Source organism: Pogona vitticeps, chromosome 1 (assembly GCF_051106095.1).
Source record: "Pogona vitticeps strain Pit_001003342236 chromosome 1, PviZW2.1, whole genome shotgun sequence".
NCBI lineage: Eukaryota > Metazoa > Chordata > Lepidosauria > Squamata > Agamidae > Pogona > Pogona vitticeps.
The window spans coordinates 190,141,108-190,408,568 of record NC_135783.1 but is presented as its reverse complement, the minus strand read 5'-3'; the positions used below and the strand labels follow the sequence as shown (position 1 = coordinate 190,408,568).

General features: G+C 41.5%; 2 protein-coding genes across 6 annotated transcripts; one reads left to right on the top strand and one right to left on the bottom strand.

The window, feature by feature from the left end:
• Positions 1–740: 740 nt before the first annotated feature.
• On the bottom strand, positions 741–52,759 carry STAT4 (signal transducer and activator of transcription 4). The gene is made up of 24 exons (XM_072979702.2): positions 52,516–52,759; positions 38,476–38,604; positions 37,753–37,897; positions 33,967–34,065; positions 31,555–31,647; positions 28,877–28,955; positions 25,747–25,832; positions 25,360–25,511; positions 23,934–24,092; positions 23,631–23,723; positions 22,827–22,886; positions 19,961–19,978; positions 19,765–19,858; positions 18,685–18,729; positions 15,302–15,385; positions 13,772–13,870; positions 11,971–12,106; positions 11,601–11,650; positions 9,321–9,415; positions 8,805–8,941; positions 4,962–5,153; positions 3,023–3,089; positions 1,611–1,719; positions 741–884 (listed from the first exon to the last, which is right to left on the bottom strand). The coding sequence occupies exons 2-24, from the start codon at positions 38,601–38,603 to the stop codon at positions 858–860; spliced, it is 2,247 nt and encodes a 748-aa protein (XP_072835803.2). The 5' UTR covers position 38,604; positions 52,516–52,759; the 3' UTR covers positions 741–857.
• A 37,138-nt stretch (positions 52,760–89,897) lies between these two features.
• Positions 89,898–248,052, top strand: MYO1B (myosin IB). 5 transcript variants are annotated; one of them, XM_072979647.2, is made up of 31 exons: positions 89,898–90,060; positions 127,880–128,025; positions 153,787–153,902; positions 173,241–173,335; positions 176,759–176,863; positions 180,686–180,732; positions 184,418–184,481; positions 196,643–196,741; positions 196,940–197,043; positions 199,220–199,367; positions 200,066–200,184; positions 201,210–201,296; positions 201,518–201,583; positions 204,830–204,934; positions 207,734–207,796; positions 212,486–212,686; positions 213,155–213,381; positions 215,161–215,361; positions 217,235–217,328; positions 218,361–218,510; positions 219,684–219,752; positions 223,388–223,474; positions 223,776–223,862; positions 227,545–227,631; positions 229,588–229,662; positions 231,601–231,735; positions 233,814–233,920; positions 237,965–238,097; positions 238,785–238,937; positions 239,101–239,228; positions 246,187–248,052. In XM_072979647.2, exons 1-31 carry the CDS (start codon positions 90,051–90,053, stop codon positions 246,308–246,310), a joined length of 3,432 nt encoding a protein of 1,143 aa, XP_072835748.2. In that variant the 5' UTR covers positions 89,898–90,050; the 3' UTR covers positions 246,311–248,052. The 5 variants fall into 5 exon arrangements, 4 of the variants coding, with proteins under 4 accessions (XP_072835748.2, XP_072835761.2, XP_072835769.2 ...); XR_013545163.1 differs by having other exon boundaries at positions 89,928–90,060; positions 238,790–238,937; positions 246,187–247,446; XM_020810513.3 differs by lacking the exon at positions 89,898–90,060 and adding an exon at positions 116,024–116,166.
• Positions 248,053–267,461: the final 19,409 nt, after the last annotated feature.

Here is a 267,461-nt window from a genome sequence, read left to right as displayed (position 1 = left end):
CAATCAACTCCACAATTAGTTACCCAGTCCAACATGTAGACTGCCTGAGCAAAATTCCTTATGAATTAATGAAGTGTTAACTTTTATGTTTTGCAAAGTAAAAAAGGATTTTGGCAAACCTGGTTCTGCCGTTACTAAATGATGTCTGTATAAAGCAAATTAGAGCAAAGATTAGATTCAGAATGTTAGCTGCAGCTAATTTGTGCCTAGCTTGTTTGTAGGACATTATTCTCTTGATTTCTCATGATCAGTGCTTCCATAGGCAAAGATCTTGCTCCTAAACCAAATTCAGCCCGGGCACAGCTCTGTGATACAAGAACTGGTGCTTTATGCTTTCATCAGACCTTAGGCTTGTTTTCTTCCCTCCCCTTCCCTTTAACTGTTGGACAAGGAAACCAAATACATATGTAATACATAATGGTCTTAGAACTGCAAGTCTGGAAGGGACCCCTATGGATCAATGAGTCCAGCCCTTGTCAAGGAGGCCCAGTGGGGGATTCAAACTCTCAACCTCTGGCTCTGCAGCCAGAGACCTAAAGAAACGAGTTCCCTGTTACACTAAGTATGCTTATTTCAAATAAAGCAGGGCCAATCCATAACATGAAAAAGCAGGAGTCCAGGCACCCAAAACGTGTAGTAGCTCGTTCTTGTAATGCTAAGTTCTAGTTTAGCATTATGTCTGAACTGAGGCACATTTTAAGTCATGCACTCTATGAAAACAGAGTTAAGCTTAAGAAGTGTTTGCGTCTTCATGAAACATTTATTCCAAAGGGCACTAAAAAACAAACAAACTGCCAGGTAAGTCCTTTTTAAAAATGTATTTACAGGATGTATTTATTATCTTCTCTATCCGAGTGTCAGTCAGCCGAATATGGAGAATTCATCTAGAAGGAAAGAACAATGCATCAGCTCTCAGGAATTCACCACTGCTCATTCCTCTCAAAAGCAGGATGAACCAGGGCTAGGGAGAAATGCTTACTATTTGCCCAATACACAATTTCTAATCGTGGTGCAGTGGTTAAACCGCTGTATTGCAGCCAAAACTGTGCTCACGACCTGGGGTTCAATCCCAGGTAGCGGCTCAAGGTTGACTTAACCTTCTATCCTTCCAAGGTCGGTAAAATGAGTACCCAGCTTGCCTGGGGGGGGCAATGTGTAGCCTGCATAATTAACTTGTAAACCGCCCAGAGAGTGCTTGAAGCACTATGGGAAGGCATATAAGCAGCACACTTTGCTTTGCTTTTGCTTTAAAAGTTCTAAACTCTGAAAGCTGAAAACAACAGGATCTCCAGAGTCCTTTAAAAGACTAATGAAACTTTCTGCGCTAAGTGTTAGAAAGCCTGACCCAGGATGCAGAACAAGAATATTAAAGGGGTCCATATCTATTGGAAATGGAGATTTGTTACAATAAGAAGCCCCAATGTGGCAATTGAGATGAGCTAATAGGAGCTGCTAACACCGTTTGCACTGTTTCATTCACAGGGATAGAAACTTGGCTTTGGGCTTGCAGAAAATGACCGGCATCTAGTACCCATCTAGTTACCCCTTCCATATCTATCCCTCATTTGCTTGGTGCTACTTCAGAAGGTTAAAAGTAACTTGTAACATACGGCAGTTTCCATGACAGTAGGACTTAAATGTTCTCTCAGGACAGCATAGACGCTTGGAGACATGGGGAGAAGTTCTGCTGGAGAAGGCGGATCGGTGGAGTCATTCAGACTGAAGGAAAAACACAAAAAAAATAAGGTCCTTCATGACAGAAAGCTCTATTATTCAGTATATCATTTAGCAGAAAGGCACTCGGGCACTGCTGTCCTGACTGTGAAGTACTGTCTTCCCAAGTTGATACAGTAGACCCTTGACATATGAAGGTCCCTACTTATGAAAATTTGGAAGTGCGAAAAGCTCCGGCCACAAAATTTTGGTTCGACTTGCGGCCGGAGCTTCGACCTATAAAAGGCAGGAGGAAAGGGCAGGAAATTCAAAGCCACGGGAGGGGACGGGAGACAGAGGGCAGCGGGTGCAGCTTTGGAAGCCCAGGATTTTTTTCCTTTGGCTGGAACATATTAAATGGTTTTCAATGCATTCCTATGGGAAAATGGACCCTCAACCTGCGGCTACCGTTCCAATACGGATTAATTCCGTAAGTCGAGGGTCCACTGTACTACCACCCTTTTTGCTCAGTGAGATCAATGTTCCAGCACAACCCCACTCAGAAGTAATTCCTAGTGAGTTCAATGTGACCCTGAAGTAACTGTATGTAGTACTACAGCCTTGAACGTCTTGTACATGGACAGGGCGGTGTTCTGCATCTGTGCTTATAATGGGTCAGGTTAGACATTGGGCTAGAAATAGAACACAGCCATAACTCTAATTGTTTGTAGATTCCCCAGACAATAAAAGCTGGATTGAATTTTGCTTACCTGATTCTTGGTAACACGTTTCAAGAGGAGTGCCTAAACTGCTCCCTTCTCTGTCACCATTTTCTAAATGCCCGGAGCAACATGTCTGAAAATAAGTGGTTCCTGTTGACGTCCAGGCTCTCCATACCATCAAGAATGCCAGTTTTCCAGGCTTCTTGTCCTTTTGTAGAGCCTACACACAAGCAGTAGCCTTCTCTCCCTCAGGCACATTGCTCTCCATGTGCAGAAAGTGAGTGGAGAGGGTAGGGGGAAGCACTCCTCTCTCTGCATGTTCCTAAGAACCAGAGAAGTAAAACTGTACAGGATCTGCCTATTCTTCCCCAGCTAAAGCTATAATCCTCTGGCCTAAAAATCCATTCCCCAGTCTTGGAAGGCCAGGGCAAACTGCAGTTCAGCAAAGGTCAGGGAGAGAGAGAGAGAGGGGCCTTTGAGCTTCTTCTTCCTTATTACTTCACACACCCCAGGGTGGGACTCAGTCCTTTACATTCAAATAGCTTTACATGATAAACTGTTGATGCCAGCTAAGTGAGTTTGGCCTTACATTTTGAGGTGTTGAAACAAAGCAATGAATGAAATTTGGGAAATGCACAGTGACTCACATTTTGGAGACTGGAATAAATACAGAGGGGACATAAGCATTGGTTCCTCCTTCAGCAGGCCTTGGCACTAAATATGCATAAAAATTAAAAATACATAAACATTCCATGTACATTAAAACTGCACTGAGACAAGAAGACAGAGGGGTTTTTAATCTGATCTGGCATGCCACTTCATTTTGCCTATCCTGTAAGATATCTGTTCTTTGACAAGGACAGAAGATGAGATAGGCTCAGAAGGAAACTTAGTTAGTGGTAGATGGCACATGAGATTTGATTGCAATTAAAAAATTAGATACACATTTGCCTGAGACCCATGAACAATTGCTGGTAACAGCAGGCAATGCTAGTTGATCAAGAGCAGCTTCCAACTTTTATAAGTTCCTGTGCTCTAAAAAAACAACAGAATTATTTAACGAACAGTTATGTTGTGTTTCCACAGTGCCTGAACAATATTATGTCCAAGAAAAGATAACTAAATAAAAATGAAAACACCAAATTAAGGTAACAAAGCAGAAAGGCCGTACTCAGTTAATCATCCTCTTTGTACCACTAAACCATCTCTAATTTGGCCAGGCAAGTCAACAACCATTTTGCTCTATGCCAAAATGGATACTTCCTTAAGCTACTTCCTTCTTTTACACATGCTTGCTGAAATCCAGTAGTAAGCTGCAACTAGAGCAGGCCCACTGAATCAGTGAGGACTTGGTGAATCAACTCCTTCCCAAGTTCCACTGATTCAATGGGCCTACTCCAGTTGCAGCTTACTACAGGATTTAAGCCTCTGTTTAGTGACTTTAATTTAAAAGGATATGAGAAATCTCTGTATTTATTAAACAAATTGATTTTATGATGCAAGGAAACAATAGGACAAGACTGACCATCCTGAAATCATATAATAGACTTCAAAGTGAAGCAGGAAGATCAAAGAAAAGTTAAGTAAAATGGAGTTACTTGGATACAGGAGAACTTTTCTGTGACTGTGAATGCATTCAATCAATGCAGCACTTATATGCATACTATTATGCCCCACCACATGTACAAAAGAAGATCGAGCAAATGGCTGAGATAATGCTATTAAAATAGCCTACTTCTGGTCAAAAACAGTCTAATGATTTTAACATTTGAATTTGTTTTTAATTTTACCTGTACTTCATATACATCTCTAATTTTTAAATTGTGCAATGCTTGATATGAATAAAGAAAAAAGGTGAAGCAAAATGGTTTCCAAACTTTTCCCACTGTCAGTAATATGTGTCAATTGCTGTCAAAAGGCTGAAAAATTAATGGGGGTGGGAGGAGAACTAACCATAGCATACAAAGAAAACAATGTGATTTTTCCTTTTTATGAAAAACATACTTGCAGGGCTATAATTTTTATTTTATTTTATGGTGCAGAAAGTAAAGGTAAAGGTTCCCCTTGACAATTTGTCCAGTCATGTCCGACTGCTTGTGTGTATCTACTCGCATTTTTGCATTTTGCATGCTTTCGAACCACTAGGTTGGCGGGAGCCAGGACAAGTGGCGGGGGCTCACTCCGACGCGTGGATTCCATCTTACGACTGCTGGTCTTCTAACCTTGCAGCACAGGCTTCAGCGGTTTAACTCGCAGCGCCACCACACCCCTCAATATGGTGCAGAACAACAGCATAATAGAACGACATACTTAAATCTTCTCCTTCTGGCCATCTTCCCACTTCTAAATGCCTCTGCATAATTGTGCCTGGGTTGTGTGCACCCCAAAACTGAAAAAGAAGCTTTCTACTTAGCAGCAATCTGCTGCTGCCAGAGAAGTCACTTTTGTTGTGCAGATGGAGCTACGTAACAGAATATATTGGCCATGGAAATTATCTCTGTTTCAGGTTCACCAGTTCAACGTTTTTAATGAAAAACTGGGGAAAGGGAATCCTAACAAGAAAAGGTAGTCCAAACAATATCTAACCTTCACTTGTCCGAGAACTGTAGTGCTTCCCAAAAGCTTTGTCTTTTGGAATCTCTGGATAAAGGTATTTCAGTGGATTTTCAGGCACATTGTCCGCCATAATCACTTTGTAATCTCGCAATATGTCAGCAAATGGCAGTGCGGTTAAACTACCCTTATTGTACGGCTCCACAGAATGAAAACATGCTTCCCCTGTGAAGAAAAGCATAACTGTTAATAAAGCGATATAATTCTTTCCAGTGTTGCTGTGCTTTTTTCCCTGAAAAAAGTGATAAATCACCTTTTTTTAAAAAAAAAGTCAATGTACTGTATAACAGAGAACGTGCAATGATTCTCCTCCTATTGCCAAACTTGTTAAAGAAGCAAACCTGATTCATTATGGCCAAGTGGCAGGTGAATGTAGCACCAAGATTTCAGAAGGAAATACAAAGCAGGTCTAATGGCATTCATTCATTCATTTAGTAATCTTGTATATCAGTGTCTGGACAGTTTGTATCCACATCTCAAAAGATCCAGGTAGACCTCCAAAGCAGAATGAATGGTTACTTCTTTGTTTGATCTTATGTTGACAGGTAAAGGCCGAAGTGGGCATTGCATTAAACACAGCAATCAAATGAAGAGATATCTGGGGGTCCGGGATTGCATACCTCCATGTTTTAGATATTTGCTCAGTTTAGTTTCCTTGCTGTGTTTTCGGAAAGCCCATTTCCTCTCCCATTCTATTTCTCCTGTGTTTTTTTAAGGAACAGATTTAAGGAACTAGATTTTTAAGGAACAGATTTAAGGAACTAGATGTGGTGGACAGAGTGCCTGAAGAACTATGGATGGAGGCTCGTAACACTGTACAGGAGGCAAGAACAAAAACCATCCCAAAGAAAAGGAAATGCAAGAAAGCAAAGTGGCTGTCCAGCGAGGCCTTACATATAGCAGAGAAGAGAAGGGAAACAAAATGGAATGCAGACTTCCAAAGAACGGCAAGGAGAGACAAGAGGGCCTTCTTAAATGAACAATGCAAAGAAATAGAGGAAAATAATAGAAACGGAAAAACCAGAGATTTGTTCAGGAAAACTGGAGATAGCAAAAGAACATTTTGTGCAGATGGACATGATAAAGGACAAAAATGGTAGGGACCTCACAGAAGCAGAAGGCATCAAGAAGAAGTGGCAAGAATACACAAAGGAATTGTACCAGAAAGATCTGGATGTCCCGGATAACCCAGATAATGTGGTTGCTGACCTTGAGCCAGACATCCTGGAGAGTGAAGTCAAGTGGGCCTTAGAAAGCATGGCAAACGAGGCCAGTGGAGGCGATGGCATTCCAGTCGAACTATTTAAAATCTTAAAAGATGACTCTGTTAAAGTGCTACACTCAATATGCCAGCGAGTTTGGAAAACTCAGCAGTGGCCAGAGGATTGGAAAAGATCAGTCTACATCCCAATCCAAAAGAAGGGCCGTGCCAAAGAATGCTCCAACTACCGTACAATTGCACTCATTTCACACGCTAGCAAGGTTATGCTCAAAATCCTCCAAGGTAAGCTTCAGCAGTATGTGGACCGAGAACTCCCAGAAGTACAAGCTGGATTCCGAAGAGGCAGAGGAACTAAAGACCAAATTGCTAACTTGCGCTGGATTATGGAGAAAGCCAGAGAGTTCCAGAAAGATATCTACTTCTGCTTCATTGACTATGCAAAAGCCTTTGACTGTGTGGACCACAGCAAACTATGGCAAGTTCTTAAAGAAATGGGAGTGCCTGACCACCTTATCTGTCTCCTGAGAAACCTATATGTGGGACAGGAAGCAACAGTTAGAACTGGTCATGGAACAACTGATTGGTTCAAAATTGGGAAAGGAGTACGACAAGGCTGTATATTGTCCCCCTGCTTATTTAACTTATATGCAAAATACATCATGCGGAAGGCTGGACTGGATGAAACCCAAGCCGGAATTAAAATTGCCGGAAGAAATATCAACAACATCAGATATGCAGATGATACCACTCTGATGGCAGAAAGTGAGGAGGAATTAAAGAACCTTGTAATGAGAGTGAAAGAGGAGAGTGCAAAAAACGGCCTGAAACTCAATATCAAAAAAACTAAGATCATGGCCACTGGTCGCATCACCTCCTGGGAAATAGAAGGGGAAGACATGGAGGCAGTGACAGATTTTATTTTCCTGGGCTCCATGATCACTGCAGATGGAGACAGCAGCCACGAAATTAAAAGACGCCTGCTTCTTGGGAGGAAAGCGATGACAAATCTTGACAGCATCTTAAAAAGCAGAGACATCACCTTGCCAACAAAAGTCCGAATAGTCAAAGCTATGGCTTTTCCTGTTGTGATGTATGGAAGTGAGAGCTGGACCATAAAGAAAGCAAACCGCCGAAGAACTGATGCCTTTGAATTGTGGTGCTGGAGGAGGCTCTTGAGAATCCCCTGGACTGCAAGGAGAACAAACCTATCAGTTCTAAAGGAAATCAACCCTGAGTGCTCACTGGAAGGACAGATCCTGAAGCTGAGGCTCCAGTACTTTGGCCATCTCATGAGAAGAAAAGAGTCCTTGGAAAAAACCTTGATATTAGGAAGGTGTGACGGCAAGAGGAGGACAGGAAGCAATAGTTAGAACTGGATATGGAAGAACTGATTGGTTCAAAATTGGGAAAGGAGTACGACAAGGCTGTATATTGTCTCCCTGCTTATTTAATTTATATGCAGAATACATCATGCGAAAGGCTGGACTGAATAAATCCCAAACCAGAATTAAGATTGCCGGAAGAAATATCAACAACCTCAGATATGTAGATGATACCACTCTGATGGCAGATAGTGAGGAGGACTTAAAGAACCTCTTAATGAGGGTAAAAGCAAAAAATCGTCTGAAGCTCAAGGTAAAAAAAAAAAAAGATCCCATCACCTCCTGGCAAATAGAAGGGAAAGATATGGAGGCAGTGACATATTTTACCTTCTTGGGCTCCATGATCACTGCAAATGGTGGCAGCAGCCACGAAATTAAAAGACACCTGCTTCTGGGAAGGAAAGCGATGACAAACCTAGACAACATCTTAAAAAGCAGAGACATCACCTTGCTGACAAAAGTCCTCATAGTCAAAGCTATGGTTTTTCCAGTAGCAATGTATGGAAGTGAGAGCAGGACCATAAAGAAGGCAGACCGCCAAAGAATTGATGCTTTTGAATTGTGGTGCTGGAAGAGACTCTTGAGAGTCCCCCGGACTGCAAGGAGATGAAACCTATCAATTCTGAAGGAAATCACTGAAAGGACAGATCCTGAAGTTGAGGCTTCATAACTCTGGCCATCTCATGAGAAGAGAAGACTCCCTGGAAAAGACCCTGATGTTGGGAAAGTGTGAAGGCAAGAAGAGAAGGGGACGACAGAGGACGAGATGGTTGGACAGTGTCACAGAAGCTACCCACATAATTTGACCCAACTGCGGGAGACAGTGAAAGACAGGATGGCCTGGCGTGCTCTTGTCCATAGGGTCACGAAGAGTTGGACATGACTTAACGGCTAAACAACAACTGCTGTCACCTGCCATCATAATTTATCTGAGGTTAGGTTTTCTTGATATTACTCTGAATAATAATGTTTTTAAAAAATCCATGTGTCCTATAAGCATGTAGCAATAACAGGACTACAAGTTCAAAAAAAAGAGGAGTGAACCTGGCAATTTAGCAAATAAATGAAAGGGATATAAAAGCTTCTACATATTATTTTTACATTTAATTTTCACTGGACTTCATGGATTTGGAGTGTCAAAGGATGGACTAAACTGAATAGTTTGGCAATTTTAGACAGGCAGGCAGGCACAGACAGACAGATAGCACTTACCGTTTTCTGACTGGGATACCCAGGTGAAAGTGATCCCTCCTAAATTGCTTTCACTGAACCTCAATAAAAATGTTCCAGGCATCCTGTCCTTGAGTAAACCACGCTCTTTGTCTTTGCTCACAAAACCCATAATGCACCTGCAGGCAAATACATGGCAGTTTTAGGTACACACATTCCCATCAGACATGCCCAACCAACTTATTTGGCCAAATGCTGCACAGCTGTCCCAGGTAATCAATGAACCAACGGCCAAATAGCCTATATGGCTAGGGATAATGAGAGCAATATTTCAACACATTGAGAGGGCCCCAGGTTGGAGAAGGTTGAATGACCATGTTAGCAAAGAATGACTTTCTCTGTAACACATTGCCTTGCTCTAATTTCATTGATATTGACAGGACCTGGAAGAGCTTAACTCTTAACTATCCTACACCCAATGATTGTAATTAATAAACAGAATGAATAAACAACATTTTTCGGAGCCAATTCATGGATAATTAGCAAAATGCTGCTCACCCATCAATCCAAAGAGGAAGAACGTGTTTTTTAATTAGATCCAGTATTGCTTCCAGCCATGCCCAAAACGTAAATGATTTGCCAGGCAAGTGTTCCTGTTTAGGAAAACAAATCACATATGTACTAAATATATACACAGAAATTCACTAATGTTTTACGTACTGTACCAATACAAAGTTTCAATTCAGACTTTTTCCTTCTAAAAAGCTGCCATTTGGTCTTCTACATTAACTTGGCGGGGGGAAGGGTAACAATTGCTGCTCTGTCTGAGGTACAAGAATGTTTAGGGCTGCCCTGGTTGCTTACACAGTGAGGTCTTCCCCCCCCCCATACAATCTTTGCTCTCATTTGCAAAAGAAACACTTAGATGGAGATGAACTATCTGCTGTTATGTCTTACAATGAATTGTAAACGTCCTGTCCCAAGATCTGACATCCTGAACAATGAAATTACTGCCTCAGGGAATGGATGCTAGAAGGGAGGGAGGGAAGGAGGGTCCCCGCCACAACCAATGTAATTTAATCTGTACAGTAGGACCCACCTTATTGACAGGATCACTATCCACGAATTATCCACAGTCTGGAAATATTGAAAATGTTGAAAGAAAAAAAAAACCATTTTCACATGTATTACCAGAACCGGCCACTAGGCAGAGCCACAAACTGTGCAATGAACACTTGTTAGTGAAGAATACATAGCATGGTTTCTGAAGCCCTCCACTGGCCTGTTCTGGTAATACACATGAAAATGCTTTTTAATACTATATATAATGTTCACTATTATCCACCATTTTCAGTGTCTGGGGCGGGGGCTTGGAACCAATCCCCAGCAGATATGGCAGTTGTATTGTACATTTTAAAATCTGTGTTGGACTAGAATCCTGATCATAAAGTCTTATAATTTTTCCCTTCATTCTAATGTTTAATGTTTCATATAATGTGTCACATATAAAACTCTGGTCCTTTTTCTGATAAGAGGGCAGGGCAATAAGTGTGCCATTTTCTTCTACAGTCAGTGTTTTCCTTCCTTCAGCCCTGGACTGAATATCTTTTATGAACAAACATCCTATCCTTTCCCCCATTTGATCCTCCCCTCTTACTACAGGACACCTTGGCTCTAGAGTTGAAAGGGACACTGAGACAATGGTCCCTTCCCTTGTTCTGCCACTTTGTCCCCTTCAGGGTTTGCCTGCTGACAGTATCCATAGCAAGGCACAGCATCCAGCTACTCTGGATCAGCCGCAGGCAATTATAAACTGATAATACCATTTTTATTTCCCATAATGCCCCGAACACATCACATCAGGGTTATTGATGGAAATAAAGACTTATGGTTGGAGGACGAGGGAGTCCTTTAAAAAGGAAAGCCTCTGAGAACTTCTCAGTAAGTTTTTTTTTTAATGCTTTGAGAAAGGGAGTGGATTTCAAAAACCTATTTTCAAAGCCTGAGTTTCAGTTTGAGGAGGAGAGAAAGAGAAAGAGAGAAACAACTGAAAGGTAACCGAAAGCTTCTACCTGGGAGACTTCTACTGCAGAAATAAACTTAAATGGGAAACATTGTAGTGGTAAATTCAACAAACTGAGGTTAAAAATCATACTTTCAGGAGAAGCAAAAAAAAAAATGCCACAGGAAAATCATGTGAAATGTCACTGTGCCAACTGGAACAAGGAGCATGGCATGTGGATGAAACAAAAATATCAGGTACACTGAGTCATAGGACATCAGCCATCACTCTTCTTAGGCTTCTTTGTTTCCTCTCGAGGTTTGTTACAACCCTTGCAATAACTGGGAGGAAAATGAATTTTATGAGGAACAGTACAGTATATTGTAACAATCCCTATTGCAGTGCAAGGTATCTGAGAGTGGTTTGGTCTTGAAAGGGCAATTAAAAGCCATCAGCTTTATAGAAGCCCTACTACTCATTTGCTGGCATATTGCAATCCAGCTGCCTGTGTTTTGGGGCTCTTCCTTGCGGTTGGGAGTGGTATGGCTATGGGGACTTCAGAGATGACCAGTTGCACACCCGATTTCACCACTGCACTTTAATCACAATACCATACGGACTTTTTTTCTGTTAGAAGTAGCATATTTTGTTCATGTTTTGCTAGTGTGAAGTAACCTGTGAAAGTTGCAGGCAAAGGCTAAGTTTATTTTGAGAACAGATTGATCATGTGGGGGGATAGGGGTGGGGTGGAAATCATCCTGCACCAGACCAGACCCTTATGCAAAACCCAAGGAAAGAGGAAAGCAATAATTTGAAACGGTACAATAACAACATACCTTACAGAACTTAGACCAGGAAACTTGGTAATCAGTGTAAGTTACTTGACCTAAAAGTTTAAGCAAGGAAAGTGAAGCCACCACCAAAATGTCCAATTGTTTTTTTAAAAAAAAACACTACAATACCAAGCCGTTTAAAAAGAGCAGCACAATCTACAGCCTGACGACTGATTGAGACTACCACAATTGAGATTTTCAGATTTCAGCCAATCAAGGAAGGAAAGCAAAATTAACACATATATCTTTGGTACAGGAGTAAAATTGGAAGCAATTTTTTTCCTGGTTTGCAGCTGAGCAAAATTTGGTTGACACAGAGATGAAGGGTGACTACTGACATTGAAAATAGATATAATATCTTCACAGTTCCTACCTGTAAGTTTTTCTGCCAGCATCCCAAGTTGATCTGAATTAAGTCCCCGGCCAACGTATGATGAAAACTGCCAGCTCAGTATTTCCAGCAGTTGGCTTAAAGAGATGGACGGTGGCTTGTTAAAGAAAGCCAGGTTCTGCATTCAAATTAAGGTCAAGTCATCTTTTTGTTCACTACTGTTGCTTATATATATATATCATAAATGGATACATGTGAAATGAATATAAATTATTCTGCAGAGGTGTCACCTAATTAAGTAAGGCAAAACACTTGTACAGTACAGTCGCTGGCAACCTTCTATAAGGATAAAGGTTGCTAACAGCCCATGCAAAAGCTGTACATGCTAGTAAAACAGGTACAAATGAATAGGGACAGTGCCTCTCTCAGAACAATGGAAAAGCTTTGTCGTCTGGACAGCTGTATTCAAATGTATCTATCTGAATACAGTATCTCAAATGTAGAGAGGGCAAGTAGCAAAGAGCTAGGTTTTTTTTAAGTACAATCCCCTTCATTTTTCCATGGAAATAAGTCTTACTGTGTTCTACAGCACTTACTCTTACTCTCTAGTACGTTTTTAGGTCTACAGCTTCATAGTGGTTTTATAACAATTTAATTGTTCAATTATTGAATTGTACTGTTAAAGTACAGTGAACTAAGCCTTTCACCTTCCTTAAAGATCCATGCCTATCACATTGTTCATGGATTTTGGCTATTATCATACAGGAAATTGCTTGCAAAAAAGCATATATTAAATGTATACGTACACATATAAAATTGTGGGTACACAATACAGAGAACTGCGTAGAAAAATTGAAACTTTAGGGGCAATGCATTAAAATGCATTATGTCATTTCTTAAAAGGTTGCATTTTTTTCAAAAGAAAGAGGAACTGAAGGTTATGGTGACACTGAAAGAAACTGAAATTGACAGATTCATCAGTCTCTTAAGTGGTGCAACTTTTCATCCAACTAAATGCATTTTACTCAATCTATCAAGCAAAAAAATAATCTCAATAAGGTAAATTGTATTACATAACTCCCACAGTATGCAAGAACAACCTTTTGTTGCTGTTAAGTAACATCCCTGTCTATATTGATGTGAAATTGAATATGCAGTTTGATAGGCTACACCTCTATTATATTAGACAAAGGCACTTTTACATAATAAAAGAGTATGGAGGTTTCTACTGCTTCCTCAAAGGAGCAAATGAACTAGGAGAAAAAAGACAGACTATGCCAACTTATTCTTCCAAAGGTCCACTAAGCAAATCCTGTTGCTTAGTGTAGTTTTAAGAGTCATTTAAAGACGTGGCTCTTTAGGCAGGCCTTCCCTCCAGTCAACACTTGATTTTTTTTCTTCTCTAGTTTTCCTTTTTCTCCGTCTTGAACTTCTAAATTTGTTGATTTAATTATGTGATTGTTTTATGATGATTATTTTATGATGTTTTATAAATGTAGAAATCAAATAAAAAATAGTAAACCACCCTAGAGTAGGCTCATCGAATCAGCTGAAGTTACAGTCCTCTGTAACTTCCCATTTAATGAAAGGACCCTACTCTAGTGTGGTTTACTATACCAAGCAAGGGGTTATGAGATACTGTTTAAAGAAAAAACAACAACACATCACTGAGTGACAATCAGTTACTAGATAATGTCTTGCCAGCTCTACTTTTCTCCCAAAACATAGGCTTGTACTTCTAAAAATGGCATCCATCATGCTAAGCACAGGTGCACTGCTAAAGGCATACATTTTAAACACATCAGGGAACTAATGAGCAGAAAATCTGCTACACAAAACCTACCTGGGATTCATTTGTTGACAAGTTATACCAGATTATAGAAGCCCAAGCATTAGGCAGCTGGCTGACGTTAGAAATCATCACAACTGGCAAAGAACTGGTCTGGTGGGAAAATAAGCACACAATGTTCTGACACAGGGCACGATAAGAGTAACTGCATGGGGGATCGGCTATAGAGCCTGGCCTCACTTAGTCCTGACCTAATGGTTACTGGGTCTGAACCCGACCTGGGTGCTTCATATGGGTATCCCAGGAATATGAATATGAAGCTCGGCAGCACAGGTGCCACAGCGGTCCATTCCTCCCCTGCCCCCCCCCGTGGGTCTCGTGTCAGCGTCATAGCTGGTGCTGCCCTGCCTCTCCTCTCAGCCAACCGCTCAACCACTGAGCAAGGAGAGTCCTCCTCCTGCCTCCTTGCCAGGGCAGTTGGGGGGTGGAGAGAGGTAGGGCAGCACCGGCAAGACTACATTCTCAATGGGTGCAATGTTGCTGTCGGACATGCGTACTCTGAGGATCCTGGTGAATGGGTTGGTTCTGGGGGGTGAGAATGGACCGCCGTGGCACCTGCAGTGCCACCCCCCAGGTTGTAATCCCCCAGGATACGAAGATGAAGCTCCCCTGTCTAGTCTGGATTGAGAGCCATCGTGATCTGGCATAACTCAGCTCTTCCTCCACTCCACTCTCTCTCTCTCTCTCTTTTTTGTTTCTTCTGCTGGCAGACCCACTTGCATTGGAAAATCTGAGAGACCAGCCCCCAGAAGGAGATGGTGCCAGAAACAAGAGGCTCCTGCCTATTCCAGGCCCATTGCAGTTGGTGTCTCTTTGAGTTTGGATTGCACGGGAAGACTGGATTCACGCCAAGATAAAGGATACAGTTAAGCAAAAATGAATACAAAATACTAATAATTATAGAAATATTTCTGGCTTGCTTTCAAAGGGAAAACTCTTTGTAAATTGGCATATATCATAAAATTCCATACAATAAATTCCAGTGCAATAATAAAGCAACAATTTAAAAAACACCTAACACGCACTAATAACAGATAATATATTTTACAAAGCTCTAAGAGAAAGCATGTTAAAATCAAGGAAACCACATCTGTTCTATAACATTTCTGGGAGTCTAGTCTTTACTACTGAAGGGCAAATTAAAAAAGAGTTAGGCAGACACCTGAGCTTTCTGTGTTACACGAAAGTGTAAGACTAAAAGATGTGGAATAACATACAGAAAATGTCAGCTCTAAATTGGCCACAAATGTAGGTGGCAAAAATTAATACTGAAATATTTGACCCATATATATGGGTTAAAGAAGTAAAAGACCATTTTATATATTGTTGACTATATTTAAACAATGGTCCTTTAGTTCTCTACCCTAGAAAGGTGGTTTTGTTACCATACACTGTTATACACACTAACGGTCATTTCATCAATTTATTTAAGAAATTATTGCTGATAATCTCCTAATTAATAACTAGTATTGTTCCTTATTAAAGTTCTTCCCTTTGTTTGACCTCTCAAAAATAAATACTTACCTCCATGTCTATAGTCAGGCCATATAAACAGACCTGTGTTTCAAAAGTGATGCAGTGTAATTCTTCAGTGACCATGTGGGGGCCCTGAAGAAAGCCAAAACCAGGATTTACTATCTGGCCCATGCACAGGACTTTGAACACGAAATGGCTGGCTGCCAACCCAAACAAGATTAACAGACCACATTTATCTCAAGTTAAAAACAAAAGCCCATTATTGTAATTTAAATAAAAATGAAAAATTGTTTGATGGTTTTTTTAATCCTTCTTTCTCACACTGAACAATGTTGTTAAAAAATACCAGGCACAGTCAATCAGAATTGTAAAAATAATATGTAACATATAGATACAAATTTTAACAAAAAACACACAAAGTATCTGTTAAATATCAATGCAGTAGTATATGCTGTTCCTAATATTGCCATTTTTGTAGCTCTGATAATGTTACAGTTGTGCCTCGCATAGCGAGGTTAATCCGTTCCGGATTAACCTTCACTATGCTGAAGCATTGTTGAACGGGGCAGGGAATTCCATTGGAACGCATTAAACATGGTTTAATGCGTTCCAAATAGGCCTAATACTCACCGTTCAGCGATGCTTCTTAATGGCCGGCAGCCATTTTCGTGCCCTCCCCTCGCTTAACGAGGGCGCGAAAATGCTGCGCGCGGCCATTTTGGACCATTTCCGGGCTTCCGGCGGCCATTTTGGCCGCCGAACAGCTGATCGTCGGGCTTCGTTTTGTGAAGATCGGTAAGCGAAACGCTAACCGGTCTTCGCAAAGCGAATTTTGCCCTATTAAAAAAACGTTGAGCGATCGCATTAGCGATCCCAAAAAAGGGATCGCTATGCAATTTCATCGTTGTACGGTGCGCTCGTTAAGCGAGGCACCACTGTATTTCTGGAATCTGCAACTGCTTATACTGTATGAAATTTCTTGATATTGTTCCCAAAGCCCTGATGACAATAGGGAACACTGAGGGATGTTTCATCCACAAGCTAGATATTTCAACTGCCAGGTCACTATATTTTTTTAATTTTTCCAATTCTTTATTTTCATTCTCTGGAATTGCAATATCAATGATCCAGACAGTTCTTTGTTCTATTACTACTATGTCTGGTATGTTATGTTCAAAGTATCTATCAGTCTGGATCCAGAAATCCCACAAGATCTTGACTTCCTCATTTTCTGACACCTTCTCTACCTGATGTTACCATGGGTTTTTGGAGGCTGGCAAGATATATTTTTGCCTAATGAACAGTGCACTAATTTTGCCACTTGGTCATGTCTAATTTTGCAATCTGTCTGTGAAATCTTTGGACATGCACAAATGATGTGCAACACAATTTCGTCTTTCTTCTAGGCAAAACTGACATTTGCTGTTTGCACTAATTCGCTGAATCTTAGCTTTCATCACATTGGTTTAGAATGCTTTTTCTTATGCAACAAAAATCAAGCCTTTGGTTTATTTTTTAATGGTCCCCACTTTTAGCCATGTCTGCGTTGAGTTATTGTCATGCCTTCCATCAATATTTCTCAGATGCTGTCCACGTAGTGGCTTATTTTTCCAATTGTTTAATTTATTTTCAAATCATTCCTTTTTATATTGAGCCTATATTTTTCTTGTTTTCAGAATATTTTCACCTTCAGTGATTAGTTCTCTGTTTGTACTGATATAATCATTTAGGCTTCTTTTTTTCTTCCTCTACTACCTGCTGTATTTTCAGTAATCCATGGCCTCCAGTTTTTTGTGGTAAATATAATCTGTCCACATCACTTTTTGGATGATACATGTCCATTAGTTTCCATGTTTTCGATCCATTATTGTTGTTAGGCTGCTTTTGATATCTGGATACATCTTCTCTTTTCTTCTCTGGTGGTATATCCCAACAGAAATAACTCATTCCTCTTCTGAAAGTTTGGTCATGAAATCTTATGAATGATTCCACAGGAACAACGAGTTGAAGCCCCCTGCTAAGCATGAATGAATCTCATCTCTAGGGAGGCAGAAGCTGGCACCCTTTCTGTCAACCTATGACTCAAAGGCTTGTCTGAGTGTAAAATGCACAAAAAACCTCTCCGATAAGCAATTGTGGCTATTTTTTGAAGGCACAGCTTCACAGAGATCCCCAAACCGAGGTGTCTGTAGGTTTGGCTGAAGTCGGGTAAGAACTACAGCATCTTACTTTTCAGCTGGTGCTTTATGGATGGATGAGCTGGGAACCAGCCACACATGGAGCTTCAGTAATAGAATGCCAGATTGATTCATACATCAGATTCCTGCACTGCTAACAACGGTTCAGGAGAGGGAACTTTTGCAGGTTCTCCCACGGCCCTCCCCACTGCCATCTATGAGCCACTCACTTCTCATATTAATGTCAAGCACAGGTGCATCTGTGTTATATATCACAGATGGTGTGTTTTTATATATATAATAAACATATATAATGTGTATATTGCCATACAGTGTGTCTGAAGTAACAAAACAACATTTATTCAGTAGGGGGAGCCTCAAGACCAGCATTCCACTAAATATTAATGAAAAGCAGGGAAGAATGAGCAGAACTGGTGTTGTACTGATTATATCCTTGTGCTAGTTTGCATACTTGTGCTATTTTTTTTGGCTCCTGTTGCTCATTTCAATCATGCATCAAACATTTGAACAATGTTAAGTATTTGCCTTTATAGTAAATACTTTTATCTTGCGATAAATACCTTTTGTTTCCTATCACAGTCTTGGGAAACACAAACAGTTTGGCCATCATATCTCCCTTTCACAATTATCTCTTACCGTAAGGTGTTCAACCCTTTAGTGTAACATATCCTTGGATATAGTAAACCCATTATAAACTTAAAATCTAAAGTCTATGCATGGATTTGTTATTTTCAAGCAATGTATTAAAGTCCCGCATATCATGCTAGAAATATAATATGGACAATTACAGTGGTGCCTTGCATAGCGACGATAATCCGTGCAGCAAAAATCACTGCAAAGCGATTTTGTCGCTATGCAATTTTAAAAAGCCCATAGGAATGCATTGAAACCCCTTCAATGTGTTCCTATGGGCTTAAAACTCACCTTAAAGCAAAAATCCTCCATACGGCGGCCATTTTCGCTAGCTGTAAGCGAGGAATCCATCCCTAAACACAGTGGGCGGCCATTTTTTAAACTCTGCGGCCATTCTGGAACCGCTGATCAGCTGTTCGAAAATCATCGCTATGCAATAATTGGTAAGCGAAACAGCGAACCAATCATCGCAAAGCGATTTTTCCCCATAGGGAACATCTCAATGCGATCACTTTTGCGATCGCAAAATCTTCATCGCTATGCGGTTTCGTTGTTAAACGGGGCACCCATTAAGCGAGGCACCACTGTATTTACACCTACCTCATTGCCCTTGCTTCCAGCACATGCTTTCATTTCTTTTGGCTGCTGCAGAAATTAAAAATGGAGACCAACGTTTACAAAAAAAGAGAGATGTATTCACAGAAACATTTAGTAATTCTCCTTTTTCCATTTGATTATGAAAGTAGCATTCATATGGGCCCTCTGGTGCCCAAAAAAATCAATACATTAGCAGTAAAATATAATCAGATTTGGAGAAACTCCATGGTTTGTAAAAAGACAAACAGATAATTAGAAAAAGGCATAAACCAGAGGTAGAAAACTGACCAACAGGACTAAAACATGGTCTTTGGGCAGGGAAAGTTGACTGACCACAGTTGACAGCAAGGGAAGGACTCCTGAGGGAATTCCTGAGAGATGAAAGGGGACACAAGGTGGAGCAGGCAGAATTCCAAAGTGGCTTCTCAGTGAGTAAGGAGGGCCCAAATTGCATTTGACTTGGAAGGGTTTTTTGTAGCCAGTGTTTTTAAGATACAAATTGCGTCGGCGGGAGAAGGGCAGGCCATTAATGGGATCAGAGCAGGCATTTAAAGAAAACCGAAACATTTATTTTGCAGACTTGAGGCAAATTCCCCTTGCCTACGCATCCCGTTTAAGAAGAGGGATTTCCCCCTGGAGTATATAATATGGGTGGAAAGAGTTAAGTTTCCTCTTCAGACATGCTGTGCAGCTGAGGCAATCTGCATCTTTTAAAAACTGAATGAGAAGAACAATTTGCACGGGAGTTAGATGCACAAACACACTAAGGTCAAGGGGCTGTTTCGCCCTAACTGGTCTGGATGGGGCATTTTTTCCTTGAGACATTCAGGATTGAAGTGGTAGTGATGGTGATGCAGCCAGAAACAGCTTGCTAACTGAGTCAGAGGCGTTCACCTCTCCAAAGTCTGAGCTGTTCCTGTTGCTTTTTTTCATGAGCTACATACAGATGTAGTGAATTAAAGGAGGCCAAATCCAAAGAGATTTACCAGGGCAAAACGGAGGGCACTGCTGTCTGCTTGAGTGCAAGAAGCCAACAGTTCTTTCCCCGACTCTTGTAATGAAATTAGCGAAGTACTGACTTACTAGATGTCGAAATTCAACAGACAGACTTCCATTTGTCGATTCGTCCATGTTCATTGCCTTCACATGAGTGCCACAAAGTACAAACCTACGATTGCTAGAAGACACATCCCAATAATGATACACAGTGCCAGGCAAAATAATATGGAGCAATAGGTATCCCTTATCAAGATTACAGCATCATTTTAAGTGTTCTTACCTTATAGCAGAAGCATTTCTAGATTAAAACAACCAGAGAGAGAGAGAGAGAGAGAGAGAGAGAGTTTATTGTTGAACTCTTCATACACACAAAATGCATAATTAAATCAAACATTTTAAAATAAACAAACAATAGTCCTTCAAGTTCCAGAATCTGTTCACCATATGCCTGTAAACCAAAATCTAAAGGAAAATCAACACCATTGGTATTCAGGCATTATCTATTTGATGCATCCAATATTGGCCAAAATGCTGATTTATGCTTTTATAAAGGAAACAGCATAAGACATGACACCAAATTGCCACTAATTTACTAGGTGCTGGTTGCATTTCTATGTGTGTGCTCAATCAGGGGTATACCTAAGAACACAACCACATCTTGTTAATTACCAGCAATCTGCTACCATGTCTTACACCATTTCACTTACCAAGAGGCAAATCAACAGTTGGATTCTGGCCATCATTAACTAGCAAAATTTCCTGCTTTGGATCACTACTATTGCTTTAAGTTTCACCAAGTGGGTTAGATGTATTGACAGTACAGTATTTCTTTATAGGTTGCTTTTTTATGATTAACCTCTGAATTAGCTGTGGTCTTCTAGTATCACTTTGAATAAGAAACGGAGACTCTGTTGAACCATTTCTCTTCTTTCTTCACTGTATCTTTGACCTTCATGTTTCATTAATTTTTTTATAACTCCAACAAAAGTTAGCAACACCATTCTGTGCAAACTCTGTCTTGGGCGAGTGATGGAAGTTTAAGGACACTGTCTAGTTTTAGCTTGAGAAGCCAACAAAAAACTTCCGTGAGTTTCAAGTTCACACAATAAAAAGTCAGACAACCACAAGCAAAATTGCCCAGTGTTTTGTAGAGAAATTATGTCAACACAGAGAAGTGGCAAGTTTTAAACTGCAGTGGAACTGATGATTCAGCCACCTACATTTGTGCATCCCCTCTGTAACTGAATTGCTTCGTTTCTTTTCTCTGATTTTTGCCAGTATTTGTAATCTTTCCTGTACTAACTAAAAAATTAGGCTAAATATCAAAAACACTTTGCAAAATAATTTAAATTCCATATCTGGATAGGAAAGCTTCTCCCTGATTCTGAAACATAACATCTGACATTGCAATTTATTTGAATCTTTCAAACAACAGCAAAATTAACAGAAAGACGTTGACACAATGCACACCTACATTGGGTAAAAATATGTAAAATGTTACGGTATTGAGGCAGGCTGGTTTGTTTATCTTTTCCCACTGATCACATGATGCAAAGGGAAATGAGAATCAGCCTAGAGTTTTCCTCCTCAAATCCATAGTTTTTGCCTTCACTGCTGGGGCTACCACTTTTTTTTAAATGATCCATTTGCATTGAATCAAACATGTGATTGCTAGAACCAATGCAGAAAAGTCCCTCCAGCCAATATTCACTTACAGCTTTTCCTCTCTCTCTTTTGGCAAAGAGAAGCAAAGCTTCTCTCCATCGGCAAGATTTTTTTTTTACAAAAAAAGAACAAGATGAGGAAATGGAGGAAGGAAAATTCTGTTTAAAACTTATTAAGTTTATTTGTAATGACACCATCTGCAGGGCTATAAACTGAGCTGGAAAAAAGGTAAGGCCCTCCTCCTCTGCACCTGTGTGGCCAGTTATTGCCAAGAAACCCAGGAAAACCCAAATTTCCTGGTTTAACCTCACAGCAAGAGAATGTAAGTGAATTCACATTTTCCTCACTGTATAGTCACATTCAGACATAGGTCAAATTATGTCCCTTTCCTGAACCTCAGTTGACAAAATGCAAAGACCAATATATTGTACCATATTGTGACCACAGGTTGACATGGGGGGCTTAGATGCAGAAAATGGATGAGTGGGGAAAGCTGACGTGAGCCTCTGGGAATTTTCTTTTAACATATTACCATCCCTATGAACTCAAGTTTTGGGAATTGTAAGGAGCAGAGATGGGGACAAATCAGTTCTTCCCAAAGCTGCAAAATTCACTGGCACAGCACCACAGGTGCCGTGTGTTTCATTTCCCCACCCCCTGACTGGCTGGCTCACTCACCAGTCACCACACGCCAGCCGGGTCCTCCTCCAGGGCCAGCTGCCCACTACGGGCAGGAGCCCAGGCATGTATGTCTTCCCTGCCTCCTCCAGCAGCTGGCCATTCAGACAAGGAGGCAGGATGGGGAGTCTGCCTGTGTAGCCAAACACTGGCTGGCTACCACAGGAGGCAGGGAAGGGAAGTCTCTGCTCTGTCCAACCCTGGAGGAGGATCTGGCCAGTGAGTGGGCCAGCCAGTCGGGGGGTGGGGAGAGGAAACACGCAGCCCCTATGATGCCATGCTGACAAATTTTGCAGCTTTGTGCCAAATCAATCTGTGCCCATCTCTAGTAAGCAGGTGAAGAGAGAGGAGACAGAGCAATGAGGTGTGGGCCTAGGCACCTTTTTTTTTCTTGAGAAGAACAGAATGTCCTTCTCTGTCTCCCTCCATGATGGTGAGCAGTTAGTAGTATTTCCTTTCATGAGAATTCAAGGCCAACAGCAATCCAAAATGGCCCACATCAGAAGCACTTCTTGTAGAATATGTCATCCAGAAGCAGTGTTGGAGGAAGAGTTTTGGGAACTTTAAAAAGTAAGATACCCCTTTTGGTGTACTGGACAGCGTGATGGATTAGGACTGACCTGGATTCAAATCCCTACTTGGCAAGAGAAATTCACGGGGGGGGGGTGGTACTGGAATTGATAAAACCATTCTTTAAATATCTCAGTTACCTTGAAAGCCCTAGTAGAGTGTTGTAAATCAGTTTCAGCATGACAGCACATAATAGATAACAAGAAGTGTTAAAATATTTACAAGTTGCTTACTTGTCAATGGTAGCTTTTACTCTGATCTGATAATTCAGCTCTGGCAACTTAATAAGCAGCCTAGGAAATAAAAAGTGCACAGGTTTATTGTAGAAAAACCTACTGTATACCTACCATTCATAGCAAATAATACCCACTATGGGAAAATGTCTAGGCAAACTAGCTCTCCTATAATATTCAAAAGCAGGGACATTAGGCACTATCTATAAAATATTAACCAGATCTTTACATGATTGGAGACCATGGTAGCAAATGTGTGAGACTTGCAGATACATTCTAGCGGTAAGAAAAAAAATAAGAAATTAACAATACCGAGGAGAAAATACAAACTGGTAAGAAAGCAAGAATTATGTTATTATTCTCAGAGTTCAGAAAAGTTTGGTTTTTTTTTTAAATTATAGCCATGAAAATCCCCGAACCAGCATGGGCTTTCATTCAAAAACATATCTTTTCCAAGTGAAAAATACTAGGAGACTGGCACAGGCTTAAGAGGCTCACCAAATCAAGTAACCCAATAAAATGAATCAGTTTGCTTGTATACCACATTTCCGTCAACAATACATCCAAAGCAGTTCACAGTAAAACAAAGCATAACATTAACAATCCCTTCTTAAAGGAAAAAAAGGGGGTAGCTTTGTTACAAGTAAATAAAGCATCAAGTGCAACATAAAAGTAACACAGCAAGCAACAAGAACACAAGTAAATAAAGCATGAATATAGCAAAACAGTTAATAAATAATTTCATTAGCAGCATAGACAAACAGTCACGTCATTTGTATCCTGTAAGTGAGATCCTTTACTCACCTAAGTTTAGCAGTGAATTGTATTAATGTTTTAAGAACCAAGGGTCTTTGAGGATGTGTTGGCATGCATGGCTGTCTCTCAACTATAAACGAACTAATAGGAAAGGAAGTAAATAACATTATTAATACCAAACTTATTGCAAAATAGTCTTCTTTAATCTCAGAGACCAATGTCTTCACCATTGGGATTGTACAATTATATTTTGCCCCTTCAATGTGATGATTTTTCAGGCACTTCAGTCACCAAGTCTCCTGAACGGGAGAGGGAGCTTCTCCTCAAATGACACTTAAAAGCTTTAGGTACCTTTGGAAAAGGCTGTAGAGCAAAAGGTTTACTCGTTCCAGCAAGTGAGGTCGTTGCAGTGAAATGGGATCTCCTTCGTAGGTGAGCTTGAACAACAGCTCGTCCAACTTCTCCAATTGCCTTCTTATTTGAAACAGACTCTCGGCCAACAGCGTGAAGCTAAAACGGATACCAGAAAAAGGAAAAGGAAAGGTGATTTGCTCATCTTTAGACAGACAGACAGGTGCAAAGCATCCACCTGCAACATAATGCAGAAATATCTGACAATACAAAATGTGCAGAAACGATCAGCAGAGATGGAATCTGCCTTACTGCTGTACTTCATGGCAGATGCAATTTAGAGAGCAAGTAAACTCGGTATAAACCCCCGCTAATGGCTTCTCAAACAGTCTCATGGCCATCAGAACATTTGACAAAGGGGAGGGGGAGCGAATTTTATTTTAAAGGCCTGATGAAGGGGGTTGGCTTTGCAGGAGCTGAGCAGGAGCTGTTAAGGATAGGACATTTTGGAAGTCACTCCTTCCTAGGGTTGCCATAAATCAGAGGTGCTGTTGATGGTATTTAACAGCAGAGAAGGTAGCATGAAGATTATGGTTCATTGTTGTTGTCTCAGAGATCAGGATAGGGACTTTCAAGTACCTTTCTAAAATGCTTCCCACAGCAAAATAATGATGATGGTGGTGAAAGTGTAAAAAGGGAACAAGAGATAAGGACATACCGGATATACACGAATATACATATCAGGGGAAAAAAACCCAACAAAACAACAGTAGCAGCAGCAGCAGCAACAACAACAATAAAAAGACAAAAGCATGTGGCACTTTTATATTATATTTTACTATTATATTTTAATGTAAACTTTCATGGACACATCCACTTCATCAGATATATGGAAACAGAACAAAAAGGTGGATGATATACATACTGTATATATTATTAGGAAAAGAACAGCATAATTATTATTATGCCAAAAATAGCTTTGCTATCTAATCAAAAGGAATTTCAGAGGAAAATCCAGGGGAAATTCTACATTCGAAAGGCCTTTATGATTAAGATAGTTAAAGATTTCTTGTAGGCTCTTCTTGCTGCACGTTATTCTCCTGTCAGAGAAAGTCTCTGTACGTCTTGCACTGAAAAAGAGCCTGAAAGGAGCAAACTGCATTGCTGTGAGCACCAGAAGGCATTCATTGCAATGCAACTGATGGCAAGGGCTGAACTACTCTTTGTAGTAAAAGAGGAACAGTCCCAGTCAAACAGACTGCATTACAGTATATACACCCTAGAAGCTGAAAGACAACATCCCCAGCTGCTCGGATGAGACTTTTGGTCATGTGTTCTGGATTGGGGGGGGGGGGCACAGCCACCACAGCATCGCTTGTCCTACCTTCCGTGTTTCTTTAGGCAGAAAGCAGGGTGAATGGTTTACCAGTTTTGTAGCTGATCAAGTCCACCGTGCAGCGGTCCACCAATACAGGCAATCTGCTGCCGCCTCTTCCAGTCCAGTAACTCTTCTGTTAGCATGTTATTCACCAAGGCTTCAGCTTCCATTATTATTTGTGCCATTTTACTCAGGACTTCCTACAGCAATCAAGATACACATCACTATGGAGTCAGGAGGCGTCCTGGGGGTGAAGTTTTGTTTGTTTTTGGCCCTATGTTTTCTTAAAAAAAACAAAACTTAAAAGAAAATGTAAGATAAGATAGTTCCCTTAGTTCCATCTCCTACTCCTTCAGCATGAATACCCATGAATACCTATTTCTTTATAAACCAATGGCTTACATTTCCAAGAGCAAAAAAGTACACTTAACGAACCTTCCTCCTGTAGTCTAGCGTATTGAGCATATCCTGTAATATCAGCATCTCTTGTTTCATGGCGTCACTACTGTTGTCATTCTGCTCTAAAAGCAAAAAAGGAAAAATAGTATGTCTACAACGCAGGAAGAAGAAAAGTAACGTCTCTGGACAAAAAGGTATGCAGGACAATTCTGAACAGAACGGTATGCCTTTCTTTCTTTTAAATAAGTGTTTGAATCATTTTTCCAAAAGACTAAAATACATAACTACAAAAAGCAATAGTGCAAAAAAATATTTTATAAGCATGTCTCTCAATATAAACAGCCACAAATGAATGCCACACATTAAAGAAAGGTACTGTAACTATATACAGTATTGGGGGTGGGAAAATGTGTGGCCGCGAGATGCTGTTGTACTGCAACTTCCAGCATCCTTCATCATTGACTGTGCTGGTTGGGGCTGATGGGACTAGTAGTCCAGTAACATCTCAAGACTGCAAGGTCTTAACCCCTTCTGTGTAAAGCATGTGCCTCACTTTGACCAAACTATTTTGGTCCCAGAAGGGATTCAACCCTGAAATTATCAAAATGCACTTTCTTGCATGTTTATTTCTATTACTGTAACAATGTTTGCGTGCAGTTCAATCTGTATCTTAATAGATTTTTTTACAAAAATATGGAGATTTATTACAGCTAGTAAAAAAATGTTATCAGTACAAAAGTTTAACACAAGTTTGAGTGAAAAGGACAGTGTTGGATTTTGGGATGTTCCCTAGGAACCTTTAATTTGTCTGTTACACAGGAGAGTCTTTTTGAGGGGGGGAAAAACCCCTCAGGTTTGTACTTGCAAAACTCAACACAAATTCTACAGAATTTTGGCATAGGTTTTGAAAAGTTACAAACGGTGGAGTTCACGGTGAGCACAGCTAAAGGCGAAAAGCCAGTCTTGGTATTATACAGTACATAGATGACAGGGGGAAAAAAATCAACATTTTTTTATCAAACTAAAATTCATTGGGGAGCTACAGTTGGGAAAGAAGGAGGCATAATCTGCAAGCTTGTTTAACTGTTTCCTTGTGCTATAGCCCTCACATTCAAACTGAGATAGTCGTCCTAATCAGACATGGGGACGAATACAAAAATGAATCAGGATATTCAATGAACATCCCTGATTCATCAGATATTTGTTGCTTTGTATTCTTGGAGTCCAGAGACCCCAACGAATACGAAGCAATGTATATAATCCTTTTATATTTGTCCCTTCATTCCCTATCTCCTTATGCCCCCGCGGATCAGCTGTTCCTCAGAGGCATAAGCGGAGAGGGATTTTCCCTTCAGCAGCTTGCTAAAGCCTGCCAGAAGGAAAACATATCCTCGGGGCAAGGAGGTGGTTTGAATCGAGCCTTCCCCCTCTTTCTAACCCCAGCGGCATAGGAAGAGGGGGAAAGGGATCAAAGCAATCTCCCAGCTCTGCTGCCTTCGCAAAGGCAGTGGGGTTGGGCGATGGCTTCAGTCAGGCTTTCCCCTTCTTACTATGCCATACAGCATGTGGGAGTGGGTTGTTGTTGTTTTTTTTAGCCCCAGGGGTTATCTTCCAAGGTAGATGATGATATTTAAGAGAGGGGTTTTACCAGTTCCACATATGCACACCCACTGTAGCTTCTTCCATGGCCGAGCAGAGATCCGAACTCAGGTCTCCTAAGACACAAGTAATCTTTCTATCCACTACACCAGTGGTCCCCAACCTTTTTTGGAACCGCAGACCTTTTGGAGGGGGTGGGGTCTGTGCGTTGGGAGCACCCCCCATGCTTGTGAGAGGGTGCGGCACATTCATGGGTAGGCATGGCACATTCGTGGATGGGCATGGCTCACCTGCGCATGCATGCATGCAAGCGCGCCACACCCGCCATTCATGTGTCCGGGGGAGGGTCGGGAGATCTGTCTCCGAAGCCCATGGACTGGCACCAGGCCACAGACCAGAGGTTAGGGACCCCTGCTCTACACCACACTGGAAATTAATTATTTCCTAGTGGAATAATTTTTCATCCAGAATCACCTCCAACCCAGCTATTTTCCCATCAGAAATGGAGATATAATGTATAAAAACAACATTTATCACAACTAAGTTGCACAAAAAGCTGTGGAGTTGATTTGCTTTAACCAATTGCTTTCAACTGTAAGGGGACATGGAATTGCAGCTGCGACCAAATTTATCTAGGCTGTCTCCACTCATTATGAATACATCTACACTTTGATTTTACACACACTCAGGATGAAATTAGACAATACTTTTAGCAGTCATCATTGTAAGTATGGTTCCATTGGGTGTGGAAAGATGTCAGCCTGCCCTAGCATTCATTTTCACCCCACTATATCTTGAAAGATACAGGATGGGGTGAAAGCAAATGCTAGAGTAGGCTAACATTTGCAAGATATAGGGTCAGAGAAAGTCACATTGTGGGAGAAATAAGCTATCAGTTCTGAAATGAAAGATGGGCAACTGGTCTCATTTGATCCTTACTTAGGAATTCGACAAAACATCCTTTCAAGAAAATATACATGAGTACAACTCTCTTTTAATTTAACCAAGTGCCCTCTTTTGACCCCAAAATAAACAACTACTGTAGCCTTTTTTCCCCTAGACCACTGGAGGCAAACCTTTTTCGGCTCGAGTGCCCAAAATGAGGGGGTGGGGAAGAAACCAGTGGCTGCTGTGCCGCCCGGAAGACCAGAACTGGAACAGGAAGTGGCAGTTTCAGGGGGAATCATGGGGATGGACAGGAATCATGGGGACGGACAGGAAGTTAAAGGGCGAATCATAGGAACAGACAGGAAGTTAAAGGGCGAATCATGGGGACAGACAGGAAGTTAAAGGGGGAATCACGGGGACAGACAGGAAGTTAAAGGCCCCAGAACAGGAAGAGAAAGGGGAAATCCCAGCTGCAGCCACTTCAAAAGGTCTGCTGCGTGCCAGAAGAAAGGGCTTCGCGTGCCAGCCGTGGCACACATGCCATAGGTTCGCCATCACTGCCCTAGACCTTTCGCAGCATCAGCTATTTCTGCTGCACTGGTTTTATAAACTCAAGTTTATATTCATGCAAAATCAGAATCAACATTTCTCATTCAAAGCATTTTATGGAAAAGCTTACCTAGGCTTTGTATTGTTTTATATCTGAAGTCAAACTCCTCTTGTAAATCTTCTAAATATTTGACATCTTGCTCAGTCATCTGTTTCACAAAACAGAAGTTATTTTATGGCAAGTGAACCTAATATTATTCCCAATGTTTGGGAAGCCACAGTAACAATTAAACATAATAGATTCAATACTCTTGTTTGTGTATAGCGGTACAGATATCATGGTGAAATTCTTACTTCACCACTCCAGAGGCCTTTAGTTACTTTATATAAACTTATGTATTTATTAGTCTTCATCAAAGATTAAAGAGTTCTAAAAGAAAAAAAAACCCTTACCCTAAAATTCAGATGTTTAAAAATGAAAAGCCACATTCTGAGACGGATTTTGAAAACGGATTGTTGAGCTCTGCTGCTTTTAAATGTGTTATTAGTATTGATTTTGTTTACCATGTTTTATTTTAACGCTTGTTTCATTTTTAAAAAATATTTGTATACTTACTGTTTTTAGCTTTTAAATATTGTCTTTTTAATTATGTAAGCTACCTTGGGTCCTTTTAAGGAGAAAGGCAGGGTAAAAATATTTTAAATAAAATAAATAAATACTTTTAGAATTAAAGGGAAACAAGAGAAATAAAAAGAATGGATAGGTTACAAATTAGCTTTGTGATTTAGTCACTGGCAGGTAAGAACAAGCTTTGTTTTCAAGGATGATGGCTCACCCACAAAGGTCTGCTTCAAGTGTTTCTCAGGAATATGAATGGATTCCCGCTTCTAAGGACATGCTACCATTAATGGACAGTTTTGCCTTGACACAACATGGTTACTATGATAAGGCACAACAGGGAATTATTGCTACTGAAAACAAGTGAGGGAAAAGGTCCATGGGGCTCCTGGGGTGGTGGGCAAATGGACTATACTGCACCACTTCAGTTTGCACATGAGGGAAGCTACATGCTCTTCTATACGAATGCCACCAAAACAGAAAGATGGCAATGCTTGCAAACAACTGTAATAAGATCTTTCACCCTGGATCTATTCATTTTCTGTTCGTAAGATGTGTTTCTTTACTGTGATACTGTGCCCACTTGCAAGTCCAAAGCAGTACAACATGTTATACCATCTCATTGAGCACATTAATAATCTTTGAACTGCAGAACTGGAAGGGGCCCTATGGACCATTGAGTTCACCCCCTGTCAAGGAAGGCCCAGAGGGGAATCAAGCTCCCAACCTCTGGCTCTGCAGCCAGAGACCTAAACCACCACACTGTCCCACTATGGAGGCAGAAACAGCCCCAGGCTTTGACTACACAGTCAAATGCCATAGGACTTGCTCAGGTTACAAAATGAATGAATTTGGTAGGTTGTTTTTACTGATCACATGATGCAATAGCCAATTCGAATGAGTCCAGCCTTTTTCTGCCACTGGGGAGTTCTAGTTTTTTCAAGCTAGATGATTCAAACACTCTTCTCTGTGTGATCAAGTCTTTCATCCTGCAGGACAAGGCAGCATATCTGTGGGTGGTGGTGTGGAATGCAGCAATTGGAGTGTGATGTTTAGGCACTGTGACATCTGTCGCCATTTTTTGAAAAAAACGAGTTCAGCACTGAATCACTGCATTACTATACAGTGGTACCTCGACTTATGAACTTCTCCAGTTGCGAAAGTTTCAAGGTACGAATGGCTCAGGTCGCAAAATGTTGCTTCGACTAGCAAACGGAGCCTCGACTTGCGAATGAAATAAAGGCAGGGGAAAAGGGTGGGAAATTCAAATTTCCCACCTATTTTCATTCCATTCAAACCATTGGTGGCGAAGAGGCTGCTCTTTCGCCCCAATGGTTAGGAAAAGGAACTCCCCAGGAAGTCTTCGATGGCGGCGGGGAAGCCCTGGGAGACCTTTCAGGGCTTCCCCGCCACCGTCGGAGACCTCCTGGGGGTCCCCCGCCGCTGCGGTCACCCAGCACCGGGAGACTTGAGCTGGCTGGGTGCTTGGCCGCTCGCCCCCAGGTGCAATGGAGCGCCAGGAGGCTTCGGACTGGTAAGTCCTTTTTAAAACACTGTTCTGGGTGGGTTTTTGGAGGGTGGATTTTGACTGAGGGGTTATGTTTCTCTGCTGTGTTGTTTTTGGATTTGTGGGGGGGGGGTGTTTTTGTTTTTGCAGTCCCAGCGTGGGACTTGCTCTGTTTATTTTTATTTGTATTTTTTTGAAATGCTGGAACGAATTAATCCCATTCCCATGCATTTCAATGGGAAATGGTACTTCGACTTACAAATGTTTCGACTTATGAATGTCGTTCCAATACGGATTAAGTTTGTAAGTCAAGGTACCACTGTAGTAGTTTAGTGCTATATTACCTCTACAGGACTTTTTTTTAAAAAATGTGGAACCTAAAAGGTTCAGCAGAGGTGGAAAAGGAAAAGGGCTAAGGGATGAAAAGGGGATTGCACCTTGAGAAGCCAAGGAGGACAATGGATCTGAATCGATCCACAACCACTCTGTGACCACTCAAAGCAAATGGAAGCAGAAGATGGGCTGTGAATTGAATCGCAACACAACCGAATTGCTCCAGTTTGGCTTGTCAGTACAGCCGTAGCCTTAGTCTACCAGCAGAGTTCTGACAGACAAAATATATCAGTTCCTCTTTCGAGGATTACTGTCCTTTGGTGCCCATGTGGAAATCGCAGGAACTTGCCTGCGCACTATTCTTAATTGCAGACCCCTTGTGCTCAATGCTTCTTTGTCTTTCTGAACCCAGGTTGTTCTGTAATGACTTCTCTAGCGGCCCCTAAAGCAAGAAAAAAAGGGAGAGAAAGACAATTTACAAATGAGCTCTGGAACCCTATCCCTTTCAACACTGAATACGCAGCCACAGGGAAGTAAAAGTAAGCCGGTCTAGGACTACATTCTTTGGCTTGATAGCTTTCTTTTCCGAAGATGGCTTCCGAATGGAATGTTTTTATTCATGACAAGTACTCCACACATCACTTCTGGAGGGAAATCTTTTAACATGGAAGGATAGACCCAGCTACGGTCTAAATCCTCTCTGAACTGATTTCTCAGATGGCATGCCTGGTTTGACCAGTGGTATCTGCCCTTTGGATGATACAGTTCTCCAAGTGTAAATAGAGCAACATCAGAAGATATTCTTAGCCTCTCACATTAGATGTAAAAACCCAAAACTCATGTTATAAAGGAATTTAAATCTTCATACAAGACCATATTTGTTTACAGAACCTATCCATGTATGTCTGAAGGAAAGGCTTCGCCCAGAACTCTGGTTGAACGTTCATCCTGCTACTGATAACTGCTATACTATTACTTATCCTTGTGGACATTTCCCTAGTGTCTTGCGTCAAGTGTTTGTGGTGCTTAAGCAAGTTTGCGTGTAGGCAGAGGGTTAGTATACAATTTAAGATCATCTTCAGTTTTCATTTCCAGCTGTGTACAGCTATGACAGGAACAGGAGCCCTAGGAGAAGAAAAGGTGGTAGAGCTCTACACAGAAATGTTAAAGTTTAAGATTACTATCTTTATCTAGAAGTAATTTCTGTGAATGTTTAAAGCAACTGACAGTCTTTACACAATGGGTATTTTAGCTTCTCACACCGGATCAATCAATGCATTAGATTATGTTGGTCTCCCTCTGCCGCCCTCAGAATATGCACACATAATGCATCTGGACTTTACAAAGCCAAGGGCCCTAACTATCCCTCTAAGGGACTAACCCAACTTCTGGAATGTGTCCACACATCCCTTGTTCTGTCCTCCTGAGGTGGGGTAGTTCCAGGGCCAGCAAAGAAAAGCTTACCAGGAATGTCTGCTGTGTGAGAAATCTATGGGCTTTTCTCATTCCTTACACTTCACATGGCAGTAAGCTGCATGTGAGAGGTGAGGATGGAGTAAACCTCTAATCTGACACGGGTGTGTGAGAATGGGTTTTCCAACATTCACAGAACCGTTTTCTTCTCTCACTTAAAACAAGGGTAAGCCAGAACGGGAAAGTAAAATCATAGGTGAGATTTTCCAGCTTTGCAACATAAAATTTAAATGCTGATTAAATATAAATGAGTCTTCCCTTTTATCTAAATGTAATTTAATTACAGTTTTTACCTTGTGAGCAATATGGCCACTCTTCCCTAGCTTGTCAGTCTACATTTGATTCACATCTATGGATAAGGATAAAAAAAACCACTCCACTCCAAACTTCTCACCCAATTAGTAAGTACTGTTGAATGTATTGAACTTACCGTAATTCTGTTTTTATGTGCCGTCAAGTCACAGTGACTCACAGCAACAGTTATATTGTTTTCAAGGTATGTAAGATATTTAAGCAATAGTTTTACCGCACTAATCCCCTGTGGGTTTCCGTGGCCAACAGGGATTTCAACCCAGGCCTCCTGAATCCATCACTCTGTCCACTACACCAGTGGTTCTTAACCTTTGTTACTCGGATGCTTTTGAACTGCAACTCCCAGAAACCCCAGCCAGCACAGTTGGTGGTGAAGGCTTCTGGGAGTTGCAGTCCAAAAACACCTGAGTAACCCAAGGTTAAGAACCAGTGCACTACTGTACACCACACTGGATCTCACCATGATTCTACACTAGTTACAGTACCTATTGTGGAATTAAATGTTTTAAAGATACGTCAGTTAATGTAGGCTGCTTCTAAAGTCAACATTACCTTTTTCAGAATGCAGTTCCCAGAACTGCCCAGCCAACATAATCCAAAAAAGTAACCGTTTCAAACTTTGCCTAAAGCTGGTGCAGAACTGGTTCTTGCAAGTTATACCAATCCAACATGCTGCAGGTTAAGGGAGGAATCTATAGAGTGGAGTGCTCAGTAGCAATGATTCTTGCTGGGACAACAGGGCTGCAGATTAAGTACATTAAAATTGTCATTCTCTCCATTTGTGAACACAGGAGGGTACAAAATTTGCCTACAGTCTTGGCTCAAGTACAGGCTCAAAGGTCCTAGGACTGAAACCAGCACAAAGTTGTGTGGGCTCAGACCCACTGACATCAGTGTTGTTACATGTGCACAGGTGCTCTGGATTCCAGTTTTTTTGTTTCAGCAAATATGATAATCAAATAAAAAACAGAGTTACCTGTACGGGCATGCTGGCTGAAGCCAACACTCTTCTTTCTTCTCTTAAACAGTTTGAAATAACCACTGCTATGTGCACAGGGTTACTTTGATATTTTGCCTGAAGGAGGAAGAAAACCCAAATATGCAAGCATGACAAACAGTCCAGTCTGAGCTGATATATAACACTGCCTGAAAATAATGTAATGTCTAAGAGATTTTGCTGGATCAAAGGGTAACATAATTATTAAACATAAATAAATATCTCCATAGCCAGGATGAAAAAATCTCTTAAGGATTCTATAATCCTGAGGTCACAGAGATTCAGGGCCATTCTTGGCTCCAGAGATCACTCAGTTCTTCCAAAAACAAACAAAAAACCCTGGTTTATCAATGTAGGATACTGTACTTCTGTGCCCATGATTCAAAATGCCAGAAAATGGCCCAATAATCGCTGCACAATATTGTGCCCGTGTTTCCCCCCGGAGGAAAAAGGATGCCAAGGTCTCCATAGCAATGGCCAGGTGGCATGTTGACAACATGGGCAGCAGTCCAGATGGTCTGCAGGACGCCCTCTTGTGCTCACTGCCATCCACAAAGTGATACCACCCAAGGGGAAATCCCAGAAGCTCGCTCCTTTTAAAAAATCTTTTAACCACTTCTTACCCAAACACAAAGTAATTGTCAGGGCTGTTTTTTGACAAGTCTCACTTTTCTCCTTCTCCATATTTGCTCTTCCACAACCCTGTTTCTCACCCCTTTCTTTCAGGGAGTTCATTTGTAAGTAGGAAGACCTCAGTCCCAACATTTGTCTCAACCCACAAAAGTGACTCTGAGCATGCACTGAATGCAACCTTCATTACTAAAATAACCCTAAGCTGCCTCAATTAAGAATAAAAGTTCTGGGCCCTGGCTGCTGTTAAGTGGAATGACAAAATGAAGTTCAATATTGAAGAAGAGAGAGTAGGGCCCCACACCTATTGTCTAGCCATTGTTTCTCTCTACCTGTGAAATGGCAAGGGTGGGGAAAAACAGCATCAAATCGGGAAGACATTAAGAGGGGATGAGATGTCCTGCATGGCACAAAAGACTTCAATAGATTTAGGTCATTCATCCTTCATAAATTGATCTTAGAACTGCAGAGCTGGAAGGAACCCTGAGGGGTCATCGCGTCCAGGCCCTGCCAAGGAAGCACAGATGGGGGGGGGAATCGAACTCCTAACTTCTGGCTCCGAAGCCTGAGAATTAACCACAGAGCTATCCAGCAATTTATTTGTAAAACTCTAAAAACAAACAAATGTGCAGGACATTCAAGCTTCTCTTGTACGAAACTTTTGCTCCTGTTTGAGAGAATTTGTTCACCGTGAGACAGTGTGACGTTCTGGAATGTTAGGTGTTTCATTTAACTTTTTTTTTTTAAATGCTCTGCACATGAAGGGAGGGACCTACACCAACACACATTCATTACATGCTGAAATCTCTTAAAGTATTTTTTATTCAGCACCAATCTTTTGTCCTTCTTTCCTGCCTCCTCTCACCGAGTCTGTTCAGCTTCCTGAGTCTTGGATCCACTCTATGGAGGGGTATTAGGGTGGGCGATTTATACAGCATAAAAAAACAGAGGACATGCATCCCACACACACAAAAAGCAAGGGAGACACAAGTTTCCATAAGACTGCATATACTGATTCTTATATATTAAGGTAAACATTTTTATCTCAAAGGAAAAAGAATATGTAGAGGGGTGGCCGCATCTAGAATATTGCTTCTGATCCAAATCAGGGGTCCTGCACTAATTTTCTCCCCAAATCCCCAGACACACAATAATCATATACTGTCAAGGCAATTTTGACTTACAACAGCCCATTTCAGGATTTTTCAGGTAAAGAATATGCAGAACTGGTTTACCCTTCCCTTCTTCTGGGGGCACCCTAGGACACACTATCTCATCCTAAATATGCTTTATAGCATAACATGGAGGGCAACACAGGGCCCCATCACGATCAATGGTTATGTTCTGGTTCAGAGCCCCCCCCCCAAGGCTGCTTTTTCTTTAAAATGAAAGTGGCTACTGCTCTAGGACCTAGAGAAAATTTCCTTTTGGGGACTATAGCTCCCAGAATTCCCAATGCCATGCTGGCTTGCGGATTCTGGGTGCTATCATCCTGAAGAAATAACTTCCCCAAGCTTTTGCTCAGTTTAAACACGCTTTTAAGAAGAAGAAATAAAGTATAGCTGACCCCACTCTATCTACGCTGATAAGCCACAACATTAAAACCACCCACCTAATATTGTGTAGATCCCCCCCTTGTGCTGCCAAAACAGCTCTGATACATCGAGGCATGGACTCCACAAGACCTCTGAACGTGTCCTGTGGTATCTGGCACCAAGCCATTAGCAGCAGATCTTTTTAAGTCCTGCAAGTTGGGTGGTGGGGCCTCTGTGGATCGGACTTGGGGTTCCAGCGCATCCCATAGATGTTCAATCAGATTGAGATCTGGGGGAATTTGGAGGCCAAGGCCTTGCACTTTTTGTCATGCTCCTCAAACCATTCCTGAACATGTTTTACGGTGTGGCAGGGTGCATTATCCTGCTGAAAGAGGCCACTGCCATCAGGGAACACCATTGCCATGAAGGGGTGCACATGGTCTGCAACAATCTCTAGGTAGGTCATACATATCAAAGTAACATCCACATGAATGCCAGGACCCGAGGTTTCCCAGGAGAACACTGTCCAGAGGAGAACCCCTTGACAGGTACCATGGTAATCAATCCTATCCACTTCACCCGTCAGTGATTTTAATGTTGTGCGTGTTTTAGGCCACAGACTTTAATGGCCCATAACTTAATTCCACATTCTACACAGGACTGAATTCTTCCTTTTGATAGCTGCAGTAGCTATTTTCCCTTTGCTCTTTGTTGGCAGGAAGTAAAACAAAGCCCATAAATGCAGCTGACGCCTTTTATTTGGGTCTGCTTTTCCTCACAGGCCCCTAATTTGTGGCTAGAGGGGTGTCCCTCGGCGTTCCATCTCAGAGGGCAAAATGTCTTGACCCACCACTGTAAGGGTTTGGCAGTAAAAGCCTGAAAAACTATCTGAGATAAAGTTAGCGTTGTTGAAAGCTACTCGCGTATACTGTATCTGGAATTTATTTTAAATCTAGGTCAGCAAGAGGAAGTATTTTTAAAACCTCAAATGCAGTTCTAGCATTGCTTTCAAGCCGCAGGTGTTGTTGATTCCCACGCCTCACCCATCCACTTCCTCAACAGTGCTAAGACTTTTGTTGCCATGATGGTCTTGCATAAGAAGAAACCCTCCCTCTGTAAGCACAGCAAATGTATTTTACCATCCCAGTTTACGGAGAGGAGTTTGAAACCTCATGTACAGTCTTCTTCCAGCTCTCAGAGGACCCCGTTCTATACACTACAGGAAAAAACTGGGAGGGACTGAAAGGTGCCCTCGTAATCTTTGTGGGGTGACACAAAGATCTGTGTTCTAGATATTTACACTAAATGTTACCTGCAGTCACATTTCATTTCACACCCTTTTTTTTCTCTTTCCAAACGATGAAAAGCAGTAACAGGAAGTGCCAGCAGCTCCTAAGTTTGAGTGGCGGTGGAGGGGGGGGATTGTTGCTGAAACTCTGCAGCTTGCCCAAAGCTACCCAGACTGGTTTTTCTGGAATGCACAGTGGGGGGAACTGGACTCCCAATCTTTGGCTCCGCAGCCAGAGGCCAGCCAGCTACTCCACAAGTGAAGGTGCACATGCAGGAACGGGGAGAGGGCAGTGAGTAGCATCCGTCTCACCTGAAGAACCTTCCTGATTCTTTTCAGATTGTGTACCAAAAGGAGATTCTTCTCTTGGGAAACTCGGTCTAAATGCTCATCCAGCTTTATTAGTAAGTTTTGCAAAAGAATGGCTGCCATGGGTTCGTTGTTATATGCAGATTCCCTGTGCAACACAAGATTTGTGTTATAAAAACAAAAACAGATGCATGGAAAAAGGAAACAGTGGTCGTTAAAGCTTTCAAAACTGCTTCTTCAAGAGAAAGACAAGGCCTTAGATTGAAGGATTTGGAAAGAATACGTTTTGCATTTTCTTCATTTTAAGACTGCAATTCTACCCACACGGAATATGACTAGCCAAACATTAAGTAAACATATGAGTAAGTTGAAGGGGCCAACAGAAAGGTGTTTATGTTTTTTAAAACTTTTATCAGCTTTTTGAAACACCTTTGTTTTTCGGCCTCGCTTACTGCTTTTGTTCTGAAATTCCATTGGACAGTTTATTATCAAGGTATTTGATCCCTGTAGCATTGGTTCCAAATAAGGCAAACCCATTCAAATTTATCAATTCATTGTTTAACACATTTATATCCCGCCATTTGCCTAACTAAACGACTGGGTCCTACATCAAACTAAGCCTGAAGTATCTTTGGAGGCAAATATGGTGAAATTGAGACTGTCCTACTGGCACTCCATCCGCATCCACTTCTGCAGAGTCAAAACACACGCAGCCTTTGAGCTTACCAGTCCTGGCCTTCAATCCAATGTGCTAACAGGTGTCGTACTTCCATGGGAAATTTGTCATCGTAGATCTGATCTATTTGTTCCAGGTATTTTACTTCCAATTGCTGGACTTGATTCCACTGAGACATACTAAAAATAAATAAATAATAAATGTTATCCTGCAGAATGTATGATGTTCACTGTCCTTCAGTCTCTAGACTGCACTTGCAGATTTAGAATGAACAATGGTTTTCTGTAACAGTGATTCCCAACCTTGGGCAAGCCAGGTGTTCTTCGACTGCAGCTCCCAGAAACCTCGGCCAGCACAGCTGGTGGTGAAGGCTTCTGGGAACTGTAGTCTAAGAACATCTGGCTTACTCAAGGTTGGGAAACACTTGCTCCATACAACGTATATATTTTTAGATTGGCAGCCCAGAAATACATTATTTAGGCTTCATTTCCATTCTGGATGGAGTAGTCAAAGTATACTTTTGAATTAGAGATCTCTAGACATCACTCTTATAAACTTTATGAAGGAACATGAAGTTCTGGTTCTGGTGTTGTGGTGGACAGTTCGACATCCGCCGACCTAGAGAATCTTTTGTCTCTGCTCAATAAAATGGACTGCTATACCGGTTTTGAGAACAGCACTGTTAAAATTAATTTGCCATTGGCTGTACAAAGGCCGTTACCACTCCTCGTGGACTGGGAACATATACCTCCAGAGAACGCACACTTCTCTCCCCCTTCTTCTCTCACTCAAAGGAGCAGCCATACTTTTCTTCCCCATAGGGAATGTATTACGTTTAGCAGAACTCCATATTGTTCATGCTGAAACATCACGAATACAGAAATATGGAAGACGAGACAAAAAGTTGTCAAGCCATCGTGTGAATCGTCACGCACAAGAGCAACTTCTAACTGTGAGAGGCGTGGCGATTGCCAATGTACAGTGGACCCTTGACTTACAGACGGCTTGACTTAAAGACTTTTTGAGTTACAGACTTCTCTGGCCGCAAAATTTAGGTTTGACTTGCAGACTGAGATTTAACTTACAGACCAGAAAAAAACCAAAATGGAACAAAAACGGCCTGTTACGGGATTAATCGGTTTTCAATGCACTGTAGGTCAATGGAGACTTGACTTACAGACTTTTTGACTTGAGAACCGCCTTCCAATACGGATTAAGTTCTCAAGTCAAGACCCCACTGTACTGCAAATACAAGAATTCATTCTATGGGCCCATTATCTCTCTCTTTTTATTAATATTGTATAATGGAGACTTTTGTAGCAGGGAAACTAGTAAGCTTTTTTTTTAATGCTACCCGCTAACAACCCATACAAGAAAATAAGTAAAAAAAAAATACCAATTAAGGATTCAAATCAGAAGAGAATAATGGGATGTGTCAATTGTGTGCAAAATCTCACACTGATTAATGGCATCCAGTTCTGCAGTTTCTTGTTTTAATTACTCTGAAAAACACCACCACTGGAACAACCCTGTGATATGCAGGAAAGGCGTTTTCTCTCGGTATGACGTTCCACATGTTCTGAGGTCATTACACTGTGCTCCTAATCCACATCATTAGCTGCATCAGAGGGGATGAGAAATGCACAGCAAACCAGAGGGAAAATTCTACTAAGAACCACAGACAGAGAGGAATATGGTTTAAGGCTGCAGGTCCTAGCAACCCATTGCCTCAGAGTTTACATAAAACCACAAACGATTCCCTCACTATAACACTTGCTCTCTCGTCGCATGTTACAGCAATGTGCTTAACTCTCGGCAAACTGTCTGCAGATAATGCTTCATCTGACTGACAAGGATGTCCCATTTAGATTTTTTTTCTACTCCAAATTCCAGTATTCTTGAAGAATTTCCTAGGTGGTATTCTGGGAGTTCTAGTCCTGCACCTACAGGCACATGAAAGACATCTAAAATGTGCTCAACTGGACCAAGGCCGATCTTAGAGGCACCACAGCTATCTATTGGCTGTTTTCTAAAGAAAAGGTTGCCGAAGTGCTTTCTGGGACTTGTAATCTCATTGCCCTTTAGACTCTATAGAGGAAGCTTCCCAAAGAATTATGACACCCAGAAGGCACTGCAGCAGATTCTGTTTTTGTATATCACCAACAAGAAGTAGACCCCAAACAGCCAGGGATTTTCAAGTTAGGTCCTGGTCCAGGTGAGCAAAATTGAGATTGTCTGTAGGCATGGGTCTGTGGGCTGGATCTCCCAGAATTCTGCTTAGAAAATTATTGGAAAATTTTGGGATTTGGAGTCCACAAAATCCGAATGGCATATCTCTACTAGTGGCTGTTGGCATGGGATGAAAAAAAAGAAAAGAAAAAAGGCATGGTTACAATATTATTTGGGTCTGTTCCCATAAAAAAATTAGTTCATGGGCAGCTTTGTCTGGATGTATCCTCTAATCTGAAAGAAGCGGACAGAGGGGAAATCGTGGAATGAAGGTTTCCTGTCCTCACTGCTCTGTTCATCTCCTGTGCCCTCTAAAGTTTCATCTACCAGATCATGCAAAGGTCTCCATGCCCACTCCCCCTTATTCCATATTGTTCAACAGGACACTGAAGAAGCCTTAGGAGGATCTGCAGACACCAGCAAGATTTCTTGTTATGTGTTGTGAAATTGCCTTTGATTCATGGTAGCCCTACAAATTAACGATCCCTAAAAAGACCTTTCTCCCTTCATGGATTGCTGCCTTGTTGTGGCAAAGGGGCTTGAGTAATTCAGAGAAGCTATGGGCTATGCCGTGCAGGGACACCCAAGACGGACAGGTCATAGTGGAGAGTTCTGACTAAACACGATCCACCTGGAGCAGGAACTGGCAAGCCACTCCAGTATCTTTGCCAAGAAAACCCCATGGACAGAAACAAAAGGCTAAAAGATATGACGCTGGAAGATGAGCCCCTCAGGTCGGAAGGCGTCCAACATGCTACTGAGGAAGAGCGGAGGACAAGTACAAGTAGCTCCAGAGCTAATGAAGTGGTTGGGCCAAAGCCGAAAGGACGCTCAGCTGCGGACGTGCATGGAAGTGAAAGGAAAGTCTGATGCTGCAATGAAAAATACTGCACAGGAACCTGGAATGTAAGATCTATGAACCTTGGGAAGCTGGATGTGGTCAAACAGGAGATGGCAAGAATAAACATTGACATCCTGGGTGTCAGTGAACTAAAACGGATGGGAATTGGTGAATTCAATTCAGATGATTACCATATCTACTACTGTGGGCAAGAATCCCGTAGAAGAAATGGAGTAGCCCTCATAGTCAACAAAAGAGTGGGAAAAGCTGTACTAGGATATAATCTCAAAAATGATAGAATGATTCCAATACGAATCCAAGGCAGACCTTTCAACATCACAATAATCCAAGTTTATGCACCAACTACTGATGCAGAAGAGGCTGAAATTGACCAATGCTGTGAAGACTTACAACACCTTCTAGAACTGACACAAAAGAATTGTGTTCTTCTCATTATAGGGGACTGGAATGCTAAAGTAAGGAGTCAAGAGATAAAAGGAACAACAGGTAAGTTTGGCCTTGGAGTTCAGAACGAAGCACGGCAAAGGCTAATAGAGTTTTGTCAAGAGAACAAGCTGGTCATCACAAACACCCTTTTCCAACAACACGAGGCAACACTACACATGGACATCACCAGATGGGCAACACCGAAAGATTGACTATATTCTCTGCAGCCAAACATGGAGAAGCTCTATACAGTCAGCAAAAACAAGACCTGGAGCTGACTGCGGTTCTGATCATCAGCTTCTCATAGCAAAATTCAAGCTTAAACTGAAGAGAGTAGGAAAAACCACTGGGCTAGTCAGGTATAATCTAAACCAAATCCCTTATGAATACACAGTGGAAGTGAAGAACAGATTTAAGGAACTCAATTTGGTGGACAGAGTGCCTGAAGAACTTTGGATAGAGGCTCGTAACAATGTACAGGAGGCAGCAACAAAAACCATCCCAAAGAAAAGGAAATGCAAGAAAGCAAAGTGGCTGTCCAACAAGGCCTTACAAATAGCATAGAAGAGAAAGGAAACATAATGCAAGGGAGATAGGGAAAGTTACAGAAAATTGAATGCAGACTTCCAAAGAACAGCAAGGAGAGACAAGAGGGCCTTCTTAAATGAACAATGCAAAGAAATAGAGGAAAATAGTAGAAAAGGAAAAACCAGAGATCTGCTCAGGAAAATCAGAGATATTAAAGGAACATTTTGTGCAAAGATGAACATGATAAAGGACAAAAATGGTAGGGACCTCACAGAAGCAGAAGACATCAAGAAGAGGTGGCAAGAATACACAGAGGGATTATATCAGAAAGATTTGGATATCCCAGACAACCCAGATAGTGTGGTTGCTGACCTTGAGTCAGACATCCAGGAGAGTGAAGTCAAGTGGGCCTTAGAAAGCTTGTTTAACAACAAGGCCAGTGGAGGTGATGGCATCCCAGTGGAACTATTCAAAATCTTAAAAGATGACCCTGTTAATATGCCAGCAAGTTTGGAAAACTCAACAGTGTCCAGAGGACTGGAAAAGATCAGTCTACATCGCAATCCCAAAGAAGGGCAGTGCCAAAGAATGCTCCAACTATCGTACAATTGCACTCATTTCACACACTAGCAAGGTTATTCTCAAAATCCTACAAGGTAGGCTTCAGCAGTATGTGGACCGCGAACTCCCAGTAGTACAAGCTGGATTCCGAAGGGGCAGAGGAACTAGAGACCAAATTGCTAACATGCACTGGAGCCGCCTAGAGTGGTCAAAATGACTAGATAGACGGGGTATAAATACAATAAATAAATAAATAAATAAAAATAAAAAATTATGGAGAAAACCAGACAGTTCCAGAAAAACATCTACTTCTGCTTCACTGACTATGCAAAAGCCTTTGACTGTGTGGACCACAGCAACCTATGGCAAGTCCTCAAAGAAATGGGAGTGCCTGACCACCTTATCTATCTCCTGAGAAACCCATACGTGGGACAGAAAGCAACAGTTAGAACTTGATATGGAACAACTGATTCATTCAAAATTGGGAAAGGAGTATGACAAGGCTCTATATTGTCTCCCTGCTTATTTAACTTATATGCAGAATACATCATGCGAAAGGCAGGACTGGATCAATCCCAAGCCAGAATTAAGATTGCCTATATGTCACTGCATATCGGCAGTCTACGATATGTAGATGATACCACTCTGATGGCAGAAAGTGAGGAGGAATTAAGGAACCTCTTAATGAGGGTGAAAGAGGAAAGTGCAAAAAAAGGTCTGAAACTCAACATCAGAAAAACTAAGATCATGGCTACTGGTCCCATCCCCTCCTAGCAAATAGAAGGGGAAGAAATTGAGGCAGTGACAGATTTTACCTTTTTGGGCTCCATGATCACTGCAGATGGTGACAACAGCTATGAAATTAAAAGATGTCTGCTTCTTGGGAGGAAAGCGATGACAAACCTAGACAGCATCTTAAAAAGCAGAGAAATTACCTTGCTGACAAAGGTCTGCATAGTCAAAGCTATGTATGGAAGTGAGTGCTGGACCATAAAGAAGGCCGACCGCTGAAGTATTGATGCTTTTGAATTGTGGTGCTGGAGGAGACTCTTGAGAGTCCCCTGGACTGCAAGGAGAACAAACCGATCCATTTTGAAGCAAATCAACCCTGAGTGCTCACTGGAAGGACAGATCCTGAAGCTGAGGCTCCAATACTTTGGCCATCTCATGAGAAAAGAAAGCTCCCTGGAAAATACTCTGATGTTGGGAAAGTGTGAAGGCAGGAGGAGAAGGGGACGACAGAGGACGAGATGGTTGGACAGTGTCACTGAAGCGACCAACATGAATTTAACCCAACTCCAGGAATCAGTGGAAGATAGGAGGGCCTGGCGTGCTCTGGTCCATGGGGTCACGAAGAGTCAGATACGACTTAACAACTAAACAGCAACAACAAAATCCGTTCGCTGACAACCATGCTCAGACTAAAAGCTGGGGTTTCCTTATTGAGTCAATCCATCTCATATTTGGTATTTTTATTTTCCTGATTCTTTCAATGTTTCCTAGCATTATTGTGTTTTCCAATATTTTGTATTTAGTGTACAGGGGTTTTTGCAGCTTGGTGGTGGGGGTAGGGCTAAGTGGGGGTTATGTTTCTGTGCTCTGATGGGTCTTGCAGTGTGGATTTAAAATGTGAAAAGTAGACTGTAATATTAAATTAAAATTAAATGTGAAAATTAGACTGTATAATTTTAAAATGTAAATTTATTTATTTATTTATTTATTTATTTATTTATTTATTTATTTATTTATTTATTTATTTATTTATTTTTGCATTGTGTGGCTCCTAGGGTTTGTGTACTGTGACCTCTCTGTTGTTTTAAAATGTGTGGGTTTAAAATGTGGGGTTTTTTAAATCACAAAATATTCTGTGAGGGGCTGTGGTGCTTATTGATGCAGCCAGGCTTTAAAATGGAGTTTACTGTAGACTCAAAGGTGCTTGATTTTGTTTAAAAGGTGGTTGTTTTTAAAGGTGTTCTGTTTAAAAGGTGTTCTCCTGCCCTCCTTTAACCTAAAAGGTGCTTGGTTTTGTTTAAAAGGTGGTTGTTTTTAAAGGTTCTGTTTTTAGAAGGTGTTCCCTCCCCCTTCCCTCCTTTCCTGCCCTTTTTTTGACCTAAGTTCATCTTAGGTCAAAAGAAGAAAAATTCTCCCCCTAGTGGTAGAGTACGGATTAACCGGCTTTGCATTAGTTCCTATGGGAACTAATGCTTCGACTTAAGAATGGCACCTCTACATAAGAACGAAAAACAGCTGGAACAGATTAAATGGTTTTCAATGCATTTCTATGGGAAATGGTGATTCGACTTATGAAAATTTCGAGTTGCGGCCACCGTTCCAATACGGATTAATTTCGTAAGTCGAGGCACCACTGTATGTTCTGCATACAAACTGAGTAAGGGAGATAAACTGCACCCTTGTCTGACACCTTCACCAATGGGAAACCATTTTGTTTCTCCATATTCTGTCCTAAAATAGTCTAGAGTTGTGCCTCCACTTACGAATGTCCCTACATACGACCAATTTGACTTACAACCAGCTCCAGCTGCAAAATTTTGCTTCTACTTGCGACCGGAGCTTCCACTTACGAACAGAAAAAGGCAGGGAAAAAAGGCGGGAAATTCAAATTGCTAACTGTAGGTAGCGAAAGAGGCTGCTTCTTTGTAGCTCTTTCACCCCAGCAGTTAGAGAGTGTGTGTCATCATCGGAGGCTTCGGACTGCCTCCTTCTGCTTCAGAGTGAGTGTGTGTGTGTGTTTGCAGGGAGGTAAGGTGCTGTTTTCTGCTTTTTAAAAACTTCTGGGTGTCTTTGCAGCGTGGTTTTAGACTGGAGGGTTATTTCTCTGTGCTGTGATGGGTCTTGGAAGATTTGGTTGCTTTTTGGGGGGTTCCCCATTTCTGATGGGTTCTGCATGCTTCCCTTGCTTTTTCCTTTGCATTTCCGACCTTGTCCCTCTGTTCTCTGTGCATTTCCACTCTGCTCAATTTGTTTTCCATGCATTTGCAATGGGTCTTGCATGCTTGATTGCTTTTCTTCCCCCCACCCCTTCGGCCGGAAGGGATTAATCACATTTCCAATGAGTCTTGCAGTGATTTTTTTTTTTTGGTGATTTTTTCCTTTGGCTGGAACGGATTAATGGGGATTCAATGCATTCCTATGGGAAATGGTGCTTCGACTCATGACCATTTTGACTTACATCCATCTTCTGGAACGGATTATGGTCGTAAGTGGAGGCACCACTGTATTGTGAAGATTACTAGTTAGGCACTAGAACAATTACATGTTATGGCACACCCTTTTCTTTTAGAACAATCCATAGCTTTTCATGATCCACACAATCCAGTGGTATAACCTATATAAAGCATAGAAAGTTTTTCCTCTGAAATAGTTTGCTACACTGCAATAGTCAATGTAAATTTGCAATATGATCTCTAGTGCCTCTTCCTTTCCTGAATCCAACTTGAAGACCTCCATATAGGGAAAGTATTTACTGTAAAGTTTTGAGCATAATTTTGCTCAATGGAAAATTAATATAATGGTTGTATACTTAGTACATGGCTTGGTGTTTCCCTTCTATGTGACTGGAATAGATAGCAAATATTTTAATTTGTGGTGTGTCCCCCCCCCCATATTTGTTGGCATGTTCTTGTCAGGCTTTTAGAATGGACCTCAACAGATGGGAGACCTTGACATCTGAGCATTCAGCCTAGAGACAGGCGGTGCATCATGGCCTCTCCCAATTTAAAGAGTCCCTTGTCCAGCAGGCTGAGGCAAAGAGGCAATCCTGAAAGCAGTAAAATCAGGGAGCTGGACAGAGGACAGATTGTATTCGTCCTCAGTGTGGAAGGGACTGCCACTCTTGAATTGGCCTTCCCAGCCACATTAGATGTTGTTCCAAGTCCTCCATACTGAGCATGTTACCATAGTCTATGGAGACTGATGGATGCCTAATCCTATTCTTGTCGGGATTTTGTCCCTATAACTTGAAATAGCTCTACTGATATCCCATCTATTGCTGATGATGTATTTATTCAAAGTTCTATAATTGCAATTTTCTCTTTCTAAAACTGCAGGTTCTTCATCAAAAGAGATAATCTGTCATCCTTGCTTCTCTTCTTCATAGTTCTTCAGTATACTGTTTCCATCTTCTCTTTATTTTATCCTGCTCAGCTAATATAGTCCCGTTTCACCATCCTAAATGGATTTAAATTATTGTTTTCTTCTTTTTTGGTGTACTCTTCTATTTCCTCACTACAATCATTATGACTTTTTTTCCTATATGCAAGTCACGGAAAAATTGCATTTAGGTTCTGATCCTATTTGTATTACCTTGAACTTTTGCTTCTCATTTGTTATTAATAGTTTTAAGAATTTCATTCATCACCCAGTGAGAGTTTTCTTTCTTTTGATATAGAAATAGTTTTCAGCATTATTTTCCAGTGATATAGCTGGTTTCAATTCTCAGTTCTTCTGGTTCACCATCAACTCAGTTCAGATGGCAAATCTGTTATTTATATGGTCTTTAAAATCTCCAGTACAGTTATTCAAAAATATTTTGACACCAAGATTTTTGTGGATACTCTAAAATAGATATGTATGTTGGGACAGAATATGGAGGAACAATATCGTTTTTCATTGATAAAGCAGCCAGACAAGGATGTACATTATCTTCCTATCCAATACCTGGAGAAAGACAATAATGCTAAGAAAAGTTGAAAGCTATGGAAAAAGGAAAACCTAGCACGAGGTGAATTGACTAAATAAATTAAGCCATGTCCTTTCATTTGCAAGGCCTAAGTAGGATTGTTAGGACATTTAGAAGTCAGTACTGTAGTTCATAGGGTTACTATAGGAAGCAACTTGATGGCATGTAACATAACACAACAATATTGTTTTAAAGGTTTTCTTCAACTTTAATTCTTTATGTTAATTTTTGTGGCTTATACCACAGCCCATTCTTGGTATTATTTTTGCAGGGAGAACACAGCTTCTCTATCTCTATTTCCAGTTCTAATAGCCAGAATCTGATTGTTTATGTGATCACATACAGTGGGGTCTTGACTTAAGAACGGCTCGAGTTAAGAACATTTTGACTTAAGAACCACTCTCATAGGAAAATATTGACTTGACTTACATACTTAGATTTGAGTTAAGAACTGAAAAAAACCACGTGGGAGGCAGGGAAAGTGCAAAATGTGAACTTTCAGTTAACTGTTTGCCAGTGAAAAGGGTGCCTGTCTGCTTCCTCACTCCTCCCAGCGTTTAGAGAGTGGATTGGGAGTCTTCAGACTGCCTGGTACTGCCTGGACTGTATTTTCCCTGCCTTCCCTGAACCTTTCTTGACCTAAGAAAAAAAGAAACAAAATATCCCCCTCTAGTGGTCGAAGGCAGAATAGCAGCTTCCCATTATTTTCTATGGACGGAAAAGAGCAGATACGGATCAAATGGTTCTCAATGCATTCCTATGGGAAATGCAGATTTGACCTGAGAACTTTTTGACTTGAGAACCGCCTTCCAATACGGATTAAGTTCTCAAGTCAAGACCCCACTGTATAGGCAGCTGCACAAACCTTGCTTCCTTTCCTGCAGGCTCACCTCCACATGTCTGATCCCACACCAGCTGTAACACTGGGAACATGACTGGTTGTGTAATCAGTCACACAAAGGGGTGCTGACAGAAGGTGAAGGAACTGCTGTTTCTCTTATACCCATGTTTTTTCTCTACTTGGATTTTGGACATTGTCTATTTGATTTCTATGTTGACCATCCAGTGATATGAACTTGATACAATTGTCTGTGCAGTTGCCTGAATCATATATTTGCATTAATAGCTGGCTTCGCAGAATTCTTTGAGATGCTCACCTGATTCATTTCTAATCCTTAGGCCAAAATTTCCACATGTGTTCAGTTCTGCTTTGTTTCCTACTTTTACATTCCAGTTACCTATGACTCTATTTTGTGTGTGATCGATTTCCTCCTGAGCAGTTGCAAAGTAGCTTACAATATTAAAACAAACAATATTTTAAGAAATAAAACATCAGTCTGATTTTTATGAACCCCGTTACAGTGGACCCTTGACTTACAGACGGCTTGACTTACAGACTTTTTGAGTTACAGACTTCTCTGGCCGCAAAATTTAGGTTTGACTTGCAGACTGAGATTTAACTTACAGACCAGAAAAAAACCAAAATGGAACAAAAACGGCCTGTTACGGGATTAATCGATTTTCAATGCACTGTAGGTCAATGGAGACTTGACCTACAGACTTTTTGACTTGAGAACCGCCTTCCAATACGGATTAAGTTCTCAAGTCAAGACCCCACTGTAGTTAGCCAATTACTGAGAAAAAGTCTGCCTAAAGAGAAAGGTCTTTGCCCACATGCAGAACAGCCTGGCCTCCCACGGGAAATTGCTCCACAGCTTAGAGCAGTGACCTGAGAAAGCTTTCTCTCCTGTTGCCACCAAATGCGTCTGTGATGGTGGCCGGAATATGAGAAAGGCCTCCCCTGATTATTTAAAAACACAAGCAAACTCCAAAAAGAAGATGTTGTCTTCCAGGTAGCTTGCACCTTTAAAAAGGCCAAGAATAAAATATTTTCAATCACATGACGACTCTGAAAATGACAAATTGTTAGGCATGGCAAAATGCAAGTAGTTAGGGACTGCAATGAAAAGCTGGCTGAATCATACCAATCAAATCTTCATAGCAAGATGCAAAAGAGAGGAAACTTTCCTTCCATGGGCATCCTTTCAGGTATTTATTTTAAGTTCCAAGCCAATTTGCTTTGTTTATGTTTTTACATATCTGTTTCTTGCATTTGTTTTAGTCCATGTGTACATATATACCACAAATACTTTCAATACATTCTATTCACTATGTTCTCGCTTACACAGGCTTATATTTTCTAGTCCCCAGGTTGCCGCTGTTCATTTACATATCTTCCTCTCCCCACTGCTGTTCATATGACTGAGTAATAGTGCTTGGAAAACTTAAGAGAAGCAGCTGACACAAAGTTACACACTGTGGCAATTTTACATTGCCCACATATTTTATGTAAAAAAAACCCCAGTATTTGTATGCATGGTAAGTGACTGAGGTTAACAGTTGTATGTGGATTTTACTTAGTGTGGCATCTAAGGCAGTTCAAAAGTGTGGGGAAAAGTTTGTGAATGGATCTGCAAGCTGATTTGTTAGTAGGGTTTGTAGCTGGAGAGGTTCTTTGTGTATAAGGGTGTGAGTGGCAAGGGTTAGTTAATAAGAGCTGTGTGTTAGTTAATGTTCTCAGTTACAGCTCTGATATAAGCAGAATTTCAGAGGAAGACTGTGGTCTGTTTGTAAAGAGGTTGCAAATAAAAGTGTGGTCTTATCAGAACTTCTGTCAAAGCACGTTTCTATTTATATACAGTATATATGGGGCAGTGAAAGTGTTTGAACTGCATAACAAAGAACAGTCCAGTCTTATGGTTACAGTGGTGCCTCGCTAGATGATTACCTCGCAAAACGGTTTATTCGCAAGATGATGAGTTTTTGCAATTGCTATAGCGCTTCACAAAACAGTTTTCCTATGGGCGATTTTTGCAAAACAACGACTATTTTTCCCCACTGGAACGCATTAAATAGATTTCAATGCATTCCAATAGGGAACCGCATTTCGCAAGACAATGTTTTTGCAAAACAGCAATTTTCGCAGAATGAATTAACATCATCTTGCAAGGCACCACTGTATATACTAAATAAACTGATGGTTGAAACCTTTATCTTATATTTTGGTTTCACATGTTCACGGAACCTCTTTATCATTGTGTGTGCATTTTTAAATCAAAATTCAGAATGAACAATGATCTTCTGAAACAGTGGTTCCCAGGTGTTCTTGAATATCTGGAAACCCAAGGTTGAGGAGCACTGCATTGCCACCGTAGACAATTAAAGCTAAGGTGTGAATTGTAGATGTCCAACGTTTCATTTATAAAATTTAAAAAACACTGTAGGGCAAGACTTTTTGAACTTTGTATTATTGAAAGGCAAAAGCTGTTTACCCAAACAAGAGAGAATGTCATTTTCAAAGAGTTACGGGGCACTGTAATCAACAGTTTGAAAGAAAGATATCTCTATTGTTCCTGGTGTTGAATGCACTAATTTATATTGTGCTTATTGAGTTGTACTAAGATATGTATATATTCTGGTTCTTTTTATGTTGTTTTTGTATATTGATGATTTGTTAATAAAATAAAATAAAATGGGTTTGCTGGTGAACAAACAACAACACTATTCTAAAGAAGCTTCAAATGTTGAAGCCCATAAGGGACAATACCTCTCTTGGGCCACTTCAAAAGGTCCTCAGTTATTGTGCAAACCTTTGGGCTATACAGAACCCTTCATCAGGCAGGCTGGTAAAGACAGCAAAAGCAGGAATAGGTGGTAATAATAATAATAATAATAATAATAATAATAATAATAATAATAATAATAATAATAATAATAATAATAATAATAATAATAATAATAATAATAATAATAATAATGAGGAGGAGGAGGAGGAGGAGGAGGAGGAGGAGGAGGAGGAGGAGGAGGATAACAGTTGCAGATCTCCAAAAGCACACCACCATTATCTGTTATATAATACCAGTCAATTTTTAAATAATTTTGAGTGCACCTGAAGTCTTTTAATCATCATCCTTACCACCACCTCTGAACTGCAGAACTGGAAGGGATCCTATATAGATTATCAAGTCCAGCCCCTGTCAAGGAGACAAACTGGGGAATCAAACTCCTAACCTCTGGCTCCTAAACCTAAACCCCTGAGCTCTCCAGCAGTTTTTTAAATAATCTTAGACCTGTAGAGCTAAAAGGGACTGTCAAGAGATCATCAAGTCCAGCCCCTGTCAAGGAGGCAGTGGGGGAAATCGAACTCTCAACCTCTGGCTCCTCATCCGGATACCTAAACTGCTGAGCTATCCAGAGTTATTTAATAATCTTAGATCTGCAGAGCCGGAAAGGGACCCTTTGGATCATCCAGTCCAGCCCCTGCCAAGGAGGCCCAGTTGGGGGAATCCAACTCCCAACCTCTGGCTCCAGGGCCAGAAACCTAAGCCACTGAGTAGTCAAGACACAGAATACAGCGCCTCTAACTTCAACCATGTTTCCTCCCTCATTTTTGGGTTAGTTTCTTTGCTCCTTGTTGATCCTCCTGCCTGGTGCAAGCCTTCGGGGCCTCTGGCTCTGCGGGGAGTTGGCCTCAGGAAAGGGGGTGGCCGTGCTAAGGGTGGCTTTCGAACTGTTTCCTCCTTCCCACCGGGCGACCGTCGTTTCCCGCTCAGCCCTGCCTGGTGCAGCCAGCCTGCCCGCCTCCCTTGGAAGAACACAGAGCGGAAACGTGGTCCCCCCTTTTCTCCGCGGGTTGCCTTCGAGGGCGCTGGACTTGAACCCCGCGCCGTGCCTTTCGGGGCGTCTTCTGCCCTCGCCCCCCCTTCCTTCCCTGCGTTTACTCACCTGGCCGCGTGGCTGCGGGAGCTCCCGTTCGCTTTCGACGCCGGCCGGCCCGCGAGGCGAAGCGAAGTGTCGCCCGGGGCCCGCTCGCGCCTTTCTGCCTGGGTGTGTGTATGAGTGGGTGGGGGAGTCTTCCTGTGCGGAGTCGAGAAGCAGGCGGGCTGTCCCGCGAGGGAAGGAGAGGAGAGGAGAGGAGGGGAGCCGGTTCCCTCGCCTGATGCCTTGAAGGGCCGAGCGGCTTTCTCTTCACTCCCCTCCTCTTTCTCCCTCCTCCCCACCCCGCCCGCCTTTTTCCTTCCTCAGAGTTTCATACGCCAATCTCAGGGCCTTTTTCAATGTGTGTTTTTATTATTATTATTTGGTCTGGGATGGTGGCTGTTGTTTGTGAAAAGCAGATTTTCCAAATGACTTGTCAGGTTGCCTCTCCAACCACCCCCCCCCCCAACAACACACCCACACTCAGGAAAATGTATTTCTTTAAACTATCGTTTACCTCGCTTTTTCCCCCCAAAAGGACCCAAGGCAGCTGACATCATTAAACGACCGGTTTTAAACACACACACACAGAGAGAGAAGAAAAGCAACACTGAAACATATTCAAAGCAGTAAGGGACAACATGCCATAAAATAAACCTCATTCAGGCAGCCGGTCATGGAGGGAAAGCCTGCCTGAAGAGAAAGGTCTTTGCCTGCTTAGGAAAAGGGGCCAGTCTGGCCTCCTGTGGGAAGGAGTTCCACAGCCTGGGACAAGACTAGGCCAAAAATTTTAGGTTCAGTGGCTGTTTTTGTGTTTGGTGCGCTTGCAGTCAACAGGATGTGCAGACTTTCAGTGTTGACCAAGGTGAAGAACAGGTTTTGGTCAAGAAGAAACCGTGAATAGGACAGTTAAATTTAGGCACGGAAATCTAGCACTCTGTACCCTGATAGAAATTGTGTTACATGACACTGCCTGTTGTTTAAGTTCTCCACGCATAGGCACGACTGGTTTCTATTTGTGTGTTTCCCCTCAACTGCACATTTTGTGTCTAACGATGTGCTAAAAGGAACCTGGTGTGTTGCACTGAAACTAGAGAGACTTGCTTCTAACTCTATCCTACCAAAAACAAAGGAAAAGTTTTAAAATATATATATTCTAAATAGATGTCTATTATGAGAGCCGGTGTGCCCCAAGGCATAAGAATGGCAGACTTGAGTTCAACTTTCTGCTCAGACATGCAAACACACAGGGTACTGAACTCCATAGAAAAAAATTAGATTTTTTTTAAAAAGATGCTGGGGTTTACTGTTACTTTCCAAATCACACACCTCATACACACCTTTATATCAAGAAGTAGATTGGAAATTCTCAGCAGTTAGAGAAAGGCACTCTGCTTATACTCAGGCACACTACTCACAACACTTACCTAGGTCTAATTACAGAATATAAATCACAGTGCCCAGTAGTGCCTTGCTTCCATTTTGTAAACAGGAGTGTTGCAATTGGGTTCTCTGAAGGGACTTCAAATCCAGCAAATACAAGGCTGCCTCTTTCTTGCTCCTGGAATGCCCTGTATGGAGTTTACTTCTACTGTATAGTCCACAACCTCTGGAACAGATAAGCCCCACCATCAACACCCAAGAAGCTCCTTGCTACCACTGAAAGCTGCTGACCATGGTCACTGAAGAATTTTGGGAGTTGTAGTCAGAAAAAAGTTACTATACTGTAACTCCCAAATTTTACCACCATCTGCTATCCAGCTGTGGACATCCATTTCCTAGAAAAGCCTTTCACACATCCGAAAACAATAGAAATGCAGGAGGCACACCAGTCAATAGGAGATACCATTGTTCCAAAGCCACCTCCACAGGAAGCATATGAAGATCAGATGATCTGAGATCTGAATAACTTGTTGGCTCAAGTGTATTGGACTATATAAAGCCATTAGGTATAAAGCCATTTCCCTCCCCCCAGCACCTGGGAACACTATCCCTTCTTGTGCTATGAACATTCATACGGACAACTGGAAAAGTATGCGACCCAAGAGCAAGGCTGGGATGAAATGTAAGCCAAATTAATGGAAAACTGATGCTAATCAGGGCCGTGCCCTACAATTCTGATACACATAGTTCTGCAAAGGTATAAAAGTTACCAGTCAACAAAAAGTTGTTTTGTTAACTTGCCTGCCCACACATACCTACTTTAATCATTTATGGAACATCAAGAGAGGGGAAAAACAAACTTACTTCCAGTTCACAAACACTTTTCTGAGTAGCTGCTTAGAAACAATTCTTTCCCACAAATGATCTGTTAAATGTCTCTTTGAAATCCTGCTATCAACAAACAAGATCTTAACAGTAAAAGTGACTCTCAATATGCATTCCAATCTCCAAGGAGACACCAAAAATTGCATAAATGATGGCCTTAATTTCCAATGTGTGCAAAGCAATGCTGGTAATTTTACAAAAAATACTCTTAGTATACATGGAATGAGAAATGGAGCATGTTCACCCTGGTTTCAGAAAAGCAAGAGGAGCTAGAGATTGTATTGCAAATATACATAGGTTACTGGAGACATGTAGATGATTCCGTATTATTGGCAGTAAATAGCAATGATGTGTAACTACTACAGAAGATTAAAGTGGAAAAAGCATGACAACAGTTGATTGTTAAGAAGTAAAGATAATGACTACAGAAGAATGACGAAGCTCAATGAAGAAATCATCGTACCTCAGACTGATGGAAAGAAGGATATTTTTGTTCAATCATCAGTCAAAACAGAAGCTGTAACTGAGAAATCAGACAACTGAGATTTGGAGGGGCCTTAGAAAAGGCATTTGTGGGGGGAAAAAGTCACTGGATACAAAGGCCAGGATCATCCATTCTATAGCATGTCCAATGGTGTGAAAGCCATGGATGATGAAGAAAGCTGAAGGGGGGTGGGACTCAAAATATGTTGGAGGAGATCTTTACTGATGCCATGCACCACTAGAAAGGGAAAAAAAGCATGTTTTAAGTCAAGTAAAGCCTGAACTCTCACTTGAAGTTAAAATGACTAAACCAAGGTTATTGTGTTTTGGATGTATCATAAGAACACAAGAATCACTGGAAAGGACAATAATGCTAGGAAAAGTGGAAGACGGTAGGAAAGAGGAGGTCTGAAAATGAGATGGATTGACTCAGTACAGGCAGGCATGGCCTTTAGTTTGCAAGATCTGAGCTAGGCTGTTAATAACAGGACAGTACTGTATGGGGGTCATTAATCATAGGGTTACCTTAGGTTTGAAGCAACTTGAGAGGGTGTAACAATAACTACTGTATTAAGATTTGAGTTCTGGGTTCCTTGAAAGGAGGATTTGTCAGCTGAAACCACTGTTTTCTAGAATGTGAACATTCTGTGACCAAGATACATAAAGATGCTCCTTTTGTATAGTATTTACATTCATCATCAATCGTTTCTCTTCTTCTCTCCACTGGGTTCGAAAACGTGTGTTTCCTTCTTTAGCCTTTGCATTTCCCAATATTCCTTGTGTCATTTCTTTTCTGACATCTCATATTCATATAAAATAACTTCTGGATAATGCAGTGGTTTTTAAATCTGACTCTGGAGCCAGAGGTTGGGAGTTCAATTCCCCACCCCCACTGGGCCTCCTTGACAAGGGCTGGACTTAACGATCCATAAACTCTGCAGTTCTAAGATGATGATGATGATGATATCTAATACACTCCAGTGTAATGCTCCTTTGCTACATTTGAGGGTTTGTTCCTCTTGTGGGGTGGTTTCTTTTGGGGAGAGGGAGTACAGTCTTGAATAATCAGTAGATTAATATAGTTGTTAAAGAAAAAAAGAGTTTAAAGGATTTCCCCCTATATTTTAAATTTAGTACAGTGGGTTATCATATACATTTGTAAAAGAAAAGAGAAAAACCAATGCACTTAGGAATGGGAATTTGTTGATACCCCATCAGCAACGCCTAGCTATTCCTGGAGAACAGGTAAGGTGTCCCAGAACCGGAGACAGGCAATGTTGTAGCCTTGCTCTTCAAAGGCGTTTGTGGTGGAGGTGGGAGGAGAGATTAGACAGGCAAAAGATCAGTGAATCTGACTTCACGGTAGAGGAAGATCCTAGAAGGGGATCATAGCATGCTGATAGCAATGCAGTATTTTAGGAGTATGGAGTTATCAAGAATAAATCCTACCGGACTCATCTTCACTGCTTTTAAGATCAGTTCAATAGATTCGAGGGTGCTGAGAACACAAGAGACGTCCTGCCCTACAATTTTACAACAGCTGGTTTTGCACACACAAGAGACCCTTTTTACCACCAATCCAGGGTTAACATCCCCTCCTGGCATTCCAGACAAGAGACTGGCACTGTAAACTGTTTATTTTTTTCAGAACATTCTCCATTTTCACTACCTTCATTGGTTTTTCTTTGCTTATACAGTACTTACAAAATCATGTAGGTTTTTTTCCCCTTCTCTACTACCTGTTGCATATGCAGTAATCTATGGCCTCCAGTTTTTCGTGGTAAATATCATCTGTCCACATCACTTTTTGGATATAGTGCGTGATGCATGTTCATTAGTTTCTATGTTCTTTGATCCAATTCTTCCCATTCATTTCAGGTCCAATGTATTGTTCCAGCTGGGTATTTAATTACCAGAATGGCCCATGTGTTTATAACTTTGGTTGTATTTCCACCATTTTAATTTGATTTTAAGATTTTCTGCAATCTTTTGATGCATTCCCTTTTCATCACTTCTTGTTGTTGTTAAAATCAAAATCAATAAAACAAAAATATCCTAACCCTAACTTTAAGTTCTCCTCTAGCCTCAGAAGTATGCAACCACTGTACCTTTCACCATAGCCATCCTTCAGTCTCGAGAGACTATGGTAACATGCTCTGAATCGAGGAGTGTCCTCTCCAGAGCATGAAGCCTGGGTAAAGTAATATGGAGGATAGGTTGTTACCCAAGCAGCAGATCCCCCCTCTTCACATTGCTGAAATGGTCCAATGGAAAGGCAAGAGCCAATACAACTGGTTCCAGCAACGTCACAGGAGTTGGCAGAATAACATGAACTGCCTTCGGGACTCCAACTCCGGATTTTGCCTCTGGGTTAACTCCTGAAGCCTTTTCCATCAATGGATATAGCCACAAGGCAGTGGAGGTTTGAAATCGGAGTTTTCCTTCTCCTAGATAGGATATGTATAAAAACAATGAGAATGTAGCCCATTGTCTTTATGCATATTGGATTGTTTTTACTCCTTTCCCCAGATCCTGAGCTCTCTCAAGGTTTCCCCAAGACAAGAGGAATCCTTAGTGAGCCTCAAAACATAGCAATAGTATGGGAGGGGGGGAATGCTTGACTAAAAAGCCATTGCTGACAACATGATCAGCCTTATGCGTGTGGAGCTGTGCCAACAAGATAGCGGCCGCTGGAATATGTTTTGCAAGAAGGATGCACTTAACTTTGTGTTTTTTTTAAGCTCGAAAAAACTGTGGTTAAAATTGAGCTTGCTATGACTATTCTTTTGAATTGTGGTGCTGGAGGAGATTCTTGAGAGTCCCCTGGACTGCAAGGAGAACAAACCTATCAATTCTGAAGGAAATCAACCCTGAGTGCTCACTGGAAGGACAGATCCTGAAGCTGAGGCTCCGATACTTTGGCCATCTCATGAGAAGACTCCCTGGAAAAGACCCTGATGTTGGGAAAGTGTGAAGACAAGAGGAAGAGGGGACGGCAGAGGACGAGATGGTTGGACAGTGTCACTGAAGCTACCAACATGAATTTGACCCAACTCCGGGAGGCAGTGGAAGACACTGGCGTGCTCTGGTCCATAGGGCCATGAAGAGTGGGACAGGACTTAACGACTAAACAACAACAATGACTATTCTTGACCAGCAGAGGGCTCACACCACCAGAGTTTATTTTAACAGATATAGCTGCATGATATGGTTTGTGCCCCTGCTGCCAGCAGGAAAAGTCTGCCAAGCATTACATAGCAAAGGGGAGCCTGAATGTTGACAACACCAATGGCAGCAATCAAGATGTCCACAAGTTGCCCTCCTGTGTCCACATTTAATACTTTTAGAACTGCAGAGCTGGAAGAACCTACGAATCATTGTTGAAAAACAGCCCTGACAATTGCTTTCTGTTTGGCTGAGAAGTGATTAACTGATGAAAAAAGGAGTCAATTTCTGGGATTTCCCCCCTGTTTGGTGGATGGTAGTGAGCAGAAAAGGGTATCTTGTAGAACATCTTGACTGCTGCCATGGATGTTGGCAATGCAGACATGATATTGTGCAGGTAGTTTATTTGAACCATTGATTCAGAAACACAACATTCCACATTCATAAACCAGAGGGGGGGGGGTAAGAATAATTTTTGCTACAAGTATTCTTTGTATCAAAGTTTATGTCCAGTGGGTTCTATTATTGCAAGCAGATATTATTGTCCACATTATGCTGACAGAAACATTGCACAGTCACATTAAAAATGGGAATTGTAGCCGTTCTTTCCAGTTAGACCCATGTTCTGTGCCACCTATGTTGCTATGGTAACTGTTAAATGCCTAACCATAAAGAGGAAGGTAGAGCCAGCCCTACCATGATTCAGAGTGAGGTTACAGAGCTGAAGCATTATGAAAGTGCAGCAAATTGTTTGCTACCTTTATTGTTATTGTAGTCTTGCCACAAGTGAAATATTTATGGGATTATTATTATTTGTTGCCTTTTATGCAGGAAAATAACTTGGCTGCCTTTGGGTGCAGGGGTGGGAGCATTGGCTCTTTCGCATGAGGCAGCAAAATATTTTGGGTCCCCTTTGATGGGTAGAGCTAATTTTGCAAGCCCTTGCCAGTGCAGTTTGGGCAACAATCAGATGGGAAGGGCCCACCACATTCTCCTCCAGTTCCCACTGTACTCACTCATACTGTAGTTGGTGCTGCGCTTTCCAATGTTACCATGGTAACAGGGGCTAAGGAAATTGGGCAGTGGTTAACTGATTGTGTTAACATTATGTAAAGGCCAATCCATGTTGGGAAATATTTCATGCACTGACTTTATAATTGTCCTACAGGTGTATAAAGTGCTGGAAGCCTGCAAGGGAAGCAATAGTAACCCTAGCTGAGGTCTCTTTCAGTGGTTCTTAACCTTTGTTACTCAGGTGTTTTTGAACTGCAACTCCCAGAAACCCGAGCCAGCAGAGCTGATGGTGAAGGCTTCTGGGAGTTGCAGTCCAAAAACACCTGAGTAACAAAGGTTAAGAACCACTGTCTTACATAACCTCTGCTGTAATTGGTGATGGCCAAGGCAACACAATCTTGAAATAAATGGCATACCTGGTCAGTTGGTTCAACCAAGCTCCCTGGGCCAGCATTCTTACCTCTGCAAACAGTGAGCCAACAGGAACTATCCCAAATTCTGGCTGAAACATTTATCTTTAGTACTCATTTGCTACTCCAACTGCAGTAGACCTGTTGACTCAAGGGGATTTACATAAGTGTTGGCCTACCTTTCAGCAGTTGATTCAAATGATCAACTCTTAGTTGGAACTACCAGTAGGAGACTAGCCTGCACAGTGACATGGGTTTGCTTTATCCTTGTTCACCACTGACTTTGTAAGATTTACTAGAAAAGCTGAAAGTAGCAGTAGCATTCTTTCTCCGATCTCTCATCTCATTTCTTCCTATTTGCCTTCAGTCTTATTCAGACAGGTCTGAATGGTTGGGTTTCTCTGAGGTCAGGTAAGCGATTGACTACACTTTTTTGTCATTCATGCTCTATAAAAGAATGTTATAACTTGCTACTCATCAGTTCAGCACCTCAGATATTGCACTGCATTGTTTGTTTGTTGTGCATTTTTTCTTCTTCTTCTAACTTGTACTGGAACTCGTTTTTCACATTACAAATATGGAATTATGTCATAAGTGAAACATAAATGCATTTGTATCAGCTAGAATATATTATTTTAAAAAAGAGAAAAGAACCACCAATTCTTCCACCTTGATTCTATAAATATTCAAGCATGTTTCAGGCATCTACTGAGCCCTGAAGCTCACCTGGTGACTTTGGGATAGTCCCTCTCCCATTGCTTGGAACCCGGTGCTCTCTCTAATCCCAGTGCAATACCCTAATTGGCAACATGACAGTCACACTACATTTGAAAATGCAGCGTTCCTCCCTTTTTCACCCCCTCCCTTCTTTGAAAGAACCTACGCTACGTTCCGATGAGCTTTCAATGAATGTAGGAGAGGTCTGTCAGTCTTGAGGGACCCTTGTGCAGGTGATCTGTGGAATATAAATGTGGACAGGGGAAAATCTGAAAAGACAGATACAGCTTTGTGCTAATATAAAGAACACGAACAGACAGACCACACATTTTAAGCTTTTCTTGTAGTTTTGCTGGTCAGGTGGGTAGGAGACTTTGAGCCTTTCATCTGTTCCACTTTTGGCCTTCGTGAGTTCATTGAGATAACCCTGTTCTGCCTCATGAAACCATCTAATTTTCAGAACAACTGCTGTGAATATGTACCTCTTTTTCTTTTTTAAAAAACTTGCTGACAGGGCTCAGACATCCTGTCCAGGGCAAGGTGGCCTCCTGGGTCAACCTAGCCTAGACTGTGGCAGTGCTTTTGATAGCAGCCCCAGAGGGCCCAAATTTCTGTCCGAATGGAAAGAGAAATGCTATGTTTATTACACTTAGAAAGCTTCATGAAGCAGCTAGTGTTGTTGCAGTTTCTTGACTCACACAGAATGGAATCACACAGAAAGCCAAAACCATGGTCAACAAATATGCCCAAAATTTAGAAAGCAGATAACATTTTATTTCCCCCTTTTATAAGGGGACAGACCATTTCTATATAATGCGGTGACTGCATTCAACTAAAATAGTTTCAGCCACAGAATAGTTTCAGCACTACAGTCAACCCTCGACTTACGAACGGCTCTAGTAACAAACATTTCGACTTACAAACTGCTCTCATAGGAAAATATTGACTTGACTTACGAACTTAGATTCGAGTTACAAACCAGAAAAAAAAACGTGTCTTGGCTTGTCTTGATTGAAAAGGTGCTTTTCAAGGTGATCTGTTGTCTGAAAGGTGCTTGATTTTTCCCAAAAAGTGCTTGTCTTGGCTGAAAAGGTGCTTTTCAAGGTGTTCTGTTGAAAAGGTGTCTGTTCCCTCCTTCCCTCCCTCTTTTCTTTCCTTTTTTTAAACCTGAGCCATCTTAGTTTAAAAGGGGGAAAAAAAAGAAAAAATTCTGCCCCTAGTGGTAGGAACGGATTAACCGGCTTTGCATTAGTTCCTATGGGAACTAATGATTCGAGTTACAAACTGCCCCTCGACCTAAGAACAAAAAACAGCCAGAATGGATTAATTGGTTTTCAGTGCATTCCTATGGGAAATGCTGATTCGACTTACAAACTTTTCGACTTACAAACTTCCTTCTGGAACGGATTAAGTTTGCAAGTTGAGGGTTGATTGTAATTTGATGGAACACTCTCACACACAAACTGTTGTGACTGGGAAATAACTAGGGTTGCCGTATCACCAGTTCCGCCAGGTCCCACTCCCCAGATTTGAAGAGTGTCATCTTGGGTCCCTCTGAACTACCATCAGGCCTGCATCCCAAGTTTTTATATGTATAAAAAAAGTAAGCCTCTAGCTCTTATAGAGCTGAAATTATAAACAAAAATGTGGAGTCAATGCTTTAACCTGCTGTTTGTGAGAAACAAGTCTTTCTCTGCAATCCGCCAATGAGCAGAGCCGTCCACTGTTCCACAGGTAACAGTTGCAATGTTGAGAACACTTTGTCTTTTTGCAGATGGCTGAAATCTGTTTGTAGAAATCTATCAGCAGAGTTCCGTCCACTGTTTCTATGCAAACAGTATGCTGCACTGAAAACAACCTATAATAATGAATGCTGGCTGGCAGCTGTGGTCCAAAGAAGGAACTGTTCAAAGCTGACTTCATGAACGTATTGCCAGAAACCCAATCTCTGTGGCAAAACATCATTATTTCTTTACAGGTGCCAGCAGGGTGCTTTTTAAAATAGTTGTTCCTTCCCATTTTATTCTGAGAATGACCCTGAAACATAATTTTCGGTAAAGTCCTCATTGACCCAAAGACAGAGTAACCTTTGTGACTGAAGAGGGATTTGAACTTGCATCTCCCTGCTCCGAATTCTACATTCAAAGCATCACACTCTATACTGGCCCTCTCAGATCAGTGGTTACTGTAATAAAAGATTCCAAGGCTAAAATAGATTGGTCAGTATCTGATGCATAGCTATACGTATCAGTGTAGCAAGGAATGAGGTTAGCCGCATTTTACCACTAATTAAAGCGTCTCTGCTTCAATTTCAGGATGCAAAAAACTTCATTTTCATTGTATGTGAGTTGTGTCCACCCTGAAATTGAGGGACTCTTTAATTAGTTGCAAAGTGACACTGAAATGTGTCACTTTCCTCTATGCTGGTGTAGCTATACAGTGAGACACTGACCATTAATAGAACAATAATGCAACAATATGTATAAATCACAATGTTTTAAATATTCATAAAAGCTGCATTGATTAGCATATCATGCTAATTGTACAGCATGCAAACTGGACAATTTAATTAGTATAATATGCAAACTTGGTCTGTGGATTTGAGGAACTGGGCAATTACATTCTCTTTAATTTAATTTAATTGTTTGCCATCAAGTCTGTTCTGACTTATGGTGATACTTTTCAGGGTTTTTGAGGTAGAGAATACAGTACTTAGATGCGGTTTATCATTCCTTTCATCTGGAGGCATCCTGGGACCATGCAGCTTGCCCAAGGCCACATAGGTTAGCTCTTCTGGGATGCACAGTGGGAGTGGGATCCCCAATCTCCGGCTCCACCGCCAGATGCCTAACTCACTGAGCTATCCAGCCAACTATTATTATCCCCACAAGATCCCTCAAAATTCTGAAAGGAGGTAATGTTTCAGGGAGGCCTGGAGAAGTTACTCCACCATCACCCCCCACATCACCCAGTTCTCTTCTCTACCCACAGATAAGTTTATCATAGTGGAGATGATGGGTCAGGTTGGTACAAGCCAGTGGTAGTCATAGTGGAAATGGTCAGTTGCACTAAACCCATCTTTGAGAAATAAAGCCTTGAATGAAGCAACTGAAGTAGCCATGGTAGCCCACACTTTCCCAGACGGGAAGCAAACTGCTGCTCCACCAGAACATAGGAGTGCCCAAAATGCACAAGGACCATCCCTGCTCGTCAGGTTTGGACAATAGGTGTCTCTCCCCCCCACACACACACACACAGTGTGCCAGAGGAGAAGATGGCTGAAGTGGGGGACACCTCCATGCCCTTCCCTGCCATAGGACGGAGAGGAGAAGAACAGAGAGATGACAAGGGATGCAGTTGTCGTGCTTCTACATGACACCAGAGGGTGGTGGTGGTGGACACCAATGTAGTGGTGATGAGAACGGTGCATGCTTATAAGGACTGGTCCTCTACATGCTGGCTGTTCTTCTTGTATGCTGGACCACAGACAATGTCCAGGGTCACCTCTCTTACAGTGCCTTAGCTTTGAAGCCGCCTCAGTGGCAGATATTGGGGGTGGGGGAGAAAGAGCTCAGTGTCAAAAGCTGCCTGCAGTGACACCTCCCCAGAGGAGGAGGAGGAGTAGAGGAGGGTGGCCGCAGTGGGCATTGAGGTGGCACATTCGCTGCCCTTCTCACCCTACCGTCTGAGGCAACTGCATCACTCGTCCCCATGACAGAGCCAGCCTTGCAGAATACACACAGATTCAAGCTGACAGAGCACAGACGACTAAGCACTCTTAACATTTCCTATGTTTTGAAAATGCGCTGTAATACACTGCTGTTACAGTAACCAGCCGGAAAGAAAATGGAGGTTATTTCTTCTCAATATTAGAACATTAAAAACAATACTGTTCCAGCATGTTGGTATGTAATTCATTTTTTTCCTTGAGGAATTCCTGCTGCAGGAAGGGGTGTTGCCCTCAACTGCTGCTGGATTCCTAGCCACAACATGTGGTGACAGCCACTGGAAGGACACAAGCACATGTTTGCCAACTGTTTCTGGTCAACCTCTCTACAGTAATAGGCCAATATATTAAAATCTGCATCTTGAAGTCTCCATGTGAATTCCTTTGTTTTAGTGTTCTGCTTGAGCTAGGGTTCCAAGAGTTCGTGCATTATGGCAGCCTTGTGCTTGGATGACCTTCCCTTTTGATTCTTGAGGCCATACAGAGATCATGAATTCCATGGAAGACAATGAGGGAACTTCTGCATTAGTGTGGTGGGCCCATGCTCTGATGCAACTGTAGCTTGACATCCAATGACTAGGTTTGAACAATAACCCTCCAGACCTCTCTCTGTCAAGTCACTTATCCGCCTCTGTGTGTGTACATATGTAGTAGGACCCCGATATCCGCTGGGGGTTGTTTATATATACATATAGCACGGTAAAAGGGAAAAAAAAGAATTTTTTCACATGCATTATCAGAACTGGCCACTAGTGGGCACCAGAGGCCATGCCACATATTCTTCAGTAACAAGTATTCATAGCACAGTCACTGGCTCCCTCTAGTAGTTGGTTCTGATAATACATGTGGAAATATGTATTTCTGGATACTGATGCTATGGATACGGGGATCTTACTGTATTAAACAAAAACGCTGGTTAAACATGGAAACTTGTCTGGAAGAGAGGCACTTATGGATATCCCCATCCCCAAACAGGAAAGAATTAACCAGAAAATGGGGGAAACAAAGCCTTGCTGGTCAGCTTGCCAAATAAGCCTCTAAAACATGGGAAATGACATGAAACGTCACTGAGCAATCCCATTCAATAGAATGTGTTCCCAGATTGAGCACAATGGTGCATTGTACATGAATAACCAAGGCAAAAAGTCTCATCTCGCAGGCGTAGACCTGCCACAGGCAAGTAGTACGTGTTGAATCATTTGCCTTTGCAAGGTCTCCTGGAGGTCATGGAAGCAATCAGCCTGGAGTGTTCAGCTTCTTCTTAAACAAATATGCTCAAAATATCCTTCTACAATGTCTGGTAAACCACTTAGCCTGTCCTTTTTCCTGTGATACTCTGAGGAGCCAGGTGTACAAGTTGCAAGTAGTCCAGAACCGGGTTGAGAAAAAGGAGCGGGTCATAACATGACTGGCAAGGGAGCCCAGTTCCTTGAGCAAGCCATCCTGCATAAAGGCATGATATGGCCCTTGTTTTCATTCTTCCCTGGGCGTATATGTTGTGTGACCGTCTCTGAAGCGGCCAAGCTCGTGCTCCTGGACCTGGACATCTCTTGATGAGACACTGCTTTTGCCAAAGGCCTGAAGTCTCCCAGAGAGCAGGCCAAGCTGAATCAGGTTCTTAGACCTCAGAATCCAGGATTTAGTCAGAAAATGCAGATAGCATCTATTCTAAATTCTTGGTTCTGGCCTAGGACCTCTGCTAGCTGTCCTCTTTTGGGATCTCTGCCCAACAATCCCCATTTCTCTTTGCGTGGCTCAAAATGGACTAGCTACCCTTGCCAGTTTCAATATCATCTATTTATTATTCAAGGAGGCTTACACAATTAAAGCACAGTACTGTATTAAAAGCTAAAAGTGGCAAATTAGTTCAAATAACTCCAAACTGAGATTATTAAAATTATCCACTTGTCTCACAACAAAAATAATTCCTGGATCTGTTTCTGGGAGTGTTTTCCTGTGCATCGCTAGCTTCGCTATTTTTCCTCCCGTGTTTGGCGGCAGGAAAGACCTGCATTGCTCCCCCTTTTGCACCTCTTTCTCTCCCATTCTTTTCCAGCGAGCAGCTCTCTAAGCCTTGTGAGTTTTACTTACTTTGAGTTACTATTTCTCCATAATAGTTTTGAAATATATATCATTTATTTCCATTTCCATAGCTCTGTTGTAATCTTTTCTATTCCCCAGTGCAATCCTTTGTGTACACTGTAATTCTTGTGTGCCCAGTAGAATTCCCACTGCATGGCTCCATGTGAATGTGATTTAATCAACCCAGTTTGTGTTGAGACACACTTCTGACATGGCTCCAAGATCCCTTACAGGTATGTCTCATAGCACAGGTGAGTTGACACCATGTTTTTGGATAGCATATTGAGTAACACATCACCCTTAATAACTAAAAGCAAGGAACATGTGACCCTCTCCTGAGTTTGTGGCTCCTTCACTTTTTGCTGTGCTGATATAGGCTGATGGGACGTTCTTTCCATCAATAATGGGAGGGCTTCAGCTTGCGCATCTCCCTTGCTGTACAGTCATTGCTCATGGCAGAGAGAAAAAGGTGCATGCTCCATATTCTTAATTCATACTCCAGAAAGAAAGAAAAAAACAAATCTGTTTACAGCAGAAAGTAATGGTTGAAACTATATCACACAAAATAAAGAAATTCTACTTGCAGGCCAACCCTTCCTCACCATGTTGAAGACGGACATGCAAATGCGTCCTTCTTGTGTCTTTGTTATGTGCCCACAAGTTGATTTTGACTGATGGAAACCCAGTAGGATTTCCAAGATAAATGAGATATTTAAAGAGTGTTTTTTGGGGGGTTTGTTTGTTTGTTTGTTTGGTTGGTTGGTTGGGTTTTTTTTTTTTTTGCCAGTGCCAGCCCCAGATATATTTCCATGGCCGAATGGGGAGTTTGATCCCAGTTTGACAGTCTATCCACTACACGATGCTACATCAGCTCGCTTGAACCTTTAACCAGTGCTTCAAACCAACGTGTTTCCCCTCTCTGGAAAATTTCTCTCCTTTTTTAAAACACAAGAAGGCAGAGGTATGAGAGCTGGGAAAAGACAATCTCCCTTGACTGAACAACGTAAGATAGGATGATTGTTTTAAAGCCACCGTATAGAGCAGTGTTTCCCAACCTGGGGGCCATGACACCCAAGGGGGTCCCAAAAGGTTTTCTAAGGGGTCAGAGGTCAGAACCTATTTACTCTATTAAAAATGCCTTTTTTATGCAAACATGGCGGGGTTGGATCACAGTTTACTTGGCTGTTATAAAAGGGCATCATGACTTGAAAAAATTTGGGAACGATTGGTATAGAGAAATAAAAGAGTCAACAGGAAACATCTTACTACTGGACTCACCCATTTCTGCTTAAGATTCCTACCCAAATCTGAAAGGAAAACTACTGACAAAAAACAGGCATTGACACTTAAGCTTCTCTCTTAAAGAGGTGGGGTCCTGCATGCAGCAGCCCCCCTACCCATTACTTGCTGTGTTGCTCATGAGTTTCCTCTAGGAAGCAATCTATGTTCAGACATGTTCGTCCAAAAGCTAGTCTTGTGTAGGTGTAGGTAGGGGATGGAAAGCCACAATTTTTATCCCATAATTGCCATTCTCAACTCTCCCACTTGAGTAAAAGGCCCAAGCAAAGACTTCAAGCATTGGGAAAGTAAAAAGCCTGAGAAGTTATAATAGAAACCCTACCAAAAAGGAAGAGACGAAGGACACTTTCCAGCTTTAGTCTCTGTGGAGGAGATAACATGAAAACCTATCATCAGTGATAAATGTACGGTGGTTAGAGCTGGCATATAATTTGCAGCCTTTTCTGCTAGCTTTGTACAATGCACAAGAGTAGATAAATTGAGTGAATCACAAGCAACTCTTGGGCTAATTAATTTAACTCTCTTTTATTAGTTTTAAAAATTAGAACTTGTGTACATTTGCCAATGAATTGCTGGATAGTTCAGGGGTTTAGATCTCCAGTTGTGGAGCCAGAGTTTGGGAGTTTGATTCCCCTCACTGGGCCTCTTTGAGAGAGGCTGGACTCTATGATCCAGAGGGTCCCTTCCAGCTCTGCAGTTCTAAGATGAGGATGATAATAGATCAGAAAGTTAAACAGTAAGTCATGGCGGGCGGGGGGGAGTAAGTAGAGGGGGACACATACATTTATTTCCTTGTTCCAACTTCCCAGTGCAATTATTTATGTCTTTTTCCCTTAGTTTACCAACAGAGTTCTTTTCCTGCAATTGTGACTTTTTAATTCATAAAAGAGGGAGAAGTGGGGCAACTTTGAAATGAAGATTATGCAGTGGTGAAAGAAAGCAGAACAATGACGGGGGAGTGTAGCTCTGGGTCATGTTTTCATGTGCCATCATTTGCTGACTCGTCAGCCAGGGGAACTGAGAAATCTTCTTTTGTCTGCTGTGCCCTTTCTAATAATCTCCCACTCCCCACAAATCAAAACATTTCCAGTGCTTTCCCACCCCCCTTAAGGAAGGTGTTCTACCTTAGAATTGTAGAATCACATTCATGCTTCTCCAGCATTGCAATTCCAGCAATCCCCATAACATTTTGGGGGATGTTCTCCAGTTTGCATGGCACTGCAACATTTCTACGGTCAGCCCTCACTTTGAAGGACAAATGCCAAGGTCAGGTGTTGTCTGTCCCAGGGCAGGGAACCTTATGTCCTCCTGGTGGTAGAGGCTACCATGCCCACAGCTGCTTACCATTTGCCATGATGCCTTGAACCCCAGGGAGGTGGCACCCAAAACATGGAGAAGGCCAAAGATTTATCTTCCCTGTCTTAGAGTATATTGCACGGTTTCTGATGAAGAGTCTCTATCAGCTCTCCTTTACAGCTTCTGTGAATCTGGTAACAATGCTTGTGTGAACAACCTTGCTTCATATTTTATCTCATTTTCTAGGAGGATAGCATCCCTCAGCCACTTCTCAAACACTCTTAGAATTACAGAACCATTGCGTTTTGGCATGGTTATTGCTCCTTGTGTGTAAATAATTTGCCACACTGCACATTAATACCGCATGGCATTGTTATCACCAGAAAGCCAGGAAATGCCAAGGATACTGTCTAGTTCCCTCTAGTGGCCAATTCTGATGCTGCACTTTGCAAGTTCTTAGGCATACTTCAGTCTTGAAAGACCATGGTAACGTGCTCTGTATGAGTGTCCTCTCCAGAGCATGAAGCCTGGGTAGAATCATATGGAGGATAGACTGTTACCCAAGCAGCAACCCCCCCCTCCACGTTGCTGAAATAGTCCAATGGAAAGGCAAGAGCCAATACAACTGGTTCCAGCGATGTCGCAGGAGTTGCCAGAACGACACGAAATGCCTCCGGGACTCCGGCTCCGGATTTTGCCTCGAGGTTTACTCCTGAAGCTTTTTCCATCAGTGGATATAGCCACAAGGCAGTGGAGGTTTGAAAGCGGATTTTCCTTCACCTACACGGGCTGCCTTCCAAGGCTGAAAAGCCCCACCTACCCGGTCCAAGTGGATCGCGTTTAGTCAGAACTCTCCACTATGACCTGTCTGTCTTGGGTGTCCCTGCATGGCATAGCCCATAGCTTCTCTGAATTACTCAAGCCCCTTCACCATGACAAGGCAGCTATCCGTGAAAGGGACTTTGCAAGTATTTATCAGGGGGGTGGGGGAAAGGAAACCAAGTGATACCTGTCTTGTCAGGACTGACAAGCAAATGGCACAAACCATAGAAAATTACTTCCAAAATTCCTCTAAAATGCACTTTAAAAGTCATGTTTGAAAGTAATTACATGTTGCTCATGTCACCTCAGTAACACCTAAAAAATTGACTTTGCAAATGCTACTTTCATTGCTCATTATGGGGGGGGGGAGGAATCCAGTTACAGGTGACTAGGTCTCTTGTAATCAGTTACTCCCACGTTCTGCCACCTGCTGCACAGAGTTTTGAAGCTCCGCTTCCACATTGCCCTCACATTAGAGCTTCCCTTTTCCTTAGAGTGGCTGTGCATTTCTTTTCAGGGAGGGTAGCCCTCTGTTTTAAGAGCTACTAGAGAAGAATCTTCCTTTTGAAGCTGCCCTCCACTTAAAGGGTTGCTCAATCAACCTCTGATTTAAAGATACTGAATCATAAAGAGGGAGAGAAAGGACCCTGAAATCGGCCTCCACAGCGAACAGGTCAAAAGCAGCCTCTGCAGTCTCACAGGTCAACGGATCCGTTTTTCTTCCCCTGAATGAGATGAACTGTGAATTTTTTTACCTTACCAAAAAGCCAAAGAAACAAACCCACAACCCTTTTCTTATGTTGCATCTGTACATATATATAATTTAGCATGTGCCTTTTTATGCGAACTCGGGTCCTCTTCTGTTTTCCTTTTTGATGGTGTGCAAATGGCCTCCTTGTTCTCTCCCCATCACCACATATACCCACAGAGTTTGGCTTAGGAATCAGCAAGAAGGGGACACAAGGGGGACCCTGAGCCTCTGTGCCTCCATTGGACCTGGGCTCTAGTTGGTGGGCCTTCTAGTTCTAGTGAAAAACAAAGTTGATCTCCTTTCCCAAGGTATAGCCGTAGGAGTGGTTATACCTTTGCAGTGAAACCTTGAGGGCACCTTAGAGACAAAGCAATGTTTCATATGACAAACTTCATCAGTACTTCCTCAAGTACTAGTTCTACAAAGTCTCCCCGCACCAGCCTTCAGCCTTGTGGCGCAGTGGTTAAACTGCTGTACAGTATTGCAGCCAAAACTGTGCTCACGACCTGGGGTTCAATCCCAGGTAGCCGGCTCAAGTATCCTTCTGAGGTCGGTAAAATGAGTACCCAGCTTGTTGGGGGGGGGGCGCAATGTGTAGCCTGCACAATTAACTTGTAAACCGCCCAGAGAGTGCTTGAAGCATTATGGGGGCGGTATATAAGCAGCACACTTTGCTTTATACTGGAGGAAGGCAAAGCTGTCTTGAACCTGATCTAATCAATGAATAATGAGAGAGGAACCCAATCCATCCCAAAAGAGCACACTTTGGTCCAGGAGCTAAGGGTGGGTGTGATATATACGAGTTCTAAGGATATATACGAGTTCATCTCAAGTAAATGTTGGAAACACAGCCTCTCTCTCATGCAGCTGACAACCAGACCATATTTATCCTGCCAGCACCCTTTGCAACAGCCCGGCAAATGTTCTTGGGTCATTTCCTAACGTTTAGAGCCACCTAGTTAATCAGGTGTAACATGAAGCTTTGACATGATTTACAACATGCTGGTAGCTTGTACTGTAACGGCTTTGTACTGCTCCATGTATTGTATAATAGTGTTAAGCTGCCCCTGGACAAGACTCCATTGTAAACAAGCTATCTAGCTCAACTGGGATATCCTGTAAAAATATTATAATAAAAACAGACTCTGACATCACTCTGAGGAGCCAGTGTTCTCTCTGTTAGGACTCCAAAAGCTACTGAGATTCTGTCTGTAAAGAACATTAAATGCTGTTGTTTAACCTTGATAGTGCCAAATGAATTGCCTGCCCAGAAAATTTAATTTCCAATTAGTCCAGTCTTCACCCCATTGCCCACTTGTGTATAAGGCTTTGGGGCAAAGTCGGGTCTTCCCCCAATTAAAATCTCAAAGTCCAAGTGACTTTGCTCGGAGGGTGAAAATTTTTGGAAAGTGTTGCAGTCATCTTGGCAAACGAACCTACGATGTCGGAAAGAATAATGGACTGGAGGCTAGCTAACTTACTATGGGCTACGAGTAAAAGTAGATTGTGGAAGCAAAGCAGGGCATTGCTCCACAGGTCATTACACTTCCTCACAGTTTCATCTGATTGTGCTGCTCCTTTGAACCATTTTCTGGCTAAAATTTCAAACAAGTTTGCATGGCAAAAAAAGGGGGGGGGAAGAAAATAATAAATTGGGTCAATGAAGTCAAGTCTTTACTAAGTCAAGCATACATTCAATGGGCATGCAGGCTATTGATTAGACACAGACCTCTATTTTTGGATTTGATTTTCCAGCAAAAAACTTGAAAGGAGAAACAGGGATGTTACGCTATGGGAGGGCACGGTGTTAAGCCTCGGTCTACAGACTGGTTTGTTTTAAAACGTCAGCCAAGGAAAACTGTATAGACGCTTGCCCTGGAATGGTTAGCAAGAGCTAATAAACGTGCATAGTGGCAGAGACTCATTTTATACCATTCATGTTATTAGATGTGGAGGGAATTTTAAGGAGTGTGTTATTTCATGTCAAAAAACACATTAGGTTTTATATGACCCAAAGCCTTTTACTGCCACAAACCACATGTTATGGTTCAATCTCGTCATTCTGAATGACACTGAGCTAACCTTTGTCACTGACAGAATCGGGCAAAGTGACCATGTAGTTGTTTCCTGAAGAGAGAACTTTTCAGATGTAAAAGCCATCTGGGGATGTGATCAGAGAATAAAGCCATTTGCTTTAAAGTTCAGGGCAGGTTTACTAAGCAACCAATGCAGAAATCATGTGTTGTGCAAAGTTCTTGGACTCCATCGGGACTAGCAAGCCAATGCTAAACATTCCTTCCAACAACGCTTAGTGCCCAGTCTTTTAATCCATTATTACTGCTCCACTTTTTAATATCTCTTGATCCACAGCAGCCTTGCGTTAAGGACAAACAACTGTTGAAGTTCTTTCATCCAGCTTCCCTCCCTTTGTGTTGTCCTCTATCTCCATGTCCCCATCTGTGCCTTAGAACAGTTCAAAATGACAAAGCAATGATGTGTCTGTTAGTCATGGCTGTTTCAAGTGCACTTTCATAATGTTTTGTTTTGGGAGGATGTTCTGGTTTAGCTCAAAATCCAGACGCCATATTGCAACAGATGACAGTATTGAATATTCCCCATCTGGGAATAGCTCTTGGAGTTGCAGATGCAGGCGAGATGCCCAAGGACTAGTAGGGCTAACGCTAGGTCTGCTGGGGCTGTGCCGAGACCAACCCTCCCCACCATGAGGGACATTAGAAATTACTTAGATTCATCCTTAAGCTGGCTCAAGGTGGTCCCAGCATTGTAGTTGTATCCCTGGGTTAGGAAGCGTTTGGTGTCTTTCTCATACCTTCTCACCTTCTTTACCTTATTTCCATCATGATTTGGCTCTTCTGCCAGCAGATCTTAGCCAGCAGAGCAGTTTTGCTAGCCTCTCTTTCAGCTCAGCGTGGCAGTCTGCCAACATGGAGTCATATCTGCTAAGCAAAAGAGATTTCTGTCTGTTTCTAAACCCTGTCACAGCTGGCACATCTTTGAGTTATGATTGCTCTGTTCAGTGGCAGACCTAAATTTCTGGGGCCCTGAAGTTTGAAATGTTATGGGAGGGGCCCTTTGCAACCAGCAAAAAGATCTGGGTAACCACTGTCACAATCTTCAATAGGTTATTCCATTGAGAATCACTACAATTTTTTTTAAAAAGCAGACTAAAATAACTTCTGGGGACCCTCCAGAATTAGGGGCCCTTAAGCTTCATTGTTTAGCATGTAAACAAAGCACTGAAACCTTCATATTTTTTAATACTTTTGTTTGATAAGAAAGAGCATGATGGCATCAGAAGCTAGGATTTGGACTTATGTAAATTAGCAATGCATCCTGTCCAATTCTTTCAGCCATAATTCTTGCCCCCATATGCCAACCTGCATGCTCTCTTTGGTGGTGTCTCACTCCTGCGATAGGGTTAGAGCCAGAGCCAGCAAACAGAAGCTTATCAGAGTGTAAAGATAAACCAGGTGCAGCAAGTCCAGAGCCAGAGTCCAAAACAACTCAAGTCAAGCCAGGTCAAGGGGACCAAGGAGAATCCAAAAGGGGAGTTAGGCAGTCCAAAAGCCATGTACAGAGAGGAATCTGAAGCAAAGGCCAAGGTACAAGGTCGGGATGTAAAAAAAAAGATATTGGGCAAAATCCTGTTCCAGCTGCTCCACTAGCATAAAACACATTGGGGCATTGGAAACAGTAAATTTAAAGCTTCCTATCCCCACCCCACGTCAGCTTCATAGGTTTCCTAGGGCTCCCTTTTGCCCTGGGAAAGCCTTTGGGAGCCTTGGGACATGGGGGCGGGGGGAAGCAGATAGAAGTTAAAAATTCATCACCAGATCATGACAGCTGGGATTGGGACCACCAGTGGCAATTTTTTTATTATTAGATGCCTTCCCTGTGCCACCCCGAGGCTCTTGAAGGCTTTCCCAGGGCAAAAGGGGGCAATAGTGAGCTGAAAGAGGGAGACAGGAAGCTTTAAATTATCGTATTTTTCTGCTTTAAAGATGAACCAATGTATAAGATGACTCCCCCTTTTCTAACCCCCAAATTTGAAAATGTGCACGCTCGCACCCCTTTGATCCTGGTGCCCTTTCAAGGCTGCATTAACAACTTCCTAAGCCCCGCGAGGCAGGGAAAAGTGGCTGCCTTCCATGTATAAAATGACTCTCAAATTTTTGTCTAATTATTTAAGTAAAAAGTGTCATTTAATAGGAAAAATGTGGTAATTATGTCTGGCACCCCAATCTGCTTTATGCACCAACAGGAACTTAACCGTTGTCTCTCATGCAAACATAAGTCCAAGCTGAAGTTAGACAGCTGGGTCCCATGGTCAGATCAACTGCAGATACTTGACCGATCGGTTAGAGAGCTGAGCTGCAGGATGTGGCCTCCTGGTCTCACGATGAGAAAAGCTATGCCTCTGTGCTTAAAGATTCTCTCAAGGAATCTTTGCACGCAGCTGAGCATATTTTGTTTCTAACTTTCTATGTTTGGGTGGGCTGGGTCAGATGTTCTGCTCTAGAGCCATTCTTACCTGGGCTTCAGGTTTCTGACCCCTGAGAGTCCACGATTATCAAGATATTTCTCCTCTTGGACTTGTAAAGGTCTAGAGCAGTGGTCAGGGAACAGGAGTAAATTACCCCAAATGGGATAAAAATTAAAATCTTGGGGATAATGAGGATGGTTGCGGCAGCACGACCGTCCTTATTACCCCCAGGCATTTTATTTCCAACAATACTGTGTGTAGGTGGGCATTCCGTCGCGGGGAGAGTGAGCCCCGACGAGAAACTGCACAAGGGCACCCACCTGCCCTCCTCACCTCCAAAGTAGGGGAGGGGAGGGCGGTGGACTGGGCAAGCTGGACTCTTTGCCTGGCAGAGCCCTGGCTGGGGCTGTCCTTCCTGCCCGCCCCCGCCCGCCCGGTGCACTGGCGAAGAGGTCTCCTTCCCACCCTGCCTCACCTGAGCTCATGGCCAGTGGACCTGCTGGCCCTGCAATGCCCATCTCCCCTCGCCAAGGACACAAATTTCCAGCGGCATGGCGGCTCCAGACTGGCTGCTCGGGCGGCAGCTGCAGGTCCTGGGCGAGTGCACAGGCGCGGGGGGGGGGAGGCTGGACACAGACAGCGAGAGCAGAGGGGCAGTGCTGGGAGGGGGCAGGCTAATGTTGGCGTATATAAATTTTTTGGGGAGGCTTAAAAGATAAAAAAGTTCTCTGACCAGCGATTCTTCACTCTAGTTGGGTCTGAGAAGCTCCAACATGTCCTCTCTGGACAATGCACCTGGGGAAGGCATGAGAGACAGCCAGCCTTCTTGCAGAGATTGGTCAGTCACATGAGAGGCATAAGGCAGGGCTTTCTGTTGTATTCCCCACCCCGTGGAATGCTTTGCTATGTTATTAGCTAGCAGGCTGTTGTCTTGACATTATGACTTTTCAGGCATTTATTAAAACATGTCTCTTTAATGCCTGTTTGTTTATTTATTCATATCCTGCCTTTCTCCTAAAAAAAAGGACCCAAGATGGTTTCACTGGGCATGAGCTTTGTGCAGAAGGCAAAATCTTTTCACTTACACAGACCTAAGGGAAATTATGCCACTTGTAGCACCAGACTGCCATTAATGGAAAAGTACCAGCTTCAGTTCATCATAGCTTAAACATGATCTCACAGTGCATGAGACAGATGGCTTCAGGCAGGGCCCAGAATCAAGGTGGGGACTCTTTAATGGGCAGCAACCCATTTAATTCCAGTATTCAAAAGGAGATGCTGTATTTTGAATGACTGCATTAAGTTGGTTGCTGAGGATTAAAGTATCCCTGCTTCAACTCTGGGGTTCATGCAAAGCTACTCAACTCACACAGAACAAGATTACTTTTCAGCAAAGAGGAATCGAGATGGAGACTCTGTTTAACATAAATCTACTACTGCATATGACATCATTCCTCTCAGGCTGTCACAATTTATACAAGAAGATGTTATGTCATAAACTGTATATTTGATGCTTAATATCATGTTAAGTAAGGCAGCCCACCCACCCATCAGAGTACCTCTCAACTACCACTTAAGCACTGCAGATAGTAATTTATGTAGTTTTTCTCTTCCTCTGTCATCCTTATGAATTCATGCTATACTATGTAGATTTTTAGATGTGGATAAAAATTTGTGATAAAGTGATCTGCATTCCTACTTTATTGTTAATATTGATGCAGATTGCTTTTGGGGGAAAAAACAGACTACAACCAAAAATTTCATATGAGCAGATGTTGGGAGACAGAATCACAAGACAATTTGTCATCCTTTAGGATAAATTATATATAGATTTGTTTCCTCTTTTCCCAGATGTTGGCTCCCAGAGTTGAGTCACATTCTATTAGGCGTTCATGTTTTAAATAATATTTTTTCTATATAGAATGCACACAGAAATCAACAATGGTTTTTCACAGTAATTTAACCATCCAGGCTGAAATTATTTTAATGCAAACAACGTTTCTCGGGGGATCCACAAAGTTGATCAGATTTCATTCTTTACGACTTAATCACAGCTATAAGACTTCTATGAACCCATTGTCGGTATAAATATTAATTCTCTCCAAAGAAGTTCCAGAAAATGAGATGTTGAAAAACTAGGCCAGAAGATGCTGGTGACGGGCAGCAGTACAATAGGAAATCATTACCATGTGCTGTCAAGTCAATTCTGACTTATGGTTATCCTTTTCAGAGTTTTCCAGGTCAAGAGTACTCAGAAGTTGTTTACCATTCCCTTCTTCTTGAGTGCCCTGGGACTGGGCAACTTGCCCAAGGCTACACAGGCTGGCTGTTCTCCCTGGAGACACAGTGGGAATCCAACTCCCAACCTCTGGCTCCACAGCCAGAAACCCTGAACTGTCCAGCCAGTTCACAATAGGAAATAATCTGGCACAAATAAGGCAATGGAAGAAAAGGTTCCATGCTTTTGTGTGTGTGTGTGTGTGTGTGTGTGTGTGTGTGTGTGTGTGTGTGTGTGTGTGTGTGTGTGTGTGTGTGTGTGTGTGTGTGTGTGTGTGTGTGTGTGTGTGTGTGTGTGTGTGTGTGTGTGTGTGTTTGGCAGGTTCTTTGCTCAGGACAGTCTAGGAACAATAACAGGGCTGTAGAATTTAATAGAACAGCCAGCGCTTCAAAGCTCTTCCTTAAAACAGTTTAACACATCATCTGTTTGAAATAAAATACTCCTTATGAGATAATAAAAAAAACTGGCAGGATTGCCATTTCAGAATCATGAAGTCTTAAATCCTAACTATATGAAAAATGGAAAGATGGGGCCACCAGTAGTTTGCTCCTAATGTAGCTTTACTGGCAACAGTGATGGTGGAGACTCTTCTGAAGAAAAGGGCAAAAGATTTAATTGATCTGAAGAAAAACCAGAGTAAGAAGGAAACTCCCTCCCTCCCTCCCTCTGACTCATTGATACCTGTGATGTGGGTTGGTAAAGTTAAGCTGAGGGCAACCTGGCTTCCATGGTTACAGTGGTAACTGAAGACAAATTAGTCTCACACGCCATTTGTGTTGGAAGACAGGGATTTCTCTGAATACAGGGAATTATACTATTACTTCCTTCCAAGTAATCACACGTGTTAGCAGAATGTATTCAGAGGGCTCCTGATGTTTATATTACATGTTTTTGCATGATTCTATGTACCTCATTCTTTCAGAAGAATAATACTAAGTAGTTTATGTGTGTACCTTAGTTCTGGGTAGATCTTTAAATATTAGCCTTAGAGAACAGAGACCTGAAGCTAAGAAAACCTTGTGTGGAACTGATTTTCTTTACAGAACTGTGTCACAGTATTAGAAGCAATTTCAGTTCTGAGGAAATCATGACTAACAAGAAGAAAATCAGGCTATGCAGTTTATGCCTAGAACCAGCTGACTGAGAGACAAGGGGAATGCTCACTTGTAATTAGAAGCAAGCAAGCACCTGTGCTTTACCTCTGTGAGAAAGGAAATTTCAATGCTGGACTGAGCTCACTCCTTGGTATTGAGTTAATTAGCAGAATGGTTTGAGCCAAGTGAAAGAAGGGGGGAGAAGTTACTCTTTTCTTTGTGAAGATTTGGGGAAATTCACCTGATAGGCAGATCTTCTGGAGTAGTCTGGAAACTGGGATTTTGTGTTTAAAAATTTGGGGGTGGAGAGTTATTTAGTTTAGCCTAGTTATTCCTTAAGAGAATGCTATGCTCATTTGCTGCTTTACTACATGACTTTCACTCTGTATATGCTTTGAAGTTATGTCAAGATGTAAGTATTAGCATTGGGGAGCTAGCTTCCTTATTTTCTTGTTGGGTTGTTCTAGAATTGTTCTTGCTTCAATGCTTTGATTATTTATTTTGCTCTACATGCCTTTTGACTGTTCTGTTGTAATTGTTTAAGTTGTTTTGAAAAATAGTGAAGAAAGACAGGGACAAAATCAGCTCATTTGAAATGTGATGCTGGTATAGATACTAAAGACAGTCAGAAAAGCAGAAAAGTGGGTGTTCAATACAGTGGTGCCCTGCTAGATGCTTACCCCGCATGACGTCGAAATCGCTTGACAATGACATTTTTGCGATCGCAATAGCGATTGCAAAACATTGGTTCCAATGGGGGAAAGCTGCTTTACGTCGATTAGGAGCCTGTTTTTCGGCTCCGCAAAATGACTTCCCTCCTTTCTCAAAATGGCTGCTTTCCGGCTCCGCAAAATGGCTTCCCTCCGCAAAATGGCTTCCCTCCCTTCTCAAAATGGCTGCTTTCCAGTTCCGCAAAATGGCTTCCCTCCACAAAATGGCTTCCCTCCCTTCTCAAAATGGCTGCTTTTTGGACGGAAGCTTCACATTACAGTGATTTTTAACAGCTGATTGGCAGTTCTCTATGGACAATCTTCGCTGGACGATGAGGTATTTCCCCCATTGGAATCCATTGACCGGTTTTCAATGCATTTCAATGGGAATTTTTTCTTCGCTTGACAACAATTTCGCTTAACAGCGATTTTGCTGGAACGCATTATCCTCGTCAAGCAGGGCACCACTGTACAGTCAAGCCTGAACTCTCACTTGAGCAAAAAATAGTAACCTCTAGCATGCACATATAATAAAAATACGGATGTGATCAGAATAGACTATATTGCTGGGATAAGTGGGGCGGACCAGTAGACAAGGAGGAAGATTTAACATAAGTTGACTCAATAAAGGTATCCACAGCTGTTAGTTTGCAAGATCTGAGCAGAACTTAATGGAAAAGACAATATTACTAGGAAGTGGGGGGCAGCAGGAAGAAATACGTAACAACCTAACCTGATCTTCATTTGCAAGATCTGAGCAGAACTCTTAATGATAGAACATTTTGGTAAAGTCAGTAACTCATGTGGAGCAAGAAAGGGGAGAAGAGAGTTTTCCTCGCTTCTGTCTCCCTAATCTTCACCCCAGCATTCTCCCCTCAAGCTGCAGTTGTCCTTGGCTGCTGTTAATACTCTCTCCTTCTTCATGAGTAAAATGGGTAAAGCTTGCTTTGAGACCATCCCCAGCCACAAAGGGGGAAAAACACACACAGTAATTTCACAGTTTGAGTGAGCTTCTGAATATTAATTTGTAGTTTTTTTAAAAAATCTTTTTAAATATTTTCATAGGAGGGAGTTAAAATGTTTGGCCAGGAAGGAGTTAAGTGTCATTTAATGGGCTTCAGAGTGTCAGGTCCAAAAGTTCAGTCCGATTAGAATCTTGGCAAGTTGTAACAAACTTGGTAAAAGCATACTTTATGTTTCTTTAAAATCAATAGTTTGAAACTATCAACTAGAGCTGTGAATGGCTCAATTGCTGCAAATACAAAAAGTGGAAGGTGCTGAGCATTTTCTTTCCATGCATGTTTATTTGGTTTATTCAATGTATTTGATCTGTTTTAAATTGGCTGTATCTTCAGATCACTTGGTTCTGCACAGGATAAAAACAGTTACTTTAAAAAGAATAATAATTGAAAAACCCTTTGCACAAACATCCCCAAATTTGGCACAGAGCAAAACAAGACTGATGTCCAGTTTCACAGTCATAATTTTTGGTTTGGGGCAGCATAATATATTGATGCCCACTTGGGCACTAATAATTAAGGGGAAATTAAAGGAAAGCTCAGCTGATAAATAAAAAAAAACCAGATTTCTAGTCAAAGAAAACCACAGTGTGATCCTTAATATTATAGTTCTTAGATCTTCCTCAACCAGCCGAATACAGTTTAGAAATGACCTCCATGACTGACTGATAATGATGGACAGTTGTTTTAATTATGACAATGGAATCTCATATGCTTCCATGCAATACATAAACAGGTTATACCACAGTGAAATGAGAAAAATTATAATATATGCTATGTTTGTGGTATGAAGACTGTCTAGGAGCTTTTTCTGTATCAGCCTTGCAATAATCAGATATCACCAGATGGTCATTTTCCTGTTGCTTACCATCATTGTTTGGACACAAGCAGTTGTCATTGTTGCTTATTTGAGTTTACCAGCTTAAACTGGGCAGAAGTAAAATTGCCCATTTAATTGCAGCCACTTGCTCAACCCGTTCTGCCCTGCCAGGATTATAAAAAGCAAGGACTCATTTTTGGCTCTTTTTCCTTCCCAGAATTTCTGCACCTGCGGGAAGCTGCTCACTTCCTCCTTCTGAGTCACTCTGGAGGTAGTCACTTGTTTATCCATGTTACATTTTGACTCTTCAAACTGGGAGTCAGCTGAATTATGATGCAGTGGGAGTGGCGTTCCCTTGTTTCACCGGGAGTACTAGATCAGCAGTATTTTTAAAATGTATACTGTATATTCAGAATACAAAAAAGGTTAACAATCTTCTTAAGTGATTTCAAAATTGCATGAATAGCATCTTTTAAGGAACAGTCTGAATTGCAGGGGGATGGAAAATGTTTGAAGGTCATGGTTATGTACAAACACACTCAACAAGTTCAGCAAGGATGCAGCATTTTAAAAATGTGTAATGTGGCCATGGTTTCTGCTTATTGCCATATGCACACCTCTCAATCTTCAATGAAATGCTCGATATCCTCTCTGTGTTTTTGTGCCTCCGTGCATGTGTGTGTAGATATACATGCATCTTTCTACACATATGGATTAAGAGTATATGCCTTTGAATTTTATGTGTCATCAAGTCGGAACTGACTTAAAGTGACCTATGCATTATTATTCAAAAGTAAATTCCACTACTTTCCTCTACAGACATTAAAATGCAGACATAAGTCATCGTCTCCAAGAGCGGGCTTATGCGTCCACCTGTCAAAATACAGCATTTTTTTTTCTTTCAAGAATGTGTGTTATCATATTTCTAATATTTGCCTGTAAAACTGTTTCAGGAAAAACACATGTTTAAAAAATTCCTTCAAATACAATTCAGTTCTGAACATTCAGTAAGTGTTGGTACTGTGTAAGTAGCTTGTAGGTAGGTATCTTTCTATGGAAGCGACACTATGGTCATCAGACAAGTTTATGGATACCCATGCTGATCATATTTGAACTAGAACTGGCAAGCACTCTAACTTATTTTTCAGCTAAATGCAAACCACTCTGTCAGGAAGTATCCTACTAAGACTGCACCATATTATAGAACAAACCTGCAGCTATATCCTATGGGTTTTTATTCAGAGGTATATCTTACTAAGTTCCAGAAGGCTCACTTCCAATAAAGCATGGACATGAAGCTTAATTTGAAAATAAGCCACATGGAAATGAATGGGAGCTGGCTGAAAATTAGTAGGGTTGGGCTAACAGCCCATCAGTTCTTGCGAACAACAACAACAGAGTTGTGGAGAACATTGTCATCTTTTAAGTGTCTAGTATATTGCAACAACGCAGATACATTATAGAGTTTTGTGGCACCTTTAAAATTAGCATATTTTATTTGACACAAACTTTCATGGACTGGAGCCCGCTTCTGCATCTGAATTACTGCTCTTAAAAGCTTATGATGCAGAAAACATATTAGTCTTTAACCTATTAGTATAAGATTTCCTATCATTGTCAATAGTCTGGGATTATATTTGTGAGATTGTAGAGAATCAGTTGACTATGCTCATAGCTGCCATATTGACACAGGATAATCTGAGTTTACTTTTTTCTTCCCCAAGCTGCAACAAAAAGAAAAACTAGATAGATATGTTTTGCTACTTTGTTTTATTTTGTTTGGGTTTTTTTTTTGTATTTGGATTTCCATCCTAGTAATATTGTGTCTGTTTTGTTTTGGAAGCAAGCAATGTGTCCATGGTAGAGGTCAGCTTTCATTCAACATCAATCCTTTCTCCCTTCTCTAGAACTCCTAACCATAGCCACTCTACCTCCCACTTTTTCTGAATGGGAGCCTCCAAAGCAAGCAGACATGGGGCAGACTATGAGTCCTGATTTGGATCTTTCCACCCCCAACACATGTTAATCATGTGAGGTTGTGCATGCTCGAAGGGGTTGAATACAAAAAACCACAATAGGCTGCCACCAGTTCTCATTAAAAAAATAATCATTCTAATAGCTTGGATGAGGCTGATAGTTAGTATCACATCTTCCATACGATGTCTTGAAAGGATTTTTATATTTAATTTAAAAAGTAAAGCTAAGAGTAGAAAAATACAATTTTTTAAAAATTGAGTTTAGTTCCAGATACAAAAGCAAATGTGGTTACATAATTATAGCATTCAAAAGTAGAAACATGCCAGAAAATAATAAATTTAATTTGCCCTACATCTAGGGAGACAATCCATGACTTTCCCCGGTATAGCTTCATACATGATGTGCAGAAGTCTCCTCATAAGTAACACTACTACCAAAAAGAAAAACAGAGTCTCCCTAATGCTCCAAAGACTAGATTCTCAATTCCCATTTTAAACAAATGAACTGGGGGAAAATTAATAATAATAACACCTGGGGCCAACAATCACATAATTACTCTTAATCTGCTTTGATCATTCTTAGATACCTCTTTCCCAGCTTTGAAATCTGTGTAACCTTTGGGCAAGGAAGCAAGCTAATTACTATCTCAAAGATAGTACAAATAATTGGTGACAACTTCGATATACAAAATATAAAGTCTGAGGTGCTAAGCTCTGGCTTTCAAACCCTCTTGATCTTACTTGTTCTTTGAAGTGACTTAGGACAAGAATACAGGAACAGGAGATTGAGAAGAGGTGCATACAAGCTATCAGGAAAGTTCACATTCTCATCCTTTTTAGAGGCACACAGAAAAGTCCAGAGGGTGAATTTCATTTTTCATGTTCCCTTAATCTCTTCATTAGTAGTAATTTTTATTAAGCCTTGTACCTTACTAGAATACATCTTTGATGAACTGATTTAGAAGCACTGATATAAAACATCCAGACAGAGTACAGTTTTGAATGCTTTTTTCTGAGATGCTACAGATGGAAGGAACAATTATCTCAGCGCCCTACTTGTAAGGTTTCTGGAAGCATCTGAACAGTGACTGTGGGGTGGGAAACAAGATGCTGAATTTTTAAGGATGTATATGTTAAGAATCTAACGGGGTTGCTCTTATGTTCTGAAGAAATATTTCAGTTGGCTTGAAAGCTTGCACCACTATTGGATTCCCTTCTTAATAGGCTGCTAGAGCTACTGGCATTGGGAGGCGGGGGTTTATAAAAACATCTTAAATGTATGGAAAACTGCTGCCAAGAGTAATGGGTTATCCTTGAACTAATATAACATGGGAGATAGCTCAAATGATACAGATCATGGACAAAGTTTAAAAATGTGTTTATTTATGAACAGATGGTTGTCTGCCCACTGTCCCTTTCCTCTCTCCCTCACTGGCTCATCCACTGACCTATTGGCGTGTGCTGCTCCCTGTTGTGTGATGTTCCAGTCTGGACAGAAGCCTGGATTTCCCTTCTCCATCTCCTCCAGCAGCTGGCCACTCAGATGAGGAAGCAGGGCAGGGATTCGAACAGCACTGCCTTTGAGTGGCCAGCTAGCTGCTGGAGGAGGTGGAGAAGGAATGTCCGACTCCTCCCTGGACCAGAAGATCACATGATGGGGAGGGAAGGATCAGCACGTGCTGGCAGGTCAGTGGGTGAGCTGGCTGGAGGTGGGGGAAGGGCAAATGACTTATGACAAAAGGTCACTTTGTGCCCACCTCTGAAACAGAGTTGAGTATATATCACATGGAACCCTGCAAATTAAAAAGATATCATTCAGCAACCATCCTACAGATCCTTTACATCTCACTTAGTCTGGGTGTACCTTGATTTTATAGTGCACTTCTAAATGAAACAAATTGCAAGATGATGGTGTGTAGGAAGAAGTGAAGCCTCCTCAACGCTACCAAAAAAAATCCCCTTTGCAAGCTTCTAGCCAGTGGAAACAGCTCTTTTAAACAACAACAACAACAACAACAACAACAACAACAACAACAACAACAACAACAACAACAACAACAATAATAATAATAATAATAATAATAATAATAATAATGGCAGATACTGTATCGTGGAAAGTGCTTTTGAAGCTATTTCCCTTTTTGGCAGATCAATATTCTTCTGGCGTAAAGTGGGTTAAAAAACAAAGAGCCATTTTCCATTTGGGACAGTCAAAGCTGCAGCAGCCTGGATGGGCAGGTCCACCCCTCAAACTTCTTACGCGAGACTACTGTGCAGCATAAGGTCTTCCTAAATAGATTCAGGTAAATCTTGTAGAGTTCTATAAGATCTATAGTTAAGATATTTTCTCAGTCAGGGCTATGAAAGCAGTTAATTTTATTTATGTGTTGGGTACATTTCTACATTACCTTTTCTCCAATGAGTTCAGTGATGTATTTATCGTCCTTGTCTTTTTTCCATTCTTGTCACCAGGACCCTGGGAAGAAAATCAATGAGGCAGATACTCTTAATTAGCCTGATTTTCTTCCCAGGGTCATGCTGCAACTAAGTGCATTGAACAACAGTGTGGTCCAAGGATTAGATCATTGGACTATAATTTAGGAGCACCCAGTCAACGTATTACTGTACATGGATCACTGTGGATTAGATGCTCCTAAACTTTAGTCCAACGATCTAATCCTTGGACAACACTGTTGTTCAATGCATTTAGATGCACCATACTTCATAAGGTCATACTGTTGGTCTCAGCTAAGTGCAGCATTAAAGAAGAAGCCAGAGGCTTTGTGCCTTGAACAGCTGCATAGCATGCAGGAATCATAACTGGTAAGGTTCTTGCTTTTAACTTAAGTGTCATGGTTTGATTACTGCCTGTTACTCAGTTGTTCAAGTCGCAGCAATTCTGTCCGTACAAAATAGTGGGACACTGCAGACTGTACTGCACATGTCATTAAGTGTCCCAAATACAGTGGGGTCTTGACTTGAGAACTTAATCCGTATTGGAAGGCGGTTCTCAAGTCAAAAAGTCTGTAGGTCAAGTCTCCATTGACCTACAGTGCATTGAAAACCGATTAATCCCGTAACAGGCCTTTTTTGTTCCATTTTGGTTTTTTTCTGGTCTGTAAGTCAATTCTCAGGCTGCAAGTCAAACCTAAATTTTGCGGCCAGAGAAGTCTGTACCTCAAAAAGTCTGTAAGTCAAGCCGTCTGTAAGTCAAGGGTCCACTGTATATCATTCGGGCAGAACTTCATGCCGAAGCAATCATACTTGCAAACGAAAGCTAATGACCAATTGCAAAACAAATGAACCTAATTTGCAGGTGTGTGTTATTGAATACTTCCCAGAGTGCTCCACACAATACCAGTGTAAATGAAGAGGGGGTTTGCTGGTAGTAATGTATTTACAGGTTATTTTATCTGCCATATTTTAGATTTATTTTTAATGCATTATCCCTCTTCATGCTGAAGACATTTCATTTCCCGAATCAGGTTTTCCGCCCTGTTTATGCTGAAGGTATAGTCCATATATCAGTACATTGTCCATATATCAGTACTAAATAAACGGTCAGGTTCTTATCTCAAGACAGGTTAATAATTAAGACAATAGCCTTCTTACATCAGTGACAACAGTAGCTTCCACCAAACACACACATGGGTTTTCAATCTGACCTATAGTTATATGATGCGGTGTGTGTGTGACTAGTAATCGGGCATCCGGGAACAGAAAGTAAAGAGCGAAATGCAGTGAAAATGGAAAAAACCAGGATGACCTGGGAGAAATTTTGGAAGTAGATCAAGGATGGGAACGTGTGGCTTTCCAGGTGATGCTGGAGTGCAATTTCCATCATACGGGGGCTATGCTGACCAGAACTGGTAGGGATTCTAAGCAACCACCTTGAGAGGGACATCCACAAAACTCCCCCTCTGCGTGGTACATAGAGGGGGCAAAACCGATAGTACAACTATTTTGGAAAAGGTAAACTGGTTGTTATTTCTTGTAATTTTCTAGGGAATTTCTTCCCTTCCCCAAGCTTAAATGTGTGGTCAGTGCGAGGCACCATCCTTGGAATACAGGAAGCATGAATAGAGAAAGAAGACAAATAGACTTAAGCAGGTACGGAGTGCCTTGTTCCAGGGATGTTGGCAGGTCTTTGGGTTTGAGTTGCAAGTCTGAGTCTTTGGTACCAAGTCCCGAGCCCCAAGCCCAAGTCCCTATTAAAAACAAGCTTTCTTCTCCAGAAAAGAAAAGGTGGAAGGATTCTGACCCACAAGTTGAGTCTGAGTCACTGACTACTCCCCCCCTCCCCCTGTCAAGTGAGTCCCACAACTGGAGTCCCCACCCCTGTCTTGTTCTCAACTATAAAGGCCCTCACACCATAAAACATTAAGGATCTATTAATGCATCTGGTTGCACAGAGGGAGTGGGGTGGGGTTAGCGCCATTAAACTCAGAACAGAAGCCATGTGGGCAACTTTTGGCCCCCAGATGCTGCTCCTTGCATCATTGCTAGCCTGCGAAACCAATGGCAAAGGATGATGGGAGTTGCAGTCTCATCTGGAAAGCAACAAGTTGCCTGCCCTGGTGTACAGAAGACAGAAGAAAGTCTTCTGGATCCAGAGGGCAGCATTGCCTGATTCTGGGCCCATGCCTCTCCATTTTCCTTTCCATCCCTGAATGAGAACATCGCTTCCCCCTTGGTGCTCAGTTTTCTTCCTGATGTGAAGGCACGTTTCCCTCAATAGTTGTAGTTCTGGAGGAGGTCAACGTGTTAATCTGCGCAAGCCAATCGGGCAGAATTCTGGAAAAAACAAAAGAAGATGAAAAGGTGTGGCACCTCGAAGACTTTTTAACCTTTTAATGTGAGCTTTTGTGGACATGTATGTCTGAAAAACATCTACTTCTGCTTCATTGACTATGCAAACACCTTTGATTGTGTGGACCACAGCAAACTATGGCAAGTCCTTAAAGAAATGGGAGTGCCTGACCACCTTATCTGTCTACTGAGAAACCTATACATGGGACAGGAAGCAACAGTTAGAACTGGATATGGAACAACTGATTGGTTCAAAACTGGGAAAGGACTACGACAAGGCTGTATATTGTACCCCGGCTTATTTAACTTATATGCAGAATACATCATGCGAAAGGCTGGACTGGAGGAATCCCTAGCCGGAATTAAGATTGCCGGAAGAAATATCAACAACCTCCGATATGCAGATGATACCACTCTGATGGCAGAAAGTGAGGAGGAATTAAAGAACCTTGTAATGAGGGTGAAAGGTAAAGGTAAAGGTTCCCCTTGACAATTTTTGTCCAGTCGTGTTCGACTCTAGGGGGCGGTGCTCATCCCCGTTTCCAAGCCATAGAGCCAGCGTTTGTCCGAAGACAATCTTCCGTGGTCACTTAGACTTAGACACGGAACGCTGTTACCTTCCCACCGAAGTGGTCCCTATTTATCTACTTGCATTTGCATGCTTTCGAACCGCTAGGTTGGCGGGAGCTGGGACAAGCAACGGGAGCTCACTCCATCGCGTGGATTCGATCTTACGACTGCTTGGTCTTCTGACCCTGCAGCACAGGCTTCTGCGGTTTAGCCCGCAGTGCCACCACGTCCCTGGCGAGGGTGAAAGAGGAGAGTGCAAAAAACGGTCTGAAACTCAACATCAAAAAAACTAAGATCATGACCACTGCTCCCATCACCTCCTGGGAAATAGAAGGGGAAGATATGGAGGCATTGACAGATTTTACTTTCTTGGGCTCCATGATCACTGCAGATGGAGACAGCAGCCACGAAATTAAAAGACGCCTGCTTCTTGGGAGGAAAGTGATGATAAACCTTGACAGCATCTTAAAAAGCCGAGACATCACCTTGCCAACAAAAGTCCGAATAGTCAAAGCTATGGCTTTTCCTGTTGTGATGTATGGAAGGGAGAGCTGAACCATAAAGAAAGCAGACCACCGAAGAACTGATGCCTTTGAATTGTGGTGCTGGAGGAGGCTCTTGAGAGTCCCCTGGACTGCAAGGAGAACAAACCTATCCATTTTGAGGCAAATCAACCCTGAGGGCTCAATGGAAGGACAGATCCTGAAGCTGAGGCTCCAGTACTTTGGCCATCTCATGAGAAGACTCCTTGGAAAATACCCTGATGTTGGGAAAGTGTGAGGGCAAGAGGAGAAGGGGACTACAGAGGACGAGATGGTTGGACAGTGTCTGCGAATCAGCCAACACGAATTTGACCCAACTCTGGGGGGCAGTGGAAGACAGGAGGGCCTGGCGTGCTCTGGTCCATGGGGTCACGAAGAGTCAGACACGACTAAACGATGACGATGTCTGATGAAGTGGACATGACCACGAAAGCTCACATTTAAAATATAAACATTAGTCTTTAAGGTGCCACATGGGACGTGTCCACGAAAGCTCACAATAAAATAGAACAGTTGGCCTTTTAAGGTGCCATATGTTTTTGTCTTGTTTCCTTTCTTTTAGAACAGGCTTGGAGGGGGTCGCCGTGTTAGTCCGTGCAAGCCTATCAGGCAAAACCCCAAGAAACAAAAGAAAACAAAGACGACAACGAGTGGCACCTTAAAGACTAACTACTGTATTCTATTTTAATACGAGCTTTCATGGACTATGGAGGTGTGACAAAGCGGCGGCCGCGTCCACTAAGGCTCGCCTTAAAACCTCTCAGTCTTTGAAGGGGCCACGAGGTGGTATTCGTCCCGCTTCGGTGTCGTTTCTTGAGATTTTACCTCAGGCTCTCCCGCCGCCGTGGCCTCCGAGCGTCGCTGGGGGGCGCTCGCTCCCATAAAGACGGCGCGGCTGCAGCAGTCGCGGCGGAGGTGTGCGGCGGGGAGAAAGCGGCGGCGGCCCCTCCCCGAGCCCGGCCGCCCGTGCCGGAGAGAGGGAGGGGAGAGGGGCGTGGCTGGGAGGGGCTGCCCTTTTGCAGTCGCCCGAGCGCAGCTCCCTTTGCCGGGTGAGGGCGCGGGAGGGGGGGCCCAAAAGAGCCTGAGCGCGCGCGCGGGGAAGGGGGCGCGGAGGTGGAGCGCGCGGGCGAGGGAGCGAGGCTGCTTGGAGTTTGGTTTGGGCGCCCGGCGCTGCGCTCCTCTTCGCCTGCTTCGGCGCCCGGAGGGATGGACGGAGGTAGGTCGACAGCAAGGTTGGAGGTCCGGCGGGCGGGCGGGCGGGAGCGCGCGCGGGGGACGCTTCAGTGCCCGGGGGGGTGTCTCGCGCTTTCCCCTCCGCTTCCCGCTGGCGGTCTCGGCGCGCGCCTTTTGGGGGTTCCGGCTGCGGCGGCTGTGGCGGCGAAGGGGGACCGTCGTGGGGTGTCCGGGCATTGGATGAGCGCGAAGGCGCGTGGGGGGGGGGGCGCCGGCCGGCCGGCCGCCGGAGGGCTGCGGGAGGCCAGGCGGAGCTTTGCGGGACGAGATGCTGCCCCGGGAGAGTGCCGGGTCGGGGTAGCCGCGAAGGGCGCCTGTTGGCTCTGCAGGAAGCCGTCGCCGGGGGGGGGGGCGACAAGAGGAGCCTCGCCGGTGAGGAGGGGGCTCCTGCGAATTGAGGGGGGAGAAGCGTCCGGGGACGCTCCCACGTCGGACTGGGGTCGCCAAATGGGCACATGATGTGGCAGGGAAGCAAGAGGGGCCCAAGGACGTCTTGAGGGGCGCTTGGCGGATGGGGAGCAGGAGGAATGTTGGGGGGGGTTTGGGGACATCGGTGCCTCTTTTGGGGGGGCCGCTGGTTTCGTTTCATTTCGTTTCAGACTCCAGTTCGGTGCCAAGGACTGGGGTTGCGAAGGAGGGGGTTGGGAAGAAGGGGTGAGAGTCTTGGGGTCTGGAAGAGCCAGGAGGTGGGTGAGGATGGGGCAGTGGGGTGGAGGCTGGCAGGATTTGGGGAGGAGCTAAGGGATGGAAAGGGGGGACCCCATCGCACGGGTCGGGTGTGCTTGTGGGGCAGGACAAGTCATCCGGATCGGTGCTTCTGCGGGACAGGCGGTGGGGAAGTAGGCACAAAGGGGAACGCTGGCGGGTAATTTAGACGCCCAACTTCTTTCCCCTTCCTCCTGCGTTTAATTTAAAAATTAACTTTTGGAAACATGTTGCCAGGACACCCCGCCCGGGATGTGGCCTGTTGTTTTTGATTTTCTCTCCCAATAAAGTTGGGGGGGGGGTTCTCCTTGGGAAATTGCTTCCCTGGTCTCCTCTCTCTCCCCTTTCAAGCGCGCCTGGTCTTTGTTTCGTCTCAAGGACTGTTGAGAGTGTGAGTTTCTGTCCTTTTTCTGCGGGTGGCGCCTGCGTAGGGATTGAAACCAGATTCTGGGACTATAGATTTCATCCTGCTGAGCCCTCAAGCCCCCGGAGGGGGGGGGAGAGGTTGTGTGGAACTCTTTGTCTTAAGGGGTTCTTTTGTCCCGGCTTTGGACATCTGTGCCTCATTGGGGTTTTCTTCCTTTTGTTTGAGAGTCCAGAGGTACCCATTCAGTTGCAACAAGTTCCCTGATGCACAAGAAGGAAGGGACTCAGGTTGCTGTTCCTACTGACTTGAAACAAACAAATAAATATTTTCTCTCTGCTTATGTATGCATGGAGACTCCACATCTTAAACAGCTGTATCAAAAGCACAAACCAAGGAGTGCAGCTTGTCCTGGCATAGAAACACAGGGGTGGCAAAAAGCTTCATTTGTTTTTTTTTAATGGGCATCTTTTGCAGCTGTTCAAGTCTTTGTTGTTAAAGAACCCAATTGAAAAATCACAACTTGGTATTTCCCCGCTGTCTCTCTCACTCATAATGACTCTATTGAAGAGTGAGATTGCCCTTGAGATGAAGCCCTTTTGCATTGTCTGTTGTCAGAGTTAGCTCTGAGCGGTACCTGAAGAGGCAGTGGATCATAGTTCAGTGGGAAAACCCTAGGGAGAGCATTGTGTGTCATTCATTGATTGCAGAATATGTAACATTTGTCATAAGATCATTACCCAAGCATTCTTTCTCCTGCTCATGTTAGCTAGAGTAGAGATTTAGAGAGGTTAGTAGTCAATCTGTCCAACGTGCAGCACACTTCCTAGTCTAGTTATTAAAAGACAATCTTTACTTGAGATCATACAAGTTTGTACAGTATGTACAAATGAAATCTATGCACAAATAACTGCACTCCCAGTTGGGTCCCACAAGCACTCCTTCCTTGGCACATCACGCTCCTGTTCTCATTATGACATCTCAGTTTGGCTCCATTTGGTCTCAGAAAATGTCATGGAATTTCATGGATTGGAGACCCTCACTTAGTATTACAGAGATAGGAATATGGTATATGAACTACTCTACATTTGTTCCTCTTTCGTAGACCTGTGTGGAAACATCTTGGCAATTGCTACAGCTTTTTGTGAGACCAATGATTACTTGTAGACGTGTAATAGTTCAAAAGTGCGGGGTGTGGTTTCTGCTACTATGCACTAAGGGAATATTTTTTTTAATGTGGAAAATTTTGAAGGAGGAAAAGACCAGACTGATAAGCTACTTATGAAATCATTCTCAGTTAAAAGTATATTTAATTATTAAAGTGCAAGTAGGGTGAGTAATTTTGTTGGAACATGCAAGCACTGTGTATGGGAATTGTCAGGATATTTAAACTATATGGAGAGTTCAGGTATCTAAATCATATGCAGAAAACTAATTAACTGTAATTGACATTCAAGAGAATAACAGTTATTAAAAGTGCTCCTTAGATTAAATCAAGAGTGTCATCGTTCATCTGTCATGCATCCCTATTTCCAAGCTCGTTCTGAAGCTTGACATCTGAGGATGTAATTATATCTTTCATTTAAAAAAGGAGGAAAGAAGCTTGGCTGATACTTAGAAAGAATGCTTATTTCTTTGTGGGGAAGTTCCTCCTCTCCGTGTTTTATGCTAATAATGTATATTAGCATTGCAAATAGCAAAGAATATAAACCAAGAAAGACCATGTTTCCTTAGTTTCCTCAAATATACATGGAAAGGTGACTTTATCAAAAAGTTTTGTTTTGTTCAAAATGTTACTGATGAGTTTTTTTGATGTGGATTCAGATTCCACTTTTTGCTCCATGGACAGTCCATGCCCCTTAAGGTTATAGAATGCCCACAAAGTAGAGGAGATCATATCTAAAGGGCCTCAGAACTAGACTGTGGATTAATGGATCAATCTTTGAAATCATTTTGAAAAAAAATCAGTGGAACATAACATGGGCAATATTTTATCATTATATTTTGTTACATTTTTTTGCCTTTAGTTTCAAACATGTTAGGGAATCATAAGCTGCTTGTCAAAGGTGTGAGAGATATGAGTTTGCCTATATCATCTTCTAAAGTTGCACAGATTTGCATCTCCTTTGCTTCTGTAATTAATACCCATAATGATTCTGCATTTGTATATCTCTAGTCTTTGTCGTGTAAGAAATATCAGTTGTGTTTTATTCATTTATTTCTACATTGTGATAAAGTGAGCCATTTGGGCATGCACCATAAAACATGGATTCTTCATTCTGCAAGTGACACTGTTACAGAACACCCTGATTCTCCTCCTTTCTGTTTGTTTCAACACAATTCAAGTGAAGTAGTTAATGTTCCAAGAATGCTAGGATCTTGAGAACCAGAATTTTGACTATATGGTAAATATTCACAGGCAATAAGCCACACTGCCATATTTCCTCCCTCACTAGCTTTACAGTGCTAGAATCACAGAAAATACGTGAAATTATTTCAATGCAGTAAAAAATTGCCAAGGCAAACATTTTAACTGTTGAGTTATGATTTTTCCCCCTCCACCTAGCAGTCTGTCATAGCTCATTATGGGAATAGTTGACTTACTACCTCTGTGCATATTATTGCTTTTATGAAATCTTTTATCAAAAAAGCTGATGGGAAGAGGCTTTTGGCAAATCATCGAACCATGTAGTTGGAAGGGGCCTCTAAGGCAATCGAATCCAACCCTTACTCAATGCAGGAATACAAATACGTACTGTAAAAGGATATCTGCCAGGGCGTTGTCTAAATTTCTCTTGAATGCCTCCAGTGTTGGAGCACTCAACACATCTCGAGGTAATTGGTTCCACTGTCATACTGCTCTAACGGTTAGGAATTTTTTTCTGATATTCAACGGAAATCTGGCTTCCTGTAACTTGAGCCCATTGTTGTGTGTCCTGCACTCTGGGATGATTGAGAACAGATCCAGCCCCTCCTCTAAATGATGGCCTTTCCAGTATTTGAAAAGTGCTATCCTGTCTCCCCTCAGTCATCTTTTCTCAAGGCTAAACATACCCAGTTCTTCAGTCTTTCCTCATAGAGTTTGGTTTCCAGCCTGCTGAGTTCGTGGAGGACTAGTATCTGTGAAGTAAACACAGCCTTACAATATTTTTTCTAGGGGGAGGTTGCTTTCATTCCCAGCTATAATTCTCTTTATTTTAATTGTCCCTGATTGTAATGCCATAGTTGAGGCCTTGTCTTCAAGGTGAGTTGGATTAATGGTATCCTGGAACAGTAATTTCTGAGGCAGAGGTGGAGAATGTGTGACTGTCCAGCCATTGAGATCCTGTATCTCCTGGTGATTCCTCCCCACTGTTCATGTTGGTCAGGGTTTATGGAATTGCAAGGGAAGAGCTATACATTGCTTTCCTTTGTTCTCTGGTTTATACTCTGGGAACAGCTGAAAAGGTTGATCTAAAACTTAGTGGCGTAAGAGAGTTTGGTTTGAAGATGGTCTTTACCAATTTTGAACTAGAAAGGATAAGAAATGGTTTATTTCAGGGGAGGAAAGTAGGATGAAATTCAGTAAATAGTTTATGGAAGCTTAATGTTAGAAATATTTTGTCTCTGGATTTTCATTTATTTTTTTGTCCCTTACAGATCTGCTGGTGTTTAATTTACGAGTTTAATCAATTTTCTTCATTTGTATTGTGGCTTGAGAAGCATGTTTTGTCTTATATCAGGGACAAATATATAGTATGTACTTCGCCCTATTAAGTAGTGCGCCTTGTTTTTTATTTTTAAAATTAAAAATGCAGAATTTCATCTCATTTTACCTTGTGAAGCTCGTAAGGTGTGCTGATGCGTGTGCTTGCCAGAACTTGCATGACCTGTTTGATGAATCTTATGAAGAAAGGGCCATAAAGGGGAGAATGGGAATGAGGACACCCCAGAGGGACAGACAAGACTTCAGAGGCTGAGAAAGTTGTGTGTCAACAGCTGGGAGAGAGGAAGGAAAGGAAGAAGGTTATGGAGTGGGGAGGGCATGAGAGAGATATAAATAATGCTTCTGGTAATTCATGCTGCTGTTTTATTGGGCTGGCTGCTTATTTCTTGCTCATTTAAAAATGTCTTGGCAATATTATTCTGGGGAGCAAAAGGAAGGAGTTGGCTGAACTTGTTGTGAGAGATAGAGGGCCCAGAATTTTACTGAGAGCACAACTGGAGGAAATTAAATAGGCACCATACAGTTTTACATAGCATGTAAGGATGGAAGGGACACCTGTGTGTACTCTGTTTGTACTTCAGTTGCAGGGACTCTGGGAGGGAGGCGACAGGCCTCCTTTTATTTTCTAGTGCTTCTGGTTGATGCTAGTATTCCTCAAACCATGGGCTGAGGAGCAGTCTGTGGGTCTGAGGCTGTCACACACATCCAGTTCCCCTGTTTGTTCTTCCACACAATCCAGGTTCACTTTCGGGTATGACATTTATTTCTCAACCCTTTTCCGCTGCCACCAGAGGATGTATTCTTCACTCTATTATATATGACTCTTAAATCACAGTTCATCAATATAATAATGTTTAAGTGTTTATCAGTAAATCATGTGAAATAAATCATGGATGGTCTTATTCATTCAATCTGTTGTGCTGTGCTAACATTTATATTTGTTTATGTATAATCGTGTTAATCAAGGTATTTATTCATTTCATATCTTGTTCTCTATCTCTCTGTTCTTCTCTAACACAATACAGTGGTGCCTCGCTTAACGAGTGCACAGTTTAACAACGAATCCGCATAGTGATGTTGTTTTTGCGATCGCTAATGTGATCGCATTGCGATGTTTTTAATGGTAAAACATTGCATTGCGATGATTGGTAAGAGACTTGCTTACCGATTTTCGCATTGCTATGTTTTTTTTAACAGCTGATCGACAGTTCCAAAATGGCCGCCGGGTAAAGAAAATGGCCGCCCGCTGTGTTTCTGCCCGGATTCCTCGCTTACCGGGCAGCGAAAATGGCAGCCGCATGGAGGATTTCCGCATAGCGGTGAGTTTTGTGCCCATAAGAATGCATTAAACGTGTTTTAATGCGTTATTATGGGCTTTTCCCCCCCGCATAGCGACGAATCCACATAGCGACGATTTTTTGGAACGGATTATCGTCGCTATGCGGGGCACCACTGTACTGGTCCTAACTGCCTAAACTGCTTCTCTCTGACTGATGTCCCTAACTCATCCCTAACTGAAACTCTAACTCATATCCCTAACACATCCTTAACTCAAACTCTAGCTGAAATCCTCTCTAACTCCTCTTTGTCATCCATTCTTCTTATATATCCTTAGTTCCGTCTTTTCTGTACAACCATTGGCTCCTGAATCAGGGTTCCATTGTGATGGACAGGAGTGGTTACTGACCTGTCTGTCACAGAGGCCATGCTCAGGTGAGAATCAGTACACCATGCTTAGTAGTTCTTGAAACAGGAAAAAGGGAAGAAAAAAAAGAGGTGTTGTGTGACAAGGGGATAGGTTATATGCGTAAAGTGAGGAAGAAGAAATGATAGATTAATAAGATTACTTTCTGAGGCATAAGGTGTGGTTGGGAAGGAAATAATTTGAATGTATTTTTAAAAGTTGTCAACCTAGGTCAGCAAATTCTGCCTGACAATTGGGTCTGGGCTGGGATATTTCGAGACAGTATCAATAACTTCCTGAGTTCCCAGTAGATCCTTAGAAGGAAGCTCAGTTGTGAATCTCTGTGGTACAAGGAAATCATTGTGGTAAAGAATTTTGCAATGTCTCACTCGCCTTCTTTCCCCCCTCATTCTTCTCTATGAGGAAATACTAACCTATTGTAGAGGACTTTTCTTTCAGGATTGCAAAATTGATTAAACCCCGTATGACAGATGGACGGGAGAAGGAAAGAGGAATGCTTTGCTTGTCGCTGTATAGCAGTAGGCAGGTGCTGGGTCAGTTGATCTTTTAAGTTCATCCCCATCCATATTATTCTGTGTGGATGCTGTGATTTGCCACTTGGCTCCTTGAAATGTGGAATGATAGCTTCAGCTGCATAGATTTATATAGATACATCTGCTGCACTGAACAGACAAATCTGGCCACTAACGGACTTGCAGCTCTAAGGTAATAAGGAAGCTGGAATCAACCCCGGCATAGGATCTGATGTCATAGCCATATTGCATAAAGAACATGGCTTTTAATACATGCAGTTTCCTGGCATTTTGAAGCTTGAGTGAACATGGAAGGTCTTTAACAACACATATTAAACTGAAACTTCAAAAAAAAAGATTAATAGATTTTTTATACAAGGTAAATTCATTCTTTGGCTAAAAAGACAAACGTAGTTGTGGTGGTGGTGATTGAGAATATATGTGTGTGTGTGTCACTCTGGCGTTTTGTTGTTGGTATTTGTCAGCCTGTCTGTCTTAAACCTAGCACTGCATCATTTCTTAATTGCAACTGATACGATTTTTATGGTTGAAAGGGACATCCTTGACATTCATGCTTAATGCTTTTGTTCTGCACAAGTGTGCGAAGGGGACTCTTGAAACAATTTAGTGGAACGTGTGTGGAGCTTTGTTTCATGCATTTCTTTAATACAGAGTTTCCCAACCTTGGGTCCCCACATGTTCTTGGATTACAACTCCCAGAAATCCAGGCCAGTACAGCTAATGGTGAAAGTTTCGGGGGGGGGGTTGTCCAAGAACCTCTGGTGACCAAAGGTTGAGACTGCTGCTTTAATAGGGCACAAGCAGGTGATTTTTTCGGAAGGCAACTCTCAGTGGCCGTATTGGCTTCAGTGTTCTGGAAGTTACGGTCAGAAAAATTACTTTTCTACACTATGTGTTTTGGCTAGAAACACGTCACTTTAGTTTCCCTTAGGAACACTTCTGCTCCTATTCTTCCTGAAACTAAGTGCCAAAAGATGCAGTTATCCACATGGGAGGCCGGGAGGCCAGTTACGAGCGGCTTTCATATTAGGGCCATGATGGCAGGTGGGGAAGGAACCACTGCAGGGTGGAAAGCTTTGGAGTGAAATTTGTTCTAGATGTGGTCCTTTCCCACCCTGCTTGCTAACATCAGAAGTCCAAGAGCATGTGGTAGAACTGGGGCCAATCTGTAGATCCTTTCCATATTAGCATCATTCTTTCCTGCCAGCCTAGCATTCCTGCCAACGTAGCAGTTCGAAAGCATGTAAAAATGTGAGTAGATAAATAGGTACCATCTCGGTGGGAAGGTAGCGGCATTCTGTGTCTAGTCGCGCTGGCTACGTGACCACGAAAACTGCTTTCGGACAAACGCTGGCTCTATGGCTTGGAAACGGGGATGAGCACAGTGCGCTAGAGTTGAACATGACTGGACTAAATGTCAAGGGGAACCTTTACCTTTCTGGAAAGTGGGATAGATCTGACATGGAGTCCCCTCACCTTGGATGTCCAGTGTAACAAAGCAGTGTAAAAGAAGTTGTAACAGAACAGTTCCAACTTTGCTAAAGACAATAATTGTAAAGGACCTGTAAAACACATCAGTCTACCGAGTCTTCCGCTATATGGGCATGCTGTTCAATTAGAGTATGCAGTACTGACCAGTGCATGATGTGATACCTGGTAAAGAACCATGTTTTTCCTTGTGGTTTCTGTGAATGCACACTAATGGTTAATCTGCACCTGTGCAGAGGTTTCCAGAATCCTTTAGAGCTTAACACTCGTTTGCCAGGACCGCCCCCTAGTACACGTGGTCTGCCTGTCCTGGCTAGTGCCTCAGTTCCTTTTTGCCGCCGCTGAGGTTCCTTCTCTTAGACTAGCTGCATTCGCCTCCTACGAACACAGGAATTTTTCTTGTTAGAGATCTTCGGATAGTGAGATTCTTTGTTTTTTCCCTTCTTTCTGACTCCACCTTCAGGCCAACCACCTTCGCCTCTCTTGGCTCAATCCCCCTCGTGGGCTAATACCTTGGCTGAGGTTACGGTACTGCCTCGTTATGACCACTCAAGCCCGTCGGGTTGCTCTGTCTCTGAGTGTCAGTCGGATTCAGCTTCCATCGCTGATCCGCAGCCTCCGTGCAAGTGGACCCGAAAGGAACATCATACACCAGAGACTGGTCCTACTGATGTCCACGCTCCACTTCCACAGATGTTGACAGGATTACTTGCATCCCATGGTGCACTTTCACGGCACCATCCTGCCGAGAGGGTTACCCTCTATGAGCCACCAACGTATCGATACTGGTACTGGCGCCCTGATATGGAGGTCTATATGGAGCCTAAGCGCCCTCGATACTCCTACTACTATTCCGATTCTGGTTCTGAATCTCCTCTTCCATACCAACTATGGTACGATGACCAGTCCTCCTTGGCAGATGACTCCTCAATACCGGTACCAATACCAAGAGCTCAGAAGTCCTCCAGAAAGAGGGAACATACCTCTCCCCTTTCTTCTCCTACACCGGTACCGAAACGTGTTAAGTCATCCTCCAAGCACTTGGTACCACACTCCAAACCCGTTGCTCATCCGCAGGTTAAAGTTAAAGTCACTGCCACCTATACTGATCCTTCACCAGTATCTCATGAGATCACTCAAGCTCATCGATCGAATCAAACTAAGCCACATAAATTACCATTTGGAATCAAGCTCTTAAACAGGCACCAACCAAACAAACTACCCCATCAGTCGATACAGTTGACCCATCTTCTCCAGGTCATTCCGCGTCCTCACCATCAATGGATTTGAACACCTCTGACTCCATGGTACTCCCAGAGTTTCCTCCTAATCTGCCTACCCCTGACTCTGATGTTGCCGATGTCAACCCTCCCTCTCCATCAGAGGATTCTTTGTTGTATTCTCAACTAGTCCTACGTATCACTAAAGTGATGGATCCCGATGTACAGCAACCAGTACAGTCTGAGTCTGATAAGGTTTATGAGGACATTGATGATGACCAAACCACCCCACTCCGCATGGGGTTTATTCCATCTTTGCTCAAACTGATTAAACAGTCTTGGGCTAAACCATTGTCTGTGCCACAAATCTCCAGATGAGTCGAAAATTTATACAAGACGCATGGAGACAATACGGCTTTTCTATCCAAGCATCCACCCCTGAACTCGGTCATAGTTGATGCAACTCAAAACAGAGCAAAGAATAAGTCTAATACCACACTGAATAATAAGGAAGGCAGGAAACTCGACATCATTGGTCGTCGAGTATACTCCCTAGCATCCTTCACATTATGTGCTGCTAACTGCCTTGCAGCCATGGGTGCATATCGCCGTTTCTTATGGAACAAAGGACTTCCTTCTCTTCATTTGGCCCAGGGTGAATATAAATCTAGAGGCCTCGCCTTCTATCAGGAGGCCATGGCTGTTGCACGCCAGGAGCGCATCATAGCAAGGCACATAATAGAAGCTGCTTCAAAGCACATGGCCACAGCCATTGCCCTTTGAAGACATGCTTGGCTCCGCTCAGCCCATATGTCTTGATGACTCTCGCATGCGGATTGAGGATCTACCATTTGATGGAGTTGGCCTTTTCGACACCAGGACCGATGAGATCCTTGACAATCTCCAAAAAATGAGGAAAACTGCAAGATCTTACAATACTCAACCTTATTTCAGGCCCCAGGGTTACCAATGGCGTCGCGCATATCCTTACCAGCAATACAGATCATTTTCTGATAAACAGAGATACTTACCTCAGGTTGCATCCACTTTCCAGACTCTCCATGCCACTCAGCATCAACATCCCCGTCAGTCCTTTCGTTGCCCTGAAAAAAAAACCCCAAAGCAGAGCCTTTGACTTTCAAGTCACCCAGTCTCCCCCACTCCACTTACTACATCCTCATTAAACTCAACTCACCACCCATTTTTCATCCTGGGCTGCCATAACCGCTGACAAGGGGGGTCCTCACTATCATTGCTGCTGGTTATGCCATAGAATTTATTGTGCTCTCACCTCCAAGGAGAGTCCTCACTCCACCATCCCATACTCTCAGCCTAGAAGTTCAATCCCTTCTCTCAAAAGATGCTATTTCACCCGTAACCTCACCAGACACCGACCTCGGGTTTTTCTCCAGATACTTCATGGTACCCAAGAGGGATGGTGGCCTCCGCCCTATCCTTGACCTACACAACCTGAATTATTACATCTTTCAGGAACACTTCTGCATGGTTACTCTAGAACACATCTTACCTCTTCTCCAGGGCGACGTTTGGTTTGCTGGCATCTACCTAACCGACACCGATTTCCACATCAGTATACACAACAATCACAGAAGGTTTCGCATTTGAACCGTTAGTCACCGGCAGTGCTGTTCAGATTATGACAGACAACACCACACCCCTCTTTTATCTCGACAAACAGGGCGGGACACATTCCCTTCCCTTGCTTTACCTTACCGTCCAGCTCTGGGAATGGTGTCTCAAGCGGCACATATTTCCAATAGCAGTTTGTATCTCCACTCACCACAATCGTATAGCGGATTCTCTCAGCAGACTCAGTTCACAGACACACGAATGGTCCCTCAATGACTCAATCTTCTGTCATCTAACCCAGTGGTTCTTAACGTGGGCGATAATGCCCCCCAGGGGGCGATTTCATTTTTCAGGGGGGCGGTAGAACGAAAAGGGCTGGTGTGGGGGCGCTGGAGCAGAAGGGGGCGGTAGGGGGCGCTGGAGCAAGCCAAACCTGTGAAGATGGCTGCAGCCTTTTTACAGTGTGCATGAATATATATTTTCCTCCAATTTTAATTTAGTTTCAGACTTTTTGTCTTGAAATTTTTAGTTCCTGCATTTGTTTTTATGCCCTTTTTATATTTCTTTTTGCGTCTTAAAATTCACTTACAACTAAATCATTAAATGTTACTTTTGGGGGGGCATTTCATTTTCTTGGAATTTAATTTTGTTTTCAGGGGTCATTGGATTTAAGTGTAATAAATAAATAAATAAATAAACAAATAAACAAACAAACAAACAAACAAATAAATAAATAAATAAATAAATAAATAAATAAAAAGATAAAAAGATAAAAAGATATCATCATTGTGGGGAGGGGGACGATGATAACTTCCTCAATGGCTCAAGGGGGCGTTTCTTTCAAAAAGGTTAAGAACCACTGATCTAACCACTCTATGGGAGCAACCACACATGGACATTTTCGCATCAACAGAAAACATAAAATGTCCCCTCTTTTGCTCCAGAGCAGGAATAGGCCCTGGCTCCATCGGAGATGCTCTGATGACACCATGCCTAGTTTACCTCTTCCCTCCAAACCCTTTACTCCTAAGGACTATTGTAAAGGTGCACCAGGAGCGTTCCAACGCAATCCTCATTCCCCTGTGGTGGCCGAGACAACCATGATTCACCATGCTCCGCTCCATCTCCATAGACTGCATCCGTCTTCCCCTAATACCTCACCTTCTCACCCAGAATCGGGGTCAAACCTTCCACCCAGATCTTCTCGTACTCCACCTAACAGTGTTGAGAATTCACCCTTGCTAGCTGCCATCCTAGCTTGGCCTAGGAAGCCTGCTGCTACGCAGCTGTACTCATATAAATGGGCTGCTTTTCTTGAATTAGTAACTCTACATCATCTCCCTACTGCACCTACAGCTCTTCACACCATGCTGCAATTCTTTACTCACCTCTTCAGCAAGCATTTGTCCTTGTCTACCATCAAGAAAGAAAAGAAAGAAAGAAAGAAAGCTGACCCCCGAAGAATTGATGCTTTTGAATTGTGGTGCTGGAGGAGGCTCTTGAGAGTCCCCTGGACTGCAAGGAGAACAAACTTATCCATTCTGAAGGAAATCAAGCCTGAGTGCTCACTGGAAGGACAGATCCTGAAGCTGAGGCTCCTATACTTTGGCCATCTCATGAGAAGAGAAGACTCCTTGGAAAAGACCTTTATGTTAGGAAAGTGTGAAGGCAAGAGGAGAAGGGGACGACAGAGGGTGAGATGGTTGGACAGTGTCATCGAAGCAACCAACATGAATTTGACCCAACTACGGGAGGCAGTGGAAGACAGGAGGGCCTGGCGTGCTCTGGTCCATGGGGTCACGAAAAGTCGGACATGACTAAACAACTAAACAACAACAACAACCATCAGGATCTATCTCTCCACTGTAGTAGCTCATCAACCGCCTGATTCTGAAGCCTCTTCACTCTTTCGTCACCCTACGATAAAACAATTTCTTAAGGAGGTCTTCAATCTACGACACACCAGACCACAGCTCCCTCCACAGTGGCCACTACATACTGTTCTATGGAGCCTAATGACATGGTCTTTTGAACCTCTCACCACAACGTCCGATCGCCTTCTTGCCTACAAGACCCTCTTCCTTGCGGCCATTACTTCTGCTCGTAGAGCTTCAGAACTTGTGCTCAGAGTCAATCCACCTTTTCTTCAATTTTACCCAGCCAAGGTCACTCTTTATCTCGATTTTTCTTCCAAAGGTTGTTTCTGATTTCCACCTTAAGCAACCCATCATTTTACCTATCTTTTTTCCATCACCTGTTACTGACTTGAAGTGTTCTTTCCACCTCTTAGACATTAGGTGAGCGTTGCCCTTCTATGTTTCAAGGACTGCTTCTTTCTGCATATCCAAGAGACTTTTTGTTTCTACTCACTTACCACACAGAGAATGCTTTATCTCCTCCCAAACCATCTTTAAGTGGCTTGTCTCAGCCATTCGCTTGGCATATCAGCTGGCTAAAAAGCCTCTTCCAGTTGGAATTAAGGCTCATTCTACGAGGGCAGTGGCTACTTCTGCAGCATTCCTCAGAGGCGTTCCTGTCCCTGATATCTGCAGGGGTGCTACGTGGTCCACACCATCCACCTTTTTCTCTCATTACCACTTGGACCTCCGGGCTAAGTTGGATGCTGCATTTGGACGAGCCGTCCTGTTATCTGTTCTTCTGTGACGTTCCTCCTCCAGTCAGGTAAGCTTGTTAATCATCCATTAGAGTGCATTCACAGAGACCACGAAGAAGAAAGAGAGGTTACTTACCTGTAACTCTGGTTCTTTGAGTGGTCATCTGTGAATTCACACTTCACGTCCGTCCTCCCCTCTGTCTGATCATTTTATTCAGCAACGGGCAGTTTGGGAACTGAGGCACTAGCCAGGATGGGCAGACCACGTGTACTGGGGGTGGTGGTGGTCATGGCGAATTAGTGTTAAGATCTAGAAAATTCGGGAAACATCTGCACAGGTGCAGATTAACCATTAGTGTGAATTCACAGATGACCACTCGAAGAACCAGAGTTACAGGTAAGTAACCTCTCTTTTCTAAGCTTGAGAAGTTCCCATTAAAAAAACATGAAGAAAAAAGATATTTCTCTTTCATTGTGAGGTGGTCTTCTTGCTAATATTGAATAATGAACAGTAGTGAGTATCTAGAGCAGAAGTATGCAGGATCTGCTCCAGGGTTGGGGTCTTCACTGTCGTCGTTGTCGTTTAGTCGTGTCCAACTCTTCGTGACCCCACGGACCAGAGCACGCCAGGCCCTCCTATCTTCCACTGCCTCCCGGAGTTCTGTCAATTTCATGTTGGTTGCTTCGCAGACACTGTCCAGCCATCTCATCCTCTGTCATCCCCTTCTCCTCTTGCTGTCACACTTTCCTAACATCAAGGTCTTTTCCAAGGAGTCTTCTCTTCTCATGGGATGGCCAAAGTACTGGAGCCTCAGCTTCAGGATCTGTCCTTCCAGTGAGCACTCAGGGTTGATTTCCTTTAGAATTGATAAGTTTGTTCTCCTTGCAGTCCAGGGGACTCTCAAGAGCCTCCTCCAGCACCACAATTCAAAGGCATCAATTCTTCGACGGTCTGCTTTCTTTATGGTCCAGCTCTCAAATCCATACATCACGACAGGAAAAACCATAGCTTTGACTATTCGGACTTTTGTTGGCAAGGTGATATCTCTGCTTTTTAAGATGCTGTCAAGGTTTGTCATCACTTTCCTCCCCAGAAGCAGGCGTCTTTTAATTTCGTGGCTGCTGTCTCCATCTGCAGTGATCATGGAGCCCAAGAAAATATAATCTGTAACTGCCTCCATATCTTCCCCTTCTATTTGCCAGGAGGTGATGGGACCAGTGGCCATGATCTTAGTTTTTTTGATGTTGAGTTTCAGACCGTTTTTTGCACTCTCCTCTTTCACCCTCATTACAAGGTTCTTTAATTCCTCCTCACTTTCTGCCATCAGAGTGGTATCATCTGCATATCTGAGATTGTTGATATTTCTTCCGGCTATCTTAATTCCGGTTTGGGATTCCTCCAGTCCAGCCTTCCGCATGATGTATTCTGCATATAAGTTAAATAAGCCGGGGGACAATATACAGCCTTGTCATACTCCTTTCCCAATTTTGAACCAATCAGTTGTTCCATATCCAGTTCTAACTGTTGCTTCCTGTCCCACATATAGGTTTCTCAGGAGATAGACAAGGTGGTCAGGCACTCCCATTTCTTTAAGGACTTGCCATAGTTTGCTGTGGTCTTCACTGTGCTTCTACTGAAATAGTCATGTGCTGAACCGCGATCAAATCTTCCTGGCGTGCCAAGTCCATTATGGGATTCTCTTAACCTCTTTGCCTAACTTGCCCAATGGGAACTGTTGTCTGGTTAGAATACTGCTTGGAAAGAAGATGGGATACATGTGTAATTGTGAACTTCCATTTACTGTGCTTTTGAATTTCCCTTCTACTCAACGGCTGAAATCCTGTTGTGCTACTTTGAGTGTCCAGTGGTGATAAAGTTTTCAGCAGTGGCAAATCGCTGCTTATTTGAAGCTTCCTTTGGGAGTTTTTTGAGTGCAAGCGGCCTTGTTGCATTGTGCATGATTCACGTGCACCCCGAGATCACCTTTAATCAGTGACATTTGGCCACCGCTGATGACATCCTTACCATTGCACAACCAGAGCTGTGCTACAGGATTCTAGCCAGTCATGGAATTTATTAGTAAGCATAAAACAAATTCACGCGCCAGTTTCAGAACAGAACGAAGCTGTACCAGAACTGTTTGAAGTACATAACATTGCAACAAAATAGAGAGCTTTCCAAAATCAAATTAATCATTAAAACAATATTAAGAGGGGTTGTGGTTGTGTGGGTTTTTAAATAAAGCAGCCACCTACAAGCAATAGTTGATCCCCAACATCACCTCCATAGGAGGTGGAACAGGTAATAGGGCCTTGAATGAACAAAACATTCTCCAGGCAGATTCATGCAAGAGCACATAATATTTCAGATACCCTGCCCCCCAAAACTGTTTACCTATATGCCTCATCTCTTCTTCCCTTTTGATATTTCATTTCATTGTCCTTCCTCGCAGTCCCTTTGAGTACTTCTGTATAGCTGGGTGGTGCTGTGACAGGCCAGTGGTGCTTATTTGAGTCTCAGAGCATATGAGTCTGACTCATGGGTTTAAACATCTGGGGTTATCAGCAGCAAAGTTTACCTAGCGATTTGGAGGTTAAAACTGCTCCCTGAACGACTGACAGGGCTGGAAGTCTTGTTTGTGAAGCTGCAGCAGCATCCATGAAGTGCATAGAGCTACCAGGCAAAGAACGGGTCTAACTTTCAGTGCAGAATATTGTAGGCATGATGGCTTTGGAGCTAGCACTTTTCTGATGGTTCCTGCTTGCCTCTGTTGTGCTTGTTAGCATTAACTAACACTTACCCGCTTGTAACAGATTTTCATTGTGGTGTCATGTGACCCCATCTATCTCAAGCCTTCACTTTCAGATAACAACTGCCTTTATGCATGTGCGTTTCTGCTAAGGGAGAGAAGGCAGAATAGTGAGTTTAGTGCCCTTCATTCAAATATATTTAATTTGGTCAAATGAAATGCTAAGGTGAAAGGGGAAAAAAAAACCTTTTTAAGTAGGTGCGAGGACACTTCCAAACAGTAGGGGTACTTTTGTTGTTTAATGTGGCACTTCCATTATGCCTTGTTACGTTGGCGTTTCAGCTCCTGCACCAGTGCTTCAATGCAGTTCATAATTATTTCCACTGCATAAATTGAGCTATGTACCTTTTATTTACATTGTGGTAAGGGAATGACTTTCTCCTTACCCAGCAAAGTGTCAGCTCTGAGCCCTCTAATCACGATAGGTGGACAACCTGTAGTGGAGACAGAAAAAGAACCTCCACCAACCTGAAAGTCTGCTTGCTTCCATTTTGTATACTGCAACTGTTTGACTTTGTCCTTGTGCAAATCAAATTGTCCAGGCTGGGTTAGAAGCTTCCTTTCATCTTTTGTTTCTTTCCCTAGTAAGTGTTTAAGGACAAGTCCTGTCTGGTTGAGAGAGGTACTGTTGTGCATCTTGGTTTTTATAATGTCTGTGTGGATACTGTTTGAGTTATGTGAGTAAGCATCCATCTGGGAAATTAGATTATTCCAAGATTTTTATAGAAATGTCCAAAAAAAATAGTGTTTGTTTTTGGACATACTATGGCAGGCTTCCGTGGAAAAGACAGTAATGATGGGAAGGTTGGAAGGCAGCAGGAAAAGAGGAAGACCGAATGAGAGATGGACTGATTCCCTAAAAGAAACCAAAGTCTTGAGTATATGAGACCTGAGCAGGGCCGTTGGGGATAAGACATTTTGGAGATTAATAAGGTCACCCTAAGTCAAGAGTGACTTGATGGCACAACAATAACAACAAGCAATATATACCTGTAACGTGTGCTGTCAAGTCAGAACCAATTTATAACAACCCTAATGGGGCTTTCAAGGTAAGCGAAATATTTAAAGAGTGGTTTTACCAGATCCACTCCCTGAGTCAGTTTCTATGGCCAAGTGGGGATTTGAACTCTGCTCTCCAAAGTCCTAGTCCGTCACTCTATCCACTTCACCACACTGCATATCCCATTTCTCTAACAGACAAGGCAAAACATAAACTGGACTGGTCCAGTACTATTCCGGTTATCTGATTTTTCCAAACGGTACCACTAGAATCATTATGAAAACTTGCCAGCTGCATTAACAAGACCCTTCTTTAGGGCATCCAAAAAGAAGTATGCTATATAGGCAATAGAAGCTCCACAACTTTGCTTGGAAGGATTTGAGAAGACATAAGTTATACATAGTTTGAATTGTCCAAGATCTACTGTTAGGTTTAGCTGTGATCTGAATATGCTAGTTGTTTCATTTATTTGGAGATGAGGATAAAATGCAGCTGAAATAAGTACCAAGTGATTGACACATGATTGTGCCATAAGGTTTTCCACTTGATTTGCAAAAAAAGCTGGAACAGTATGAAATATTTATAGCTGCATGGGGTGGTGTGTGTCTTCCTGAGGCCCAATAATCCCTTTTCTGGACACAGGGAAGAAGATCTGTAAATGCTCCTTTCAAAATGTATCTTCAACAGAAAATGCTGATAGTGCCAGAGCTGTGGCTTGCACATTGTGAATACAAAGAACATAATGGGAAGATTAGTGCACTGGGATTGTGTCCATAGGATTAATTCTTTAACTGGGAATTAGACAATTGGGTGTTATGATTTGGTTGGCTGTTCCTATCCATCCATTTTACTATCATAACTTAACACTGATATGCATGAGGGACTTGAGAAATGTCCAGAACTATAAGTGGTGAAATGAAGGTTTTGCTTTATAGTTGTTTAAGAATAGTTTTTATATTCCAAATCAAAGGAGCTTGGTGTCCTTGATTTCTGGGTTTTTGCTGAATTTGCAGTTTGCTTGGATAGTTGCAGAATCTTTGGTATGTAGCTCTGGCATGGCTGAATTGCACAACAATTTTATTGCAATGACAGACACAAACTGCATTCAGTTTTCCTGCCGTGAAGATCTATGCATTGAGTATGAGCACCTGCATAGAAGTCTCCATATGTAAAGCTTTATATATGCCGGCATTATACATCACTGAAAGTCATGGTGCCTTGGACGATTCTCTTGAACTGGTTGTCCAGGGTCATTGTGTGAAATGGGTCTGGTGTTAGAACCCGATAAGTAAGATCAAGGTTGTTTCTTTTTGTTGTTCTTAAAAATATGTTTTTAGTATTGCTTTTATTGTTATTTGTTTAATTCTTTTTTAATACTGTAATAATTTGTTATTTATTTTTATATTGTTCATTTTTAATGCTATAACCTGTCTTTGATCCTTTTTAGGATAACGTTGGCATCAAAATATTTTAAATAAATAGATAGTAGAGCAGCCCAGATGGGACTTTGTTAAAATCATTTTGAATTCAGGTATCTGGAAACTAGGAACCCTGCACCAAAATGGTGTAATCAGGCATCTCTTTGCTGTACTTGGATAACAATGCTAAGCAGCTTGTTGCCTGGTCAGGGATCAGTTTCCTCTAACTGTGTTTGTTACTTACCTTTTTCTGGTGCTTATGCATCTACTTCCCTAATGCTTGTTTTGCCTACAGACTACAGTGGTCCATGGAGTAATTTTACACTTTAGCTGGTGGACCAGGAAGTTCCTGGCTATTTGAGTTAAGTAACAACGAGTATCAAGGGTTGCCAACAGTGCTAACAATAGCAGGAGGCTGCTTGCTACCACTGCAGGCATGGGGCTTTTTCTTTACATATTTGAGCAACCTTTGCTGCAGCTGTGAGGCTTCCGCTTAGGTCATTGTCCTAGGTGACTCTGTCTTGTTCTGACCCAGTTGCAACAGTATTTCCCAAACTTTGATCTTCAGGTGCTCTTAGGCTACAACTGCCGTTGCCTCTTGCCATTGACTCTATTGGTTAGCGATTGGTTAGGGAATTATAGCAACACATTAGCTGGGGATGTAAAGCTGGGAAAGGCTGTTTGTCTTTGCTCTTATTAGAGGAGCCATATCCCGTCTCCAGATCTGACCAACTGTTCTATTTTCTGGAAAAGACCCTGATGTTAGGAAAGTGTGAAGGCAAGAGGAGAAGGGGACGACAGAGGATGAGATGGTTGGACAGTGTCATGAAAGCTACCAACGTGAATTTGACCAAACTCTGGGAGGCAGTGGAAGACAGGAGGGCCTGGCGTGCTCTGGTCCATGGGGGTCACGAAGAGTCAGACACGACTTAACGACTAAACAACAAGAAAAGGGAATTTATCCCTTTCTCCTTGTACTCTTTTAGCCCTTTTGAGGCTGCTTTTTCCACCCAAAGAGAAGGCACAAAACCATAGAAATACTTATTTGTTTCTTATGGGTCCATAGTGATCTGCTGTTGAGCAAATAGGGAAAGGACTTAGATCAGGAAAGTGGTAACGCTATCTCTGCCTCAACGTCACCCCCTAGATCTTATACATGTTCCTCATTATCTGCTTTGAACCAAATTGAATAATTTATGAAAGGAGGAGATGGCTAGGACACAGGGGCTCCCCTGGGTTGGATCCTGATGGGGCCATCCATCACCAGAAGTGGGGTTGCATTGCTTCTGAGTTTCCTGTTTGTTTGTGTTTGTTTGTTTGTTTTAGTATTTTTCATTGTAAAACTGCATTGAGTTTCTTGGTGTAGAAATGCAGTGTACAAAGACATCACAGATAACACCATGAATCTTGTAGTGTCCTGCCAAGCTTGACATATCATCCCCCACTTCCTTTACCAGATAATAGTTACTTAAGTGTCCACAATAAGCTTTACAGTTCTGTGTTCAATATTTTGGCTAAGGGCCTTTGTTCATTGTGTATGACAGGAGGCCAGGGCTGAGTATGAATCTGTCAGGAGTGGAAGTCAATCCTGATTTTCTGAAGAGCTTACCTGTAGCATGTGTTCAGATTCCTAAGTGGTACGACAGAATTCATTAGCCTGTTATTAAGCTATTAGTCCATGGTTCCCTCTTCGCTGTAGAAGAGAAGGAAGCCCATTCTCAATGGCAGTCATTCCCAACCTTGGGTCTCCAGATATTCTTGGACTGTTAACTCCCAGAAATCCTGGCCAGCACAGCTAGTGGTGAAGGCTTCTGAGAATTTTAGTCCAGGAACATTTGGGGACCCAAAGTTGGGAACCACTCCTTTTTTGCTTGTGTGGAGATGAGAGGTTTCTAGCCTCATGACTGGGTGGTTTTTTAAAAGCTACTGTATTTATTGCTGTGGACTAGCAGAGGAGAAATTGAGTGGCCTAATCCCCTCCCTCTCGTTTCACTCGCTTGCATAGTATTCCTGCTTGCTTAAGGCTGCCAAATGAGTCATTAAGTACAAGATATCTTGTGTATTTTTTTTTCTTCATTTCAAATGTTGGTTGTATAGAATTGCAGCTGATAAAGCAGTCGACAGAGCAGTTACATTAAACTTAATTTCTCAGATGGCTTGTTCTAGTTTTTAAATTGTGATCTGCTTAGTTTGATCCTTCTTCTCCCACACCCTTTTTAAAGATTCATTTCACCTTTCCGGATTGTCCGTGATAATGTGGGAGCCAAGACTGGTAGGTAGAAGCCAGCTATAGAAAGGGACTTGTAATAATAATAAAGAACTCATTTTGTAGTGTCCGTAGCTGCTAAGCGCAGTGGTGATAAAAGTATCAAGTGTTTTGATATTGGCGGGTTTGAAGCGTGACCTAGTTTGTCCTTAGTAATGCACATATTCCATTGCCATTCTCTTGTAAACATGCTCAAGAGTTGGACCTAAAGTATCTTTTGTTTGTTGTGTTTTCAGAAAGTAATGACCTAGACAAGGAGGAAAGGGAAATTTCAAGGCATGTTTGGGGAGGAAATGTTTGATGGAGTAGCGAAGTGTTCCTGGAACATTTATCAGTGAATGGTATCTCCTAAGTGTACTTACTCCTACCGATTAATACCCAGGCAAGTGGAAACCACTGGTGGAGTAATTCAGTATGTTATGGCTGAAGATTGTTGGCCTTGAGGTGGTTCATTGGCTGCTAGAATCCGTTAAGGCTGGTTGGCAAAAGGGCCAGAGCTGCTGTATAGTCCATGAGCCTCAGCTGAACAGAAATCTTTGGGTTTTGGCAGCTGAAATCTTGAGCAGACGGGAAGTTATTTGTGAGGTATTCAAAAAATAAATCATGAAAAAGTATAACTACTATTTTCGCCTATAGCCTTTGTGTGGTATACCATGAGAAGAACTACAAAATCATTTTGGCAGAGATCTCTCCCTCTCTCAACTTGCTTATCTGTTTTACTTTGCTCCTGCAGACTCAGTTATAAGCAGTTCCCTGAAGGGGAGGACAACACATACACATTGTCTTTCTCTGTTGTAGCAGCTAAACGTTCTGTGTCTCGCGGGGTTGGAAGAAATGCTGAGAGAGGGGTGCTTTGTCTCCTCTGTCCACTAAGATGCTTTCCTCTAGAACTGAGTGTCTTCATTCTGCAGCTGAAACAGCCCCTTAATGTGCAGAATTAAAAAAGTGGTTTTATAATACTATAACAAAGTGTTGAGTATCATAGAAATGTTATTTTTTTACAAGGTCTCTGATAAGGTGATGGTAGAAAGGCGAAATATTTAGGCATGTAAGCAACATGAAATACATGGCTGAGTGTCCGTGTTGCTAAGTTTTAATATTTAGGCATTGAATGAACAGGTAGATGATTCAGTGGGAAAAAATCAGACTTTAAAAGGTGGAGGAGAAAGGAAAAGGAAGGTTATTTTACAATATACTGTTCAAAGGAGAGGGAAAGAGTATGATGCCAGAGTGGTTAGGGTGTCATATCAGGACTCCAGAAAAAATGATTTCAAATTGCCACTCAGCCATGAAGCCTACTTGGAGCAGTCACCATTTCCCCCCCCCCCCGAAATATCCTGATAAGGTGGTTGTGAGAACAGTGAGGCAGGGAGTACCTAGGGACAGGTGCTGAGGGAGAGATCTCTGCATGGTACCTCATGGAGCGGCTAATACAGGGGTCGGCAAAATGAACCCTTCCAGATTTCATTGGACTTCAGAGGCCCGTCTTTTGAACCACTGTCCATGCTAGCTTGGACTAACGGGAATTGTAATCTGGAGGGCTGCATTTTGGGTAATGTAGTTTTCCATATTTCAGTGGCCCGGCTTGCCCACCCCTCTCTGGAAAGCTATATGGGCCTGGATAGGAGAGATACAGTCGTGCCTCGCTTTACGATTGCCCTGTATAATGACGAATTCGCGTAACAATGCCTTTTTTGCTATCGCAAAAGCGATTGCAAAACGATGCTTCCTATGGGCAAAATCCGCTGTGCGATGATTGGTTTCCTGCTTCGGGAACCGATTTTTCGCATTGTGACAATCAGCAGACAGCTGATCATCGGGTTCCAAAATGACCGCTGGCTGAAGAAAATGGCTCCCCGCTGTTTTCTAGGATGGATTCCTCGCTATACAGGCACCGAAAAGGGCCGCCGTATGGAGGATCTTCACTGGACGGTGAGTTTTTAGTCCATTGGAACACATTAACCGGGTTTTAATGCGTTTCAGTGGGTTTTTTATTTTCGCTTTATGATGTTTTCGCTCTTCAGTGATTTCGTTGGAACGAATTAACATTGTTAAGTGAGGCACCACTGTACCTTGGAAAAATTAAAAGGATGCAGAGAGTGCAGTGGGCTGGATTTATTCTTTTTGTGACTTGCCATCTCATATAAGTTGTCCATTGTTTGTGCCTCTTAGGAACTAAGAGAAGACAATTATTAGAAGGTTTATCAGATATTCAGGATTTAGGGCCTTTGTAGCACTCTTAGGCACGCTGTCAGTCACATCGCTGTGTCTTATTAGCTTCTGTTCTTTGCACTAAGTGGCATCAGCTGCATGAACACATTACTGGTAAAATGGCACTTCCAGCCTGCTGTACAAAACTGACATGGAAAGATCCGATTACAGTTGATAATCATTGTCAGTGATAGTTATCATATCCTAGCCATGCCTCATCTTTTAATCACAGTTTTTAGTTCCATTTTAACAGTCTGGAGTGGTTCTTATTCAGGGCCACGTAGACGTAGTCTAGGTGGGATGCTTGGTTTTTAAAATAATTTTCAATGACTAATTGAATTATTATTTTTATTTGTGTTAACTCTGAGGAATGCTTCTGTAATTTTATGTCCTTAAATGTATAGTAATTTAATGCTCGTAAACCAGACCTGGGCAAAGTGCAGCCCGAGGGCCACATATGGCCTGTGAGCCGCTCCTGTCCGGCCCGCGAACAGTTTTGAACATCAAAACCATTTATAGCTTTTTGTCTAAAGTTGATCAGTTGCTTATCTTTAACATACCGCAAAAAAACCTCTTTAGTATTTGTGAAGATTAACAAGTTTAAAATAAAAACAATAATAATATCACTGTTTCATTTTATTTTTAAGTAAAGTTGGTTCGGCCCCCGAACACAGTTCAGATTTTTCATGTGCCCCCCCCCCCTGTAGAAATTAATTGCCCACCCCTGTCATAAACAGATAAATGTCTTATTCTGGAAATGTGGATTTTTGTTTCTATCATGGTGGAACCCAGATTTTATTTTTTTGGTTGAGTGATCAGTAGAGCAAAAAGACAGAAGGTCGAGAACGACTGATTTCCATATTCCAGGCTCTAAGAACAGGTGAAATAAAGGAGGAAGAGGGCCATGATAAATATAAGAAAATGTAAAGTAATGCACATTGAGGCAAAAAAATCAAAACTTTTTTATCAGCTAATGGTTTCTGAGCTGTCCGTGACGGATCAGGAAAGAGATCTTCATGTGCTGGTGAACAGCTCAATGAAAATGTCAACCCCGTGTGCGCCGGTAGTAAAGACGGCCCATTCCCTGCTAGGGATCAATAACAGCCAACATTATAACACCATTGTACAAAATGCTGGTAAGGCTGCACCTGGAGTATTACATACAGTTCTGGTCACCACATCTCAAAAAAGACACAGTGGAACTGGAAAAGGTGTAGAAGAGAGCGACTCAAATGATGACTCGGCTGGGGCACTTCCCTTATTAGGAAAGGATACAGCGCTTGGGGCTCTTTTGTCTAGACTCTAGAGAAAAGGTGCCTGAGGGGGGACATGATTGAGACATATAAAATTATGCAAGGGATGGATAAAATGGAGAGAGGGAAACTCTTTTCCCTCTCATGCAATACCAGAACCAGGGGACACCCACTCCAATTGAGGGTTGGGAGAGTGAGAAGAGATAAAAGAAAAGATTTATTGACCCAGCTTGTTGTTGGTCTGTGGAACTCCTTGCCACAGGATGTCGTGATGGCATCTGGCCTCGATGCCTTTAAAAGGGGATTGGACAGATTTTGGGAGGAAAAATCGATTGTAGGTTACAAGCCGCGATGGGGATGTACAATCTCCAGGCTTAAAAGGAAGGCATCTTAAAATGCTAGATGCAAGGGAGGGGTATCAGGAGACAGGTATCTAATTGTCTTGTGTGCTCCCAGAGGCATCTGATGGGGCCACTGAGAGATACAGGAAGTTGGACTAGATGGGCCCTTGGCCTGATCCAGCAGGGCTCTTCTTATGTCCCGAATAGCATGTTAGAAAAGGCAGGTGTATATCAAAACATTGCCTGCTTAGAAAACTTGGAAATGTCTCAGGTCCTCAGGGCAAAGAGCCTTCTGTATTGGCTGTTGGCAGCAACCACTTCATAATTCCTGGGCAATGCATCCAGTGTCGGTTTGCTAGTGGTCAGGCACATGTGACGGTGCTGAGAAAGCACAATCTAAACTGGTTTTTCTATTTCATTTGGAACACAAAGCATCACTTGGATTCTAGACTGTGATAAGTGCAAACCATGGCTTGTTGTGCCATCTGAAATCTTGTGTAGAAGATTCAACTCAGATGTTCATGTAAGTTTCCATTAGAGGGAAAATTGCTGTAATGCTTTGGCTAACGGTGCATGCTTACCAGAAGTGTACTTCTGTATCTCTGAACCATGAGCTGCTTGGTTTAAATTATGACAGCTAAAATAAACATTCCTTAGTTTGGCCTATATAGGTATGTTCTGCAACTGTTATGCAAACACAACCTTTGTAACAGAAGGCCACAAAATAGCCTCCAACCGTAGTTCTGAAAATCTTTCTTGTAAAAGATAAAATTACGAGGTAACATGGCCTTACTTGTCTGAGCTACCAATGAATGATGAAGACTCTTTTTGTGGTTTTGCTTTCAAAGATGTCTCTTCCAGAAAGGTATGCCTCTGAAGTTCACCCCAAGATTACTTTTAAATGTAAAACTGAAGCAGAAATTTTCTATGCTATTGTTGTATTGTGAAAACTATATCGTGTTTTGAAGTGAATTATTATTAAGAGTGTTTGTTGTAATTATGATCCTTTGCTATATTTTTGTATTGCTGTTCTTACTTTGTGAGTGATTTGGGGGACATCTCTGTGGAAGGATAATATGCAGATTAGATTGAATAACCAGAGTGGGGGGTTTAGTTAGTACAAATCTCTTTACATGTTTACAGTGATATGCAAAGAAGCATATAGTATAACAGCACATCTGTGCTAGATAAACATACTGTTGCTTCTATTTAATTTGTGCAAACATACAGCCGGCTATATGCATTGCCTCATAGTACACAAGGGCTTCATTCGGATGTAACACTAAGCCTGTGTTTAGTGGCATAAGAATTACTAGCATTAAGCCTTGTGTCCAGTGTGGTCTCCTTCCTTCCACCCAGACTCTAGGGGACTGGAGTATTTTACCTGCATTTTAGATTAACTGTAGCATCGAGATAAACTGTGGTTAATCTTAACTGTGGTTTGTTAAAACAAGCACATTTCAAACTGTAGTTCATGTAGCAGACTTGTTTCACCTGGTCAGTAGTTAAGATTCGCTTCAGAACAGAATTCACACAAACTGAAGCTAATTTGAAACAGAAGCAGAAATGGTTTCGTGTTAGGTAGCTAGCGCACAACATGGTCTTATTTGCAGAAACTCAAATATTGACAACATAAATACATGTTGCATAGCTAGTTATTCTCTCAAATCCATGTCTATACAAGCTGAAGGAAACAAATATTCCACTAGTTTCACAGATGATAACAGTTGGGGTAAATGTTTTGTCTGCATAATGATTTGTAGTCGCTAAAGAATGAGTTGTTTCTTCAAGTTTGCCCTGAAAAAGCAAAAAACAAAAAAGTGCCCCCTCCCAAGCACAGTTGAAAGAGCCAACATTTTAAATGTATACATAAGCTTCTTGGTTTTTATTTTTAATTTTTGATGTTTGCATTCAACCTAGATTGGCTCCTCTACAAGGTCCATTGAATTTAATGGTGCTTGACATGGATTGATCAACTGAGTGCTCATTTCATAATTCATTGCATTAATTTTGCCAAAGTTTGCTTTAGAAACATCCTGCTTTTGTTGCATTACATGTTGAGCGTCATAGGTCTTTATGGATGCCCTTCTGAAATTTTCTCTAGTTTGCTCTTGCTGTATAAAATAGCTGTAGTCATTTGTTGCTTGCATAAATGTACTCTCTACCAGGGGCGGGGAAACTGCATGTTTCCAGCTTTGACAGAACAGAAGCCATTTCCCTGTGAAGTAGAACATTGGTTTTAAAAGAGGTGGGCTACGACATCCTTTAAAATTCCAGCCATTCCTCTATGGAGTTTTATGGATCGACAGAAGGGGCAGAAAAAAAAAAAATTCACCCATATCTTCGAAGAAGTCTCACTCTGTAACAATGTTGGAAACAGAAATCAGTTTTCTAATCATACTTTGGAGGTGAAAGAGCTCATTGCAACGTACGGTCCTACTGGCAACAAGAAACAGCAGTTAAAGTGATTTAAACATTATTTAAATTGATTAATACATTTCCAGGCAAATTACACAAGGGGGAAATCGATTTTTGGGGACTGCAAAGCAAGTTTTTTCCCCCAACTGCCCAGCAGGTGCTTTTTAAAATGCCTTGCATCTAAAATTGATTCAGTTCAATGTGGTTTTGTGGAACACTGCTTTCATTTTGATTTTTGCCTGTGTGGATTTTGGGTGGCAGGGACACCACAGTGTTCCCTTTTATTTATTTTAAATTCTTTCTTAAGTGTTTATCGTTGCATCGTTTTCTCAATATTTTTGGCATTACAACCACCTAACCCATTCGCTCCACTCATCCAGTGAAGGAGATGGTGAAGCAGCAGAAGACCAGTGGACCTGGACTATCCTCCATTTCCTGGCACAGCCTTTCTGCTTCCGCACAGCACATGCACTAGAATACGTAGGAAGGTCTGCACCCACTCTGTGCCTGCTCTGTGCCCATAGAAGAAGCGCACTGGGACACGGAAGACAGCCAGCATGCCAGGAATGTCCCTAGGAGTCACTTGATTTAGTGATGTATCACTTTAAAAAGAAAATTAAATCAAAGTGTGCTCTGCAAATAGAATGGAAGTGAGTCAAAGTGATTTTAAGTCAGTGTGAATATGCCTGCTGAGTTATATACCATGTGACTTTACAGCAATTAAAAAAAATTGGGACGGGAATCAATGTAAATCGTCGGTGTGACTGAGCCCTAAGAGGAAGATTGTTGTGTCTTTTTGGTTGGTTAGTCTTTTGAATTTAACATTTGTTTGTTGTTTTGTGCCCTTTTTAGCTAGGAAATAACTAAACAAACAAGCTTGATAGTTTTTTATTTAATGTGAGCAGCCAGACATTTTTGACCATTGAGATGTAGGAGAAATAACAGCATGTGAAATTAAGTGAGAGCAATCGATTTACTGTATACATTCTTTGAAAGTTAGAACTGAGTATTTTAATAGGTTTTTCTAATTCTATATCAAAGTATAAGAACAGGTGAAGAAAATTAACATATATATTTAATTTATGAAAATAGCACATTATTTTTACATTTACGAGAAACAGAATTTGATAAATCTTATATTGAACATTCTTAATATGACCTAGGGAGAGAGAATTTGCTTGTTAGTGGTACAGTTTGACCAATGCTGACTGAAACATCTTTGATAATGTCGTTAGTTAATACCTTGTAACACAGATTGTTTATTTTTAGTATTGTGGACTGGAGAATAAAAGAGTGCCAATCTAATAAAAAATTACTTTCTTCTTCAGTCCTGGTCTGTGTGTCTTAAGACAATATACATTTTAACGTACTAAACTGGGATGCACTCTCTGTGTCTTTGAAAGAATCTTTACTCTCTATCTCTTGCTGTCATTTAATCTTCATTTATTGAAAACCTTGATCAAAATCTCAAGACATTTGCATTTGGGGTGGGGGTGATGAGGAACTGCTGGATAGTTCGGTGGCTTAAGCCTCTGGCTGCAAAGCCAGAGGTTCAATTCCCCATCTGTGCCATCTTGACAGGGGCTGGACTCGGTGATCCATAGGGTCCCTTCCAGCTCTGCAGATCTAAGGCTAAGGTTAAATAACAGTGAAAAATCAAAGAACACTGATAGATAGCAATGTAAAAAATTCTGGAAATTTTAAGGCTGTTTGGGAAATACCCAGTATTTTCCTGTGGATTTCTTCAGGGGAAGCAGGTTGTGAATATACATGCATTGCTATAAAACCTAAACGTATTTAACAACGTAACTGTGTGATTTGTACCATCATATAGCATTGAGTTGATATGTTTATGCCAAGACCAGTCTTAGGTACACTTCATCAGAAGGAAGACACCCTTTGTCTAGTGGAGCTTACTCCCATGTATAGTAATAATAATAAATAATAACAACCTTAGAACTACAGAGCTGGAAGGAACCCAATGGATCATCAAGTCCAGCTCCTGTGAAGGATGCGCAGCTGGGAACTGTACCCCCAACCTCTAGCTTTGCAGCCAGAGGCCTGAACCACAGAGCAATCCAGCAGGTAAGTAGACATAGGGTATGCCCTATGGTGGTGGCGCTGTGGGCTAAACTGCAGAAGCCTGTGCTGTAGGGTCAGAAGACCAGCAGTTGTAAGATCGAATCCACGTGACAGAGTGAGCGCCCGTCGTTTGTCCCAGCTCCTGCCAACCTAGCGGTTCGAAAGCATGTAAATGCAAGGAGATAAATAGGGACCACCTCGGTGGGAAGGTGACAGCGTTCCGTGTCTAAGTCGCACTGGCCTTGTGACCATGGAAGATTGTCTTTGGACAAAACGCTGGCTCTATGGCTTGGAAACAGGGATGAGCATCGCCCCCTAGAATCGAACATGACTGGACAAAAATTGTCAAGGGGAACCTTTACCTTTACCTATGCCCTCAAAAAAGTAACAGATTATTTAGTATTAGAATTGAGGAGATGGGGAGAAGGGCAAAAGAATAGCAAATATAGAGTGTTTGTGGTATCTCCGAATTAGATCAAAGGTCATTAGAAGAGAGCAAGAAAGACTCTGCATCTTCTTATGAAGATGGCAACACCATCTAGATGCAGAAATACATTTTAGATAAAAGTTTGAATGTATCCATAGTATACATAGAAATTAGAATTCTACGGTGTTGCTGATTTCGAATGTGTGGTAGTCAGGGTTCACTGTGAAAATATGAAGTTTTACTTAAAGAAGAAACATGCCTATGGAGAATAAGAAAATCAGCGTTAACAATTAATGCTGGTGGACCGTAGGGTTCTCAAGCAATAAACAGATTGTCGTTTGATTACGTAGGCCACCCTTTATAGTTATCGCTGGCTATTCCCATTGTCTCCAGGAATCTTGGATTCTGCCTTTATTTTGGGACTTACCTCTACTCCAACTAGCTCTTAATTATTCTAGAGCACAAACTCTACATTTTCCGTCAGCTTGATGTCCTGGATCGCTGAGGTAGCTTTCTTTGGAATGCGATATATTCTATATGCAAGGTCAGCTAGATTGATGGAGCTCTGAAGTCTCAATGCATGGATGAAATATTGATAGAGGAACGAAAGGTTTGGCTCTTTTAGGCTCTTGGGGACGTTTTGGGACAAACTATAGAGTTCAGAAGGGATAGGCTCCAGTGAACTGAAACCAGACTGGTCACAGGTGATACTGAAGCTGATTAAAAAAAAACAAAAAAACTTCTAACCTTGAGGAAAAGTAGTAGCAGCTGAGGAAGTCTGTTTTGGGATGAATTATTTTTAGAGGATGAGAATACACCATTTCTGGCCACCGAAATGAGAATGAAACAAAACTAAGTGATGTGCATAATTGGCACAATAATCAGCCAAAGGGCAGGAACCGAAACTGTCATGATGCACAGTGTGGAGAGAAAATAGGGAGAGAGATAGTTCCCCCCCTTTTTTTTTTACGGTGGTAGAACCTGTGGTCATGCAGTGAGACAGAAGAGAAAGAATAACGGAGAAAAGGGAGCACTGTTTCCATCAATATGTAGTGAGACTGTATAGTTTGCTTCCAGAAATTGCTCCCACGGTCATCAATTTACACTACTTTAAAACAGGATTAGGCAAATTCACGGACAGGAAGGCTGTCTTCATAGTACTGTTGTTCACTTATGGAGCCAGCATGCATTTGAATACCAGTTGCTGGCAAATAACAACTATTATCCTAATATCTCATTTGTGGGCTTCCCATAAAGCTGTAATGGGCCACTGTGGGGAAAATGTTGCTTGCCTTTGACAAGGCTTTAGTCTCATCCAGCAGCATTCCTTTTATATTATTGAACAGCTAACTGCAGGGTGAGACCTTGGCAATCTGACCCACAAAACTGCCATTGCTTCTGTTTTGGGTGCTTTTCAAATTTCACTTGTTGCATTTATACCAGAACTACCTCTTGGACAGGAAATGTTGGAATAGGAGGTTTATTGGTTTGGCTGCACCCACACTTCAGATTCTTTAGCGGTGATGCATTTAAGATGGTAGGTACTTTGTAATTTATGGTGGTGAAAACTGCTTCAGATGAAAAACTTTAAGCCACAAATGACCTTATTGGGATTTGTATGTGTTGGGAACGCATTTTTTTTTAAGTAGATCCAATACTAACGGTTTCCATGGACTAGATTAAATTAAGCTCAGACGTTACTTGGTGTTTCTGGAAGACAAATTAATTTGTGGAATCTGTTGATGCGCAGCTCAGTTCTGTTCATATCACCTTGCATATAAGTTCATCTGTACAGTGCTTCTTGCTTCCAAGGATGAGTAGGATTGCAGGCAGATATATAAATATTGTCATAGTTTATATTGTAACATCATTGAGAGATTATCTGTCTTGGAAATAGATCTGTTCAATTCATTTTTTGCTGTGATTCAGGTTCTGTTCTTCCAAGATTCCTGCCTACCTACATACCGTACCTGGCCGCCTGCCTACTTAAAATGAAGTGGCTGAACCTTCAGATAAAGCTACATTGTAGCAGGTTTTAAAACAGCCCTTTGATCATAGTATTCAGGAGACTAGGAACGGTTATTTGGGATAAATTAGTTAGCATTGTCCTTTTCTGTCAGAAGTGAGGAACGGAGACAAGGTTAGGGAAGTTAAATGGCAGGCTAAATTATTGGAGATGATTATATTGGAGCTAACACTGATCATCTGCGGCTATGTAATATAGTGATTATAACTGACATTATCTTTTAATTGAAATCTGTGGAGCATCTGATACATTCAGTGTGGGGCAATAACTAAGCAAAATAATTTTGTATTTCAGTTTTTCCAAGGGTTTTCTTCAGTAGGAATGCTATGTTATTGTAAGAGGTTCTGGCTTCTAGTTTTAAAATTGTAACTTGTATCCTTCTTTTTGCTATTGCTTCTTCTATGTCCTGGTATTGATACCTATGCAGAATTTTCTCTATTTAATTCATGTACAGAGAATTTTATTTATTTAGTGTTCCTCTTACAACTGCATTGTTCCTTTTAATTTTTGCTGACTGTCCTACAGTCTCTCTGACTTTTCAGTTCAGTAACATAAGTGAAAAATGCCCACTTGTGACATTTATTTGTTTTCACTCCTAGATACTGAAAGTAAGGGCAATTTTCCACTTGCTCATTTGCACTGGACAATCCAGTTCTTTGTTTCACTCTATTCTCATTTCATTTACACTTAATTTAGTACTTTCTATTTGGCTTTTATGGACGGTGATTGTTAATGTTTCTTTCTCTGAAGCTGCAACTAATGCAGGTAAAGCAACTCAATGGCTACTCCAAAAATGAAATCACAAGAGCCATCAAACCAAGAAAACAACACCGAACTGAAGAACAAAAACAGCCACCCACAAACAAAATATTTCTGCCATACATCAAAGGGGTCACAGACCGCATGGGGAAACTTCTGGAAAAACACAATTTACAAACAGTATTCAAGCCCACCACAAAAATACAACAAATGTTACGGTCAGCAAAGGACAGAAGGGACCCCCTCACCACTGCAGGAGTATACCGGATACCTTGCAGTTGTGGCCAGGTATACATTGGAACCACAAAACGAAGCATCCACACCAGAATCAAAGAACATGAGAGACACTGCAGACTAAAACAACCAGAAAAATCTGCAGTAGCTGAACATGCCCTAAAACAAACTGGACATGAAATTCTATTTAAAAATACTGAAAGACTGGACAACACCAGCAATCATTACGTCAGACTGCACAGGGAAGCCATTGAAATCCACAAGCATCAACAAAACTTCAACCGGAAGGAGGAAAGTCTGAAACTCAACAAAACCTGGCTCCCAGCTCTCAAAAACACAGAGTGCAAAAGGTCAACGAACTCCACCCAGCCACAAGGTCAGGGGATTACTACACGCAAAAGACCAGCTAATGACACCCGTCAACCACAGGGACAGATAATCTCCCCTCCTTATCAAAACAATACAGCCACAACAAAACATACTAATTAACCATCTCCTGATAGGACAATAGCCTTCTCACAAACAAGCCTTCTCACAGCCATAAATACCCCACTCTCAAGCCTTACCCAGAGCACAGTTTGTTGTCCTCTGAAGATGCTGGCCACAGAGACTGGCGAAACGTTAGGAAGAACCACCTTCAGAACATGGCCAAGAAGCCCGAAAAACCCACAACAACCAACTCAAGGCTGATGGTCTGTATATGGATAAAAAAGTTACAATGGTAAATGTTGCCATAAGTTGGGATGGGCCATTATTTTTTTAAAAAACTCCAACTGGCAGAATTCACCAAGAGGTCTCCAGGCAGAATTCAGAGAGTTGCAGCCCAAAGATACACACTAGAAACACCTACACCAGAGGTGTCAAACTCTGTTTCATCTTGGGCCGCATCGGCGTTATGGTTGCCTTCAAAGGGCTGGTTGTATCTGTAAGACTAGATAAACATATCTACTCTTTATTATATTAAATATAATCCTCCTCATTCAATTATTACTGTACTTTCTGTCTCTTCACTGCTTGGATTGCTGGGATTAGGAGTCCCGATGGGCGGATTCCCAGGATTTTGGCGGAGCATTATGGGTGGATGAGTAAACGCCTACGTATTGTATACTGCACAGTAGCAGTCAACACTGTGAGGACCACATGAAATGGCCCAGGGGGCCTTGAGTTTGACACATATGACCTACACATACATACAGTACCTGTATTTGCTTCATCTTCCAGGTAGTTTCAGGCCTACGTCCTGTACAGAAAAGAAAAGAAACTGTCTCAGTGCTTTCTGGGAGGCCTAGATCTTTGTGGGAGGTATAAGCTTGCTGACCATTATGTCGTGGCCCATTCAAAAAACTAAACAACCCAAAAAGACCTAAGCCTGCAAGAAAGCATTGGAGCTGTTTCCTGTTTGGACAGGAATTAGGCCTGCGACAGCCTGGGAAATAGGCCTTTTTCCAGGTGAGTGAAATGTCAGTGTGTGTCTTTGGGATGGAACTCCCAGAATTCTGCCTGGTAAATTCTTGAATTTAGAAAGCAAATACCACAAACTGAGGGAGCATAGTCTGAAACTGACGTGATATCATTATAAGATGTTGACAGAAACTGAAGTAAGTGAGATCAGATGTGTACAGATACGTAATACGTATATGCTGAAATCCAGTATTAAGTTGCAACTAGAGTAGGACCATTGAATCAGTGGAACTTACAGAGGAGTGGATTCGGTAATTTCCCCACTGATTCAATGAGCCTACTCACTTTGTGATTTATTACAAAATTTCATTAATAACCTCTCTCTGTAGGGTATAGCGTGCACCATACAATAGATTTGCTCAGCACTTGGTGATATCCAGAACCCTACATCACTGAACTCTGCTTATAGGGCTGGATGGTTATGGGGACTGTCATGCTGAGTCTCTTTCACACCCAGATAATCCCTCCACCAGTGCTCTGAGGTGTAATCACAAGTGGTCTGGAACAAAAGTTCACAATCTCTGGACTCTATTGCCATCGGTCATGCTGGCTGGAGCTTCTAGGAGTGGAGGGAAAAAAGACGCGGATGGCCAATAGCTGAGAACCACTTACTGGTCTAAAGTCGAACTTTTCTAGCTACTGTGCAATGAACTGTTTGGCTGTGAAATTTATAAAGGTTCAAACTCTGTGTTTAAAGTCTGTTCCACAGGAATTATAGGAATTGTATGGTTAGTGTTTAGTACTGTGTACTATGCTTGTGTTGATGAAACCTTTGGTGCTGGTTGACCAAGCTGGTATATATTGGCATGGAGTGCTCCTTTTCCTTGTAGACATTGGGTCAAGATTAGGATTAAGGGCTGAGGGCTGGAGAAAAGTGATTGGGGGTTTATAGGGGGGGCAGGGTTAGGGAGGCAAAGAGAGTGTGGGTGAGGGATTGTGCAAGAATATGGGAGGGTGGTTTGAGGAAAGGACAATACTACCTTTTGCCTCAATTCCTTATCAGAGTTGGGGGGAGGGGGGAGGGCTTCAAGCTCATAAAATCAAGATAGGATGTAAATAGGAATGGTAAAAGCTTGGGAAGCACAAACACACAAACACACACACACACACACACACACACACAAGGGGAGGGGTTTGCTAGCTCTAAAGTCATAAGAAGAAAATCTGATCAATTCTGCACTCATTGTCAACCTGGCAGCTGTAACATGACATCTCTCTCTCTCTGTATGTGTGTGTGTGTGTGTGTTATCATGGGTATAGCGCTACAGTCACCAAGATTCCCTGTGGAATCACTGCAAGTAAAAGAGGATAGAGGTACCCAAAATGAGTTGTGTAAATGCTGATTCCTGCAAATGGCTTTCCAAAAATCCTGGCTCCTCCCACCGCAGTCTAGTTTTTTTTTCCTTGTGGGACATGCTGCATTCTTGAAAGGAGCTTGTTCTGAATAGCTGCTTTTTCTTTCTTTGGTTTCTTCTTCCCCCACCCATTTGTTTTCCTTACTTAGAACTTTAGGTAGCTTTTCAGTTGAATCTGGAAAGTGGTGCCCTTTTGAATTCTGATAATCTTTGCTTATGAATTCTATGCATGGCAGATCAGACAAGAAACAGAAACAGAAAAAGACAAAAGCATTGTGGCACTTTAAAGACTAACTGCTATATTTTAATGTGAGCTTTTGTGGGTGAAGTCCACTTCCTCAGACATAAGAGTGAGTATGATGCAGTGGGGATACAAAGGGCAAAGTGACTATTGGGAAAATATGGTTTAAAAAAGGCGGGGGTTTCTCAAATTTGGTTATTCCTTTCAATTATTAGAGTATAAGGTAGAAAAACAACACAGAAATTTAGAGAGATCAGCCCTATCTTATTAAACAACACCCTGTGTGGTTTGCATACAAACTAGGACTTTGTATAGTGAAAATCACTAGAAGCATTTACATTTAAAAAGTGGTATTTTTACTTACAGTTACTATCTGTAGCTACAGTCAGAAGAAAAAATTCGGGAAAAAGTTTCTAACATGCAGGAGACTCTGCATGCTTGCTACTTGGAGGATGGTCAGAGTTAGAAGATGGAGCTATCAACAAAACAATGGAAGCAAAATGCAAGCAAGAAGGCCAGGCCTTGCCTCAAATTCCAGAGGCAGAGAAAGAACTTCACCTTGTCAAGTCAGTGACAAAGGACAATCATCGTCGTCATTGTCTAGTCGTTTAGTCATGTCCGACTCTTCGTGACCCCATGGACCAGAGCACGCCAGGCCCTCCTATCTTCCACTGCCTCCCGGAGTTCTGTCAATTTCATAGTAGACTGTAAATCCTCCTCCCACTGATACCCAGTGTTAGTGCATGTAAGATTTCTATTAACCTGACAGTAACGATGGTTAGTTAGTATGGTAGACACTAGTTGTAAATTGTGAGAGTCAGTGTGGCATTTTACACCTGGTAGGTGTTTTCGGTAGATTTCTTTCCCTTTGAAACCTTGTTCTGCAAAAAGTGACAATAGTTTGTTGATAAACGAACATCAGTCCATGGATAACAACATAGGTCTTCAGGGCATTCCTTCGCGCTCTGTGTTAATATCTAGTTTATCAACAACAGGAAACTTAAGAATCCAGGCTGCTGTTTAGCTTCAGCTTTATATATGCTTGCTTAAAATGTTCTGGAAGGATGGATTTAAAAGTAACATTGTATTCTTTAAATGAGAAGAGACTGATTACGTAGGTGTAGGGTCATAATTTTCGCAATGGTGTAAGCGTGCTTATTTTAGTGATGCATTTGTAAAACAGTATTTTCGTGGGAAGGGTTTTTCTTGGTTGTGGACTGAAAAGTAGCAAAAAATAAACCAAAACAAAGCCATTTATAGATGAAAGAAAACCTGGGTTTGTGTGTGTTGGAGCTTTCTATTTTTCCGATATGCTTTTCCACAACTCCCATATAGCAAAAATGGACAGTGGAAACAGTTGTTTTCTGACCTTGAAGGTTACTCTTGTGAGTGCCTCTGCGCCGTCTCTTTTTCTATTATGCTGACCGCTGTGTACAATCTTTCCCTAAATACTTTTTTCCCCCCTGTTTTGCTGTGTGCCAGAAAAGTCAATTGAAGTCTTTTTCCTTGTCTTCAGATAACTCGGGCTTCTTATTAAATTTTAATTTTGTTGCTTCTCCTTCCCCCCCCCCCCAGAATACAGAAACATGGCAAAAATGGAGGCGAAGACATCTCTTCTTGACAATATGATCGGGGTTGGAGATATGGTGCTCCTGGAGCCGCTCACCGAGGAAACATTTATCGATAATCTCAAGCAGCGTTTTGATCACAGTGAGATCTATGTGAGTGTGATATGAGTAATGTCCACATGCTTGTGTGTTGATACAGGAACTCCTAATACGTGTGTGGGTGTCGTTCTGTGCATTGAGGGGCAGGAGAGCAAAAGTCCAGGAGCAATTTTCCTGTAAAGTATACAGTTGAATACACAGCCATGGAAATATAAACCCGTTTAGTTGATGGTATGGCAACACTAGAACCGTCTTACTGTAAGGCTACATAAAATGTATTTTAATGTTTTCCTTTCCTTTTTTTTATGAAGGAATGTTGGCAACTTAGTTTGGTTTCTTTTCTTTTGGATGGGAAAATAACTTCAGAAAGCAAGTGCAGGTACTCTACTGTTATCCTCACCAGAAAACTGGCACATGGGCCTTACAATTTGAAAATGTACAGTTTCCCCAAAAATAAGACCTAACCTGAAAATAAGCCCTAGTAGGATATTTCAGGATGCTCGTAATATAAGCCCTACCCCAAAAATAAGCCCCGGTTAAGTGAAACCCTGCCCTCCACCCCTGTGCAGCAACCAGAAGAAGATGACAGGACTGTCTTTGAATAAATGTAGATTGTTGTACATGAAAAAAATCCCCTGAAAATAAGCCCAAATGCGTTTTTTTTGGAGCAAAAATTAATATAAGACCCTGTCTTATTTTGGGGGAAACATGGTATTGAATAGTTACTGTGCTCTTGAGCTTGTGCTGGAGCCTGACTGCTTTCTCATTGCTGGTTTATACAAAGCCTTTCCCTTCCCTAGGCAGAATAATTTAAAACCTGTTTGTAAATGGCTGCTGTTAGGACTTCAAAAGAAAAAAGTGCAGCATCTGTCTTCAGAGGGCATTCTTGATGAGGAGAGAGCCTTCCATGACTTGGGGGCTGATTCTGGCTTTCACTGCTTAGTATTAGGCAGAGGCTGTGCCAAGGTGAGGGTCAGGCAGGCTCCTGTTCTTTAAGAATAACTCAGGTGATGTTTAACACGAGAGCTTGTGTAGACCGACTGCCCATCTTCATTGAATGTAAACCTGGTATCTCATAACTTAGGCCAAAGCAGGATGAATTTGATTTGAAATCAGATTTATATTGTGAATTAAGTAACAATTTAAATCAGCAGTTTAAATAACTACTCACATTTGATTTTATCCTGTGAAGCACTCTTGCTTGCTACTGCCTCAGTATATATTTTATATATCTATACAGGCATCCATGCCCACACATACATATATATAATTATGTATAAAGAGTTTATCCATTGATTCAGTGGACTTATTCTAGTGCTATTTACTATGCTAAGTAACAGGATTGGGGCCAATATATACTATTTTGTACTGTATATATACAGTAGTCACACGAGCACACAGATACAGATACACAATTACCTTGCACATTTTAACTCCACCTCTGATAATTCCATCATGGTTTCAGGGAGACAGGTGAACACTTGACCTTATCTACATAGAATCACAGATGGACAGCAGCTAAGGTTGCCATTTTGTGGAATCTTGGGAATTTTAATAGGGCTTTTAAGAATATTCAGTATTATTTCATGCTGAGAGTGGTGGGCGAGGGAACTTCAGGAATAGCCTGAGTCAGACATGAAAAATAGAGCTCATCAGCTCTGTTGTTTCTCATCTCCAGATATAGCTGGTAACAAGTTTATATCTCTGGAGACGCAAGCTAAGTTTGAGGAGCACAGTTTTTTTCTGATGGTATCTACAAGGCTGACCTAAATAATCTAGACAAAAGGCCATGGAACTCCTTAAAAACAAGGCCAATTCAAAGAACTTATTTTAAAAAATGAACTCATTATATTATAATATAGAATTAGAATTTACCATCCTTATACCCTATCTTCTGAGTTACAGTTACTGTCACAAAGGGCTTTACAAAAACAAGCAAGCAAAAAAATTTAACAATTCAAACAAAATAGTCTGATCAAAATTAAGAAAACTACTTACTTACTTACTTACTCACTCACTCACTCACTCACTCACTCACTCACTCACTCACTCACTCACTCACTCACTCACTCACTTACTTACTTACTTACTTACCAAACATTGATTTTTGCTCACTCTGAGCCAAAGATTTCAGCATAGATTTTAAAGGACAATATTAGATTTTTTTAGTATTACGTAACTGGAAATCCCAATTTGATCCGTCAGTTACGTAACTTGGGTGGTGCTAGAAAATTTGAGATTAGTGCTAAAGAACAAACCCTACAAAACTACTAATTAAAAAAAAGAATATTGCATTTTAAGATTTGCAGTTAATGGTTTATGTATGGCAACAAGAGTTTAGGAACTGCGTGCCTATTTTCCCCTCCACCTCCCTCCCTATTGGATTCCCTTAACTTGTGTCTTAGTCTGTTTTTAGAACTCATGTGCCGCATTGCTGACCAGTTTTAAATGAAATCAGATAGGTTCTTATATTCTTAAAGATTCGCTTGCACCTTTTCTTCCTGCCTTTCTTCTTTCTCTTTTCTTTGTGTTTTGTACTGGTTTATGAGAGCTTGTTCTCACCTTCAGTTCATTTTCCTTTTAAAATTCTGGCTGAAATACAGTAGCATCTTGTAACTAGAATAGGCCTATTGAATCAGTGGAAATTACATAGGTGTTGACTCACTGAATCCCGACTGATTCAGCAGGTCTACTCTAGTTGTGACTAGAGATGGTGGTATTCGTATACAAATACGAATATTCCCCCACAGGTGGAGACAACAAGGGTCTGGCCCCATGGGGCTGGACGGTCCACTCACAATTGTGCTGCTGCCGCGACTGCTGTGGAGCCTTCCAGTGGCTCCGGAGATTGCATCCGGCAAGCCACTCTTTGACGTGGCAGAGAGACTAATCATCCTGCCTCCTCCCAGTAGTGGTGAGCCAAATGCGATCTCCAGAGCCATTAGAAGGTTCCGTGGGAGTTGCGGCAGAGGCAAAATTGTGAGTGGACTGTCCAGCCCCATGGGGCCAGGTCCTCGTTATCTCCACCTGTGGGGGGTATTTGTACAGTGGTGCCTCGCAAGACAGGCGCTCCGTTTAACAACAAATCTGCATTACGCCGAGGTTTTTGCGATTGCAAAAGCAATAGCGAAACAACGTTTTGAATGGGGGAATTTCGCTGTGCGATGATCGTTTCCCTGTTTTGGGAACCGATTTTTGCTTCCCGACGATCAAAACAGCTGATCGTCGGGTTTTCAAAATGGCCGCTGGGTGTCAAAATGGCTTCCTGCTGTGTTTAGGAGCCATTTTTTGCTGCACAGGCACTCAAAAATGGTTGCCCCTTATGGAGGATCTTCGCTGGTGAGTTCTTAGCCAATTGGAATGCATTAACCAGGTTTTAATGCGTTTCAATGGCTTTTTTATTTTCGCTTTACATCGTTTTCGTTCTGCAGCAATTTCGCTGGAACGAATTAACGTCGCAATGTGAGGAACCACTGTATATGAATACCCCCATCTCTAGTTGTGACTTTTGGATTCTAGGTACTATGGATGCTGTCTGTACCAGAGTTCTGATTGTGCATGCTCTTAAAAGCACCATAAAGATACACAAAGATATTTCTACATATTAAGGACCTGTAAGAGTCTGGTGTATTTTATTTATTGAAAATACAACAAATCAGCATTATGTAACTGTCCAGACTCCTGCTGGCTTTCTGCTTTTCGCCTTGAGATTCTCCGCATTGCTGCTGAAAACTAGATATATCAGTTTTTATCTTGTTTATATGAAGTTGAAGAAAAGCAAAGGATGTGGATGAGTGTACAGATGGATTAAGTTACAAGCTCCCATATTTCTCTTGAAAATAAACAGGATCAGGTTTTTTTCTCTTTAAACAATACATATGATTTTACACTGGTGGCTTTAAAGATTTCAGTACTGTGAGTCATTAATTATGATCATCCTTTCACATTCAGATCTCATAAAACTAAAAGTGATGATCTGGCTGTTTTTAGGACCACGTCACCCATTTGTTTTATGTTTACCTTCAAGATGCACACCTAAACATTTATAGTGTGAATACTGCAAGTTCACTGTGAAGTACACTCCCCAGGAAATGGGCTGAATGTTTTTGTTGAGTGTATGATTTGGGCAAACTTGGGTTTGGTTCTGTGCTGTGCGTAAAATGCTTGTTAGATATGCTAGAATTCCTTTCCGTACATGGATTTGTTGTACCTAATTCCTTGTTCAGCTTTTAATTCTGAAGGTAATGTTTTACACTGTTGGTTTCCAGCTGCTGTATATTTTAAAGAAAAACATATCTAGGAAAGTGGTCATTGTTGAACTTTCTTGGAGTAGCGATGACCTCCGGCTCCAGTGAAATTAGCAGTAGCGTTTTCTTTGGCAAAATAACAAGTGTAATTTTATTCATTGGTTTAGGAACATTTGCCTATGTAGTGGTTATGTGTCTTGCTCAAATATGTACTGAAAAGGTTGGTGAGATGCCAAATGATTTTTAAAAAGTTACATAAATAAAAAATAAACCTACAATGACTTTAAAATGCCGCCTCGGTACCTTTGTCAGAGAAGAGAAGTGAAGGAGCAGCCACGTGATGATTAGTTTCATTTAGAAATACAGCCGACTGTAGAGTAGAATTGCCAAAAAGAGTGAAGCAAGACTTGATCTTATCTTGAAATACCCTTTTTGCCAGCATAAACATCATTCCCCGTGTGATGTAGTGGATAGGGTGATGGGTTAGTACTCTGTTTAAATCCCCGCTCAGCTATGAAAACTCCCTGGGGGAGTGGAACTGGTAAAACCACTCCTTAAATATCTCACTTACCTTGAAAACCCTATTAGGGTCTCTATAAGTCGGTTCTGACTTGGTGGCACAGAACTCACTCTCCCTCCCTCTCTCTCTCTCTACCCTCCCCTCCATTCTCAGGCGGTGTAATTACCCCGTTTGTATTGCTTCCTAATTCTTTTTTTCCTAAGCAATGCTAAGAATGTTTTCTTAAATTTTATTAACATAATTACAGTGTACAAACTCAACATAGAAAAAACAGAAAACAATACACACACAGCTTAATACTTCCAGCAACTCAAAAACGATTAAAACAAACGCAAATTTACCTGCCAGGGGACATAGCTTGATCATCACTAGGCAATGCTAAGAATGTTGTTTCTGCTCCAAATCAGCTTTATTCTATTGCTATGTAAATTTTGTCTCCTCTTTTTGTCCCTATTGAACAACCACCACAGAAGACATTATGTCCCCAGAGTATTTTACATCTGTCCTTTAACTGCAAAACAAACTTCAGTCCAAAAGTCTGAAATTCTGTAGTCCCTAACTTGAAATTTAGAAATAAAGGCCCTTCTTAGACTTGGATGAATTTGTAGATGTGTAGGAAAATGTGGTGCATAAAACATGTTCCCTACAGCATGTTCCAGGCTCCCTCCCCAGTAGAAAATGATATAGAAGTACCTTGTGCATTTAGAGTTATAGGTGATGGCCATAATTCTCTAATGAAATTGAGGCAGAGAAAGGAACTACCCGAAATCAAATGTGCATTGTATGTTGTTGGGTTTTTTTTTGTCCCATGTACCCCATTCAATAGGCTTTTAGTTTCCATACATTTTTAAAATGCAATTCAGGGCAGCAGGAGGTGGTTGGAATATGAGTTGCTAGAGAAGATGACTTTTTTTTTTGACCACCCACAAAACGGGAACATACAGCTTCCCATTTTGTTTCTAGGGGGAAAACTGATAATGATGCTACTGATTGAGAACTTACAACTTCATTGTACACCAAATAATCAAATGGGTAGCTTGGAAAGTTCTGTGAAAGAGATTGATGTAAATTAAGTGGGAATAACCATTTGAAAAGTTGATATGATTTAAAAAGTAGCAAAATATACACACAAAATTTAGTAAGTAAGCAAAATTCGCTGGTGTGTGGATTTAGGCCTTGAATACTAATTCTAGTGTAGGGTTTAATGAAGTTCTGATTCTAATAAGCCTGCGGGGTGGAGGGGATAAGAATGAAACACTTTTGGTTCTGCTATTCAATTTGTGGACTATCTGTTGGGTTGTAAAAACTTGCTATGTCAACTGATAGCAGTGAAATGTCAGCCAAAGGGACAAAGAAGGGTGTGGGCATCCAAGCATTGCTATGTGGCCATGGCAGAAATATTTCATAGATGTGGAAGGTGAGAATACTTTTAGCAGTCATGAGCCATTAGAGGTTTGTCGTAACAGGATTCATTGTGGAGTATTGTGGAATGGAGGCATCCTGGGAAAATGTAAGAGGTGAAGATGGACATCCTAATTATTGGTGGGAAATCTGTAGGTCTTCAGAAGTTGTATCTGAACTGGCAAAGAATTGTTTACACTTGTGTTGCAAATCTGAGTAGAGGTTTACAGCTGGCCTTAGATAGCATTTTATTCACCAGTTTGGGAGTCCTCGTTCACTGCTTCCTAACTTGAAGAAACTCGGGATAGTGCTGCCCAAAGTGTACTTTTTGCCAGTACATGACGTACCTTACATGATTTATCTATACACTAGAGACATCCAGACTGGACTACTATACAGTGGTGCCCCGCATGATGACAACCCCGCATGACAATGAAATCGCTTGACAACGACTTATAGCGATCACAAAACAATGGTTCCTATGGGGTTTTCTCACTTAACGATGATTAGGTCCCTGCTTCAGGAACCTTTTTTCGCTGGATGACGATTTTCCCAGCTGATTGTCTGGTTTCTAAAATGGCCTCCTGCTGTTTTCCGACCCTCGTTTTGGAAGACAGGCATTAAAAACAGCAGATCGGTGCTCACAAAATGGCTGCCCTATGGAGGATGTTCGCTGGATGAGCAGGTATTTTCCCCATTGGAACGCATTAACCGGTTTTCAATACATTCCAATGGGTTTTTTTTTGCATGACGACGATTTTGTTGTACAGCGATTTTGACAGAACGGATTATTGTTGTGATGCGGGGCACCACTGCAATGTGCTTTATAGGAGATGTCTTTGAAGATACAGTGGTGCCTTGCATTACGACGTAAATTCGTTCCAGCAAAATCGCTGTAGAACGAAAATGTCGTAATGCGAAAATAAAAAGCCCATTGAAACGCATTGAAACCCCTTCAGTGCGCTTCAGTGGGCTGGAAACTCACCGTCCAGTGAAGATTCTCCATAGGGCCGCCATTTTCGGATGCTGTCCTGCGAGGAATCTGTCCCTAAACACAGCGGGAAGCCATTTTATTTACCCGGTGGTCATTTTGAAACCGCTGATCAGCTGGAGGAAAATCGTTGATTTGCGAAGACTTGGTTTCCAAAGCAGGGAACCGATCATCGCAAAGCGAAAAAACCCCATTCAGACCATCGTTTTGCGATCGCAATTGCAATCACAGAAAGATCGTCATAATGTGGTTTCGTCGTAATGCGGGGCAATCATAAAGTGAGGCACCACTGTATGTTCAAAAATTCACCTGGTGCAGAGTGGAGCTACTCAAATACCGAAAGGGACCAGATAGTCAGGTCATGTATCAATTCTTGCAACCTTTAGCTCTCTTCTCATGTATGGTGTGTCTGCAAGCCCTGATATAAGTATACTGAGTATGAATGTAGTCTATATGCAGAGGCGGCGTGTTCAGATGTCTCTCTCTGGGTGTTAAGAGAGAGAAGTTAGCCCATTCATGTGTGATGCTGAAGCAAGCTAGTATGGCCTTGTCCCTGCTAATCGCATGACAGCCTTTCTTCATGAAGGAGGACTTCTTCTCAAAACGACCTTCAGATGCTTTTCTTTCCTGATGATGCTCTTCTGCCATTCCTGAAACCAAAGTCCTGTGGGAGGGGGAGGTATCTTATTTTCCTCCCCCCCCTTTCCCAGCTATTCTTTTGCTTCAAATTGCAGCTTCCTGAAGCTGCTCTTCATTTATTTATTTTAAAGTCAGGTCATCATTGCCAACATTTTCATATAATATGTAGCTTGCCTCAGAGGTGATAGCTAGGTGTGGTCTTCAGATTATACTTAAATAGAGTGTACTTCAAAGCAAAGAGTATAAATATTGGGTTTGTGATTTCAGTGTCATTTTGAAGGGTTAATTATATAACCACATTACAAATATACCAGGGCGGGAAAGCCTCTTTTTTTTATTTAAAGAGACTTTTCTAGCCAGCAAAGCTTTACTCACCATACAACCACAGGTTGTATGATTTCTAAACTTAGGTACCTAGGCACAAGTGTAGTTTAAAGTGTATAAAAAAGGGCACAAGAGACAACTGAGAACAATGTACAGTATTTGGACAAAGGAAGGAAATGCTCTTGAACGGTTATGGAACCAGATTCTGAAATTAGTTACATTTTGTTCTTATGATTTTCAGAGCAACTTCACAAGACGTTGGTGTCCAGTTGCATCCCAGAATTACAGAGCTGGTGAATGTGCTTGTAAAAATAAGTGAAGTTGTTAACTGGCATTTGTCCAGAAGCCTACTGAGGAATGTACAAATTTCCCATTATCTCATGTAGAGTTGGACTGATGCCCCCAAACCCGTTAGTTTCCAGACTCGTTCTGCCTCTGTTTGAAGCAAACCAGGGGCTTTACTTATTTATGGCATTTCTGTGTTAATTTTCTGAAGACACCCAAGGTGATAATTTCCAGGTTTTTTTTAAAGCAGTCATTGCTACAGTTCTTGGTTATGTTTCAAGGGTGTGTGCTTAATACTAATATTCACAATTGCTCAAAATAAACAAAATAAAATCAAACCAAACATGTTTTTCCCCCCTTAAGACAAAAGTAGCTCGGTCCCAATTTCTCCATCTCCCAGTAGGCTTTTCATAGTCAGTACATATCGGAAGGTTTTATGACGCAGTGATGTGTAAAGCTAGGCTGTGGACTGTCTCCAGAGCAAGGAGTTCCTGTACCTCGGAGGCATCTGTCAAGAATCCTACCTGTGTCGCTATGTATCTTTAGAAATGGTGACTGGATGGGGTGTGGACTGAATGCAAAAAAGCAACACTGTAGGCCTAGTCACTTTTTAATACTGTATATTGTTTTCCAGTATAAATTGTTCTCAGAGTTGTACACAATAATGACAAAAAGAGTAACAGCCAAAAATATAAACATATAAAAAAGCAAGAACTTACCCAATTCATTAACATGGTTTCATAATGACAAAATGTCATTAAATAACAATGTTACCAAAATACGGAAAATATTCATTAGCAGCAGGCTGAGAGTAAGACCCCTTGGAAAAGTTGCAGAACTCCCTAGCAGGCACAGAGTGGAACAGCTCCTAGGTTAGATGACAGATCGGAGGTCGAACAGTGCTGAAGGAAAATACATTTTTTTTGTGTGAAGAAACTTAAAGCCTTGGCACCCACCCCCATCCATTCCCAGCTGGCACCAGGGATCAGTTGCTAAATGTTAAGGTGTTTTAGTGCACTGGTTCTTAACCTTGTGTTACTCAGGAGTTTTGGATTGCAACTCCCAGAAGCCGCCACCACCAGCTGTCCTGACTGGGGTTTCTGGGAGTTGCAGTTCAAAAGCATCCGAGTAACAAAGGTTAAGAACCACTGTTTTAGTGCAACATCAGTGTACCAACAACCCAAGTGGGTGCAGAAAACCATTCAGTGGATGCCCTTGGCTTCATTGTGCTGTTCGGAGCAAGGCAGGGAGTGGAGACTTTCAAGCAAGGTGCAAGGTCTGGGAAAAATATTCCCTAAAGGCTTTTGGTGAGCTTTCTGCAAATCTTAGAAGCTTTGGAAGAACTCCCTCTGTGTCTTGTGCTGTAGGCAAGGTGGTGCAAGATATGAGCTATAGTAAGAGCCTGGCTTGTTTTCATTACCTGACCAGTAGCCTCTGGCTTGGGGTTCTAAAAGCTTTCATTCAGTGGTGGTGAACCTTTTTGGGCCTGAATGCCCAGAATGAAAAAATAAAAAACAAAACCCCAACCCCCCCCCCGGCAGGTGCTGGGCTGCGGCGGCAGCGGAACTGGAAGTGGCAATGGCGGAAACAGAAGTGGCGGCGGAAGGGGGAATCCCGGGCATCGAGGTACCTCAAGACCCTACTCTGGATCCACTGCCAGCGCCAACTGCTCCAGATTCTGGCCTGCTGCCTGTCAAAGTGCCAGCACCTCAGCTGCAGCCGCCTCCAGAGGTTTGGCTGTGCGGGGGGGGGGGGAGAGTAGCGATCCGGCAACTTACGGCTTGTGTGCCCATGGAGGGGGCTCTGTATGCCAGCTGTGGCATGCGTGCCATAGGTTTGCCATCACTGCTTTAGTGCCTGAAAGTAATGTTTCCAATCAATGGTCTCTGTCAGTGCTTGAAGTCAAGGTTCAGAGTGGGTTTGCAAACCCTGTCTATGGGGGTGTTTTCTTAACATCCAACACTACCAGCAGTATTCTGGATTTGTTGATTTAGTTTGAAGCTGTTTGATTATGTGTGACAATGTATAATTAGTGATTTCCTACGAGAGATGTTAATGGATGTATATTGCATATAAACTATCAGGACATGATCCAAAGCATTATTTTTCATCGTAGACCACTTGCGTTTTTGTGTTTTTTTGAGGAGATAGTGATAGAAAAGAACAAAGATAATGCAGATCGATTTTCTAAAAATTAAAGGTAAAGGTTCCCCTTGACAATTTTTTGTCCAGTCGTGTCCGACTCTAGGGGGCGGTGCTCATCCCCGTTTCCAAGCCATAGAGCCAGCGTTTTGTCCGAAGACAATCTTTCCGTGGTCACATGGCCAGTGTGACTTAGACACGGAACGCTGTTACCTTCCCACCGAGGTGGTCCCTATTGATCTACTTGCATTTGCATGCTTTCGAACTGCTAGGTTGGCGGGAGCTGGGACAAGCGACAGGAGCTCACTCCGTCGCGTGGATTCGATCTTACGACTGCTTGGTCTTCTGACCCTGCAGCACAGGCTTCTGCGGTTTAGCCCGCAGCGCCACCACGTCCTGCCAAAGGACTTCTCAGGGTTTTGCTAAGCATGGATATTTTCACAATGTTTGTAGACTACTTAGTACATTTTCTTACAGGAAATATCTTTGTTGTTACTGTACGCTAAATCTTCAAAGGCTGCTTCTGATTATTTTGATTTCAGAGCATGGGGGCTTTTACGGTGCATCTTCTTTCTGCAGGGTAGCTGCTACTACAAAATCCTGAGGCTACTTGGGTGGAGCCTACGTTGCTGGTTTTATTTTATTTTATATTTACCTACTGCCCTAGATGCAGGCGCAGAAGTGGCACTGGCATGGGAATCATAGGAAAATGGCAAGCAGCTCTATACTGAGGCAGAACCTTGATTCACCTAGGCGTAAATAAGAAGCAAGTGAAGTGCATCATTTCCAATGACATTTTTATGACACCCTGGCATCTCTCTACAGATGGATGGATGAATGGATGGATGGGGGGGGGGGAAGAGAGGCAAGAAATGTAATTTTCTGCTCTACAACAACACTAAAAGCAGTTGCATTGCAATAGGATGCAGTGCAGCCCCCTCAGCCTCCCCAAACCAACACAAATGAGAGCAGTGCCTTTCTTAGCTGTAGTTTTAGAAGTGATAGTTGTGTTAATCTGTGCCAGCACATGAGATAAGTAGCCAAATGAAGCAAAAAACAAAAAATTAAAGCAGTCAAAACTGTTATGGCATTTTAAAGACTAGCTGCTATATTTTAGTGTGGGCTTTTCATGAACGTAGCCCACTTCCTCAGACATAAGAGACTACATGACAAATATTTATACATGGCCCCCAAAAGTAGGAGACAGTGGTGGATTGTTAGTCACAATTGCTAATTGTGTGAATCACCTAGTAGGACTTAGGACACGTTTGAAATTCTGATGTCTTGATAATTGGATATAGATAAAGGTAAAGGTTCCCCTTGACATTTAGTCCAGTCGTGTCTGACTCTAGGGCGCGGTGCTCATTCCCATTTCCAAGCCATAGAGCCAGCGTTTGTCCATAGACAGTTTCCGTGGTCACGTGGCCAGCGCGACTAGACACGGAACGCTGTTACCTTCCCACCAGGTGGTACCTATTTATCTACTCATATTTTTACATGCTTTTGAACTGCTAGGTTTTCAGGATCTGGGACAAGCGACGGGAGCTCACTGGATTCTATCTTACGATTGCTGGTCTTCTGACCTTGCAGCACAGAGGCTTCTGCGGTTGAATCCACAGCGCCACCACATTCCTAATTGGATATAAGTACAATAGTAATACACAGAAACCAGTTTCAAATCATTTTGGTCTACCCGGGCAGTCTTCATAGGATTTCATAGTTGCCATTTTGGAGAAGAAAAATTACAGCAGAAGAATCCAGAGAGAAACAGTGTAGATAAAACATATAAGAATGCTTAATACCAATCTCTTAATACTAGTCAAGAGTTCCTAAGCCATTACTACAATGGTTATGATGTTATCTGATTTTTCTCCTTTTCACCTAACCTCAGCCACCTTTACAGAGGGAGCTTCAAAGATTCTTAACTTACTACCATATGTTATCTATAGCCTGGGGTTCCTTCAGCCACTAACCCTTTGTTCTTGTTTGCAGAACAAAACTTCAATGGAAAAGAACTGAATATCAAACATTTGGTTTTGATTTTTCATACTTTTTCTCATTTTGACAGCTAAGGCATCCTTTGGAGACTTCTGAAGTTACCCCATACAGTCTGGAATTGCCCAACCCCTATACTCTGCCTGGAGGAGCAACTCTGAAAGCAGAGAGAGCAGCAGCTTGAAATCTTATCTGCCTCTCCTCCTCCCCTCCCTCCCATTGCCACTGAGTCACTGAAGTGATAATTGGCCTGTTTCTGACTCCTGTTGGGTGCTTCCCAACTCTTAAGCTCTTTTGAGATGTAGATTGTTGACCTCTCCTGCTTTGTACAAGCTTTATCAAACCACTGACAGTGATAGCTGTACTATTGACATTATTATACTTCCACCAACTGTTGCTGATGGCACAAACATTCTGGCAGTAGCTAATCCAGTAAGAAATAGAATGTGACTAGTACAGTAATTGTTTCCTTCTTAGAGAAGGGGGGCGGGCGGGAGAGAGAACATTAATTTAATAGAAAAAGCAGTTGGGGGAACTGTAATATTCTGTCAGCCTGGGTGTGTTTTAAGCTAGGAGAGAGAGATTCAAATCTTGCTTACTGGTTTGCTTATGTAGGTTCCTGAGCACTGTAGTAATAACTGTCTTGGTTAGTAGTGACTGTATTTGCATGTACCTAATATAGGTGGTGCAAAGTTGTTGACATAGGAAACATCCAGATGGGCTGTAGAAAAATGCTGGGGAAGGCAGTGGTTGTCCCAGGTACCTGTGGTATTATCGAAAATTGGATGAAAGGTTCCAGAAAGCAAATGTAACTTCTAAACAGAATGATGAATTCCTGTCATAGGATAGCAGTTTTCATATTTATTTACATATTTAAAGTGTTTTAAAACCACCTTGTGTCTCTTGTGTTTTTTGGATCTTCCAACATGTAGGAATTGAGCTTGTGCTAATTAAGTATATTATGTCCTATATATCTGTGGAAGCCAAATTGTTACTGCTGCAGAAGACCCACTGTGCTAGAATGTGCATCACAATTTATTTTGTTGTTGTTGTGATTTAATGTCATTTTGTAAGGTGCTGGTTGTTATTAGCTTTCATATTTCTAGATCATTTATTAAACTTGCTTGTATTGATTTTTCCTCATATTGCTTAAGCTTGTGTTTTGTTGTATTTTCTTTTCCATAGGAAGAGTTTGTTGGTTTCATCCTCCCATAGTGTTAGGAAGACGATTCATTCACATGGAAGACTGACTAGAAAGATATTGTTTGGGGAATTCAGTGTGCGGATGAGAAGAGAAGACCAGATTTGTTAGGCACCTTGGCACAATTCGATGCTTTTGTTAGGTGTCTCTTTTAACTTTCCTGGAGTCATAGCTGATGGCTTATGAAACCGGAAAGATCTGAGGGTGCCATTTAAACTAACTTCAAGGAAAAGCTCATGCTTCTCTTTCACTAGTGTGATGGCACTAAGAACAGGAACATAGCAAAATCTTTGCTGACTTAGGTCACAGGCCTAAAGTCTTTTCTTCACACACACAGGGACCCAAAGCAAAGCCACCTGACTTGAAAACAGGCATCAGAACCAGTACTGTACAAATTTATGTTCATTTAAACCCACCGAGATCAGTGGATTTGAGCATCCTTAACCATGATGGTGAATTGTGGTCTGATTGCCCAGACATTTCAAGAAGTATTTTCCCAGTGCAGTGAGAAGGAAATATGTGTTATTATTGTCATCCAGTAATATATTATCCATTATATCAAATATACAGTATATGACTTGAATACATTATCTGTTGTGTCAGATATACAGTAAATGTCTTCTACATGGTTTGTTCTTTTATATTAAATACCAAGCTAAATTATGTGGATTAGACCCAAAAGGTTTATTCTGTCAACAGAAATATTGACCTTCCACTTCTGAGAGGCTTCAGGCAAGTTTCTGGAGAATCATTATTACAAAGAAAATAGGAATGTGCATTCAGATTTTGAAATACAGTGGTGCCTTGCTTAACGGGTGCCCCGTTTAACAACAAATCCATTGCGATGTTCCCTATGGGGAAAAATCGCTTTGCAATGATCGCGGGAAGTGATCATCGCAAACGCCCCATTTTTGCACAGCTGATTGGCGGGACTTCGGGATGATTGCGGGGAAGCGCTTCCCCTTGATCATCCCGAAGCCCCACCGATCAGCTGGGCGAAAATGCCAGCTGGGGCTTTGGGAGGACCGTGGGGGAGCCCTCCCCCGCGGCCCTCCCAAAGCCCCCGTCAGCATTTTCACCCAGCTGATCGGCCCTTCCCCCCATCATCCCAAAACCCCGCCGATCAGCTGGGCGAAAATGCCGGTGGGGGCTTTGGGAGGACGGGGGAGTGCTCCCCCACGGTCCTCCCAAAGGCCTCATTTTCGCACAGCTGATCAGCGGTTCAAAAATGGCCACCCGCTGTGTTGCCTCGCTTTAGAGGCACTGAAAATGGCCGCCCCTATGGAGGATTTTCGCATAAGGTGATTTTAAGCCCATAGGAACGCATTAAACGCATTTTAATGCATTCCTGTGGGCTTTTTTATTTTGCATAGCGACGAATCCGGATAGCAACGATTTTTCTGGAACGGATTATCGTCGCTATGCGGGGCACCACTGTATTCAGAATTCACTGAATAGTGACATATTTGGATAGTTCTAAATATCTTTGAATCCAAATTCGACATTTTAAAATATCTATAATAATGCCTAATATTCGGGTTTCATTTACTCTTATAAATCAGAAATCAAAAAGCTAAGTTTCTGCTTCTTCGAGGAAGAAGTGGAAGTGAAATGTATTTCTCAGGCATCCAGGATTCGTTTATTGAGAAATGGAATTCTGGCACCAAGGACTGTGGGGGCAGAGAACTCAGTGTCCCATGACTGAGGTTGCCATGGATTTCCCAAGCAAGGGGGCTGAGGTGAGAACAAAACACGCCAATGATGTCTGTCTGCACCAGTGAAATCTAGAAGCAGGCGCAGACATCTGAAGGTATTTTTTCACATTGGTTCTTTTCAGTTGCAAGGTGGAAATAGCTGCTTATAAATCCCCTGAGCATTCGCTCTTAGGATATGCTCTGGTGCAAGCATGCACTGCAGCAGGTTTCTCTGTGCCTGTTTCTGGACCCTCAGTTTACATTTACATTACATTCCATTATGGCTTTCTCCATAACATTTACTCTACATCTCCTTATATATTGTTTATATTGTATATCAGGCAGAAGAATAAGATTTTGTTATATATAGACAGATACATTTAGTTAATAAAGTTTGTACCTCATTTGTGTGTGTATGTGATTTTCATTGGAAGAGTTTATGTTCTGCTGTAGCAGAATCAGATCCTGTTCTTTGGGTAACGTCTGCAGGTAGTATGAAAGATGAGTGTAGTGGAAGAAAATAGGTACTTGGGGAAGGCTGTAGGCTTGCTTTCTATGCCCACTGCAGCAGCTTTTACTGAGAAGAGTGGGAGTGCGAGAAGGAAAAGACAGCCTTATTATGAGCCCCCTCTGACAGAATCTGTCACCCAGCTTCCTTGTTCAGCTCTGACGTTATGAAAGAACAGCAATCAACAGTACCACTGTGTTTGTTTCTGCCAAGGAGGTGACAGAAGCCTCTGGTTCAAGATGGAACAGATATGAGTGAGCCTAGTAGCTCAGGGTGCTTTGCAGGGTATGGAAGACACATGAACGCCTAATATAATTGACTGGGCTAGTAAGGTGGCAGGGCATTTTTACGACAGTGTCCAGTACAGGGAGCTGTTGCAGCAGAGGGAATTAAAATTGGCATTGCCATTGCACCACCAATGTGGCAACTCAACGGAACTCCACTTTCTGCCTGCTGGAACAAGTGCTGGAGCAGGAAAGGGGACTCCATGATGTGGCACCAGAGACTCCAGCTGGTTTGGCTGCTCCTTCGGACAGAGAAAATTAGGACTTTATGGACTCAAGTGGTCTTTGTCCTCAGAGGTTTGAGAGAGTGCAAGACAGATCTTTAGTGGGAAGACAACCATCCTTTGCCAGGTGATCCCAAAGTTCCATTATGGAGGGGACAGTCTTGGTGAAGGGGGGGTTCCATAGTGGGGATATTTTTTCCATCCAGAAGTGGTGTTCCTGATCTTCTCCACCACCGGTTTGCCTCCTGGTGGAAGAGGGAGGAGAAAGGTTGTTGTGGGGTTTTCGGGCTCTTTGGCCGTGTTCTTGAAGGTTGTTCAGAACACGGCCAAAGAGCCCAAAAACCCCACAACAGCCATCAGATCCTGGCCGTGAAAGCCTTCGAGAATACAAGGAGGAGGATGTTCTAGCACAAATAAAACAGTGGCCAATGGATATTAAGCAGCAGCAAGGAAGGCAGTAGCAGCCAGTTATACATCACATGCAGCTAATAAGCTAATGATATTAGTCTGGCTAGCACTGGGAGATCACGCAGAGTAGGAAGAAACTAGAAATGTTCACGGCACCCCAAACAACCAGCAGCTGTATTCTAGAGTCCAAGTCCTTCACCCCCAGAAGAGGGCAAGCTTTCTGGGACACTAGTCTTGACAAGCGTGACAGGGGCCTGTCCTCCAGAGATAGCACTTTGGACAAAGGCAAAGGCAGAGATAGAGGCGTACATACAGGAGCATTGCCACCCAAAAGAGGCCAGTCCCTTGTCTTCCTGGGCTGAGGAGGAGTCTGTTCGGAGAGATCTGGCCAAGGTGGCAATGGGACTGCTGTCTTGCCCACCAGCTAGTGTGCCCAGTGAGAGACAGTGTTCTCCCAGGCAGGGGACATTGTCTGTTCACACTACTCATGCCTGGATCTGTTTTACAGCATGACACTCTCTGCTCACAGGGTTAGAGATCTCAGTCTGTGCCTCTCCAGATATCTGAAAATTCCGGATTTTTAACATTCTTTATTCTGAATCTGAAGGGCTGTAATTCTGAATCTGAATTTTGGTGCTAGTGTACATCCCTTTTTTAAAAAAGGCTAAAGGATCCAGTCTTTTTACGCTTTGGTTATACTTTGGTTCATGTTTAATAGTTAAATAGTACTTGAATTTTCAGAGTCAAATCTGCTTTTGAAATTTCTAGTGCACAGCACTGGGTGCCTCAGTTAATATCCCTGTCTTTGTACAGTAATCAGTTAGAAATGATATGTATTAAGGAAATACAGTGATGCTCGAAAAACAAGCCACACACCTCTTTCCTTAATGTCATCTGCCTGACTCACATGATCATCTCAGTTGAGGTTCCTCTGAGTGGCCACCCTGAGGGAGGCCCATAACCCCTCTACAAGAGGTAGGGCCTTCTTTGTGGTGGCTACAACTTTATGGAACCAGTTTTCCATAAAGAGAAGGTCTGTCTAGCCCCCTCCATGCTGACATTTAGGAAGCAATTAAAGAACTTGCTTTTCAGGGAGGCTTTCCACACCAACACCAACTGACCACCTTTGCCCCCTTGCCCCCCCTCTTTTCCTCCACTCTGGGTTTATATGATTAGTTGGTGCCACCTGCTGTTTTAGGGTTATTGTTGCTGTTTGTAATGTTTCTGTTTTTAGTTTCATTTTCCATTACATGTGTTATAACCCAGTGGCCCCCAACCTTGGGCCTCCAGATGTTCTTGGACTTCAACTCCCAGAAATCCTGGTCAGCAGAAGTGGTTGTGAAGGCTTCGGGGAGTTGTAGTCCAAGAATATCTGGAGGCCCAAGGTTGGGGACCACTGTTCTAACCCACCCAGAGTAGTGGTTAATGGGAGCAGAATACAAATTGAATTAACTAACAACAGACAGACAGACACAGTTCAGTCCCCTTTTGTAGAATTCAGTTGCTGCTTTCTGATTTTCCTGTTCTCTCTTACCAATGGCCATGATATGCTGTTAGATTAATAGCCATGCACCAGTTGTTCTCATTGCCCCATAAGAAGAAAGTTCTACTCTGGGACATCAGTCCATCTATATAAGCCAGAAGCTTTGGGGGTGGTGGGGGTGGATTGGAGCTACCTACTTATTTAAAGTAAGTGTTGTATAAGATGGAGATGTATGCACTCAAGAGGATTCTTTCTTATGGCAACCCAGTCAGGTTTCTGAAGCAAGTGAGATACAGTGGGGTCTTGACTTGAGAACTTAATCCGTATTGGAAGGCGGTTCTCAAGTCAAAAATTTCTCAGGTCAAATCTGCATTTCCCATAGGAATGCATTGAAAACCATTTGATCCGTATCTGCTCTTTTCCATCCATAGAAAATAATGGGAAGCTGCTATTCCGCCTTTGACCACTGGAGGGGGATATTTTGTTTCTTTTTTTCTTAGGTCCAGAAAGGTTCAGGGAAGGCAGGGAAAATACAGTCCAGGCAGTACCAGGCAGTCTGAAGACTCCCAATCCACTCTCTAAACGCTGGGAGGAGTGAGGAAGCAGACAGGCACCCTTTTCACTGGCCAACAGTTAACTGAAAGTTCACATTTTGCACTTTCCCTGCCTCCCACGTGGGTTTTTTTCAGTTCTTAACTCAAATCTAAGTACTTAAGTCAAGTCAATATTTTCCTATGAGAGTGGTTCTTAAGTCAAAATGTTCTTAACTCGAGCTGTTCTTAAGTCAAGACCCCACTGTATTTAACGGACAGCTTTACAAGTGCCACCCCCTAGAGAATTTTTGCAGCTGAGCCAGGACTTGAATCCAGGTCTCTTAAGTCCTACTCTGATGAACTGTGCACTGCACACTAGACAGGCTCTTGAGTTGCAGATACAGATGTTCAAACAATAGGATTCTTGAGTTTTAGAAGCTTCATAGGATTTTATCGTTGTTAGTGTCTGTGTGGGTGTTTGAGAATTGGTCCAGTAAATTAGCAGCTAAAATTCATCCAGTACATATGAAGTGAGGGCATGAGTTGTGAGTTTGGACAGCAGGCGACAGTTGATGATTGAGGAATTGCATGTCTTGTCTGAGCTCATTACTACCCTTGTGGCAAAACAAGAGAATGGAATCTAGATCGTTGTCTGCTTTTTTCTCTCCTTGTGTTTTAATCATGAGACCAGTCCTTTGGGGCTTCTGTTCTAAAATAGTAGCACTATAAGAACACACAGTGAGTTGAAGATATTCTAATCTCTCGAATGCCATGGCATTTTCTTCCCCCCTACCCCAGGAGTTCTGTTTTCATCCATGGAATGTAGTTGCACTCATTCCATGTTCAAGGAATTAAGTCATTTGTATTTCTACTTGTTTATACTGGAGTCCTGTTGGGAAGGAGGATGTGGTGTGGGAAAGTTCTTTTTCCCTGGTGTCTGTCTGTCCATCCCCCCTCCCTCTCATCTCTTTACAGGGATCGCAGTACAGCAAACTTCTAAGTGAAGATGTAGGATGGAGATGGCTAAATTAAAGACATGGGGGGCTCCTTTTAGAAGCAAAGAGTTCCTCGCTGTGCCCAACCCCAAACAGTAATTTCTTCACATAGTTCAGTTTAAGCGTGAGTCAATGTACAGTACTGTATATCAAGGCATAGATTTTGACCTTTGACAGTTATTTTAGGATGCGGCAGACTGAATTTGCAAGATACTGGTGAACAGCTGTCTTAGAATATCAAAAGAACGTAATTACAAAAAAAAAAAGTTCATTAAAATCCTTCTTGTGAGCTGTTTCTCCCTTTTTGCATTTACTTCATTCACTGCTATGCTGCCAAAAGATATTTTTCCTTCTTAAAGTATTTGTCAAAATACATGTACAGTAATACTTTGTGGTATAGCTCCTTCAGGTAACTTGCTTTGCCTTCTTCAGGCCTCTGCTGATTATATGATATCAAATCACATATTCATTCTCAGCTATTTCCCCCCTCCCCTTCCACTCAGTCATAAGATCCTTCAACTTTTTGTGAACACTGACAGGGACACCCTGTCTGCTGATCCTTCTGCTCTGGAAGCATCCTCGATTGCCTTCTGACAGGGATAGCAGAAAGCATTTTGTAAAACATGGACATGGAGTTTTGATAAATCATCCTTTCGTTTTGATAGATAGGAGGACCTCTTTGTTTCTGGAGAGTGAATATCCCACCTTACTGAAATATCCCATTTTGGGATCCTCAGGGTAACCAGTAACGTAACACTGCTTCTCTTCTGGACCGTTGTTCCGGCTTTAGTGTAAACATGCATTTGGATACTTAAGAACTTCTCATTTTCTCCTTTGTAGTGGAACACACTACTAGGTTATCGGTGCATGCAGAGAGCCTGTTCAGAACCCTCCAAAGCTGAGTAAAAGCCTAGTCACCCCAGCCACTCTCCTGGTGGCATATATAACTGGGCCAGCCCTAACCCTGCCATTCTTTTTTGTCTACCTTCAGAGTGCCCACCATTTGGTAACCTCTTGTTGAGTATTCAAATTTCCCTCCTTCATTTGCCTTTCCTGTTTTTCTTCAATTTGTCCCTTAAATTTTGTGGATTTCCTTTATTTTCATTTATCACACTCCATTTGATTTGTGGTTCATTGCACTCATTGATTTGTTAGTTGCTTTTCTTTTCTGCTTTGTGGGTTCTGCCTGCGTGTATGGCCCCTAAGCCTTGTTCAAGAAATGCAGCACATGTGGTGGGGGTAATACAGTGGCCACTGATCAGCACTCAAAGGGTTTATTCTGCTTTGGAGAGGCCCATTTCTCAGAGCCTTGCCTGATTTGTAAAGTTTTTACCAAATAACTCTGCAGACTGAGTCAAAACTTTGTTCATTCCTGTAGGCGACTGAAAAGACTTTGGGCTTACGTTTGCCAACCCTGGCTCTGTTCTTCACCAGAGTGTCAGTGCTCTCTACTCACTCTGGTAGACCGATTTCTCACCCAATACCATCTCTTTTGGCTGATCCTGATCAGCTTTTATCATCCATGCTGATGTGAACGCAATAGGCACCCCCCCCCATTTCTACCTTGGTTAGGGAACAGGTGACAATGCGAATGGTCAAGCCAAGTTTTCACAATTCAAACTGCTCAAGGTTTTGCAGCAGGACAGGTGTAGATGTCAGCTCCAAAGGTGACACCTTCACAGTCATGTGGACAAAATAAGTCTTCAATACATGTTCCCTCCATTTCCTTGCATCCTAAGAATTGTTGCAAGGTTACACAAGCGACCAGTGCCTGCCATACTGCTAACACCATGGTGGCCAAGGCATCCGTGATTCGCATTGTCACCCCACTCAAGCATCCAGACATTGGATCATTTGCCTCCTGGAAAGGTGGGACCTTATCTACTGGTCACATGGACAACTTTGGCATCCTGATGTTTCAGTTGCTCCACCTAACAACATGGAAAATAGAGTTGCCAGTCCTATTCCTGAGGAGATTAATCTCATCCTTCATGCTGCTAGGAAGCCGACCGCGTGGAAAACTTAAACCGAAGTGATAAGCTTTCACCACCTTTGCTCAGCAGCAAGGTTGTCTCTACATACTTGTTCAGTTAACAGCATTGGTTTCTCCTTACCTTGAGAGACAAAGGTTTATCTTATTCAACAATGAAGGTCTATCTGCCATCTGAACGTTTCGACATTGATGGAAATCGGGGCCTTCTCTTTTCGCTGATACTACACTTAAATGTTTCTTAAGCAGCCTCAATAACTTAGTTCCAATTGTTGGATCTCACTCACCTCCCTGGCCTCTGCCTCTTGTACGTTCTAGACTCATGTGACCCCCTTTTGAACCATTGGTATTTTGCACCTTTAATCTCCTTACCTGGAAGATGGCTCCCATGGTAGCCACTACTTCTGCCGGTAGGGCTTCTCTGAACTCTGCACTTCGTGGTTATGTGCACCTCGCCGGATGTTTCGTGCTGACAGAATTGTGCTCTGTCCAGGTGTCTCATTTTTCACAAAGCTCATGTCTTTTCACCTCCATCAAGATGTGGTCTTACCAGCCTTCTTCTACAACCCTCCCTCACCTTTGGAGCAAACACTTCTTATGCTGGATGTTCATCACACACTCCACTTTTATCTCTCACACACTCAGCCCTTTTAAAAATCTCATCTCTTCCTCTGTTACAGAGGCTGTAAGAAGGGACTATCCTCTTCTTTCAGAGACTTGCCCACTGGGTAGTTGAGTAAATTTACCTTGCCTACCACCTAGCTGGAGTGCCTCCCTCTTAAAGTGTCCACAGTCCCTCCACCAAATCTGTGATCACGTCTTCCAGAACCTTGAGAGGGGTCCCACTACCTATCTGTGAGGTAGCAGGACACTATGGTATCCATCCTAATTTTATTTATTTACTATCCAGCTTTTACCCCGCCCATCTAGATTCAATCAATCTACTCTAGGTGGCTTACATTCCGGAAAAAAAACAAAATTTAAAACACACAATATCAAACAGCATAAAGATAAGCAAAAGTCAAGATGGTGAGACATAGGGAATTAAGAAATGGAAGGGGGAAAGGCCTGCCTGAAGAACCAAGTCTTCAGCTCTTTCTTAAAACTTCCCAGCGAGGGAGCCAGGCGAATCTCAGGGGGCAAGATGTTCCAGAGGCCAGGGGCCGCCGCCAAGAAGGCCTGGTTTCTAGTTCTCTCCTTCCAGGCCTCTCTCGGGGTCAAGCTCCTCAGTTGCCCAGCCTGGCTAGGTCGAGTGATACGAGTAGAGCCAGGTGGGAGCAGGCGGTCTGTCAGGTATTGAGGTCCTAAACCTAAATCTTAACAGGTTTTGCCGTATTTCCTACTGGCTAGTTATTTCCCAGTGTCTACATATGCTGTCTGGTCACACCAATAGCTGGCCTGGATTCTCAAATTTCATTAAGGGTAAAAAAAAATCCCTGTAACTGTCAAGATATGAGAGAAAACATGCCATCACTGTTTTGCTAGACTGCTTTTCAGTGTATTTAGTGAACAACTGGACGCACTGACAGCTTGATTGACCATGTGAGTTGGAATTCTGTTGGTCATTTATTCTGGCATAAATGTAGTGACATAGGTAAATTATAGCAGCAAATTGCTACTGATTAACAAGTTACCACAAGTATCTCCCACCATTTACGAATTCATATGATAAATAAATGACAGAGGGATATACAGTAACTTGCTTACTAGTGGTCACTCGTTGCTAGAGTTTACGTCACTGCCAATTTAAGAAACCAATAGGATTGCATTGTTAATTAACATGTTATAAAGAAAGTCCTTTGATGTCAAAAGTGGGGAGGCTTCAGAGCCAATTGAACCTCAGGGCCATGTATTAAAAAAAAAGGCTAGTTTTTTTCTCAGAAAAAAAGGCGCTTTGGAGAGGCTTTGTGCATTGCTGTTATTATGCAATATTATAAGTACAATTAATAATAACAGTATCTTACATTTTAAAAGTGCTTTTAAGCATACAAAGCACTTCTAAGTTGGCTCAGCAAGACTTACAACAGCCATTAACCTTGAATTAGGTCATTGTGATTTGAGTGAGCCTGAACATTGACGTTTGCCCAGGGTGCTGTTAAGTCATTCTGTGCTCAGTACTTAATGGTTGCACACTGGGCTGTAAAGTTTTTAATTTGTATTCGAAACTGGTTTGTGTGTGAGGCAGGCTGCAAGAGCCCCCAAACGGCAGAGTTCCATGAGTGGTGAATTGTGCCACTCCTTCTCCTGGAGGACCTTCACCCGCTCACCTCACCCACGCCATTCCTTTCCTTCTCCCTCACCGTCTCCCTCTGTCCTTCTTGGCCTCTTGCTTCATCTCTCCTTCCTCCCTCAACACCTGGCCTGCCGTGCCTCCCAGCCTCTCTCTCTGGCTTCTGTACTCTCCCCTCCTGCTTGCCTCACCCAGGGCGGTTCCCAGCCTATCCTCTGTAGGATGAGGAACTGGGGGAGATGGAGGTCAGGGGGAGGTGGCCTCATGAGAGTCGGGAGAGAAGGCAGCAAGGCAAAGCCAGGATTGAAGGCGGAAATAGTGGGGTGCAGTGGACATCCTGATGCATTTTATCTACCTCAGATGTTTTTGTGGTAGTTGAACTTCTTGCACACTCTGTTTGTCCGTGGGCTAGCTGCAACTATCTTTATATGCTCTGAAATGGGTATATGCACGATTTAAAAAAAATTGTGGTGGTGTCATTTCCTTGAACTATCAGTCTGTGCTTTGGGTGCATACAGTCTTCGGTATGCCAAAGTATTGGAAATCTGAAGACCTTTTCCAGCGTTGAAATAGGCATTTGCTGTGCATGGTGTATTTTTCTTCCTTCCAGTAATTTAGCTTGCTTACATACTAGATATGCCTTGGATATGGCAACTTTTTCTTTTCTGAAATACTGATTTGCAACTCCATTTATCTGATGTGTTCCAGTTCTAAGAAACAAGCAAGATCACAAGGGTAGTGGAGTCCCCATTTCCGGGAGAGCTATTTCCACTGGAAATGACATCTCCTGTAGCTGTTAAAGGCACAGCACAGGATTCCTGTGATCAGCGTGGGTGGGAAAAAGGAGGTAAAATAACATGTTTAGGAAGGCAGACAAAATACCATAGTGAGGACATACATGGCCGATGGGTCAGAGGTTGTGCTCACCTGCAGTGTAAGAAAAAGCATCTCTTTCCTGTTCATAAAGCAGCTTTAAAAAGAGTTACAGTGGTGCCTCACATTACGATGTTAATTTGTTCCAGCAAAATCGCTGTAGAACGAAAATATCGTAATGCGAAAATAAAAAGCTCATTGAAACTCATTGAAACCCCTTCAATGCATTCTGGGCTGGAAACTTACCGTCCAGCGAAGATCGTCCATAGGGCGGCCATTTTCGGTGGCTGTCTTGCGAGGAATCCGTCCCAGAAAACAGCGGGGAGCCATTTTATTTACCCGGTGGCCATTTTGAAACCACTGATCAGCTGTTTTAAAATCATCGTTTTGCGAAGAATCGGTTCCTGAAGCAGGGAACCGATCATTGCAAAGCGAAAAAAAAACATTCAGACCATCGCAAAAAGATAGTCGTAATGCCATTTTGTTGTAATGCGGGGCAATTGTAAAGCGAGGCACCACTGTACTTTGAATGGGAAATTAGTAGGGAGAGAAGGAGCCTGCAAAACTGTATGATTTGTAGAATGAGCAAATATTTGCCATAATATGCAAATGAGGCTACCTAGTATTGGGGGACTTGTTGATGAGAGCTCTAGTCTTAACAACTGTAAGTTAACTAGTTCAAAGTGTTTCGAAGTGAACATTTATTTGTGATGGTGTTACTTACAGTCTTGCTTAAGACAAACTTTTCTTTCATTAAAAGTGTGGAAGAATTAAATATTGCTACATTTTGTCAGAAATGATGCTCCATTGTTACTAAAACTCTACTATACATTTTTATTGTCTTGCAGACTTACATTGGTAGTGTGGTGATATCAATAAATCCATACAGATTGCTACCCATTTATTCACCTGAGAAAGTGGAAGAATACAGAAACAGAAACTTCTATGAACTACGACCTCATATGTAAGTATGGAGCTGAGATGTTAGGTTCCTACTCTTCTTTAAGCAATGCAGTTTATAGATGGGAACAGCTGTTTCCTGTAAGTAACAGAATGTACTTGATCTATCATGCCTTTAATTAGTTCTTTTTAAAAAAACAAAGTTTATTTGCAGCCCTCTCTTTTTCCAAAGGAGGAAAGCTGGATTATTTTTTTTTACTGGTAAGATTTAGAATTAAGATGAGATGGCAGCTGTGGTTTTTATTTTTGTTTTGTTTTTTTACCACTGAAATGGGAGGCTTGTGTCTTCTCTGTCTCTCCCTCCTTCTGAATGTCAGGACCAGTCCCACTAAGCTTACTGTGATGTGTTGTCATAGGCCTTTTATCTGGAGTGAGCATTTTCTCCCTAGAGTGCACCTTGCCAATGTTGATTCTGTTCCCCATCCATATGGCACAAGGCTTTTCTCAAAAGAAATACTGACAAAAAGGACCATTGGCCTAGCCTTGCCCTACTTTTCTGTCCATTCTTGAAGGCTAGTTACATTTTCTTGCAGTTTATTGTGAGATCAGAGTTCAGCACTTGCCTCTAATTTCATTTTTGCAGTTACAGCTTCCCGATCAGAAGCGTTCAATTTACAGTCAATTGGCAGAGGAAACCGACGTTATCAGAAAAGCTCCAGAAGGGAAGCTCAGGCAGGAGATTAGTTTATAAAAACATTTCTAGATGGTTTTCTTCCTTTTCTTTGGAGAGAGGCAGAGGGAAGCCGTTTTAAAGTACAGTGGTGCCTCAGTTTACGAAGATCCCGACATATGACCATTTTGAGTTACAACCAGCTCCAGCCGCAAAATTTTGCTTCTACTTGCGACCGAAGCTTCGAGTTACAACCAGAAAAAAGCAGGGGGGAAAGGTGGGGAATTCAAATTGTTAACTGTTGGTGGCGAAGAGGCTGCTTCTTTGTAGCTCTTTCACCCCAGCAGTTAGGGAGTGTGCAATCGTTCGGACTGCCTGGCAAGGTACAGTGGGGTCTTGACTTGAGAACTTAATCCGTATTGGAAGGCGGTTCTCAAGTCAAAAAGTTCTCAGATCAAATCTGCATTTCCCATAGGAATGCATTGAAAACCATTTGATCCGTATCTGCTCTTTTCCGTCCATAGAAACTAATGGGAAGCTGCTATTCTGCCTTCGACCACTAGAGGGGATATTTTGTTTCTTTTTTTCTTAGGTCAAGAAAGGTTCAGGGAAGGCAGGGAAAATACAGTCCAGGCAGTACCAGGCAGTCTGAAGACTGTCTCCCAATCCACTCTCTAAATGCTGGGAGGAGTGAGGAAGCAAACAGGCACCCTTTTCACTGGCCAACAGTTAACTGAAAGTTCAAATTTTGCACTTTCCCTGCCTCCCACGTGGTTTTTTTCAGTTCTTAACTCAAATCTAAGTATGTAAGTCAAGTCAATATTTTCCTATGAGAGCGGTTCTTAAGTCAAAATGTTCTTAACTCGAGCCGTTCTTAAGTCAAGACCCCACTGTACTGCTTTCTGCTTTTTAAAAACTGGTCTGGGTGGGTTTAGCAGTGTGGTTTTGGGCTGGGTGGTGGGATTATGTTTCTATGCTGTGATGGGTCTTGCAGGGTTTGTTTGTTTTTTTGTTCCCCCCCCATTTCTGATGGGTCTTGCAGGGTTTGTTTCCCCCCCATTTCCGATGGGTCTTGCAGGGTTTGTTTGTTTTTTGGGTCCCCCCCCCCAATTTCTGATGAGTCTTGCAGGCTTTGTTTGCTTTTTTGCTTTGCATTTTTTGCATTTCTGAAGGGTCTTGCACAGATTGTTTGTGTTCTGCTTTGCTTTTTTTGCATTTCCAAAGTGTCTTGCACAGGTTGTTTGCTTTCTCCTTTGCTTTTTTTGCGTTTCCGAAGGGTCTTGCACAGTTTGATTGCTTTTTTGCTTTGCTTTCTTTGCATTTCCGAAGTGTCTTGCATGGTTTGTTTGCTTTTCTCCCCCCTCCCCTTTGGCCAGAACGGATTATTCGTGTTTCTGATGGGTCTTGCAATGTTTTGTCTTTTGGGGGGGGGGGGTTGGTGATTTTTTTTCCTTCGGCCAAAACAGATTAATTGCATTTCAATGCATTCCTATGGGAAATGGTTCTTCGACTTACGACCATTTTGAGTTACGACCAAAGTTACGGAAACAATTAAGTCCATAAATCGAGGCACCACTGTAGTTGTGAAGCAGGTTGCAGTTAAAAAGACACTCTATACAGGTGTCCTGATAAGCCCTGGGCTCCTTTGTAATGAACAGGGACATACTGGGAGAGAAGAGGGAGAATTTCCCCATTAGAAAGAGCCCTTACTTCTTGTGACTCAGCAAGGTACAGTGGTGCCCCACATAAGAAAACATCGCTAAACGGGATGGAAAATGCCATTGGAAGGCATTAAACTTAGTTTAATGCATTCAAGTGGCTTCTGTACTCACCGTTAAGCGAAGTTTTCCCCATCCGCAGCCATTTTTGCGCCCTCGGTAAGCGAGGGCAGGGCGCAAAAACGCTGCGCGTGGCCATATTGGGCATCCGGCGGCCATTTTGAAACCGCTGAACAGCTGATCCGCGGGCATCGCAATGCAAGTTTTGCCCATTGCGGCGGTTGGGATGCCTTCACATTAGCAATCCCAAAAAAGGGATCGCTATGCGAATTCATCATTATACGGTGTGCTCGTTAAGCGAGGCACCACTGTATATCCCATGAAGTAGGCATGGTATGGTGGAGTAGGGCAGTGGTAGAAGCAATTTCAGTGTCAGTGAGATGTTCCCAGTCAGTTATTGTTGTCAGGTGTTCCTTTGTTGTTAATAGCTGGGTATGGACCATACAGCAGCTTGAATCTTCAGGTGGTTGTGGAAGGAAAGGGGGGACATGAGTGTGAACTCTGTTGTGTTTAGAAAAGGAAAGTTACAATCAGTGCCTGGTATGTTTAAGCCAAACTATTTAGATGTGTGCAGATTCAGAGCCACTTCATGAAAATAAGTCTCTTCCACCAAGCAGTGTGTTTCCAAATTATCTTCAGAATTAACTCCATGTAGCTCTTAAATATTTCATATTTCAGTTTAAACACATGCAAAATATTCTACAAAACTATTAACTTTTTTCAGTGAATGGTTATCTGTTGGAAATGAGGTTGTTTTGAAAAAAAAAACCAAACAATTTAGAAGCATTGAGAAGAAAAGAAATTAGAAACTCTAGTAGGGGATAAGCTATTTAAAATTTTTAATTATACTGATCTGGTTTTCAGTTTTATAACATGAGCAATATTTGAACTGAAGATTGCTGGTCTGTTTTAATGAAGTACAGTAGTGAAATGTTTTAAAATAATTCAGAGGTTTTTAGTGCAATATGATGATTATTGTATAGGAGAGACATGATTTATTAGAAAATACACAATGTTATTACAGAAATCACTGCTTGTTTACATTTTCACGTGCTGTAGAAATTTTGGGTTTTTTTGGGGGGGTTGATTTTTGTTTTTGTTTTTTTGGGGGTGAGTTTTTTGGCAAAACTTTAGATTTTGGAATAGTACCCTTTCTCATTGTCTAAGTGTTTCTGAGCTGAATTTGATGAGAAATGCTGAGCATGCCATTACAAAGCAATTTGGCTATGTACCAGAAAACTAACAAATATTTTTGTAGGTGGGAGACTTGCTAAGTGGGATTTACTGCTTTGTGCTATGAATTGTATTCTTGCTTGTCATAAGAAAAGAATTAACTTTGGTTATAAGCCAGCCAAGCTAAGCATTTCCATTTCTCTTCATGTCAGTGGAAAAGTTAATCATATACTTACATCTTTTCCATTGAAGTCAATGGGGTTTTATTTTGGCTGGATTGTGCCCTTTGTGTGTTAAACCCAGGTGTTGCACGATGAAATCAGTAGGTAAATTTTGTTTTGAGTCATTTTTTTTAAAAGAAACATTGAAAATCGGGCAGACCTGATTTGCAGCTGAGCACAATACTGTACACTTCTTGTTGATGCTGTTCTCAGTGTTTGCATGTTTGTGGCATCAAGCCCTTGTCATGCACTGCTGTTTTTTTTAAAATTTGTAACATTGTGGCTGACAAATAGATCTATGATCTGAAAGGTTTGTACAGATTGTTCTTTGTGCTTGCCAAAAGTATTACAGTATTAGAATATGGATTTAGGAAGCTTTCGTTTTAACCAGTGTGGCTACTCCTGCTTTTTTAATGAGACCAACCAGCTATATTTGTGGAAAACAACTTATAGACAGGCATCAAGAAACAGCTGTGAAATGAAAATAATTTCTTCTGCTTTCTAGCTTAAGAATTGTATCTCTCCCTCTTCCCTGTCTCTGCTGATGAGGTGGGCAAAATCAGGTGGGCTCCCATCAGGAGCAAGCAGCCATCAACCTCCGAACACTAATTTAGTTTTGTTTTGTTCAGAAACACCCCTTGCTCCTTCTATGAGTTATGTTTTGAGGTCCCCAGTGCTTTCATAGCCACCTCTATGGGATGTGGGAACATTTATTCAACATTTCCCCCCTTGGCCATTGAAAGACCAAAGCGAGCTTTTAAGTTAACCCCCTCCAACCTTTGGAAAAGCAAAATGTTTTTGGAGTTGGTGGCGACATGGGTGTCTGTGTAGCCCTCTGAGATCCAGGGATAGTCTGTTGACTAGATGGGTGGGATATACTTTTTTTTTTTTAAAAGTATAGCTTCGTGTGGCCCTTGCATCTCTAGAGTTTCTCAGCCTCTTCTCTACTGTGCATCTACATACAAGTGTATATATCATTTGCAGCTTCTAATGTCTTCAGTGTGAGCATTGCAAATAGAAGTTAAATGATATCTATGACTCTTTCGGAGGAGACATAACCTATTGGATTATACCCAGAGTGCTGGAGTGCAGGTTGAACAGTGCTTCTTTTTTTGAAGAGGCTACCCTGGCTTTTTGGTTTCATTCAGCTGCTCATTTGCCCAAGGACAGCCTTGCTTGCCATATTGTATTGACACTTGGCCAGTTGAAAGCTGGTGGACACTCTGAAGCCACTGCAAAGAGATTGCCAAAATAATTGCCAAATCAAAGGACGTGTTGCCTGAATGGAAATGGGCTGCAGTTTTGAAGAAATGCTGTTAGCAGCAGTGACTCTTGGTTTGGTTAAAAAAAAAATTAAGCATCATTTGCAACTGTCAGAGATCACAACAATGGCCCTTTTGTTCTATTTTGTACCTGTTGTCTTTAGTCCACATTCATGTCAGGAACAATGGCTATTTATATTAGGTTTAAATGACTGAGAACATATAAGTGAAGCCACTCTTTGATTTATTTTTTCTTATCATGTGAAAAGAGAGCAGTTGTGTAAGCCCCCAGAGGTTGACAGCCAGCATATTTGGCTAGAGGGGATTTGGGTTGGTTTCTCTTATATAGTTGTGCTTTTGAATTGATTAGATTTACAGTCATACTTTATTAAGTTTCCCAGGAACTATTATTTTTAAAACAACAAATATAGTGGGGTTTTTTAAAAAGATAATAACCTTTGTATTAAACTGAAGACAAAAGTCTTCCTTTTTTAAGTAGCCAGTTGTAGTGCTTTTAGAAGCTGCATTTTCCTTTCCACATATTCACAGCACAGAGAATTGATATGTAGATTGGAATTGTTAAAAAATGTTTAGATTGTCCATTAAAGATCGGGGCAGCTTGTAGATCAAGAAGGTGGCGCAACTCACCCCTAAATCTGGAAAATGAGTCACTTGTGACTTCTGGCATTATATGAAAAGTGCAGTAAATTAGGTGAAATTGCACATAAGTCTGTTTTGCTGTTTTTAATGAACAGCCAACTATTTCAAATGCATCCTTTAGACCAGCCATTCTCAGTGGTTTTTCTTTGGCTAGAATCATAAGCACAATATGAAATAAATAAAGGCCAGATCAGGATTTTATAAATCACAAAACAAACTTTATGAAGCAGAGTGTGAAGAATTGATTCCACTCTGTGCCCCCCTTCAAATGCACCAGGGGCCCCCAGAGGGCCAAATCCACCCCCACCCCCATTGCGGATGGCTGCTATATACAGTATTGCTATATTCCCTTCCGCTGTCCCTAACTCCATTTAGCACCTTCTGGCTCTGTGAGGTAGTGAGGTTCGCAGGGGCCTTGCGGAGCTGGGCAGTATCAAGAATCCAAATATATGAAGAATTCTGCTAATCCATTCCTTTTTTTTTTAAAGAGGTTTTTGTGGATGGTTTACATAGGTGTTGTGGAATTCACTGCCATACCTTTCCTTAGGCCACTCAGAGCTACATGAGTTTTATGGTGCAGTGATGCAGTTGCTTTACTTTTGTTCTCAGCTTTGTGGAATTCATTTTCCTGGAGGCAGAGAGACACTTTACAGACAGTTTACTATCTTTTAGAAAGCTAGGAAAGAATCTGTTAAGGGAAGCCTATTCTGTCTGATGATTGATCTGAAAAGTTTGCTTTTCAGTTGTTTTAGAATTTTGACACTTAACCACTCTTATCATGTGTAAACCTGCTTCGCTTTCCAGGAAAAGGTGCTTAAGAGCTGTACTAGTAGCAGCATCGGCTATGGTAACAAAAATCAGCACATGTATGGCAATCGAAAGAGGTTGCCTTGAGTTTGGTGTTGACTGAGAGAACTGTCTGGAAGCAAATACCAGAGTTTTATGATACCTTAAAGACTATTTTTTTTAAACTTGGTATAAGCTTGTGGACTTTCCTTTGGAAAAAGTTGAGCAAAATTTGCAAGCTCATGTGAAGATAAAAATGGTTTCTTTTTAACGTGACAGAAGACTCTGCTTTTGTTGCAGCAGACTAACATAGCTAGTCAAGGCAAGACTGGAAGAGTCTTTATACAAACCACCATAAGCATTTGAGGCAAATCTTGAACAGGGTGTCGACATGAACAGTGTTTGAGAAATGCCAGGCCTAAGAGGAGAATCTAGCCCCAAGGGTGAAGATGGTGTGGGAGGAGCAATGTACCATTTTAGACAATTGTATTTCAATGTCAGTGGAATTAATGTCCTACAACATGGATGTGTTTTTGGTTTGTGTTGTCTTTAATATAGTAAAATTTTAAAAATTAAAAAAAAATTAAATAGAAGACAGGAATGTCAGGACCTTCTTGTAAAAACTGTATTTTAAGCAGATCTTAACAGGTGAAGAATTTTGGATGGATTAAGAAGACCCCAAATAAGAGAAATTATAATCCAAACATATCAGAAGTACTACAGGTACCAGCTGTATTTTTCAAAACAAAATAACAACTCTGTCAGGGATTATATTTCTAACTTTTAGCAAAAATGCATCTAAAACACACTGGATTCCTGAAATAAGTTCCAGTTCACACTCCCTTTTAGAAGACCTCTTTCAGAATAATTTGCAGTACTCACTTCTATGGAAATCATACAGTATTTGTTATTAACAAATACTACAGGCGTCGAAATCTTAAGTCAATTAACTGACTTTTGTTTGTGGAAGGCGATAAATGTTGGCACTGTAGAAAGGGCTTTTTCTCCCCATTGAATCATAGCGTAGCTGAGAAACCAGTGCAATTACAGTGTTTTACACAGGCTGTCTGAATATCTGTTTAACTTACATATATATGTAAATGTTTCTATGATAAAATATCAGACAAACAAAAAAAACACACTTTGCTGTTAAAAGAGAGATGGCAAATACGTTGTCCTCCAGATATTGTTGGACTACATCCCATGGTTTGTGTATTCTTTTTCAGGCTTTATACTGAACATGTGGCAGTGAAGTTGGTGAGCAACCCCTTCTTGCTCCCTTGTGTGCACCCAGGCAAATGTCTGAATGGCGCTATTTTCTCTCAGGCAGTTGCATTGAATTTAGTTGTACATGTGGCAGTATGTGAGCTCAGCTTACATTTAGTGAGGGAGAAAGACCTTTTGTACAGTATAGTGTTAATTTTGAGGAGTTCAGTTTAGGTTCTAAGGTCTGGATAAATCATGACTGAGTTTTCAGGGATAAAAATCTCTGAATAAACCTGGGTCCAACAGTGTCTGTTGAGTGGATTTATATACGTATGTATTCAAACCTAGAGATGTAGAAAGCTGAAAAAAGTTGCAGAAAACTTTAGATGTGTGAGGGGAGACTCCCAAATGTTTCATTCAGTTTCAGAAAGGGAAAAGGAAGCCTAGGAATAAAGACCCACCAGTTCATGCGGTTGAACTAGATGGCAAAGTGGAAATCAATACTTTTGTTGCACAAATTGGACAGCTGGAGCCTATGGCTAGGGTAGTTATGATTTCCCTTTCCTTTATACTTAAGAGCCACTAATCTGAGGATAAGTTTGTTGAGGTCCCCAACTGCAATTAAGGACAGCTGCTAGTTCCTTTCATTGAAAAATGTGCCTTTTATGTTTAAGGGTTTAATTCCTACCACCACCCCTCGCTTCAATGTGCAGCATTCGAATGACATCCATCTGTTGTCCTAAGTACCTCTAGCCATGATTTAAAATAACAATAAGGATGATAGCAATAAATCCTTAGTAGCAGCCATTTCTTCAAAAGGCCCTCCTTCAAGCCTTAATAAATAATTAGCTTGTCTTGCTTCATATCTGGATTTATGTATAAAGCACTGCTTTTTTTAAAAAAAGAGGTACTTTTGATTAATAAGAAGGGAGTAATTACTGCAGAGTTTGATTTCTTGATTTCAAAGGAAAGCAAAGCAGAGTGTATGTGGCTACACATATATGTTGGATTTCATAAAACCAATTTTAACAAACTCACAGCAATGATAGATAAGATCCCATGGTAGGAGATCCAAACAAGAAAAGGAGTCAAAGAAGAGTGGGAGTTCCTAAAATGGGAAATTCTAAATGCAAAACTACAAACAATTCCAACAAGAAAATAGGTGGGAGATAGGAAAAAAAGGCCACTGTGGCTCCACAAAAGACTCAGAGAGGACCTGGAAAAAAAACAAATACATATATAGGAAGTGAAGAGAGGCCAGGCCACTAAGGAAGAGTATAGACAAGCAGCAAGAAATTGCAGGGATTGCATTAGAAGGACAAAAGCTGAGAATGAGCTGAGGCTAGCTAGAGACACTAAAAGCAACAAAAAAGCAGTCTTCAGCTATGTGCATAGCAAATGACAAAGAAAGGAAACAGCTGCTTAATGAAGATGGGGAAATGATAACAAGACAAAGAAAGGGCAGAAATGCTCCATTACTATTTTAGCTCAGTCTTTTCCCAAAGGACAGATTATAACCTTCCAGGGAATTGTGAAGTGCAGGTGAAGGGGACAAGATTGCAGCTGGAGATTGATAAACAAATAGTCGATGAATAACTCACTACCTTGAACAAGTTCAAATCTCCAGGGCTGGATGAACTGCTTCCAAGAGTGTTGAAGGAGCTGTCTGAAGAGCTCTCAGAACCACTATCCATTATTTTCTTGAAGTCATGGGAAATAGATGAGGTGCCACATGATTGGAGGAAAGCTAATGTTGTCCTTGTCTTCAAAAAAGGGCAAAAACGAGGAACCTGGTAACTGCAGACCAGTCAGGCTGACATCAATCCCAGTGAAAATTCTGGAACAGATTATTAATCAATCACTATGCAAGCACTTAGAAAACAATGCAGTAAAATAAACAGAAACCAACATGGATTTGGCAAGAACAAATCCTGTCAGGATAATCTGCTCTCATTTTTTGATTGGGTAACCTTCCTGATAGACAGAGGGAATGCTGTAGACATAGTATATCTGGACTTCAGCAAAGCTTTTGACAAAGTGCCCCATGATATCCTGATTAGCAAGCTGAGTAGGTGTGGACTGGATAGAATGACTGTCAGATGGATACACAGTGGGCTACAGAATCATTTTCAGAAGGTGACGATTAATGGCTCCTTCTCCAACTGGGAGGCATTAACAAGTGGGGTACCCCAGGGCTCAGTCCTGGTCCAGTGCTCTTCAACATTTTTATTAATGACTTGGATGAGGGAGTGCAGGGACTGCTTGTCATATTTGCGGATAACACAACATTGGGTGGGTTAGCTATTACCTTGGAAGACAGAAATAAAATTTGAAACTATCTTGATAGGCTTGGTCACTGGGCTGAAAGCAACAGAGTGAAATTCAACAGGGATAAGTACAAAGTACTGCACTTAGGAAAAAGAAACTAAACATCAGTTACAAGATGGGGGATACCTGGCTTGGCAATACTACAAGTGAGAGGAATCTTGGAGTCATTGTAGATCACAAGCTGAATATGAGCCAGCAGTGTGATGTGGCTACACAAAAGGCAAATGCTATTTTAGTCTGCATTAACAGAAGTTCAGTCTTCAGATCCTGCTAATTTCCGTCTACTTGGCACTGGTTAGGTCTCATCTGGAGCATTGTGTCCAGTTCTGGACACTGCACTTCAGGAAGGATGCTGACAAATTGGAACAAGTTGAGAGGAGGGCAACAATGATGATCAGGGGGCTGGAAACCAAGACCTAGGACGAAGGACTGAAAGAAACTGGGCTTGTTTAGCACTTTTCAAATACTTGAAAGGTGGTCATTTAAAGAAGGGGCAGGATCTATTCTCGATCATCTCAGAATTCAGGGCACACAACCATGGGCTCAGGTTACAGGAAGCCAGATTTTGGTTGAATATCAGGGAAAACTTCCTAACTGTTAGAGCAGTATGACAATGGAACTAATTACCTCAGGAGATGGTGAGTGGTCCAACACTGGAGGCATTCAAGAGAAATTCACCCAGCAGATATCCTTTGATTTGTATTCCTGCCTTGAGCAGGAGATTGGGCTCGAAGGCCTTAGAGCCCCCTTCTGACTTCATGATTCTATAACTCACATCAAAAGTGCATTGGCTAAGGTTCTATCTGGTTGTATCATGTGAACCTATGGTGTCATAAGTAGCTCATAAGGCCTTTTTCTTACAAAAGCGGTCCTTTCCTTTCTTTGGGATGATCTCTACCTGGGAGTATCACTCTATAACTGCCACAGGAATTTTAATGAATTTAGTCTGCAGTGTCTCTTTATGTGGAATACCACACAGATACACACACCTGTGAGTAAAAAAAAAAAATGGATGCAGGGTGTATGCTGGCTTTTAAAATATCAGATGCTGACTAACCGTAATTTGCCATTCTTACATTTCATTCACCAGATTACCCTCTTTCCCCACTGTATTTTTTTTTATACTTGTCACTTGAAAACCTAGAATTTTCTGGGAGTCCTGCTGAGACATTGCCAGTGTAATCACCCGTTGAGATAATTTGTTGCTGGAATGGGAAACTGATCGCATATTGCAATCTGCAATCCCTTTTCCATATATATATATATATTAATTAGTAATCTCCCATTTGGTTCAGTTACTTATTATTCCATTCTTAATTTTGTTTCATCCCTTTTCCATATCAGTGTGTGATTTTTAAAAAGACGCCCATGAAAATTTGTGGTCAATTTTGTGCAAATTTCTCTCAGTAGGCACATTTTCCACAGGCATCTCTCCTGAATAACACGTTTCTGGTATATACAGTATTGTTTTTATGATTTCTGCATGTACTTTCCCCTCACGGCTGTATCTTTTGACAGTGACTGTTTAAACCAGCCATTCAAATGAAGATGCTTCTCTATGAGAGAAAGCCATCAGCAATGAAGGTGATTGGATGGAGAGCTAATCATGCTTAATGGTACAATTATGTACACCCCTCCGAGTAATGGAGAGTCATTAACCTGTTTTAAGAAAGCAAAACCTCTTTAGTAGGAATGGACTTTTCAGAATTCAAGGTCTCTCAGTCCCACAATTCACCAGAAACCTCCCTGAACTATGAGGTCAGGAGCCTTGGAATCAACAGTAGGTAGAACAAATCCCTCACCTCCATGTGGTTCCCACACTGCTTTTTCAAACCATTAAAAAAAGAGCAACTCCTGCCCCATCGGAGTCTTGAGGATTTCTTGTGGCTTGCCATGGAGGCTTCCTCATTCCTCCATGCACTTCTCTGAGTTGGCTTGGGGGTTTCCTGACAAATTGTAGGACTGGGAGTCCCTGAATTGCGAAAAGCCCATCACCTACAGTTTAGATTCTAAATTATAGGAAATTATCTAGAGCTGGTCTAGCTCAGCAGATTGGAGTTCTACATATAGAGTTCAGATCCCTACTGATCCATCTCCGTCATCCTTCCTCTCTTTACCTGTTCAGCCAATCTCTGGCAGGAGCATGGGCTTCCCTGCTCCTTCTCCTTGGCTGATCACCCACTCCGATAAGGAGGCAGGACAGGAAGCCCATGCTCCTTCTGGGGGGACTGGCTGAACAGGTGAAGAGAAGAAGGAGAGGAGTGCAGGATGACTGTTGAGTGGAGCATTGGCTGGGCAGGCAGGGGGAGGGAATGTGCAGCACCGGTGGTGCTGTACTTAACGAACCGGCAGGAGATGAAGTTTGTGCCCATCTCTCCTCTTGAGTTGACAGCATAGAACTATTACTTAGATAGAAATGCTCTGTAATTTTTCTGGGTAGTTTACTAATGATTTTCACTTTTCAGTATGAGGAACTTAGTGCTGTCTTTCCCACCCTACCTTCAGTTTCAATTTGCAGTCCTAAGAAGTAACAATTTGAGGGTTTTTTTGGGGGGTAGAAATTGAACATTGTAAATTGAAATGATAAGTGCATTGGGGGAAGTCTGAATAACTCCTACCTGACTTAGCTGAGCTTCTGTACAGAGAAAACGAAGCACGTTGTGCCAAGTGTATATTTAAGTACAGCGATCCTTATCTCAGCAGTAAATTTTGCAGGATTTAAAGGAGGAGAATATAACTATTCTACTACAATTATGTTTAAAATTATACCCTCAGGACAGGATAAATTTGTCTTTAAGAATATTATCCTTGAATGTTCAGAGGAAAGCATGTAGTTCAGGAAAATAATTTGCTGATTACATTCCTTTTTCTCCGCCCATGAACGCCTTAGCTTGGAGTTCTGTGTTGTTGCTATGTGTCATCAAGTCACCTTTGTCTCAGTGCAGCCCTGTGAATGCATGTTCTCCAAAATGTTCTGTTGTCAACTGCCCTGCTCTGGTCTTACAGACTCAAACCCATGGTATCCTTTAGGAAGTCAGCCCATCTCACATTCGGTTTTCCTCTTTTCCTGCTGCCTTCCATCTTTCTCAGCGTTATTGTCTTTTCCAGATAATCTTGCCTCCGTTTCAACAGTAGGACACCCTCCATTTCAACATTTTTGTCTCTAGAGATAGTTCAGGCTTTATTGGATTTAAGACCTAATTGTCTGTCTTTCTGGCTGTCTAGGGTATTCTCAGAGCTCTCCTCCAGCACTGCATTTCAAACGTATAAATTTTTTCCCCTGTCAGCTTTCTTCGCTGTCCAGCTTTCGCATCCGTCCATGGTGATCGGAAATACAAGAATGTGGATGATCTCAGTCTTGGTCTCCAGTGACACATCCTTACCCTTGATGATTTTTTTTCTAGTTCCTTCATTGCTGCTATTTCTAGACCCCCGGTCTTCTTCTGATCTCTGGGCTGCAGTCTCCATTTGAATTGATGACTGAAACTGTATATGCACTTAACTCTTCTTTTTAAAATGTGTTCTTCCATGCACCCATTTCTCCATAATGCTAAAAAGCAAGAATTATTAATGTTTGTGATGCTTTAAGAATTCTTAGTGTGAAATTCTATCTCACCCCCTTCCTCTTTTTGGAGAGCACTAAATCTATTTTTCTGTGCTTGATTTTAATTTAAAACTCCTGACATTTCAACCTGTGCATAATGTAGTGTGAACATACTAAAGCGCCATGGGTGAATGAAAATAACAAATTTTATGATGCATACTTGATGGCACATAACAACAACAAACATGCAGTACACGATGTGATACACAGGGAAAACGAATCACACTGGCTGGCTCCTTCCCCACCCCACCCCCAGGAGCATTAAGAGTTGGTGCTTGCAAGATAAAGGGAAGCAGTATGCCTCAATGTGGGTTTTGAAAGGGCTGCTGTTTCAATTAGACCTGGAAGCACTGAGGGTATTCTAGATGGGAGGGGCATTGTAGGAGAAGGGTGTACCACCTGCTATGGGTAAGCGACAGACATGGGCAGACGTGAGAGAGTTGTTTGCTTTGCACAGGCGGGAATGGGCTTTGGGGTGGTGGGGTGGAATGGATGAAGGGCTGCATTTGTAGGAAACATACTGCTCCTGCTAAGAAACATTACAAGGACTAGCAAGACAATGCCCATTTGCAAAGGCAATGGGAGAATGAAACTCTCTTAGGAAAGGAAATAAACGATTGCCCTGAATCTGGGAATCTAACAGTATTCAGGATAAAGGGGACACAAATATGTATGTGAGAGAAAAAGAGGGAGGATTGCATTTCAGCTGATGATCTCCCCCTCTTTTGTCGAAACTAGTCATTGCTCGCTTTAGCTTTGATGGGTGACACACTTTGGGGCACATTTTGAAAGAGTCCATCTGATTGCCCAGCCTTTTGGGCTGCAGATGGGAATCACTCAGTCCATGGATGATTTTTGTGAAGTTTGAAAATGCATAGCAAGTTATCCGATGCTAGAATCTAAACAAAGAACATATGAAGCAGGCATACTGTGTGCCTGGGATGTATGGTTAATTCTTGTTGTGTTGCTGGCTAAATCGTTCACATAGTAATTGATTCCTCTGTGGAGAATCTTTGCTTAGAATCAACTAATTCTTCTTAAATTTACTTGGGTTCTTACATATTCTAAATTATAGCTGGAATATATATTTGGTTCTCATCCTTGAGAATTCCTCAAAATCAGTATTGCCATCAGTTATGGTGCTGGAGGATTTTTGCCTTTGATGTTCCAAGGTAGAGAAAGTGGCAATAAAGGAATCTGAAGGGGGGGGGGGAAGCTGTTTGAATATATATGTTTCTAAAATATAATTTCTTCTAAGAAAATGTTACTGTTTGACTTGGTGCCACATAAAGAGGTGCCTCCTGTTACGTGGAAGAAATTTCAGTAAAGAAAAGTTTTTTTTAAATGTGGTAGAACAGTGTGGTTGCTTTCTATGCAAATATTATACAGTGAGTCCTTATTTTGCTGTTTAAATCCAGTGAACAGCCTTGCTGACATCTTTGCAAAATAATTTGAAACAAATGTTTCCGTCTTTAAAATGAGAACTCCAAAGGTTTACTTGATCCAGTAATTATACAGTTGCTCAGAAGACTGGCATGTCGTTTGAGGTTTATTGTGTTCCATGTTACCAGTACGGTAACAATATGAAGCAGAAGATAGATGGCTCAAGATACAGTTTAGGACTTTATGGATATCAAGCGATCATGAAGCTGCTCCCACCCAACTATGTCACCAATGACTTTAATACTGTGTGCCTTTGTCCATGTGTTTAACAACTGCGGGAATGGGAGGACTTGGCCGAGCGCATCTTTCCCCAGCCATGACCATGCTGGCTAGGAATGTTGAAGGTTGTACTCAAGCAGATCTGGAGGGCATCAGGTTGGGAAAGGCTAGCCTAAAAGCAAGCTAGCTCAGAGGAGTAGTCTACTAGGTGACATGCTGGGGTTTCACTGCAAGAGATTATTATGGCATCATTGTTTGTATTTAGTCAAAGCATTAGAGGTTATTCCCCAAAAAACTATAGATATTTTTATTACCTTTTGTGTTTTACATTTACTATAGCTCTAAAATTTATACCCATTGTGATGTTCATTTACTAATGGAATTTTATGCTTCTCTCCCCCCCACTCCTAGTAATGATACTGCAGTTTTTTATGTCCTTAAAACTTGACATAAATGATAGATACAGAGGGCTTGTAAAAATGCAGATACACTTCCAGCAAAGAGTGAGATTTTTTTATTATGCTTTGGTGAGACCCAGGTTCTTGAGAGTGGTTGGTAGGCTATAAGAAGCAAAAGGTTGAGAACAAGTGGACAGGACGACATTTGAGTCTTCATCTCTCTAGACCTTATTGGGGTATTTATTTGATTTACCATGGAGCAGGAAGGATAAAGCACTTAGGAGAGGAGCGATGGCCATTTTGGGGTTGCATTTCCTATAGCCTCCCCCACCATTGGCTATGCCAGCCTTGGTTGTGACTGCACACTCCCCACTTCTCAGGTAGCCAAGACACACTGAGGCCACATGATGGAATATCAAAAGTGAGTCTGCTCAAATACAAGATAGAACGTATTTCTCAAAAGTACTCTCTTGACAGCAACGGCAGCAAGGAAGCCATCTGATTTTCTTCTTGAATAATGTCAGACTAAGTTGTGGAATGCAATGATGATATGCTTGGGATGTACTTTACCCACTTAAGAGCATATGCTGAAGATAGTGAGTAGGTGCCTCCTCTAAGGACTGTGAGCATGAATTTCACGTGCATGGAAGCTTTTTTAAGACTGCAAAAGGAAGAGGATTGAAAGTACACATGTCTGTGTTTGCATGCATAAATACACAGTTCTATGGATTTTTAATTTGGAGGCTCTTGTAACTTTTAAAGTGGTATTCTTGACATTTGGCACAAAAGATTATTTCTGAAGGAAAACAAGCAGAACACTAATCTTGATTTAATTATATGCAATCACTAGTTATGGATCATGACTTATATTGTAGTTTTCTAATATTTTGTCTACTGCTTGCAGGACTTTTCTTATTGGGTGGTTTAAAGGTATAATAAAATGAGCTCTAAGATGTGATTGTGATTGAATACATAAGATGTTGTAAATTCTTCCTTCCCTTGCCAGATGTTTAATATCCCTTCAAGTCTGGAGTACTGTTTAGTTCAGTTGCTTTTAACTTAGACCTGTTTGTTCTGCCAGTGAGGTGGCTGTTAATGAAGCCGTACACCTGCTCTCAGCTTGTGCCTGGCTATTGTGTGTATTGCTTAGGGGGTCATCTGGGGAGTCAGGCTGTTGTCAGCTGGTGTTGCTATTATGCAAATGTGTGCTGTTAGCTGGAGGCTAGATGAGCGTGATTGCCTGCCACTCTCACCCTTTACTACAAAAGTCTTTGGGCATCTAATTATCTCAATTTGCTGCTTGTATGGAATAGTTTTGTAGCATTTTCCCCCTTTTCGGGTCTGGTTTCCATATATCCTTTGCTAAGAGATGCCCCCTTTCAAGGGCTGATACTCATATTAGAAGGTTTGAATTTAGTTCTTCAGTTTAAAATCTTTCTCTCTTTATTCACATCACACATTTTTAAAATCATGGACGCATGTGAAATAGAGGTAAAATTAAAATGGGTTGTTTGGTCTTCTTTAGTATGATTTTTAAGTTAAAAAGAATGGGTTCTTAATGCTTACTATAGTGATTGACATAGATTACATGGAGACACCTCTTAAGGTCATTCAGTGTCAGTAGAAACTGGTGTATTATATAGAATTAAACAGAGTCCATAAAAGATATAAAGAAAGCTTCTCGAGGTTTTATCCAGGAGTGATCTCTTTGGGTCTGGCTGATGAAAAAAAAACTATCAGTTCACACTTCCATTTCCCTTTTCACTGTATCCACAATTATGTGCTCCTCACATCTCTTTGTTTTGTTCCATTCTTTTAAAGCGTTGAACAATTAAATGCTGTGCTTCATGCTAATGGAGTCAGCTAATATGTAAGCAGCTGGATATTATGCAGCAAAATAATTAAAATCTTGTAAAAGAGCAGGAAAAAGGAGCAGAAGCTACTGTGGTCCCATGGAGTTTGCCTGCGTAGGCAGTCTTCCCTGCATGTTGAGTCAGCAGCTTTGGTGCAAAGACCATGGGCATGGACTAAATGTTACTTGTGGTCAGTCTAAAAATGACTGATAGCAGAGAAAGTCAGTCTTAATTTGTATCCAAGGAGTTTTCCCAAATAAAGAGCGCCACACAGAATCACCAAACCATTGGGGTTTAGCAAGCTTGGCCAGTGGATTTTGGTTGCTGTTTCTTAAATGCCTTGTAAAAGATTGCTGACTGTGGAAGAAAGATATAATTTCTTAAAACATTTCTTCCTAAGGTTGCACTCTTTTCAAATGTGGCTTCCAAATTTCTGTAAAGCAGCTGGTCTAAATGACATTTGCGTTTTTTATAAGCACCAAATGTACATTCACTCACTTGCCAGATATCTTTAAGAGTTCTAAACCCAAAAAAAACACCTACATCTTGGAGCATTTCTGTGCTGCAGCACTTTTAAAATTCTCGCCCTTGTGAAAAAAGACATTAATCTCAGCATGTCTCAAGAAAATATTGGATAACGAGAGTAAAAAATGATTCCATGGTAGTTCTGAAATGTGCCTTCTAGTACTTTTGTACTACGGAGAGGAATATATGGCCCTCTAGATGCCATTTGACTACAATTCCTACCTTCCCCAGCTGTCATAGCCATATTGAAGCACACTGGAAGTTGCAGTCTTAACAGCATCTGGACAGCCACATGCTTAAGACTGGTATGTCCAGTGTCCGTAGGACAGGGAATGTGGCTCAGCTTTTAGCCCAGATTTTGAAGGAGCTGTCCAAGGTGTTGAACCCATTCTGGAGATAAAGTTGCACCCTTTGGGTACTTCCAGTAAAGGTCAGGTTAAAACCCAAAATGGATTTGCTGCCCCACTGACATGGAAGCCACCAATGTGGCTATTTGGATTTCCTGCTACATACATTTCTTGAATAATTCTATGTCTGTCTTGATACTGAAGCCCTAGAGTTAGAGGATGTGTCATGATAATCACGAGGGGTGCCTCTGAAAGCAATCTTCCATGTGATTACTTGCTTCCATTATAGCTATAAGACATAGTGTCAATACAGTGTGGGCTGTCGTGTTATTCTGACAACTGCTCTTGAGTTTCCACATCACTGAAATCCCTTTCTTTAGAGGTATCCACATAGTTGTTGGTGTTCTTTTTAATGTCCTGGTTGTAACCAAATTTGTGGAGGATTCTTGCTGTGCATGGTGTTCACTTCTCACCTCTATCACACTTTAATCTGTAGTCAAATGAAATGTATAGATCTTTGAGGGTCTGTATCTTAATTCCGTTGACAACGTCATTGTCCTACTCTGTGTTACAAAAATCTTTAAAAGACATGTGCCATTGTGTTCCAAAACTGCTTTGCCTGAGCAATGTATGTGTGCTGTAAACAGAACATCAAGTTTGCAAATTCTCCTGTTGTGTACTCCAGCAGACTGCGGAGTGGGTGGTGCTGATTTGTAACATCCAGAGTTATTCTCCCTCATCACCAGGTTTGTTCAGTCTATCACCAAGACTTGAATAACAACTGTTCTGCTGCTTTCTGAATGGTGATGGATGTGACCTAGATAGAAGCATTTTGCAGTTGACTGCAGCCGCCAAAGACTGTGATGTATATATATCAAACATGGCATTTACCTGTTCTTTCCTTTACCCCCTTGCATTTTATTCCCTAGTTTTGCCTTGTCAGATGAAGCATATCGATCACTGAGAGACCAGGATAAAGACCAATGTATACTTATAACTGGAGAGAGTGGAGCTGGTAAAACAGGTAAACATGTCTATCCTGAGACCAACTGTGCTATCTGGGTTATTGATGGGTGATGCCTGGGTCTTTCTCTTCCTCCCATCCGGTCTGAGCTCCCAAGTATAGGTCTTCTCTTCCTCTTCTGAAGCTTCCTCCCTGCCCCTTTCGTTTCTCAGATGCCATAAGTGTGCTATCCCTGTTGTGATCTCTGCAGATTGTTCAATTCTGGCTGTGGCTCTTGGGCCCAGTTCTCACGGAACTGTCTTAACTTGGACAAGGCCAACATGATTGGCAGGCCCCCTTTGGAGCACTGGGCCCTCTAGCCTCTCTTGGCTTCATAACGTTCTTGCTCTGCAAAAACTCATCTGCCCATCTTAATGCCGGAAAGAATACTCCCACCCAATTTGCTTTAGAGTAAACAGCGCTTGACAGAGTGTTCCCCTGTTGTCAGTTGATTGCTGTGCTAGTCTCTGACCGTAGTAAACTTTACTTATTACTATACTTGTTTGCAATCTGCAGGCTGCATGAAAAAAATTTCATTATATCGATTAATCCCGAACCACAAAAATGGTATTTGTAATGAAAATTGTGTGCACTATGATTCTACATATCACACAGTAATACATAACAAACAAGATGATAAATAAGGTGCATCAGCTGGTATTTACTTTAAGGGCTGCTAAAAGTAAAATCAAATATAACAGCAGGAGAGAGTATCAGGAAAACCTTCCTAACTGTTAGAGCAGTATGACAGTCGAACTAGTTACCTTGGAAGTTGGTGAGTGCTGCAACACTGGAGGCATTCAAGAAGAGCTTAGATAATCATCTGACAGATGTTCTTTGATTGTATTCCTGCACTGAGCAGGGTGTTGGACTTGATTGCCTTGTAGACCCCTACCAAATTAACTTTTCTATGACTCTATGATCTTTCATAGGTTGCAATCCAGTAATAAGTCACAACTAGAGTAGGCCCATTGAATCAATGGAATTTACAGAGGAATTGACTCACAGTATCCTCACTGATTCAGTGGACCTATTCTGGTTGCAACTTTCAATTGAATTTCAGCCATTCTGCTATCCAGTGTGTACTGTATATGTTTATTGTGTTTCTTCATAATTATTTTTAAATGGAGGATGAAAAGGCCCTTGCAAGAGGATAGCACTTGGAAATTTTTTTTGCCTGTTTCGGAGTGGAGAGAACAGGGAAATACAGTGGTGCTTTGCTTAACGATGTTAATTGGTTCCCAAAAAAACATCGCTATGGGAAAACATCGCTAAGCGAAACACCATTTCCCATAGGAATGCATTGAAAACCCGATAATCTGTTCCAATGGGAACGGATTACTGTCCTTAAGCGAAAATCGCCATAGGAAACATCGCTAAGTGAAACGCGATTCCCCCATTGGAATGCATTGAATAGGTTTGAATAGCTGTCAAACCTACAGTTCAATGCATTCCAATGGGGGGGGGAATTCACCAAAAATTAACGAAGACTCAGAACAAAGCCAAATTAAGTTTGCAAAGGTTTTACAAGGTGCACTAACGATCCCAAGCATTTAAAACAGTTTTTGAACATTTTAAGACACACTTAAAATAGCGAAAACGGACATCGCTAAGCGAAACAGGGGGACCTAAACTGTCATTGTTAAGCGAGGCAAGGTCCCGAACATCGCTGTGCGAAATTTCCCCATAGGAAACATTGCTAAACGGAGTGCAAAATCGCTCCAAAAACCTCATCGCTAAGCGAATACATCGTTAAACGAGGCAATCGCTAAGCGAGGCACCACTGTATGTTCTTACAAATGGTTTCCTGTGTTGCATTTTTTTTCTTCATACACTTTCATGTTCAGCAGATATGAATGCACATCATTTTGCTTCATTGTTGATTTTACTTTTTCTAAAGTACTTAAATCCTCTCTTCCCATCCATCAGGATTCCCGAAGATTAACATTATAAAAAGAGAGTTTAAAAAAAAGTACTTCAGTGGTAGAGAAATATAAGCTGAACGAAGAGGTGAAAGAGCAATAACACAGACTTGTGAAGAGCAATAGCTGGTGATAAATGCACTCCAGTGTTCCCTGGAGAAAATTGAGCTTATTTGAACGTCTAAAATGAGGAGTTCAAGTGACTCCTTCGTGTTGGCATGGTGTTTCATAGTCTAGGTGTCTCCATCCCCAAACCCTAGTTTCACAATGCCATCCAGTCCTTTTCTGGTGCTTCAACAAATGTGAGGGCTTGGAATTAACGTGTTAGAAGCAATGACATCACATGTAACATATGACTTTTCAGGTCACAGGTTATTAATATTACTTTTTAAAAAGGAAAATAATGATACAAAATTACTTTTAAAATGGGGCAGCATGAAAAACTGTGTTTGTTTCCCACTTCTAAAATGTTACTTTTTGGATAATTTGGGGGGCATTTTGGAATATATATTTTAAACGTTTGAACGTTGTAGTTTTTAAAATTATGTGAAGCAGTTAAAAGCTATTAAAAAGTAACATGCTACTGATGAAGAATCACTTTACAAAATAACAAGCAATTCAGGACGTTAATATCTTACTTTTATAAAAGAAAGTGGCCACTCCGTACTGGTTTGTACTTATTAAAGTACATTTCCAAACTCTTTAAATAGATAGCTTCACACAGGAGAAGACAATGTTTCAGAGGTTGTGGGCTCAAATCATTTGGAACTTAAAAAGGCAATAAAAGCACCTTGAATTGAATCTAGAAACCAGGTGGGAGGCAGTGAAATTGATGCAAAATCAATATATAAAAAGCAGTTAATGTTCCTGGATCATTCTTAAGGTATTTGATTGGCACACTGCCCTGATTTGCATTTTCTAGTTTCTCTGCTTCAGTGCTTTTTAAATAGACATCTAAAAGAGCACTTGTTATAAGAGGAGGAGGTCTGTTGCTTAAGGAGGTAAGTTGACAGATGGTAGGGTTTCCATGTCAGGATGAAATTCATTTATGCACAGCCGATGATGAGGACTGGAAAATAGTAACTTTTGCTTCTCTATTTCGTCATCAGATAGCCGAAAATAAATTAAAATTTACATTTAATCTGGATTATTATCAAATTCCTTTGAGTGTAGAACAAGTGACTCCATGAAGTAACAAAATTTTTTTTGTCATAATTATTTTTGTTCTCAATTTTCTTCAGAGTGTAAGGCATTTGTATTGAAAGAAATGATGTAAAATATGATGGTTAAACATCTAAAACAAATATTTATCATATGGTGTTTTCCACCAGATTTCTTTTTTCCCCCTAAATGTCGTTCTGCTAAATGTACAATAAGAAATCAGACATAAAACATGAAAACAATGAGCCTGAATCTTTTTTATAGAATCTTATTTCTGGTAGACTCATTCTAGGTTTGTACTATAAAATATAATTTCAGGTGCAGTGTTTCTAGATAAATCTCTCTCTCTTTTAACTCATAGAGGCAAGCAAACTTGTTATGTCATATGTAGCAGCTGTTTGTGGCAAGGGAGCAGAAGTGAATCAAGTAAAAGAACAACTTTTACAGTCTAATCCTGTGCTTGAAGGTAAGAATCTAGTAACTCGTCTTGCTTATAGTAATTGTTACAATAACAATTGTTGACCACCAGGGTGGATTTGATTTAAACCATGATTTAAATTTTTTAAAATTGGATTTTTTGGGGGACAATTTAAAAAAATCAATTAAAAATATTAAATTGTGATTTAAATTAATTTAATTTTTAAAAAACTTATTAATTTTTATCCACCCTGTTGACCAAAAAAATGAATAGCTTAAGACTTCAGTAATATAACATAAATTATTCTGTTAATAAACGTTTGTTATAAGGATGCATTTGAACAATTTTGTTTCCCTCAGATTAATTCTGAATAAGCAGCTGGGAGATTTTTAGAGCCTGATTCACATTTCAGTCTTACCCGACCCTGATGCCTTAAAAAAATTGGATAGCATGCCATAGCGCAACTGGGGTTATTTTACCATCTTACAGCATATACATTTTAATGACATTTTTAATGACAGGCTTAGGGAACCATACATGGTTTTTGGGGGTGTTTTTTTTTGGAGGCACTTTCTCAGAAATGGTGGAACAAAAGGATCTGCAGAAACCAGGCAAACAGGTGGGTGTGGGCGGGCATCCAAATGTGTAAATTTACACTGGCATTTATACTCTCATTTGGGTTGGAATAGGTGGCCATTTGCACAAGCCTAGCTGACAGTCATGGGACGTACTTCTCAGGATGCTTTTTATGTAGCTGCATTTGAAAACAGCCAGCATGGCATTAGCATACTGTACAAACCAATGTTTAAAAAGCAATTGCACTGTTTTTTTCTTGTGAGCTCCAAGGTAATACCTTCATGACGCAGTGGACCATTTGACTGTTCAGAGGGAAGACTAGTATCGAAGCTGCAAAGGGTGATAAGAGAGCTTTAACTGAAAATACTGATATGCTAATGCAGTGCAGGTTGTGCAGAACAGCTGGGCCCATATGCACACAGAGTTCATTTTTAAAAGCAGCAGTTGTTCTGATCAGCTGGATTCTTTCCAGTGATCCGTCTCGAGGGCTTTCATCTTTAAAAATGAAGTCAGTGTACACAGTTACTGGAACAGGGAGCAGAACTACATGTGAAACACCTAATTATGCACAGTTGAAGTTATACGTGTATATACAGAAGTCTTCTTTCATACAGTGCCACTGGAATAGAGGTGGGCGTGAAACAAAATACGAACACACACATACCCTCAAAGCAAGAACTGGACTGGTTCTTCTGTTTGTGCAAGCCATTTTGCCAAAATGAAATAAAGCACAGACCTTTTTTTCTGCTTGGCTCTTGATTTTGCTTCAGCAAAATGGGTGTCCCTTTCCCCTTCCTGTGGTGGAGGAGGAGGCAGGACCAGGTAGGGAGGCAGTGGGGGCAGTGGGGAGAAGACCGACAGGCAGCAGAGGGGGTGGAGGTATTACGTTCCCGTCCCCGCAGGCACAAACCCCCCCAAAACAGACTGCAAACTAGTTTGTTTTTCTGGGTTTTGAGGATGGTTCATGCCCATCCCAATGTGTCATTTTTCTGGGTTATGCCTATCTCTACTCTAGAAGCATTCTGTACCAGGGCCCCAAGAACATCACATCTATGAAAGTGGTTTTAGTGAAATGCATATATTCCAGAGCTGAAGTCTTCATATGTGGTGAATAGACAGTGCCACAAAGACCATGGTCTTTTTCTTCCTTGTGCCTTTGCCCTTAAAAGTTGTCATACAAAACCTGGGCCGCCATTCTTCGTTTTCTTCGTTGCTGTAGTCAATTCAAGAGGAAGCAATTCACCAACCTTACTGAAACCATACTGGGGGTGTGTTGTTGCTATTTTTTTGCACTCCGTCTGAAATTCCACCACAGAAGCCTGACAGTTTTGCCTGCCAAGTTAGCAGAGATCAAGTTTTGTATTCCAGCTACTGTAGATGAATATAGGAAAACAATGCACTTAGGGTGAAACTAAAGCATTTATTTCTAAACTCCCTATAATGAACCATTTGTGTTTGATTCTGCATTCGTATATAAAGGATCCCAGTGTTCGGCCTCGTGTCTAATGATATGCAGCTCAAGAAACGGCAACTATGACTTATGACTTGCTGCCTCTGCCCTGTGTCAAGTTTTCGGAACAGTTATTTTAGTTATTATGAACTAAAAGCAGCAACACATTCTGCTCTTTGGATTCAGTGCTTTGATCCAGGGGAAGTCTCTCAATGCAAATTTGCTAAGGCAGAATCAACATTTTCCCACCCACCAAAATACCCATTTGACCCGAGTGTTCAGTTTTTTTGTAGTTACCAAATCTATTTAACTGTTATTGTAGTGCTACACAGCAAACCATGGAAAACCATTCAAAGCAAGTAAAAGGCTTACCTTAAATGCTTTTAAATGTCTTACTGGTTGCCACTAAATGTTGCTACCAAGTTTTTTTTTAGGGTCCTGGTGGGGTTGCATGATTCCAGTCCTTGACGCAAAGCATTAATTGCACATGCTATGGGACAAAAATAGTCAAAGTGGCCAACTTGAGGCCAGAAGGTGGGATGACAGAGAAATTTTATTTTTTTAAAAAAAGTACAGACTATTGATTGTCTCGGGCTCTTCGGACGTAACACCAAGCTGTGTCTGAATGTTGTATGAATGGACACTCAGGGACAGCTTCATCACCTGACTTTCGCACAAATCATTTTTGCACTCAACGATTCCATTCCCTTTTCCCTGTCTTGAGCAAAATGCAAGGTCGCACCCTGAAAATCAGGATTAGAAGCCAAGTTAAAAGTTTCGCTTCCAGTCCCAGTCTGTAAGGCAAACACAACTCATTGTATGTTGCTTTAAATGAAATGCTGAAACTTTAATCACCTAAAATCAAGAAAGAAGGCTGGAAGTGTTGTATCTTGGGGAGGATAAGAGATGGTTCATGAGCATGAGAATCAAGCTGCTTATTCAAATAATGTTGCACCATGGCTTGGCATTACATCTGAATGTTGCCCCTTTGGTTAAATGTCCATCTAGTTGTGTGTCCATATACACAGCACTGTGGACGAACTCATGAACTTAAGCAGGTGGCTTACTTTGAATCCACCCTTCGATCCATCCACACTTCTATGTTAACTAACAGTAGCTTTCCAAAGTTTCTGGGCAGGCTGCTCTGAGGTGCAAGGGATGGTGCTTGGGGACGTGCCGGAGTCTGCAATCATTACAGCCCCACCCTTTTAATATGAACCTGGGTGTACACATAGAGACCTAGCTGTCACATCCAACACTAAATAAGACTGCTCTTTTCCCCCTAGGATCCCTCACCCATCTCTGAAATCTTGATATTTGGCAAAGCTATGATCTACAAATACTAGAACTATGTGGAATACACAATGCTAGTATCTACAGATCATAAAACTTAGCTTTCGGGGGGGGGGAAAGCTATACTCTTTTCTTGTGATTTTTCAGCGTTATGAGGGAAGGTTGCAAAAGGCAGTCAAATGTTTAGCCCCCTAAATTGAATTCTCCAACTCTTACTCTTCCACTTCAGAAAGAGCAGTGTGCTGATGCAACGTCTTCCTTACCAACATATTAATTAGCTATATTTGAATATGTTAGCATTTATTGTAATAAAATATAACACATTGAAATTCATGGCTCTAGCTAAAGGGTTTCTATTTGTTTTGTATCCATCTACTTAAAATTTATTCAGATTGAAGCTATGTCATCTGTCACTTTGAATTATCCATTATCCTTGTGGGATATTGACCTGGACAACGTGTGGATTTCTGTGAACGGGTTTAGCTTTAGCTTTTTGAAATCTGTATATTTTACTTGCTCTTCTTTTTTTTTCTTTTCCCTTTCTCTACCAGCTTTTGGAAATGCTAAAACTGTGCGGAATGATAATTCCTCCAGATTTGTAAGTATCTATTTAAATCATACAAAAACATATGCCATGGAGCTGACAGAGCTGCTACCCAAATGATAGAAATTGCAAAGGAATGTTGAGCTCATGTTCTATAATTATTAATCCTCCTTTTTTCCATTAGTGGTTGCAGTAAGGAAATGACATATAGTACAGTCCTTCCTCAGACTGTTCTGGGGCTCTTCTACGAGCGCAGCTTTCCTTCTCTTCACAAACTGTGAAGTCACAAGTCACAGCCAGAAGTGTTGAACCGAAGTCTCCATAGCTCCATAGCCAGGAATATTTCTGAAAGTAAGGTGAAAATGGTGACTGGTATTCTAAGAAACTGAATACCTCCTTGAACAGGAAGATAGAAAGTTAGTTAGCTTTGGCTGACCTTAGCTTCAAATCCTGAATGCTGTGAGAGGACCTGAAGTAAGGCAGAAATGCTCTTTGTCCAGTAGTACGTATCATAGCTTGGAGCCAGAGGACTGTTTCTGAGGTTTAAACAATTAACGTTATCACTACCAGTAGAAATGCCGTGTTGCATAATTCTATACAGGTAGTAATGTAGATGCTTAGACTTAACAGCTGAGGGAGCAAAAGCAAGTAATTTAATTACTAGAGTTCTGATTAACCTGGAATTTTTTTAAAAAAAGGTTAACTTCAAAGATGGCATAAGCTATACATTTTGTGTTTGGACTAGATGCAGTTTTGGAGTGGTCTACTCTTAGCCCAAAGGCTGAAATACAGTGGGAAAGGAGTGAGAAATTTGGAACACTCTGGCTGTGCACTGACATTTTGGATATTGTTTTATCTGTTCTTGGGTTAGTTTTCAAAAAACAATGTGATGGAGGGAAGTGGTAGGGTTTTTTTTGGGGGGGGGGAACATAGCAGCAGACATCACTTTTACAGAGTCAACTATCCTTTTAAGAAATTGGATTGGGGAAGCACAATGGTTTTGGTTCCTAAGAAATCTTCAGGTCCCCCTGTATGCACCTGTTGTAGTTTTGTTGTTCAGCGAAAGTTTTCAAAATGCAAATAGCAATGGGTTTCATGATTAAGAGGTATTTTGGTCGATTGTAGATTGCAATCAGGACTGAAAGGACTCAGGGAAGAAGGCAGATGAACAGCAGTGGGAGTTTGCACCAACAAAATCCTTAACCTCTCTTTCTTGACTGATAACCAGAACAGATACTCAGGCCTGGCATCTAAGTGTACTGGCTTCCTAGTTGTTTGGGGAGAAAGAGTCCTTGTGACAGCAAACTGCCATCCTTCCAGCTTTATGTTGGTGCTACACCATATACCCAAGTAGACAAAACGGGAACAAACACACTCAGTTCATTGACTCAGGTCATGCTGATGATACATGCCAGATCATCCCCTTTCATGTGTAATGAAGTGATGGATCAGCAGTGTTTTATTGTAGGTGGTCATGACATTTACAGGTAGTACCCCGAGGCTTAAGGGAAGTTTAATAGTGCATTATAAATTCTGCTAGCAGGAAAGAGCCTAGAAGAAAGGTTAGCACTCAGATAAGGTTAACATCCAGATACTATTATTGATCCATTGCTGCGTGCCTTGGTGCAGTATAGTGAGATATCTATTGACTTAGTGGGAAACACTGGGGAAACAAGAGGTGTTACACTCACCTTTAGTGTCTAGCAGCTTCTTCAAGGTGATTTACAAAACCAAGTGGAATGCAAAGACCAATATATGGGAAAACCCCTTAAACAACTACTTCACTGTGCGCTGAAGCTCAGTTTACACACCATGGTTTCAGCATGGTTTAAGTTGTGGACATTGGCCTTATGCCTGCCACTGGTCCTCTCCTTTGCAAAAGGGACCGACTTTTTTTTCACACAAGGTCATGTGATGTTGATTCAAGAGATCGGTATCCATGGGTGTAATCTCACGGCTTGCCCCCACCGCCAGTCCACCTGGCCTAGTTCCTCTGTCTGATGCTGCCGCTTGATCCTGTTTCCTCTCCCAGTATGTGGACGGTGGCAAGAGCAAAGAGAAAGAGCAGCAGCCTCCACTTGTGCCCTCCCCCCGGGCAGTGCCACAGATTGGACTCGGTGGCAAAGGGCAAAATAGATGGGCAGCAGGGGTGTTGGAGGGAAGTATGGCCATTCTGGATCTGAAGTTCACACTCTTTTTCTGTTCCAGTCTCCTTTTTGCCTACTCACATGTTTGGAACAACCTGCTGAACTATCTGTCATGCTGTCTCCTTGGATGCACGAACTGTTCCTCCCTAGATACTGATTTTTTTAAGTACAACCTTATCCCAGACCGACACAGCTTTGCTCTTTCCCTGTAGTCTGCTGCTGAGTAATCTTTCTCCACCCTCAGGTGGCTCTCTCAAATTCTCTCTCTTTATAAATAACTGCCTTTTGTCCCCTGGACTCTAGTCCTCCTGGACATAATCCACATAATTTCTGTAATTTCTGTATAATAAAAACAGAATGCACATGTGTGTTTGTGATGATACACACGTTGTGCCCAAATGACAGCGGAAGTGCTGTTTTCTACTGTGTTATCTCACAGTATCCCATTGTCGGGAACTTTAACTGGTTGTTTTTATGCTTGGAAAATGTATTAGACTTAAAATTTTTAATGTTTCAAAACTTTACAGCATACTTTGTAAGTATCCCATAGAACATGCTGTAGAAACATGTGGACAGTCTTAAACTGAGAACACTGTAAGTGAGGTGAACAAATGCTTTGCAGGTTTGAAAATCCATTGAAAGTAGTTGTAAGATGATCCGAGTTATTATCACAGGGACTTGCTTATAATCTGTTCTTTGATACAGGCTTTTCTTCTTTTGTCATTGTAAATAGCCCTGCCTGTCACTCCTACTTAAAGTAGCAGTTAAGTAAATAAATTGTGGTAAGGGAGCCACTGAAATGTTGTGCTCTCGTGTGGGAAAATCAGTCAGATGGTTAGGAATGAGACTCCCATGTATACGGCAGAATAAGAAACAGCAAGGGCAACAAGCTGGCAATATCAGCTATAGATAATTATGAAAAGGTATCCTGTACCTGGGCCAGGTACAGGATTTGCCTGTTAACACAGAAGGCCCTAAAGAACCTGTGACCAGGCGACCCGAGAGAATGGCTTTGTCCTGGCAGAGCTCTTTGGCTGTTTCAGGGATAATGAGTGAGACCTTCCTGGGTTTGTTACATTCTACAGATACCCACTGGACATCTGCTAGGAGGAGAGTAATTTCTGTATTGGCGCCCTATTTATGGGGTACTTTGTTCTAGTGAAGCTGTGAAGTTTGTATATATTACAGTTTCGTTGCTCTCTCTTCAACTAGATAGGCTATGCCTTTGGCCTCTTACAAGGCATCTGATCTTTCTTCTGCATCCTTTCTAAGTTTCACCAGGTTATATGGAAGAACTTGGGTTAGGTTTATTAGGTATACCTTGTAGTACGGCCAGACTGCTTGCCAGGGTTAGGGGATCAGCACTGAGTAGATTTTGATGTTCTTGGTTGAGGTACAGTTGCCAGTGTGAGCACCACGATTGACAGATCAACACAGGAGAAAGGTCACAAAAATGGCCTTGAGTGGTCCCAAGTCACTCATACCTGTATTACACTTTGATACGTGTGTCAAGGTGATGAAGTTACTAAAGCTTCAAGATATGAGGCCAACTGCCCCTCGGTATAAACTTCTCAAATCTGTTCTTTTTGCAGGGCAAATATATGGATATCGAGTTTGATTTCAAAGGTGATCCACTTGGCGGAGTTATAAGCAATTGTAAGTCTTGGCAAAGATTTCTGTCTATAGAAGCATTTTATGAGTACCATTCTACAACAAACAGGAGGTGTAACGTATTACTGGGAATAGCTGGAACTATTCTTCAAATATACTGTTTTGAGAAGTATCCAGGGGATATGAAGTGCAGTGCCACAGATGCCACAGAGGTCCATTCCCTCCCCCTGCCCCCAGAACCAGCCCGGTCCACTCACCGAGCCCCATGCAGTGCACACGTCTGTGAGCATTGTCTTCATGCCAGTCATGGAAGTAATGCAGCTGGCGCATCCCCACCTCTCCCCACAGCCGACCATTCCAGCGAGGAGGTGGGAAGTTGAGTCTCCCCACTCAGTGCTGAGCTTTCAGCTGTGGGGAGAGGTGGGGAAGCGCCAACTGTACTACTTCCGCCATTGACGTTATGTCGGCCACCCCAGGCACATTCGTTGTGCGGTGGCCATCGAGTGGACTGGCCAGTTCTGGGGGGAGGGAATGGACCACAGGTGCCATGTTTTGTGTCCGTATCCCCAGTGTATAATATGGTGTATAAACAAGCTAAGGTCAAGAGTAAACTTTAGCTGTACTGGCATAAGGCCTTTTCCTAAATCAGGACTGTGAATTAATTTCAGGTAGCTCATAGAGGTTGGGGTAGATTGGGGATTAACCCTTCTCCTGCCAGTTGCTTTTTTTTAAAAAAATCCCCATACACCTTTACCATCTCTGCTGTGAGATACTGTATATGAGAGTACGAAGTTACTCACAGGCCTTGCGTGAAGAGAAGATGTATTTGTACAAAACAAATAGTGAGATTATGTCTTGGTTTTCAGTCTGCTGGATGGCAGAATTTATTTGCTTAATTTAAATGTTTTAAATTCTATTACTGTTTAAGTTGTTTAAGACATACTTCTATTATGGACGGTATCCTACCCTCACATCTTTAGATGTAGTGCTGGCTACAAAATATATATATAAAAATTCAAGTCCAAGAAATCAGTACCATCACTGACTTTGAAAATCTTTGACCTTCCGCCTGTCCTGTCTTTGTTTCACCTGGGAAGTCAGCATCAGGAAGATGGGAGATCAGAAACTGCAAGAGTTGTTTCTTTGACAACTTTTAACTGCTGTGATTTTGTTTGGAATGATTGCAACTTATCCCTTGTGGAACAACCAGTTGGTTCAAAATTGGGAAAGGAGTGCTACAAGGCTGTATATTGTCCCCCTGCTTATTTGACTTATATGCAGAATACATCATGCGAAAGGCAGGACTGGAAGAATCCCAAAACGGAATTAAGATTGCCAGAAGAAATATCAACAACCTCAGATATGCAAATGATACCACTCTGATGGCAGAAAGTGAGGAGGAATTAAGGAACCTTGTAATGAGGGTGAAATAGGAGAGCGCAAAAATGGTCTGAAGCTCAGCATAAAAAAAAACTAAGATCATGGCCACTGGTCCCATCACCTCCTGACAAACAGAAGGGGAAGATATGGAGGCAGTGACAGATTTTACTTTCTTGGGCTCCATGATCACTGCAGATAGTGAGAGCAGCCACGAAATTAAAAGACACCTGCTTCTTGGGAGGAAAATGATGACAAACCTAGACAGCATCTTAAAAAGCAGAGACATCAGCTTGGCAACAAAGATCCGCATAGTCAAAGCTATGGTTTTTCCAGTCGTGATGTATGGAAGTGAGAGCTGGACCATAAAGTAGGCTGAACGCCAAAGAATTTATTCTTTTTAATTGTGGTGCTGGAGGATGCTCTTGAGAGTCCCCTGGACTGCAAAGAGAACAAACCTATCCGTTTTTAAGGAAATCAAGCCTGAGTGCTCACTGGAAGGACAGATCCTGAAGCTGAGGCTCCAATACTTTGGCCATCTCATGAGAAGAGAAGACTCCCTGGAAAAGCCCCTGATGTTGGGAAAGTGTGAGGGCAAGAGGAGAAGGGGACGACAGAGGACGAGATGGTTGGATAGTGTCATCGAAGCGACCAACATGAATTTGACTCAACTCTGGGAGGCAGTGGAAGACCAGAGGGCCTGGCATGCTCTGGTCCATGGGGTCACGAAGAATCGGACAGGACTAAACAACTAAACAGCAACAACATCCCTTGTGTTGCAGAGTTTTACCTAAGCCCTTTCCCAGCCATTACTTAGCCCCATAGTTTTCAGGGAATTTGTAAAAGAAAGGGCTGACAGGGTGTGCAGTCACATATTCAAGGGTGTTGGTGAATCATCAGCTCTGGGTAGGACTCACAATCAGTTTATGAAAAGGACAATAATATGGTTGACAGGAAACTTTATTAAGCTCTAGTGTATGCATTTTTTTCAAGTGAAGATGTGATGCCCAGCATTGTTTGACCTTATCTATCTCCATTTCTTCTTTTGATCCTTCTTTTTCCTTTTCCATCTTCTTAATATTTGGATGTCAATGCTGGTGTGTGTGTGTGTGTGTGTGTGTCTGTGTGTGTGTGTGTGTGTGTGTGTGTGTGTGTGTGTGTGTGTGTGTGTGTGTGTGTGTGTGAGAGAGAGAGAGAGAGAGAGAGAGAGAGAGAGACTGAGGACTTGCTAAGAGCCATGTTCTCATACAATGAGAGAAAGAGAGATGAGGGGGAGGCTAATGATGTTGTACATCTAAGTGAGTAAGAGATTGTGACAGTACTACATCTTTATTCAGAAGTAAGTCACATTGAATTCATTTAATCCTAGATCTTTCCCACTCAACATATTCTCGAATAAGCACAGAAATGTAAAGTGTTTTATTACACTCATTTCTCTAAGAACTTTAAAGCTTAAAGATGTAACCTGTACCTGCAATTTTTCTTGTCAACTGCTGTGAGATTTTTCATTCTGCACAACAATAAAGAGGCCAGCACTTTTTTATCAGCAGCACCAGCAAAACAATAACAAAAAACCCTCCTGTTCTTCTTGCAGAAAACCCTCACATTTCTCATATTATTTGTATTTTGTGCAAAAATACAAGATTTCATATGCCAAATATAAGATCTTTGCACAAAAAACACTTATATGAATCTGTTTTTTTCATTTTCCAAAACACTATGAAAATGCAAACAAACAAACAAACAAAAAAACTCTCATAATCTTAATAGTAGGAAGAAAATGTTTTAAAAAATGTTTTCACCAGTGAGAACAAGAAGAGTGTTGTTTCTGTTTTATTTTCCTAACCTCCGCATGAGATTGCCTTGGCTTGGAGAGAGAGTGAGACCTGCTCAAGGTTGCATGCCAAGCTTCATGGTCAGGTGAAGTTTGATATTGTAGGGGACAAGGGTTTCTGTATGTGACAGCGACAGAGTGGAGGGTATGGATCTTTCTTGCCCCAGGGGGGCTATAGAGCCAGCAAACCCTCCCCCCCATTAGCTGTATCCTCACCTGATCATGGAGCCCTATATACCGTGTTTTCCCCAAAACAGGGTAAATATGATAGTCATATACATAGCTCCACTTTTATGTCTGAGGAAGTGGACTTGATCTACAAAAGCTCGCATTCAAGTACAGTTGTTAGTCTTCCAGGTGGCACAATTCTTTTCTCTCTTTTACTTTCTTCCTTTCTTTTTGATACAGCCCCTCCACCTGGCTCTCTTGCACTCAGATCCATGCTTATTATCAGAACAGTGCCAGAGCTGAAACCTAGTTATAGACAAAGGACAAAATTAGTAGTGGGCTTGGTTTGCATACTATGCACATAGATGCCATCATAGACAAATTAGGTGGACTGGATTTGGGGAACTGGAATATGACAGTCCTACCTGCTTGTTTTTACTTCAAATTACTGCCCTAAGTAATAGCTCGTCTCCCTGCGCTTTTGCAGAAGTGATTTTTTTAAAATGGTACTCTTATCCATTTTGTTGCAGTGAAGTATGAGGTCACCAAAGAAGTTGCTGCCTTTTGTTTCAGGATATTAATAACATTCACTAGGATCCACTCAGAAAGATATTGTCTTCTGTCATGTGCATTTCTCAATGGAATAACCTCAGGTTTAAGGAAAATGTTGTCATTCCATCTCCGGCCATGCTGGCCTCCAATCAAATTGTTAAAATTGGATCCTTTGATCTAAAAACATCAGTCTCGTTAGAGGTTGCAGGTTAAATACAATCAACTTGAAATCAAAGAACTGAAATTCTATTTGTTTAATGTGCTCTTATTTAAAATAAGGTATTTTGAAAAAGAGGGTTGTAACATTTAGTAACCAGCAATTTAGTTAAGTATCAAAGTATCTCCAGTTTGGGGAAGGAGATTTTAATGTGATTAAATGTTTCCCAATTTTGGTGCAATAAAACATAGTTTATTAGACTGGAAGTTGGGATGGTGGCTATGTACTACCTTCTCTAATCTTTTGTACTCCTTGATACAACAATTGTGAGGATATGCCCATGCTATCTCAAGGACCACATCTTCCTTTATCAGCCTGTCCAGTGTTCCATCAGGAGAGGCCTTTTTCTCGGTCCCACCACTCTCACAGGGGACATGGGAGAGGCCTTCTCTTTTGCTGCTCCCAGACTTTGAAACTCCCTCCCACAGAAATCTAAGTTGGCCCCATCTTTGCTATCCTTCCGCATGCAGGTGAAGATCCTTCTCTTCAGCCAAGCTTTCCCTTAATGGATGGGCTGTCTGAATGAAGGTTTTAAATGGACCTTAATCCTTTGAATGTGGTTTTAATGCTGTTTTTGTTTACTGTCTTTTAATGTGGTATTTGATCCTTTTTAGTCATTGTATACTTACTGTTTTTATCTTTAAATATTGTCTTTTAATGATGTAAGGCACCTTGGTCCTTCTTAAGCAGAAAAGTGGGGTAAAATCTTTTAAATGAAATTAAATTATTAAGTCAGCAATTAGTCAATCATAGTATCCCATTAAGTATAAATTTGTTAGTTAGTCTCTTGTTGAAGCTCTGGCTGCAAATTCGACCTACAATTCATGGTTTGATTGTAGTTTGCAAGCTAGCATTATAGTCAGAGCCACTGTTTCTTAGCTCAATCATGACAGTAAACTGGTTCAACAAACTCCATAAGTCTTGTAGAAAGGAGGAGGGGAATGCAAAGGCACAATATTTCTTTTTAGTCCGATTACACCGTATCTTATTGAGCTGAGATTGTTATGTCTGATGAAACGGCCTTTGGGTATGTGGGACAGGCCAAGGACTGAAGCCTTGCGCAGGCAATGAGGTTGTGCCAATGTGTAAACTACCTTCTTCACTATACTGAGCATTGACAGTTGTGTATCAGATTTTTAAAATAATCTCAGAACTTTTTTTAATGTCCCAGGACATGCACCCAGTGGTCACATAATTGTAGAGAGGTTGTGCCACAGCTAAGCAGGCCTGGATCTATGCAGAGCTGCATGTGTTACTACCTTGACTTGTATGGTAGAACAAGTGTAGATTGTAGGTGTGATGCTTTAGCACTGCAATATATTTCGCCAAATGAAAATGTTAGAGGCAGCAACACCACTGCTTCCTTGTGTCCCCATCTATCCAGGTATCTCAGATGAGACACAACAAATGTGACTCACTGTGGTTTTTGTCCTTTCCAGATTATCAACAAACAGTGAAAAGGGAATAATGGCATTATAAAATCTTGTCTTTCTCACCTGACCAGAATCTGTACCCTGTCTTTTAGTGCAATAATGACACAGTAGAAAATCACTGTGGAATGATGGGCAGTAATAGCTATTTAGAAAGCTTTTTAATCAATGTTGGGTGTATTTGCAACCCAGCTGTCAATGCAAGGCCGTAATTTAGTACCAAATCTATGCCTTTTCCAGAAACACTGAGAAATGAATTGACCACATTTTTTGTGGTTCTAGTTTTTCTTTCATGAGTAAAGCAGTTGTAGTCCCCCACCACACAACATATCCTTTTCATTCTGTGAGTAAGTGTCAAGTAGCTTATGCCAGATTACTTTTTAGAAGTACATTAATATTTTGTTGGTTTCTTGATAGCTGCCCAAAGAGAGATGTTTTGTGGAATGTTATGATGCCATCCTCTAGGCGTACAAACTGTGCCCATCTCTCCTGATCCCACTGCTCATGCTTTTCTCTGGCAAACGACAGTCATTGCCAGTTGTTGGCTCTTTCATATGGAGCGGAAGCTGGAACCCGTGCTTTAAGAGGAAACAAGTCCTCATCTCACCCTCTTGGATATCGCAGAGTGTTGCTTGTTCATGTCTGCCATTCCACTTGTTGGCACAATATCTGGTTCACAGGGCTTTGCTTAATGCAGGATGTGCTCCTCATTGGAAAAGAGAGAGAATATTGGGAGAGAGAGAGAAAATAGTGCACTAGATCAGGTGCCTGCCAGGTGTGCTTTTTCTCCCTCCTTATGCTTCTCCTTTTCTCTCTCTCTCTCTCTCTCTCTCTCTCTCTCTCTCTCTCTCTCTCTCTGTGTGTGTGTGTGTTCTCTTTTGCCAGGGTTTGTGCTCCCTTAATGCACTGTAAACGGCTCATTCAACTGCTCAGGGCTCTCCCTGTTTTTCCCAGGCACTGCAGCTCCTTGAACTTCCTTGAAATATGCATCCAATATTGATTATATTATGAAATTATTATTTTTCTTTAGGGTGATCCAATAGCTTTAAACAGATATTTCCAATGAATAGTTTAAGGCAAAAGTTATTCCATTAGTTCTGTGTTTTTCATGCTGAGGGTTAATTAAATTACTAATAATACTCTTGATTTCCTGTTTCAGTACAATTCTGCATTTGCTGTTGGTCTGAAGAAGAGGCATTAATCCTTGTCTGGGCAGTGTTCCTTTGTACCCGTTTTTCTATTCTTTCTTAGTAGTCCTTTGGGACACATATTTTGGAAGGAAGTGTGCGGTTTGTTGAGCTGCAAGTTTATATTTAACTTTATACTCATTTGCTTGCCACATATTCTCTCTCTCACACACACAGACACACACAATTGGTTAGCCAGGATGGTCCCTACTGTGCAATGAAAGAGGAAGTGACTAAAAATAACTGTTTCTGGATCGCTCGGATTATATTATGCTAGTGGCATTTATTTCTTGCTTGAGATATATGTTCATTTCATTCCCAAATGTGAATTCAATTTGTGATACAACTTGTAAAATGGAAATTTAGATGTTATATAATTTTTAAAAAGCAGAGAAGGGATTTTGTGCAGCAGAACTTGCTTTTGGCTTAGAAACTGTAGCTTTTAGTGTAAGAGTTGAAACTGATGCAATATACTGGCTACTTCCACAAATTACTTTTGTTTGTTTAATTGCTTGTTTAACTTGGCCTGTTAGTACCATGAGCCCATACAGACAGTCATGCAAACCTGATTGTCATCTGTATTACATTGCAAAATGATAAGGAGAATTCTTGAACGTATCAGATGTACCTCTCTCCTGTAACAAATCTGTAAAGTACTGTAGCAAATAACTTTCTTCTCACATCAGTTTCTAAAGCTGATTATTACCAAAATAAAAGAAACTAGCAAATTTAAACAACTCTTGGTGTCTGTGTTCACACAAAAAGATAAGCCTGAAAATCCTGGTTTATCATTCATGAGCAAATGTGCCAGTCCACACTGTCTTTATCTACAAGAGGAAGTAGCTCACGTAACCTGCCAGCAAGGAGGAAACTTAGCATTACTTCTGAATCATCCTTTTGGTTTGTCAGTCATATGCAAGCTTAAGCAGGATTTTCAGATCCAGACTATCTATCTATCTATCTATCTATCTATCTATCTATCTATCTATCTATCTATCTATCTATCTATCTATCTATCTATCTATCTATCTATCTATCTATCTATCTATCTATCTATCTATCTATCTATCTATCTATCTATCTATCTATCTATCTATCTATCCATCCATCCATCCATCCATCCATCCATCCATCCATCCATCCCTCCATCCCTCCCTCCCTCCCTCCCTCCCTCCCCCGCCTATCTGGTCATATTGACCACTCTAAAGACGGGCACGAAACAAACCAAAAAACGAACTGGGCCAATTCATGGTTTGTTTCACAATCCCCTTTTGCCAAAGCAAAACAGAACGCTGAACTTTTTTTATCTTTGGTATTTTGTTTGCTTTGGCAGAAGGGGATGCCTGCTACATCACCCCATTCCCAGTGCCCCCCCCCATTGCCTGCTTCTGCCACTGCTGCCAGGGTCAGAGTCAGTGGGCCCAGCTTCCCCTGCCAGGAGCCAGTCACTTCTTCTGAGCACATGCCATTGGTGGCAGAGGCAGTTCATTTTTCTAGGAGTTTGTGGTGGTTCGTGGTTAGCCATGAACCACTTGTTTTCTGGTTCATGTCCATCTCTAATCCAGGGATTGGACTCTGACATATCATGGAGTGGGAAAACAGCAGTCCCCGTTTGGCCTGTGAGGAAGCATTTTCCTCTAACTTCCTGTTTTTTTAACCCCCCTGCTACTGATGGAAGGAGTGACGTGGGAACAATCAGACAGCATGCATCATCCTGCTTCCTTCAGAAGGATAAGGCAGGGTTTTCTAGACTAGGGATCGCTTCTGAATCCCAAGTTACACTTTAACTACAATTACTCTCCTGAGCTACTCACCATTTGTCTACGTGGTGATTTTAGTCCCAGGTGAAATGTTTTATTTCAGATTTCTCTGGCAAAGCCAAAAGGCTCTCCCATAGTGGTATCTGTAGTGTTGAGCTCCATGCAGTTGTATCTCCTTGATTTTGCAAAAACATGTTTGTTTGGTGAGGTGTTATTCCAGGAAAGTTGATTCCACATACTTGAGCTCTGAGTTAATGCTATTTCCTGTCTGCCAGAGCAACTAGGCAACTGAATTTTTGGTCAGTAATATTTGATAATGAGCTTGAGTTAATAACTTGTAAAGAAGTTATTCCTCACATCAGCACTGTCAGAAGATAAAGAAACAAAATTTGGAAGCACATGCAAGTTTCTAGCTAGTTGTCTGCTTACATGTGCTTCTGTCACAGGGAATATGTAGTGTTATCTCTCCGTCAGATAGCTTTGCAGTGGACCTTCACCGAGTGAGTGCCAAACACCAGTCACAATGTGTTAGCTTGTGAGCATGACAATATATTTCATTCTCTGTAAAAGTTCAAATCTTTTTTACATAGATTCAAGGCATTACATAGGGTCAACGTAGATACAGTATAGACTGTATACATACGTAGATGTGGATCAATGGAAGCTTTGTTGCTTAACACTGGATGCAGAGTTGGTGCCTTAAGAATAATGTTAGCACGAACGATTCCTTGAAGTCTATTTACCTACTTTTCTGCTCTCTGTGAGTTGTGCCATATGTTAGGGATCTCCAAGCGCATGTAACCCAATCTCTATTTCAAAGAAAATGGCTTGTTATAGTAAATATCTTGTTTCCTGCTTAGAACTACTTTCTGGAAAATTTCTGTAAGGACAGTGCTGTGAATGTTTGTCTTGGAAATTGTTAATTACTTTAACTTCCCTCTTTAAAAAAAAAAAAAAAAGTGCCCTGAAATGAATCAGAGAGAGTGACTGGTACGTTTGACAGAACCAACCAAACTGTTGAGGAAATTGTTTAAATTAAAATCTCTAGAGGCTGGTGAGTAATTGCAGCCAGGCCTGTGTTAGTTCTCCCTGTTGAATCTTGTTCCAAATAAGAATAGTTGTGATGGTCTCAGCTCCCTTTATATGTGAGATCTGTAAGTGTTTAGCAAAAGCAGGCAGATAAGTGTAAGTCCCCTTTACCAAGTGGTCACACTAAAAGAAGGAGTGAAGTTGTGCAGGCAAGCAGTGAGCGGAATGATTGAACAGTAAGGCTGTTAAGTAAATTACTAGGTGCAATGCAGTTTACTTACGTCAGATACATTCATCTGTGGTCATTCTGCCAATTTAGCTGGTTTTGTCCAGAGTGCTTGTGGTGCTCATATAAACTCTGTGTCTGTGTGTGTGTGTGCGGGTGTGGGTGCGCGTGCATTCAATCATCTATGTGAGGTAGGACATCTTGACTTGAAAACATGCAGACAAACAAAACCAGTGCACTTCTGTTTCTAACAAACACATCTGAGGCTGCAGAGTGTGTTATACACAATCATCAGATCTAATCTTTTCATGTAAGCCTCCATATAGTGTGAGGTGGGGAGAGGACCCTAAAATGCATACATGATGAGATCCTAGCTGTGGAATGTAAATATTACTATCAAGAACACATAGGTCTCAACTGAAAAACAAAATCAAAAGTACAGGCTTCACAAATCACTAGTGCAGTGAGCATACTGTCCTCCCTTCAACTGAGTCAGTTTCCAGGTGGTTCAGCTGAAAGCAGGGTGGCTGAAAGCTCTTGTCAGCCCTGTAACAAGGTTGAGGGTAATCTCTCAGGCGTGCCAGGACAGGTGGATACATACCCTGTGTTGTTCTGATAAATAACTACCCTCGTTATCTCCACCTGTGTGTGTGTGGGTATTCGTATGTGAATACAAATGCCTCCATCTCTGCTAAGAACCCATAAATGATTTTTTTGGTGGGTATAAAAAACATCAGAGGCAGGTACACACAAGTCACTATCAGTTCCCTGGACTCTTTTGCCTCTTGATCATAACAGATTTGACACAAATGTAGCTGCCCTGGAATGGACTGTGTGTGTGGATAAGCTTACTAAACAGTATTATGTTTTGAATTTTAATTTCCTTGTCTTTTGATGCTTTCAGATGGTTTTTCTTTTTGCTGGCTCTTGATGCCAGTTTTACAAAAATATACTGCTCTGTGGCATATGGTAGAGTGGTAGTAGGTTCAATGCATTCTCTAGTTCTTAAGGTTTTGTGGCTTATTTTAAAATATATATTTATTGGATACTTTTGCCATAGTGAACAGTGTGATACAATAAATTGTGTACTCAAATGCTTGCGTGCTGCTTATTTTTATTGGTGATTTCTGAGGTGTAACATATGGTATGGGATAACGCTTTACTTGCTCCAGGCCTTACTTGTATACATCTATTCATGCGTCTATGTGTATCTCCAAGTATCTTTATTTAACCATAAAACTGCCTGCAGTGCCTTTATAATTCCATGCCTTGTTCTCCACTGAAAGAACAAGAGTCCTTTCATTCGGAACGTCCTTTGTGGAAAGGCCTGTATATACTTTCCTAATTGCGGCAGGCGACAGGAAGACAAAACCCTATTGGTTAACTTACTGAAATATTAATAAGCCTTATTGTTCTGCTGCTTGTTCTGAACGTTGATGGCTTGTAACACAAAGCGGTCGTCTGACAGGGACAAGTTGCATTGGCAAGGCGTTAGGCCTGTGGAGGATAAGCCCTTCCTTCGAACAAGAAATCTACATTTCAGAAGCAAGGTGAAGGCACACATAGTGTACAAGTTTGCATTCAGCCGACTGATGTTGCAGCAGTAAAGTGTGTACTGCCCGTATTCATTCTAGCTGGTAATCCCCTTGAAGGGTTTCCACAGTAACCTAGTCCAAATCCTTATTTTGATGCTGAATGTACACGAGTCGTACTTCAGCAGATTAATTTTGTGTAATGGAAAAACGCCAGAGGTATGTTTATAGAACAGATTCTGATATTTAATATATCCTTTCACAGTGGTGTCATTGGATGGAGATTATCCGGCCACACTCCATTCTGTGCACCTCTTTTTATATAATACCCTAAACTGCAGCAGTATGTGTGGACAGCATTTTCTAATGTTGCAGCCAGAGGGTTCTTAATCCTCCAGGTATCCAGCATTTCTCTCTCTTTTCTCTCTGTCAAAAATATCGATACAGCTGTAGCCATGGGATGTCCCTCTACTGAGGATGGGCATTTGCATCGACCTTGATATTGTGGTTTCTCTTTAGATTGTATAAATCTCACTAAGGCCATTTAAATGGAATATGAGGTGATTAGGTTTTGGTGCACATGTATTCTGTTTGCTCTGAAAGTGTTGATTATTCAGTTGAAAATGTCTTTCATGGATAGATGTAGTCAATGTGATGTCATAGTTTCAAGGGTAGAACTGGGAAGGTCTGGATTCAAATTCCCACTCAACTATGCAACACTTCCGCTCTCCTATAATTTGCTCAGGCAGTTAAGAGCAAGCCATGTTTTTGTGCCAGCTCTCTCCTTTGAGGCATTACTTGTTTCTGAGCTTAGTTGTAATACAGTTCCAACAGCGGTAGTTGAAAGGCAAACTAGAGGGGTGAAAAAATAACCATGTAATGTCTTGTTTCTAGATCTCTTGGAAAAGTCCCGTGTTGTTAAACAACCCAGAGGTGAAAGGAATTTTCACATTTTCTATCAGATCTTGTCTGGAGGATCAGAAGATCTGCTCAGTAAGTCCAGTTTCAAGTAGTGTATTTGTCTATAATAAAATTGTGTATGAAACCAAGTAAGTTAGCTAATTTATTTCAGTGACTTCTGAGGGCTTTTAATGCACATGTGGACAATAGCCATAGTTCATCATGCTGATCAAAGCAGGAAAGGAAGGAAAACATTGTTGCTGTTAGTCTAACTTGCTTTGGTTTCCTTAGAAAAACTTAAACTGGAGAAGGATTTCAGTCGATACAACTACCTGAACCTGGGCTCTGCAATAGTAAATGGAGTAGATGACGCTGCAAACTTCAGAACAGTCCGGGTAAGAACTGCTGCTTCCCTGTTAAGTAGGGGCCCTCTTTCAACCTGGGTTTGAAGTCCTGCTTCTCAACCAGCGATAAGAGCTTTTTGTCAATAAAACACACTTCTTGGAAGGTGTCAGACTCTCCTTGGTGAACGGGAGGCTCAGCATCGTCTCTTGTGCACCGTGCAATGGCAGCTGCACTGCTGTGTGGATCTTGCAGTGGACATGATGTCAGCAAGTCTGGGGATGGATAGGGTGCTCTTAATCTGGTGTTTCTTAAATGTTGCTCTCAAAATTTGCTCTCGGATGCTGTTTTCATCATGCGGTAGAAGCTATCTTGGGAAAGGTCTTACCTATAACGCTGGCTCATAGAGAGTAAATAAATATCTGTAATAAATGTGTGCTTATGAAAATCACACAAAAGAGACTAACTTGAATGCAGCATGTCATTGTCGTTTAGAGCTGCCACATCCGAAGTTGGAATGGCAATTAGAATGTCCATCCTCTGTAGAAGAAGAAAAAGGACTTAAATGGCTTTCTGAAGAAAGTCCAGTCAAGGGGGAAGACACATTTTCTAAACTCGGTGTATGGTATATTTGGCAAGAGGAGCTATGGTATAGTTCAGTGATAACATAGGCACTGAAGCAGGATCTAGACAAGACACAGGTGAAGTTGGTCACTTGGTAGCTGAGAAATCCCATTGTCACCTCTGCAGTGGTAAATGGAGAAGAAAATTCCTCTGGCAAACCAAGTTTAGGGGTGTCTTAATTTGACCCATATGAATCTGTGGCCAAGTCAGCATTTTACCATCTGGTCCAGAAATGTTCTCCTTCCCTGGAGAGGATAGATGGGAGTGATGCTAATCTTCTAATCTCAATATTCAGCAATTGTAATTGGCTCTACATGGGGTTGCCCTTGAAGATCATTTGGAAGCTTCAAGTGGTAAACCCTACTGGCAGCTGCCTCCTGCCACAATTGTGTGACACCCATCCTGCACCAATTGAACTGCCTGGGAGTGGTTTTCTGGGTTCAGTTCAAGGTGGTGGCTACAGATGGGCACAAACCATGAACTTTCCAAACTTAAAAAAAAAATGAACCATGAACCGTTTTGTTTTTGAAAAAAAGTTCATGCCTGGGGCGGGGAGAAACAACCCTCCACTCCCTCTGCCACCCGCCTGCCTCCTTCCCACTGCTCCCATCAGCTCCCTACCTGGCCTCTGTGCATGCCGACGCTTGTACGCTGGTAGGTAGCACATGCACAGAGATAGCAGGCTCAGTTCCCTGAAGGGAACCCAGGCCATTTTCCTCTGAAAATGGCGGCAGCAGAGAAGGAGAAAGAGGAAGCGGCAGCATAAGGTTGAGAGGCGACGGTTGCAGTGGGAAGAGGGTGGGGGAAAAACAAACCAGGAAGTTCATTAAATTATTTTAAAGGTTCATTGGTTCAGAACATTTTGGTTCGTCAGTTTTTATGAACTCAAACTGACCCCAACCAACAAAACAGCAGTTTTTTTTTCGCAAACTTCCTGGTTCGGGTTTGTTTGTTTTGTTGTCATTTTTGGTTCATGCCCATCTCTAGTGTTGACTATGAGACCTAAAATGCAACGTGGCTTGATCCAATGTAACATCTGGACCACCACCATGCATCTTAGGCCCTGCAACCAACTGAGGTTGTCTCGGGCTGCCCTTTTGAAGCTGGCAATTGTATCATGTATGAGGAAAATATCCTTTCATGTTGCTTCCCTTGTGTTCTGCAATTCTTTTCCTGAGTCCCTATGAAACATTGTATCCTTGCAAGGATTTCGGAAGGAGATGTTGGGCAGAATTGTTTTGATGGACCTTTGGGTGTGGTGGGTTTTTTAAATAAAAAATTGGTTGTTTCCACCACTTATATGAATTGTTTTTGCTGTTTGAAAATATGTTTCATGTATTTTTAATATCCCGTTTAGCTATGATGTATGCCATTCTAGGCGTTCCCAAACAGAAGAATGGCATGTCGATGAAAATAGTAAATAGATACCATGATTAGAGAATTAGACTGACTAAAGATACCTTGATTTAAGTCTAGCTGTCCAGGAATTTTCTTTTGTAACTTTTCAGATATATTTGGCAACCTCTCAGTCTAAAATGTCTCACATAATTTTGGAGGAAGGCAGAGTAAAAATGTGATAAATGAAACTTGGTTTCTATCTTTTAGAATGCCATGCAGATTGTGGGATTTATGGACCATGAGACGCAATCCGTTTTTGAAGTTGTTGCGGCTGTCTTAAAATTGGGAAACATTGAATTTAAACCCGAATCTCGAGTGAATGGTTTAGACGAAAGCAAAATCAAAGATAAAAATGGTAAAAACATTTTCCTGTAAATAAAAATTATTTACATAGTAATGACTGGTTTAAAAAAATTTTTTAAGCTTTGATTGTAAAGATACTCATTGCCTGAGCAGATGAACATCATATTTATTAAATTTGTTTCTAAAACAAAATAAAAACATATTTATGTATAATTGTTACTGGAATTCTGTGAAAAAAATGTTGATTATTGTAAGATGATTTTGTTTGCCTTATAGGTCTTTTTGTCCTTCAAATTTTTGAGTTCTGAGTTACTGCCAACTTACGTATTACTTGTGTTGTATTCTTCTGCACACTTAGCAGCAATTCCAGCTGAACTCAAAGAGGTGCTTTTCTTGGCTAGTCATGCTTAGAACCGAGAGATAATTGTGCCCTTTACTCCCCAAATCACTTATTTCTACTCACTCGAATATTATCTGTGACACATAGTGACTGAATCCTTCTGGTGTTCACATAAGGGGGTAGCTTGCTGCGGCAAATTGATGAGCTTCCTGGGCACACCTCAGTGGCACAGTCGGGCACACAACACAGATGCACCCCAGCACCTTGGCAATTAGCCATGGCAAGTTGCACAAACCTTATGTGAGCACCAATAGGATTTTGGACAAATTCTCTGAACTTAAGGTTGATTTAATACAACCAATATGAAAACAACACCATAATTTTTGTGCTTGGTTTCTTTACATCCATAGAACTGAAAGAAATATGTGAGTTGACAGGCATTGACCAGTCCGTGTTGGAACGAGCGTTCAGTTTCCGTACAGTTGAAGCCAAGCAGGAAAAGGTCTCCACAACCCTAAACGTGGCTCAGGTAACACCATATTATTATACAAGTGGTTAAATGTGGATCGAGAAAGAAACTTTTGTGGACACTTTTGGAGGAGATATCTTTTTTCCATTATTTTTCTATGGGAAATAAGAAAGAGTATCGGATGGTTCCTAAGTAGGTAGCCAGTTCCCTGCCGAAGGGGCGTCTGTGCACCTTTAACTAGTTTTGCAGTCTGTGACTGTTGTATAAAACAGCCTTCTGTAGTTGTGTCTGATTTTCCTGAATTTACTCCATGCACCTAGCAGTGTCGGAGCTGTGTGTGATACAGTCCTGTGAAGGAATTACATGCAAATAACACCTTCACTTGGTTAAGGCACACGTTTCATGGGTCTTCCCTAGTGATCACTACTCTTCTTTCCTGCCAGAAAGCCACAGTTGCATGGGAAGGAACCCCCCCATGATTGACCTTGCTCATGTGGCAAGAGTTATTCATGTACACATTCTCCACAGTGTAGGCTCACATCCTACTGAAATGGCTCCCACGTTGCCGACTATGAATGTGAAGTGGGGAAGGGAGCACAGGCTTGTGCTCTGTTTCAAGTGTTTATCCTAGCCAGCACTTCAGTATAAGAGATTTACATTTTCCTTCTCCCCCCCCCCCCCCCAATACGGCACATAAATACACTGAAAACTCAGTCTGGACTGTAGCCACTGGTGGTATATAATCCAGTGGTTTTGGTGGAAGCCATACAGGTTTGAGTCTGAGATTACTTGGAAACTCCCTGGAGGGTGTCTTGAATTCAATTCAAGTAAAATAAAGAATTGAATTGAATTGAATGAGGAAAATGAGTTATGTGAAATAAATAAAATAATGATTTAATGATGGCAACTTTAATATTGTAATGGGAAATTCCCATGCATTTTATAACTTCTGCTGAGCATGTGTGCTTGTCCAGATTTATCACTGAAAACAGAGCGCATTTGATGGTGGGGTATTTTCTGCCACAGCCAGAAACTCTCATAGACAAGTTCTAAATATTTATTGTACTCGTATATCTTTTTTCAAGGCTTACTATGCTCGGGATGCTCTGGCAAAGAATCTTTACAGTAGACTGTTCTCCTGGCTTGTTACCAGAATCAATGAGAGCATTAAGGTAATGTTTACTGAAATTCAGTATAATATGAATGTATAAGAATGATAGATAAAATAGGCTGACACAGCAATACCAGAGTTGCTAGCCGATAAATAGTAGATGCATTTGTGTCATATTGCTGACCTTTTCTGTCCTTTTATGCTATTACATTTGATTCATTTAAATTATTGGGCAGTATGACTGTCTTTCATTCAGTAATTATTTGAATTGTTTTTTTTAAGGCACAAACGAAAGTAAGAAAGAAAGTCATGGGAGTTCTGGACATTTATGGCTTTGAAATCTTTGAGGTACTGTCTTATAAATGCATTTCTGTGTTTAGTTGTAAGAAATTGTATAATAATATAATATTAGTCATAATATTACACCACCCACATGGTCTCAGCAGTAATGTTCCAAGGCAAGGCTATATTCCCAGAGCCTAGAGTTGTGGGGGTGGGAGAGTTGTCGATAGGGCAGGACCACATTAAACTACTGAATGTCCAACAGTAGCAGCTGTAATGTTAAAAGGCCAGAGTAAATAATTATTTTTATCTGATGAGGCTATAGATGCAAACATACAAAACAGGAAGGACATACATAGCTTGTAGTAGTGCCTTTATTAAGGATGCACCCGTAGTAATCATCTGCTTAACCTTAGGCACAAACACTTACAGAAGGATATCCCCAGATGAGCCAAGGTGGCTGTATTGGTATTACTAGATCAAGACTAAATACAGTATTCCAAAGCTAAATACAGTATTCCAAGAGCCTCATGGCGCAGTGGTTAAAACGCTGTACTGCAGCCAAAACTGTGCTCACGACCTGGGGTTCAAATCCCAGGTAGCCGGCTCAAGGTTGACTCAGCCTTCCATCCTTCCGAGGTCGGTAAAATGAGTACCCAGCTTGCTGGGAGGGCAATGTGTAGCCTGTATAATTAAAAATTGTAAACCGCCCGGAGAGTGCTTGTAGCACTATGGGGCGGTATATAAGTCCAATAAATAAATAAATAAATAAATAAATAAATAAATAAATAAATAAATAAAGCTATAATCACAGATATTCTTGATCATGAAAAAGAGGCTAATGAGAAAACCTAGTTTTGTTACTTTCTTCTCCTCCCTTTTCTCCATATTTTTAAGAGGTTCTAGACATACTCATTTTTTTTATCTCATGAAATATTTTTGGTTATTAATTTTTAGTACATCCCTTGATCCTATGAAAGCTACCAGCTATACTGATAATAGCAAACCTTTGGTAGCTACCGAATGCAGCAGCTACAGGCTGCCTGTCATGACTTCTTTGTTGGTAGGACACACCGCTTCTTTGCATTCATGGCATTATACGACCCTATAGAATTATAGGGTTGGATGACAAGGCCCATTTAGTTCATTCCACCAGTGCAGAAAAACACCCCGACAAATGGTTACCCAGCCTTTGTTTAAAAACCTAATGATGTTGTGTTGTTTTGTTTATAAGGAATTGTTTTCCTCTGTCCTGGATTTTAAAAAAACCTGCAGGGACCATCCATAAAACATGTGAAACATAGCAAGAGGGAAAGGACGGTAGGGTAGCACAGCAGTGACAAAAGAGGACTAAAATAGGCCATAGCATAGGATGGGAAGGAGGATTTTAGAAATTGGACATACTTTAAATAGAGTTCTTTGCTGGAATAAGATTTTGCTACCCATTAGGCTCTATGTGACAATATCAGAGCTGAATAACCTAAAAGCCTTTTGTTGGTGGTGGTTGTGGTTTTTCTTTTCTTTTCCAAGTGTAGTGGTCTGAAGATCTGTGTTGGTGGGTTTCACCTCCCAAATTTATTTTTGGGGAATTCTGGGCCTTTCAGTGCAAAAAATATGAAAAAGCACATCTTTATTTCTGGACCTGTGTAGTGCTTTTCTCAAACAAGTATTGTAGGATGCTTTCAAGTTTGGTTTTTAAGAGAAAGGCAGCTTCTAAATGTTTTCATTTATAAACCTAAAGAATTAAACATTGTAGACAACATACAAAGTGATTCCCCCCCCCGAGGTTTCTCTCTACTCATGGTATACAATAGGAGAACAAGCTAGATAAGCCATTCCAAAGTGTTTCCAAATCTATTCAGTTCAGCAAAACCAACAAAGACTGATAGCTAGAATCCTGTTGAAATTATCCATGTGCTTAGTATGCATGACATTATAAATTTGCGTCATTTGGCCGTTTGCCTGTCACGAGACCAGTTGTCTGCTGGGCGTGCAATCAGTTGCACAGGAGACAGGCCACCATATGGTATAAAGAGCTTGTGTGATTAATGTTGCATGCAGAAATATTGGAAGATTCTCACCCGATATGTTTTATTTGGCACAAGCGTTTGTGAATTGCAACCCTTTCTTTAAATGCAGTGGGTGGCGGTCCATAAAAGCTTTTAATTGACTTGCCTTTAAGGGGCCACGTGGCTCTTTGTTGTTTTTGCTGCCACAAATTACACACTTACATGGCTCTCCCTCTGGAAATTAATGTAATGAGTGCATATTAAATATATCTCAGAATTTTTAATTGATGTATTTATTTGTATAGAGTTTCATTCCAATGACCTTTGAAGAATCCTAGTTTTTTATTATTAAGAATATATTTAATTTGGAATGGAAATGTTGCTTGCAGTCCTAATCAAGGGGAAATGTCAGGTAAATTTACTTTTACCTGAGGCAATTGTGCTATGTATCATCATCATCATCGTTGTTGTCATCTGAGATCTGCAGAGCTCGAAGGGACCTTATGAATCATGGAGTCTAGCTTTATCTGGTTTCTGCCATAGGAAATATCCTTTCTTTCAATATAGTTTAGTTCTGTATGTTTTAAGGCCTAACTCCTTATAGGTGGAGAGTCTTTTGACCATCACATCCAAAATATTTCTTGTTGCTTCTCGTAGCTCTTTCCCATCCTTTGCTCTGCTTTTAATCAAAGACCAAGAGCATGAATATCAATACGTACAACCCCTTTCTGATTCATTGGGTGAAACCCTGTTGCTTAATATAGTACGTTGCGCTAGAGTAGTGGAGGTTTGGTCAACTCCTTCGTATCCTATAGATTCAAATGGGCCTACTCTGGTTGCAGCTTACGACATTAAAGTAAATCAGAACTAAAGTAGGAATTTTGAATCAATGAAACCTGTGGAGGAGGTGACTTACCAAATCCCAACTGGGCTTACTCTCTGCTAGACAACATGATTTCAGCCTCTGTGTCTGTCTGTCTGTCTGTCTCTCTCTCTCTCTCGCTGTGTGTGTGTGTGATGAAGTATATAGAGATAAATATGCATATTTTAATTACAACTTTGTGCCTAAGTTGCCATTAAAAAAAATGAAGATAAAACAAGGAGGGAAACACAAATGCCAACCATAATCTGCAACAGTGCAGGTGTGTGCATGAGGAGGTAACCCTTTAATCCCCTGCTTTAGTCCATCCGCGAGAATCAATCCTCCAAAGCAGGGATTTGCTCTGTGGGGCCAACCCCTGTTGGATGGATTTGCTGCACACCCTCCACCCTATATGACCATTTGTCTGTTTTTGATTCACAGGAGAACAGTTTTGAGCAGTTCATTATTAACTACTGCAACGAGAAGCTACAACAGATCTTCATTGAGCTTACCTTAAAAGAAGAGCAAGAAGAATACATACGAGAGGTAGGGCCCTTTTGTTTCCTGGGTTTATGGTGCTGCTGATAGCCAGCAATCCAGGCCTGTCATGCAAGAAGTATTCTTGTTGCTGTTTGCCTTTAACAGCTTTTAATGTGTTTTTTCCTTGCTGGTAGTGATGACCTTGTCAGGTATAAAGCTGAGCTACAATATTGACATGCTGTTAATGGGATATGAGTGTTAGTAGCCCTGAAACCAAATACATGCTTGAAAGGCCACAGAATAAAGCAAAAGAGAAATCTCTACTCCTGTTGGCAAAGATATTCTTGTTGGCAAGGATGTCCTTTTAGACAGAAGGATTTCTGGAGTAGGCTCCTACACCCAAAAATTACACATGTACAGTATTTTATTCTGGTACAGCATTGCCACTAATAAATCTGCTAAAAGCATATGAGTGTGACTTTATTAAGGTAGAAATGCCCTAAATGGCCCGTGCAGCAGCAGCAGTTTGCAGAAGTCCTGATCTAGGCTCACCGGCCTTTAGGTGCAACTGGGGCAAAACCAGGTCGTCAATCCAGATTGCTACCCCAGGGCTGCATATGGAGAATTAACAGGTCTGGGTTGGACGCAGATGATACTCTCCTGTAAGAATTGACTGGATACTTGGAGAAAGCTTGCATAACAAAACAAAAATGAAAACAAAAGCATGTGGTGCTGGAAACAGTCAACAGATTCAGTTCAATGTGAGCTTTTATAGATCACAATCCACTTCCTCAGATACGTGGAGCAAAATAGTTAGGCCACGGATTTATATACAAATGCTAGAATTCTCTTGGTAGACCCATGAAGTTACTTGTGGAATGGCAAGTCAATTCATAGTTCAGCGTCTGAAATACTGTTGCAGCTAGAATAGGCCCCTTGAATCGGTGTGTATTTGGTGAGTTGGCTTCTCCATAAGTTCTGTTAATTCAATGGGCCAACTCTACTTGTGCATTAACTACACTAAGCCACAGGATCTTGACCACAGAGTGCATGGTGAGAGGCAGGGGGAAATGAGTTTGGAACTGTTGAAAACATAAATGCACTCTTTCATGCCAGGTGCCCCTGTACTGTTGAAAAACTTTGATTTGCCTCTCTTGGTTTCCCTAGTGCTGACCTACTGCCTGATCAGTACATTGGGAGCAGAACCATGACCAGAGACTGGGGAGGGAGTTGGGATGATGCCTGTGGACTGTGGTATTCAGTTGGATGGCACTGTGTCCCACCAGGACTTGATCCCTGACTCACTGGCTTACAGCTGGTGTGATGTCATTTACATTTAATTTCTCTCCTCCTGTACATGAAGATTAAAATCAGAAAAGTCTCTGGGCTTTTTGAGGTGAAATTGTCGTTTCCTCAGAAATACTCCCAAGATGTGCAGAGCATTTATTGACCCAAGGCTTTGCGCTAAAAGGATTTGGCTCTGTTTCAGTTAAGTGCATGGGAAATTGACACAGATTGAGGGAATGGAATGGAAAGCTAATCTGGCAGTCATTCAAGGACACTCATTTCCCTTCAACATCATTACTAGGTCTTGCCTTTTTTTTTTTTTTTACCAAATACTAAGGCCCCAAATAATCATTGCAATGGGGGTGGGGTGGGGGGTTGCAAAGAGAGAGAGAGACAGGAAAAAAGAGAAACAGACACAAACAAAATTTCTTCCTTTTCCTTTGAACTACATTGGCCCTTTGAATGTAGTTCAAAGCAATTATCGGAATTTTAATATGACTTTCACCCCCACCTTTCTGTGTATCTGTGAGCCGTGCCAGCCTTGACCCAGTCCATGGAGACGTCTTGCTCCATCCGCCCAAATGAAAAGCACTCCCAGATTCCTGTACTACGTTTGGGGTCGCTGTTTAAACCTGGGAACAGGGTATCCTTCTCTTGGAATATTCTTATCAAACATTCAGTGGTTCCTTTTACATGGCTGCTATAAACTTTGCCTCAGCTAAGGGCTGACTTTGCACCTCTTTTTTAAAATTAAGTACCTTTTGGCGAAGTGCAGTTTTGTTTACTTGGTGGTACAAAATGAACCATGTCACATAGCAATGACCTGCAGTGTAATATCTTGGGATTGCTAGCTATAAGATATTAAGCAGGGTTTATAAACCAAAGGGAGTTTTATTTTAAAAATAACACAAAAGAAATAAAAAGGTTCCACAAACAGACTGGAAAGAATGACTCCAAGAACAATGCTTCATGCTCTCTATTTTTACAGGCTATAACGATTAGGCTTTACTTTCTTCTTTAGAATTTGAAGCACCTGGCATTTCTTATTCATAGACAGTTACCTGTTTTGACAAAACTACTGACAAAACCACACTTCTATTCTCAATGTCTTCATTAACAGACCACTTTCGTTCTAACTTCCAAACTTGAAGTGATAGCACTATCCAACGACACGAAAAATTCACACCTCTGATTGACTTATTCTCTCTTACACACACCCATATGTACAAAACAGAGTACGTTATTTCCAGCCAGGAACCATATAGATCATTCATTTTGTGATTCCATTCATAAACATTTATCTATATGCTATACATCCCCCATACAATTGTCAGTCAATCCCAGTTAAACAATCAATTTGACAGTGTTCTGCTTGCTGTAACATTTTTACTATCTCCCCTTGTGTCTTCCTTGAAAAAAAATTATTAAATAAGAATTGAAAGGTTTGGCCCTCTTAATTCCTGGAAACTAAGTGGGATTTAACTTCATGCTTGAGGTAGTTCTGCAGGTCTCTGTGATGAGTGAAGAGTAATTTTGGTTGTTATTTCTCTTCTCAGTTTCTGTATTTTATTTTTCTAGGGTATTGAATGGACCCACATTGAATACTTCAACAATGCTATAATTTGTGACCTAATAGAAAATGTAAGTCGTGGTTACAAGAAGTAAACATTGGTGGCCTTTTCTGGAATTTTCTTATTCTGCTAATATTAGAGAGGTTGTCAGTCATAAAGAATTACTGTTGCTTTTACTTTCACTATATATTTCAAAGAAAACAAGAAGTTGCAGGGAGCATCTGTTATTGCCTCTTCCCACTTTCTTACGGTTCCATTCATTCCTTAGCAAGAGTGCGAAAGCTAGAACGGCGTTTCAACCTGCAAAGTGCATGTTTGGGCAGGTGGGAATGGAGAGATCAAGATGGCAATTTTCTCCTCAAATGATTTGTCTTATTTTGAATTGCAGCTGAATTTCTTATTGGAAGCTTAACAGCTTTGCTCCCCGTTGATGTGCAGTAAAGTACAGTCTTTGCCAATAGTAATATCTCAACCTTATAAATATATAAATTCCTTAATTCATCTCTAGCAGTGAACAAACAATTTGGTGTTACAGATCTTGTCAGTTTCCTGTCAGGTGCTCCTGTCGTTGTTGTTATTCTCCTCCTTGAGTGATCTGTTTCTAAGATGGCCTCCTTTATTTTAGAATTATGGTAAAGAATGGTGTGATGTGTGAACTACTCCTCTATGTTATGTTCCCAGTGGTGCGCTGAAGGAACCATGAGGGCAGAGTCAGTGATGAGATTCCCTCCCTCCCAACCAAGCCTGGGAAGGAGGCCTGCCCATGTAGATTTAGTACAAACAAGAAAAAATCTAGAAGTTGACAAACAAGGAGGTAGTTTCTCAGTTGCTGCGTGTGCGAGTCTGCTCTCAAGATCGTTACAGAAAGAGTGTTGTTGCTTGTGTTCCTGTTCAGAACGGAGTGCAAAGAGATCTGTAATGAATGTTTATTTGGAACAGAAACTAGTGTATATCATCACATTCAAAACAACAGTATGGGTTCAATGCCAACTACCCAGCACAACAAGACGCTTTGGGCAGCACAGTAATCAAAAGGTGAGGACGTGGCCTTGGCTGCTTGGCCCACTCCAACTCAACCAACAACAACATGAAACAGTCCCCCGAAAAACCACCACAATATATAACTTAAATAGACAGTAAGTTAACCAATTTTTTAAAAAATGTAAGAAAAAAACCAAACAGGGAAAACAATCCTTCCCCTCCCTCCTTCACACAAATACAGATTAAAAATAGTATAATAAAAAGCATACAAGTTCTCTTTACCAAAGAAAAAAACCAAGAAAACTAGCAAGCAAATAAAGGCAAACAATTCAATCAAAGCCCCCCACAACCAAAGCTATTAGACTATGGGAGATTTTCCTACTCCCCACTTGATGCCTTCTCTTCTCTTCTTGAGTCCAGCAGGCAGCAGCAGAAGTAATTTGAGAAAGGAAAGAGGGAATCCCCAAATAAATCTGGGAAGAATGTTGTTAAAAAATAATCTGAAGAAGGCATGCTGGCATAGACAGCAAAATAATTCAATGAAATGGGGGGAAATCCTCCCAGAAATAAAGCGAAGAAGAAGAAGAAGAAGAAGAAGAAGAAGAAGAAAAAGAAGAAGAAAGGAAAGGATTCAAAATGAAGGTTCAGGCCAGTCATCAGCCTAACACACAGTGATGACTGAAGCGAAAAGAGCACTTCTCACTGAGTTCCTGGCCCTTTTGTAGATTCAAAATTCCTGCTGTCCCTGGACGTTCTGATTGGCTACTGATGGCCCTCATGGTCTTATTGGATTGAATATTTCTGAGGTGATTTGACATATAAAACGGAAAAGAAAGGTTGCACAAAAGAGGGAAGGTGAAAGAAACACAAAACTTTTGTGTACCTTTTGTAAAAACAAACCATTTGTGTTTTAGAGGCTGTCTTTTGTCAGTCAGTGAAATAACATGAATTACAGTATTATACAAAGGAAACCACAACATTCTGGTCTTCAGTTTGAATGTGAATGGCCCATCCCTAACCTCAGACATCCCACTAGCTAGCTGAGGGAGAAATTGATTTTCCCAGGAACATTATATTGCTGCACATTACAGTGGTGCCTCGCTTAATGAGGATAATCTGTTCCAGTGAAATCGCTGGAAAACGAAATCCTCGTTAAGCTAAATAAAAAAGCCCATTGAAACGCATTGAAAACCCTTCAGTGCGTTCCAATGGGCTGAAAACTCAACATCCAGCAAAGATCCTCCATAGGGGCACCCATTTTTGCTGCCTGTAAAGCAAGGAATCTGTCCTAGAAAACAGCGGGGGGCCATTTTGTTCACCCGGTGGCCATTTTGAAACCCAGCGATCATCTGTTTTAGATCATCGTAATGCGAAAAGCGGTTCCCGAGGCGGGGAACCGATCATCATGAAGCGGATTTTCCCCATTTGTGATCGCAAAACCTAATCGTCAAGCGATTTCCTCGTTAAGCGAGGCAATTGTTAAGCGAGGCACGACTGTATTCCAGTTGTAATGAAATGTATTTAAGGGTGGTTTGTTGTTGAATGGGCAATCAAACTTTACCACAAAATCCACAATATGTTAATCTGGACTCATCTACCTGCATCCATTTTGGACACTTCTTATGGGGGAGGACTGGTTATAGAAACTGTCATGATGAGTACCTTCCAGATCATCCATTACACAGCTGCTTCAAGAGCGGGGTAAATATGTATCCAGTGATCTTGTAAGTATTTAAGAGCTGGTCTCAGGCCTCTCCTTATTCCTGCTCTCCCTAAAATAGGACATGTTATCTCAAATGTAAGGTTGGTGCTTCTTCTAAGCTAAAACCAGTGCTTTCAGCTCTCAGAGTCCTATCTTCCAGTTCTATTTTTTTTTTACTGCGGATGCTGAGAACAAAAATTGTCTCTGCAGATGTTTCTCTGCAGCATATTCCACTGAGTTTTTAACTGAGCAAGCATAATAATAGTAGTAAAATTCATAACTTCTTGCGAGGAATTATTGCCTGCTGGGTGTTGGCTGTTTCTTGAGCTGTAGAGGCCCTTTTTAATCATGGGAAGCTCTTTTTTTCCTCTTGAAATTCTTCTGTCTCTATTGAAATCATTCACTTTGTGAAAATCTTTGAATGGATGGAAAGGAAGATGCTAAGTATTTCCAACATGGATGGAAATGGGCCATTAAAATAGGCTGCAGGAGAAAACTGGTAACAATTTCCACCTTGTTCTCTCAGCATTATTCCCATTTTTTAGTTTCCATTTGGCACATACTTGAAGGGACCTTGAACTGAGTGTGTTCATACAGTAGGACCCCTCCGATCCTCTGGGGATTGCTTCTAAGCCCCTGTAGATACTGAAAACTGTGGATAATAGCAAACACAAACTCTTTATAAAGCATGGTAAAAGGCAAAAAAAAAAAAAAACAGGAAAAAATTTTTACATGCATTACCAGACACCATGTTATGTATTCTTCACTAACAGGTATTCATAACATGGTGTCTGAGTCCCTCTAGTGGCTGATTCTGGCAATACATGTGAAAACAGTTTTTTCTGGATTTTTTTTCTTTCAAATATTTTTTTAAAATTTTCAGACTATGGATAGGTGAAACTGTGGATACTGTGTGCAGTTCTACTGTGAGGTAGAACTTGCAGAGTTGAAGTGCCTCAGAGTGTGCTAGTGGTTGATTGGTAAGGATGATGACACTGTGTGCCAGTAGTTCCACTTTCCTGTTTTCTGAACTTAGCTCCTGTCCTCACAGCAGAGTGGGTGACTCTTTTCCAACACTAGCATACTGTGAGCTACCTGTTTCTGATGAAGGAGACTAGCAGCACCGGTTTGTTAATATGGCTTAACATGTCCATCTGTGTTTTTGTGTTCTTCTCCAGTGTATGGCTGGGAGGAGTGCTATGATAAGCATCTGCACTTCTAAATATTACTATACACCACTAGGCCCATCTAGCCTAGTATTAACTGCTTCAGTGAGCACTAGGTTTCCAGCTTCTTGGACAGAATACAGTGGTGCCTCGCATTGCGGCATTAATTTGTTCCGCAAAAATCGCTGCAGAATGAAAACGTCGCAATGCGAAATAAAAAAGCCCATAGAAACGCATTAAAATGCAATTAATGCGTTCCTATGGGCTTAAAACTCACCGTTCAGCGAAGATCCTCCATAGCGCGGCCATTTCTGGTGCCTCTTAAGCGAGGAATCCGTCCCAGAAAACAGCGGGCGGCCATGTTTTTTCCCCGGTGGCCATTTTGAAACCGCCGATCAGCTGGCCGAAAATGGTCGCTTTGTGATGATTGGTCATCGCAAAGCGAAATTCCCCCATAGGGAACATCGCAAAGCGATTGCTTTTGAAATCGCAAAGCAATTGCTTTTGCAATCACAAAAAATGTGTCGCAAAGCGTTTTCGTCGCTAAACGGAGCGATCGCTATGCGAGGCACCACTGTACTTTCTGTTCAACGCTACCAGGTGCTGCTTATAATTGGAGATGCCATAGATTGGATCTGGTACCTTCTGTATTTAAAGAAAGGGCCTCTCCTGTTAAACAGTGGACTCTGGTTTTTCTCCTTTTATGTGTGTGTGTGTGTGTGTGTGTGTGAGAGAGAGAGAGAGAGAGAGAGAGATGTTTAGGCATTTATAACAAAAATGGCAAAAAGATAAGCAGGGTTTCAACTCTTCTAATCTGGCCTTCCACATGTTATTGTTTGAACTGTAAGTGACATACTGTATATTATATTTCTGCTGAAATAATGAAATAAACTGTTTTGTTACATCACAGAATCAGAACGGAATTCTAGCTATGTTGGATGAGGAATGCCTGAGGCCAGGAGCAGTTACAGATGATACCTTCCTAGAAAAATTGAACCAGATCTGTGCTACTCACCAACACTTTGAGAGCAGAATGAGTAAATGTGCACGTTTCTTGAATGACACATCTCTGCCGCACAGCTGCTTCAGAATTCAGCATTATGCTGGAAAGGTAATGGGCCTTTTTATGTATGCAGGTAGCTTCCATTCCAGGTTTGGACATCGAAAAACGTGGCTGTTCTTGAAATTTTAAAAAAGATGCACATCAAGATCACAAGCAGTAATATGTTTACACAAGGTAGACCCCCCCATGCCTCCCTAGCTTTGATTCCGTGGTCTTTGCTGAAATAGTTATGGAGCTGAAGAGTTAAGCCAAATTGTAATGCAATAGCACCTTTCATGCCATACTTTGGGCTGAAAAGAGTGGTTTTGGAAATAGTTGACTTAATAAAGAACTTAGGAAAAGAAAATTTGGCAGGGTAAACAATTTTGTTTTTGATGTTTCTTTTCCTTTCCTTTTTCATGATGGATTCTGGGTGGCAATTTGCTCTTGATGGCTGTTTTATTTTTCTTAAAGCTGTCCCCTTCCCCCCGGATGGGTTACCTCTTGCTTTCTGAGACTATTGCTCTCTCCTTTCAGGTAATGTACCAGGTAGAAGGATTTGTTGACAAAAACAATGATCTGCTTTACCGTGACCTCTCCCAAGCCATGTGGAAGGCCAACCACTCCCTCATTAAAGCATTGTTCCCTGAAGGAAACCCCGCCAAGATTAATTTAAAGAGACCCCCAACAGCAGGGTCACAATTTAAAGCTTCTGTGGCGACGCTGATGAAGAACTTGCAAACAAAAAATCCCAATTACATCAGGTAAAGTTCAAGAAATTAAACAAACTCACTATTCTCAGGTTCTTTAAGGTAGATGGGGATTCAAGGGGACATATCAGAAAGTAGAAGAATCATTTTGGTTGTAGGAGTTTTAGCATGAGAAAAGGCACCCTGAAAGGGATTTTTGAAACTACACTGAAACCTCTGGGCCATGAGTATTAAATATTCTCTTGTATACTCGCACCTCACTGTACCATTATAAAAAACCCTCCAAAGTGAGTGTTCAAAGCATGCATGCTAGGCACTCATTTGACATGAAGTTTTTGTTGCACCTGTCTTCTGTTACCTTTCTATAGCTATAGTGTGAGTTACATTTTTTTAATAATTAGAAATAATCAAGCCTTTTACGTTGTGCCAATGTTACCAGTGCTGTTTCTTGGATATCTCCGAGTATTATTTAGAGATGAAGTTATTGACTTTGTAATTAATAGACTGATGGAATGCTCTTGTAACTTAATCTTGTCACTCGTCATCTGATGCTTCCAATTTTCAACAATTAATGCCTCAGTAGAGCATCATGAATTGGCAGATGCATTTAGCACTGGAGCTTAGCTTTGATTAAATCTATAATAGTTAACGGTCTATATCTACCTCAACATGTGCGTTGGATCATGTCCTCCAAGGCTGATGAATCAACCACAAGAGTGTTTGATTGTCTAAACTGTGTTGAAATTGGGGGACTTCTGGAGGAGTTCTTTAGTTATTTGGCAGTTTCCCAAAAGCTTTGTGGTTTCCTACTACTCAAGGTTGACTCAGCCATCTACCCTTCCGAGGTCAGTAAAATGAGTACCCAGCTCGCGGGGGGGGGGGGGGCAATGTGTAGCCTGTATAATTAAATTGTAAACTGCCCGGAGAGTGCTCAAAGCGCTATGGGGCGGTATATAAGCAGCACGCTTTGCTTTGCTTTACTACCAACTCTCAGTGTACAGACAAGCAGTGCCGCCTTTCTTCTCCCGACATGCTTGTGCACTTAGAATGAGGTTGTACAGCTGTAAAGTTATATATATGCTCCACCCTTGTGCAGCATTGTGCAGCAACAATGCTGCACAAGGGTGGAGGGCGGGGTGTCACTTAACTGGGGCTTATTTTAGGGGTAGGGCTTATATTACGAGCATCCTGAAAAATCATACTAGGGCTTATTTTCAGGTTAAGTCTTATTTTTGTGAGGTGGGAACAAGGTACATCACCATGATAATGATTATGCCCCATAATTATTATGCACTTATTAATGTAATGTGAGGAAGAATGACTTTTGGAACGGTTAATGGTGAGTAGTGAGACATGAGTGTATGGTTCTCAAATATTTTGAAATTTATTCGCCTGAATTTGTCACGTTGTAAAATGTACAGTTTATTTGGATGAATTCAGACATAAGTAGAGAAGATTTCTGATCTAGGGAGAACATCACTGGCAAGAGGGAAGTCGTCATGCCTCCCCAGCCATCCTGCTCCTGCTGCTCTGACGCCCCAGCAGAGTGCTTCACTCACTCTCCGATTTGCAGAGGGCAATGCTAAAATTACCATCTTCATGCTCCTTTCCAATCACAGGCTGATTGTGCCACAAGCTGAGGCAAAGTCTAAATCCAAATCATATTACTGTACTCTTCATTTTCTTGGGTTTTTAAAATACTGATCAGAATCCTGCTGAATATTTATGGTGGCCTAAGTATAAGTGCTGAAAAAAAAATGAGTGTTTTTTTTTAAAAATTGTATAACAGATATGATCATGCAATATTCTAAGCACATATTCTGTTATTTGCAGGTGCATTAAACCCAATGACAAAAAAGCAGCACATATCTTCAATGATGCTTTAGTTTGTCATCAGGTTCGATACCTGGGTCTGCTAGAAAATGTCCGTGTCAGAAGGGCGGGTTATGCATTCAGGCAGCTTTATGAGCCTTGCTTGGAAAGGTACAAAATGCTTTGCAAACAGACGTGGCCGCACTGGAAGGGCCCTGCCAGGTGAGAGTTATTAACAGTGTTTATGTCCTGATTGATTAATTAAGCAGTGGGGGGATAAATTTCTGGCATTGCATGCTTTTTCTTTCCTACATGAACTCCTGGTTTTGGAGGCTGGGTTATGTGTGAGTGCCGACGACCTCTAACCATGATTGATGTTGCTGCTCCAGGGACAGAATTCTACTGAACTCACAGTTAGGATCAAGGGAAAATAATTAATGTACCTCAGAGAAAGGAGAAAGAGAAATATCTCAAGCCACATTCCTTAACTACAGCTAAGCAACTGGCAGTGACACTTTCGTTGACTGAGGAGACCAGTTCAAACAACTTACCCATGCAGAGGGCAGAGTTGCTCTGCTTTTTAGCCCTTCAATTGATGCTGGAATGTTCAAGGAGGACAGACCATAATGCCATTGTCCTAGAAGACAACCCATAGTTTTGCATGTTGCCAGAGAGGTTCCTACTAAGAGTTGGACGAGGTATGCAAAATTGTGGTCTCTCTTCCTCGCTGCCCAGAGGAACCATTTGTATATGAGTGCCAGGTGCAAGGTCCAAAGGATCAAAGTTATTGCTGGATCGTGCAGTGATCACATTCTGCACATGTTGTGTAGTGTTTTTCCTTTGGAAGTTTTAACTTTGCTGAATATATGCACAATAATGGACCAAGCATCTGTTAAAACTTGGTTCACTCTTTCTATTCTGCCTCTTTCCACTTCAAGCTGAATTGTTTTGAAAGTTTGTTCAAGATCTTTATAGCCTTTCCCAATTATACTTTTAATTTTGCTTCATTCTATGACTGCACACGTGCTTTTGAATATTGTAAAGGGTATTGCAATTAGGGATAGTCTGTTAATTTTGCTTGGTTGTACCAGTCATTTTATTCCATTTTGTATGTTTATCTGCAAAATTTGAAGCAATACATTCTATATATGGATTTAAACAATATATATTCTGTGATGTACAGATCAGGATATTTTTCAGGAATTCACAAATACTGAATTCTTCAAGCATTCCTTATTAAAGCATAGAACACTCCCAACGTTGACAGTTTCACAATCTGGTTGTAATTCTTTAATCTTTAATCACTTGATCACAGCAGACATTTGTTGATTTGCCTAACATCACCTTGCCGACAAAGGTCCGAATAGTCAAAGCTGTGGTTTTTCCAGTAGTGATGTATGGATGTGAGAGCTGGCCATAAAGAAGGCTGAACGCCAAAAAATTGATGCTTTTGAATTGTGGTGCTGGAGGAGACTCTTGAGAGTCCCCTGGACTGCAAATAGAACAAACCATTTTGAAAGAAATAAACCCTGATTGCTCCCTGGAAGGACAGATCCTGAAGCTGAGGCTCCAATACTTTGGCCATCTCATGAGAAGAGAAGATTCCCTGGAAAAGACCCTGATGTTGGGAAAATGTGAAGGCAAGAGGAGAAGGGGACGACAGAGGACGAGATGGTTGGACAGTGTCACTGAAGTGACCATCATGAATTTGACCAAACTCCGGGAGGCAGTGGAAGACAGGAGGGCCTGGCATCCTCATGGGGTCACGAAGAGTCGGACATGACTTAACGACTAAACAACAGCAGCAACAACAACTAATCTCCCTGTAGTCCTTCTCGTTGTTTTTACTGTACACTTTTTTTTCTGTATAGGTCATATGACTGAAATAAACTTATTTGTATTTGATTTGCATAACATTTTCACATTTGGTTACACATGTTTTGTAAACTGAAGAAATAACCATTATTGTTCTCCCTTCCCCCAAAAAAAGATACCTTTTTAATATGTTGTTTTTACAATATGTTTTTAATGCCGCATGCATCAAGAGATCTGGTTTTACGATATGGATAACTGCTTGTCATTTTTTGTTTTACAGAGCTGGTGTAGAAGTCCTGTTCAATGAGCTGGAGGTTCCTAATGAAGAATTTTCCATGGGTAGATCGAAGATATTCATCCGCAACCCAAGAACAGTATGTGAACCAATACATCTTGGTTATGACAAAGAAATGTCAATTAAAATCTGTCCTCTAATTCAGTGGTCCCCAACCTTTTTGGGGCCGTGAACCGGCTGGGGGGAGCAAGTTCCCCCACACGAGTGTGACACACACCCCCTGCATGAGTGTGACATGCCCACCACGCATGCGTGTGGGGGGAGTGGAGCTCCATCTCCGTGGCCCAGTTCCAGCAAGCCCACAGACCAGCACCGGGCCGCGGACCAGAAGTTGACGACCCCTGCTCTGCTTCATGTTTTGCTCTTGCAAGATGCTAGAGTTATATTCTGACCAAGGAGAAATTCAGTCTACTAAGCAATGAAGGGCTAGGTTTTTTTTCTCTTTTCTTGCACAATTGTAAAATAACAGGAGAGCAGTTAATAGAACAGCATGTTCTTCAGTTACAGTGATATACCACCTAGTAACCTACGTAACAGCATACATTCCCTCAGAACAACTGTTCGGTGGACCTGAACTGTAAAATCTGTTTATATTAAACTGATATTCTGCCCTTTTGATTTTCGTATGAGAAGAAGTAATAAAACTGATCTGCATATACTGCTGACAGGTTGATGAAATGAACTGGACTAGTTTGGCCTGCAAGCAGAAAATTCACATACTCTCCCATGTACATTGCATATCGGTTCCAGCTCAACCTATTCCCTCTGTGCTATTCCCTGTTGTGAGAAGGGGTTTTTTTTAATGTGAAGATATTAAAATGTTATATTTCTACCTGCAGTCAAAAACTGTACAGGCCATTTAATCACATTTAACGTCTACCACTTACTCTGCTGCATATACTGTTAATTAAACTGCAGGAAATTTGGTATTTCGAAAGCTAGTGGGGAAGATTCTTAGCTGAGTCGGAGGAGCTGAAGCTGGTTTGCTCATCTCCAAACTCAGTACTTTAGCCACTGTGCTGCACTAGCTTCTGAACGGGGTCCCTTTCTAGTGCTAATGTCATTTTGCTCTTCTTTCTTTTCTCCAATTCCTCGCTTCCATTCTGTACAGCTCTTCAAATTAGAAGACCTAAGAAAACAGCGCCTTGAGGATTTGGCTACACTAATCCAGAAGATCTACAGAGGCTGGAAGTGCCGCACACGTTTCCTTCTCATGAAAAGGAGTCAGATAGTGGTAGCTGCCTGGTACAGACGATATGCAGTAAGGAAGGATTTTATTTATGTAGGCTTTTATCTGATCCTTTCTTAAGGCTTCTGTGCAGTTAAGAATACGTTAGAAACGTAGAGCAGTGATAAGAGATGGTATTCAACAAAATTGTTGTTATGTGCCATCAAGTTGAAACCAACTTGTGGTGACCCTATAATAGGGCTTTCAAGGTAAGTGAAATATTTGTGGTTTTACCAGTTCCACGCCCCCAGCGAGTTTCCATGGCTGAACAGGGATTTGAACCCAGGCCTCCTGAGTCCTAGTCTGTCACTCTATCCACTACACTGTACTGGGTATCACATTAAGCAAAATACCCAACAGAATTTGCAACATTGCCATGAACATCAAAACTGCACACAATTATGTTCCTTATGAATATGAAGCATAATGTGAAAATCTGCTTCAAACCAAGGATTCATATGCTGGTTTGTTTTCAGTTATTAACCATGATGTTCAGACATCATGCCCAATCATAGTTAAGAATGTTGCTCTTGAAGCACTGGTGTGGCCTGTTTACCCCACACAGTTTTCATTAGGCAAAGATTACATTTTTTCGTGGAGAAGTTCCACCACCATCATCATAGGCATCCTTCAGTCTCGAGAGACTGTGGTGACATGCTCTGAATCGAGGAATGTCCTCTCCAGAGCATGAAGCCCCGGTAAAGTAATATGGAGGATAGGCTGTTACCCAAGCAGCAGATCCCCCCTCTCCACATCACTGAAATAGTCCAATGGAAAGGCAAGAGCCAATACAACTGGTTCCAGTGAGATCGCAGGAGTTGGCAGAACGACACGAGCTGCCTTCGGGACTCCAGCTCCGGATTTTGCCTCAAGGTTGACTCCTGAAGCCTTTTCCATGAGTGGATATAGCCACAAGGCAGTGGAGGTTTGAAACCGGAGTTTTCCTTCTCCTAGATGGGCTGCCTTCCACCATGGTGTCAGAATAGAACCATTGCAAAGAAGGGTTTTGTTTACATATGCTTTTCCCACTGTACCTCATAAGTTTTGAGGTGCAGTGATAATGAACTTTACTTTTGATAAGCCCTTCTATCTAGGTTCTTGTCAGTGATCCCTTTGATACAGTATGCAAGAATGTGTATCTGTGGTTTCATCAATATTTTACTTTCTACAAAATTCTGATTCCCATCTTTTAAATTTTCAATGTAGCAACAGAAGAAGTACCAACAGACGAAGAATTCTGCCATTGTAGTACAGTCTTACATCAGAGGGTGGAAGGTGAGCTGAGTAAACAATTTGTACTAGGTCTATGTTAACATAGCACTTCTGATTAATCCAGGCTTCCAAATACAGTAGCTGAAACTGAGAATGCAAAGCTTTCCCGATTGGAATCCTGTGGCTATTCGATTTGGGAGTCCCATGTGATCAGGAATACTAACAAACTGCTGTTTAAAATTGACCCAATGATAGTATCTGAAAATAAAGAACTTTGATGTTATTCGTTTGTAAAAAGGAAATACAGCCTCTTGGATCAGAAGCATCCTGCACACCACCATGTTGACTCTCTAGATCTCAACTGCTGTTGCCCCATGACAAAGCAGATTTAGAAGGAAGAAAGAAGAAGCAGGCAGAAATAAGAATACCCAAGTCCTTTCTGCTCAGCCCTTTCCCCTCCAGCTCCTTCCACATTTCACTGGCAAGCAGGTAGTGGAATCACTAGCTTGTGCTCCAGAAATGGTGTAGAGGAAGAGTTAATTATTCTTCTGCTCAGCTCTTATAAAAAGTGAATCACAAACCTTGCTAGTGGAAAATTTTATTTGAAAGCAGAGGTTAAATGGGAATTCGGAAGCCAATTTGAACTACAGGAGATATTTAGAAATTTCAATACCGATGGTACCAGAACTATTTTTATCAAATATCTTGCCAAATATACTAGACTCTGAAAAATCATACAGCGGTGCCTCACTTAACGATGTTAATTGGTTCAAAAAAAAACACATCGCTATGCTAAAACATCGTTAAGCAAAACACGTTTTCCCATAGAGATGCATTGAAAACCGGTTAATCCGTTCCAATAGGCACGGATTGCCGTCCTTAAGCGAAAAAACCCATAGGAAACATCGTTAAGCGATACAATGTTTCCTCCATTGGAATGCATTGAAGCCTATTCAATGCATTTCAATGGTTTTGCGATGTCCATTTTTGCAAATTTAAGTGTGTTTTAAAAGGTTCAAAAACTGTTTTAAATGGTTGGAATCGTTAGTGCACCTTCTAAAACAGTGCAAACTTAATTTGGCTTTGATCTGACTTCATTAATTTTTGCTGAATTTTTTCCCCCACCAACTTTTGACAGCTGTCAAAATTTGACAGCTCCATGCTTTCCTATGGGGGAGAAAATAATTCACAAAAAATTAACGAAGACTCAGAATGAAGCCAAACTAAGTTTGCACAAGTTTTGCAAGGTGCTCTAATGAAACCAAACATTTAAAACAGTTTCTGAGTCTTCGTTAATTTATTGTGAATTTTTTTCTCCCCCATAGGAAACAATGGAGCTGTCAAAAGTTGGGCTCCATTGTTTCCTATGGGGGAGGAAAAAATTCACAAAAAATTAACAAAAAGTCAGCAACGGTTTTAAATGCTTGGGTTCATTAGAGCACCTTTTAAATCGTGTGCAAACTTAGTTTGGCTTTGTTCTGAGTCTTCGTTACTTTTTTGTGAATTGTTTTCTCCCCCATAGGAAACAATGGAGCCCAACTTTTGACAGCTCCATTGTTTCCTATGGGGGAGAAGAAAATTCACAAAAAATTAACGAAGACTCAGAACAAAGCCAAACTAAGTTTGCACACGGTTTAGAAGGTGCTCTAACGAGCCCAAGCATTTAAAACAGTTGCTGACTTTTCGTTAATTTTTTGTGAATTTTTTCCTCCCCCATTGAAATGCATTGAGCCCAACTTTTGACAGTTGTCAAAAGTTGGTTTCAGTGCTTTCCTATGGGGGAGAAAAAAATTCACCAAAAATTAACGAAAAGTCAGATCAAAGCCAAATTAAGTTTGCCCACGTTTTAGAAGGTGCACTAATGATTCCAAGCATTTAAAACATTTTTGAACATTTTAAGATACTTTTAAAATTGAAAAAATGGACATCGTTAAGCGAAACAGGGGACCTAAAAATGCATTCGCTATGCGAAGCATGGTCCTGAAATCGCTAAGCGAAAATCGCCCATAGGAAACATCGTTAAATGATGCATAGAATTCTTTTAAAAAACCATCGTTAAGTGAAAACATCGCTAAACGAGGCAATCGTTAAGCGAGGCACCACTGTATTTAACTATTCATATAATAGCAGGAAGAATAGTTTTTGCAAAACACTGGAAGGAACCTAGAATACCACAAATAGATGAAGTGATAGACAAAATCCCCCAAACCCCAGAAATGGACATATTATCAGATTGGCTAGATGCAAAAAAGAAAAAAGGTCATCGAAAAATTTGGTCACAGTTATATACATGGTTACAAAGTAGATAGAATAGCTGATTGATACATAGTTATATGTACGGCTGCAGAAGAGACAGAATAAATGATGGATAAAGACTCTCAGCTATATAATCAATAATTTGATTAACAATATAATTGTTTGAATTTGATTTTTCCTTCTTACTCACTGTTCATATTTTTTTCTGATATGTGGAACTATTACTAGAAGAGAATGTATAGAATTACTATGAAAAATATTGATTTGTAATGTATCCGTTCAAATCCACCCCCTCCGAGGGTATCGCTATCCCAGCTGTTCCCAACCTCATCCCACCCTAATAAGGAAAAGAAAAAATTATACAAAAAAACCAGATTAAGTGATGGATTGATTAATAGAATTATGGTTTTGCAGAAGGGGAACACTTTCTGGGATCCAGAAATACAACTTGGCCATGGAAGAACTAGTTATAGCTGTAGTATTCTTTCAACTACTAGGGCAGCCATGCCAGTGTATGCTAGAGGTATGCTCTTTTGGGTTTGGGGACTTAAACTGCTAGAATTAATTCTCCAAGATTTCTATATATGAGAAGGCTATGCAGCCTTGGAAGTAGGCCCTGCTCCAGGTGAGTTAAATGTAGGTGTCAGTAGGTTTGTGTTTGTGGCTGGAATTTTCTGCCTTCTGCCATTTGGTGGCTCCCAATTCCTTAGTGCAGCCTGGGGTGTTCTTGCCAAATTGTGGGACTGGAAGTTCTCTCCCCCTCCCCCCACATGAAAGTCCCATCCTTACTGCTTCCTCTGCTGAAAGAATTTGGAATACAAAATAAGTTAAATAAAACATTTTAATGAAATTCTGTTTCAATTGTTACGCTTAAAATAACCTGCAGTTTCTGCCCCTTAAACTTTTTCTAGAAGGACAGTGGGGGAAAATACAGTTTGCTAGATGTTTGCACTACAGCTCCCATAATCCCTTACCATCAGACTTGCTGGTTAAAGCTTATAGAACTTGATCTTCTGTAGAGCTAGAGTTTACACCCTGGTCTAAAACTTGCCATAATATTCATCAAGACACAAGTGGTTGTGTCTTAAAATGCCAGTCAGCAGCAGTAGAATTGCATCCATGTTCAAGAAAATTAGTTTAGACTACAAACAGTTCTTCCTCATGTGCTAGTAAGAATGAATAAGAAGCAAACATTACTCTCTGCCCAATTAGTTCTGCAAAACTGCTTATTTTTAATGTATTAACAACCTGCATCCAAAATCAATTGGTAGAACTTAATTAATGTCCAGAGACTTACAGTACAGAAATGTGAAGTTTTTGTCTCATCCTACGAGGAGTGGAATGGGTAGGTTTGGGGAAAAACAGTTTTGTAAAGTTTTGTAAAGTCATTATTTTTCCCAAGTGCTCACTCCGTGTGTGTGTGGCGGTGGCTGTTTTTACAGGCTCGAAAGCTGCTTCGTGAACTGAAGCACCAGAAGCGCTGTGAGGAAGCCGTGACAACTATTGCAGCCTATTGGCATGGTTCTCAGGTAAGAATGCACAAGCTACTTTCCATCCATTCTTGCACGGCGCAAAGATGTCCCAAGTAGACAGGAGAAATGTCTGAATTCAATTCACTTGCCTTTCTCCTTGTAGTTGAGCTTTACTTTTTAACAAGTTTCAGTCTAGCCAGCACATGCTTTCTTTTATACTTAATGAAATGATTTGGGTTCCACCCTGCCTTCTCTTTCCCTCTTTCTTTTATCAGTTGGGAAATTGAAGCAGCCTTCTCTCTCTCTCTCTCTCTCTCTTGCTCAATTTTCTGTAATTTCATTTTCAAATGCACCACAGGCGCGAAGGGAACTGAGGCGGCTGAAGGAGGAGGCTAGAAATAAGCTTGCTATTGCTGTTATTTGGGCTTACTGGCTTGGATTTAAGGTACTACATGCAAGTGTCCTGTGCCCCCAACCCTTCCTTACCCAACTTCGTTACTTAAAAATAAAACAACCAAAGGCGAATCATTGTTACTGGCTTACTAATCTTGAGCATGTAATTCCTAATAACTCTCCATTTTCATCTTTGTCACACTTAACCTAAAAAACACTCATACTAAAAAATAAAAATAAAAAACACCCTAAGATAATCTAGATATACCCACCTATAAAGCACTAATTTGTTTGTTGATGTGCCATTAAATACCTAAACTGAAAAAGATTGACTCACGTCGCTAGAGCATACAAAACTAAGACTGCATGACTGAAAGCAAAATGTCTTCTTAGCATGCTCAGGCAGTTTTTGTAGGTTCCCACACTAAAAATGTTCAGAACTAAGATAACTGTATTAATTAAATTTGCATCAGTGCTTATATAACCCATCTATAATATTTCACATCTTATTAAGGTTTTTCCCCCCTATCCTATCACAATGCCAGTTTTTTCACCAATTAGAAAGAAACCTATGGGCAGGATTGCCTAGTTCTGTCAGAGATAAGAGTCAGTTCTTACCAATTTATCCCCATTTTATTGTACTGAACCATTTTCAGGATTAGGAAATAATCCTGCAATCCTATGCATGTCTCCTTAAAACAAGTCTTATTGAATATAATGGAGACTCACTCACAGGCAATGCATATTGGATCACTACCTAAATAACTCAGTGGGGCAAGTGTTTTGCAGCTGCTAAAGGTGTCAAAGAGTCGTGTTATGGTTTCTTGAAGACTGACAATTTTTATTTGGCATAAACCTTAATGGACTGCCACCTATTTGCTTTAAAGCAGCTGGTGAAACAGTCTGCAGTTTGTGCAGGCTTACACCAAGGCTGTCCTACTTTGGACACATCACGAGAAAGCACGATTCTCTAGAAAAGACAATAATGCTGGAAAAGGCCGAAGGCAGCAGGAAAAGAGAAAGACCAAATATGAGATGGACTGACACCCTAAAGGAAGCCATAGGCTTGAGTTTATGAGAGGGGAGGTGGGCAATTGAGGACAGGACATTTTAGAGATCAGTCATTCATAAACAGCTTCATGACACATAACAACAATGACATATAAAATGTGTTGCTCTTTAAGGTGCCACAAGACTGCTTGCTGTGTTTGATGCAGCACACTAAGATGACTATGATACTCCCTGCCAATTTTTTTTACAAAGAAAAAAGAAAATGCCAACATTTGCTGTCAAGCTGTAGGATTGGGCTAGGGGTAGTCTGTAAAAGAGACAGGACTACCTTAGTAAAAGGTTTTTCCCCCTAACTTGCTAAGTTTGTAGATAACTAGCTGTCTTAAAAACAATAATCTGTGGCAGATAGTGGCAGGTTTTGCCGGTCTGGAAGTGTTTGTAATTGATATGTTGGCTACATTGCCTTTTATAGAAGGCTATTTATGTTAGAAGCCCAATATAGCAGTAGATTCATATTTTTTCAAGAGAAGTGATTAACATGCAAGTCCAAACTATGACCCTGAAAAAATTCCAGGAATTCCAGTGTCAGCTGTTCTTAGAAACGAAGTTGCAGTAAAAATATCCTTGACAAGTCAGTTTTTGCTCTAGTTTGCTGGAGGCAGGGCAGAGCAAGTGCCCCCCTCACATATGCACATATTTTGGAGTGGCTGCTAGACTTCCTTTCCGCCAGTAGGCTCTGAATTACTGGCATTCGCCTCTTGAATGTGTAATGCAGTGTGATGGACTGGAAGCCGAAGATGGTTATATATGATGACCAAAATGGGCTGGCAATCTTTTTTTTTTTAAAAAAAAGTCTGCAAACAGTACCTGCTTGACACGCTACCATACATAAACAGCCTGCATTAAACCTCACTGATCTGTCTTTTATGGGGGACCCTAGGCTGCCTTATGGAGCCTATACATTGCATCTAGGAGGAGGTCCTAAGCATTTCCAGATAAAAGATATCAACCATTTGGCCTGAGAAACCCTCCGATCCAAGACCCTGTAAAGTTACTACTAGTCAGAGTAGATTGTATAAATCTGTAAATTAAAATGGCAAGAGATTTTAGAATCTGAGCCTCTGTGGTGTTGTAGCAAAATACTGCAGACTTTGCTTAAGAAAGACAGAAAGTAGTTTTGTGAGCTGCCACAATGGTCAAAATACTGCTGAAGTAAACTAGCATTAAATCTGGTCATAGTTAACATTTTTTTAAAAGCGATTAACATTTTAAAGTGATCACTGGAAATCCTCCCACAAGAGAGCTGTCTCTGGCTTCCTTGAGGTTTAGGTATTTGAGGGAAAGGGGCTTGACAGAATGAACCTCTTACTGAGAGGTCCTTCCAATATCATTCTTGTTCTTGGTTTGATCAAGCAATCCACAGCTAATCCCATCCTCATGATAGCCAGGGGTTGGGGGTGTGTGTCTTGGTCAGGTAAGGAATGAAGGGTCACAAGCGATCTATGTAATAGTCTCTGGCTTCTGTCCTTTATGATGTGAGCAAAACTAATATCTCACTGAGAGGAAATGGAGTGTCTGCACTTTTTTAGGAATAGCCATTCCTAGTGACAGTGTCAGAATGGTGGTAGAGGCAGAAGGAGTTTGTCTCCGTTCCAGTCACTCTCAGAGAATTACGGTCCTACCACTTCAGTATTAGGGTGTCTTGTCCGGAGAACTGAATAGTGCAGTCCTGTCTGTAGCTACTCAGAAGTTAAGTCCCATTGAGTTTAGTGAGGTTTTCTCCCAGGTCGATAGGACTACAACCTAAGTGTGCTTCCTTGTGTTTCCTTTTATTTGACCTTTATATAAAGACTAAATGCAGATTTAAGATAACAAACCATAGTTTGTACTAAGGTCTTTCAAAGAGGAAAATTTACAGGACATATTTTTCTGCAAGATGCACAGAGTTGTTTATGCCGCAGGTGCGTAGCTAGAGGTCCTAAAGGTGTCATGCCACATCCAGTTGCTTGCACACAGTAGATGTCTGTCCTCTACTAATACTAAAAAAATGAAAAGGAATTATGTAAATGTATGTCCGTGCAGAATGCTAGAGGGTTTTTTTAGAGCATTTCTTCCATTTTCATTTCTCTCGTGTCCTAATGTCCTTTTCTTGTGATGTTTGTGTATGTCTTTGTGTGACAACAAATTAAAAATTGGGGGGAAAAGGCAAGTTTTTTGGGGGAGGGCGGAGTCATTGACATGAAAGTACCATTGCTGGTATAAAATGAAAGGGAGGAATGTGCCATAAAATAGTGGATCCCAAGGATCTGTATTTACCGTGTTCCTGCTTGAGGTCTCTGCCATTGCTGAACAGCATACCTAGGCTGGCTTCTAATATTGACATCTGAATTAACACCCCTTTGATCTGCAACTGTGGAGGTGGCTTCCCATTAAAATTTAAGAAGGATTTTACCCGTGGCCAATTTAACATTCCATATAAGAAAGCCAGTATGAGGGAGCAGCAGCCATTCCTAATTCTTTCATCTGCATCCGCTGGGGCTGTGTTGAGGGGCAGCTGCACTTTCACCCTCTCTTCACACACTGAACCTCTGGAGTTCAAAAGGGGGCTTTCCTTCACTCCCATCTGGCTGTTATTGGCTCTTCTCTCAGTGGGTACGGTTCTTTCTGGTCATCATGCTGTCTGCATTGGGCTGTCTCTATGATTCACTATCTAAACATTTTAGGCTCGGAGGGAGTTGAAACACTTGAAGGAGGAGGCTAGGCGCAAGCATGCTGTGGCAGTCATTTGGGCTTACTGGCTTGGACTGAAGGTACTCTTTCAAACAGCTCCCTTATGTCAATCATGAACTCAATAAAGCATTGCATCTCTACTAACACAACACATGGTGCTCTGAGGTGGGTTTAACAAGCATGATCATTAAGGATATTTTTTTTCCTCTCCTCCCCCCCCCCAAATCACTTTTGAAAAACAAATAAATGGCTGTTGGATATTGTCTCTCTCCTTTTTAAATAGATGTGTTTAATATAGAACACACGCACATACTTATACAGAAATAAATCTAGGAGTATTTGAAGATATTGTTATTTTAACCAGGAATGTGATAAAGGAGGTATAATTAATGTTTTGTTTCATTGTTCTTAAGGAATACTGTCGTAGTGTGCCCATTGCAATAATAATCCAGTTTGGAAGAATGACATGCTATAGCAGAAACTAATGAGGAATGAAGTTTTCTTTCACATATTATTGCCTAGAATTGCTAAGTACAAAGTGCAGTCAACTTTTGCACAATTGAGGGTTGAACGTTGCCTGCAAGCAAGAGCTTCAGGGCCATGTAGGAAACTCACTCTCGTGCTGTTTACTCTCACGGTGGGGGGGGGGGCACAATTTGTGCGAAGGAATACCTTTACATCAGGAGCTTCCCGTGCTGTTGCTGTGGCTTTGTAATTGCAGCATGAATTATCAGTTTGCCATGATTACACAAGTCACAGTAGCTATGCATACAAAGTTGTCAAACAGTGATGATGATCTACAGAAATATGAGTTCTGTGTGAGCACAGTCTGCTTCTGAACTTGATGGAGGCCAGTAGCAAGGGTAAAAATACTATCAAGTTTCATTCAGTGCTTTACATTTAATGGAGTTAGTGTTCCCCCAAATCTTGATTTATCTAATGTACTCAGCTTTGACTGTATCCTTAGTATTGTGTGTCAGGCAAACCTGTTTTGGACTAGGGTAGGGCAGAGTTTATAAAAGTGACTCTCAGAAATGTTAGGCTTTTTCTTCCAGTCACTTGTATGCTACAGTGCTCATTCAAACTTTTAGACTGATGCCAGGTCACACTTAATGGTGATGGTCATGTCTTCAAAGAAAGTGACTTGGGGAGATGGGTCGTGAGTGAGAAAAGGTGAGCGTTGTCATGTTAAATCTTCTATATGCTCCCTTGTGACTGGCAGGTGTGGTTTTGTAAGCCTGCACATGATACTGAAAACTAGAAATAATAAGAAGCACTGTTGCATAGGTCCCTTAAAAGAACCCTTTCAAAAATTTTTGTCACCAAACAGGGGCATTGTTTGTACTTTTTGTGATTTATGGTTCTTACATGGCCAAAGAAAACCAAGTTGACAAGCTTGGCCTCTGACTGCAGCATAGTTCAAACATCTCTGGAAAACACGGCTCAAAGAATTTTACCTATCTTTGGTTACCTCAGGAGTTTAGTTAGTTACGACATTTTGCGATAGTTTGAATCCAAAATCTAACCACCACCATCACCCCCGGGATTATTGCATACAATAATACAAGGTGGTTATACTGCGAAGCTGAGCAAGCATTTTTCCTCTGCTTTTTGAATGACTCAATCAGGCACTGGTTTCACTGCAGTGGTAAGCCCATGGGTTGTCCTACTTCAGACTGCAGGCAGTGTCTCTCAAGGTCTGTTGATTGGTATTATTTATTTAGTCCCTTGCTTACTTGCTTATTTTCAATGGGGGGAACATTCAGTCAAGGAAACCACTGTCTGCAGTGTGAAGCGGGACAGCCAAGACCAGGTTTACCTGCAGATAGGTATAGATCTAAGAATGATAAAACTCCTTGTGAATTCTGTTCTAATTTGCCTGTGCTGTCCCACCTTTCAATACCTAGAAGGGCCCTGGACAGGACCCTTATCCTTTGAAACCACCCTTAAAATTGCAATTCAGTGTGCAGTATTGCTATGCTGATGGAAAAGCAAAACAAAAACTGGATGTTTACTTTAAGGTTTTCATTTGTCAGGTCCGCAGAGAGTACAGGAAGTTCTTTCGAGCCAACGCTGGAAGGAAGATTTATGAATTTATTATTCAGAAAATTGTACGTATTTTCATACATACAGCAATGTTGCTACAACTCCATTCATTTGTATCCATTCATTAGCAAAGTGTAGTAAAAATGACAGTGAAAATTGGGCTTTGAAATATGCATAAATGGGCCAGCTGAAGAATTCTGCCATTTTTTTATAGAGAGAAAAATTTTGCTTTTCCCTAATTATCTAAATGTTGCCAGTACTATTGAGAAATAATACGAATGGTCCGTTTTGTGTGTATTCAGAAATGTTTAATAACAGTGATCATGAATTTTAGTTTAAATCTCAATATCTAGGGTTTTTTTTTTAATGATGAGGATTGTATGATTCGAGCTACATTATGAAGTTCCCTCCTTCAGGGTATGATGGGGGTAGAGCCATTGAAGCTTTATGTCCCACAGATATTTACAGGTATGATGAATATGTACAAGCATCAACAGATAGCAAATGAAAGTGAAGGCCTTATGTAGTGCCAGGAAGACCAGTCCTTTTTCTTTAAGTACAAACACAGAAGACAACTATTTTGAAGGCCTTGGGAATAAGTGTAACACAATATCCTCACAGGGTGCACATAACAAGAGGCCAGAAGTCCTGTCTTCATTAGCCATGGTACAGTGGTGCTTCGCTTAGCGATCGCTCCGTTGAGCGACAAAATCGCTTACCGATGGACTTTTTGCCATCGCAAAAGCGATCGCTTTGCGATGGTCCCTATGGGGAAATTCCACTTTGCAATGTTCACAGGGAAGCGATCATCGCAAAGCCCCCATTTTCGGCCAGCTGATCGGTGGTTTCAAAATGGCCACCGGGTAAACAAAATGGCTGCCCACTGTTTTCAGGCACGGATGCCTTGCTTTAGAGGCACCGAAAATGGTGGCGCTATGGAGGATCTTCGCTTTAAGGTGAGTTTTAAGCCCATAGGAACGCATTAATCACGTTTTAATGCGTTTCTATGGGCTTTTTACTATCGCTTAGCGATGAAATCGCTTAGCAACGTTTTTTCCGGAACGGATTAACATCACTAAGCAAGGCACCACTGTATAAATAAAGAGTGTGTTGACAACGTCTACATTGGCTTGAGCATGTCATGAGAATGGCTGATGGTCGGATTCCAAAAGATCTGTATGGAGAATTAGTGCAGGGAAAGCGCCTCAGAGGGAGACCACAGCTATGATACAAGGATATCTGCAAGCGGGATCTGAAGGCCTTAGGAACGGACCTCAGCAGATAGGAAACTTTGACATCTGAGTGTTCAGCCTGGAGGCAGGCGGTGTAGCATGGCCTCTCCCAATTTGAAGAAGCACTTGTTCAGCAGGCCGAGGCAAAGAGGCAGTCCCGAAACCAGCCAAATCAGGGAGCTGGATAGGGGACAGATTGTATTTGCCTTCAGTGTGGAAGGGATTGTCACTCTTGAATTCGTTTTCTCAGCCACACTAGACGCTGTTCCAAAACTTCTATTCAGAGCATATTACCACAGTCTCTTGAGACTGAAGGTGCCTACTGACTGCACATAGTTGTTCCTCTCCTCACAGGAATGGGTACACAAACGATTATGAGATAGTTTCACATAAAAACAATTGTTTATTATTTAAGTCTGCTCAATCAAAGCACGCCCATAACCCAGCTTTAAATCAGAGTTTATAACTGAACCTGGCTTTTTTAGATACACTTAACAGTAATCTTAGATTTGGACATCACAGAGGTCTGTCCCCTTCTCAGCTACTTTACCTATTCAAGAAAAGGAGAGATGACTGGGCTGTATGCATCAATTAATATTTCAGAGAAATTCTCAGTGATTTCGCTATTGTGTGCTCCTAAACATTTCATAGATTATAGGTCAAAATGAAACTGGATGAGGTGAATTGGGACCTCTTATAAAGCCTCTTCAAGTAGTTCAGTGTTTTAAAATGATTCATTAAAATTCCTCTCTCATTTTTTTTAAAACCTAGATGCAGAAGTATTTTCTGGAAATGAAGAATAAGATGCCATCTTTATCACCAGTAGATAAAAACTGGCCAGCAAGGCCTTATCTCTTCCTGGATTCAACTCACAAGGAACTGAAGAGGATATTTCACCTGTGGAGGGTAACGAGATCATACAACAGTTAAACTTACTGTGGGCTAAATAACGTTTCAGTCCCAACTGGAGTAGAATGATTGCATCCAATGGGGTATCATGCAGGTGGCAAGTAACATGTCCCATTCATTTCTGCTCTGGTTTGGACTAAAACTGGATTTAGCCCTGTGTCTTGATATACCAGTACTTTTACTTACAGGCCACTTTTCTATCAGTAGAGGTTATGGAATAAACGTTTACAATAACAGCAAGTAATAAATAGCAAGAGCAGCAAAGCATGTGATCATATTCACATAATGTCATTGTTTTAAAGAGAATTAATCAAAAGAAATAGAATTTCTTGTAGGATTTATATATTAGCAGTACAGTAAACATTGCCTTTCCTCTCTGCATTAGGGTGATAGCTGTGTCTAGGTAAAGGTAAAGGTTCCCCTTGACAATTTTTGTCCAGTCGTGTTCGACTCTAGGGGGCGGTACTCATCCCCGTTTCCAAGCCATAGAGCCAGCGTTTTGTCCAAAGACAATCTTCCGTGGTCACATGGCCAGTGCGACTTAGACACAGAACGTTGTTACCTTCCCACTGAGGTGGTCCCTATTTATCTACTTGCATTTGCATGCTTTCGAACTGCTAGGTTGGCGGGAGCTGGGACAAGCGACAGGCACTCACTCCGTCACGTGGATTCGATCTTACAACTGCTGGTCTGACCCTTAGCAGAGGCTTCTGCGGTTTAGCCCGCAGCGCCACCACGACCTGTGTCTAAGTAACCCCTATATACTTGTCCAGCTTGTGAATCAAAGTAGCCATGAAAACCCATTTACAAAGAAAGCTTAAATGTCTGGACGGTTTTAAGAATTCAGGCAAAGTTCCGTGTAAGAATCCATCCAGACATCCCCAGGGAAACTGGTTGAAATTAGAATTTCTTTTTTTCTCTCCCTTTATTCACTTCTCTGAGAAATTCATGTTTCATGCTTATTGTTGTTATTGAAAATAGTTTAATCAGAATGTGAGGGATACCCACCCAAACTTCAACCTCCTCTCTGAGTAATACTATACTTTCCTGTGAAATGAACATTACCCACAGTTGTTGGAATTTACTTAAACCATGGGCTGTTTGTTAGCAAGTAGTTTCAAAATAGCAAATGAGGCAGTTGTAAATTCCATAAAAATAATTCACAGTATACCTGTCTACCCTGTGAGTTTTAGCTAATGTAGTTATTTAAGAAGCAGGAAGAATAATCACTTTTACACCATCACACTTGAACTGTCTTAAGGTGTGCATATGTTCAGAGAGAAATGTCACTTTTGTACGCCAGCTGGCATGCAGCTGTGGGGGGCGCGTGTTTCCTTGCTCCACTAATGGAGGTGGAGGAATCAGTGTTGCATGATGTGGTTGTGTTACGGTGTATGCAGCTTTGGGGGGGGTGTGGAGGCAGAGGCTTCATCATCACTTGCCCCTCCTGTGGCTGGTAGTGCAGGGAGAGGTGTGCTAGGGGTGAGCCCCCTAGGGTGCTTTTGGGCAATTGGGTCCTTGATTGTGTGCCACCTCATGAGGTTCAGGGACCTAAGGGAGGTGCAGCCCCTCTAAGGCAGCCTCAGGATATGGCCAGCCTTAATTTGTACGACTTGTGTTCAAATCGGATCCAAGGCTGTCTCCCCAAAATGGCCAGCTGGGGTAGGTCTGGTGAGGTACAGCAGGGCCCTGGGGTCAAGAGAGGGGTCTGGGTGGTCCACCTGCTCCCAGACCCAAGTTGAAGCATTCCCTTTGGTCCCATCCCAGGTTAAGGGAGTTGTTGATGAAATTGTGGCCCTTTCTTAAAGCCCATTTCTCATGTCTTGCCTCTTCATTTACTGGCCGGGGGGAGGGGGAGTCAATGAAGAGAGCAGGCACAAATATGTGAACATGATGGCTATGTTGCTGTATATTCATTGTATTTTGGGATGTGAATGTGTCAATCCAGCCATGCACTAGAAAGTGCGCACCTTGAGCACCAAGCAAATAGCAAGCTGTGGCAAATCCCTTTATTTCCCAAGCCAAATTTCAAATAAGAGTTTTCTCAGTCATTTGTCATACCCTTTTTTTTTTAGTGTAAAAAGTACAGAGATGAGTTCACAGACCAGAAGAAGGCTATATATGAAGAAAAACTAGAAGCTAGCGAACTTTTCAAGGACAAGAAGGCTTTATATCCAGCCAGGTGAGGAGGTATTCTTAGTGCCTTTTGCTGAGGCAGCAAGATAAAGTGGCCTCATTTATACTGGCTGCTCAGAAGAAATTCACTGGAGCATCCAATTTATCTTCACCAGCAGATGCTGCAAATGCTACACCTTCATTAATTCTTGTATCTCCAGTGCCTTTCCTTGAGAATGTATATTATGTGGATTACTAGTCTACTAAATTACTTTTTCCATAACACCATGCCTGAGGAATTGAAATCTAACATGTTTAAGCATACTAAAAAGAACCGTTACATACAAAACCATTAAATGTAGGTTGAAAATAGTTATAATTTACCTACCATTTCAATATAAAATATTTCTGCCTGTCTCCCTCCTGTTCCTTAAGTAAGACAGTACAATGGTGCCTCGCAAGATGATTGTAATTTGTTCCGTGAGAATCGCTGTCTTGCGAAAAAAATCATCTTGTGAGGTTCCCTATGGGAACTTCACAAGACGAATGAAATTTATTCGTCTTGCGAGGCATCGGTCGGGGGGGGGCGTCTTGTGAAGCATGGTCATAGAAGAAGCCGTCTTGTGAAGCACCTTAGTGATCGCAAAAAACAATCCTCTTGCGGGTTTTTCATCCCGCGAGGCAATTGTCTTTCGAGGCACCACTGTACTGGGAAACTGGGAACCCATCCAGATGCTACTGGAATTATCAGCCTGGCAGATCATTAGGAACAGTGGAAATTGTAGTTTAACAACTCGGTGTTGTGTACAGTGAAAACCTCTGAGTTTTGCTTGGAGTTCTTTGGAGGGGGTGCCTTTTTTTCCCCCTGGACCATTTGGATGCTGGGTCTTTCATTAAACACAAAAAGAGACCAGATATTTCAGGCTATTCCATTTTATTTTTGCCCATTGATGTTTCTGGTGCTTAGACCAAATAAGGTGTTGTGTTTAATTCATTACAACCCAAATGTCCCGTCCCTATTAACAACTTCTGGAAGGCTTCGTTCCCTTTTGTAGAATCTATTTCTGGAAAGCTCCCTTCCATTCTGTTCTGAGTTCTGTGCTTCTCTTTCTCACCCACTTTCATCCTCCTCCAGCAGCGGAGAGGAAGAAGGGAAAGATGACAGTGAGGTCTGTTTTTGCACTCACTTAGCATTGAATCAAAATAGAAAGCAATTCTCTCTGGATGTATTCAAGCATGTTTTAGTTTATTATAGGGTAGAGTAGAAGAAAACAGAGCACTTTCAGTTTTGCTATAAATGACCAACATAGCATGATAGACTGCACATAAAAGCCTGTCGTACAAGGTGATTATTTATAATGCATTAAATGCTCATAGGCTTCCTAATACTTAAGAAAAATGATTCAAGACACAGAGTGTTCAAGTGCCGTCTTCTCTCCTTTTGCACTTTCAGTATTAACATTCTTAACTTGGGTTACAGCTAGTTTATCTTATCAGTTTCTCAGACAGGTAGGAACCTGTCTCCATCGGTTCAGATAAGTCAGCAGCACTGCTTGTTCCAGACAGGGGATACACAATTCATATCGCTTAAGGGGCTGTACACCCTGTCTACATTCTTTCTTTCTTTTACCCTCTTTGGAGGGCAGGTGAGCTTATCTTATATGATCAAAGTACCAAAAAAACAACAAAAGTGGTTTTGGAATTTTAAGAAAGGCTTAATTGTCGGAAGTCTCATCTCTTTCCAGCAAAGCTCAGCCTGATGCCTACTGTGTCTCTCTTTTCTTGAGAGGCTTCTCTGAAAGATGTGTGAACTGTGTAACTATTGGGCTGTGTGTAATCCAGCAGGAGCCCCAGAAACTAAACTGTCTGCTAGGGAAATATAAAGCAGCATGGATTTGCCTGTCCCATAGTTAACAGCAGGAAAACTGTAACTGCACTCAGCGTTCAAGAATGAGCTTCTGATTTTTCTCAGACTAATTTAAAGCAGCTTTGCAAATAAAACCCACAGAATTTAGTCATCTGCAAATCAGGGGGGGAGGGGGAAGCTGTCTGGCTAACTAAGCTGCTCTTGCACACCTAAATAAGGTTGTTTTGGGGGGTGGGTTACAAAAACTTCTCTATTTGATCATAAGAAATTAGTTTTGACTAAAGATAGCTGAGTGTTTGGAATGCCCCTCCGATTAAGTCAGAAAGAGCTTGAATTGTTACTTTTCAAAAATAACTTTCTGTCTATGGCTTTAAAGAATAATGTGTTTGTTTCTGTGCTGATTTTCCTCCCATGGGGGACTCAAGGTGGCTCAGAATGTGTTGGGACCATACAATAATAATAAGTTTAAATACAGTGGTGCCTCACTTAATGATGTTAATTGGTTCCCAAAAAAACATCGCTATGGGAAAACATCGCTAAGCGAAACACCATTTCCCATAGGAATGCATTGAAAACCGGTTAATCCGTTCCAATGGGAACGGATTACCGTCCTTAAGTGAAAATCACTATAGGAAACATCGCTAAGAGATATAGTGTTTCCCCCATTGGAATGCATTGAATCCTATTCAATGCATTCCAATGGTTTTGCGATGTCCGTTTTCGCTGTCAAACCTACAGTTCAATGCATTCCAATGGGGGAGAAATAAATTCACCAAAATTTAACGAAGACTCAGAACAAAGCCAAATTAAGTTTGCACAGGTTTTACAAGGTGCACTAACGATCCCAAGCATTTAAAACCGTTTTTGAACATTTTAAGACACACTTAAAATTGCAAAAACGGACATCGTTAAGCGAAACAGGGGGACCTAAACTGTCATCGCTAAGCGAGGCAAGATCCCGAACATCGCTATGCGAAATTTCCCCATAGGAAACATCGCTAAACGGAGCACAAAATTGCTCAAAAAAACCCCATCACTAAGCGAATACATTGTTAAACGAGGCAATCGCTAAGCGAGGCACCACTGTACTATACAATACTATTTGTTTTTTTAAAAACCCACTAAACATTGATCAAGGTTAAAAACAATTTAAAAAAAACTTTTAAAATGTCAAAATTTTATAAATGGAGTGTTCCCATTGTGGCCTACATGTGTCGCTCAACAGCCTGCCTCAAATGGAAGGTCTTTGCTGGAGGATGGAAGGTCAAGCCGGAAGGGGCCAACTTGGCTTTTCAGGAGGCTGCATTCCAAAGCCTGGGAGTGGCCACATTATTAACAATGAGCAGCACTCTTGCTGGTGCTGCTCATTGTTAATAATGGACTCATGTCTGTCATTTCTTTTTAGTTACTCTTGGTTTACTTAAAGAAAAAAAAGCAGTTTAAAAGAACAAAGATGGGTCAAAATTATCCAAAATGCCACCCTGCCCCCCCCAAAAAAATCCTTTAAAAGTAATGGATAACTCTTTAGCAATACTAAATAACTAATTGTTATTCCTTGCACTAAAATGTATAAGGAGATTGCCAATCATTATGTTACTCTTTGAACATTACAACTTACATCATTGCCTGCAGCGATGTTAGTCATGCTGCAATCCTTTCAAGCTTTGTTCAAGACATTTTCTGTGTTCTTCTCCCCTCAACAATGCAGAGAGTTAGACTTTATGAGCCAACGTGAGGGGTTAGAAATATTATTTCTCTAGAGGAAACAGAGATGTCTTTCCACCAACTTATATTGTAACTACTCAAGCTACTCTGTATGAATGCAAGGGGGGAGGTGGTGAGGGTTATGGGAAGATGGGATGACTTTCAGAGTGACCCAGTGTATTCATAATTAATACCTGTTTAATTTAATGAGTTACTATATCTCCATGACATTTCATAGCAAATCCTAAGAGGTCATAGAAACCAGAAATTCTGATACTTAGATTTAATGCCAGTGAAGGAAGAGTTTGGGGGTGTTGTGAGCCTAGACCCTCCTTTGATATGGATTTTAGTGAGACCCTGTTCTATTTTCAACTTAGCTCAGGGGAATTTCTCCAACATTTCTGATTCTTACATTACCTAAACTACTGATCAGGCTAGTGGAAGTTTACAAGAGGAACATCAAAGGAACCCCTAATTTTGCCCCTCATTTATTGGTTATGAGCTTCACTCTTGCTTTTCATTTCCTTTGTCTTCCTAAAGCGTTGGCCAACCTTTCCAAGGGGCTTATCTTGAAATCAGCAAAAACCCCAAGTATAAAAGACTGAAAGATGCCGTGGATGAAAAAATTATTATTGCTGAAGTAGTAAACAAAATCAACAGGGCAAACGGAAAGGTAAAAATGATTATGCCTAAGTATATTGTGAAAGCATTTTAGGTTTTTTTTCCTCCTTCTTTTTGTTCTTTTAATTACATAATTTTTTTTACTGTACTTCTCATTGTGAATAGATAGTAAGAATTGATATATTTAATTTTATATATCTGGTATTATGTGCAACTAATTCTAATCAGCCAGACTTTTGGAATAGAATAGCTGTACCTGTGGGTGATGGAACATTTAAATGCATGAATATCAGTTACACTTTTCACCTACTTTCTCCTAACATTTTCATTACTGGTAAGTATTTTATTCCCTTATTACAGATGGGGAATTCAGCTTGAGAAGTCCAGCTGTTCCTCTTTATCCACTGAGCCATATTGGCTTCCCCTTTTGGTCACCTTTGGTCAGAATCCTGATGAGCATTCCTCACAGAATGACCCTGTGAGATGACACTGCATGTGCTAGCACTGCCCTTGAGCATTTCCATGAAGAAAACCTACTTTCTGTTTGTCAACAACAGCTCTTCTGCACGGGGTGCAGTCCTGCCCTCCAGTACTTTCTGCTCAGCAACAGCTCCGTAAAATAGTGTCCCTAGACCCAAAAAATGCTTGTTGAAGCCCGAAATTGAGGAGGCCTTGAGCCTTAAGTAAGTATTCTGCCTGTGTGATGGTCCCAGAAATAATCTCTCTCCTTCTTCCTCAGAGCAGTGCTAGGATTTTCTTGCTCACGAAAAATAATGTCCTCCTTGCCGACCAGAAGTCAGGACACATCAAAGCAGAGGTCCCTCTGGGAGATGTTATCAAAGTGTCCATGAGCTCTCAGAGTGATGGCTTCTTTGCCGTGCACCTCAAAGAGGTAGGTCCGAAACGTTATATATATTTTTTTTTCCAGAATGAAGTGCTGCCAGTCTTTGAACTGCACCCATGATAGAATAATAAGGAAGCACTCCATGTGGGCATAAGTGTCCAGAACCTCTTGCATTTTTTGTTTCAATGGCTGGTTTATTTTTCTGTCACAGGGGTCTGGAGCAGCTGGAAAGGGGGATTTCCTCTTCATCAGTGACCATCTTATCGAAATGGCCACCAAGCTTTACCGCACGATGCTTAGCCAAACCAAGCAGAAGCTCAACATTGAAATATCCGATGAGTATGTTTTGGGCTTTTCCTGTTTTTAAACTTCTATTAAAGTGTTCAAAATGACCTGAAACTGAAGGCTTAAGCCATACAACGGTAATATCCAACAAGGAAATACATTTTAAAAATCTGAACTTTAAAAACCAGCAACTGTTGAGAAACAGACCACCATAACAAGCCAGTGCAAGCACATGAAAACATCAAGAACTGTCAACAAAAATGATGTGGAGGGAAGTGTGGGTGCCCTCATAGAGAAGGCTCTGCTTTACTTCTCCGTTTCTCAACCTACCCTGACTAAGGTTACGAGTTGAGCAGCCAGAACTGGGACCCACCCTTAGGCCAAGATATTCTTTTCCTGTAAAAGAGGTTTTCTGGACTCTTTATTCTCTTAAGCAATACTACTGCCTAACTATATCCAGAAGGTACCCAGATGGTTCTCCTGTAGGCCAAGATAATTACATTTCAACATGATTTGAACTATTAGGTCTTTCTCCATTATCTCAGGATAGAATTCACTTATATATTTCTAAATATACCTGCTTTAGGAATTCATTCCGCTTAGAAATTCTTCATCTTGACAACTTTACTGGTACCTAGCAATGTGCGGTGCATAATTGATTCCACTGCATGAGCAATTTTCTTGAATAAGAGGTGATAAAATCAGACTCTCCTAGTAATCTTAGTGTGTGTTCTTGTAAAATGGAGTCTTGTGCATTCCATTACTTTCTCACTAAGTTATTGCTATAGAATTACTTGCTACAGGAGAGTCTGGAAAAAGTTGAGACTTATGAATTTTTAGATGACTTCTTTTTGGCACAAGTGTCAGTGCCACTTTTGATGGCGTTTGAAGGGGGAAACGAAGTTTTTCACAAAACAGTGAAGTTCATTTCATTTATTAAAGCCACAGTTGTCGATGGAGTTTTATCCATATGCTTTGTGTCTTCTACTAAAATCAAATTAGAGTGCACCAAGTAAATATTTAGCATGTTAGGCTAATTTTCTGGTTCCTTTGGTTTCTAGTAGCTGCTTTTCAGAAATCAGATTCCTTGTATGTATGAAAACTGAATGTAACCCAGATATATACCTTCATACGTGGCAAATGTCATGCTTTTGCTTCAAAGGCTTATTAACCCACATGCATATGTGACAAAATAGACACATAAGTACTCCTAATCCATTTTGGACTTTTTAGCCACAAGAAAAGCCCCTTGAATAATGCTCAAGTGGTGTTATCCTGCAGAGTTGTTGCTTATTAAGGCAAAGAATGCTGGGGTGTGGGGGAGAGGAAAGTGAAAAGCAGCATAAGCATCCGGGTGGGGAACCTGTTGTCTTTCAGATGTTGCTGGACTACAGTTCCCATCATTCAGGACCATTCTTTATGCTAGATAGGACAGATCACAATTCACAACCAACAACATTTGGAGGACCATATATACAAGTGGCTATCATTACCTTACTTGTTATTCAAAAGCTGTTCAGAAAAAAAATGATTTGGGAAAAGAGCTGTGCTCACGAGTAGAACACATACTTTAGGTGCAGGTGATTCCCCAAGCATCTCCCCTGACTGGAACACTACAGTGGAGTCCAGCGTTTGCTAAAATCCAGTATTAAGTCACAATTAGAGTAGGCCCATTGAATCAGTGGAGATTTAGCAAGTCTTCTCCTCCATAAGTTCCAGTGATTCAATGGGTCTACTCTAATTGTGACTTACTACTGGATTTTAGCCAGGATATTTTCCACATGATTTAAGCTTCACCTCTTACTGACCAACAGTCAGAAATGCTGGGAGTTGTAATCCAAAACCTCTGGTGGGCACCACGTTTGAGAACGCCGGTGTCAGCAATCCTGAGCTAGGAGTAGGAACTCTAGGTTTTTGAAAAACGACCTGGTGGCACCAGCTGCTCTTGAAGGCACTACATTTTGGCACCTGGGATTTCTGTCTATGGGACATGGTTCCCATTCTTTTGTCTTTCATGGTTGTAATACCATGTTTCCCCAAAAATAAGACAGGGTCTTATATTAATTTTTGCTCCAAAAATGCATTAGGGCTTATTTTCTGGGGATGTTTTAATTTTTTTTCATATAGAACAGTCTACATATATTCAAATGCAGTCCTGTCATCTTCTTCTGGTTGCTGCACAACGGTGGAGGGCAGGGCTTCACTTAACTGGGGCTTATTTTGGGGGATAGGGTTTATATTACGAGCATCCTGAAAAATCATACTAGGGCTTATTTTCAGGTTAGGTCTTATTTTCGGGGAAACAGGGTAGTCATCTCCTTCAACCTATTTAGAAGATGGTGAACTATGATTAAATGCTGCCTAATCCATCCTTAGGTACGTAGTTCACTTTTTATGTGGTATTTGGAAGAACTAGGATAATCCTAGAATAATTCATGTTGGGAAAATGTGACGGCAGGAGGAGAAGGGGAAGACAGAGGACGAGATGGCTGGACAGTGTCTGCGAAGCAACCAACATGAATTTGACACAACTCCGGGAAGCAGTGGAAGACAGGAGGGCTTGCCGTGCTCTGGTCCATGGGGTCACGAAGAGTCGGACACGACTAAGCGACTAAACAACAACAACAACAGGATAATCCTGCAGGCCATTAGCCACAGTATTCATTCCCCAACTATTTTAACTGCTGTTTGTGCAAGAGAGAGTGTGTAGTTTGTGATCACCAACAGCATGGCCATTGATTTGTGTTGAGATAGTGCATGCCAAAGGATTGGCCATCATTTTGCTAGTACATTCTTGGTGTGATTGATAAACCATGTTGTTAGAAGGAAGGGCCACTGTGGCTTGCAGCTGGAAAGACACACTCTGCTTAGGCTATAAGAGGTGTAGGCCCATTTTCCCCAGTAGTTCTGCCCTTTGTTTGATTTATAAATTTCTGGTCTTAAGGCAGAAATATTTCTGAAGTTCCTTTAAATCTCACCTGGGCATCTCATATATAAATGCTGAAAAAGAAAGCTGCCTTTTCTGAAAGGGTGGCTGTGTTTTTCCATTTCTTTATCAGAGGCAGCTGTCAAAGCTGAATGGTGCTATAGTATTATCATTATTGTTTCTGGTGCTCACACATGAACTGACAAGAGTGGTGGAAAGTGTTCAGGAATGCTTAAATGAATGATTTGCAAGCAGCTGGGAATTCTGCCTGCCCACGAAGGAATGGACAGCATGAAGAAACGTTGAGCCAAGGGAAGTTGGGAATTAACTTCAAGAAGTAGCTCTAAAACTTGGAGAGGGTTGAATTGGAAAGCAGGCTTGATGTGATTAAATAAAGCATTATATAAATAAGTTAGGAAAACGAGGACTTTGTAACATTAAAGGCCAGATGGATTTATGTAAACTTCAAATGAGCATAGATCAGATATGTAGATACAGTTCTGAGTTGTGTTGTATACAACTGAAAAGTTTTACCTAGTGAGCAAAATGTTTCTCAGATGTTCTGCATTTGTTGTGCGATGTTTTTTTAAAGAGGCAGATGTATTGTTCTTTCAGTAGATGAACAATTCCTGAAATATGATTGTAACTGTGTGCCATAAATCATGTTCCCTAAACACAAGTATAACAGATCAGCATGCAGTTCCAAAGCTAGTACACCAAATTTAAACATCATTCAGTTTATCAATTCCAGTGCCGTGCCTAGCAATAAATAGGAATGGTCATAGTTGTCAGGATAGGACCTGGTGTGTAGAGCTGAGTACTGTAGTATTCAAGTGAGTTGGAGCATCCTGGTGGTCTTGCTGTAAAAGAGGACTGGAAACCTGGAGCAGGTCTTGGAAAAGGCAGTAGTGGGAGCTGTAGTTCTATCAAAATCTATTTGCATATGGATAGAAACAGGGATTAACAAACCCATTGCCATTCAGAAGAAGAAGCTTATTCTGGATGGGGATGTGGGGCAGTGTGAGTAATTCATGCATAAGAATGGATTAATCGTAGGCTGTGGTTAGAAGATACCTAGCAGGAAAAATAATCCATTTGTGAGAAATACTGGCTGCTAGAGTTGCTTTACCAGCCTTTTCCCAAAAAACACAAGTCTTGCTGATTTTATTTATATTGGCCAATCAAAAACTTGTACTCTGAGAGTGTTCAGGTTTACCTACGCATAAATCAAAAAATAAAGTAGAGCAGGGTGAGCAAAGTGAGGGCTGGAGGCTAGATGTATCCGGTCTCCTAGAGGTTTGTGTAGTTCCCCATGAAAAAACAACAGCAACAAAACAACCCTGAATTTGAATTCCTGGAAACCTCCAGGAGCTGGGATTCACCTTCTAACAGGATGCCAGATTCCTTGCTCCTTTTATACAGGACACCAAAATCTCTGCACCCCAAATTTCCATTTTCCAAAACCAAGACTGTTCTGGCAGGGTCTTGTTTCTGTTTGCTTGCTGGTGCCCTTGTCATTTGACAAAGGGATGCTGAAAAGGGAAGGCAAGGAACAGCCAGCAGAGGAGGAAGCCATATGGCTTCTCCTGTGATGGTGGTGGTAGAACTGATTTTGCATTGACAGTAGTGCAGTGAGTTTTGTATCTTAATTATCTAGCTTTTCCTGGTTGCTGCGAGGACTGCAGTCCAAATAGGCTAATCCTTTACTGCGTGGAGACATGGTGGTGCTGCGGATTAAACCGCAGAAGCCTCTGTGCTGCAAGATCAGAAAGCCAGCAGTAGTAAGATTGAATCCACGCAACAGAGTGAGCTCCCGTCGCTTGTCCCAGCTCCTGCCAACCTAGCAGTTCGAAAGCATGTAAATGTGAGTAGATAAATAGGGACCACCACAGTGGGAAGGTAAAATGGCATTCCGTGTCTAGTCGTGCTGGCCACGTGACCACGGAAACTGTCTATGGACAAACGCTGGCTCTATGCCTTGGAAATAGGGATGAGCACTGCGCCCTAGAGTTGGATATGACTGGACTAAATGTCAAGGGGAACCTTTACCTTACCTTGCCTTCTCCCGGGGGGGGGGGGGGACTACATATAATATTGACTAAGACGTTGCCCCTAATGGATCAGTTAACACTTAAGAAGTGAAATCATTTTTAATGTAAGCACTTACAAAAATAGCACAAAACAACTAGCCTAGAATAAGCATTGCCCTCTTGTTATGACATGGGAAGAAATAACCACCTTCTGGGGGCACCCTGGGACTGTGCAGCTTACCCACGGCTACTCGGGCTGGCTTCTGTCTTGGAACACTCCACAGGGAATAATATATTCCTAACGACTGGATTAACAGCCAGATACTTAACTCATTCACAACTTAGTTTAACAAAAAACATCAGTACAAGTATAAAATAAATATAACATATAAAACACCATTTCAAAACCCAACAGCATTCAAACAAGGACATATTAAAATATTAAATATTTAAAATGGCAAGGTTATCTTAAGGCTGATAATCTCAGCAGGTTTCCATTGATGGAAATGCCTGTCATAGAATCATGAAGTTCGAAGGGTCCATCAAGTCCAGTCCACCTGCTCATTGCAGAGGCTGTCTAAACAGCCAGGTTTTTATAAGTTTTTAAAATGTTAACAGCGAGGGAGCCAGGCAGATGTCTGGAAGGAGTAGATTCCATAACCTGGGAGCTACTATTGAGAAGGCCCTGCTCCTAGTCCTCTCTCTCCAGGCCTCCCTCGGGGTCAGTACCTTCTAGGGATACTGTTCTGGGGCCACCCACAACAAAGGGAGAGAACAACCTTGTGGGCTGCCTGCTCTTTCCCATCTAGCTTCAAACACTGTCATTAGAACTCTATGTCTTGGTTAGGGAAGCTTTCAACTCAGTGACTGAAAATAGTAGTGATGGTTCAAAATATACAGAGACACATGAGTGTTTAAAACCCCACATGCCTGTCACTAGGATTTCTATAGTATGAATACTGACTTCCAGTTGTTTGGATTTCATGATATTGGAGCTGTAACTTTAACAGACAGACATCTCTTTTATGGTCATATATGTGAAGATTATAATATAATGTAATATAATATAATATAATATAATATAATATAATATAATATATTGTAATAATAATGAAGTATTATTATATTACATTCGCGAAGGCTTTCACGGCCGGGATCTAATGGTTGTTCTGGGTTTTTCAGGCTCTTTGGCCGTGTTCTGAAGGTTGTTCTTCCTGATGTTTCGCCAGTCTGTACAGGTTGTTGTCCTCTGAAGATGCCGGCCACAGAGACTGGCGAAACGTCAGGAAGAACAACCTTCAGAACATGGCCAAAGAGCCCGAAAAACCCACAACAACTATTATATTCACATGGGTGAATACAGCTGCTGCTGCTGCTGCTGCTGCTGCTGCTGCTACTGCTGCTGCTACTACTACTACTACTACTACTACTACTACTACTACTACTACTAATAATAATAATAATAATAATAATAATAATAATAATAATAATAATAATAATAATAATAATAATAATAATAATAATAATAATAATAATAATAATAATAATAATAAATTCCAGAAATAACATCAACAGAAGTACAAAAACCAGAAATATTAAGAACAGCATATATACTGCACCGATATTTAACAAACTTAGGTGTTTGTTAAAACTTGCATCTGTTGCTTAATACCAGTCATTGTTTTTGTAGTTTTGATTGACTGTGCCTGGTGTTTTTGAATAATAATAATGTGCCATCAAGACAATTCTGACTCATGGTGGCCCTTTTCAGGATTTTCCAGGTAGAGAATACAGACAAAGTGACTTCCCATTCCCTTCTTCTAGGGGGTGCCCTGGGACGGTGCAGCTTGCCCAAGGCTAACCCAGGCTGGCTCTTCTCCCAAGAGGCACCGTGGGGGAATCGAACTCCCAACCTCTGCCTCGACAGCTAGATACCTAAACCACTAAGCTATTTAGTCTGCTGAATATATTAATATCTCTTCCCTTTTCCTTATTATTGCAGTAGAATGCAATGACTGCAATCCCTAATTAAAACCTATGTTTTTGCCTCTTGCAGGTTTCTTGTTCAGTTCAGACATGACAAAGTGTGTGTGAAGTTTGTACGGGGCAACCAGAAGAACGGCAACATTCCCACTTGCAAGCGAAAAAACAACAGGCTTCTGGAAGTGGCTGTACCTTAATTGTACACATTTAGATGTACTCTCTTAGCCTTTGTGGACACAGTTCTTTGTAATCGTGCAATTTTATCCTGAGCAGGGGAAGGAGAGGATTTTGTGGGAATGATGTGTTGTCAGTGGCTGATTAACTATGGAAACCCCTTGCTAAAAAAATTTAACAAAATTATCAACACGAATGTTTGGTATTTGTATGGCAATGTCCGGTTGATATACATATATTGAGACTTGGTGAGCTGGTACCGTATTATAAAACAGTCAGTTCTTTTGTCACACTTTTAATGTCTTAGTTTCTTCTTCACTCTCTTTAGTGATGTGCATCATGAATTCATATCCTTTGATGACCCTTTCTTCATACACAGAAGATTGTGGTCCTCCACTTCCAGCTATAGAGACTGCTAGAAAGGTTTTGTGGTGTTGCTTGTGCCTGTTTTCTGTCTTGTTCCGTTCTTCTGCAAAGTTCAGCCCAAAGGGTTAATTACAATCCAGGGCTGGCCAGTCTGGCAAAATCCTGGGACAAAAACAGTTACCGTAATTGCAAACAGCATCCAGCACTGTGTAATTTGATCTTCAATGGAATATAGGGCAGGAAACCCTAATTCTGCAAAGCAGAAGGAATGTTTGACTGCATGTGGAACAGCTGCATATACTTTTTAAAAAGAGCATGGAAAAAGCTGGGGTTCTGCATCAGACTTTTTAATTGATACTTTTAATGACTTTACAAGAGTAGGAAGCAGAATGAGTACATTCAGGAAACAAGGTATATATTAATTAGTTTAACAATATATCCAAAGCATGTTTTCCGTTCCATGTCTCTCCCCCCCCCAACTGCTCAAACCTCCACTTTTAAAATGAATTTTTAGGCCAACATCCTATTAGTAACCCAAACTAGAGCAGACCTATTCAATGGGTGGGGTTTACATAAGTGTTGTTGACTCACCATTTACAGGGTGGGACTAGCAATAGGATTTAGGCCATAAATGGTTAAACTCCCAACATGCAGTTTTTGGCATGTAGGAACAAAGAGCAGAACATTTTAAACAACTAGTTAGATGAAGAGTTTATCTCTCTTTTTTTTCTTCCTGACGTTGGTGTATGTGCTGTACAAGTGTGCAATAAAGCATTCATTCAACATGTGAAAATTATTTATAATAACTTCTGTGGGTAATAATGACGGTTGGGACATTCTACATATTTTTTAAAAGGACTGAAGTTAGGCTAGCATTGTGTTCACTCTGATGGGTTTTGTTTTTCCCAATGTACACTACAGTTACCATTTCAGAAGAAGAAAAAAATCATTTTGGGGGGGATGATGTACATACATTTGCTATTAATGATAAAATAATTGTTCTAATTCTGTGCTCTTTGGTACTCTTGTGATAACCATATTTTTGTATTTCAACCCATTTTATATAAGTTTGTATGCCTGATGCGTAATGTGTGCACAGAAACACTTTACAATCAAGAACTACATTCTAAACTTCCCAAGTACAGATGGCAACTTAAAGCCTGGTATAAACCCGAGAGGATTAGCCGAAAGCATTGATTTATGGAGTGTTGTTTTCAAATATTTAGACAAAGGTTAGCCTAAGGAGGTTGTTTGACTGATTTTGTCAATGTAAGGATGTGTTTCTGTCTGTTGTATCCTCAGTCTAATGCAAGAACTTGCCTTGAAGGAGAAGTTGCTGCACATGACATATGATGCTAAAAAGTCCAAGTATGAATAAAAAGAAGCTTTGAAGCATTTACTACTTATGTTTGGGCTTAAATTACTATTTATTTTTCAGACATGAATATTTTTATTACACAGTAGAGTACAAAAGAATAGACAAATTAGTTATAGCAGATGCATACAATTTACTTTTTTTAGACATATTTCTTAAATAAAAAATGATTGTTTTTGCATATGTCATTCTGATTCTGTCCCATTTGATACTGGATGAAGTTACTTCAGAAAAGCTGTGCAAAAACTGAATTTCAGCCACTTGCCAGTTGCTTTACATGCTATTTTATACCAAGCCCTGGAAAGTCAAGCCTTCAGAGTCTGTGTTTCCTCATCCAGTGGAAGTCACCCAAATATGAAACTCTGAATCCACTGAATGTGCACATCCTATGGCAATGGATTTTTTTTAACGAATCTCCCATCTTGCAGCACATTTTGGTGGCCAGGAGTCAGAATCCAGGATAAGATTGCACGCAGAATAAATTTTTTTATTTTGAAAGAAGGCATGGCTGACTCAAGGGAACTCTGAGCATGAGTACGCCATGCTACAACATTTATTTCAGGCCTTTCTTTTACCTTCTAATAGACTTTGGATCAAAACCAAGATCAGCTGAGAAATAAAAGGGAAGTGTCAGGATCAGGTAAACTCTGAGCATGTTCAGTTGCCTCGAAGATTCAAGGGATAAGGGATATCAATGGGAAAAGAGAAACTGAAAATTACAGGAGTCAGAAAAACAGGCTGACCCCCTTGGGCTTTTTACAATCTATATACCATCCTGGAGATGGACATGGATGGCTTGCTGCTAGTGCACTGAATGGGAATGGCAGATGCTACTCTCTCCTCACACTCCCCCAATGTTTATGTTCTAAATCCTCCCTTTTTGTTCACTTCAGGGATGGGACCTGTTCCTTTTGGGTTTGCAACTCCCAGAATTCACCAATCATGTACCCACAATTCAAAAAGCCAGGAAATGGCCCAACATGGCTGCACCATATTGTACCTGCAGTTGCCAGCAGGAAAAAGGATGCCAAGATTTACACAGCCAAGGGCACCCTGAATGTTGACAACACCCATGGCAGCAGTGAAAATGGTCTACAGCAGGATAATCTCTTCTGCTCACTACCATTCACAAAGTGACGCCACGCAAGGGAAAGTCCCAGAAGTCAACTCCTTTTTTCATCAGTTAACCACTTCACACCCCAACGCAAAGCTGTTTTTCAACATGACTACCAGAAAGCCTTGAGCTATTAATGTATCATTTGGATTGCGATCCCACTTTTCCTCCATTGAACTCAAGTGTATATACGTTTCCTCCTGACTTTACCCTTAAAACAACCTTGTGAGGGTAGGTCAAGCTAAAAGAGCTGTGACTGGACCGAGGTCACCCAGTGAGTTTCATGGCCAAGAAAGGATTTGAATCCAGGTCTCCTAAACTATAAGGAAGCTATTGGTGTTATATGGTAAAGGCCTCTCCTCTCGGTGCTCCCTAAACCAAGACTGGGAGGGGCAGTGGTGACTCATTCATTAGGGCAAGTAGTGTGGTGCCCCCCACCTCAGGCTCTTCTGGCCAGCCCACCCTTGTCTGCCACCTTATAGCCACCCCTCTGTGTGTGAACAATTGTCTGCTTGTCTCTGGGTGGGGGAGGTGTGTGTGTGTGTGTGTGTGTGTGTGTGTGTGTGTGTGTGTGAGAGAGAGAGAGAGGGGGGGGGGAGGGAGAAAATACTACCTTTGTCTCTGCCTGTGCTGCCTGTGCCCACCATTGGCTGCTGCACCTTCTGCCCCATCATCCCTTACGGGCACCATTTGCCACAGGGGAGAGAGTCAATCTGCCGGTGAGAGATACTAGCAGATACAACCCCCTGCATCTGCTGGTATTCTACCAGCATTTGCATTAAAAGCTGGCTTGCATCTGTTTGTCTCAAATGGAGCTGTAGTGTGTATGTCACTCATCCCCTGGGGTAGACAGAAAAAAAATCTGTCTCCCAAAGTTAGCACCATCCTATTCAGTTTTTGTCCAATCAGGTGCCCAAACAGTGACCCTGATGATTATACAGCAAGTTAAGACACCTGCCTTACATCATATTCAGATACCCTAAGGCATTGTTATCCCTCACTTATGGGAACTCTTAAATTTTTTTTATTTTTTACTACAGTTCCCAGCCAGCATGCCCCTCCTCTGGGTGTAGTAGTAGCAGCTCAAAATTTAACTATCCCTTCTCTTCCCCCCCCCCCTCTACAAATGAAAGTTTCCAAGGGCATGTAGGAAGCAGGCTTCCTTCAAGATCCCCTTTCACGTGTCTTTTGAAAAATCTGCCATCCCTAAGTTAGACCATCCAAGCAAATGCAGGCTCAAGGGACCGGTTGGAGTCCTCCACCTTGCCCCTCAAGTGATCCTCTGCTGTCTCTTGACTAGACGCTTCCAGCATGGAATTCATGGGGGCAAGCTGATAATCCATGGTGTTTGCATATTGGATCTCATCACCTCTCGTCTTGTCCGTTTAGCTAGCCTGTGAGTGTGGGATGTTTAAGGCTGGGAAGGAGAATGTACCACTGGGGAATTTCTGCAGCCCACTCTCAGCCCCTCCTTCGGAGCTGAACATTGCTTGCTGACCTCAGCCACCCTCTGTGTCTCCAGAGGGAGAAGTTGAAAGGAGGCCTCTTCCAGGCACGGAGCAAGGCAGCGTCTGCAGATCCGCTGTGATAGGCCTGAAAGACAGAGCTCGAGAGCATGATTTTTTGCAGGAAATGGCAATTGCCATGATCCACTAGCCAGCATGGCCGCTAGTCCAAAGAAGCAATTACTGCTAAGTTCTGCTGCAGTCTATATTTCTGCTGTCGCACATTCAGCAGTTTAGAGGGCAGAAGGAGATGTAGCTTCATGAAGGGAGATGAAACCTCACACATTTCACAACAACGCTTTGTAGTTTCTCCTCTCGTTCAACAGGCACTCTCACCTGGGTGGAAACAGATTGCTGAACTGCAGTATACCTGGTTCCCTGTTGATTATGAACACAAGGGCCCTACGTTTAAAAGTTTTGCAGTTGCTTCCTTTGTTTTAGCTACTGCTTTGTTCTGCTTCCATCTGAATTTCATTAAGCCGTGCAATTTCACTCTGTTTTTAATTTTCCATTGGCTTTTGTGCTTAATTTTTCAGATCCACATTACTGACCTTATCAACATCTCAACTGTTTCTGATGAGTCATACAAAGTCTTAGAACAGTGGTCCCAAACCTTGTTTCCCCAGATGTTCTTGGAGTAAAACTCCCGGAAAACTTCACCACGAACTGTGCTGGCAAGGATTTCTGGATGTTGTAGTCCAAGAACATCTGGGTTACCCAAGATTGAGAACCTCTTTAGGACATGGGGCAGATATTTTGGAACCCATGTGCTTCCTGCTCCTATGCATGGCGAATGTGACGTAGTCCACAGCTACGATGTTATGTAAGTATGATGCTTGAGTGAAGCATACTCTGCACATTTATCTTGCTGCTTGTGCTTTGCCTGAAAAGAAATATGGGTGAAATATTATTCTCTAAACCGGTACAGTTTGATAAAGACTATGCTTACGAGTCCTCAACAGTTCTCTGAACGTATCTGTGACAAATCCCCTTTATGAACCAGCACAGATGATCCAATTGCCACAGATTTGATTTGCAGCGTGTATTAGATTCTAAATTGCAGGCAGTGCTCATACAGGGTCTGCGAACTGGTTCATGAGTTCACTGTTCATACAGGATATTATGTGATTCCTTCATCTTCCAATCCTTCCTTCCTCTGGTCCCACCTCTGCCAATCCTTTTATGGGGTGTAAAATTCAGGAACTAATAATAACAAAGACCCAGTGATAAGGTGATGGGGTGATCTAATGCTAATTTCATATATGCAAGAAATGTTTGAGAAATTAAAAAAAATTGATGGGGGAATCAGTGAATGAGGGAGCACATTGCCCTGATTCTGAACATCATGCCCACACTGCCTACACCGCTGAAACACTACTTTAAAAAGAGAACCTGTTGTTCTCTGGTTTCTGTAAACTCTTGGGTCGCCTGAGCTGCTGTGTTAGCATTTGTTACAACTTGTTTCACCTAGCTCATTATGCAGTGGACCGACACTTCTGAACCCATATAGAGACTGTGAGTTCAATCAAGCTTTCTCGCCTGTGGGAAGCAAGATGTTGGCCTGCAGTCAGGGAGGATGGGAATTGTACTCCAGCATCTGAGAATCCAGTGGTGACCCAACCCTTTAAGGATCACATGGATGTGGAACTGGATATGTCAAGAATACAGCAAATTGTTCAGTTAACTGCTGCATTCAAAATCTCTTGCCTACGTATGCATTCAGATCTTCAAGGAAGCCTCCCACCTTCCTGCCTTTCCTTTACTATCATCCAACTTTCTTCTTACCCAAAATTCAATTTGTAAATTAAAAGTAAAAATATCTACCAACACCTAGTAAAAATTATTTTAATATCATGGTATTGAAATGGGAAAACTTGAATTTTGTGGTACAAAATTCTGAAAACCCAAGAAGTTGTTTATGAAATTAAAAATATTGCTTAATTGATTTATTGATTAAGAATTTTGGCTAAAATCCTGTTGCTTAGCATAGTAAGTCCACAGCTAGAATAGGACTATCAAATTAGTGGCAAATTTGGTAAGTCAACTCTAAATTCTATGCATTCCAATGGGCCTACTCTATGCTAAGCAACAAAATTTCAGCCTATATATTTATACAAATCTCAGTCTTGCAATTCCCTGGAATTTTTTTAAAAAATGCCTCATTAAGGGTGCATCCTTTCCCCATCACCTTTTGGCAGCAATGTACTATACTATAGGAAAATATACTTTTCAGCTGCCATAACAGTGCATGGAGGTGAGGCTTCAGGACTCAAGCAGATCTCATTTTAACAGCACTAATACTACAGCTGTCCTGATGTGAAGTATGTTATAGGAGTCTTTCCACCCTAGGATATTGTTAGGACCTCAAATTCTACAGAGTTCCACCACCACCAAGTCATGTGTGGCAGGAGAAAAACTCAATTGCACAGGAGCATAGCCCCTCACCTTCAAATCTGATTTTATCATTGATCTGAAGAAACACTCCCAAGGACAGGTCTTTGATTTTTGTGGGAGGGGAAGAGACATGGAGCATTGCTTTCTTGGTTTTCCTAGTGAAGCTTTCCCTAACATGAGACAGACAGACATTTCTTTCTTCTTCTTGCTTTAGAGCTCAAAAAAGCAGAATCCACTGGGTTTGTCCCTCAGTGCCTCTGATTCTGTTTTAATGTGCATATTCTGTGTAAACAAGCTAAGAACACTGAAGAAATAACATCTCATAATGAACCAAAATAAAAAAGAAATGCCTTTGTGTGACCCTGGATATAGGGTGTGTGCGCAGCAGAGTGAGACAGAAAAGAGAATGGGTGGTATTTAGGAAATAGGATGGTTCCAAAATAGGAAGGAAAAAAAGAATTGACTCTCTTATATCTCCACGAACAGCAGTGGGATGGTTTCATGCCTCACTTTGGGTATCGTGCTACATCCAAAGTTAATATGATGCTGGATCTTACAATTCCTTGTGTCTATGGAGGGGAAACTATGGCCCCTTCAGGTATTCTTAGACATTAGCTTCCATCAGTCCAAGCCACCTTAACCATTGATGAGGGATGATGGGTGTGGTTGTTCATCAGCATCTTGAAGAAAATAGGTTTTCTCTCCTCTCTTATGCCCATATATGTGTGGCTTGAACAATGCAGTTATGAACGTAATACCACCATATTGTTCAGTTGGCCCCAGTGCTGAAAGTTGGTCTTGGATGTCAGTCTGGTGTACTAAACTGGGTGGGGGCCCCCATGCCCCGAGTAGCCTCTGTTGCTAGATAGTGATCATTGCAAGAAAGCTTCACAGAATAGTGAGACAGAACAGAGAACAGCCAGGCAGAAGTGAAGATCAATAAAAAAAATGCATCACATGAGGGAACTCTTAAGAGAAATCGTTCCTTATTCCTTGTGTTTCTCCAAAGCCAACTTTTTCCTTGAATGAAAGAGGTTGTAGTACTCCGCAGCTCTTAGCTAAAGCTGAGGCATAGCAAAGAGGTCACCATGTGCTTCTTTCAAGGGTTTTACAGATGTAATGTTTATGTGAATGCTCTGGCATGCTGGTTTCTGTTGGTCTTTGTCCAGGTCAAACATTTTATATCCTGTTCCTGGGAAAAATGATGCGCAAATGGTTGGGATCCAGTACAACTAGAGTCAGCTAAAGCTTTTGTGATACGAAGGGGGGGGGGGCTGCCTGCCCTCTTTGCCGAAAGAAAGCAATTGTATAGAAGACAAGGAGACTCTGAACTGTCTTTTTAAATGTATACAAAGTGAATGTGAATAGACATGAAGAGGGAATCAAGAAATGAACATCATTCACACACACACACACATTCCTTGACATCTCTGAAAAGCCTGTTCTCTCTCTCCAGATGTTCTACATCAGGAGTGGAGAAATGTTTAGGGTTGAAATTTTTGTTTGAAACTGATTGTTGATAGTCTCCCGAGACAGCTTGTGACAAACGGTATAATAAAAATGTTAAAAATAGCCTGGCTATTCCCTGGTAAAGCAGAAGTTCCCACAATTCAGTGTGCTGGGAAAATTGCTGAACTTTCTTTTGACAGAATGTGCTGGTTCTCTGCTCTTGCAACCTTCCACTGATCCTCCGTTCCTTGTTTAGATATACTTCTGCCTAAGCACTCTCCGAATAATGTTCTTCTCCTCAAAAGACAATAGGGAAATATCTTCCATAATACTGTACAGTTGTGTGCTTGTACAGACACTCTCACCCCTACGGACATTACTGGGTCCGCGGTATCCCATTCCCTAAAATTTCAGGATCAACACCTTGTGGTATCACAAAGATGGGCTGGCAAAGGTCAGGAGCAAAACAAACACAACACAGAAGCATCATTATGCTTTGCCTGTGAGTACCAGTGGAGGTGCAAACGGGTAGAAATGGTTGCCAGGTTTAAAGGAAACTTATATCCTAAAATATAACTATGTCCCACCACCAGGGCTGCTCATCCTGAGATCTGTCTCCATGGGTGTAGATCCAGAAAAGCAGAGCAGTTCTCGGAGACATGAGGGCATGCCCTGAGACCTGGCGAAGTCTCATCACCATGTGCTATCCACATAGCCTCCGTCAGTACAATATCTGGGGCAGTGCAGGTTCTTGATGGACAGACTGTTCATTGGGAATCCACACATGTTGAGGTCTAGGCACATGGATCTCTTATGCATAAGCCTACCGTCAGGTTCACTAGGTGGCGACTTTCACATTTTCAAAAGAGTGGCCATGTTGGTCTGCTGCTGCAAAAGCAACAGACTTTTGTGGCACCTGAAAGATTAACATATTTCTTCTCTCATGACCTTCCATGGATTATAGTCCATATATAGTTAGTGTTGTTCCTGCTAGCAGTGTGGTGGACCCATGGGGTGCAGGATTGAGGGCTAGTACTTTTTGAGCTGCAGCGCCTGTGCACCATCTTCCATGCTCCTCAGAATTCCCTCTCTTCTCTAAGCTCACCTGCAGTCTTCATGATAACTGGGGGACAAATGGGTTTACTCAGAAACAATATATTGTTGCAAACTATCCCTGTTGTATTGCAAAGTATTTGTAGGAGGTTTGGTCTTGAATGCGTAAGCAAGAACCATTAACTTTACAAAAGACCTGCCCCTCATTTACTGATAGGGACTGGTCCAGCTGCCTATGTTTGGGGACTTTTATTATGCAGGGTGGCAGGCTATGGGGATTGTCATGATGAACATCTGAACTTCTAAGTTTACTACTACACCCTTTGTTCCTGCTTCATGACCAGCTTACTGTACTGTCTCTGGCTTAACACCGCCATGACAGATAAAAGGCACTATAAGAGCAATGTACCAAGAAGTTTCCAAATTCTGCAGCTTGTCCTGTTCCACAGGATATCCTCTGATGTCATTGGACCTTCACAAGCAATTCCATGCTGGCAGGATTAGGGTTTATTACACTGAAGAAGGGACATGGTGGCGCTGAGGGTTAAACCACAGAAGCCTCTGTGCTGCAGGGTCAGATGGCCAGCAGTTGTAAGATCGAATCCACGCGACGGAGTGAGCTCCCATCGCTTTGTCCCAGCTCCTGCCTACCTAGCAGTTTGAAAGCATGTAAGTGCAAGTAGATAAATAGGTACCACCTTGGTGGGACGGTAATGGCATTCCATGTCTAGTCGCGCTGGCCACGTGACCACAGAAACTGTCTTCAGACAAAAACGCTTGCTCTATGGCTTGGAAATGGGGATGAGCACTGTGCCCTAGAGTCGGACATGACTGGACTAAATGTCAAGGGCAACCTTTACCTTTTACACTGAAGAATGCATCTGGAGGCTGGAATTTTGCACACACCTACTTAGTTGTAAGTCTCAATGAAGTCAGGAGGTTTGAAATGGGATGCACGAGTAGAGTACCTGCATTTCTTTAAGGATGAGAAAAATGATAAGAGAAGCAAAATTCCCTTCCCTGCAAGCCTTCCTTCTTCAGCCGTCCCCCCCCCCCAAAAAAAATCAGAATAACATGTTATTTGGACATTCCTCTAATTAGAGAAGATGCCATCACATCTGTTTTGGCATGGTCTGCGTTGCAAAGCTGTTTATGCTAGGCGGAAATAGCAGGCATTGAGAATGTATAAATCTTGGCCTGGAGCCAACCTCAACTTTTCAGAGTCCCAATTGTGGGGCTGTTGTGGATTTCAGATCGCTGCTGCTGCTTGTGTATTCATGAGGTTGCTTGTAAATCCATTCCCATTATTTATGGGTTTCCCTTCTGCAACCTTTTGTTAGCGCAGAATTTTCCCGCAGCTTCCCAAAGATATATTTTATGGCACAATTTTACATATTTCAATTTCCAGCATCATCTACAGAGTCCTTTGCCCCTCAAAAATGTGTAAAAGCGTTGACAAAAATGCCAGCTGTGTAATCCATGGGTTAAGCAGCAAAGCACACCATAGTAAATCGACTCCAGTGTGAAAAGGACTTGCATGCATGATGCAAATTAAACAGACATTGTATATATCTGCTTATTTTCTATGATTTACATCCTAATCCTATGCATATTTAATTGGAAATAAGGAAGAAAGTCCAGTTTTGTTTCTGTGGGGGAAAATGTGTATAGCTATTTTAGGTATTTTCTGCTACAGCAGGGCAGAAGGAGAGGGAACATTCCTATCACACTATCTTGTTTACTCCCATTTTGCCCCCTAGATTTTTCACAATTGTTCAAGGGGTCCTGTAACCCTACCTGGTAGTCACCTTCATTGAGAGCCAGCCGTGTTGTACAGCAGCTAAGAGTTTCAGCCTTAAGGCCAAGAAAATCCCAGAGTCATTCCCTATTTTGCCTTGACACTCAGTGGGTGGACTTTAACCAGCCATTTTCTCTCAGTCTGACCTACCTCACAGGGGGGTTAGGGATTTCAAAGGGAGAGGCAGGGTAGCACATATACGGCCTTTTCTAATTAAGAGTCAAAATATAAAAAGAAACAAGAGTGCCTTCAAATAGAAAAGTCACGATGAGCTGCTGAGATATGTTGCAGATGGTAGGGACAACACTGCTGGAAATGTGAAAGGATCTTAAAATTGTGTTTGTAACCGAAATCCACATTTTCCGTCCAACAAACATAGTTTGCACACAGAGGAATGCGCATACAGCCACACTGCTGTTCTCCTATGAGTCCCACTGAAGTGTCTGGAGAAGTTATTTGATGAGGCTGATCATCCCTCTCTCTTCGTTAGGGCCCCAGGCCATATAGGATTCGTTGTACCTGAGCAGGATTGTCTCAAGATTGATTCGCAACTCTCTTCCATGATACCTGTGGGTTTCCCCTTCGCCTCAGAATTCAAGAGGACATTTTTCTCTTCAAGCTTACCCTTGACGGTGCTGCTGTAGCTTACCTCAGCAGAGCTGCCTCACAAAATAATCCTGAACAGCTCTTCTGATGTGGAGACCAGGAAACTGTACCTTCTCTCTCTTTCATCTTTCTGTTCCTTATCTTTGAAATCAGTAAGTCAGTCACAATGTCTTCCGTGGGTGGATTGGTGAGACAAATATCGGATTGTGGCCGTCTGGTGCATATAACTCTCTGTGCATCTAACAAAAATAAACTATGCCTTCGCTCTCCTTCAGGGATTAGAATAGGGTTGAGTCTTGAATATCTGAAACAACCTGATTTGCGAAGCTGTGGAAGAGGCGAGGGGATAGCCACAGGTCCTTTGCAACTTAAGTCAGCTCCGCTTCTAACGGCAAAGCTGCCTGCCGCGTCTGTTTTGGCTCTGTGAAACAAGGGGATTGACACTACACACATTTTACATGGGAAGTTTATCTTTTTGTTTGTTTTGGTTTCTTCCACTCCAGCACTCTCATACCATTAGGCAGTGACCTCCCAAGATTAGCATCTGCTTAAAGGAGAGTGCTGTGGGGTATCCAGCCTCCTGTGCCTCCTTGTCCTCTCAACCCCAGCTGCTTTCCCAAGCTTCTCAAGGGGGAACATCCTCTTGAAACATTCGCCACATGTCCCATCCTTCCTGCTCTTCCCAACAGAGGCATTTGCTTAGACCAGTTCATTGCTGGAGATGGATTTTTTTTTAAATGACTATTTCCTTTGCTAGTAATATTATTTTTAAAAAAGTTGAGATGAACAATATGCAATTGGAATGTGAAAAATCCGAAGAAACTGTTGGGGATTCAGGAACTTTAATGGTCACTGCAATTTGCTGGCCACCCACACGTAAAAAAAAAAAAAAACAGCAGCAAACGGCAAAGACAGTGGACTTCTCACATGTCCAAAGTGATCCTCTAGAAAGTGACTGTGCAGATGTATCCAACTCACATTTGTTTTGAGACTCCCCTGAGTCTTTGTCACAAACCAAGGGATTTCTCCCCACTGCATGACTGTCCCAAACAGGCCGCATCACTGCATACATATATTTCCACTGGCAATTAAAGAGAATACTGTCATTGCAGAATATTCCCAGGATATGACAAACCAAGCTCTGGACCTTGCTCCATCTATGTACACAGAGAATTTGCTTGAACTTTAGGGTTTTCCAGGAGCCTTGCCTTGCCTGCAGCCACCACAGGTCTTCACACTTCAATAGCTCCAAACAATGTATGTGTGTAGATATCTACAGTCGGTGTCGGGACTCTCTAACCGGAGGTGAGATTAAGAAAGCAAGACATTTCCAGCAACTGCTTTAAGGTCACTTGCAATGCTAGGGTGATATTATGCTTAACCAGCCCGCAATTTCAACCAGACACCATTGCCTCAGGGGGCAAAGCCAGTCCTCCCCCTCTTAAACGCAAGCAAACACTGGTTGTTGTTGTATACGATCAAGGTATACACTGCTGAGTTGTGGTGAGCCTAACAGAGTGGTTGAAGGATGTGAGAGGTTCAAGGAATGGTTGGCCATTGCCACCTACTCACCACCAGTGAGTTTACATGACTGAGTGGGGGTTCTCAGTCTTTACCACCACTGAAACACCCCACTTTTGTGGAAAACCAGTCCTCCCCCTTAAAAATAAATAAATAAATATCTCTTTAAAAATTTTAAAAAATCTTTTGTGCTTAGCTCCACCCCAGACTTGCTATCTGTTGAGATAATAACAGTTTTGCGTGCTTTCTAACGATGGGTATCAGTGGAAGGGGGGCTTTTAGGCCCTGAAAGGATTCTCCTTTCTCACGAATATATTCATCAATGTGTTTTTCCCTGCCTCTGGCTTGTCCCTCTCCTCTTCCTGCTTGTTTACTGGACAAACAGTTTGTTTACTGTTCCTTTGTTAGTTTTTCTCCTTTCTTCTCTTACCATTGATCATGGAGCAACAAGCATGAGAGGCTCTTGCACATGCCAGAGACTCCATTTTATTCTTTTCCTTCTGACTATAACTGCAGATCCTAACTGTAAGTAAAGATATTTTTCCTACTTAAAATGCCTCAAGCGTGATTTCTTCTGATAGTCACTGTGAAAAGAGGCATAGTGCTAGGGCTTTTCTCTTATGTTTCCCTCCTGTTGTGCTGTAATTTTTTTCCTTGACTCATACTCTGCTAACTATAAAAGGAATTAACCAAGTTCAATACTATCAGCTTTTTTAAACCACACCTGCTCTAGCCCTGAGCCATCAGTACTGGCAGCAACCTCAGACCCAACTTGTGTAACAGATCCCCCATCCCATCCCATTTCATTTCCTTTTTATTTAATCTGTCCTTTCATTTAATGTGTTTAATTTTTCCTTTTAAAATGGTCACTTGATTTTTCAAAATTTTTATTTCGAAGCTGAAAAACAGCTATATCAGACAGATATGGATATACACAGAGGTACTGTATATAGATATTCAAGGGCACCTGCTCCTTCTCAGCCATTCCAGTCCTCTACCTTCTGGCTGGCTTACCTGGACCCTTGAACAATTGCAGGTGCTTAGAGGGAAATGAAGAGCTGAGTCAAGAGAGGGAACATGGAAGAGAAACCAACTTCTATCTTATTTCCTCTTGGCATGGTGGGAAACCCACAGGCAAGACCATCCCAAGGCATTCTATTGCCTGAGGTGGAGCAGCAAATGATACTCCACATCCATGCCATTCAAGATTCTTAATGCCCAAAATCTGACTACTTATTTTGGTACACAAGACAGAAAATTCTCCAATGGCATATGTCCTAATCTGCAAGCAAAGAAATTGCAATAAATAAAGTTCCTATCATATGCCCTTCATTAAAACCACAATCTGCTACATCGGGTGGCTTTCACTCATTTCCCCTCATGAATGACTATGTTTTGGCTTCAGATTTAGCAGAGCTAAAGGCTATTTATGGGTAAATATGCCAGACACATCCCCCTTTCCTGTCTTCTAGTTTTGTACATGTTTATTCAGAAATGAGTTCAATGAGCCCTAACGACACATTACATAGTTAGTTACGTGCTGGCAAGTGTGAACCGACTTATAGTGACCTTGATGAGCCTTTCAAGGTAAGTGAGATGTTTAAGGACTGGTCTTACTAGTTCCAGACCTCAGTGTGTCTACTGACACATCAGCGAAGCAGAACTGAAACCACTAGGTAATATTATTCTGATTTTAATCTGATCCTGATTGGCAAAACCTAATGAGTTTACTAAATTATCACCACAATTCCTAGATGAAGGACTTGGGTTTTCTGTCCTCATATCCTCTCTCTCTCTCTCTCTCTCTCTCTCTCTCTCTCTCTCTCTCTCTCTCTCTCTCTCTCTCTCTCTCTGTGTGTGTGTGTGTGTGTGTGTGTGTGTAAGCTTGTGCATTGTATGATTTTTAAGTGGTCTATATCGCCTATTGTATTTGAATTTTATTTTGCTTTGACCACATGGCTCCCCTTTTATTTCATAGGAAGGATTCAAGTCTTTTTAATGTCCCAAATAAGCAGCAGACTGGAAAGTGGATTAGGATCTCCTGGTAGATAAATGGAAGACTTGCAGTATGTTGGTAGGGTTATTCATTCCCAATTGCGGTTTCATCCTGAGACATTTTGCACGTATCCCAGCTGATGAGCCACAGGATGCTAAAGAAAACAAGTTCCTACAAATTTGAAATCAGCTCATACCAGCCCTAAATTTTACAGAACAGGCAGAGAAGAGGTGTTTCTCATAGTTTTGTGATGGCTTGTAATATCACTGGACCATTCAATCACTCACCTCCAAAGCCAGTGTAGTACAATGCTAAAGTGTTGGCCTGAATTTCAGAAGTCCCAGCTCAAGTTCCTGCTGATTTCTGAAACTCATCCGGTGACCTTGGGATGATCAGTTGCTGTGTCAACCTGACCTAACTTTCAAGGATAATTTTGGGAAGAGAACCAGGTAGGTTGTCTTAAGACCATTGGCAGGAGGGTAGGAGCTAAATGGAACCACTAATAATAACAGCAAATAATAACAGTTCTGCTAATATTCAAGAAACAATTAAAAACGCTGTTGTATAAGCGGGCCTTTCCAACAGAAAACTCCTGACGATTTTCTCTCTATATCTTTTTAATTTCTATCTTTCTTAAATTGCAATGTTTTAAAATTTTGTTGTTGTTGTTTGTTGTGAGCCGCCTAGAGTGGTCTAGTACGACCAGATAGGCGGGATAGAAATAAAATAAATAAATAAATAATAAATAAATAATTCACTTCTCCTTCTGTTGCAGCTTCCATAGCTTCAATGTTCCATGAGTTCTACATTTTTAATTGCTTTAAAATTTGTAATGTTTTGCATGGACTATCCTTCCTGATATTTAAAGTGCAGAAAATTGATAGTATCATTTCTGATGCAAACAAATGGAAAATAGCTCAGCTGTTTTCCATAGAATAATAACTGTGCACCATCAAGTCAGTTCTGCCGTACTGCAACCCATTTCAAGGTTTTCTAAGTAGAGAGCACTCAGAAGTGCTTTACCATTCTCTTTTTCTCAGGGTGCCCTGGGACTGTGCAGGTTGCCCAAGGCCACCCAGGCTGGCTCTTCTCTCAGAAGGCATAGGAAGTGAGGAATCGAATCCCCAGCCTCCGGTTCTGCAGCCAGAGGCTCACTAGGCTATCCAGCCATACATTAAGAAATACAGTTGTTTTCCATCTAGCCCCCACATTTAATGAGGCTGCTTTCCAACATCAAATCCCATTCACTATCAGTAATCACTGAATAAGGGAATTTAGTGTTATAAAGGTTGGATGGTAAAACTTTATTAACAACTCCCTCTCCTGAAGAATACGGGGCCTTGAAACCTAGACAGATCTGTCTGGACAGAAATAAGGAGAAAGACTAAATAAATAGACACACTTGTTTAAAATATAGACCAAGGTCTGCCTTTTATGTCTCAAAATTAAGGACAGTTTTAAAAACACACATTTGAACAGTACAATAAAATAGATTTGTGGTCATCTTGTGCCTCCTGTTTCTCAGTCGGCATTTTACTCACAAGTTGAAACTGAATGTAAGGGAAAGGGGATTTATAATCAATTGCTATTTCCTTTACTAAATGCTTCCTTTCAGGAAGCATTACTCTCCCCACTCTAACATCCGCCACCAATTAGGATTAATGGAACTACTGCTTTCTCTCTTATCTGCAGTCCAATTGGCCTTGAAGGCCACCAGTTTTCAAAGACGGCCATTTTGATTGGATGGTTCTACGGTTGTCATAGTAATAATAAAGACTCTTAATGTAAGGGGGTTTCTTGTAGAAGGAAAGAAAAATACAGTATTTGTATTGTTTTAATGGGGCTGCTCTAGGCACGAAATAGACGGGGGGCAGCCCTGATAATCACCCACGCTTGTAATACCAGTGAGTGGAAAGAAACAAATTTATGCCGTTGCTTCATGGCTTTAATCTGCAGGAAACACAATTCAGAAGAACCAGAAAAAAATGGAGCACCAGAATATGTGAATTAACTTTAGCTTGCTCTTGCCGAAGCAAATTCAGCTTTTCAGTTGTCCATCTGAGGGGACTGCACCTTCCTGAAGTTAAACAAACAAAAAATAACGGGTTATCTGGGATGTGATACCCACCCACCCCCACTCTTTTTTCCCCTCACGGATGATTCAAATAAACATACATGTCTTCTTACAGCATTTTCCCTCCAAGCACACAAATCTTTCAGTGCTATGGGCCTGAGACGTCAGAAATGCAAAGAAAAGCTGTGCTATTTCTAGCTGATCAGCTACAGAACAAAAGCAAGTGCATTTGCCAAATGTGGACTGAGGCAAGCTTCTATTAAAACACACAGTCTTTTTGTCTTCTGGATGAGAAACCAGTGTTTCCTCTAGTGTCTCCTCTAGATATGTTCTGTTTTCAACCTCTTGTCGTCTTGATTGTAAGAGGTCTCTCCTCACTACAGGACAGAGGACCATATGAAGAGGGACTGAAAGGGCAAACTGATGTACACTAATAACATGATGCCTATTATCTAACTCTTAAGATGAATATTGAAAATAAAGAAAATTAAAACTGTGGAAATTGCATTTTTAAGAGAGACGTTCAAACCTCTTGAAAATAAAGCCTGTGTAAGACAATATAGAGGTTATTGTTTATACAAGAAAAAAAGAAGATAACCCCTACATTTCCAATATGCACATACATGTGGACTATACTGCTGACTTTGGCCTTACTGCGGAGAAAAATTCAGACAAAAAACAAGGGCAAGCAATGAGAACCATATGAAGATGGAGAAAACATCCAGTCTCCTAAGTCTAGATTAGGAATTCTGTAGGCATCTTTCAGTTGGAGGGGGAAAAAAAAGATGAAAGTGACCAATTTTACAAACTGCATTAATTCTTGTCCTGATTTTTTGGAACTCAAGAAGCTAATTTGAAGTTGAAAGGTCCCTTGGTAACAGAATTGCACAGACATAATATGCCTTCCTCAAAACGAAGTCGCACCTGGGAAGCCAGGATCTGTTAAGCAGTCCTTAATTTCTTATTTCAGATCTGATCTTGCCAGAGTGCAACTGCTTAACGAATCATTCTCATCATCATCGTCATGTGCTTTCCAGAGGCTTTGGACTACAGTTCTTAACAACAGCAACAATGATGATGATGGGCTGCCAAGTCAATTCTGACTTAACGGCAACTCTTTCCAGAGTTTTCCAGGCGAAGAATACTCAGAAGTGGTTTCCCATCCCCTTCTCCTGGGGGGGTGCCCTGGGACTGTGCAGCTGGCCCAAAGCCACCCAGGCTGGCTCTTCCCTCAGGAGGGCAACTGAACTCCCAACTTCTGGCTCTGCAGTCAGAAACCTAAACCACTGAGCAATCCAGCCAGCACTTAATAAATAGTCCTGTTCCGAACTGTGGAGCTTGGTTGTCTTCCAGGTAAGTTTGGTCCACATCCTTCCTTTCGGAAGGGACTTAGGAATACTATTGTATTATCCTTTCTCCTTGATTTTAGTGGCTAATTCTTTGTATCTGAAGCATTATTTTGGCTTCCTCAGTGAATGCATTTTGGTAAAAAGTAAAATGCATTTTATTCCAGTGAATATATGTTTCATTTGGCCTCGACGGTGATACTTTGACAGTTTTCTTGTTGATTTGCATTTATGACTTTGTATTTTATCATATTTTCATTGCTCTCTAAAGATGAAGAGTGATGATCCTCCCTTTGGCGCATGCTCAAAAGTCACAGTGCCACAACTGTAAAAGCCCTGTCCTCTGCAATTGCAAGCCAGATTCTTGATGTAAAAACCACTCTCAGTTTCTGAGCAGATTTGTATAAAGATAATGGTTCTGAAAATCTTTTAATGGTCCCCTGCAATTTAAACCTCAAAACTAGAACTTTTATAACTGAGACTGAAATTCGCAATCTTTGCAAATAGCATATTTATTTATGTTATTTATCTAAAATATTTGTATCCCGACTTTCTCCCCAAAAGGACCCAAGTTGGCATATGCTGGAAATTGTTTTGACTTGCAAGTGTAGTGGTTAGAGTGCTGATTCAGACATGGGGGTGAGGCTGGGTCCAAATCCACAGACAGTCGTCTCAGTGGATTACTTCAGACCAGGTTCTACTTCTATTCTTGCCTACCTCACAAGGTTATTGTAAGGGGAAGGAGAATCATGCATAATGCCATGAGGTTACAAAGAGAAAGCATCTGAAAAACAGTAGGCAAAAGGAGTAAATAAATGTGTGTTGCTGACCTTGGTAAGTAGATGTTTGCCTGTAGTGGAAGCAGAAAATTCTGAGCAGGCTCGCAAATAACCAGTCATCTAATCATCCACAAGAGTGGCATTTGGGTGAATTATCTATCCAAAGGAAGATTTTCAAACATAATTTTTTTCTGTTCCACAAAAAAAACCCAGCATCCATATGTATGGAAAACTGAACTAGTACCTTGTGCAGATTTATCTGAGAAAGTGAACTGGGGAAACCATTTCATGAAAGCGACAATACTTGTTTTAAATTAAGATTGTTGTTTTAACATTTGAGTTTGCTCATGTGGAAGGCCAGGAAACTGATCAGCCTGACTAGAATTAGCTAAGAAAGAAATCAAAATTTATGCAAGCCATTATTTTCCGGACCGTACTCTTGATTCTGATTTGCTAGTACACCAGGGAAAATTATCCTTTTGCAGTGGTTATTTATTGTACTGTATGAAACAACTGGCAGGTTCAATCTTACATGGAAGCCTAAACTGTGTCTTCAATGATCGCTGTGAATATGGTGTACATAAAACTTACAGGAAGATATTTTATATGCAGTTTCCCAGTCAAAATTTAAAATACAGTAGTTGTGGTCTGAGGCCACCATAGGTAGCTTGTGGACTCAGCAGGGGAAGGAAGGATTTTAGGATGAGACGCTTTCTGCTTGGATCATGAATCACCCCAGGAGATCATTGGATATAACTACAGAGGTCTGTCTTGGCTTGGGTTGTGTCCATGATGCCCATGTACATTTTAGAGGCAGAGGTACAAAGCAGGAGCTTCTGAGTTATTCCTCTCATCAATGCCTTTCAGTACACTATTCTCATATACTGTGTGTTGTTCCTCACCCTCTACCGAGGATTTTATTTCTTTGCTACATTTGTATCCCACTTTGTATATGCAATGCCTGAAGTGCCAACCATTACCGTATATAGATTCTGCAGGCTGAAATTCTTCTCCTACAACTATTCTCCCCCACTCCCCACTAGGCCATATCACACATTTATTCTGCAGCAAATTCAAGACTTGACACAGTTACTTGAGAAGAAGCTTAGACCTGGATCACATCTGTCTGATTAATGTGCTCAGAAATGTATGCATGACACAGCCCCTTCAGTTTTAGCTACAGAATTAGATGTGCAAGTCTTCATTGCACATCTAAAAAGACAGGTCGTAGCTCTGCCAGTTGGGAATATTGTAAAGTTCTATTAATTCCTGGGGAAGAGATTTCAGAAAAAGGTTCCTGCTTGCCACTGATCAATGGGACACTTTGCTCATTTTAGCTGGATTATATTCACATTACATGTAGTTGTCCTTAGTCTTCAGATAAGCAGCATTTTAAAATGAAACCTGTTGACGGGAATCCTGTTGGTGTTCACGTAAGGTTTGTATAACTTGCTGCAGCGAAGTGCAGCCAATTGACAAGGTGTCAGGGCACAGTTGGGCATATAACCAGGAATGCAGATGAGACCCAGCCCATCAGCTAGCCACAAACGTCAGCTAGCCACAATGAGTTGCAAAACACCAATATAATGTTGACCATTATAAGAAATTGAAGGAAGAAGCAAAGTCAACTTGTGTATTCAAGCACAATTTGAAAACAAGGTTGTCATGATCCTTAACTATATATAGTCCTTTTAAAAATGGCTTCCATATAAGTGTTACAAGGCAAGCTGTGTTGCAAATACTAAAATGATTGCACACGGCTGTGTGTTCAAATTTAGAAAATACATCCATCGTTGGA

Coding starts and splice junctions, on each gene's coding strand:
- STAT4 (XM_072979702.2), bottom strand. CDS start 38,603: ATGTCTCAGTGGAATCAAGTCCAGCAATTGGAAGTAAAATACCTGGAA. Junction 23,724..23,933: donor CTCTACAGCCTTTTCCAAAG/GTACCTAAAGCT, acceptor CTTTCCTATTAG/TTCGTTTATAGTTGAGAGAC. Junction 18,730..19,764: donor CTGTTGAATTTCGACATCTA/GTAAGTCAGTAC, acceptor TAATTTCTGCAG/CAGCCAAAAGAAATGAAAGC.
- MYO1B (XM_072979647.2), top strand. Junction 196,742..196,939: donor AGGATCAGAAGATCTGCTCA/GTAAGTCCAGTT, acceptor TGGTTTCCTTAG/AAAAACTTAAACTGGAGAAG. Junction 239,229..246,186: donor AACATTGAAATATCCGATGA/GTATGTTTTGGG, acceptor TGCCTCTTGCAG/GTTTCTTGTTCAGTTCAGAC.